Genomic DNA, 288,358 nt, shown 5'->3' with positions numbered 1-288,358 from the left:
ACTATTCTTACCTCTAACTCTCCCATCTGCTCTTCCCTCTTCTTCCCTCACCCCCTCCTTTTTTTCTCTCTGTCCTGTAGGGCCGGGACATGGATATAGACACCATTTCCTTCACCGCACTTAATACACAGGGTCTGAACTCACCAGAGAAGAGATCCTCTCTCCTCCAACTCCTTTGGAGCAAAAGGGTTCAGATACCTTTTCTCCAGAATACCAAATTCAAGGATAGTTCGACCCCCTACTTTTCACTCACCTAGATACCCCGATGTGTACCACAGCTGTTAACTAGCGATGAGCGAGCGTACTCGTCCGAGCTTGATGCTCATTCGAGTATTAGGGTGTTTGAGATGCTCGTTACTTGAGACGAGCACCACACGGTGCTCAACTCCATTACATTTCCTTCCCTGAGAAATTTACGCGCTTTTCTGGCCAATAGAAACACAGGGAAGGCATTACAACTTCCTTCTGTGACATTCCAGCCCTATTCCACCCCCCTGCAGTGAGTGGCTGGGGAGATCAGATGACACCTGAGTATTTAAATCTGCCCTGCCCGCGGCTCGCCACAGATGCACACTAAGAGAGATCAGGGAAAGTGCTGTCTTGCTGTAGCTGCTATAGGGAGAGTGTTAGGTGTTATTTTAGTTTTCAAGAACCCCAACGGTCCTTCTTAGGGCCACATCTGACCATGTGCAGTACTGTTGAGGCTGCTTTTAGCAGTGTTGCACAATTTTTTTTTTGTATATCGGGCATGCAGACCATAGCGTCCTCAGTCTGCAGTCATTTTACAGAGTATAGGGGCAGTACTGGTGAGGCAGGGACAGTGGTACAGGGAAAGAGGTATACTGGCTATATAGGCAGTGGGCTTTTTCAAAAAAATTGGGGAAAAATACTATATTTGGGCTGCCTGTGACTGTCTTCAGTTTACTGCGTGTCTGCTTGGGGTAGTAGTCGCTAATTAATACCCAGCCTTGCGCATAATTTTGTTCTGGCTGCACTGTGCTTTCAATAATCACAGTCATCCTCCAATAGGGAAATCCATATACAGGCTATATAGGCAGTGGGCTTTTTCCCCAAAATTGTGAAAAAATACTATATTTGGGCTGCCTGTGACCGTCTTCAGTTTACTGCGTGTCTGCTGGTCGTAGTAGTCGCTAATTAATACCCAGCTAAGCGTTACAGCAGGCTTGCGCATAATTGTTTCCTGGCTCTGCTGTGTCTGTTACATGATCGCCGTCATCCCGCCAGAGGGAAACAGTATACAATATATAGACTGCATACGGTGTCTGTCTGGTTTTTCACCTCACCATTTTAAAAAATTGAAGCAAAATACTTAAGGCCTACCACTGGCCTTTGGCCACTTGACTGGTTCTGCGCTGTGAATTCCAGTAGCTCAGTCATACGCACCTAGGTCTCACTACAGGCTTGCGCATAATTGTTTCCTGGCTCTGCTGTGTCCATTACATGATCGCCGTCATCCCGCTAGAGGGAAACAGTATACAATATATACGCTGCATACGGTGTCTGTCTGGTTTTTCACCTCACCATTTTAAAAAATTGAAGCAAAATACTTAAGGCCTACCACTGGCCTTTGGCCACTTGACTGGCTCTGCGCTGTGAATTCCAGTAGCTCAGTCATACGCACCTAGGTCTCACTACAGGCTTGCGCATAATTGTTTCCTGGCTCTGCTGTGTGCTCTGTAAGCGAAGTCAGCCTCCAACCACAGGCCAATAAGCGGCACATTTAATTACAGCGTTCTGTTTCTGCTCTACTCGTAATACACCATGCTGAGGGGTAGGGGTAGGCCTAGAGGACGTGGACGGGGGTGAGGACGCGGAAGCCCAAGTCAGGGTTTGGGCACAGGCCGAGCTCCTGGTCCAGGTGTATCGCAGTCGACTGCTGCGGGATTAGGAGAGAGGCAAGTTTCTGGGGTCCCCAGATTCATCTCACAATTAATGGGTCCACGCGGTAGACCTTTATTAGAAACTGAGCAGTGTGAGCAGGTCCTGTCATGGATGGCAGAAAGTGCATCCAGCAATCTATCGACCACCCAGTCTTCTACGCCGTCCACAGCTGCAACTCTGAATCCTCTGGCTGCTGCTCCTCCTTCCTCCCAGCCTCCTCACTCCATGAAAATGACACATTCTGAGGAGCAGGCAGACTCCCAGGAACTGTTCCCGGGCCCCTAGCCACATTGGGCAGCAATCGTTCCTCTCCCACTGGAGGAGTTTGTCGTGACCGATGCCCAACCTTTGGAAAGTTCCCGGGGTCCGGGGGATGAGGCTGGGGACTTCCGGCAACTGTCTCAAGAGCTTTCAGTGGGTGAGGAGGACGATGAGACACAGTTGTCTATCAGTGAGGTAGTAGTAAGGGCAGTAAGTCCGAGGGAGGAGCGCACAGAGGATTCGGAGGAAGAGCAGCTGGACGATGAGGTGACTGACCCCACCTGGTTTGCTAAGCCTACTGAGGACATGTCTTCAGAGGCGGAGGCAAGTGCAGCAGCAGGGCAGGTTGGAAGAGGCAGTGCGGTGGCCAGGGGTAGAGGCAGGGCCAGACCGAATAATCCACCAACTGTTTCCCAAAGCCCCCCTCGCGCCATGCCACCCTGCAGAGGCCGAGGTGCTCAAAGGTGTGGCAGTTTTTCACTGAGAGTGCAGACGACCGACGAACTGTGGTGTGCAACCTTTGTCGCGCCAAGATCAGCGGGGGAGCCACCACCACCAGCCTCACCAGCATGCGCAGGCATATGATGGCCAAGCACCCCACAAAGTGGGACGAAGGCTGTTCACCGCCTCCGGTTTGCACCACTGCCTTTCCCCCTGTGCCCCAACCTGCCACTGAGATCCAACCCCCCTCTCAGGACACAGGCACGACCGTCTCCCGGCCTGCACCCACACCCTCACCTCCGCTGTCCTCGGCCCCATCCAGCAATGTCTCTCAGCGCAGCGTCCAGCCGTCGTTAGCGCAACTGTTTAAGCGCAAGCGCAAGTACGCCGCCACGCACCCGCATGCTCAAGCATTAAACGTGCACATAGCCAAATTGATCAGCCTGGAGATGCTGCGTATAGGCTTGTGGAAACGGAGGCTTTCAAAAACATGATGGCGGCAGCCCCACGCTACTCGGTTCCCAGTCGCCACTACTTTTCCCGATGTGCCGTCCCAGCCCTGCACGACCACGTCTCCCGCAACATTGTACGCGCCCTCACCAACGCGGTTACTGGCAAGGTCCACTTAACAACGGACACGTGGACAAGCACAGGCGGGCAGGGCCACTATATCTCCCTGACGGCACATTGGGTGAATTTAGTGGAGGCTGGGACCGAGTCAGAGCCTGGGACCGCTCACGTCCTACCCACCCCCAGAATTGCGGGCCCCAGCTCGGTGTTGGTATCTGCGGCGGTGTATGCTTCCTCCACTAAACCACCCTCCTCCTCCTCCTACGCAACCTCTGTCTCGCAATCAAGATGTGTCAGCAGCAGCGAGTTGCCAGCAGTCGTTGTCGCGCGGCGTGGCAGCACAGCGGTGGGCAAGCGTCAGCAGGCCGTGCTGAAACTACTCAGCTTAGGAGAGAAGAGGTACACGGCCCACGAACTGCTGCAGGGTCTGACAGAGCAGACCGACCGCTGGCTTGCGCCACTGAGCCTCCAGCCGGGCATGGTCGTGTGTGACAACGGCCATAACCTGGTGGCGGCTCTGCAGCTCGGCAGCTCCACGTACGTGCCATGCCTGGCCCACGTCTTTAATTTGGTGGCTCAGCGGTTTCTGAAAAGCTACCCTTGCTTGTCAGACCTGCTCGGAAAGGTGCGCCGGGTCAGCGCACATTTCCGCAAGTCCAACACGGACGCTGCCACCCTGCGGACCCTGCAACATCGGTTTAATCTGCCAGTGCACCGACTGCTGTGCGACGTGCCCACACGGTGGAACTCTACGCTCCACATGTTGGCCAGGCTCTATGAGCAGCGTAGAGCTATAGTGGAATACCAACTCCAACATGGGCGGCGTAGTGGGAGTCAGCCTCCTCAATTCTTTACAGAAGAGTGGGCCTGGTTGGCAGACATCTGCCATGTCCTTGGTAATTTTGAGGAGTCTACCCAGGTGGTGAGCGGCGATGCTACAATCATTAGCGTCACCATTCCTCTGCTATGCATCTTGAGAAATTCCCTGCAAACCATAAAGGCAGCTGCTTTGCGCTCGGAAACGGGGGCGGGGGAAGACAGTATGCCGCTGGATAGTCAGGGCACCCTCCTGTCTATTTCTCAGCGCGTACAGGAGGAGGAGGAGGAGCATGAGGAGGATGAGGAGGAGGGGGAAGAGACAGCTTGGCCCGCTGCTGACGGTACACCGGCTGATTGCCTGTCATCCTTTCAGCGTGTATGGCCTGAGGAGGAGGAGGAGGAGGATCCTGATAGTGATCTTCCTAGTGAAGACAGCCATGTGTTGCGTACAGGTACCCTGGCACACATGGCTGACTTCATGTTAGGATGCCTTTCTCGTGACCCTCGTGTTACACGCATTTTGGCCACTACTGATTACTGGGTGTACACATTGCTCGACCCACGGTATAAGGAAAACCTTTCCACTCTCATACCCGAAGAGGAAAGGGGTTTGAGAGTGATGCTATACCACAGGACCCTGGCGGACAAACTGATGGTAAAATTTACATCCGACAGCGCTAGTGGCAGAAGGCGCAGTTCTGAGGGCCAGGTAGCAGGGGAGGCGCGGAGATCAGGCAGCATGTACAGCACAGGCAGGGGAACACTCTCCAAGGCCTTTGCCAGCTTTATGGCTCCCCAGCAAGACTGTGTCACCACTCCCCAGTCAAGGCTGAGTCGGCAGGAGCACTGTAAAAGGATGGTGAGGGAGTATGTAGCCGATCGCACGACCATCCTCCGTGACGCCTCTGCTCCCTACAACTACTGGGTGTCGAAGCTGGACATGTGGCCTGAACTCGCGCTGTATGCCCTGGAGGTGCTTTCTTGCCCTGCGGCTAGCGTCTTGTCAGAGAGGGTGTTTAGTGTGGCTGGGGGAATCACCATGGATAAGCGTAGCCGCCTGTCAACTGACAGTGCCGACAGGACTGAACAAAGCCTGGATTTCCCCAGACTTCTCTTCTCCACCAGCGGACAGCAGTGGTACCTAAACAATACGTAAGCTGCACCCGCGGATGGAAGCATCGTTCTCTATCACCATAAAAAACGGGGACCTTTTAGCTTCATCAATCTGTGTATTATATTCATCCTCCTCCTCCTGAAACCTCATGTAATCATGCCGAATGGGCAATTTTTCTTCGTCCCACAAGGCTCAGTCATATTACTTTTGTAAACAATGTTTATACGTTTCAATTCTCATTAAAGTGTTGAAACTTGCACCTCAACCAATTTTTATTTTAACTGGGCTGCCTCCAGGCCTAGTTACAAATTAAGCCACATTAACCAAAGCGATTAATGGGTTTCACCTGCCCTCTTGGTCGGGCATGGGCAATTTTTCTGAGGTACATTAGTACTGTTGGTACACCAATTTTTTTGGGCCCTCGCCTACAGTGTAATCCTAGTAATTTTTATGGGCTTCGCCTGCACTCATGGTACAGCAAGGTGTGTGGGGTTGGCCTACACTTTTGCTACATAAATGTAACTGGGGCCTTGTCTATACTGCAACTACTGAAATGTGAAAGAGACTGTTATCTCCCTAAACTGCTGCAACGGGAATGTTACTGTGGCCTGTCTTGACTGCTACTACTACTGAAATGGAACTAATACTGTGCTCCCCCTATACTGCTACTTCGGAATTGTTACTGGGGCCTGTCTAGACTGCTACTATTACTGAAATGGAACTAAGACTGTGCTCCCCCTATACTGCTGCTTCGGAATTGTTACTGGGGCCTGTCTAGACTGCTACTATTACTGAAATGGAACTAAGACTGTGCTCCCCCTATACTGCTGTCTTCGGAATTGCTACTGGGGCCTGTCTACACAGCTACTATTACTGAAATGAAGGTAAGACTGTGCTCCCACTATACTGCTGCTTCGGAATTGTTACTGGGGCCTGTCTACACTGCTACTATTACTGAAATGGAACTAAGACTGTGCTCCCCCTATACTGCTGCTTCGGAATTGTTACTGGGGCCTGTCTTGAGTGCTACTATTACTGAAATGGAACTAAGACTGTGCTCCCCCTATACTGCTGCTTTGGAATTGTTACTGGGGCCTGTCTTGAGTGCTACTATTACTGAAATGGAACTAAGACTGTGCTCCCCCTATACTGCTGCTTCGGAATTGTTACTGGGGCCTGTCTGGACTGCTACTACTACTGAAATGGAACTAATACTGTGCTCGCCCTATAATGCTGCTAGTGATATATTACTGGGGCCTGTCCCTAATGCTACCGCTGAAATGTTACTAATTCTGGGCTCTGCCTATACCGCTGCTAATGCTATGTCACTGGGGTGTGGAAACGGAGGCTTCCCAAAGACATGATGGCGGCGAGGCCATTTCCCACCAACGCAGATACTGTTAAGGTGCATATAACCACGAACACGTGGAGAGGACACGTAGTGCCTCAAAAACATCCCCCTCCTCCTCCAACAATGAAAACATTCTTGGCAAATACCTTTGCATTGGTCCGTCTGGTGGCAGTCCAAGAATTTCACTTTTAACAACACAACAAAAGAGCCCCCCCACCATCCCCCCACCACGGCCCACTTAATCCTGGCCACATTCCGAAAACCAACTAAATAAAACCGCGCTACTAGGTCTGCAGTCGCCACCACATTCCCACCAACGCGGTTACTGTTAAGGTACATATTACCAGTTTGACTGGGGCATGCACTGTGGGCCGAAGCCCACCTGTATTGTGTCTGACGTTAGCTCTGCTGAGCAGGGCACTGCAATGGGATACATTTATGTACCGCCGGTGGGTTCCAGGGAGCCACCCAAGCTTTGGGTCCACACGGACTTCACATTAGGAATTTTTACCTGCCTGTGTCTATGTATTAAAAACCCCGGTCAGACTGTCGCATACAGTGTGGGCCGAAGCCCACCTGCATTTAATCTGACGTTACCTCAGCTGTGCTGGGCAATGCAATGGGTTTTATTTATGTAACGCCGGTGGCTTCCTGGGACCCACCCATGCTGTCGGTCCACACGGAGTTGTACCTGCCTGTGTCTACTTATAAAGAACCCCAGTTTGACTGGGGCATGCAGTGTGGGCCGAAGCTCACCTGTATTTAATCTGACGTTAGCTCTGCTGTCCAGGGCACTGCAATGGGATTTGTTTATGTACCGCCGCTGGGTTCCAGGGAGCCACCCATGCTTTGGGTCCACACGGACTTCACATTAGGGATTTGTACCTGCCTGTGTCTATGTATTAAAAACCCCGGTCAGACTGGGGCATGCAGTGTGGGCTGAAGCCCACCTGCATTTAATCTGACGTTACCTCAGCTGTGCTGGGCAATGCAATGGGATTTATTTATGTAACGCCGGTGGCTTCCTGGGACCCACCCATGCTGTCGGTCCATACGGAGTTGTACCTGCCTGTGTCTACTTATAAAGAACCCCAGTCTGACTGGGGCATGCAGTGTGGGCCAAAGCCCAGCTGTATTTAATCTGACATTAGCTCTACTATCCGGGGCACTGCATTGGGACAAACTACAGGATCAATACAGCGCTAATGAGACGTGCACAGCTACGCTAGCATTGGAGTCTGCTGTAGGCACGCGATTGCTGAGGGTTTGTGCAGAGACCTATGTTCTGGGTGCAGTAAAAGTTCGCTTCCAGCCTAGGATTGCTGAATCTGTGGGCCGAGGCCTATGCCGTGGGCGCGGTGAAAGTCTGCCATGTTTGGCCGCTCAGATCGATTTTTTGTTCATGTCTTGGGTTTCCTAGGACCCACCTATGCTGTTGGTGCAAACTTAGTTCCCATTGCGGTGTTTGACCTGTCTGGCACAAAGGCACTGACTGACTTGGGTAGGGGGCAGAGCGCTGACGGCTTTCCCCTTGCAGTGTGGATTGAGCTATGCGACACCTTGACAGAATGAATACTGCGTGGCACATGGATTCCCCATTGCTATGCCCACGTTTGCAGCTCCTGATGGAGATGGCACAGGATTGGAGTTCTCATTGCTTCTGTACAGCATTGTGGGCTATCGCCTAGCCCCTTTTAAAGAGGGTCGTTGCCTGGCCCTGCCAACCCTCTGCAGTGTGTGCCTCCGGTTCCTCCTCATGGTAGACGCACTTATAAATAGACATGAGGGTGGTGTGGCTATGAGGCCAGCGTGTGGCATGAGGGCAGCTGAAGGCTGCGCAGGGACACTTTGGTGTGCGCTGTGGACACTGGGTCGTGCGGGGGGGTTGGGCAGCATGAAACCCAGGAGAAGTGGCAGCGGAGTGTCATGCATGCAGTGATTGTGCTTTGTTGGAGGTAGTGTGGTGCTTAGCTAAGGTATGCCTTGCTAATGAGGGTTTTTCAGAAGTAAAAATTGTTGGGGGGGGGGGGCACTCTTGCCGCTATTGTGGCTTAATAGTGGGACCTGGGAACTTGGGATGCAGCCCCACATGTAGCCCCTTGCCTGCCCTATCCGTTTCTGTGTCGTTGCCATCACTTTCTTGAATTTCCCAGATTTTCACAAATGAAAACCTTAGCGAGCATCAGCGATATACAAAAATGCTCGAGTCGCCCATTGACTTCAATGGGGTTCATTACTCGAAACGAACCCTCGAGCATCGCGGGAAGTTCGACTCGAGTAACGAGCACCCGAGCATTTTGGTGCTCGCTCATCTCTACTGTTAACCATAGAACAAAGACCTGAGGTGTGAGTATTCTCATACCCCGAGGGGTGCTGTGGGAACTAGAAGAATATTGCTTTGATAGGGAGGAATGTTTATTATTTGTTAAGGGAAAATTGGCCGGTCAAACCTTTACCTTTGTAAATGTATACCTACCAAATTCCAACCGACTGGCTGCCTTGGACAACTTTCTAGCAAGGTTCTTGTGTGGTGGCCCAGTACTTTGTCCTGGTCCCCTCCATAAGTGTCATACAGGTTTGTCTTACGTTGATGCACTGTGCAAACCTGTCTTGTCATTTCAAGTATGTGTATTGCACAGCTGCGGCTCTTCAGAGGTTAACTTTCAATAAAATTCAAAGCCTGCATGTAAATGTATCAAATCTGTCATGTCATGTGGTATGAAAGAGGTTATAAATGATGTGAGTGTTTAACAGTGGGAAAGGGTCAATGTCTTCAGGAGTGGTGCAGTCCAGGAGGTCCAGCTACAGGGGGGTACCATCAGCCCTCATGTACTGAAGCATGGAAGAGGAGGAGAGATTTCCTGTGCTACTTTGTAGCTGGATGTAAATGGAGTGAACCCTAAGAGTGAGAGAGCATTTGTAAGTAACTACTTTCTTTCAAGGCCAGTGCAGAGGTACTATCTGATCTTCTAATTTTCCTACGCGGCCATCTGGGTGGAGGTACTACAAGATAAATAATCTCTGTTCACACATGTGCAGCTTTGAGCTGATGACAGACGTGTGGAGGAACTATGTTCTGAAGTCTAGTCATTTGCCTGCACTCTTAAATTGAATTGCCTTGTATCATCTGTTTTCAAGTTTTTCAAGTAAAGTTTCTACCAGGCTCTAACCATTCCTAGAGACCTGTGGTACTCAGAACTGTCTGTGTCTGAATTTATTATCGGCCAAGGGTCATGCCGGTGTGTGCAGGAATGATTGCGTCACGCGTGACAACTGATCCCCTGTTATCCTGGCAGCGGGCATTCCCTATCCTAGGGGTGTCTTTGGTGGCCTGCAGTGGTACTCTGGCCTTGGCTACGTGTGTCCCTCCGGGAAGAAGCTTGGTAAGGGCCTCCGTGACAAGCCAGCACTATACCCTCCCAGCTCCACATGTATGTTAGGTGTCCGGGGTCTCCCTATGGGATGCTGCACTTAGTTGAAGGAGATTTTAACCTAGCTGTTAATCCCCTTTCAGACATTTTGCAGGGAGCTTCACATTTAGTTTTCCACTATCCCCCTGTTAAACACCTTATCCAGTCACATCAATTAATGGATGTCTGGCATACTACCCACCCAGATGGGAGAGAATAAACTTATTTTCCCCAGTTCATAATATAAGAATTGACTATTTTTTTATAAGACATATTGATCTCCCTCAGATCTGTTGTTGTTAGCCGTTTAGTCGTTCACGACCCTTGGAGACCCTAAAGGTGAGCTCCCTCCATATTTTTCGGTTTTGCACTGCTTCTTTCAGTTGTGTGATATCCATGCCACTATCAACCATCGTGTTCTTTGGTGGCCGGGACTTTTTTGCCACTGATCTGTCCAAGCATTATAAATTTTTCTAGTGACTCTGCTCACATTACATGGCCAAAATATGTGAGTCTGAGCCCGGTCACCTTGCCCTCCAGTGATATATCGGATTTTATACGATTCAGAACTTCTGTTTGTTACTCTCTCTGTCCAGGGCATACACAGCAGCTTTTGCCAGCACCACAGCTCAAATGTATCAATCCTCCTTCTGTTAGCTTTTTTCACACTCCGGCTTTCACATCCATACATGGCTATGGGGATCATAGTGGTTTGCACTACCCTGCGTTTAGTTGCTATACCGATATCCCTACTTTTCCAGATTTTGTCCATGTTTAGCATTGCGCTTCACCCCAATGCTATCCTACATTTTATCTCTAGCATAGATTCTCCAGCCTGGTCAATTTTTGAGCCAAGGAAGATTAAGTCTCACACGCATTCTATGACCCTGTTGTCGATTTTGATTTGAATTTGCCCATTTTTTGCAGTTGTCATAATTTTAGTCTTCTTTAAATTCAGGTAGAGGCCCATTGAACTTCCGCGAGAAGAACGCACATGGACTATACCCAGGTCTCCCGCTGACTTCCTGAGACAATACAGCCCCCGCCCGCACCTCAGACGCATCGACCTCAATGAAGAACGGTCGCTGCGCGTCAGGCTGTACTAGCAACGGGGCAGCAGTAAACGCCCTTTTGAGATGACTAAAAGCCTCTAGGGCCTCTGGCGACCATCTTACCAAGTCGGCACCCTTCTTGGTAAGATCGGTCAGGGGTTGAGCAATAACAGAATAATTCTCAATGAATCTACAGTAGAAATTTGCGAAACCTAAAAACCGCTGGAGAGCTTTCAGGTTATCTGGTCTGACCCATTGGGAGATTGCTGCCACTTTATCAGACTCCATTTGAATCTCCGTGGGTGAAATCACATAACCAAGGAAAGACACTTGTTTAGTACCAAAAATGCATTTCTCTAACTTGACAAAAAGTTGGTACTCACGCAAATGGGTCAGAACCAGCCTCAGGTGCCGCACATGTGAATCCCAGTCTGGGGAGTACACCAGAATCTCATCGAGATATAAGACCAAAAATACCCCCAGGAAGTCATGAAAGACCACGTTCATAAATCCCTGGAACACAGCCGGGGCATTACAAAGTCCAAAGGGCATGACTAGATATTTAAAATGTCCAAACAAGGTGTTGAACGCGGTCTTCCACTCAATTCCCTTTCAGATGCAAATTAAATTGTAAGCCCCCCTTAAGTCCAATTTGAAAAACCAGTGGGCCCTTACCACCGGATTGAATAAATCAGGAATCAGGGGCAAGGAGCACTGGTTCTTCACTGTAATATTATTCAAAGCCCGATAATCCACACAAGGCCCCAATGTCCCACCCTTCTTCTCTACAAAGAAGAGACCTGCCCCGGCAGGAGAACTCAACCGTCTGATATGTCGTTTGGCCAGAGACTCCGAGATATAGGACTTAAGGGTTTCGTGCTCACGCCCAGACAAATTGAAAATGGCTCCCTTAGGAATGGGACTGTCAGGGATCAAATCAATACCACAGTCCCACTCCCTATAGGGAGGCAAAGGGCAAAGTCTCAGACAGTTTCTTGGAAAATACATCATGAAAACCAGACCAATACTCAGACATCCTTTCCATTACCAAGAACGACAGATTCTCAGAATGGAGAACACCCACAGAGAACTGTAACATGGGTATCCTCCATTGTACAACCCCTGCAGACAGAGGGGTAGAATCAATACTAGTGAAGCGTATGGGAACCTTTAACGCTGAGAATTCAGTCATCAGGGGTCTGACAAAACTTAAACTAATCAAATTGGCGGCAGCCCCCGAATCAATAAAAGCTTGACCGGACCGAGTGAAATTCCGGAAGTCAATCTGACAGGGCACCAAAAACTTAGGGAGTACTTGTGATCCTAGGCGATCCTCCCAAAAATCGCCTAGGATCTGCAGTTTTCCGCCGGTTCAGACTGATGCTGCAGACGCTTCTGAGGACAGGTAGCTACACGATGTCCGTCTTTCCCACAATAAAGACAGAGGCGATGAGTCATCCGTAACCGTTGATGATCCTTGGGACTTAGGTTATCCACTTCCATAGGCTCGGCACCAGAAGTTGGCATGGGAGAAGTGGGAGCGGGTCTGCCGGATTCCTTAGCCTTACGAGCCTAACGTTCCTCTTTTCTAGATCTCAGCCTCCTGTCAGCTTTGACCGCCAATTCCATCGCATTATTGAGTGTCACCGGAGCGGGATGAGAAATGAGTAGATCCTTGACCGCGTCAGAAAGGCCCAACAAAAACACATCTTTAAGGGCGCTATCGTTCTAAGAGGTATCACCTGCATACAGTCTAAATTTAGAGCAATAGTCCTCTACCTACTTCTGCCCTTGACGTAGAGACATGAGATGGGGTACCACCAACCCCGCATAGTCCAGCTCATCAAAAATATCTCCAAATTCCCGAAAATACAAATCAACTGACTGCAGGCAAGCCGAGGAGTAGGCCCATGTCTGGGGGGGACCCCGAAGTAAGGACATAATCAATCCAACTTTCTGGGATTCTGAGCCAGAGGAGTGGGGCCGCATCTGAAAATACAATCTACATGCCTGCTGAAAAACAAAAAACTTGCTCCTCTCCCTTGAAAATACCTCAGGAACCAGACACTTGGTTTCAGAAATAGAAGGGGCAGTAGAAACATGCACTAACTCCCGCTGCTCCTGGGCCACCATATGACTGGATCACGACCACTAAATCCTGCAACTGACTTTCGAGGGTACTCATGGCCTCCATTGGAGAGCAATTTTAAGGGCCAGTTATTATGTTACGGTATACTACCCTTGATATGCCAGCCTGGGTGCCCTAGATCTCACCCACAATCCCTGGCCCTGCCTACTTGCCTTCACTTCTGGCTAACCCCAGGCTGGCAACTGGGCGTCAATCCCACTAGGGACCGAAAAAGGGACGCTGGCGTACCTGGATGGAAAGGGTAGAATACTGACAAAAAAGGCAGATGTAAATAACCAACACAAACAATACTAAGCAGAGCTGAGGCAGATGGAAAAGCCTGGCGGATAATAGCAAAGTATAGCAGCCAAGATGACAGAAGCAGGAGACCAACCGAGGCAGACTGGCTAGCACACTAAGGGAAACCAATAACTGACAGTGATTGCCAGTCTCTGCCCGACCTTTAAACAAAAGCCTCCGCCCAGGGGTGGAGAGAGCGAGACAGCCAACTCCGAAGAGAACATAATAAAAGGGAGCTCGTGCACGGCAGCTGCACTCACAGGTGCACGCGCATCACCAGCATCACGCCGGCCAGTCACCTGCGCCCCTGGCACCCGGACAACAAGCTGGGGAGACGTGCCCCGACCGCAGGACCCCGCACACCACTGCCCCGGGAGGGAATACTCTAGGGGTCACTATTATTGCTGGGGCTTTTGTGGGGGTCACTATTATTGCAAGTGCTTCTGTGGGGGTCACTATTATTGTTGAGTATATTGTGCGGGTCACTATTATTGTGGGGGATACTGTGGGAAGCACTATTATTTCTGGGGATATTGTGGGGGTGACTGGTATTGCTGGGGCTTCGGTGGGGGGCCACTATTATTGCTGGGAATACTCTGGGGAACACTATTATTGCTGGGGCTTCTGTGGGGGTCTCTACTATTGCTAAAGCTTCTGTGGGGGTCACTATTATTGCTTGGGGTTCTGTGGGGGTCACTACTATTGCTGGGGATACTGTGGGGGTCACTATTATTGCTGTGGCTTCTGTGGGGATCACTGTTATTGCTTGGGATATTGTAGGGGTCACTATTATTTCTGAGGATACTGTGGGGTTCATTATTATTGCAGATGCTTCTGTGGGGGTCACTATTATTAGGGATTCTGTGGGGGGTCACTATTATTACTGGGGATACTGTGGGGGTCATAAATATTGCTTGGGATACTATGGGTGGCACTATTATTGCTGTGGCTTCTATGGGGGTCACTATTATTGCTGGGGCTTCTTTGGGGGTCACTATTATTTCTGGGGCTTCTGTGGGGGTCACTACTATTGCTGGGTATACTCTGGGGGGGGGGGTCATTATTATTGCTGGGGTTTCCTGTGGGAATCACTACTATTGCTGGGGATACTCTGGGGATCACTAATGTTACTGGGGCTTCTGTGGGGGGTCACTATTATTGCTGGGACTTCTGTGGGGGTCACTATTATTGCTGGGGCTTCTGTGGGGGTCACTATTATTGCTGGGGTGAGTATAGGAGAGCGCTAATACTATGGGTCATTGTGGGGGTCACTATTATTGCTGGGGCTTCTGTGGGGGTCACTATTATTGCTGGGGCTAGTATAGGAGAGCGCTAATACTGTAGGGCTTCTGTGGGGGGGGGTCTCTACTATTGCTGGGGCTTTTGTGGGGATCACTATTATTGCTTGGGATATTGTGGGGGTCACAATTATTTCTGAGGATACTGTGGGGGTCACTATTATTGCTGGTGATTTTGTGAGGGTCACTATTATTGTTGGGGATACTGTGGGAGTCACTATTATTGCTGGGGATACTGTCGGTGGCACTATTATTGCTGTGGCTTCTGTGGGGGTCACTAATATTGCTGGAGCTTCTGTGGGGGTAACTAATATTTCTGGGGCTTTTGTGGGGGTCACTACTATTGCTGGGGATACTCTGGGGGCTCACTATTATTGCTAGGGCTTCTGTGGGAGTCACTGCTATTGCTGGGGATACTCTGGGGGTCACTATTATTGCTAGGGCTTTTTTGGGAGTCACTATTATTGCTGGGGCTTCTGTGGGGGTCACTACTATTGCTGTGGGTACTGTGGGGTCACTATTATTGCTGTGGCTTCTGTAGGGGTCATTATTATTGCTTGGGATATTGTGGGGGTCACTATTATTTCTGAGGATACTGTAGGGGTTCATTATTATTGCAGGTGCTTCTGTGGGGGTCACTATTATTGTTAGGGATACTGTGGGGGTCACTTATTGCTGGGGATACTGTGGGGGGCACTAATATTGCTTGGGATAGTATGGGTGGCACTAATATTACTGGGGCTTCTGTGGGGGTCACTATTATTACTGGGGCTTCTGTGGGGGTTACTATTATTGCTGGGGTGAGTATAGGAGAGCGCTTATACTGTGGGTCATTGTGGGGGTCACTATTATTGCTAGGGCTTCTGTGGGGGTCTCTACTATTGCTGAGGCTTCTGTGGGTGTCACTATTATTGCTGGGGCTTCTGTGGGGGTCACTACTATTGCTGGGGATACTGTGGGGGTCACTATCATTGCTGGTACAATGGTACAGATTTTTTTAAAATCAATAACACAAATGGTACAGATTTTGCCAGTTTTTTTGGATGCAGAAATGCTGTGGAATTTACTCCCTGTCTTTTTTTGAACCGGCCCTGTACTTTTTATAACAGTGGAGTTAAAATCATACTTTGTGATAAGCCCCGCCCCTGACCACACCCCTCTGTCCCGCTTTGACCCTGGAAAAATCTGGTCACCTTAAGCAAGGCAGCTATCCAGGGGCACAATGTCTGGAGTTTTAGAGGTCTCAGATTTGAGCCCTGACAATAGCCTTGCTCCAAGTCCTCTACATTTACTCCCCTAGGTATCCTATCCTATCCCACCTACACCACGACCACACCCCACAACCGGACCTACACCTTCCCACTGCAGGAACCTGCTCTCCAGGAAATCTGCATCATCCTCTCCCGCTTTCCCTATCTTAGGAAATACACAACTCCCTCCTGGTTTCTCATCTGTTCTGTTTCAAATCTGGTGCCTCACCAGTAAAAACCATGCTGTGCATTTTCTATTTGATTCGGAATGGCTTTCTGGAGTGGATCTGTTGTCAACCTCAGACCCTATCTCCCGGGGCTTTTGGAGAACTATGCAGATGGCACATTGCTTGGGATCCCTTCCACTGGTGAGAGACTTTTGCAGACCACCAATGGCATTTGAAAATGCCTGTCTGGGGTCTGGCCCCATTCATCGCTTTCTGTCAGTAATTTACTCTCTCCTGATCTTGCAGGCACAGGACTATAACCCCCCCCCCCCTATTTGATCAAATGGTAACAGGAGCTTCCAGGCCTAGATGGATAGCATTTTTGAGTTCATGCATAGATACTCAGTTTCCAGTAGAGATCAGGAGGTGGGCTTCAAGCTCCTTTTGCGTGGGTATATGGTGCCCTCCAAATTGCACAAAATGTATCCTTCCTCATCCCTTACACACTGGCACAGTGGTACAGAAGTAGGTACTCTTTTACATGTTTTCTGGGATTGCCCCCTGATCCACAACTGCTGGAAGGCTGTCCCCCCCCCCCCCCCCCCCCCACGACCTGTAAAATTTGACACTTACAAATTCCTAAGTCTCCAACTCTATTCCTACTACAGCTCTCTGATCTCCCTTCATGCACAGATTTCAAATCTATACTTAACCCCTTAAGGACATGGCCTATTTTGGGCTTAAGGACGCAACGATTTTTGGCAGATTTTCTTCTCAATTTTTTAAAAGTCATAACTTTTTTACTTTTCTGTCGATGCGGCCGTATAAGGGCTTTTTTTTTTTGCTTGGCGAACTGTAGTTTTTATCAGTGCCATTTTTGGGGACATAGACTATATTGTAAAACTTTTATAATTTTTTTTATGATAGCAGGGAGAGAAAACGCATCAATTCTGCCATAGATTTTTTTACAGCGTTAATCATGCAGCATAAATGACACAATCCATTTTTTCTGTGGACCGGAACTGTTACAACAATACCAAAATTCTTATTATTTTTTTTAGGTTTTTACACTTTTCTGCAATAAAAACCCTTTTTTGGAAATCTTTTTTTTTCTAAATCGCTGCATTCAAAGTCCTGTAACTTTTTTATTTTTCTATGTACGGAGCTCTATGTGGGCCTATTTTTTGTGAGACAAGCTGTAATTTTTATTGGTACCATTTTAGGGTACATACAGCTTTTTTAAATCACTTTTATTGCGTTTTTAGGGAGGCCTCAGTTTTAAGCATTTTTTTAAAACGCTTTTTTTCCGTGCACAGTCAAAAGCATGTGCAACTTATTGTACGCGTCATTACGGACGCGACAATACCAAGTATGTGGGATTTAAATTTTTTTTTATGCTAAGATGAAAAAAAGCATAAAAAAATTGTTTTTTTTACATTTTTCTTTTTTGTTCATTTTTATTATCTTTTTTTTTTTTACAACATTTGTGTCCCTGTAGGGGACTTACAGTACAGCACTGATGATCGCTGTGATAAGGCATGGCAGGACTACTGCCCTGCCATGCCTCATCGCTCATACAGCGATCACGGGCTATGGCAATACAGGACACCAGTATCTGGTGTCCTGTTGCCATGGCAACCAGCCGGGCTCTCTGTGATTATATCGCAAGAGCCCGGTGATGCCACAGAGGGAGCGCAATCCCTCTGTGAGCCCTTCCCATGCCGCGATCTACATAGATCGCGGCAGGGAAGGGGTTAACAGCTGGGGACGCATCTGTGATGCACCCCCCTGTTGCAGCGGGAGACTGGCTATCACTGACAGCCGCCTCCCGCTGCAGGATAGTGCGAGATCACTTGATCTTTCGCTATCCCCAGGACGTAAGTTTACGCCCTGTTGCGGGATGTACCCCGCTACCAGGAGGTAAACTTACGCCCTGGAGCGGGAAGGGGCTAAACACTTTAGTAATGCACACCGCTTGTGTATCCCGACTCTTTGGAAGTGATCTTCACCACCTTCCCTGGCTCATTTGGTATGCAAGGTGGAGGAAATGGAGGAACTCACAGCCTCCCTATATGATAAATTTGACTCCTGGTACCATACCTGGACCCACTGGGTTAGTTTTCAACACACACAATAATACAGAGTAATCTAAGTCAGCTCAGAGGGAGAGAGGTGAAAAGAGAAAATAAACAGGGATATACTTGGAGAATTCCATATAGTGAGTGAGTGAGTTGAGACCCCGGTCCATCTCTATTCCCTTTTTTTTACTTCATCTTCTTCCCTCCCCTTCTTGCTCCCATCCCTTTTCCTTCGCCTACACCTTCCCTTCTCCCTTCCTTATTTTGTTCTACTCTGTAAATACCGTATTTTTTTGTGACGGTCTATTCCTTCTGTTCTTATCTTTTCTTCTTGATTAGTGGTGTCCTCAGATAACTTGAATTCGTATGTAATCATGTAAGTGTACTTTTCCTCTTGATATACTTAGACTAGAGTCATATTGTAAATCTAAATACAAAGGTTATAGTTATAGACTACAGACTCTTCATCTAAAGGATTGAACTTTGGGGTATTTCTTGGCAAGATTATTATTTTTCTTTTTTAAAGAAAAAGCTTTAAATAAAGAGTTTAGAAAAAGCGTAAAATTTTATTAAAAATTTTCACCCCATATGCTGATGCAGACAATGTCCAGACGCTGTCTGCTGTATTTGTTTAGGGAATATGATCTGTACTAGATTATGGGGTCACTACACTAGGCAATGCGATTTTTGGGACTGGGTTTTCAGGATCTAGGAACAAGGCAAAAGGCATGCAGGGGAACTGTCCAAAGGGCTGGATGGCTTAATAGTAAGGGCTACTGCTTGGCGTGCAGGAGGTTCAAGGTTCGAGTCCTGACACTTATGCCTTGCCCTTGTACATAAGACATATACCTACAGCTTACAGAATTTTAATCTCAAATAGCACATATCACAGCTTTATCATAGCTCCAAATAAATTGCACTAGGCAACAAAAAAAAACAAAATGCAATTTTTGTGTCTAAGAAAAGTTTATTTGGTCCTTTTAGCTTATTGTAAAATATAATGGAAAATAACTTTCATTTTGAGAACAGTTTGCTTTTGTGGTCAGTACATCGATAGTTAAAAATATATGATTTTGAATTTTGAATGTTTCAAAGACATACACAGTGAGAAAAGAAATTGCTTACAATCATGAGCCAAAGTCATTGTGACAGAATAAACACGCACCAAAAATGGAGTCATCTGTAGCCACATTAAGGAAACAAGTCGCAGAATTACAAGAGTTCTGTACCACACATCAGGAGAAGGTTTCTACCTTGCAAAAAGAGGTGGATATATTACAGTGACAAGCACTGGAGTCCCGCAGTTCAGATGCCAATGTTTGCATGCCGTTAACATCAAGATTTGAAGGGGACCATCACCAGTACCAGGGGTTTCTGAACCAATGTCGCATTTATTTTCAGATGAGAACCGTCCCATTTATCAGTGACAGAAAGAAGGTGATGTTCCTTATTAATCTGCTAGAAGATGAGCGCTTGCTTGGGTCTCGCCAATACGTGGAAAATGATAGTAACCTTAACAACCTCCATACCTTTATTATGGCTATGGATCAAGTGCTTGATGACCCCAATTGCTGTGCAACAGCCGAAGGAAAACAGCATAACCTCCGACAAGGTTGGTGTTTCGTTGCTGAGTGTACGGCAGAATTTTGTCATTGGGCCAGTGATACCACATGGAACCCCCCTGCGTAGCAGAGTAAGTTCTGAAGAGGACTTTCGAAAAATGTTAGAGACAAACTGGCTAGGGTGGAGAACCCAGGCGATCTGGAAGACTTCCTTCAACTGAGCATTCAAATCGACCAGAGGCTTATGGAATGACAAAAGGAGACCTTGTGGGCTTTCGGAAATAACCCACCCTATTCTTTCAGTCTGTCCACCCCTAACACCCAACAAAGAGGGAAATCTGCACCTCAGCCAATGCATATCAACATCATCTCCATGGCTGAGAAAGAGAGGCACAGATCAGAGAATTTATGCCCATATTGTGGGGGTTCAGATCACTATGCTATGAAATGTGCTAATAAATTCCAGAGAACCATCGCCCTCACAAATGACAAGACTATAATTCATCTTGCCATCCTGAAACAACCGGATACTGCTTGGTCAGCTGTTCCATCCGTCACCCAAGAAGATAATGAGAGGCAACACCTATTCCTCCATTTCGTTATCCCTATCAAAGTTGTTATAGGGAACTGTAAAATGTTAGGTGCCGCCATGCTAGATTCAGGAGCAGGAGGGAACTTCATGGACTGCCAATACGCTCCTAATAATAATATTGCAACTAGAACTAAACCTGAACCCATTGACATGAGTTTCTGAACAATTGAACTGGAAATTCACATTGAGACAGATCATCAGAAGATGATCAGTTTTTATCTCATCTATTCTCCAAAGTTTCCAGCCACATTAGGAATCCCTTGGTTCTCTACTCACAACCTAGCCATTAACTGGGAATTAAGAACCATCACCTTACCCTCATAGCATTACAGGGTGAATTGTCGATCAAAGCTGCCTGCTTTTAGTCAGCAAGACTCTGACAGTGTTCCTCTAGAAAAGGAGATGTTGCCATCACAGTACCAACTGTTCAATGATATCTGTAGTAAGAAGAAAGCCAATCAACTACCCCTTCATTGGCTGTATGACTGGCCTACTGAGTTGCTCTCTGGAACTTCTATTCCATTTGGACATATCTACAACCTTTCAGAACCAGAGTTGATGTCCAAGTTGGATTCATAAAAGGTCTGGAAGCTAGAGACAATACTAACGCTAATGCTGTTGATTAGTCTAGCCAATCAGCTGTCGCAGCTGTTTTGTCTCCTCTCGGTGGACGTAGAGAGAGCCTTTGATCGCGTTAGCTGGGACTTTCTATGTTCCTTTCTGACACGGTTGGGTCTGGGGCCTAAGTTTCTGAATTGGATCTTTACATTGTACGGCAACCCATCGTCATGGATTCGTGTAAATGGCCTCCTGTCCGACCCGGTACCTATTAGGAATGAGACGAGACAGGGTTGCCCGTTGTCTCCCCTTCTCTACGCTATTGTTATGGAACCCTTGGCTGTGGCACTGCAAAATAATACCGATGTACGCGGATTGCAGATTGGGACCCAGACTTGCAAGGCTGCCTTCTTTGCAGACAACCTTTTTCTCTAAATTTGGGGATCTAAGTAATTTCAAAGTAAGCCTACACAAATCCGAAGCCATGAATGTCTCCCTCTCAGCTGGTGACGTGGCCCACTTAGCTGACCCATTTGATTTTAAATGACGAGCAACTTCCATCCAATACCTAGTGGTGCATATTGCGGCAGACGTTTCCTCTCTATACCATTTTAACTATGTTCCTCTACTGCAGAAAGTGACACGTGACCTGAATGGTCATGTGGCTAAACAATTGAGCTGGTTCAGGTGAGTTAATGTCCTAAAAATGGATATGGCCCCAAAATTCTTATACCTCTTCCAGACTCTGCCAATTAAGCTCTCCACGCAATTTTTAAAAACAGATTCAACGGGTGTTTCGTAGATGTGTATGGGGGGGGGGGGAATAGTTGTATCAGTTACCGGACCATGTCTCGTAAGAAACCCAAGGGGGGAGTGGGTCTACCTGACCCTAAAATTTACTACGCAGCCATGGTCTGCACTAGGCTACTGGATTGGCATCACCATGCTGGCTCAAAACAATCAATGGATCTGGAGACAGCTCTGGTGTGGCCTCATATATGCCTGCTTCCATGGATCTCCTTGGAGGACAGACTCGCAGCTCTCCCCCACACACCCCTGACTCTGAACTATCTCGATGTATGAGATAGGTTGACTGCTAGAGGAAATGTTGCGATCTGCAGAGGGGCACTATCCCCCTTATTCCACAACCCTGCATTCCCCCGGGGTCAGGAAAAGCAGAGTTTCCTTTGATAGAGAGAGAAGGAGGCTACACGGTGCTACCAGATAGCGAGCTCTGGGGGTCTTCCATCATTTAATGATCTACAGGCATCCCGACCCGATGTGAAGTTACTGTGCCTGGAATTTCTCCAGTTGTCCTCCTTCTGAAGGGCTCAGTTGGTGTTGTACCTCCTCCATACTAGGAAAGCTCACCCTGGGTGTTCCACAATACACCAAGGGAAGGGAGAGAGATTTGTCCCTGGAGCTGCAGGAGAGGGCATTCACATTTGCATACAAATTACCCTTGGCCTGTGTGGCGCAGGAGAAAAACCTTAAAGGGGTTGTCCCGAGGCAGCAAGTGGGTCTATACACTTCTGCATGGCCATAATAATGCACTTTGTAATGTACATTGTGCATTAATTATGAGCCATACAGAAGTTATAAAAAGTTTTATACTTACCTGCTCCGTTGCTAGCGTCCTCGTCTCCATGGTGCCGACTAATTTTCGCCCTCCGATGGCCAAATTAGCCGCGCTTGCGCAGTCCGGGTCTTCTCCTGTTCTCTATGGGGCTCCGTGTAGCTCCGTGTAGCTCCGCCCCGTCACGTGCCGATTCCAGCCAATCAGGAGGCTGGAATCGGCAATGGACCGCACAGAAGCCCTGCGGTCCATGAAGACAGAGGATCCCGGCGGCCATCTTCAGCAGGTGAGTATGAAGACGCCGGACCGCCGGGATTCAGGTAAGCGCTGTGCGGGTGGTTTTTTTAACCCCTGCATCGGGGTTGTCTCGCGCCGAACGGGGGGGGGGGGTTTAAAAAAAAAAAAAACCCGTTTCGGCGCGGGACATCTCCTTTAAGCTCCTCTCCAGATGGTACAGATGTCCAGACTAGAGATGAGCGAACGTGTTCGTCCGAACTTGATATCCGTGCGGATATTAGGGTGTTCGGGATGTTCGTTATTCGTAACGAACACCATGCGGTGTTCGGGTTACTTTCACTTCCTTCCCTGAGACGTTAGCGCGCTTTTCTGGCCAATGGAAAGACAGGGAAGGCATTACAACTTCCTCCTGTGTTGTTCCAGCCCTATACCACCCCCCTGCTGTGAGTGGCTGGCGAGATCAGGTGTCCGCCGAATATAAAAGTCGGCCCCTCCCGCGGCTCACCTCAGATGCCTTGTGAGTTAGATGAGGGACAGTGCTGTTTGTACCGGAGCTGCTGTAGGGAAAGAATTTGTAGTTAGTGTAGGCTTCAAGACCCCCAAAGGTCCTTATTAGGGCCACTGATAGCTGTGTGTTGGCTGTTGTTAGCAGTGGCAATTTTTTTTTCTTCTCAAAATCGGCTCTGCAGAGCGTTGCACCCGGCATTAGGGACAGAAGTGTTGCATAGGCAGGGAGAGTGTTAGGAGTGAGTGTAGCCTTCAAGAACCTCAACGGTCCTTTCTAGGGCCATATTTAACCGTGTGCAGTACTGTGCTGGCTGCTGTTAGCTGTGCTGCATATTTTTTTTCTTCTCAAAATCGCCTCTGCAGAGCATTGCACCCTCCATTGATACTGCAGAGAAAGAATTGTGTAGGCAGGGCCACAACACAGTTATTATTCATTGAATATACGCAGTGCGGCCTTTTGCTTGTAAAACAAGTGAAAAAAATTCTATTTGACCTGCCTCTGTCCGTCCTAAGGGCTGTGGACACGTGTCGGCTGCGTGTGCAACGTTTAAAAATCAGACGCACCCAGCTACGTTTTACTCCTGGCTTCGCCATTTGCTTTCCTTAATTTGGAAAAAAAATACCTGCTCTGCCAGAGTTATAATAACTCTGCTACCCTCAAGTTCTGTGCCACATTAGCAGGGCCACAGCACAGTTATTAAACTTCTCATGTTCATTGAATATACGCAGTGCTGCCTTTTGGTGGAAAAAAACTGAAAATAATTCTATTTGTCCTGCCTCTGTCCGTCCTAAGGGCGGTGGACACGTGTCGGCTGCGTGTGCAACGTTTAAAAATCAGACGCACCCAGCTACGTTTTACTCCTGGCTTCGCCATTTGCTTTCCTTAATTTGGAAAAAAAATACCTGCTCTGCCAGAGTTATAATAACTCTGCTACCCTCAAGTTCTGTGCCACATTAGCAGGGCCACAGCACAGTTATTAAACTTCTCATGTAAATTGAATATACGCAGTGCTGCCTTTTGGTGGAAAAAAACTGAAAATAATTCTATTTGTCCTGCCTCTGTCCGTCCTAAGGGCGGTGGACACGTGTCGGCTGCGTGTGCAACGTTTAAAAATCAGACGCACCCAGCTACGTTTTACTCCTGGCTTCGCCATTTGCTTTCCTTAATTTGGAAAAAAAATACCTGCTCTGCCAGAGTTATAATAACTCTGCTACCCTCAAGTTCTGTGCCACATTAGCAGGGCCACAGCACAGTTATTAAACTTCTCATGTAAATTGAATATACGCAGTGCTGCCTTTTGGTGGAAAAAAACTGAAAATAATTCTATTTGTCCTGCCTCTGTCCGTCCTAAGGGCGGTGGACACGTGTCGGCTGCGTGTGCAACGTTTAAAAATCAGACGCACCCAGCTACGTTTTACTCCTGGCTTCGCCATTTGCTTTCCTTAATTTGGAAAAAAAATACCTGCTCTGCCAGAGTTAATAACTCTGCTACCCTCACGTTCTGTGCCACATTAGCAGGGCCAGAGCACAGTTATTAAACTTAGATTATTCATTCACTAGAGGCAGTGGGGCCTTTCGTTTTCAAAAAAGGGAAAAAATTATATTTGGCCTGCAGTCTTGCGCCAATTTATTTCCTGCCTGTGAAATCAAATCACTGGTAATACAGCATGCTGAGGGGTAGGGGTAGGCCTAGAGGACGTGGACGCGGCCGAGGACGCGGAGGGCCAAGTCAGGGTGTGGGCACAGGCCGAGCTCCTGATCCAGGTGTGTCGCAGCCGACTGCTGCGCGATTAGGAGAGAGGCACGTTTCTGGCGTCCCCACATTCATCGCCCAATTAATGGGTCCACGCGGGAGACGGTTATTAGAAAATGAGCAGTGTGAGCAGGTCCTGTCCTGGATGGCAGAAAGTGCTTCAAGCAACCTATCGTCAACACGCAGTTCTGCGCCGTCCACTGCTGCAAATCCGAATCCTCTGTCTGCTGCTCCTCCTTCCTCCCAGCCTCCTCACTCCACTACAATGACACCTGCTCAGGAGCGGGAACACTCCCAGGAACAGTTCTCGGGCCCCTGCTTAGATTGGGCAGCAGCGGTTCCTCTCCCACCAGAGGAGTTTATCGTCACTGATGCCCAACCATTCGAAAGTTCCCGGGGTCCGGGGGAAGAGGCTGGGGACTTCCGCCAACTGTCTCACCAACTTTCTGTGGGTGAGGAGGACGATGAAGATCAGACACAGTTGTCTTGCAGTGAGGTAGTAGTAAGGGCAGTAAGTCCGAGGGAGCAGCGCACAGAGTATTTGGAGGAATAGCAGCAGGACGATGAGGTGACTGACCCCACCTGGTGTGCAACGCTTACTCAGGAGGACAGGTCTTCAGAGGGGGAGTCAAGGGCATCAGCAGGGCAGGTTGCAAGAGGCAGTGTGGTGGCCAGGGGTAGAGGCAGGGCCAGACCGAATAATCCACCAACTGTTTCCCAAAGCGCCCCCTCGCGCCATGCCACCCTGCAGAGGCCGAGGTGCTCTAAGGTCTGGCAGTTTTTCACAGAGACGCCTGACGACCAACGAACAGTGGTGTGCAACCTTTGTCGCGCAAAGCTCAGCCGGGGAGCCAACACCAACAGCCTCACCACCACCACCATGCGCAGACATATGATGGCCAAGCACCCCACAAGGTGGGACGAAGGCCGTTCAGCGCCTCCGGTTTGCACCCCTGCCTCTCCCCCTGTGCCCCAACCTGCCACTGAGATGCAACCGCCCTCTCAGGACACAGGCACTACCGCCTCATGGCCTGCACCCACACCCTCATCTCCGCTGTCCTCGGCCCCATCCACCAGTGTAGTTCAGCGCACCGTCCAGCCGTCGCTTGCGCAACTGTTGGAGCGCAAGCGCAAGTACGCCGCCACGCACCCGCACGCTCAAACGTTAACCGTCCGCATAGCAAAATTCATCAGCCTTGAGATGCTGCCGTATAGGGTTGTGGAAACGGAGTCCTTCAAAAGTATCATGGAGGCGGCGGCCCCGCGCTACTCAGTTCCCAGTCGCCACTACTTTTCCCGATGTGCCGTCCCAGCCCTGCACGACCACGTCTCCCGCAACATTGTACGCGCCCTCACCAACGCGGTTACTGCCACGGTCCACTTAACAACGGACATGTGGACAAGCACAGGCGGGCAGGGCCACTACATCTCCCTGACGGCACATTGGGTGAATTTAGTGGAGGCTGGGACAGAGTCAGAGCCTGGGACCGCTCACGTCCTACCCACCCCCAGAATTGCGGGCCCCAGCTCGGTGGTGGTATCTGCGGCGGTGTATGCTTCCTCCACTAAAGCACCCTCCTCCTCTGTCTCGCAATCAAGATGTGTTAGCAGCAGCATGTCGCCAGCAGTCCGTGTCGCGCGGTGTGGCAGCACAGCGGTGGGCAAGCGTCAGCAGGCCGTGCTGAAACTACTCAGCTTAGGAGATAAGAGGCACACGGCCCACGAACTGCTGCAGGGTCTGACACAGCAGACCGACCGCTGGCTTGCGCCGCTGAGCCTCCAACCGGGCATGGTCGTGTGTGACAACGGCCGTAACCTGGTGGCGGCTCTGCAGCTCGGCAGCCTCACGCACGTGCCATGCCTGGCCCACGTCTTTAATTTGGTGGTTCAGCGCTTTCTGAAAAGCTACCCACGCTTGTCAGACCTGCTCGTAAAGGCGCGCCGGCTCTGCGCACATTTCCGCAAGTCCCACACGGACGCTGCCACCCTGCGCACCCTGCAACATCGCTTTAAGCTGCCAGTGCACCGACTGCTGTGCGACGTGCCCACACGGTGGAACTCTATGCTCCACATGTTGGCCAGGCTCTATGAACAGCGTAGAGCTATAGTCGAATTCGAACTCCAACATGGGCGGCGCAGTGGGAGTCAGCCTCCTCAATTCTTTTCAGAAGAGTGGGCCTGGTTGGCAGACATCTGCCATGTCCTTGGTAATTTTGAGGAGTCTACCCAGATGGTGAGCGGCGATGCTGCAATCATTAGCGTCACCATTCCTCTGCTATGCATCTTGAGAAATTCCCTGCAAAGCATAAAGGCAGCTGCTTTGCGCTCGGAAACGGGGGCGGTGGAAGACAGTATGTCGCTGGATAGTCAGAGCACCCTCCTGTCTATTTCTCAGCGCGTAGAGGAGGAGGAGGAGGAGCATGAGGAGGATGAGGAGGAGGGGGAAGAGACAGCTTGGCCCGCTGCTGACGGTACACCGGCTGATTGCCTGTCATCCTTTCAGCGTGTATGGCCTGAGGAGGAGGAGGATCCTGAAAGTGATCTTCCTAGTGAAGACAGCCATGTGTTGCGTACAGGTACCCTGGCACACATGGCTGACTTCATGTTAGGATGCCTTTCTCGTGACCCTCGCGTTGCACGCATTCTGGCCACAACGGATTACTGGGTGTACACACTGTTCGACCCACGCTATAAGGAGAACCTGCCCACTCTCATTCCCGAAGAGGAAAGGGGTTCGAGAGTGTTGCTATACCACAGGACCCTTGCGGACAAGCTGATGGTAAAATTCCCAGCCGACAGCGCTAGTGGCAGAAGGCGCAGTACCGAGGGCAAGGTAACAGGGGAGGTGCGGAGATCGAGCAGCATGTACATCCCAGGCAGTGCAACAGTCTTTAAGGGCCTGGACAGCTTTATGGCTCCCCACCAAGACTGTGTCACCGCTCCCCAGTCAAGGCTGAGTCGGCGGGAGCACTGTAAAAGGATGGTGAGGGAGTACGTAGCCGATTGCACGACCGTCCTCCGTGACGCCTCTGCCCCCTACAACTACTGGGTGTCGAAGCTGGACATGTGGCCTGAACTCGCGCTGTATGCCCTGGAGGTGCTTGCTTGTCCTGCGGCTAGCGTCTTGTTGGAGAGGGTGTTTAGTGCGGCTGGGGGAAATCATCACAGATAAGCGTACCCGCCTGTCAACCGACAGTGCCGACAGGCTAACACTCATCAAGATGAACAAAGCCTGGATTTCCCCAGACTTCTGTTCTCCACCAGCGGACAGCAGCGATACGTAAGCAATACGTAGGCTGCACCCGTGGATGGAAGCTACGTTCTCTCTCACCATCCAAAACGGGGACATTTCTGCTTCATCAATCTGTGTATAATATTCCTCCTCCTCCTCCTGCTCCTCCTCCTGAAACCTCACGTAATCACGCTGAACGGGCAATTTTTCTTAGGGCCACAAGGCTCACTCATTTAATTTTTCTAAACAATTTTTATATGTTTCAATGCTCTTAAAAGCGTTGAAACTTTAACTTGAACCAATTTTTCGTTAAACTGGGCTGCCTCCAGGCCTAGTTACCACTTAAGCCACATTAACCAAAGCGATTAATGGGTTTCACCTGCCATCTTGGTTGGGCATGGCCAATGTTTACTGAGGTATATTAGTACTGTTGGTACACCAATTTTTTGGGGCCCTCACCTACAGTGTAATCATAGCAATTTGTATGTTCTTCGCCTGCACTCATGGTACAGAAGTGTGTGTGGGGTTGGCCTACACTTTAGCTACATAAATGTAACTTGGGCCTTGGCTATACTAAGGCTACTGAAATGGAACTAAGACTGCGCTCCCACTATACTGCTGCTTCAGAATTGTTACTGGGGCCTGTCTTGAGTGCTACTATTGCTGACATGGAACGAAGACTGCGCTCCCGCTATACTGCTGCTTCGGAATTGTTACTGGGGCCTGTCTTGAGTGCTACTATTGCTGACATGGAACGAAGACTGCGCTCCCGCTATACTGCTGCTTCGGAATTGTTACTGGGGCCTGTCTTGAGTGCTACTATTGCTGACATGGAACGAAGACTGCGCTCCTCCTATAATGCTGCTAGTGATATGTTAGTGAGGCCTGTCCTAATGCTACGGCTGAAATGTTACGAATTATGGGCTCTGCCTATACCGCTGCTAATGGTATGTCTCTGGGGTGTGGAAACAGAGGCTTCCGAAAGACATGATGGCGGCGAGGCCATTTCCCACCAACGCGGTTACTGTTAAGGTGCATATAACCACGGACACGTGGAGAGGACACGTAGTGCCTCAAAAACATCCCCCTCCTCCTCCAACAGGGAAAACATTCTTGGCAAATGCCTTTGCATTGGTTCGTCTGGTGGCAGTCCAAGAATTTCTCCTTTACCGACACTACAAGAGAGCCCCCCCACCATCCCCCCGCCACGGCCCACTTAATCCTGGCCACATTCCGAAAACCAACAAAATAAAACCGCGCTACTAGGTCCGCAGTCACCACCACATTACCACCAACGCGGTTACTGATAAGGTGCATATAACCACGGACACGTGGAGAGGACACGTAGTGCCTCAAAAACATCCCCCGCCTGTGAACTTGAGATGCAGCCCAACACGTAGCCCCTCGCCTGCCCTATCCGTTGCTGTGTCGTTCCCATCACTTTGTTGAATTGCCCAGATTTTCACACATGAAAACCTTAGCGAGCATCGGCGAAATACAAAAATGCTCTGGTCGCCGATTGACTTCAATGGGGTTCGTTATTCGAAACGAACCCTCGAACATCGCGGGAAGTTCGTTTCGAATAACGAACACCCGAGCATTTTGGTGTTCGCTCATCTCTATTAACGATGTATTTTGAGATCTGTTGGACCAATATGTGGTGGTTTACCTTGATGACGTCCTTATTTTTTCTGATAACCTGGGGGAACATCATAGCCAAGTCCGCTTGGTCTTGGAGAGACTCCGAAATAATTGTCTCTATATCAAATTAGAAAACTGGGAATTTGAACAGGCCTAGATGCAATTTTTGGGGCATATCATCTCTCCAAACGGTCTGGAGTATGGATTCTAGTAAGGTGGAGGCTGTTGTGGAGTGGCCTGTTCCCAAGAACTTAAAAGATATTCAATGCCTTGTCGATTTTGCTAATTTTTTATAGGAAATTCATAAAGGTAGATTAAAGACCTTCTTTATTTTGGCATTGGTACTGGTCCACCCAAATCCAGAATTGCCCTTTGTCATCGAAGCCGACGCCTTCAATTCAGCGGTGGGAGCTATCTTGCACAACGGGTCAGAGATAGGATGCAGCTGCACCCATGTGCGTTTTTATCATATATCCTATCATCTGCCTAAAAGAAACTACGACATTAGGAATAAGGAACTTCTAGCCATCAAGGTAGCCTTCTCTGAATGGAGGCACCTTCTGGAGAGAGCTCATCATCTGGTGACTGTTCCCACAGACCATAAGAATTTATAATTCCTTTGTACAGCCAAAAGATTAACAGCAAGACAAGCACAATGGGTCTTATTTCTTTCAAGGTTTAACTTTGTCTCCTACTGGCCTGGGTCTAGGAACGGTAAGGCCGATGCTTTGTTGAGGAATCTGGTTGAGTCAGGGGAGGAGGCAGAGAAGGACAGTACTAGAGATGAGCGAGCATACTCGCTAAGGCAAACTACTCGAGCGAGTAGTGCCTTATGTAAGTACCTGCCCGCTCATCTCTAAAGATTTGCGTGCTGGCGGGGGAGAGCGGGGAGCGGCAGGGGAGAGCAGGGAGGAACAGGGGGGGGGAGGGGGGAGATCTGTCTCTCACTCTCTCACCCCCGCTCCTCCCTGCTCACTCCCGCAACTCACCGCTCTCCCCTGCCGGCACCCGAATCTTTAGAGGCGAGCGGGCAGGTACTCGCATAAGGCACTACTCGCTCGAGTAGTTTGCCTTATCGAGTATGCTCGCTCATCTCTAGACAGTACTATTCTGGTCCCAAAATTTTTTGGGGGGGAATTCTTCAACCAAAAGAATTACTAACAAGGGTTTAGGAAGGGTATGAAAGTGACCCTTTCCTCAAGCAACCTTCCGGGGAGGTGGATCTCCCCGGAAGAGCGTGTTCGGGATGCAAATAAATAGACTGTACTGGTGGCAGTGGCGCGGTTTGCCGCAGCGTTCTGGGATGGTGTTGCACTCATATTCAGGTTGGGGAGCGGCAATGCCGTGGTCCGGTGTGCGGGTGCGGCACCCACGTGCCTGCTATAAGAGGCGCGCGTGCTCTACCTCTGTAAGTTATAGTGGCTGGCTGGGAGCTTCAGTCAGCCGGCTTGATTGGTCTCTTCCCAAGGGACAGAGACTCCTGAATATAGTCTGGCAGCTGCTGATAGCAGTTGCCAGTTATTGGTTCTGTTCCCTGTGTGCCTGACTTTGGTTCTGCTCCAGTGAAACATACCATGTCTCGATCCAGCTCTACCTGTGTTCAGTGGTTTTCCTGTCGTGTTGGTTTATTCCATCGACCTAGCCTGTCGGTACTAGAAAGTTGTCATCTGCATAGGTTTGGCGGTTCCTTCCTGTCCTGCCACTAGGCAGCGTAGGGTCAGTGTTGGCGGCCTGGACCTGTCCACCTTTGGGGCTACCTCCAGAAAGGGACATTGCCATGGATGAGGGTCAGGAAGTTCCGCGCTGTGCAAACCTGTGCACCCCTCTAGTACTGTAACATAATAACTGGCCAGAAAAAACTTTCCTGCATTTTTTTGAGGTGCGATTCACTGTGTGAATAGAGTCCTACAATACGATTACCGGTCAGATTCGTGACCTGGCCGGGATGGTTCAGGACCTGCCGGGGCGTTTCAGCCATCATGAGCAGCGGTTGGTTGTGCCCGCTGATCCAGTACCTGAACCTAAATGCCTATTACTCGAAGTGTTCTTGGGGGACCGGAAAAAATTCTTTATCTTCCAGGAGGCTTGTAAGCTGTTTTTTCGCTTGCGGCCTCGTTCCTCTGGGTCCGAGCCCCAACGGGTGGGGATTATTATGTCTCTGCTCAGAGAAGGGCCTCAGTCATGGGCCTATTCTTTACCAGCCGATTCCGCTTGTCTGCAGTCGGTAGACTCTTTTCATTGAGCTTGGGAATATTTTTGATTAGCCCGATCGTGCAGGTTATGCAGTCAGTAAGTTGTTGGCCCTACGCCAGGGGCGCCAGTCGGCAGAAGAATATTGTTCTAGTTTCAGGCAGTATTCAGGTGAATCTGCATGGAACAACTGTGCGCTTAAAGATTTGTTTTTGGTAGGCCTGACGCAGTAAAAGATCTATTGCTGTCCCATCCGTCACCCTCTACTTTGAATCAGGCTATGGAATTGGCAGTCAGAGCTGATCGTACACTCAGGTCTAGAAGGGAAGCTAGAGTACCGTCAAGAACGTGGTGCTAAGTTTCTGGCGACTTCTACAGCCTGTACCCCATTGTCAACCCCTGGAGCTGATGGAATGGAAGTGGACTGGTTGAGTCCTGAAGAATGGAGCGGTTCCGGGTTTCAAACCAACTCTGTTTCTACTGCGGCAAGGCTCGTCATCGCATCGCGTCCTGCCAGGAAAGGCGGATACGGAAGCAGCAGGAAAACTTCAGCTCCTAGGTGACTGTCGGGAGGATCATTTAGGAGGTCAGGTACTCCCTAAATTACTGGTGCCTTGTAGTGTGTCTTACAAGGCTTTTCACAGGGTGGGACAGGCATTTATTGATTCTGGGTAAACCGTGAACCTTATCCATTTGCAGTTCGTAAGACCACTATTATCAAGTTTTACCGGGTTAGGTTTGCCGATGCACTTTACCAGTATCGATGCAACCCCTCTGTCCTCAGGGGTAGTGCGTTGGAGGACACCAGAACTTCGGTTCATGGTGGGCGCATTACATTCAGAGATTATTTCATTTCTGGTCATGGAGAAGATGTCCGTGGATATCGATCTGAGTTTGCTGTGGCTAAGGACGCACAATCCTCAGTTCGATTGGACTACTCTTGAGCTAGTTCGGTGGGAAGGGTCCTGTCAGGATCATCTAGTGCCTGTTACATTGTGCTCCACCGATACTATTAGTATTCCGGACTATTTACAGGATTTTCAAGATTGTTCTTTAAGAAGCTTTCTGAGGTGTTACCCCCCAACCGCGAATGGGATTGTAGGATTGATCTGGTCCTGGATAGTCCCATCCCTAAGGGGGCCATATTTAATCTGTCGGGTCGGGAGCATGAGGCTCTTAAATCCTATATTTCAGAGGCTTTAGCCAAGGAACATATTAGACCATCAAAGTCACCAGCGGGAGCAGGCCTATTTTTTGTTGAAAAAAAAGATAGGTCTTTGTGGCCTTGTGTCGAGCTTGTGCACATTGTAAGAGTTGCCGTAAGAGCCCTGAGGGACTGTTAATGCCGCTGTCAGTACCTGGTAGTCCATGGTCGCACGTGTTTATGGATTTTGTCACTGACCTGCCTCTGTCACAATGTTGTTCCACCATTTTGGTGGTAGTTGACAGGTTCTCGAAAATGACCCGTTTTGTTGCTTTGGAAAAATTACCGTCTGCAGCTGAATTATTGAAGATTTTCATTAGAGAGATTATAAGATTGCACAGAATACTGGTCAATATAGTTTCAGATCGGGGGGTGCAATTTGTGGCCCAATTTTGGAGGGCCTTCGGTAAAAACTTGGCAACATCTCTGTCTTTCTCATCAGCGTTTCATCCGCAGACGAATGGGAAAACGGAGCGTAAAAATCAAGACCTAGTACAGTACTTGTGTCTTTTTGTGGGCGAGGGGGTCAGTCGGTGGGTAGAGTTTTTACCTTTGGCCGAATTTGCCATAAATAATCGTATCAGTTCGGCAACGGGAGTGTCACCTTTCTTCTGTGTGTTCGGTCGGCATTTTCGGTTCCTGACTTCCATTCCAGTACCTACGGCTTGTTCCGCTGTTGATGTTGTTACTAGTGAGTTGCAGGAGGTCTGGAATGGTGTGCACAAGAACTTGGAGGAAGCAAGTGGTCGTAGGCAACTACATAGTTGTAAAAGGTCCACTGTGTCAGAGCCATTTGAGGTCAGTCAGAAGGTCTATCTGTCCACAAAGAATTTAAAATTGAAGCTCCCCTCGGTAAAGCTTGCGCCGCGTTTTATCGGTCACTTTGCCACAACGCGAGTCATTAATCCTCAAGCTTATGAGTTGGATTTACTGAGTTCTTGGAGGGTGCATAGGGTGTTCCAGAGGGATAAATAAATAATAATTTATGATTGTCCTGCCAGTGTGGCGTACTGTGGTTATACAGGGCAATCCACTGTTTTGCTAGTAGGGGTTGTATTCCTGTATGGTGTGAGGCACTTATCTATAACTAGCATCCTTGGTATTGGTTTACATGTGCGGACTATGTTGTTTGCAGTCATCCCTCGCCTAATCTTGAGTTGAGTTGAGTGGCTGCACATTAGTCTGCACTGAACATTTAGCTCCCTCATATTGCAATCTGGCTGTCTGCATGCTACTAGGGGATGTGGTGATTGGGCCTGAATCCTGCACTGAGCAGGGAGTTGGACCAGATGACCCTGGAGGTCCCTTCCAACTCTACCATTCTATGATTCAGTATCATGTGATGTATATTTGGCTTCTTTTTCTGTGCGTTACATCACTGTAAAAGCCTGGCCCCTCCACTCCCTCAGTGCGTGTTTATTGTGCCTCATGCCTCTAACCAAGCTATCTCTCTATCACCCTACCTCCCTCAATAGATTGTCATCTTGTGTACCAGACTTCAGCTATTCCTTTTGACTATGTCCAGCCTAAATTCTCTGTGCTGCATTGTCATCTTGTGTACCAAACTCCGGCTGCCCCCGTGACCATGTTTTCCGCCAGTGCGCGGTTATAACAAGTGACTCCAGTCCTGCACCGGATCGTGACAATAAGGCCACTTTGTACGGCACTCTTCTGAATCTCCCTAATCACCCTTTTCAAAAGTTGGCAAGTATGGTATGCTTTATATGGACGATCACTCATTTCTTTGTTACACTTCCTAAATACACCAAATCATTTCACAGTTTTATATCAGGACCATATGTGAGCATGCTGTCTTTGCCAGAAGATAAAAAACTAATTACAGATTGGATCTGTTGTTTCACCCATTCATAAGCAAGGCTGCCATTACTAAGCTGTCTATATCAACAACACATTTCTGCCATCTAGTGACAAAATATCAAACTACATGATACCATAATTTTAACTACAAGAATCACATCTATGGGAATAAAGTAAGGAACATTAGATCACTTTGAAGATTTGTCCATAAACTAGTGCCTATCTTCTAGGTTTAACTGTATCACAAACGGTATTTGGGCATTTGTTACAAAAAGTTGATCTTTAATCCCCCTTTCCTGTAAAAGTGTAACATATATCACAGAATCCAAGAAATGACAATCCCTTGGAAGGATGATAATTCATCGTACAGCAAGAATTAATCATGGATCACATAAGTAACTGCTGTATGTCATCAAGATAAAACAAAATTATTTAAAATATATAGCAGCATCAAGGAGGGGGGACTAGAAAATAGAAAAAAAGTATGCGAAGAAAGAAATATGGCCTTGATATATGCCCTATACTGCCTTATAATGTCCACTAACAATATAGAGTACTCGTCCTGAAAGGGCCGATCGAGTGCTGGAACTTCACCCTGTCAAACTAATAAAGGGAGGAAAAGAGAAAAATATCAACAAAAAGGTCTTGAAATGTAATAGACAATGTAAATAAATGGTTGTAAAAACAGGATATACTGTACACACAGAGTACAATCAGCGGAATATTTCTAATGTCTCAGAACATCCTTATTATAAGACAGAAGCACTATTCACATATAACCATAATATACTCCATCCATTCCATAACACTCATATAGAATTCATTTATAGGAAACCCTCTACGCGTTTCACCAACAAATTACTTTGGCTCATCAGGGACCCAAGCGCAACTAAATACAATCAGTTATGCTCAGATCATAGTGCCTCTTCAAATACAACCAAATTGCAAAAAAGTTGGTATGCTTACAGTTAAATAGACCAATAAACAACATTACTATAGTATATCGATCTTCAGATCCAAGTGTCACCTCGGATAGATTTTTTAAATTCCCAAGATCTCATAGATGAAAAGATCAATAGAAAACATTGCTATAAGATGAAGATAGTGAACCATCCCAGAGAAATTCCAGCAAAAATAGTTATTAAAAGTAAGTTAGAACAAACATTAGAAAGAGGTGTTAGAGAAAAACCCATATTGGGTCTATGTATCAGGATGGAATACACTCACGGCTCCCGGACAATAGAGAATCCAAACCCACAGAATCAGCTCCAATCGTCTCCATGCAGAGATATGATAGGGATCATAGTCAGACTGACAGGCTGACACCAAGTTCTTATTATTATATTGTTTATTATTAACAACTTAGCCAGATGATCTTAATGAATCTTTGAAGCAGATATGAGGGCCATATCGATCACTGATACGCCCTATAATCTGTCAATCAAGAGATGCACACATGCGGCAGATGTTTCAATCTCAGTTGTAATATCCTAAGTTAGTATTGACCGTCAGAGAAATGTGCATGCTAATGTAAAAAAGAGGTGCATGCAAGCACATTGGTGAGCCAAAAATATACACATAAACAAATAGTAAAGTGCATGTAAACACAATGGTAAGCACTGGTTGTCTGAGCATAAATGCCAATCTGAAAATAAAGCTTGCGCCGTTTCGTACATAGTTTGCCCAATAGAATAAATCATGGGCTTAGTCTCCAATTTATTTGAATGTCGGTCAATTATATTAAAACCAAAATCAATGATCTTAGTTTTGGATTTTGATTCGCTTATATCAATAACCAGGGATCCCCAAAAAAGCTTCTAACCATTAACCCGGGATGATGCCACAAAAAAATGCAAATGGACCCCTCAATGAACAAATAAAAAATCAAGGTGTATATATCACATTGAGAGAGGTTATAAAAAGGATACAAATGACAAAGATTCATTAAGACCAAGGGGATAGGAGGTTAATAATAAGCTATATAATAGTAATAACTTGACGTCAGTCTTCATCTGACCATGATCCCTATCAGATCTCTGCATGGAGCCGATTGGCGTCGATTCTGTGAGCTTGGATTCTCTATTGTCTGGGAGCCGTGAGTGTATTCCATCTTGATACATAGACCCACTATGTTATTTTCTAATGTTTCCAATGTTTGTTTGAACTTTCTCTTAATAACTATTTTTGCTGGAATTCCTCTGGGATGTTTTACTTCTACATCTTATAGCGATGTTTTCTATTGATCTTTTTATCTATGAGATCTTGGGAATTTCAAATTTGTTTTTCTTTATGACAACATCTATCCGAGGTGACACTTGGATCTGAAGATCGATATCCTATAGTAATGTTGTTTATTGGTCTATTTAAGTATAAGGCCTGGGGGCATTTAGATTTGGTTATTTTTTCATGGCAACATCTATTTGAGGAGGCACTGTAATCTGAGAATAAGTGATTGTATTTAGTTCCTGTGTCACTGGTCTACAGCTTGGGTCTCTGATGAGCCAAAGTCATTTTTGGTGAAACACATAGGGAGTTTCTTATAATTGGATTAAATATGAGTGTCATGGATTATTGAATGGAGTATATCATGGTTATATGTGAATGGTGCTTCTATTATAATAAGGTCATTCTGAGATATTAGAAATATTCCACATAGTAGTTGATTCTACTCTGTGTGTGTATCCTTTCATATTCATTTATTTACATGGTCTATTTACGAAGATTATTACAATTATTTTTTTTCTTATTTACATTTCAAGTCCTTTTTTGTTGGTATTTTTCTCATTACTTTCCTTTTTTGTCCCTTATTTCAGAGTTGAAGTTCCAGTACGGAGTCACCCCTTTCGTGGCGAATGCTAGGTATAGTTAGCAGACACTATAGGACACTTCAGGCCTTAGTCACATGGGCGTTTTTCGCGCGATTTGCGGATCGCATGACGGATGCGCATCCGCAAATCGCGTGACCGGGGCCACAAAAAAAACCAAAAAAACGCCCAAAAAATCTGCTCCTAGCCGCGTTTCATTAGAAACGGGCCGGAGCTGTCCACAGCTTGACCAGTCAGAGGCAGATCTCACTCACACACCCATTCATGAATTTATGAATGGGTGACTGCTGCCTCTCATTGGCTCAGCGGGACCAATCAGATCGGGACCCGTCTTACTAAGGCCTAAGGGTGTGTCTCAGGGCCCTCTCCCTTTCTTTACATCCTTTTTGTTCTTATTTTTTCAGTTCCCAATCCTTGATACCTCTTTATATTTTAAATAATTTAATAGAACTTGTGTTTTATCTTGATAACGCATAGAAGTGATGTCTGTGATCCACAAACTTCTAATATGGTATCCAAAAGTGAGAGTAAATCTCCTTTTTCCACAGAGTGTATATAATTTTACACTTATAACCTATAGATCACTGTATCCCAACTGGAGGATAGCAAGGTTATGTACTCACACCCCATGCAATCATATGTGGACATATCAATCTTTCACCTTCATTCAAATAGTATGTAAAGATGTGCCTTTATTCCAGATGTATTGCAAGTTTTTTTATTATACTCTTTTATAACTTATGGTTTGGAGTGAATGTAATAAACACTGGGATATGGGTTGTTCGTAGACCGGACTTCCCTGTGTGGAAGACTCACACAAACTTATAAGTGACAGACATTTATGCTGCCTTCCTCCTGTCACTGTAGAGGGTCCCGAAGGTGTCATCTGTTCGAAATCTCACAGTGAATATAGTGTATAATGTGCCCTTCCTCACAACCGTTCTACATCATTTTCTGTGGTTATGGAACAGGCTTGCCGTAACCGAACAATCAGCCATATGGAAGTGTATTTACACTGATTGTAAAAAAATCCATTCCCTAGAAGGAGTTGTCAGAATCTAATGAAACTTTCCATGTGTGACTGTAACGTTGATATAAGTGATTACAATATCAGAGCAAAAAGATCATTTTTGCAGAAACCGAACACTTGAAGGGAGGCTCTAGTACCCAGTTGTACCACCTCTAGCTTGGACACAAGATGTGATACGGGCAGGCATGGAGGCTCTAGTACCCTGTTGTACCGCCTCTAGCTCGGATACAAGATGTGATAGGGGCGGGCATGAAGGCATACAGGTTCAAGATGGTATCCTGCGGCATATCAGCCCACATTTCCATTAACTGATCGTCTAGATTATGCAAACCTGGAAACAAGATGTGATATGGGCAGGAATGGAGGCTCTTGTACCCTGTTGTACAGCCTCTAGCTTGGATATAAGATGTGACAGTATTAGTGTATCTCAACGCCACCTGAAGTGTGGGTGGCGACGAGATACTAGGTCCTTGACATGGAAGGTGACGCCCCCTTTTGCTGATAGGCTCGTATTTCTTACCCTCAAGGCAGGTCCTGGAGCTCAGCAATACACAGCGTTTTGCTGAAGAGAGTATAGCGGCGCTGGCTTTCCCCCAACGGCATGTTCTCCCTGTCAGTGTTCCCGACGGCGTTGTGTGCTGCAGTGGCCTTCCACCAGCAGTGCTAGCCTCATGGTGGCCAGCGCTGCACCACTGGCTGTGTCCCCACTGGCGGCACTTTCCCTCCAGCATCAGCTTCTCACTGTCTGTGTTCCTGGTCTGGCCAGCGACGAGTGCGGCATCGTGCTCCCGGCAGCAACGCTAGGCTTCCCCCCAGTGTGGCCTTCTCGCTGCCACTGTTACTGCAGATACTGCCCCCGGTGGCATCTACGGCAGAGGCCTCCCGGCAGAAGCGCTGTGCTGAGTGTGACCTCCTGTTAGTGGGGCCCCTGCGACTGTCCTCGCTGGCTGCAGTGTTACAATTTGCGGCTCCACTCCCTTGCAGTGGGGGCCAACTTTTTCCGGTGACATGCACCCCTTCTCTGCAAATAATGCCAACCTAACACCTACACTAATCCCTTCCCATGCAGCCACAGCAAACAGCAGTACACACTGTTCAGCGAGGTGGTTTCAGAAGTCACCAATCAGAAGCTAGGGGTGTGACAGGCGTGTGCCTGCATACAAACCCTGTCAAACCCCTAGCTTCATGGTGGCGTCAAGATACACCAATACCAGATGTGACTTGGGTGGTCGTGCAAGCATACAGGTTTCAGATGGTATCCTGTGGCATATCCATCCACCTTTTCTGCAATTGAGCCTCCAGATCATGCTAACTCATAGGCTGTCAAAGTTGGTGTCCCAGATGGTCCCATACATGTTCTATTGGCGATAAATCTGGCGCCTGGTTAGGCCACGGAAATGTAGCAACACTATGAAGGCATTCCTGTGCGGCTGAGCATTACCCTGCTGGAAAATGCCTCTTGGAAGGCGCCATGGCAGATAACACTTGGCTGCAGGATGTCCTGATCATATCGCTGAGCTGTCATTGTCCTTTGTACCACTACTAGGGATGACCAACTGTCATATGTGATGGCCCCCCCAGACCATCACACCAGCAGTGGGAGCAGTGTGTTGTTCCACAGTAAAGGCAGGCGCTGACCCCTAGATCTCCAGATATGAACATGGCCATTGTTAGTGCCCAAACGAAAGACAAGAATTATTTCTTACCGATAATTCATCATGACAGCAGACATGGAGGCTGCCCCGCCCTTTGTTCCTTGGGACAGGAAGAGGAGTTCTTTAAAAGGCCACCTCCCACTGCTTGACTCCAGTGACTTCCAAATCATCACAACAGATATGTGGCCCAACAGTTTTTTATCAGCACTGAAAGACATCAATATATGTACATGCATTATAAATCGTACAAGGGTGGGAAAGTATGTCCTGTCATGATGGACTCATGGAAAAGGAATTATTGGTAAGAAATAATTCTTGTCTTTCCATCATGTCCATCCTGAAAGCACACATGGAGGTATACTAAATCATCAGATGTTTAGGGAGGGACTACTGCCTGGGACGCTTTTCGCCCGAAGGCCAGTTCTCTATTTGAATGGAGAACTAGTCTATAATGTTTTGCAAAGGTAATAATACTTGACCAAGTTGCTGCTTTGCAAATCTGATCTATCGAGGCCCCCCCTGTGTTCAGCCCACGAGGCGGCGAGAGCCCTGGTAGAGTGGGCCCTTTTCTCCTCCGGAGCCATCAAACCTCTGGTTTTGTAGGTCTCTTGGATTGTCAATCTGATCCACCTAGCTATGGTATCTTTTGAGGCAGCCCCTGCCTTTATTGGCGCCTTGAAATTGGAGAACAAAAATCTTTCTGAATTCCGAAAGGGTTGAGTACTTTGTAAATAGACTTTTACTGCCCTACGAACATCCAGACTATGTAGTCGCTGTTCCTTATTATTACTGAAATTTTGACAGAAGGAAGGCAGCACTATCTCCTGATTCATGTAGAACGGGAACACGACTTTTGGAAAAAAAATCTGGGGTATTTTTAAATATTACCCCATCCTCTAGGACCCTTAGATAGGGTTCTCTACTTGATAAAGCCTGTAATTCACTAACTCTCCTAGCGGATGTAATGGCAACCAAAAATGCAACTTTCATAGATAAATTTCTAATGGAAATTTGTTTAATAGGTTCAAACGGGGGGTCGCACAGGCCTTCCAGAACCACATTAAGATCCCAAGACGGTGATAATCGCCTCACAAAAGATTTTAATCTGTCAGCTCCTTTGAGAAACCTTTTTATCCATCTATTCTCTGTGAGTCTAATATCGAACAGGGCACTAAGGGCTGCCGTCTGTACCCATAATGTTCTAGGGCTGAGACCTTTATCTAGCCCTACCTACAAGAAATTTAGGATTTAACATAATCCGAGTGATGCAAATCCGGACTGTCTGGTTTATACCAGGTGCAAAAGTTTTCCCATACTTTATAATAGATTTTTGAGGTAACTACTTTCCGACTCCCAAATAATGTATCAATCACCTTATCGGAAACTCCCTGTTTCTTTAGCGTCTGCCTTTCAGCAGCTAGGCCGTCAACTTTAGCCAGTGGACTCTCTGAAACAGAACTGGTCCCTGGGATAGGAGATCTTTTCTGAGGGGTAGCGCTATCAGGGATTCTATTGCCAGAGATTTCAACATCGGGTACCACGATCTTTTCAGCCAGGCCGGCGCGATGAAGATTACGGTAATCTGACTGTGTAAGATTTTTTTGTAGGCATCTGGCTATCAGTTGTAGAGGAGGGAACGCATAGGCCAAGGACATTTCCCATTCCTGGGACAGTGCGTCTAATGCTAGCGGTTGGTCTGCAGGATCTAGGGAAAAGAAATCTCGGCATTTGGTATTTTTCCTTGTTGCAAATAGTTCTACTTGCGGCAGACCCCAGCGGTCCATAAGAGAGTGGAAAACCTCTAGGCTGAGGGCCCAGTTTCCGGAATCCAATCTTTCCCTGCTCAGAAAGTTCGCCACCCGATTGAGTCCCTTTTAGATGGAGTGCCGAAAGGAATGCAGTGTTGTCTTCTGCCCACGCTAGGATCTTGTTCGCCATGTGTTGCAGACGAGGGTGCCGGGTGCCTCCCTGGTGGCAGAGAAAGGAAACCGTAGTCATATTATTTGATAACATTTTCACTTGTTTATCTCGTAATATGTCTCCTGATTTAATAAGGCCCCCCAAACTGCCCTTAATGCCCTAAAGTTTGAGGAGTGGGCGCTAGTGAACCTAGACCAGCAACCCTGCAAGGCTTCACCTGCCACTTGGGCTCCCCATCCCGTACTGCTGGCGTCCATGGTTACCATGACGCAGGGAAATAACGACCACTGGACTCCTTTCCTCAGATTTGCGGGTAAGAGCCACCAGACCAGTGAATTTTTTACCCATTGCGGTAGCTTGAATCTCTCATCCAGGGAATTCTGGGAACGATCCCAGGATGCCAACAATTTCATTTCAGACCTTTGCAAGAGAAACTGGGACCATGGTACTGCCGGGAGATAGGCCGTCATTAGGCCTAAGACGTGCATTGCTTCTCTTGCTGACACATAATTTTTTCTCTTTAAATTTTCGTATTTCTGTCATCACTTTGGAAATTTTAGGTTCTGGTTAAAATGACCGGCATTTCCCAGAATCCAGAAGGATCCCTAGGAATACCTTTCTGGTTTCTGGCACAAGACTGGACTTTTCGTGATTGATAATCCAACCCAAATTTTTTAGGAGATCTAGAGTCTGTTCTAAATGGGATCTCATAGTATTTACATTGTTTGCGATTAACAGAAGATCATCTAAGTATGGGATGATCCTAATATTTTGTTTTCGAAGGAAACTAATTGGCTCTATCATAAACTTGGTAAATAATAATAATAATAAACTTTATTTGTATAGCACCTACATATTCTTGGAGCTGAAGATATGCCAAATGGCAAACAAACGAATTGGAAATGATAAAGAATACCATTTATACGAACCGCGAACCTCAGAAATTTCTAAGACGCTGCCCGGATAGGGATATGAAAATATGCATCTTTTAGATCTATTGTGCACATAATATTACTGGGACTAATTAAGGGGATCATCGAGCGTATCGTTTCCATTTTAAATGTATGGTTATTCACGTACATGTTTAACCCTTTCCAACCGAATTTGTACCCTGGTTTTTCTAGGGGGCTTACTCTTTTTCTGCTGTTATACAACGGCGCTATATGCGGGCTAAAGCCAGTACTGCATGAGGTGACACGTTGGATAGGCTCCGACAGTAAAGAGGCTGGCAATATACAGTAAGAGAACCCCGACGGACATCTTCTAACATCAGAGCTGTACAGCCTTAAATCATAATGTCTTTAGACGTCAGACAGTGGATTGGAAAGGGTTAAACCTCTGAGATTCAAAATAATTATAAAGGAGCCGTTCGGTTCGGGAACTAAAAATAAACGGGAATAATAACCTCTGCTCTGTTCTAGTACAGGAACCGGAACAACTGCTCCTATTTTAATTAAATTAAAGACACCCTCCCTCCAATCGCTCTTGGAGGCCGGGAGACTGCAGGGGTGTTATACAGAAATTTTCGGGGGGTATAAGGCTAGCTCTATTTTATAACCCGAAGAGACTACACTCAGTACCTAGGGGCTTTTGGAAACCTGCAGCCAATTTTCTGAATACTGACGAAGTCTACCCCCCCATGGTATCTTCTTTATCTGGGATCGGGTCTAGAGGGAAACCCTGAGCTTTTCCCTCTGCTCCCTTTCGGGTATGACCACCTACCCGACTTTTTCTTGTTTTTTCCCCTTGGATTGTAATCTCTCCTGAAGGGTACCATTTTCTTGGGAAGATAATTGGTCGGAAATCCTAGTTTTTTGTCCGGCACTTTCTCCAAAATCTTATCCAGAGTAGGACCAAAAAGATACTCGGCCAGGAAGGGAATCGTACATAGTTTGGACTTTGAGGTCAAGTCTCCCGCCCATGACCTGAGCCACAAAGCTCGCCTAGCCGTGTTACTCAGTCCTGCACTTCCCCTGATGCATCCGCTAGGAAAGCCGTAGCTTTCTTGATTAGTGGCAAGCACTTCAGGATTTCTTCCCTAGAGGTTTTCAAGTGGAGGTGGGATTCTAATTGATTGAGCCATAAATATAGGGCTCTAGCTACAGATGTGGCCGCTATGTTGGCCTCAATGACTGTAGTGGCGGACTCCCACACTCCTTTTAGAAACCCTTCCATCTTGCGCTCCATTGGGTCTTTCAGTTGGGAACTATCCTCAAACGAAAGTGCCGTTTTCTTTGTTAATTTTGCCACTAGTACGTCCACCTTTGGGATCGTATGTCAGAGAGAGGCATCCTCTGTAGAGAAGGAAAGTCTTTCTTTGAATCGTTTCTGAATGAGGGAGCCCCGTCTGGGTTTGTGCCACTCATCCAGAATCAAATTTCGCAAATTTTCATTGAGGGGAAAACTCTTTTTGCGACGAGTTCTGAGACCCCCGAACATTTCATCTTGTACGGATTTGACCTGTGGTATCTCCACTATTTCCATGGTATTCCGTACCGCGGAAATTAATTCTTCCAGGTCTAGATTAGAAAAGTAATACTTTTTCTCTCCCTCTGGCGCAGTACCTGACACTTCAGATGAATCGTCTGAATCTTCCATCACAGAGTGTTCAGGTGAAGAGACCTCGTAATCCCTAGTGCGGGCTCTTTTACTGGACGGCCCTGGCTGGGAGTCAAAGGATTGTTCTTTTAGAACCTGCACTTCCTCTTGGACCATCTCCCGAATGCCTTTTAATAAGTTTTGTTGCTCATCTTTCACGATTTTTGCAGTGCAATCTGAGCAAACGGGTCTCTTAGCGTTATCGTCCAATTTTTTGGCGCATAACGCACACCTTTTTATCCTCTTTATTTCCTGTTTAGTTTTTAATGCTTCCTCCTAAAAAGGAGAAGCCATTACTAATACCAGGTGTGAACAAATACACAAAAAAATTACTAACTTTTTGTCCAAGTGGACTACTTACAGTTGGCATAATCCCCCTTTCTCCCTCAGCGCTGTCCATGGCGTCCGATTTGTAGGAAAGGAGCCTGAGAAACATAGAGGAGGATCTGCAAATTTTGAATTTGGCGCCTTTAAGCGCCAGCGCTGCGTCTGACGTCATTGTGTCGACGTCTGACGTCATCTCGCACGATGCGGCGCCACTACACACCAGGATGCCGGCTGCCGTTAGACGTCAGGGAACAGGAGTGCAGAGCAGCCACACCTTCCCCTCTGCTGGCGCCAGTCGTCCGGATGGAGCCGCAAGACTGCCTCCCCCGGCCGGTTTCCCCGCGCCCCGATGAGTAGCGCTCTGCAGCCCGCAGCCCTCATCCACAGCACGGAGAACTCCCCTCCTGTGTCCGTTTGGGACAGGAAGACACTGGAGTCAAGCGGTGGGAGGTGGCCTTTTAAAGAACTCCTTTTCCTGTCCCAAGGAACACAGGCGGGGCAACCTCCATGTGTGCTGTCAGGATGGATGTGATGGAAAAATAGCTTTTTTGCTGAAGACAACCCAGTTCCACTCAGTGACAAAAGGCCATACATGTAATAGGCGCCCACGAGACCAAATATCCTGCAGCCAAGCACCTGAAAATGGTTCTGACAGACACAGGGGCCGGTAACGATGGCGCCACCTGTCTCTGAATGGTGGACAATGAAACAGCTGTACTTGTCAGATGATCGGACGATCCGCTCTAGTGGTGGTCTGTCGAGGGCATCCTGAGCCTGGTCGCCTTGTGTGTATGCCTTCACGCATCCACTGGTCCTAACACCTTCCGCAGGTGGCAGCAATTATTGATACGACTATCCAACTTCTCGTATTCCAATAACGTGCCCCCTTTCAAACACTGTTAACTGATTAAAATCTCTTGGTTTGCGTCGTAGATGCGTCTAGTGGTCAACAAGCTCTACACAGGCGGAAAAAGAGGTCCACTACACACACAGAGCCTTCTTATAGGCCAAAGGTGGGACCACTCTTTTGATGAGGTAACATGTTCATTGTTACCACTTTAGGGTGCATGTGACTTTTTGATCTTTTTTATTGCGTGTTTTGGGAGCTGAGCTGTTCAAAAAAACCCAAATCTGACATTGTTTTTTATGTTTAATCTATTTATTTTTTGCAAACAAGTAGCAAACACAAGCAAGAACAAGTACATTAATAAGCATGATGAGACCATAGTTCATATATATATTGTAGGTTCTGCAGGTTTGACCAAACAGACCACGGGGTCTTACTAATAATGTGATCTATAGCACTTGATCATTTAACAGTATTCGGAAGAAAGACAAAGTTGCTCACCCACTCGAGTGCAGCTGAATCACGTAATTTCCCACCTATACTAAGTCAGAGTAAGGGGTCTCCCTCAAATAACAAATCCCATAACATCACAATAAATGAAAACAAATAAGAAAAGAAACTACCAAGAAAGAGTAAGGAAATGAAATCGAAAAAAGAAGCAAAGAGAGAAAAAAAAGGGAGGTGGAGGAAACGCACCTCTAACTACATGGCTTATATCAGTATATTTGGAATCTCCAGTGTGTCTAGGAATGAGGACCATGCTAGCTATACGGTCACATTCTTACTAGGGTCAGGAGAGTCCTCTGTGACTAGTTCCTCCATTTGCCCAATATGATTCATTTTTTGGTTGAGCTCTAGAACTGACGGTGTACTCCTCGTATGTCTGGGCATAACAACCCTTGCTGCTACCAGAATGTGGTGCAAGATATCTTTTTTAACAGAGTAGAGACTGCCTACGATGATGGATACTTGTGGTGTTGAGGTGACAGATCGATGTGTTACCTATTCATACATCAGCTAGGGAAGTATAACTTTTTTTATGTAGTGCAGCTAGCGCTGCCCAAAACGTGGCACCAAGTTGTGCTGCACTTTCAGCAGCGCTGCTCATACTGCCCATTCATTTCAATGAGCAACGCAGGGCTGAAAACAGCCAAAGATAGGACATGCATCCCTGTCAAAGAGCAGCATTGAAGACGCTGCGTTTTGATACTTGTGTGAACAGCCCCATTGAAATGAATGAGAGCCTTGTACAGCGTTTAGCGCAGCGCTGAAAAGGCAGCGCTGAACGCTGTAAAAAAAACGTCTGTGTGAGGAAGGCCTAACTTTTGTGAGTAATATATCAGAAATGGCAGAGAAAGACTGTGAGTCAGGGGGTGCTCAATAGAAACAAGTTCTTGTTTTAGAGTGAAGCAAGGATGTTAGCTGCATATATTCAAACGAGCTGAGGGGGACTTCTGGATGATTAGCTTGGAGCTCCATGAAAGGAGGTACCAATGATTCCTAATCTTACACCTTAATTGGCTGCTCAACACAAAAAGGAATGCTTGTGTTATGCTGGGGGAAAGTCTGGGTTATGGAAAAGCAGAGTCAGGGCATCTTTTCGAATGGAAAAGTTACGCCTAGTCACAAGACCAAAACCCACAAACCCAAACAGTAAGTTGCCAGGCGAGAATGGCAAACTACAAGAGGTCTGACTCTGAGGGACATCCAGAATAAAACGTGTAAATTAAGCCATATCAGGTCTATCTCCGAACCCATCCATTGCTTAGTATGCATAGAATGGTGCCAATCTAGTAGTCTGGTGAGAAGGGCAGTAGAGTGGTCCACCTTAGGATCGAGAAGTCCAGTGCCTACATGGGGTTGTGAACAAGATAAAGCTTGATAAGTCTACTTCCCTCTCCCCATATAAATTTACAAAACATCGTCCAAATATGCTTAAAAAATTGAGAAGGGATGACTTGGAAGAAATAAAAAAAAAACTGGAGTGCAATGTCCATGTTTAATACCATACTTTAATTCACCCAAACCAAGATGAACCTTGAGAGTATTTACTCAGGTCTTGTGTGGTACACTCCGTTAGAGGGGCATAGTTCAGATAAAATAACTGAGATAGGTCCACTGAAATATGGACACCTAAGTATTGGATAAATGACGCTCTCCATTTAAAAGAAAATTGATACATTCAACACCCATTTTACTAAAGTTAACCTTAAAGTTACTTAACTGGCCCGAAATGGGAAAATTCATGGAGGATCATTGGGAAGAATATGCAGGGTTGGGAAACGTACATGAGTAGGTCATCTGCATATAGAAGTGTTTTGTAGTGATGGGAGTCTATCTGCCAACCACGCAAACTGGGGTTATTCCATAGAGTGACTGTCAAATGTTCGATAACTATGGCATAGAGCAGGGCGGGGGATATTCCTAATAGGGAATGACCCGGACAGGAGACTGTTGTTTCTAACTTGGGCTGTCGGATCCCTATACAAAGCCAAAATTTCACTTAAAAATTTAAAGCCCTTAACTGATTTGCTCAAGGGAGGCATGGAAAAAACCCCAATGTGCATGGTCAAAGGGCTTCTTGGTATCTACTGCAAGAAGACAATTAGTTATGTACAGATTTGGCCTTGGATAACAAGAAAGGTCTTGATAATATTGTCTCTGGCCTCTCTTCCCTGCACAAATCCCACCTGGTCATTGTGAATAAGAGACAGTAGGAAGGGATCTAATCTATTTGCCAGTACCTTAGAGAGTATTTTGACATCTACATTAATTAAAGATATGGGGCAGTAACTTGCAAAGGTCTTTACCGGGATTTGGGATAACTGTAATATGAGCTATCGATGACTGACAGGAAAAAGGCGAAGACAGAGATACCGAATTAAACAGCTTAGTCAAGAAAGGATAAAGAATTCCCAAAAAGATTTTTTAAAAATGAGGTATAGACCTACCTGGCCGGGTAAGTTCCCAACCACAGTCGGTTTAATGGCCTTGACGATCTCCTCTACAGAGATGTCACTCTTGAGTGAGTTTCTGGTATCTTCTGAAACAGTAGGGAGTGCAATCTCCTGTACACAGACAGACATTTTGGAGTATAAGGCCTCAGGTGCCATATCATTAAAATACCCTTTTAATATTATAAAATCACAAGGTCCAAAAGACCTCCGTTATAGAGTTAGGACTATTACTAATATGAGAAATGAAAGTATTGCCCACTCTAGTATGAAATAGAAGAGCTAATGGGCATCTACACTTATTGGAGTACTTGTAGGAGTACCTCCTGATACTGTCCCGATACTGGAGGAGTCATTGTCAATGCATGATGGCTCACGAGAAAAAAAAATCAATACAACTATGAGATTGGTGGGTGGGGGAAAAATAGAAACAATACCGGGCTCTAGGTTGCAGCAGGCGGCATATGTCCACTAATTTGAGTCTCCAAAGGGCCTGGGTAAATTATTTCAATTGAAAATAGATCTTATCCCATATACTAGATTTAAGGATAACAAATCTACCCTCTGAATCGGTATGATTGACCAGTACTTCATGACGATTGGTTGGATGAAGGACTATTAACCCCTTAACGACCAGCCCATAGTGTTTTTACGTCCTCCCGAAGTGGGCTTTATTCTCTGAGGACGTAAAAACATGCTTCCTGCAGAGAATAGTGCCCCTCGGGCTGTGGACGTGACAGCTCCATGCTGTCGGTGTCCGCAGGTAGCTGACAGCATGGAGCTGTCATCCCGGGCTGTTCGGACACCCCCCCCGGCATTGCGATCGGCGCTATGCAATGGATAGCGCCGATCGCAAAAAAAGTAAATAAAAGTACACAAATTGAAGGTAATGCATAGACCTTCATACACGCGTTTTTGTGCGCACCTATGTACGCACACGCTCGTGTGAAGCCACCCTTAAGGCAATATCTATTGGGCACCACTATTGTTTTCAGGTGTGCTGTCCGTGTGGCTATATCTTTTCTGCAAAACCGTTCGTTGGATTTAAATGCCTCTGTCAAAATTGACAGTGGCAATTACAGGGTTAACAACCACGATCAGTATGGGAAACAGCCAACGCCCGCATTGTATGGAGCGGGATTGGCTCCTGATCCCTTTCCATATAAACCTTGAATGCACAGGACATAAATGTACATCCTGTGTCATTAAAGGGTTAAACAATGTGCCCAGTGTGTGACAGCGTTATATAGAATGTGCGGTTGTCAAAGTGTTATACAAAGTGCACATTGTGTCATATAGTGTTATACAGGATCCGGCGGTATATCTCACACTAGTGTATTTGGATAGGAAGGCATGGGTGCGGTACATGATATATGGCACACGGGCCCCTGGGGGCCTCGGAACATGGATTTCAATTTTGTGTTGAGGACCCTGTAAGAGATTATAACCAATGACAAAGTTAAAGAGCATGTGAGAAGCAGAAATTGGCTTTCAATGTAGCATGTGTGCGCTCGCATGCTGCCAACTATTACTCGTGCACATCGATACGCAGTTTCCACACGCATATGTGCGTAGATCAGTGAAAGTCCACTGACTTTCATTGACTCTATTCACTGAGTATCATGTGTCTGTGTAACGCGTGCATAATACGTGGTGTGGACATGAGGCCTTAGAGTTACCGTACAGCTACAGTAGAAAATCCATGGCTTTTAGGCTGGGCTCACATGGGGCGGAAATCTCGCAAAATGTCTGCAGCGGGTCAGCATGGAAATTCCACGAGATTTCTGCAGCAGAAAGGGGTTTCTAGTGCCTTTCCCACCTGTACTCTGCTGCGGAAATCTCTCACAATAGAGAGAAGAGAGTCCGCATCGGAAACGGTGTCAACATTGACATGTCACAGATTTGAATTCCGTGCCACATGTCAGTTTCCACACGGCTTGTCCGCAACATGTAACCAAAATTTTTGCAAATCTCATCCACTTTGCTTAGTCTCAGTTTTTAAAAAAATGCATGCGGAGTTTCCATTTGGAGGGTCTGCATGGAAAATCTACCTAGTGTGAACCCAGCCTTACAGCTTCTTTTCCGTCTACATGTAATAGTAAACATTTCCACTGTGGTATGACACAATGTGCGCTGTGTGTGATATAATGTTAGGGCTCATGCCCAGGGCCGTGACAGGCTCTGCAAGCAGAATACTGCAGCGGAGTCCGTCACGAGGCCCCCCCCCCAAAGACCCCACTCACCTCCGGATCCGCTGTGCAGCTCCCGCAATCAGTACAGCGCATGAAGGACCGGCAGTGTTAGATGACGTGACGGCAGTATCATATTCACGCTATACTTCCGCTGTGCTACAGTGGAAATATAGTGTGATGGCCGGCTTTCTTTGACTACAATGGAAGCCATCTGCGCGTATTCCTGCGGCAAATAGGACATTTCACGCTGCGGAATTCTGCAGTGTGAACATTGAGCCGTGGACATTAGCCCTACAAGGGGTAGTGGGGTATACCTATTGTGTTGTGTCCAGCACAGTGTTAGAGTATGATGTGTGGTATATACAATGTGTTTTGTATGGTATACTGTTACACAGATGGTAGTGTAGATAGTGTTGTACACATGGCATAGTATGATATATATAGTGTGTGATAAACTGTTATACAAAACGTGCTTTCTGTGATATACAGTAGCGTTATACAGAGCTGCCTATAGTTTGTGCTGTAGTGTTACATGAAGGGTAGTGTATAGCTTTATACTGTGTTATGTATATGTTGACTGTGGTCTAGTATTATTCAGAGGGCGCTGTGTTATATACAGTATAATGTAGTGTTATATAAAGGGCAGTGTGATAGAGATGTATACTATAGTGTTATACAGAGGACGATATTGTATAATATATATCAAGTGGAGTATACTATTTTACAGAGGACAGTGTATTCTCTTTTGTGTTTAGTGCTGTATACAGTAGTTTTATACAGAGGGCAGTATTATATACAGTGTGTAGTATAGTGTTATGCAGAGGGCAGTGTGATAGTGTAGTATAGTGTTACACAGAGGCAGAGTAGTATATACAGTGTGTATTATAGTGTTGTACTGACACCATTGTTTTATATGCAGTATGCTACAGTGTTATAAAGGGGGCTGTTATATACAGTGTAATATAGTATTATACAAAAGGCAGTGCATTATATACAGTGTATTACAATGGTATACACTGTGCAGGGTTGTATACAATCTGTGTATTATATATGGTATAGTGTTTATATACAGTGTAATATACAGCGTAGTATAGTCTTATATACAGTCAGTGTGGTATACACAGTGTATTATAGTCTTATATACAGTTAATGTGCAGTGTGTTATAATGTTATATACAGGCAGCATGTTATATATAGTGTAGTATATTGTTTTATATAGCTAGTATGCAGTGTGGTAAAAACAGTGTAGTGTTTAATATAGTAAGTGTCATTCAAACTGAGTGTGCAGAATGTTATATACAGTGTAGTGCTATATACAGTTATTGTATTATACACAGTGTGCAATGTGTTATATACAGTCAGTGTGTAGTATAGTACATACAGTATAGTGTTATACACAGTCAGTGTGCTATATACAGTAGTGTTATACACAGCGAGTGTTTCATGTGTGGTGCAGTGTTAAATAGTCAGTATACAGTGTGGCACAGTGTTACACACAGTCAGTATGCAATGCGGTATATACAGTACAATGTTATATACAGAGAGTGCTTGGTGGTGTGGTGCAGTGTATTACAGTGTTATATACAGTCAGTGTGAAGTGTAATATACAAAGTGAGTGGTGTGTGGTGCAGTGAGTTACAGAGTTATATAGTCGATATGCAGTGTGTTACAGTGCAGTGTTAATGCATTACAGTTATACAGTCAATATGCAGATTTGTATATACAGTGCAGTGCTATGCACAGCGAGTAGTGTGTGCTGCAGCATTTTACAGTGTTATATACAATCAGTGTGCGGTGTGGTACATACAGTGTAGTGTTATATACAGTGAGTGTTTGGTGCAGTGTTAGAAAGTTAGTATGCTGTGTATTATATATAGTCAATGTGCGTTGAGGTGTGGTGCAATGTTATATATAATGCATTACATTGTTGTGTAATATATAGTGTAATGTTATATACAGTGAGTGTTTGGTGCAGTCTGTTACAGTGTTGTGTTATATACAGGGTGGCATATAGAGATCAGTGTTATATACAGTGTGTGATGCAGTGTGTTATATACAGTGTTGTGTTAAAAATAGACTGCTTGCTGTGCGGTGCAGTGTTATATACAGTCAGTATACCGTGTTAAAGTATAGTGTAATATACAGTGTGAATGTGGCATATATAGTGAGTGTTTTACATACGGTGTATTATACAGTGAGTTTTTGGTGCAATATGTGTTATATGCAGTGTTAGGTTACATACAGTATGCAGTGTGGTATATGCAATATTGTGTTATATAAAGTGTGCATTTGGTGTGTGCTGTTGTGGCATGCAGAGTGCAGTGTTCTATACAGTGCGCTGCGGCAAGCAGAGCGCAGTGTTCTATACCGTGCTGCTGCGACATGCAGAGCGCAGTGTTCCATACCGTGCTGCTGCGACATGCAGAGCGCAATGTTCCATACCGTGCTGTGGTATAGAGAGTGCAGTGTTTTATATAGTGTTTGTTGTGTGGTTCAGTTATATATAGAGTACATAAAGTGCAGCGTTATATACAGTTTTGTGTTATATACAGTGTGTGGTGCAGTGTTATATACAGTGTGATGTATAGAGTGCAGTGCTATATTGTGTGTGAAATGTTATAAACAGTGTTGTGTTACATACAGTGCAGTGTTGTATACAATGTAGTATATAGATAGCAGTGTTATATACAGTGTAGTATAGGAAGCACAGTGTTATATACAGGTTAGCATATAGAGTGCAGTGTTATATACAGTGTAATATACAGTGAGTGTTATATACAGTGTGGTATAAAGAGTACAGTATTCTATACAGTGTGTATGTTTGCTGTGTGGTGAAGTGTTATATACAGAGCAGTGTTATATAGCGTGTGGCGCAGTGTTATATACAGTGTAGTGTTACATAGTGTAGTATATAGAGTGCAGCATTCTATACAGTGTAGTGTTACATAGTGTAGTATATAGAGTGCAGTGCTATATACAATGTAGTGTTATGTACAGTGTAGTATATAGAGTGCAGTGTTATATGCAGTGTGGTATATGTAGTGCAATGTTATATACTGTGTGTGACGCAGTGTTATAAACAGTTGTGTTATATACAGTATGTATGTTGCAGTGTTATATAAAGTGTAGTATATACAGTGCCATTTTATATACAGTGTAGTACAAAGAATGCAGTATTATACACAGTGTGTGGGAAAATGTTATATACAGTGTGGTATATAGAATATGGTGTTATATACATTGTAGTGTTATTTACAGTGTGGCATATATGCAGTGTAGTATACAGTGTTAGACAGTTTTGTGTTATATACATTGTAGTATACAGCGGGCAGTGTAGCGTTAAATAGTGTATTATATAGAGTACAGTATTATATACAGTGTGGTGTATAGATTGCAGTGTTATGTACAGTGCTGTGCTATATAGTGTAGTACATAGAGTTCAGTGTTATTAAATGTTGTGTTATATACAGTGAGGTACATAGAGTGCAGTGTTTATATACAATGTGGTATATGGCGTGCAGTGTTACACAGTGTAGTATATAGCGTGCAGTGTTATACACAGTGTAGTATATAGCGTGCAGTATTATATACAGTATTGTGTCATATACACTGCAGTATCATATAGAGTGTAGTATAAATAGTGCTGTAAAGTGCAGTGTTATGTACAGTGCAGTATATAGAGTGCAATGTTGTATCCATTGTGTGGTGCAAGGTTATATACAGTGTTGTATATCCAGTGTAGTATATATATTTGCAGTGTTATATACAGTGTGGTGTATACAATGCAGTGTTGTATCCAGTGTGTGGTGCATTGTTGTATACAGTGATGTGTTATATACAGTGTAGTATATAGATTGCAGTGTTATATACAGTATAGTATATATATTGCAGTGTTATATACAGTGTAGCACTGGCATAACTATATGGGATGTAGCTGTACCCAGCCCCAAGAGCCTTTGGGGGCCCATAAGGCCTCGCCTTCATATGGGGAGCCCAGTACTATGAATAAAGCATTATATGTGGGTGCTCTGTTACAGGTTTTGTATTGGGGCCCATAAGCTTCAAGTTACGACTCTGCACCTGGGCCCATAAGCCTTTAGCTACGCCCCTGCAGTGTAGTATATAGATTGCAGTGTTTTTATAGTGTAGTATATCCAGTGCAGTGCTGTATCCAGTGTGTTGCAGTGTTATATACAGAGTGCTATGTCAAGTGCGGCATATATATTGCAGTATTATATACAGTGTAGTATATCCAGTGCAGTGCTGTATCATTTGTGTGGTGCAGGGTCATATTATATACAATGTAGTATAGTATCCAGTGTGTGGTGCAGTGTCATATACAGTGTTATAACCAGTGTAGTGTTTTATACAGTGTCGTATAAAGATTGCAGTGTTATACAGTGCGTGGTGCAGTGTTATACAAAGAGTGTGGTATATCCAGTGCAGTGTTATACACAGCATAATGTATAAATTGCAGTGACATATACTGCGTGGTATATCCAGTGCAGTGTTATAAATAGTGTAGTACATAGATTGCAGTGTTATATACAGTGCTGTAACAGTGGGTGGAGCAGGGTTATATTTTATCCAGTGCAGTGTTATATATAGATTGCAGTGCCATATACAGTGTGGTATATCCAGTGCAGTGCTGCATCAAGTGTGGTATATACAGTAGTGTTATAAACAGTGTAGTATGTGGATTGCAGTGCCATATCAAGTGTGGTATATACAGTAGTGTTATAAACAGTGTAGTATGTGGATTGCAGTGCCATACACAGTGTGATATATACAGTGCAGTGTTACATACAATGTAGTATATAGAGTACATTGCCATATATAGTGTATTATATAGATTGCAGTGTTATATACAGTGCGGTATACCCAGTGCAGTGTTATATACAGTACTGTATTTAGTGTGTGGTGCAGGGTTATATTATATCCAGTGCAGTGTTCTATATAGATTGCAGTGTGGTATACCCAGTGCGGTGTTATATATAGTGTTGTATATAGATTGCTGTGTTATATCCAGTGTGGTGCAGGGTTATATTATATCCAGTGTTATATATAGATTACAGTGCCATATACAGTGTGGTATATCTAATGCAGTGTTATATATAGTGTTTTATATATATTGCAGTATTATATCCAGTGCATTGTCATATATAGATTGCCGTGTGGTATATGGTTATATTATATACAGTGTGGTATATCCAGTGCAGTGTTATATCCAGTGCAGTGGTCTATATAGATTGTAGTGTGGTACATCCAGTGTGTGGTGCAGGGTTATACCGTATTATATACAGTGTGGTATAGCCAGTGTAGTATATAGATTGCAGTGTAATATATCCAGTGTTATATATAGATCACAGTGCCATATACAGTGTGGTATATCCAGTGCAGTGTTATATATAGTTTTATATAGATTGCAATGTTATATATAGATTTCACTGTGGTATATCCAGTGTGTGGTGCAGTGTTATATTATATACAGTGTGGTATATATAGTGCAGTGTTATATATAGTGTGGTATATCCAGTAGTGTTATATCCAGTGTATGTAGAGTACAGTGTTATATACAGTATAGTATATAGATTGCAGTGTTATATACAGTGCAGCACTGGCATAACTATAGGGGATGTGGCTGTACCCGGCCCCAAGAGCCTTTGGGGGCCCATAAGGCCTCTCCTTCATATACAGAGCCCAGTACTATGAATGAAGCACTATATTTAGGTGCTCTATTACAGTTTTTGTATTGGGGACCATAAGCTTCAAGTTACGTCTCTGCACATGGGCCCATGACCCTTCAGCTACACCCCTGCAGAGTAGTATATAGATTGCAGTGTTTTATACAGTGTAGTATATCCAGTGCAGTGCTGTATCCAGTGTGTGGTGCAGTGTTATATACAGAGTGCCTTATCCAGTGCAGTATATATTGCAGTATTATATACCGTGTAGTATATCCAGTGCTGTATCATTTGTGTGATGCAGGGTCATATTATATACAATGTAGTCTAGTATCAAATGTGTGGTGCAGTGTCATATACAGTGTTATAACCAGTGTAGTGTTTTTTACAGTGTCGTATATAGATTGCAGTGTTATATACAGTGCAGCATACCGTGTGTGGTGCAGTGTTATACACAGTGTGGTATATACAGTGAAGTGTTATAGACAGTGTGGTATAGCTAGTGCAGTGCTGTATCAAGTGTGTGGTGCAGTGTAATATAGTGCGGTATATACAGTACAGTGTTATATACAGTGTAGTATATAGATTGCAGTGCCATATGCAGTGTGGTATATAAAGGGCAGTGTTACAATGTAGTATATAGAGTGCATTGCCATATACAGTGTAGTATATAGATTGCAGTGTTATATACAGTGTGGTATATCCAGCGTAGTATATAGATTGCAGTGCTATATCCAGTGTTATATATAGATTACAGTGCCATAGACAGTGTGGTATATCCAGTGCAGTGTTATATATAGTGTTTTATATAGATCGCAGTATTATATCCAGTGCATTGTCATATATAGATTGCAGTGTGGTATAGGGTTATATATTATATCCAGTGTGATATAATCCAGTGTAGTGTTATACATAGTCTGGTATATAGATTGCAGTGCCATATACAGTGTGGTATATCTAGTGCAGTGCTGTATCAAGTGTGTGGTGCAGTGTAATATAGTGCGGCATATACAGTACAGTGTTATATACAGTGTAGTATACAGATTGCAGTGCCATATACAGTGTGGTATATCTAGTGCAGTGCTGTATCAAGTGTGTGGTGCAGTGTAATATAGTGCGGCATATACAGTACAGTGTTATATACAGTGTAGTATACAGATTGCAGTGCCATATGCAGTGTGGTATATAAAGTGCAGTGTTACAATGTAGTATATAGATTGCAGTGTTATATACAGTGTAGTATATAGATTGCGGTGTTATATACAGTGCTGTATTTAGTGTGTGGTGCAGGGTTATATTATATACAGTGTAAAACATAGATTGCAGTGTTATATCCAGTGCAGTGTTCTATATAGATTGCAGTGTCGTATATCCAGTGTGTGGTGCAGGGTATATTATAAACAGTGTGGTATATCCAGTGCAGTTTTCTATATAGATTGCAGTGTGGTATATCCAGTGCGGTGTTATATATAGATTGCAGTGTTATATCCAGTGTGGTATATACGGTGTAGTATAAAGATTGCAGTGTTATATCCAGTGTGGTAAAGGGTTATATTATATCCAGTGTTATATATAGATTACAGTGCCATATACAGTGTGGTATATCCAGTGCAGTGTTATATCCAGTGCATTGTCATATATAGATCACAGTGTGGTATAGGGTTATATATTATATCCAGTGCAGTGTTAGACATAGTCTGGTATATAGATTGCAGTGTTATAGCCAGTGCAGTGGTCTATATAGATTGCAGTGTGTTATATTCAGTGTGTGGTGCAGGGTTATACCGTATTATATACAGTGTGGTATATCCAGTGTAGTATATAGATTGCAGTGTTATATACAGTGTGGTATATCCAGTGCAGTGTTATATATATTGCAATGTTATATGTGGTATATCCAGTGTGTGGCGCAGTGTTATATTATGTACAGTGTGGTATATCCAGTGCAGTGTTATTTATAGTGTTGTATATAGATTGCAGTATATTATATACAGTGTGTGGTGCAGGGTTATACCGTATTATATCCAGTGTAGTATATAGATTGCAGTGTTATATACAGTGTGGTATATCAAATGCAGTGTTAAAGTGTGTTTTATATAGATTGCAATGTTATATATAGATTGCACTGTGGTATATCCAGTGTGTGGTGCAGTGTTATATTATGTACAGTGTTATATATAGTGTGGTATATAGATTGCAGTATATCCAGTGCAGTGTTATAAATAGAGTGCAGTATATTATATACAGTGTGCTATATCCAGTGCAGTGTTATATATAGAGTGCAGTATATTATATACAGTGTGGTATATCCAATGCAGTGTTATATATAGATTGCAGTATGTTATATACAGTGTGGTATATCCAGTGTGTGGTGCAGTGTTATATTATATACAGTACAGTGTTATATATAGATTGCAGTATGTTATATACAGTGTGGTATATACAGTGTGGTATATCCAGTGCAGTGTTACATATAGATTGCAGTATGTTATATACCGTGTGGTATATCCAGTGTGTGGTGCAGTGTGTAATACCCGGGCTGTGTAGAGCTGTCACCAGGGGGCACACAGACAAAGCCTGTCCCCGCTCCGAGCCCCGCTCAGCCGCCGCCTCCCTCGCTCTGATCCGGGAGGAGCTCGGGGAGAGCCCACGGAAACTTTCCCGCATTTTTCCCCGCATTGTGTCCGGATCCGGAGTCCCGGGGGCGGCTCGTCCTCCCGCCTCTCCGCCGCCGCCGTGTAGCCCCCGTCTCCCTCCCTCCTTCCCCGGTGTCCTGTCAGTCCCTCCCTGGGAGTGTTGTTGTGAGCGGGGATCTAACATGGCGACGGTGCCTGTGTACTGCATCTGCCGCCTGCCCTACGACGTGACCCGCTTCATGATCGAGTGCGACGCCTGCAAGGACTGGTTTCACGGCAGGTAGGAGCGGGTGTGTGAGCGGGCGGCTCTCCTCGCAGGCCTCCCGCCCGGGGGCCGCCGCCGCGGCTGCTGCTGCTGCTGCTGGGGGGTTATTGTCAGCGGCTGCCTATTGTGTGCTGCTGGAAGGAGGGGGGCTGTCACGGGCGCCCTGCATGTCGCGATACGCGGCTCTCTGGTCGCGACACACGCAGAAAGGAAGCTGCTGAGGGATTAACCGTGTGTGTGCCGGAGAGCCTCCGGATTCTTAGTGTTTGTTTTGCTGCCTCCATCTCCTCTTCTGCTTCCTGCTGGCATTGTGCAGCCTCCTCTCTGACATGTCGGCGCCTATTGTTGGCCATATCGCGATTCTTCCCCTCCAGGAGTTATTAGCCCGTTCTTCTCCTCGCAGGACTTTCTATCTGGCGTCGAGCGCTCTCCTCACAACGCTGAGTATTCCCAGCCGAGACCCCCGTCGCCGATTCATCCCAATCCGTGACAGTCGCGGCGACGTACGACTTTCCCCATCGCTTCCTTTTTAACCCTATAAACGGATCCCAACCGTCCCATCGCCCTCCGCCGTCATGATATTGTACACTCGACGTGTCATATTTGGAGCCGATCTATCGTCGCGACGGGCTTGGGACCGTATCTGATTTACACGATATAGGGGTCGAACATATATTAGTATACGGTGTAAACTTGTGCGTCCGGCGGTCAGTATGGCTTGTATGCCAACAGCTGGCAGCAGCGGGCACGCCGGTCCTTGCTGTGGAGGGCACCATCAGGAGGAAGCGTTGCCCGCTTGTGCTGTGAATGGCTCTAGTGGCGGTGAATGGGGATCAGCTGGTCGCGCTCTGCCTGCTTCATTGACAGGCAAACAATAAGGAGCTTGTGCTCCATTAACTACTTCCTGCCCGCACCCAGACAAGTGCCACTCTGCCCAGGCGACAAGTGCCAGGAGGATTGCGGCTGCCACACTGATTAGTACCCGCCAGGGCAAAAAACCAAATGTGCCCACTGTAGATTGACAAGAGAGGGGCATCCCTATCCTTGCCAGTGTTTATGTTGTGGCAGGAGATGTATGCAGCCTGTCAGTGACGGGAGGCGCCGTAGATCACCGCCGGTCGGAAGCACTCGGGGAAGCTGCTTGTCACATTTCTCCTGCAATCAAGAGGTGATTCCCTCAGCGGTCCTGAGGATGGTGTGCCAGCTGGGGGGAGACGATGGGTGATGTGGTGGTAGAGGGCAAAGACGGGGGGCACAAGGAAAAAAAAGAGTTTGGATCATATTGTTGAGTGAAACGCGTTAACCCCTTATAAGCTGAAGGCCGTATCGACTGGATGCAGTTCTGGAAGCAAATTGAAGTAAAGCGGCGAGAAGACGAACGCTCTCCTCTTTGATTTCCCATGTCTTCACACCGTATTATGTATCATCCGCTTGCCGTATGAGATAAACGCGGCCATATAGACCCCGAGAGGGACCGTTTACTCATTAGACCGGTATATGTCATATATATGTCTGCTGTACAGAATAGTGCGGTCTACAATGTTGGTCCATGTGCAAAAAAAAAAAAAGTATATCGTTTGTGTGTGTGTGTGCGCGTATATATACATATATCTCAATCAATCACATGGTGTGTGTTTTTATATCTATGTCTATAACCATACAATGCATCTAACGCTTCTATCTATCTATCTATCTATCTATCTATCTATCTATCTATCTATCTATCTATCTATCTATCTATCTATCTATCTATCTATCTATCTATCTATCTATCTATCGCTTGTGTGTGTGTATATATATATATATCTAAATCAATCACATGGTGTGTGTTTGTATATCTATGTCTATCTATCTATCTATCTATCTATCTATCTATCTATCTATCTATCTCTCGTGTGTATGTATATGTGTGTGTGTATATATAATATATATTATATGTACAGTATATCACATTGTGTGTGTGTGTAGATATAATATACACCATTGTACAGCTATATGGCGGTGGTATATATCAGGAAATTGTTGTGATGTACAATATACCTCTGATCTACACCGTGAAACGCGTTGTGATAGCTGCCTCATCCTAGTTGCTCTGGGTGAACTATGCCCGCTGTGCCAGCTTCTGGATTGCACCCCGTGCCTACCAACTGAACTTGTATCTTCTATAGTCTTGTATAATGTGCTTGTTTGTATACTCGCGTGACACTATGTATCCATATGCTCTGTGAGTTGAGATACCAGGGCTGTGTCAGGGCACTGTTTGGTGCTGGACCGCTATCAGGAGCCCGGTAGCCCATGCAACTGGAAATTTGCCGCTGGCATAAATTTTTGAGTTATTTTCCACTGATGTCTATTGCCTGGATGCTAAAATATATATCCATCTACTTTGTGGAGCGTGCAGACGTTTACCCAGCCGTGGGATAACATTTAGGATATGTTCATGCAGGGCGGATACGCTGTGGATTTTCATGCAGACAGTACGCAGCAGCGCAGATGGGATTTACAGCAATTGACCTTGCCAGCTGGATTTTAAGGGTTTGTCCACACGGGGCGGATTGGCTGTGGATTTTTCTTGTGGACGTTCCACACAGAGAACAGCAGCAATGTGGGAGATATCGCTGCCGAAATCAGCGTGGAACTTAAATCGCAGCACATCATTATAGCAGCGGAGTTTCGGGTTGGATTTGACGTCTTCAAATGAAAGGGTAAATTTTGCATCAAAAAGCGCGTCAAAATCAGTTTTTGATGCTGCAGGAGAATATCCTCTGCTGATACTTTGCAGCAAATCCGCCCTCTGTGTACGTACCATGATTTGCAGCATGTCAGTTCATGCTGTGGATTGGTTATTTTCCCCATGGAGTTTAATGAAGTAATCAAAATTAGCAAAAAATTCCAGTTGTGCATTACTTGTGGATCCGCACCAAAATCTGCCGTGAAATAAAAGAAACCATGGATTATCCTCAGCTGCGTCTTCTCCCGACTCCACTGAAGCATCTTGTCTGGTTCCCCGCCGGTCGCCCGGCCTCCAGTGATGATGTGTCATACTGACATGTGACTGCTGCAGCAATCACATGGGCTTAGACATCATTGCTGGAGGCCAAGAGACCGGCGGGGAACCAGACAAGATGCTTCAGTGGAGTCGGGAGAAGACATAGAGTCCCAATCTGCACAATGCGGATTTGCTGCTGCAGATTTCGCCACAGATTTGGCTCTTCTGCATCAAATCTGCCCCGTGTGAACATACACTTACTGCAATACAGTATATGGATAAGCTGTGTCCGTATACAAGTTGTCCATAGAATGGCTGACTGTGCTCCTCAGTACATGTAAGGTCCTCCAGACCTTGGGTAATAGAGTGCATTGACATAGAGCTCATGCATGCTACTGTGTTACAGGTCCGTATTGTACGGATATGACGCCTGGTGTCTGCATTGTTCCATGCTGGATATTAGATCCCTATGCAATCTGTAGGAAAAGAATTGTGATGTGTAATATTGCATGCTGTGTTATATAGGCACCGGCATGAGGTCCATTGACAGCATCACCACACACATGGACCGTATTTTAAAGGGCCACTCTGGTGAAAACTCATTATTTCATGCTTGTCACACTCTGGGCATCTCCTCTGTGTATTTCAGGCAGTGCAGCCCCCTGTCTGATGCTTATCAGCCATCACCCAGAGGATGAGACTTTTACTTTGTTTCATATCTATCCTATGATGCATCAGCATTAGCTGAGGCTATACCATTTTTGTCTGCTGGGGCGACAGTTTGTCATTAGCTTCTATGTTCACCTAAATAAGCTGCAGACTGAAAGTATACAGTCAGGAGGATGAGCTGTGATCTCCTTTATTATATCTGTGTGGTCATCAGTAACTAAAAGGAGAGTCTGTATACCCCTAGAGGCAGTTTTTGTAGTAGATCCATGTAACCGCATAAGGCTGCTTTTTGGAGGAGAGAAACTGATATAAAACATTTCAATGGATTTTGAATAAAGGCTTCTGTTTTTCTTTTTAAATCCCATTGACATCAATGAGGGAAAAATGTGATTGTTCTCCCTAAGAGAAATCAAGTAATCTTGTAGATATGATACCTTTTAGTGGCTAACAAAAATACATGATGTTATTGCGAGCTTGCGAACCAAAGCAGGGTTCTTCGTCAGGCAAAAAAATGGAATAGATCTTGCCTGACGAAGAGCCCGAGAGGTTTGCAAGCTCGCAATAACATCATGTATTTTTGTTAGCCATTAAAAGGTATCATATCTACAAGATGACGTGGTTTCTCTTGCTGGGAACTAACACCGTACCAAACCTCTGTTTCCATTATAATCAATGAAGGAAAAACGGATCATTCTGTTTTCCGTTTTATTTCAGTTTCTCTCTTCCCAAACTGACCCTAACGCTAGTGTGAAACTGACTTCAATTGATAACACATAACCCCAAGTAGATCTGAGCTGTCAGATCTGAGATCACATGACCATCCGAGGAGGAGGAGGAGTAGGAGGAGGTCGGGAGTCCCTGACAGAATGAAGTACCTGACCAAGGTAACACTAGCCCACTTATATATACTGGGGGTGGGAGATACATCATGAATGAATATAAAAAACCTCAGCGTAGCGGCCCTTTAAGCCCGGCAGTTTTAGAACGCGATGTGCTCATTGAGAACTCTTCAAAGAGGGCCATAAAACCTCGGAATGACTACAGGTCACATATCATCGTCCATTACGTCTCTGTGATGGCATTGATCCTGCTCTTATACTGCTCTCAGTCACCGTACGGTACATTGTGCCTCACATTACCAACCATGGAGATAAAGTACTGCGCCATAAAGCGCCAACTAATGAGAATGGTCGCGTCTTCTGCTCCACAACCATACCACCAGTATAAGCAGATTGGTTTTATTCCAACGTCTTCTGTCTGGTCTGGATCAATGAGATTAATAGGGAAGAGTTGTTAGGGAATCGCTCATAGAAAAGTTGACATTGGCTCAATAATTTAACCCTTCAACTGCCGCCTACTCTGGGTGATGCCTCCTGGGAAGGTCTTACGGTTCTTTTGAGGTCACAGTGTTTTCTCTCGCTTTGCTTCTATCTTCTTTGATACTAGCAATTACCAGTCGTGTGCCCGGATACTCTCAGGGCCGGCTATATACGTATATACAGATGGGCCGGGTATACAGTGATGAGTCAGGCTTATACGGAAGGGGCGACCAAATACGGACGGGCCGGCTGTCTACGGAAGGGGCGACTATATACGGACGGCTCGGCACTGCTGACTTGCTTGTTCTCAGCTCATCATAGCTTGTCCGGACTCGTCCATGTATGCTTCCTCTTCTTCTGCTGGTTGCCTCCTCTGACATTGGCGATTGCCCCCATTATTGCCGGATTCTAGGAGGCAGATATGGTGCATTGCATGTGCAGCAGCGTGTAGGGAACAGCAGATGCCGTGTCCTGTGGAAAAGGAGGTCGACTTCAATGTCACGGATTCTATCCGTAAGCAACCATGGCTTTTATTATAGTTCGCTATTTTATTCATGACGGTGACATTCGGGGGCTAAAATCAAAGCCGGAGATGGAGGCGTCTTACTGTACGTTTCCCAAAATATATGTTCCAGCGAATGCTGAGGGTGGTGACGTTCCTATCTCTTATAGCTCCTAAACATAATTAGAGATCTCCGCATTATATATATATAGGCCTCAGCGGGGGGCCCGGAGATCAGACATGAAGGGAATATCTAATTACCATCTCATCAATATTAACGAGGACCCGCCACCGCTCCTGACTTGTCTGTTTTAGTAAATATGTGTATTCCCCGTGAAGTATCAATTCAACGACTGTATTTCCTTAGAACTCCTGGTTTGTGCCGTTCCTCTTTTATTCCTTCTGGACATAAAGTAATAAATTGACAACAATACGTCATCCAGTGTGAGTAATATTCGGCAGGCCATATTCATTAGATGGTGTGGCAAACCCGCATTGGATTGGCCACACAATCTGCAGTAGAAATTCGAGACCGTTTCTTGGGATTTTGTGGTGGATTTACCCCTATCTGACAAGGCTCCTGCGCCAGGAATTGACATGTCAGGTTTTTTTTCCCCCACGGCATGGAGAACGCACCGCGTGAGCTGCAGCACGGATTAGTGTTAAAGCCAATGGGATTGGTAGAATGAGGTGGATTCTGATGTGTGAACGGAGCCTACAATGCTGCAGCTGTGAACATACCTGTATAGCGGTGCACAGTGTCCCTACTAGTCCCTACTACTCCTGTGTACCATACTATGGGGCCTCGTTGAGTATTTTCTTCTAGACGCAGCTGTGAAATACCTGTATAGTGGTGCACAGTGTCCCTACTAGTCCCTACTATGCCTATGTTCTATACTATCGTGACTCATTGAGTATTTTCTCCTAGACGCAGCTGTGAACATATCCGTATAGCTGTACGCTGAGTCCCTACTAGTCCCTACTACTTCTATGTACTATACCAGTGATGGCGAACCTTTTAGAGACCGAGTGCCCAAGCTGCAACCCAAAACCCACTTATTTATCGCAAAGTGCCAACACGTCAGGGGGCGGGGCTTATCACAACATATGATTTTTACCTCCGTCATTATGAAAAGGACAGGACTGCTTCAAAATAGACAGCGTGCAGATTTTGACTGCTTTTTTGAACCAGAAATTCCACGGAATTTGCCACAGAAATTTCTGCTGAGGACATTCTGCAGCATTTCCGCCACATGTTAATGTACCCCAGCAGTAATAGTGACCCCCTACTGTAGCTTCAGTAGTAACATTGACCCCCACAGTGGCCTCAGCAGTAATAGTGACCCCCCCCCCAGTGGCCTCAGCAGTAATAGTGACCCCATCAGTAGTAATAGGGACCCCCACAGTGGCCTCAGCAGTAATAGTGTCCCTCAAAGTGGCCTCAGCAGCAATAGTGACTTCCACAGTAGCGCCAGTAGTAAGTGACTCCCCACAGTGGTTTCAGCAGCAATAGTGACCCCAACTGTGGCCCCAGCAGTAATAGTGACCCCCACGGCGGCCCCCAGTAGGAATAGTGACCCCCACGGCGGCCCCCAGTAGGAATAGTGCCCCCCCCCCCCCCCCGAGACCCATATACTTACCACCTCCTCCTCGTCGAAGCGCCGCTGCTCTATTGCTCAGCACTGATCCTGGCTGCACTCTGTGACGTCAGTGTGCTGCCTGATGCCTCCGACGTCAGGGGACGGGGGAAAGGGATCCCGGCTGCACACTGACGTCACAGTGTGTGCCAGGATCAGTGCCGCTATCAGCACCGCTGAGTGGATACCTGCACGGCGCGTTCAGGCAGGGAGGGCTCTGCATGCCGCCTCTGGCATGCATGCCATGGGTTCGCCACCACTGTACTGTACCATGGGGCCTCATTGAGTACTTTCTCCTAGACGCGGCTGTGAACATACCTGTATAGCGGTGCACGGAGTCCCTACTACTTCTATGTACCATACTATGGGGCCTCATTGAGTATTTTCTCCTAGACGCGGCTGTGAACATACCTGTATAGCGGTGCACAGAGTCCCTACTACTTCTATGTACCATACTATGGGGCCTCATGAAATACTTACTCCTAGACACAGACGAGAACTAGTTTTCTCCTGTTTGAGTGAAAGTTTTTGTGGTTATTGGAAAGAAGGAAGCGGCTTTTTGTATCCGGAGCTGTAAGATAATTGATGTAGAACAGGTACATGGCTTCCTATATCAATCTTCTGAGAAGTTTGACCAGACACGCTAGCGGCTGATATAATAGGACTACATTTCGCATGTATTACAGGGCTTCTCCAGGACTTCGGCATATAGAAAACAGATTGCATTTGTCCGATCTGTAACAAAAGAATTATTATGTAGCGTCCGAGGAATTACTGTGTGGTTGGCACTTCTGCACGCCCGTCCTGCCACCGTCCCGGGTCCGGAGACCGCTACATTTGTTTCTCTCGCTGCGGTTGCTATTTGCTTCTGATTCTTTTTAAACTTGGTGATGGAATCCAGGGAAATCCTTAATTGGAAAACTAATTGTACTAATTGTTTTTTGCAGTTTAATTATGGCGATGTTGTTATGTGGTTGTGAAAGTTAGTACAATGCTATAATATGCTTGTGCCTCAAATATCAACATGATGAAGTTCCATGAAAAATACCTTAATTACTCTTTTCTTACACGTACTACTGCTGTCGTCACCCTCCGTCACTGGAGCTTGCACCCATGTAAAGGGTCTGTGGATTTCACCTTGCGAATCTCTACTTCAAAACAATGGAACAAAAATTTGCATTACCTGCTGCCTCCTCTATGTGCATATGGCCACGGATCCATCTTTCTTGGGGCCCCTTCGGTGGTCTTCCAGCGTTGCCGTGCCACATGAGCAGAGAAGTGTATAGTGTGTATTGAGTTGTTTCAAAAGTGGTGTGCCCATATTGGAAGACCACTGAGGAGCCCCAGGAAAGATGGATCATAGAGGAGGCAGCAGGTAATGTATTCCCCCTGGTCCCTGGAAAACATTGTCCCCAGGATCATAGGGTCGCTTTAGGTTTTTCCTAATTTTTTTAAATTATAATGGATAAAACAGAAATAGCCATACAGCCAAGAACAGGTTAAAGGGTGGACCTCCCAGGGCAATAACCTTTCATAAGGCTGCTCTGCTGTTGCCAGAATTTGGCTACCGGTGTGGCCACACATCCGGTTCACAGTTGGCCCACCCACTGAAGTCGATTATCAACTAGGTAGTACAAAGTCACACCGAATACTCTAATACAGGGGTGTCAAACTCATTTGCACCGAGGGCCGCACCAGCCTTATGGTGCCTTCAAAGGGCCGATTGGAATTGTAAGCACAACATGTTGGAAATGAACAGCGACCTGTTGGAATGGAGAACAGATTTCATGAACGGCATAGAGAGGTTTCATCCAGGGTTTCCGGTTTTGGGATTGTAAACATGAGGCCTGACTGATCCCCTGGACGGAATGGGTAATGGGATGTGAACAGACCAGAATTGAAGGGTTACTAAGTGGGGGACCTCTCTTACATCCATATGACCAGTGCAATTCTTCTAGAGGACCACCCAAAACCACTGGGAATATTGGTCTTCTAGAGGGGTAACCTCACAAAGAAGAGGGCCCAGATGCAGTAAAGGATAAAGAAATGGGTGGCCTTTCAGGAAGTAGAGAGAGGGGCTGTCCTGAATGGACAACTGTTTAAGGCTTTACTATTATACGTAGTATGTGGATTCTGGGCATATTGTCCGTCACAAGTGTGTCTTTGCTGCTAACTGATTAAAGTGAAGGTAGGACTTTGGCGTCGGTGAGGGTCCTTTTACACAGAACGATTGTTGTTTCAAAAATGATTGGATCGTGCAAATTTGAACGATAATTGTTCAGTGTAAACACGGCCATCGATTGAACAACGCTGGAAAATTGGTTTGTTTCTTGTTCGTTTTATGCAAGCATAAAAATAACTGTTCGCTCCTTTGCACGTCATTGCGTGTAAACAGCGATCATCCTGTTGGTCCCATTCACTGGTGCAGTAAACGACTTGCGAACACAATTCTGAACGAAATTACGAACAATTAATCTGCCTGTATAAACAGGCTGCACAAGCCTCTTCAAACAGCTGATCAGCTCTGCCATTTAAGGATTTCCACCCCAGTATATGGTTTATGTATGCGGAGGCTGTAGATGATGCATATGGATTCTTTGCAAGTCTTGCCCAGCCTCCACTGTAGTCACACCACACATAGTTGAAGCCATATGTCATGTCCTTAGAGCAGTGTCTTAAATTGATTTGTCACTTGGCAGAATAGTCATCTTTAAAAGAAGAGCCTGCTAAGCCATTCTCATCTCAGACTCCCAACCTCAGATGTGAATTGCTGATCTATCTAGAATATGACATAGTGACATTGTTTTCTGGGGTTAATGCACCTTCATGCATGGCATTATCATCACCACTTCAGTTAGAGCTCTAAGGGGAGGACCCCATCCCTCACAGACTGAACCTAAAGGCCCATTTACACGCAAGTGAGCGATAATCGTTTCGTGTAAATGCGGCCATCGTTCACTTTTCGTCAGAACAATGATTTTAAGGTGAGCTTAAAATCCATCCTTCAAGTGGAGAGAGATACACAGGGCCTCCAGGAGCTGTTTGCAGAGCCCAGCATGTGGGCTGGGTTCTGCACACATCTGCATTGTTCTTGTTGTTGCTGCTGGCAGAATACAAAGCAGCCTCCTGCAGAGAACACAGCTTGCAGTCTGTTGAGAGATACTTTCTCTCCCTTTGGCTGAACGATGGATTTTAAGTTCACCTTACAATCATCGTACTGATGAAAAGTGCACAATGCTAGTGTTTACACACAAAGATTAACGCTCATTTGCAGTAGTTTGAAAGAGTTTTGAGCAATAATTGTTGCGTGTAAATGGGCCTTAAGAAAAAACTATAAACATATGTAATATGCTTGTAAACTGCTTTTAGCTTTATGCTAAATTATCCATTTTTTTTCATTTACCCGTATCTTAGAGTGTAAACTCTGTGCCTAGACGGTGAATGAGACAGCTCTCTCTCCCTCTCGCAGTGAGAAGACACAGCAGAATCTGTAGTTGAAATACATGCGGTTGAAGGAGTTTTCAAGGACTTTTGAAAACTTGGCTAAGAGTAGAGAATACAATAGAAGGATAAAGTATGCAGTACTCGCCCATTAAATGTCCCGCTGCTCCAGAGCAAAAGTTCCAGCCCCTGACACTCCAGTTGTGAAAACTACTACTGTGGTTATGTTTCATTCATCATTGACGTGACTGCTATAGCTAATTGGTTTCAGTGATGATGCTGCCATGAATGGCACCTGACTGCTGAGGCCAGTGATTGGCCTCAGCAGCCACAGGAACTATTAGTGACACGTGACTCCTACATGAGCATCTGGGACTGGAGCAGCTGCGCAGGACCAGTGTGAAATTTACTTGCCAAGTACTGCAGTTTATTTTATCTTCCTGTCCTTAGTTATTTTTTTGAAAAGTCCAGGAAAACCCCTTACATCAGCTATACATTACCTAATCCTTGTCATTCTATGTGATCCTGAGAAAAACTCCCCTGAGTGCTTTTCATTATTTTGGGTATGCCCTCATTGGATGGGTCCACTTTGGCACCTCTTCAGAAGAAAATCTGAAGTGGCAAAAATCACACCAAATAGTTCGGCTTTTGGTGCGGAATTCACAGCGTAATTGCCGCAGGTTTGCTGCAGATTCCACCCTTTGCATTGCAAAGGTTAACATCCACAGCATGAGGCTAGGGTTACACAGTAACTGTGGCCACGACAAGGGTCACCGTGTTGCCCTGCAACCTCTCGTTCTCATTGACGTCAATGGGACCACAGTGCAACATGCATATTGCAAAAAAATCCACCAAGCTAGCAATCTGCAGGTTGCGGCAACTTACATGTCACACTAGTGACCCCGTTCACTTCATTGAGAATGTGAACTCACAGGGCTGCATGGCGATCTTTGATCACGCAAACCATGTTACGATCAAAAGTCACCATGTAGCCCTGGCCTTAATTGACATACAGCAGATTTAAAGCGTACCTGAGATTTCAGCAAGTTATAGAAAATAAGTTCTCCTTACCCGCTCATTTCCTGCTGTTTTCCCCGTTTAATATCTGTGAGTTCTGATTGTGAGGCAGTTTTCCCCATTTTTGTGTTGCTATTGGCAGACCACAATAGGAGAGGGTGTGTAAGAAGCCTACCATTCTACCAGTAGTTCACTGTCCTTACTTTCTTGCCCTTAATTTCCATGCTGCAGGAAAGTTTTGCTTTGCATTGAGAAGGGAGTCTCCCAATCACATGCCAAATAACATCTTTCCAGGGCTCAAAAGTTGAAGGCTGATCTCCTGGTGGAGAATCCACATTGTGCGGCCTGGTCTACACGCAATGGTGTGTATATACACCACCCATATGCAATGTATTTGTGTATAGGCGGCGTTGATTATGTGACCGTAGAGAACAATGGACTCTCTCATGTATAATACGTGGCAAAATAGAACATGCTGCGTTTTTTTGTCGCTCTCGCATATTATGCAATGCATATAGGCAAATGTGAGCGAACCAGCGTAAGGCGATGTATTTGATTGTCTGCAAATTACTGCGTATCACACATGCGTAATACACGGGAAACTCATACTTGTGTGGGTCCGGCCTAACATGTAGGATGTTACTAGTACATCTACATTTTGAAGGATTTTTGTGTACCATTACAGATTTGTTACCAATGATCCTGTAATCAAAGTAGATTTGGGCTCGGGTGGAGGTGGAGGCTTGAAGGAGGGCGTTCCCCAAATGTATTAAATAAATGTGGAGGGAAGAGGAATTTGTATGGCAGCCTTCCCCAGCTTTTTGCCAAGTGCTCTCGAGCTCTAATAGAGAGGAGAATAACTTTCCTCTTCAGCCTCCGGAGAATTGTGGTTAGGAGACAATACCTCGTCATGTGACATTCTGTTTTCTCATCCTTGACTCCCCCGATCTAATCTTTTTTTTCCTGCTTACTTTTTCCCACCCAGTTAGCAATCTAAAAAAAAACAAAACCCGACTCCGTTTATGTGCAGCTCGGCGCTTAGTAAAAAGCCATTCATTACATAATGTGTAAAATGTGATGCCAGTAATTCTCTAACATAGAATTTCACAGCATGACACAAACAGCGCTCCTATTTAATCTGTCAATTTCCCCAAACCTTATGTCTGCATTGTTGTCATTTTATTGGCTCCTGTCTCCTTCTCCGTAAAGTTATTCCATGAATGATCTACTTTTATTTCAGCTAATTCCATTAGTAGAAACTTACTTGGCATGTAAGCGATCTCGTGCCATATTTTAGTTTGTAGCAAATGTATGGACTGGTTAGTGATCTGCAATCTGGGCCCGTCCAGCTGTTGGGAAACTACAATTCCCAGAATGCACTGGGAGTGAGGTATTTATTTGCCACAGATTATTCTTTTGCTTATTGTAAAAGTTAAAGGGAGTCTGTCGTCAAAGTTGTCCTTTCCGAAGCATTGCGTTCTGTATAGCACCTGCATGCAGAGACTTACCTTTGTATGTGTTCAGACTCTCTTAGTTCTTGAAAAAATAAAGTTTAATCTGATATGCAAATGAGCTTGTAAGTACTCTGGGGCCACTGTCAATGCCGCCAAGTGCTCTGGGGCCACTGTCAATGCTGCCGAGGTCTCTGGGGCCGCTGTCAATGCTGCCGAGGGCTCTGGGGCCGCTGTCAATGCCGCCGAGGGCTCTGGGGCCACTGTCAATGCCGCCGGGGGTTCTGGGGCCGCTGTCAATGCCGCGGAGGGCTCTGGCGCCGCAGTCAATGCCGCGGAGGTCTCTGGCGCCGCAGTCAATGCCGCGGAGGGCTCTGGCGCCGCTGTCAATGCCGCGGAGGGCTCTGGCGCCGCTGTCAATGCCGCGGAGGGCTCTGGCGCCGCTGTCAATGCCGCGGAGGGCTCTGGCGCCGCTGTCAATGCTGCCGAGGGCTCTGGGGCCGCTGTCAATGCCGCCGAGGGCTCTGGGGCCACTGTCAATGCCGCCGGGGGTTCTGGGGCCGCTGTCAATGCCGCGGAGGGCTCTGACGCCGCAGTCAATGCCGCGGAGGGCTCTGGCGCCGCAGTCAATGCCGCGGAGGGCTCTGGCGCCGCAGTCAATGCCGCGGAGGGCTCTGGCGCCGCAGTCAATGCCGCGGAGGGCTCTGGCGCCGCTGTCAATGCCGCGGAGGGCTCTGGCGCCGCTGTCAATGCCGCCAAGGGCTCCCAGGGCCGCTCTCAATACCGCCGAGGGCTCTGGGGCCGCTGTCAATGCCACCGAGGGCTCTGGGGCCGCTCTTATGATTAAAAGCAATGAAAGTCAATGGACTTTCATTCTTCCATGCACACCTATCGATACGCAGGAGAAATGAATTGCAGCATGCTCTATTTCTCTCCGTATCATACGCGGTCTTTGTATGGCCTGCGTATGAAACGCTGTCCATATGCATGCATTGCAGAGTTTCCATATGTATACCTGCTCTGAACAGATAAAAATCGCACTGCGCATGTGATCACGCAGGCATGTGCAGTGCCATACGCAGCCCATAGCAGTTTCTGCTGGCAGAGCGTATAGGCTGTAGTGTGTACAACGATGGAGGAGACCCGCGGCATTGTATGCATACGCCCGTGTGAACAAGCCTTAATACTGTGTTTCCTATGCTGGTTACTATTCCACCGGGAGGGAAAAACCATTTGTGACCTCATTAGCTTGCTTCCCTGCATTGTTACTGCGCAAAAACATGCAGTAAGAACGCAGACACGCGTGCAGAAAAACGCAAATATGTCCGCAGTGTTTTTGTATACGCTTGTGTGAGAGTGGCCTGTAAATGATCATGTACCTTCACAAGTAGAGAATTTTGGCGTGGATATCAGCACGGATTTTTAGGATCTGCACCTAATTCGCTCCGTGTAAAAACATAAGGGATGTACAGTACAATCTGCAGCATATTTTACACGGTGGATCTTGCTTCGGATCTGCACCATTCGATGTGAATTTTGACATGGGTCTGCAGCAATTGAAGGGCCTCAAGGTAGCTCCTCAATATCAGATCGATGGAAGTCTGCCACCTGGGACCCCCGATGATCAGCTCTGACATCCCGGTCATTCGTCATGTGACCAATAAGCCGCTCTGTTTCATTCAAGTGAAGCACTTCACTACCAATTATATACTAATGAAGTATCCGGAGATTATATCCTGGAAAACCCCTTAAAGGGGTTGTCCCGAGGCAGCAAGTGGGTCTATACACTTCTGTATGGCCATAATAATGCACTTTGTAATATACATTGTGCATTAATTATGAGCCATACAGAAGTTATAAAAAGTTTTTTACTTACCTGCTCCGTTGTTAGCGTCCTCGTTCCCATGGAGCCGACTAATTTTCGCCCTCCGATGGCCAAATTAGCCGCGCTTGCGCAGTCCGGGTCTTCTGTAGTCTTCTATGGAGCCGCTCGTGCCAGAGAGCGGCTCCGTGTAGCTCCGCCCCGTCACGTGCCGATTCCAGCCAATCAGGAGGCTGGAATCGGCAGTGGACCGCACAGAAGAGCTGCGGTCCACGAAGCAAGAGGTTCCCGGCGGCCATCTTCACAGGTAAGTATAGAAGTCACCGGAGCGCGGGGATCAAGGTAAGCGCTCCGGTAAGCTGTCTGTACGTCCCTGCATCGGGGTTGTCTCGCGCCGAACGGGGGGGGGGTTGAAAAAAAAAAAAACCCGTTTCGGCGCGGGACAACCCCTTTAAAGGGAACCTGTCACGTCCCCACAGCACTGTAAACACAGCAATCCAGCCGTATCCCCCTAGAGTCTAAAGTCTGACTCTTTTCAGAGTCCCCTGCGCTCTTTAATACAAGTCTATGCACAAGACTTAAAAAAAAGAGTCAGATTTTCGTACAGCGCTGGATCACGGGAGCCGGCAAGTGTTAAAAATATTCCCCACCTCCCTAACAGCACCATAACTTAGTTTTCGATGCCGTGGGGACGTGACCGGTTAACCCTAAACTTTGTTTTCTCAGAATCTAAGAAGGTTGACTAACAATGAGGGCAGGTCTCTGACTCTACAGAACGTCCCATGACCGACTCCCTGCAACTACAATCTAGTCCACTGGGACAGGCCAGTGGGAATAGTAGGGAGCAGCCTGCAATAGTCAATAGAAGTATTATGTACTCCGTCATTACACTTCATGTTCACAGGCGTGATGCAACACCTAGCTATTAACCAGGCCCTGCAGACAGTGTCAATATACTCCGGGGAAGACACTAGGAGGCATGCCAACACATCCAGGGCTGGTAGTACGAGGTTACAAACTGTACAAGTATGTCATTGGTTTACTAGAAAGGAACGGGATGAGGAATGGGGCTCCATGCAGGTAATGAGTCTGCAAGTACTAGAGTGTGTGTGTGTGTGTGTGTGTGTGTGTGTGTGTGTGTGTGCGCGTGCGCGTGTGCGTGCGTGCGTGTATGTGTGTATGTGTATATATATATATATTGATTCAAAATAATCTAAGGAGTGTTAAAGGAGTCCTGGAGGCTGTGGTTTACAGCAGACCTTGTGCTCTCTATTGCAGCCTCCGACTTTGACATGTCTGCTAATTATTACTATGTAGGCCGGGCTCACACGAACGGGTCGGATTCCGCATGCAGAAGACCTGCAATACATTGCGGAAGATCCCAGATGCGATCGTTTTTCTTCACAGTTGTATGCAATGCACAGCGTATCGTCCGTGCAGAATAAAGATCTCTCGCTCTTCTCCAACCACCGTTGTGGCTTTTCTATCTGTTTTCCTATGAAGTTGCGAGCGTTTCCGCCGCTCATACAAAATATTAATTGTATATGGAGGACAAAACACTCGCTTCCACTGACTTTTGCGTTAAAATGGAACATGGTGCGATTTTTCTTCCGCTCATGGAATCCGCATTTTCCACCCGCACATCTGAGTCAACTGGCGAAATGCTCGCACATCGTCTGCGTGGACGCCAATCGCGAAATTCACAATTCAAACCCCCCTGTGTGAGCCAATCCTAAGGCATCCAATAATAAGTGGTGAGAGTACACGGCGCACTGTGGATCTTGTGACGCTGCATGTTGACTGCGTAATTTTATATTCAATCAGGCAAACCCCCCCCCCCCCCCCAATGGGATATACGCATGTACTTCGGATCGGTACGACATGGACCTGTAACAGCTATGTGGATGAGTCGGTGTGTAGGCTGTGTGGATGAGCCCATGAGACTGGGAAACAGCGGAGAATGTGCCTAAGGCCGGGATCATGTGGACCTATTCGTATTGCATATTACGCACACATGATACACGGTGAATGGAGTCGATGAAATTACATTCATTGTCATAGTTCGGTTCACACTTAAAGGGGTTGTCCCGCGGCAGCAAGTGGGTCTATACACTTCTGTATGGCCATAATAATGCACTTTGTAATGTACATTGTGCATTAATTATGAGCCATACAGAAGTTATAAAAAGTTTTATACTTACCTGCTCCGTTGCTGGCGTCCTCGTCTCCATGGTGCCGACTAATTTTCGGCCTCCGATGGCCAAATTAGCCGCGCTTGCGCAGTCCGGGTCTTCTGCTGTCTTTAATGGGGCCGCTCGTGCAGAATGCCGACTCCGTGTAGCTCCGCCCCGTCACGTGCCGATTCCAGCCAATCAGGAGGCTGGAATCGGCAATGGACCGCACAGAAGAGCTGCGGTCCACGGAGGGAGCAGACCCCGGTGGCCATCTTCAGCAGGTGAGTATGAAGACGCCGGACCGCCTGGATTCAGGTAAGCACTCTCCGGTTTGTTTTTTTAACCCCTGCATCGGGGTTGTCTCGCGCCGAACGGGGGGGGGGGGGGGGGGGGGTTAAAAAAAAAAATAAAAAAAAAACGTTTCGGCGCGGGACAACCCCTTTAAGTACATTACAAGTGTAAGAAAAAGTATTACGCACGTACAGCCCTATTGTTTCCAATGGGTGCGTTAGGAACGCTCTACATACATTGTGCGTGTGCGATGTTTTTTATGACTGTTGCAATGAGACATGAGAAAAAAGTAAGAAAAAAGAAAGCCAGCGCATCACCGTGTCCGTAAAAAACGCTGTTCACACACCTGCAAAAACACGACAATACGCAATTCCCTATGCAAGTAAAACGCTGTGGTTTTCATGCAGCATTTTCCGATATGGTCATGTGAGCCCGGTCTGAAGGTATGTTTACGTGTAGCGGAGAGCGTATGGATTTCCGCAGTGGCAAATTCCGCAGCATTTCCACATCCAAAACAGAGTCTCCGCAATTGATTCCAGAAGGTACAGCGCTCCCCGGTGGTGTGTAGTGAGCGCAACGCTGCTGGTCAGGGGATGGCTATAGGCTTCTCTGAGCCTGGGGATGGCACACTAATACTCCTTCCCTGTATCCTCGCTACTAGTCTTTTCATTATGGGCTCCTAGGACCCTACAACCTTGAATTCTGGGGCCCACTTCCCCTGAAACGCGTGGAATGCCTTTATATAAAACATTTCTATCACCTGCGTATTCCAGAGGGTGACATCATTTTCATATATGATCACCGGTGGCATCTAGAAGTCACAATGTTAATCAGTTGATCGTTGGACCATTTCCACGGCCCTATAATCAGACCAGTGCTGTGGATTCCTCCATCTGGATTACAAAGGGTGAAATCCCCCATATAAATTGGCATGCTGCAGATTTAAACTTCCCGTGGCGATTCCCAGTGAGCTGTCTGCCACAATGTGGGGCTGCGGTTTGTTACAATCTCATCCACTTTGCTTCCGCTGTAACCCCCTGCGGATTTCTCATCCACCAATACGAACAGAACATTAGCAGCGCCAATAGTGGACATGGGGCACAAGATATGAAGACTTGCCACAGACGGCCAACTTCTGCCATTGGCTCTTTAACAAATACTGGAATATATGCTTTAAAGTTGGACGCCGACCTCCGTTTGTTCTGCGCACAATGACTTTTGTGAAGCCGGATTCCTTTCTCAGACTCCTCCAGTATGAAGATGTTCTTCAGGGAGAAAGAAATATCCATTAGCCGTAATGAGGAAACTTGAAATGATGTTATTTGCTGGTGTTTTTCTTTGTGATGAAAGAAGAAATCAAATGTTCTGTTTGTACGTAGAGAACATTGAATAACATGGAGTTAATGGGAACATCAAACTGCTTATGTTTTGTTTCATTAAGTAGGACCTTTCAGAAGATGCTGCTGGTTAATGACGTCTTCCATGCAGGAGATGCTTGAGGACACCGGTGTGCTAGGAGGAGAGCGGGACTGGGTCCTTATTAAAGGGAATGTATCAGATAGAATATATAAAAACACTTTTTTTTTTTGCTAATTTAAAACTAGGAAAGTTAAAACCACAAATATTACATTTTTCTAATTTGTTTTTATTTTCTAATTTGTAGGTTTTTGGTTTTTTTTAAATCTTATTTTCAGTAAATGATTATAGTGAGAGGAGGAGGGCCAGGTATAGATAGGAGGATGGCTAGGTACTTTCCATCATAAGTGCCAAAAACCCCTTTAATGCAATGCGTGTCGTCGCTACACTGCGACGGTGCTAGTGGTATTTCTCCCTGGGTGGGGACTCCACTAGACACCCGATAAGTCCTTTTTTTCCATTTGAAGTTTATAAGAGTCTTCAAGATAGCCATTTGATTTGTGGAGCGCTGTCCAATGTCTGCATATATGATTATAGTGGCGGCCTTCTTGGCTGAGTTAAAGTTAAAGACATTTAGAGATATGCTTTACAGCAGCCACATGGGCCTTTCATAAAATGGACAGGATCTGACTCGTTAAATTCTATGAGAGAGTATTGTGGGCATGCTCCGTGACCTGCGTAGAGGTAATTTTGCAGGGAGGGGGAGGAGGTGAGCTGTTACCATCACCTATTGTAAATGGAGGATACTGTAATATTTATGTATAGGCAGGGCTGTAATTATAATGGGTGCAGAGTTTGAAGTTGCACCTGGACCCTGGAAGCTTGGGGTACCATACTATTCAGCCTCTAGCTTGGATACAAGATGCAATATCGGCTGGCATGCAGGCTCTAGTACCCTGTTGTACCACCTGTAGCTTGGATGCAAGATGTGATACAGGGGGATGGAGGCTCTAGTACCCTGTTGTACCGCCTCTAGCTTTCAAACGGAGGAGGCATGGAGGCTCTAGTACCCTGTTGGACTGCCTCTAGCTTGGATACTAGATGTGATACAGGTGGGTATGGTGACATGCAGGTTCCATATGGTATCCTGTGGCATGTCGGTCCACATTTGCTGTAACTGAACCTCTAGATTAAGCAAACCCATTGACTGTTGAAGTTGGCATCCCAGATGGCCCCATACATGTTCTATTGGTGATAAATCTGGTGATCGGACAGTCACGGAAGTGTGACAATGTTGTGAAGGCTTTCTGCGACATGTTTGTCTTTGCGGCCGGAGCATTATCCTGCCAGAAAATGTCTCTTGAAAGCCGCCATGAGAGGTAACAAAGTGTATGTTGACATCGAAATTAAAAGAAAAAAAAAGAAGAAAAAGAAAACCAACAGAAAAATTCTTAAAATATTTTAAAAAGTCATTTATACAATAGGTCATTTTTCTATTACATATGTTTAGTTTAGTGGCAATATGATTTTTAACTTTTTTGGATGTTCGATATGAAAATAAACACTGAAATAATATTGCAGTGTCACTGGTCACTAGAGCCATTTCATTTAATGGGCTGGGGAACAATGACCGTGTGATAGGAGTATTGTGCCCCTAGACATTCAGATTTATAGGGTTTATCCCGTGAAAAATATTTATGACTGTCGGGATAGTTGATACATTCCTGATCACGGGGGCTGCAGCCATTGCTAGAACGGGGTTTCCATGAATTGGAACAAAGTATTAGTCACGCCTGTGAACTTTTGTACCATTCAGTGTCTATAGAGCCAATGGGAAGAGTTGATTGCTGTGCTTTCCTGCCTCCATCTGCCTCATAGACATTGCTGTGTGCATGCGTGGCAGCCACTCTGTTCAAACGCCTCCTCACCGCAGTCATGGAGGGAGGACCCTCAGGACCCTTGTTCTAGTCATCACTAGTGCGCCCTGCCATAAAAAAATTGTCACCTCTCCTGTGAATAGGGGCAAAATATCTTTTGTGGGATTGCTCTGTGAAGCTGGGCATAGACATGAAATTGTGGGCAGAACCATCATTCAGGCGTGTAATTTCTATGGATGGACAAGGATAAGCAGAGACAAGGCAGGTCTGGCACCACTTATCAGATGGAAATAGTAAGATTAGATATGCTTAAAGAACAACATGTCAAAAGTTTTGATCAATGGGGTCCGGGAGCTGAGACCACCGTTGATTGCTGAAAAGAAAGGGCTGCAGCGCTCACCTGGGCATTTTGCCCCTTTGGCTGTCATTGCTGACTGTTGTCTCTTCTAGGCAGCTGAAGATGGATATAAACTTTTGGCATGTCGCTCTGATGTGTCAAAAGTTTTTAACAAGTGCAGTTACTGAAGAGGACTTCATAAATATCTATAGAAACTTTCTATAGACCTCGCTGTCTTCAGCTGCTGAGAGGAGCCAAAAAGCAGCAAAGATGGCCGAAGGGGCATTGTACTAGGGTGAGTTCTCCAGCGATCATTGGAGGTCTCAGCAGTGGCACCCCCACAGATCCAAACTTTTGACATGTCAAAAGTTTATGAAAAGTTCAGCTTCTCTTTAGATCCAACTGCTGTGACTTCCGAGGGATTTTAGAGTAAGCCATCACCCAAAAACTTTTAAGAATGGGTAATGGTTTACAAATGGTCAAGTACTGCAGTGTTTCTCAGTCTGTGAGGTGTTGCCCAGTTTTTGGGGAGGCAGTTTGGACACAAGTGATCATATGCTGAAATTGGCCTTTCTATGGTTACACCAATCTCGGAGTTGGCAACATAATCGTCTCCATTTGTGCTTCTTTTAATGTTATGCTGGATTCAAGAGACAAAGTTTAAGATAAGTTGATGTAATTATTAAAAATGTTGGCATGGACTACGGCCAATCAGATCCCGGCAACTCCATGTTCTGGCCGGCGAGGCCATAGTACAGAAAGACTGAAAAGTCATGCAATAATGAATATGACAGTAATGCAGTGTATGAATTGGACTAACATTACACACTGATGCTCTAGTTTTCCATACAAGTTGAGGTTTGTTCATTATCAACCTAAAATGGTCTCGATGGTGGAGGGGAGAAACCTTGTATTTGAAAAACCATGAAAACCAATCTTGGCATTTTTGCTTAGTTTGTTCGAACCATAATTTGTATCCACCTTGATTATTATATGTTTTCGGCCACACTTCCTATTGAAATGAACTTCATTGATTGTTGGGGATTAAACGTTTTCCAGTGTATAATACCTTGTCCTTGGGCTTTCGGCGGATTAAGCTGACAATGCATCTTAGAAGTGGGGAGAAAAATCAAACAGTTCTCTTTTTTTTTTTTTTTGCTGATTATTTGCTAAAAGAATAGAGAAGTGTAATCTTAAAAGTGGAGCTAAAGGAGAATATATTATTTGTTTCACTGGAGATGAATTATTTTCTTTTACTCAAGAAAGGACCTGCGGCTGTTGTATTTTAATTCTCTTTTTGAAGGCAGCTGAATTTTTTTTTAGTTTTTTTTTTTTTTTGTTCTTGCACAATCGGTGCTTCCTGATTTGAGGAGTTTTGTCATAATAATCCAAGATAATGTACTATAGATAGATAGTACAAGTAGGAGATGCATTACAGGATCGGCAAAAATGACTACTTAAAAAACATTTAAAATGACTTAGGTTGCTTTGACATCTGCAGCGGGGATTCCGAGGAAAGGGGAATCCCCTAGCTGAACGGGCCTGTCTTGTGACTGAACTGAACAGCGCTGAATGGACCCTTATTGCCTATAATGGGGTCTGTTCGTTTTCTGCTCAGCTGCCCGCCATTGTACCGGAAGCAAACGTGGTGCATGCATTGCTATTTTTTTTGGCATTTTGTGCTAGATTGGCTATGAAATCTCTGAACAGACCCGGCCTTACAAGAAGAGCCACTGCATAATACTTCAGGGTGCTTACCAATAAATAACAATAATCCAAAATAGTCCAAAATGTATAAGGGCTAATGCTCCAGACGGATTTCTGTTGCGGAAATCCGCAGTGTTGTCCCGCAGCTATTGAATCTAATAGCTCAATGTTCCGCAGCATGTACGGAAATGTGGCATGCTCTATTTGCTGTGGAAATACGCGTACGGCTTCCATTGTAGTCAATCGAAGCCGGCCGTCACACTATACTTCCGCAGTAGCACAGCGGAAGTATCGCGTGAATACGCGCCTCCGCCCACCACTGGCCGCATCATCCGGCACTGCTGGCGCGTCACGCGTTATGCTGCACAGACACGCCGGCCCGCCAGGCAGGACGCGTACAGTGGATCCGGAGTGGTGAGTATGGGGTTTTAGAGGGGGGCCGCGGTGGACTCTGCTGCAATATTCCGCTGGCGGAGTCCGTCACGGCCGTGGGCATGAGGCCTAAATAGTACAAAATAGCAATCCTTTATGCCACCTCAGAACTAACATTAAATGTACAAAAATAAATAATCACAGCTGTAAAGTGTTTTTCAAGCTGAAGGGTGCACTCGCATCTATCCAGGATTCCATAGGAACATGTATAGACCAGTGGTCAGAGAATCCCTGTTGGAGTTATACTACCTCTTCCTGGCATATATCCCTAATTTTGCTATAATAATGCATTTGTAAGTCACTTCTGTGTATCCAGAAGAAGCCATGAGCCCCCAAGCGTATCACCCGTGAGTGGCTTCATCAGGACACTCCCGATAACAAGCATACAATATTGTGTTGCTAAATTTCCATCTAATATACTTGATAATTTCCTACATGTACTAATGGTGCACATGGAGGTTTAAGGATGGACAATAAGTCTCGAGTCTATTGAGGACAGATCATCAATAGTTTATAGTTGGAAAAATCCTCTAAAAGTGTGCACAACCCAAAATGAAATATATAAGCTTTATAGGCTACTCTAAAAGCAATTAAAAGCCATACACATCAGGAATGCACTAGAAATCAGAGTTGGCCCCCTTGCACTAAAAACCCTAATTCTTCAAAAATGATATTCTATGTATATTACAACATCCCAAGTGCATCAATAAATTAAAGCGACCCTCCTGTCCTGGGATCTGTGGTAGATTTGTGCAATGTTGGTGCAGAATACCAACCACGGGTTATACATCATCCTCACTCCGGGTTTGTCCAAGCAACGGAGGGTCGCTTTTTAATTCAGTATAAATCTATAACATTGCATGCATTGATACCAATAAAGTGCCTAAAGAAGGATTATATGATTAATTGTGTAGCGTTTAGAAACCTCTTTAATGCCTTTTCAATGCAGCTAGCACAGATCACACACATGTCTAAGACATTGGGAGAATCTATTGAGACTGGTATTTCGTAATGTCAAACACCGGTCTTGATTCGAAGTGCACTGCAGTAAGATGCACTACCTTTATTAAGAGCTGCACGTCTCTTAATACATATGGCATGTCTTTGGCTGCCAGAAAATAAAATCCCTGTTGCAAATGATAGTAAATATGTTATCTGTTGGCCCGCCCCTTTGCCTCAGCCCTGCCCAAGGAGGCAAACAGCCAAATAAAGTGACTTAAAAGTTATGGCTTCTTTTCTGCAAGGACACTTGTGCATAGCCCTTTCGGAATGGGCTGCCCTGTTGCAATATAAGGCATGTGTATAGGGATTCTCTTCATTAGACCACCCCTTTAAATCTCTAAATATAAGGCATGTGGATAGGGATTCTCTTCATTAGACCATCCCTTTAAATCTCTAAATATAAGGCATGTGGATAGGGGTTCTCTTCATTAGACCACCCCTTTAAATCTCTAAATATAAGGCATGTGGATAGGGATTCTCTTCATTAGACCATCCCTTTAAATCTCTAAATATAAGGCATGTGGATAGGGGTTCTCTTCACCCCTTTAATTCATTACAATTCCCCTCTAAAGTAACAATATTATATTGACCGTTTACGGTATAGCTCTCTGTGTTGTTGGTTTTCTGAAGGCCCCTTGCATACTTTGTTATTTCCGGAAATGGCTCTGAACAAGAAAACGCTGGCAAGGAGTACGAGACTATGAAGATTTCATAGAAATAATATTTGCTTGCTGGGATGCTGATTTCCGCCGTGTACATAATGTTGGTATGAATGATTCTTTTATGCCTTTTTTTCATTCATATTTTTACTTGTGGTTTACCAGAACTACTTAGTATTTTCTTTTGCGCTATGTTTAGACTCATGCTAGAATTTACAATTCCGGAAACGTTGTGTCTGGGTGTGTCCAGTCTACACAAGCAACTCAAAAGTATAATCACAAATCAGTTTTACATGTGAGATCCTCCTCAGAAGGAATTGTTGAAAAGTTTTATTTTTTTTGTTTTTTTTTAAGGTAAACCCAGGTCTTCTGCAGTTAATCTACACCAAACTCAGTGTAAATTTGGGGTTTTCTGTATGGTACAGAAGGAAGGTCTCTTGTGTGAGATAATGATGTCTCCATCATAATAGGTGCCTGAAGACCTCATTGGAGTCACCACCTACTGAACATGGACACTTGATGTGAGCTGTTGACTATGCTCTTTGTCAGTTCTTGTCTTACATTTTGGACTTTGGCCACATTTCTAGGCATTCTGTTCAAGAATATGGTTAGTTGTTTCGCTACCACAAAGAAGATCGTACATAATGAGGGTGGAGATGAAAGTCGATCTTTTTTGAAGTTTCATCGTTCTATGTTTTGAAGGGTGCAATACCAAAAATTAAGGTGCTCCCCTTCCCTAAACTCTATTAATTTGCATCATCACACCAGCCTAGTCCTAAGACCATGTGGCTCAATACTTATTTCCCCCTGACCCTATTACAATCTCTTGGAAAACATTGTGTTTTTGTTGGGTCGACAGCTGTTTCTTATGACCAACTCCATACACTCGAATGCTCGGTTCGGCTGAGCGTTTGCGCAATTTGCATGGGGACAGCGGAGAAAGCTGCCGCCAAAATTGCTCCATATGAGGTTTCTGTCTTCTCTGAATTCGCCTTACGACAACTGTGTTATGGTTTGACAACTGTCCTGCCCCAGTCAGACTCCCCACCTGCTGCTGTCTTTGGATTGGGCTCAAGCTGCCGATAGTCCCCTTGGGGAACAAAAGGCATTGAAACTGAACATGCTTTATCCTTCTTTCTTCTCAGTTTTATCTGTTGGTGGAACTGGGAGGCCTCCATATACATGTGAAAGCTGGCCAATGCCTCCAAAATTGGTGGAATCGGCCCACTTTTCCCTAATGTGTACAGGGGGGGGGGGGGGTCAAGCCTCAATGTCAAGGATTGGCTTACCTCCACTGGTGCTATGCAATAGCTTGAAATGTATATCATATATATAATTTTTGTTTGCATGGGCTGCTGCTTTGTCTCTCTTTTGGTCAAATACCATTATACCATTTATGCTATTATTTTTGCAAAGTCTTAAAGATTATGGAAACCTTTTATACTTAAAAAAATCAATATACATATATCTTACTAAATCCCTGCAGAAAAAAATGGTGCATGTATCTGGATTTTTTGCATTGAGTTTTCCTTCTCGTGCATTTAGAAAGCTTAATACTTAGTTTATGGACTCTGGTACAATCAAGCTTCTGACTAGGGGGTGTTCCCAGCACTGATCAGATGGCCTCTCATGAATGCATACAAGGTCAGCTCCCTCTCCCCTGTCCTCTTTCAGAGGCTGTGAAGCATAACCACATCCACTCAATGCTACACAGCTATCTTATCCTCTCCAAGTAGCTGCTGGTCTGGAAAACAATGCAAGCATAGAAACCCAGCAAACAGAAATTTTTCATGAAAACCAATTACAAAAAGAGTTCATTTCCAAAAACAACTTGATTAAAAGAAAAAAAAAAGAGTGGCAAGGTATACGCAGCCTTTAAGACAATTCCAATATTGGCTATGTTCCTGCATGTTCTATGAACTTGCTGGGTAGCAGTCATTGAATAAACGTTTTTCATCCAGGTCCTATCATTTCGGAGATCTCGTTCTCAGTACTCGGAGGTGTGCTTATCCATGGCATTATTAGCAAACAAAACACTCTTGTCTTTTCCGGGTCCAGACATGTCCATCCAGAAAAACCTGTTTCTCAGATTCCACCAGTAAGTTTTTCTGAGGAGCTTTTTTTTTGTTAGACAGGTAGGAAATTACATGTGGAATCTGTGTCAAATGAGATAGTGCATCACTTCAGGCCTTTCTTTACAAGCTGACAATCTGGCAATAACCTTCAAAGCAACTCTTGTTTGCCCCGATGTAGCTGCACCTCATCAGCTGACAAATGGCAAATACTCATTTGTCTCCAGATCGCATCTTTTGTGTAGCCGAGAAAGTTATCTTTGTCAACTGCACATCTCCCCATACAAACGGGGAGGGTGCTGCTGACGGCAGTGATTCTGTATGGGGGATGAACCGTCTCTTTATTGATCGTTTGTCCCACATGCTGTAGGAATTAGCCCTTGTAAAAGCTAGGCTGACGAGTGCTGACTTATTAATCGGCTCCTTGTAAAAGGGCCCTTACACCGTGACATTTAAAAATAAAGCAAGGCACGGAAAAAAATGTATACCAGGTAGAAAAAGCACTTAAAAAAACTGTGCGAAGAAACAGTAAATGGTTCTGGGAATGTCAGGTGTCTATTAAAGGGAACCCGTCATGTTGAAAAGGCCGTCCAATCTGTGGACAGTATGTTATATAGCAGGAGGGGCTGAGCAGATTCATATGTAGGTTTATGGGAAAATAGTAGAAGTAGTAATTTACTTATTAAAAACCTCTACTTATTCTGTGGTTAAGAGTCCAGTGGGTGGTCCTACTCGGTGATTATTAGCTATCTTTGCATGCACAGTCATACAGGAAATGCTGCCGATTACTGATTAGGACCGCCCACTGGACTCCTAACCCCAGAATAAGTAGAGGTTTTCAATGAGCAAATTGCTAGTACTACTGAATATTTTCCAACAAAATTATAAATCAATCAGCTCAGCTGCTCTATAACATGCCGCCTGCAGATTGGATTGCATTTTCAATATAACACCTCCTCCTTTAAATTAAAGGGCTACTCCAGTGATTTTGTTTTCTCATTCATTATGTCGCTAGTCCCCCAGTGTATATAAGTGAGTTAGTCTTAGCTTGGTTAGTTTTTTCCTTGCTACCTGAAACGCCTGGCTTCTTTCTCCTTAGATGGTCCTATGATCCCAATTCTAACCAGCCTGGATTTACTTGGGTTATGTGTTCAGTCTCTAGTCATTTGCTCAGTCTGTCTGATGCTATTGCATGGACCGTACCACAGAAATTGATTAGAGGGGAGAATACAGACACCCCTATCATAGTTATTGATGATCACACAGCTCATGTCACAGAGTTATAATAGAGGAGATCACAGCTCATCCTCCTGACTGTATGCTGAGGTCTGGTCAGGTCTGTAGCTTATTTAGGTGAATACAGATGGTAATGGTAGTATTGCAGAGATGATACAGGCTGTAGCTGATCATGTAATGCTGGGCTGATACATCATAGGATTGATGTGAAAGGGAAAGCAACCTGAAGATGATGTTTGATAAGTATCAGACAGGGGCTGCACTGAATGGAAGTGATTGCAGTATGCAGAGGAGACCTCAAGAGTGTGACAGGCAATCGGGTGAGGGGAGCAGAGATGGAAAAATGTATTTTCAGTGGCGTGGCCCTCTGAATGTTTTTAGACAATTTTTTGCTGATCTTCCTTGTTTTACGAGTTCAGTTTTGTGACCGTACGATTTCCATGGATGTTAAATAATACCTCTGTACGACCTGCAGTCCACAAGCCATTTGATGATCCTGCAGGTGGGCAGCTACTGATCTTGTCAGCATTGTGCCCTTTGTAAGGTTCAGATTGTGTATTTTTAAGGCTGCGGGTATCTCCTATGTGCTGGAGAAGAAACCTGAATACAAAAGACCGTGCAGCATTACAAAACCTTCATGAGCAGAACTCCTGGTGTATTAATAAATCCTTAGTGACTAAAATGACAAACAAATATGATGCGGAGACTTCAAATTTTGGTGTCTCAAACTAAAAATTGCCTACCAAGATTCCTATATTGTATATCACTACATGTCATCACATCCTGCATTTCCGCTGACTTGGCGCTTCCAATTACAAACAGACTGTCAGAAAGCTCCAGTCAGATATTTTGTTTGCTGTCTTGCACTTCAAGGTCCTTGGAATTTTTATATGATATATTATTCGCTGGCCGCTCTTCAATTAAATTACTTAGAAATGTCTGTCCATCGATTACGCACATCATTACACAGCCAGATCCAGTGTAGTGCTTATCCAGTATATTATGCTTTAGTCAATACCAGTTGTATTTTTTTGCTTGGCACTAGAATAATGTCAGTTTATTACCATGCACATCGTTGGTGGTGTTTTTTTCCCCCATAAACGCTATGGTCGATTTACATGACATATAAATACTGTCCCTTGGGGCAATGTTTATTACATGGAGGAATATGCAGCAGGAATGACAAATTATTGCATTCTGCAGACTATAAGATGCACCCAAGTTTAGACAAAAGTCTTAGTCAAACTCAGACACAGGGACTTTTTACAATAAATTGGAACTGTAGATGATAAAAGTCTGATCAGTAGGGATCTCACTGTTGACACCACCACTGATGCCGAGAACAGGGTCCCATGTCCCCTTCACCTCACTGCGAATGGAGCGGTGGTTGTGTGTGCACAGTGCTGCTGCATTCATTCAATGGGACTGCTGGAGATAGCAAGCGCTCCTACTCCTCTGTCACTGGTGAGACCCCCACCAATCAAACTTTTATCACCTATCTCATGGGCAGATAGCAATAAACGTCAATTTTGGTATAACCTCTTTAAAACGACTATGTGACCAGCACTGCTTTTGTATTATTAAAACTAGATAGAGAAACTTTTTTCTCATTTTTTATTTCTGTAGATTACTACGGGGGCGGCCATCTCTCCAGAGCTACATATAACAGCATTTAGAGGGATGCTTTATGGCTGATTCACAGGCCATTCACACAGTAACATAGTAACATAGTAACATAGTATGTAAGGCCGAATGAAGACATTGTCCATCTAGTCCAGCCTGTCTATCCTACTGTGTTGATCCAGAGGAAGGCAAAAAACCCCAAGGCCAGAAGTCAATTAGCCCTTTTGGGGAAAAAATTCCTTCCCGACTCCCTAATGGCAATCAGACTGTTCCCTGGATCAACCCCTAATAGTTCCTACCTGCCTATATTCCAGGATTGACACTTAACCTAATATTTATATCCTGTAATATCCTTCTTCTCCAGAAAGACATCAAGTCCCCTTTTAAACTCCTCTATGGATTTTGCCATCACCACTTCCTCCGGTAGAGAGTTCCACAGTCTAACTGCTCTTACAGTAAAGAACCCCTTTCTGTGTTGGTGATGAAACCTACTTTCCTCTAATCGTAGCGGATGTCCTCTTGTTACCGTCGAGGTCCTGGGTGTAAACAGATCGCGGGAGAGATCCATGTGTTGTCCCCTCATGTACTTATACATGGTTATTTGGTCGCCTCTTAACCTTCTTTTTTCTAGAGTAAATAGTCCCAATTTGGATAGCCTCTCTGGGTATTCCAGTCCCGTCATTCCATGTATTAGTTTAGTCGCTCTTCTTTGAACCCCCTCAAGCACTGTGACATCTTTCCTGAGCACCGGTGTCCAGAATTGTACGCAGTATTCCATGTGAGGTCTGACAAGTGCCTTATATAGTGGGAGGATGATGTTCTCGTCCTTCGCCCCTATTCCTCTTTTGATGCACCCCAAGACTTTATTTGCCTTTGCAGCGGCTGACTGGCATTGGTTACTCCAGTTTAGTCTATTATCCACTAATACCCCCAGATCCTTTTCCATATCACTTTTCCCTAGTGGTACCCCATTAAGTGAATATTCGTGACATCCGTTCCTCTTGCCCATGTGCATAGTCTTACATTTTTCAACATTGAACTTCATTTGCCATTTTTCTGCCCAAGCCCCGAGCTTATCCAGGTCCGTTTGTAGCCACATATTGTCCTCCGTTGCATTAATTACATTGTATAATTTTGTGTCATCTGCAAATATTGATATTTTGCTGTGCAGCCCCTCTATCAAGTCATTAATAAATATGTTGAACAGAGTGGGGCCTAATACTGAACCCTGTGGCACCCCGCTAGCGACTGTGGTCCAATCAGAGTACGAACCATTTATTACCACCCTCTGCTTTCTATCGTTGAGCCAATTTTTTACCCACTTACACACGTTTTCGCCCAGTCCGAGCTGCCTCATTTTGTATATTAGCCTATTATGTGGCACGGTGTCAAAGGCTTTAGAGAAGTCCAGATATACAAGATCAATAGATTCTCCCTGGTCCAGCTTAGAGCTTACTTCATCGTAGAAACTGATCAGATTTGTCTGACATGAGCGACCCTTCATGAATCCATGCTGGTGAGGAGTTATTCCCTTAATCTCCTTGAGGTACTCATCGATGGCGTCTCTCAGAATCCCCTCGAAAATTTTTCCCGTTACTGAAGTGAGACTTACTGGCCTGTAGTTACCAGGCTCACTTTTGCTCCCTTTTTTGTAGATTGGTACCACGTTGGCAATGCGCCAGTCCAATGGTACTACTCCAGTCTTGATAGTGTCTAGAAATATAAGGTATAGCGGCCTAGCTATCTCGTCACTTAGTTCCTTTAGTATCCTTGGGTGTAATCCATCAGGGCCCGGTGATTTATCAATTTTAGTTTTCTTTAGACGCTTCCGCACCTCCTCCTGCGTTAGGTATGAGATATTTTGTGAGGGGTTCGTTTTATTCCTCTGCTCCTCGTGTGGCATTTCCTTTTCTTTGGTGAACACACTTGAGAAGAAACTGTTTATTAGATTTGCTTTCCCTTCGTCATCATCAATGATTTCTCCTGCATTGTTTTTTAAAGGGCCAGTGCTCTCCCTGCAAATCCTTTTGCTGTTTATGTAGTTGAAAAATAGCTTCGGGTTGTTTCTGCTCTCTTTTGCGATCCGTCTTTCCGCTTCCTCTTTGGCAGTTTTAATCGTATCTTTGCATATTTTGTTTTTTTCCCTGTATGATTTTAGCGCTTCTTCGCTGCCTTGTTGCTTTAGTAGTTTGAACGCTTTCTTCTTTTCGTTTATTGCCCCTCGTACCGTCTTGTCGAGCCACATTGGTTTCCTTTTAGCTGAGTTACTTTTATTTCTGAAGGGAATGAACTGTTCACATGAGGCGATTAGGATCCTTTTGAACTCTTCCCATTTTTCCTCCGTACTGATATTTTTGAGGATGTTGTCCCAATTAATGTTACCGATAGTAGTTCTAAGCTCATCAAATTTTGCTTTACTAAAGTTTAGTTTCTTTGTTACTCCTTGATAAGGCATCCTATTGATTGACAGCTGGAAGTTGATTATATTGTGGTCGCTGTTCCCCAAGTGCCCCTCAACCTGCACCCCCTTTATACGTTCCGGTTTGTTAGTTAGCACTAGGTCCAGAATGGCTTTCCCTCTTGTTGGTTCCTGCACAAGTTGGTTCAGGTAATTGTCTTTAATTACTCTCAAGAACTTATCACCCCTGTGAGATTTGCAGGTTTCGTTCTCCCATGTTATATCTGGGTAATTAAAGTCCCCCATGATAATTACTTCGTTTCGTTTTGACACCTCCTCTATCTGCCTTAGTAGTAAGTCTTCAGTTTCTGCTGTTGCTTTTGGTGGTCGATAAAAGACCCCTATCAGGATTTTGTTGTTTTTTCCCCCCTGTATTTCTACCCACAGAGATTCCACCTGTTCGTCTCCTACCCCTATATCCTCCCGTAGCCTCGGCTTCAAGTTCGATTTGACGTACAGACATACCCCTCCCCCTTTCTGGTTCCTTCGGTCTCTTCTGAAGAGATTGTACCCCTGCAAATTCACCGCCCAATCGCACTTATCATCAAGCCATGTTTCAGTAATTCCGACCATATCATAGTTTTCATCAGTCATTCTCGCTTCAAGCTCGCCCACTTTACCGATCAGACTTCGTGCATTCGTGATCATACAATTTATTTCATTTTTTTTGTTTTTTAAATTTGTTTTGTTGCTATTCGTACTTATGGCTGATCTGTCAGTTCTAACTGTACTAACCCCACCCCCTGCTCGACCCCCATTCCCTTTGCTTGGACCCGGATCGCTAGTTACACTGGCTACCCCACTATTTCTCATTTTACCCTCCCCCCCAGTCCCTAGTTTAAACACTCCTCCAGCCTTCTAGCCATCTTTTCCCCCAGCACAGCTGCACCCTCCCCATTTAGATGCAGCCCGTCCCTACGGTAGAGTCTGTAGCCGACAGCAAAGTCAGCCCAGTTCTCCAGGAACCCAAATCCCTCCTTCTTACACCAACTCCGGAGCCACTTGTTTACCTCCCTAAGGTCCTGCTGCCTTTCTAGTGTGGCTTTAGGTACAGGTAGTATTTCCGAGAAAACTACCCTGGAGGTCCGCGCCCTGAGCTTGGACCCTAAGTCCCTGAAATCATTTTTGAGGGCCCTCCATTGACCTCTAATTTGTTCATTGGTGCCAACGTGCACCATGACCGCTGGATCCTCACCAGCCCCTCCCAGTAACCTGTCAATCCGATCCGCGATGTGTCGAACTCGAGCGCCAGGAAGACAACACACCGTTCGACGATCCCGGTCTTTATGGCAGATTGCCCTCTCTGTCCCCCTAATAATTGAGTCCCCCACCACTAGAACCTGTCTAGCCTGCCCTGCGCTCCCCGTCCCCGTCTCACTGGAGCAGTCATCCCCCTGGCGTTCAGAGGGCGTGTCGTGCTGCAGCGGTGCTGGCTCTGTAATGGCATCCCCCTCATCTGCCAATCGTGCAGACTTGTTGGGTTGTGCCAGTTCAGGACTAGCCTCCCTGGTTCTCTTCCCTCTACCCCTCCTTCTTTCTGTCACCCAGCTGACTGCCTGCTCCCCCTGCACTTCCGTACTACCATCCGCCCCCGCCTCTACCCCAGCGAGTGTCTGCTCAGTGAGCACCAAACTCCTTTCCATGATGTCAATGGCTCTCAGTGTTGCCAGTTGCCCATTTAGATCCAGAATTTGGGCTTCTAAATTTGCAACGTGCATGCATCTTGCGCAACAGTATGCACCCTCGATCGGCTGATCAAGGACCGCATACATTGCACAAGTAGCACACTGGATGACATTGCCAGGCATGGAGCTCATCCTAATGGGGATCTACAATTTACTTGTGGAAGTAGTGAAGATAGCCTTGCTCACACTCCGCTCACACGCTGCCGCAACCGCTGTCCCGCTGCCGCAACCGCTGTCCCGCTGCCGCAACCGCTGACCCGCTGCCGCAACCGCTGACCCGCTGCCGCAACCGCTGACCCGCTGCCGCAACCGCTGCCGCAACCGCTGACCCGCTGCCGCAACCGCTGCCCCGCTGCCGCAACCGCTGCCCCGCTGCCGCAACCGCTGCCCCGCTGCCGCAACCGCTGCCCCGCTGCCGCAACCGCTGCCGCAACCGCTGCCCCGCTGCCGCAACCGCTGACCCGCTGCCGCAACCTCTGACCCGCTGCCGCAACCTCTGACCCGCTACCGCAACCGCTGGCCCGCTGCCGCAACCGCTGACCCGCTGCCGCAACCCCTCACCCGCTGCCGCAACCCCTCACCCGCTGCCGCAACCCCTCACCCGCTGCCTCTCTCGCGCAACCTCTTACCCGCTGACACTTATGCGCAAACAGTCAAAATTTTTTTTATTTTTTTTTTTTTTTTTTTCCCCCTCACAAACACTTAGACCCCCAGACACACACACACACACAGAAGACACAACTAACCAGATACACAGAAGACACACAGCTCACAAACACACACAGAGGTAGATACTCAGCTCCTCCGCTCCTCCTGGTGACGTCACCCGCTGTCCCGGCGGCCGCTCACTCTGCCCTCCTGTCTCAGCTGCTCCGCTGAACTCCTGGTGGCCTCTTGGCGCCGGCTGCTGCGCTGTTGCGCTCCGGTCCCACTGGTCACTCCTGCCCCCGTGCCTGCTTCAGTTGCCGCTGCCCCCGCACCTGCTTCGGCTGCTGAGCTGCTCCGCTGTCCCCTTCAGCTCCCCGCTCGCTCGTGCCTCCGTCTCGTGTCGCTACTCCTGGCGTCTGACGTCACTTCCAGTGGACAGGAAGGACTCATTGAGTTGTATGGGAGATTGCTCAAGACATATTCTGTGTGCAAAGGACATTTTTCAGGGTGGGGGAAGTAGATGGTCACAGCTCATCATTTATTGTGAATGATGGACCCTGTGCTACCTACATACAGGTGATACCTCTCAAGTGTAATCCTGTCTGTAAAGGCTCCTGCACACTGTGATTCACGGCCCAATATCGCCTTTGCAATCCTTCTGAAAACCCTGGATGCGAGGCGTTTTCACATGGAAACAGCCTTGCATCCCTGTGGGGCTGAAGGAACCCCTCATTGCGAGGAGAGAGAGGGAGGAGGAGATACAAGAGATCTCCCCATATTTGGAGAAATAAGGGGGTGGGGTTAGAGGCCTTCCCTGAGAAAGGGGTGGGGGCTAGCGAGGGGGCATGGGTAGAGGGCGGACCCCCTGTAGCCACCACCCCTTTCTCGGGGAAGCCCTCTAACCCCACCCCCTTATCTCTTCAAATATGCAGACCCTTCTAGCCCCACCCCCTCTAGGCTAGAGAGGAAACACTATGAGAACCCCCTCTAGCCCTGCCCCTGCTCTCGGGGAAACCCTCTAGCCTGCCCCTATCTCTCCAGATATGACGAGATCCCCTGTAGCTCTGTCCTTTTCTCTCCTCTTGCTATAGGGGATTCCTTCAGCCCTGTAGACTGTTTTGTGATCTTCTTCCATTGATTTCAATGGGGCCGGCCCCATTGAAAACAATGGGCGATATCACTAAAAGAAAGAACATGCTGCGATTTGCTATCCACATAGCATCACAACTTGGATGAACCCATTCAGAAGGATGGGTTTTATATTTGTGTGTCTCGCAACGCATAAATCTCTCACAATTTTCTCGCAAGTGTGAAAGAACCCTTATGGTAGTAAGGTGACCGCTGCAAAGTTTTGTCTACAGAACAGGAAGTGACAAACTAGTATTAGGTTTTGTGGTCAGTGTGAACAAATGCAGGATTTAGGTTTTCTTTAAATTTATACATTGTAACTGAAATTTTTTTAAAATTGCCAAAAATTCTTTACAAATTTGTTTAACACAAAGCTTTCTAACTAAAAACATTTTTTCACTGTCCGCGGAATAAGGAATAATTGGCTGAAGACTGCCAGCGATCTCTAGACGAATGCCCCGTGTATGGAGCGGCGCTGCTTATGCTCGGCTGTTGCGCTCTTCATTTCTATTGGACAAATGCAGCAGTCTCCCTCTTCTCCATATAAGTGAGGGGAGCGGTGGTCTTGAATCGTCACTTTATTCACATAGGACTTTCGGGTCCGCTGGTCTTGTGATCCCTGTAGTCGGACCCCCAACGATCAGACATTTATCCTCTGTAAACAGATGTAATATTGTATGAGGCTCTGTACTGCACTGTATTCCGCAATTATTGAAAGGAGGAACATTTCAGTAATAATGCAATCGATGGAACGTTTCACAACTTTTTCTGCCTGATTCATGTATAGTCCAATAGAAAATAAAGTGTGCCTTTACAAACTAAACACACTAAACCATCCTTGCTTCTCTTCCTTTCCCGGGAAATGCTGCAGCTATGCCGGTCTCTATTGACAGCCGAAGTCACATGACTGCTGCAGCCAATCAGAGGCCACAGCGTCATTGTTTGGAACTGCTGGCATTTTGACGCCCAGGATGTGAGCGCTGATGCCAGGAGAACGTGCGGTGATGCTGCGGCCTCTGATTGGCTGCAGCAGTCACGTGACTTCCACTGCCAATAGAGACCGGCATCGTCACGGGACCTGCTGCAGCATTTCCCGGGAGCAGAAGAGAGGCGAGTATCATATAGTTTATTTTATAAGATGGCTACTTGTTTAAAACAAATTCTTTAGTTGGACAACCCCTTTAAGGGTAGTCGTTAGACTGCTACCAAACAGTTTGTGCCCATCCAGAGAGAGGTTGTATAATACAAGTCATATGAAGAAGAGCTTTGCAGGATGATATCAAATCTTTTCCTTCCTACTCCCACTCTGATCTTCATGCTCTTGTGTGGGCAGATGAAGAGGCTGATGTGTTAGGCATGCCCGATGCCCTGTGGTACCAACAACCGCCCTGACGTAGTGATGGCTGCTTACCAAACTGCAGGCCAAGTAGTTATCCATTAGCAAATGTTAAAACATCCTAACGATCAACCAGAGTTTCCCTCTTCAAATCATTTGTGCAATCATCCCCCGCTTCCACGAGATCCCGCAGGCTCACACACAGATTACACTAGTAGCAGCTCTTTAACATATTCCTTCTATCAGCCATATCATTTTCATGAGAACGTAGACGAGGTTGCCACAACCACGACCCTTCTATTAGCATCGCTGAATAGTAAGATGAATCTTGCTCACCTTTTAGCTGCTCTTTCTTCCCGCTTCCACGAGGCAAGCGGCTTTTGCTTCTATAATAATGTATTCTTTGTATTCTTTTACGGCTGCTGGGTATCAATTTTCTACCTGTCTAGCATGGGGGAAATATTATTTTATAGTGTAGTTGCTTTAAATTTCCGGTTTTCACAGCAATGACATTTATAGCACATCCACGGGGTTTGTTAGAAAGCCTGGAAGGTGGAGGTTTTAACCTATCAGCAGAAAAGGAGGGTCTTTTTGTTCTCTACCCGTTCCACTTGGCACCACAACTAGGAGGAGATCCAGTGGAGAGCTGGCACAAGTTTGTGACCCTCTGGTATACGGCAGATGAGATACTGGAAACGGCTACGTTTGAGATTTTCAGTAGATATGTGTCGCTTCAGGGAAGTCTTGTGGGGGAAAGTCGGATGACGTCATCAGAATATATAGCAATTGAGGGCATCACCATATAGTGGCATGTTCGTTAAGTTATTGTAAGAGATGGCACAAGAAAAACTGAGCTGATAAGAGAGAATACAGCGGACCCTTGGTTGTAAGTCCATTGTATCCTTAGAATAGGTCATCAGTAGATGAGTGACAGGGATATGCTACTTGGGATTCCCGCCGATCAGCTGATTCCTGGCACTGTTGTCTGTACAGACAGCGCAGGAAGCAGATTGCGCCGCCCATACTGCAGTGGCCCAGGTTGGTGGTGTAGGCGCAGCTCCCATTGAGATGAGCCTGCACTACCAGCCGAGGCCGCCGTAGTCTGGGTGTTCCAAGCTTCTTCCTGCGCTGTTCATATCGACAGTGGTGCTGGCAATCAGCTGATTGGCGGAGATAGCATTTGTCGCAGGGCACCCTTTTATTTCTCCATTCAGTAGATGATATACAGGGCGTAGAGATTTACTGCCCTTTTACTGGTAATATTGTAGAATGGGATTTATCACTCCATATAATTTAACGCATGCATTTGGTATGGTGTTTCCATATTTTTGCCCACCCCCTGTATTATGTGCAGACTTTCGTCATTTCCTCTAAAGCTGCCTGGGCCGTGCACCTTACACCACTCCAGAGCCCCGCTCAGTATCCCTGACAAATCCAGATCACTCCTCATGAATAGACATGCCACTTATCTGACGGCTGCAGCCTGCGTCTCGCGCACCGTCTCGTCTCCATTTGTGTCACTGCACTCCGACTGCCAACAACACGTATCCATCGTTAGCATTATTTGGGGTTTCATCTCCGTTAGTGCAGTTGTGATAATGCGGGATGGTTTCCGTAGAGCGATTCATGTGCCATAACACGATGACGATGAGTGACGGCTTCCAGCAATTGTGCGTCTCGCTGACTGTTCTCCACGCCTACGGCAATAGTGACTTGTATGTCGCAGCAGTAAACAGGGACAGGTTCATCCGTGATTAATATCGCAGTTCGGATTAAAACGGCCTTTTGGCAAGAGAATACATTGGAAACCACGTCAAGAATTGAAATGTCATTTTTTTCCTTTGACGCTGACTTCCAAATACACACGTGGAAAAATCTGCGCCATATTGGCTATGGGGTGGATTTCACTTTTGAATCGGCAACAAAATTAGACCTTACGGAGTATCATTCTTATGTTTGATTACTGATGGTAAACAAATTAGGAGCCACAGACGGCCCTCCCGGACGGCTCAGCACACCGCGGCGTTCACTGAAATGAAGAGAGGTGGAGGTTCAGAGCCGCGGGGGCCGCCATGATGCATCCGATCTTCTCTAAGTCCTGTGAAGTACTCCTGTACTCTTATTACATCGGCACTTGAGACTGACGGCATGTTCTGCTCGGGTAAATGAAGTCTTGATGGGCATTTTCTTTAGCGCACTTGTCAGATATAATTCCTATAGCATGCAGTCTCCCAGTCCGGGTGTTTATTGCCAAGTCTGATAATTGCACTTTAATGATACCCTGTCTGCATTTGTGAGGCTTCTGGGATGAAAGAAGCCTGCAGCCAGCGCCGACGACTGCTCACTGCCAGGGCTGATGTTGCATCAGATACCTTGTATGAGTGCGCTAATCGCTGCGGGGAGATGTAATAATAGGATATTAGATCACCGCTGCATCCTCTGAACGGGAGGGGAAATGTTCCCACCGTCATACAAGTGTGTGCTGCTTCTAGAATATTAATATATTCTAAATGATAGTTTTATGATTACATACAAACATGGATGCACTTTTGCTTTTCTAATACGGCGTGCGGATACAATATTTTACTCTACTGGGAGGCGCTTTGGATTAAAAGGGGGTTGCAGGCTGAGAGATATCACATTTCCAGGGCTTGCAGCTAAGGAGTTTTGATTCCCTCTTGTTTTTCACTTAACTGGCCCTGCTTATAGTTGGAGGATGTTAAAGGGGGTTTCCACAAATTTAGGGTCTGTGGAAGTCCAGAGACTTGGAAATCTGCTGCATGATGTAAGCCAGTTTGTTGCCATTGTTCTTGCGGGTAGGGATGGGTAATTATTCAAATTAATCGCCATTTTACTGAGGCATGATTCTCACTTCCGTCACATGTTGGTATTAGCCCTGCCCCCTGTGGGTGGGGCTAGCATCGGGCTGAGGGGAATCGGGATGTGCAGAATGCTGGGCAGTTTAGCGTACGGGACACTTATGAGCCGGATGACGGCGCAGGAATTGAGCATAGAACTAATCAGCGGAACGTCGGCTCTAAGCATTAGTGCGTAATTTCATCAGGTATTACGCGGTATGATCCACTCACACTAGCGTTTTTTAATTGCGCATAATACTTAAAAAAGAACGCTGCATATTGTATTTACCACATATTATGCATGACAGAGCATAGAGAGTGATGACTGGGGGTCAGTATATGGGGCAGTGATGACTGGGGGTCAGTATATAGGGGCAGTGATGACTGGGGGTCAGTTTACAGGGGCAGTGATGACTGGGGGTCGGTATATGGGGGCAGTGATGACTGGGGGGCAGTATATGGGGGCAGTGATGACTGGGGGGCAGTATATGGGGACTGTGACAAGGGGAAGTGGAACCCCATCCTTCATTTGCGTGTTACTAAAGTTTGTACCACATTGGTGTAGATATGGGAATCCCATATACGGCAATTCCTTGCTATGTACTGATTATCAGGATTGTCCCATTCATTTCTGATAATCAGGATACATTATTGCATTGCCAGATCTGCCGTGTGGATTCCATTAATGGGGTTGTCAGGGGGATTAACGCTTTGAAAAGTGTTCATCCCGCTGTACAAACCTAAAAGACAGCCTCCCCACCTCACCATGTCCCCTGCTGCTCCCATTTCAACGGTGGCCAGGCTCTTGACGCTATTTGCTGCAGGGATGACGTGCCAACAGAGGGATGTGTAACTGCTGCAGCAATCAGCGATCACGGGGTCTCTGCGTCAGGACGTTATTGCTGCAGTAAGTAGAGAGTGCCGGGGATCGGAGCAGTGGGGAATAGAACTGTTTGTACTGCCGACTAAGCACTTTTCCACCTTTGTCCCTCGACAACCCTTGAACTCATCATGGGGTCACTTGGCTTCTGTCGGGTGTCTGATATTTTGACGGAAATAATGGCGCTGTGAACATTTTATACTCCACATGGCAAGGTAGAAAAATCTACAACATATTCATCACTGCTGCGGAATATGTACAGAAAAACGTCTCCCCATTAAGTTACAATGTCACTAATCCACGTGAGGATACACGAGCACGTCTGCGGCGGAAATCCGGGTCTCAGCCTTGGATATCTGACACAGATCCTTTGAAAAATTGATGCCTATGGCAAATCTGGATAGGTGCAAGAAGCCAGGGGGCTAGAAATGTGCTTGCTGACCTTTTTGTCTGAGCTCCTGTTATTTAAAGGGGTTTTCCCACTACATAAAATTGCTCCACATCCACTCTGTCCTTCCTGGTTTCTGCTGAGCAGGACATGTGACTGCTGCAGCCAATCACTGCCCACAGCAGTGACCTTCTATAGCCAGTGATTGGCTGCAGCAACCAGGAAGGACGGAGTGGATGTGGAGCAACTTTAAGTAATAGGAAACCCCTTTGCTCCCAGTATGTGTAGTTAGAGCATGTTTACTGCATAATGTAATAGTATGAGACAATGCTTTACTAGTAGAATAGGGGAATTAAAGAGACCCTGTCACCTACTTTTAGGCCTATAAGCTAAGTTTATTGGCTGAAAGTAGGCTTTCCACGTAATCAGGGGATGTAAGTGTTCTACTTACCTTCCACGTCATCCCCCGCTGTCAGCGCTGCTAAGTAGTCCGCCCACTATAAAATTAGAATGGGTGGGCGCTTTAGAGCGCTGTGCAATGTATTCTGCGGTCACTTTGAGCGTCGCAGCGGGGAAACGACGGAGCAGGTAAGTATAACACATCCCTGGACTCAGCGGGTCACCTACTTTTCAGCCCATAAGCTTAGCTCCTAGGGCTAAACATAGAGAAAAGGTTCCATTTAACCTTTGCTTGGTAGTAGTCAGGAAGTCTGCAGAACTGCAGGGATCGTTCCCTATTATACCCCTGATTACACCCTTGCTGTACGAAAGCAGTTTCCTTCTCATACTTTTCTGGGCCCCTGTCTTCTGTGGTCTGTGAAGTTGTCTTCCAGACGTGTAGAAGAGAGCGCAAGTGTGAGCAGTTGTTATTGGAGAGTAATAGAGAAAAGCTCGTTAGTCTGAGCTTACGTAATTAGGCCAATATGAAGCAATAACCAAGCATCGGTATAATGATTAGGAGCTGCTGCACGGCCGGGAGGTGCAGCAGATATCCCCCAATCTAAGGCATCTTAGTTGTGCTGTGTATACACTAAGAGCTTTGTCAGGGCACCTGGAGGGGGATTTCTATTTTACATTATTCTTAGAGCACAGTTCGTTTTATTGCCTTCCTGAATATGTCACTTTTGGAGCCTCTTGGGCTAAATTCACGAGAAATCCGTTCCATTCATAAGACTGGGTTGTTTTACTAGTAAGGACATGCATGTCTGTGAGCCTCAGTCAGTAAGGGACGTTTGCAGAACTTTTTGCAACAAATCTGTCATGTGCGAATTCACCCTTAAAGGGGGTGGCCTTAGGGCATATAGACAACATAAAGGGAGGGGGGTATTCCTCTGATTGGTGCCCCCCCTCTATGAACCAGAATGAAGAGCTAGTCTGTAGGAGCGGATGCTGTATGTTCTGCAGCAGGACCCTGGGGCAGCTAACGGGTCACCCTGGTGGCTGCTGGTGATTGTGATTGGGAATAGCATTACTAACAGTTTCCTAAGGCTTCCTTCATGCACATTTGTTGCCTTTTTTTAATCGAAAAACTGCGAACCTGAAAAAAAAAACACCAAAAAAAAAAAAGAAAATTGTGTTGTTTTTCCTTTCCCCCCCCCAATGTACATGTGGTTTATACAGGCAGATATTTGTACTGGTAATTTTCATTCACACTTTTTAAAATTTGTTCACATCCTAAAGAGAAGCCTAAACAAAAAGGCTAGAGAAAAAAATCCAGTCCTACAGTCTGCTGTGATTGCAGAAAAACTCCACTTATCCAAAAAACACATAAGTAAAAAAACTTTTAAAAAAACACCCCCCAAAAGCTGCAGTCTTTGTAGCATGTTTAAAGGGGCGTTCCGGGACTTTTGTTATTGTTCTATTGATTGCCGATAGGAACCAACTGCTCAAATCCCCGACGATCAGCTGATTCCACTGCAGTCAGCACAGGAAGTAGAGAGCTGTGAGAGTAGCACAGCAGCACTAGTTGGTATTGCAGGCACAGGCCTGTTGAATTCAGTAGTAGCTGTGCCTGCAATACCAACTAGTGCTGCTGTGCTACGGTCAGCGCTCTCTGCACAGCGTTCCTGTTCTGACTGCAGTGACAGAGGCTCCAGGAATCAGCTGATCGACAGGGATCAAAGTGGTGGGTTTCCACCGATCTTTTATAGACGACCTGTCAAATATCAATAGAAAATGATCAAACGTAGTTCCGGAATACCCTTATTGACTTCTAGCTAACAACTGGTCGTAACACTTTGTGCCCCGAAGAAGCAGCAACAAAAACTAAAGGGAATTGCCACCAAAAACTAAGTCATTTTTCCTATAAAAAAAAAAAGTGTGTAAAATCATCTTTTTAAGCTTATTATTAGAAATGCTGTATTTAGCTGTGGAGGGGGCGCACTTCTAACCCACCAGGGTATGCAGAATTTCAAATTCCTCGCTCATGCCTAGCAGGAGTTTTATAGGGTAACTCTACTTTCCGTAGTATGTAACAGCTCAGATTTGAGTGATCTGTAAATATTTTGATTTACTGTTTTTATGTCAAATTTGAGTTTTTCATTCACTTCTGTAGTTGCTTTCAAAATTTTGCAGGTTGCCCTTGGAAACATCATTTTATATCTACTCTCAGACATGTGACTCACAGCTTTGAGTAACTGTCAGGGCTCCCACAATGCACTGCTGTCCGGGAACATAAAAGCAGTAGAATTCTGAATTTACTTTAGACATGAATGAAAAAAACATTCTGTAACTGAATCGCTACAAGATTTACAAAGTTATCAAGCATTATCTGTGGAAACTGCTCTGAATTGTTCTTAAGAAGTTCTTCCTTTAAAGAAGATAACTTTTGCGCGGTATATTAGAGAATTCCTATTTATCCAATCTTCCAGCTTCCTTGTAAAATGTCTTGTTTCTTCACAGAATTCTGATATATTGTTAGAAGGGTTGTCCTGGTCTATCCTTCGGACAGGTCATCAGTAGTACATTGGTGGGAGTCTGCTGCCCAGGGGTATTATTGTACGTTGTCACCACCGGAAGTTGTGACAAGGTACCAGCTGTCAAGCAATTTAGTAACTGCCCCAGCTTCTGATTGGCTGGAGGGGGGGGCGTTACTAAATCCATTCAGGGCAGGAGGACAGTGGCAAGGCAACGAGCGACGGTGCAGCCAGAGCCGCGGGAGGACACCGGTGAGTCTACTAGCGGCGGTCTGTTGAATCCTCCAAGTGCCGTCCTGACACCGGAGGAGGACCACGCCAAGACTGGGTGAGGCGGCTGAGACACACACACAGCAGATAGCAACAGTCAGTGAGTGGGACAATTGACGGCCGGGCAGAAGCTCACAGCCACCACTGCGGCTGCAAAAAAGTCGCCGGACAGACCACTCGGAACGCAGGGACAGCTGCAGCTTGTGTAGTGATTTTTGGCTGCCCTGGAGGGTTAGAGGTTAGTCTTTCTATTGGGCTTACATTTATAGCTGTAAAGGCTTCTTCATTTACAGCTTATAATGTAAGCCTAACTGGAAAACTAACCCCTAACCCTCCAGGGCAGCCAAAAAGCAGTACAGAGGCTGCAGCTAGGACCTTCAAGGACCTTACAGAAGTCACTCAATGGGGGGCATGACAGGGGCTTTCCTCCAATCAAGCCCTATGAAATCCCTAGCTTCCTGGTGGTGACGAGGTACAATAATGCCCGGCCTGGACCTCCGCTGATCAACTGTTCACTGAGCTGATTTCTGCATGACACTGGTATCTCTGTTTCCACTACAGTGGTCTCGCTGGGTATTTACCCATTCACCTCAGTGGAAGCTTTGCCTTGAACTTTTGTCTATGATGCACAAGCACACTGGCCCAGTAAGCAACTGAATGGTAGCGATCACGGGCGGCAGACCACCGCTGATCTTCTATTGATGGTCAATTCTGCGGAAAGGCTATTACAACTGGACAACGCCTTTAATGTCTAATCATTAACTGGCAAATCACGTGACCACTAAAAAAAATATGACTGAGCTAAAGTTTCAGGATGTTCTTCCACATGGCAGATTTGCAGCAAATTTTCCACAGTGGAAAAAAGCTTTAGCAAATCTGCACCAAAATCTGCCATTTGGTGTGGAGTTTGGTTTGGATCTGCAGCAGATTTCACCCCATTAAGGGAGGGGGGGGGGGGGGGGGGGATCTGTTGTCTCATCTTCAACAAAATCCAAGTTGAAGGGGTTTTCTGGGCAAAAGCTATTGATGACTTATCCTCTGGATAGGTTATCAACAGTTAATCACCAGGAACCTGCCACTCGGGATCCTCTATGATCGGCTGATCACCCGCCCCATTGTCAGTGCAGCGGGGACAGATGTCGTCCTTGGGAATGGAAAAGAAAGTGCCGTAGCCGGCTTCATGCCCATTGAAATCAATAAAATGTAATTCTTGCATACTAAAATCTCACCTACTTCTACAGTGTAATTATACAGTGCTAATACATGCATATAAAAAAAATACATATTTCATTTAGGTAGTACTAATTGTTAACGCTTTGACTGTGCACGCCAGCATTGTGAATCATGCATGGCAGTTATTTTAAGGCTGTAAACTAGTCTATGTTTATGTTAAAGGGCCACTGCAGCGAGAACACATTTTTTTCATCCCTGCCCCCCTTCATCTAATTGTCTCCCTCTGGAGGTCTCCTCTGTATATTTCATCCATTTCCATGCAGTGCATCCTCCTGTCTGATACTTATCAGGCACCATCTTGATGGTGAACTTTTTGGTTTCACTTTCACACCAATCTCATCATGCATCCGCACAGCATTGCATGAGCATCTACAGAACTGTATCATCTGTGCTGCAGATAAAACACTGGCCTCACATTCTGTATTAACCTAAATAAGCTGCAGACCATAAGTATAAAGTCAGGAGGATGAGCTGTGATCTTCTTTATTATACCTGTATGACAACAGTTGTGTGATCATTAGCAGTAACTGTGTGACAAGTGTATATGTGTCCTCCTCTAACAGTTTCTGCAGTAGATCCATGTAACAGCATCACACAGACTGAGAAACTGACTAGAAACTGAACACATAACCCCAAGTAGATCTGAGCTGGTCAGAACTAAGATCACATGACCATCTGAGGGGAAGGAGGCAAGGAGTTTCAGACAGAAAGAAATACCTAATGAAGGTAACGCTGGAAAAAAACCCAATTAATTCATTATGTGGCCCTTTAGGCCTCATGCCCACATCTGTGACAGACTCTACCAGCGGATTATCGCAGCAGACTCCGTGATGGCGCTCCCCAAAGACCCCATACTCGCCTCTCTGGATCTGCTGTACACGCCCCGACCTGGCGGGCCATCGCGCATGCGCAGTACATCGCGTGACGTGCCGGCAATGCAGGATGACGCGGCCTGCGGTGGATGGGGATGTGTTCACGTGATACTTGACTACAATGGAAGCCAGCCGCGCGTATTCCCACAGCAATTAGAGCTGCTGCGGTTTCTTTCACGCTGCAGAATTCCGCAGTGTGAACATTGAGGTATTGGGTTCGATAGAACCTAATAGCTGCGGCATAAAGCCACGGATTTTCGCTGCGTAAAATGCGGCAGAAATCCGGCCGTGGGCATTAGCCCTTAGGAGAGTGAGTGATTGTCTGAAGGGATGCCTCAACTAGGATGAACACCGGCTATAGAGTAAAAAAATGCACCTTTGTGATATATCTTCATTGTCTGTTTTCTGTTTTAATTTTTTTCTTCAGAAAACCTTTCTTGCCGTGTGGAAACCACAAACAAGCAGGCTGATGGAGCTTCTTATAAGCTGTGTGAATACCCAGAGAAGCTGTGAATTCAGTGATGATCCATCAGCAGCCAATCTGCTTCTTAATGGTTTCCAGGTTGTAACTGATTTTTTTTTCTTCTGTGCTCTAAAATAAAATGAAATCAAAAAGTAAAAACGGCCAAAAAATGAAATAAAATAATGAAGATTTATCACCAAGATGCAAGATTTACATCTGCCGTTAGCAACGCATGGAGCTTTTCTTGAAGACTTCTTGTTGTTTTTGAGAAAGTACTATTGATTTCACTAGTTTATTATGAAGTCCTTATTAACACTAATTTAGCAGATCATTTAACAATATTGATTCGGCTACAAGTACAAAAATGCAGAGTCCGGATTTTCCCGGGGAGAACAGGATTTCCGTTTGGATGTTGAATCTGTAACGCCATATAATCTTCTTTTTGTGTTTATAGTGTTTTTATACTTTTTTTTTGTAAATGGCCATAATAACCGCGCCCATCATATGCCACATGCCCCTCACTCAAATGATTTATAGCACTGTACCCCCAACACATGGTGTGAAGCCCCTGGGGTGATGGACCACAGGTTGTGAGCCTAGAGTCTTCAGATCATACAGACTCTGTTCTCTGCTCACGGTATATCCGGTTTCAGCATCAGAAATACTTGGAGAGATTGACCTAGATAAATGCACCAATATTCTGTCCCAATTTTGTATAAAAAAAAAAAGCAATTGCCATCTTTTTTTTTCACCTCGCTCAAGAATGGGAGTGGTTTGATGCAAAAAAGGGGTGTGGCTTAAATGGGTTGTCCAGAAATGCCCCTCTTTTGTCTAACTTTACTCCACACCTATGGGTTGGCTTAGGTCAGCTAGTATTTTTCATCAAAACTTTTGTACAATGCTTTGCGAATATGTTCGCATTAAAAGGGGATGCTGCAAAATTGCTGCTGTCTGTGCTGCCGTTCCTTAGGATGGGAAATTGCAGGTATAGACTTGGCGGGATCATAGGTGGGGGTGCTGCCTAACACTCCCAAGTTTAAAACCGTGTAGTGTTCGGCTCTACCCCAGTTCCAAACTGGTCGGCCCATGCAATCTCCAGTCCTTAAATAGGTTGCCACAGGCTTGCCTCAAAATATAAGAATAACCCAGGCCAACCAATAAGTGTGGTGTAAAAATGCGCCAAATGTATCATCCATCATGAGCCACTGTGATAAATGTGGCGCATTTTCAGACTGCCCGGTCTGCGTTTACGCTGTCAAACTAGTGGATAGTTTCGGTAAATCTGCCCCGCAGCATAATGGATCAGATATGTCAGCGTCTCTGAAGGTCATCCCCATAGCTGGTCAGTAAGTTTTCACTGACTTCTTTAAATTGAAGAGCTCTCATTTTTCATCATATGTCTTCTAAACGATACCAAGACGCTCAGAGAATTATTACTACTCTGGATTTACGGCTCGCTATGGGAAATTCAACTCTCATTCATCAAATTAATTACAAAGCATTTCCCCCTGAATGGGAAAAAGATGAGTTCTAGTCTGTCAAAGTGTCCACAATTGTATTCAGCTCTCTTTTAGTTACAGTATATATTTTCCCGTGAAAGCCCCCACAGGGGATGTCACCCACTTATATACAGTGATATGGGAGCCTATTAGTCATCACGTCTTCGGAGGATCCGAAGTCAGTTCTTTATATAGTATCTGTCTCCACTATTCTGCATTTATTCCCTATTACTTTCTCTTGGCTTCCGTTAAGTAACTTTCACTTTTTATTGAATGAGTCTTAGCAGACGGCTTGGAAGAGTCTTAAGGCTGGAGCTGCAGTCTTGGCAATGGCCAGTCAGATTCAATTCAGTGGAGTATGGAAAGTCATCTGATCGACCAATCTGCTGATAAATTCTGCGTTTTCGGAAGACCGGATTAGGGTAAAGTTTGCAATGGATATTCATCTGCCAATGTTTTGTCAGAGGGGTTTTAACAGATATTTACTATTGATGACATATCCTCAGGATAGGTAATCGATGGTTGATTGGTTGGAGTTCATGGCTGAGGCGCCTGCGGTCAGTGTCACTACACACTGGGGTAGTATGAAGTGGAAGTTGCTGCTCTGACCTCTGTGTAGTAGCCAGTGCATGTAACTAGGCACAGCTCTCAATAAAATCAACCTGTAATTACAAGCTGTGGCCACTACACCGTGTAACGGCGCTGACAGTGCGCTCCCAATCAGTTGATCACACGGGGTCCTGAGCAGCAGACCTCAGCCAATATGCATAAAATTGGAGCAATCTCAGTGTATTGTAGGACTGATGGAATTCTGTTTCCTTCTCTCTACCCAATACTCGCTGACTACAAATGCTGCCAACTTGACGACAGGCTGTAGGCAGAGACCCATCAGTTTCCACCTGTCTGCTCTCGTGACATATATGTTTTAAGAAGTAATTTTGCTCTGCATAAAGTAACAGTTCTGTTGCGCCTTTTCCTATAACTCTGTGTCGTGCAGTTCCTCAGTTATTACTCCTGCAAATTTATGAATAATTTGGGTGTTACTATTCCTTACACAGTGTATACTGTCAGTAATGATTGGATATTATCAGGCTGTATAGGGACACTTCCCTACCCGATAACAACCTATTTTCAATGTATTCATATATTTCCAGGAGGAATAACAGAGGGACAGCACAATGGAGAACAGTAAGAGGCTCCAGAATTGTTATACAATTACTTACTGAAACTACCATGTTAGTAGAAGGGACTAGCCATCGTAAAGGAGAACTTGTCATCAGGTTCACGCTGCCCCATCTATGGGTAGCATGAGCTCAGGAGGATGATGTATGGTGCAGCAATGCGTGTTTTTGTAATGATGTTGGTTCTCAGGTCTGGAATACAATGGGAATGGCAGCCGTAGTCAGATAGAAGCAGAGATCAGTATACAGGGATCAGAATAATGGTGAGCACAATGACCTGAACAAGCTAGAATACTCAGGCACAGGAAGTACAAGGCTGAGAGATTAAATAGAGCAAAAACTCTGATTGGCCACAGAGCGGGTTGAGTCCATAATTAATCCCAGGATGCATAAAGCACACTGCTAAACAAGGCTAGGACCAATATGGTTTTGGATAACATGATGCTTGAGGCAGCAAGTTACAATGGAGAAGATCAGGGTTCAAGTCGCCGCATGGTCAGTTGCTGCCGATTTCATAGAGATGGTAGTTTTGAAAGTCTGCTCAGAGTCACGGGGACAGGGCCTCCTTGGCTTCTCTCTGTCTGGATTGCCTAGACCACTAGGTCTCTCATTGTGTATAGGCTAGGGTAGTATATACGAGGAGGGGGAGGTCTCCTTATGTTTGGCCCATTTAGACATAATGATTATCGCTCAAAATTCATTCAAAAGCCATCTTTGAGCGATAATCGGGTGTAAATGTGCCCTTCACTTTTCTGCCGAACGATGGACCTCAGTTCGGCATGAAATCCATTGTTCAGCAGAACAGCTGATGATAAGACAGACCACATGCTGTGTTCTGCCTGGGGAGTGCTGAGAACAGCTGATAACATTGTCTCTGCTGTCAGCCTTGCAGCAGAAAATGGGAATGTATTCAGAGAACAGCGGGTGGTCTGTTCTCTGAAACAGCTGTTCTCCAGCAGCTCATGCACTACTAATTGGTACCAATAGCCATCTTTTGAGCGATGATCTTTGAGTGTAAATGCACCTTTAAACCCAACAGAGGGTTGGAAGATAGCACCCAAAAGATTATAGAAGTTTTTTTTCTTCTCACACAGGTTGCAAAAGGGCTACAGCAACGCGTTTTTCGGCGTACAAAAATGCCTTTTTCAAGCATATATCACAAAAAAACTAAAAATTGCCATTTTTTTTTTCTTTTTCATACATGTTGCTCTCCATGTTTATGGATTCCATGCAGAGCTAAAGGCAACCATTTGAAGATTTGACTTGCGGAATTACACATCTAACATTTCTCTTCCCGTCCTTTGGGCTTTGCGTCTGGTTGTGTACAGGAGGAGAGCTGCTAGTCCATACTATCTGGGCAGGGAGGAGGGTATTGGATGGAGCGCTGGTTCTGCATGCATGGTGCAGCACTGCTGGAGATAGCTGAGTACAAGTGTTTGGTTATTTCCCTCAGACCCATTGAAATGAATGGAGCAGTTCAAATTTTTCTGGCATCACTGCTGGTGGGAGAAGCGACCCTGCCAAGGTCTTGGGATCAGCCGGCTCTCAGCAGTGAGACCCCCACCTATCAAACCTATCCTATGAATAGTTGCTAAAAGTTTGTCTTGGGATAACCCCCTAAAGTAAAGGATAATTCTAACCATCTGTAATTGTGCTGCTCCTCTTTGAAGCTCCTCGGTGTGCCAGAGGTATCGAGTAATGCGTTGTATTTAGTAAATCCTCCCATCTTCCCCCATAACAGTTTTGGATCTCTACAAAGCGTTTATATCCGTTAACAACCTGCAATCTACCTGTTTATTGCGCATTCTTTGTCCGTCAGACATTATGGCTGTGGGTTTTCTTCTGGCGGAGCATTTAGCTGCAGAGATACAAAAGAATCTACGGCGCAGCAGAACATTGCCCGCGTTTGGATGGCACCACACTTTTCAGCAGGGCATCATTTCTAGCCCAGCTGCCCAGTCACTTGCTCATTGAAGCAAGTATGAAATTTACTGGAGTACAAAGGATTTGTGGCACACTGCGCTCCAGAAAATTAGGAGAGAATTACGCTTAGAAGGAACGGCTGGCGCTCTTCTTGGTATTACAGTAAACAATTAGAAGAACTCTCACCAGCTGCATTATATAAGAAGCGTCGCATCTCAAGACTCTGAGCGTTTGTTGTGTGTTTGGAGCGAGGGGACTGGATACTTGTCTTTTTCCTTAAAGCATGTTATTAAATAAAGGCTTTAACACGATGCGATACAGAGAACGGAAAAAGGGTGGAAAGCAAGAGCTACATCAAACTAAGGCCGGGCTCACATCAGCGGGTAGCCCCAGCGGAAGACCTGCGAATGATCGTGCAGACGGATAGCATGTGGTCATGTATGCATGCACTTCTCTGCGCAGAAGAAAGATCACAAGCAGGGAATGACATCAGAAAGTAGCCCAGCGACCGCCCAGGCGACATTCTCTTGTGCTATCGATCTCTCTCTCTTTTTGTATCTGGTCTCCTTGCAACTTGCTAGCGAATCTGCGCCCATACCTAATGATAGCTGTGTATGCACTGCGGATCACACGCATCCATAGAGGTGAATGCAGCCCATACACACTGGATCCGCGGTAAAATAGAGCTTGCTGCGATTTAATGAATGAAAGCTTGCTGTGGTCCTGCCTGTGACCGCTGCAGCCAAGCATCACGTTCTTGAACTCCTGGCATCATGATGCTCAGGATGTCAGCGCCAATGTCAGAGAACGGGTGGTGATGTTGCAGCCTCTCATTGGCTGCAGTAGTTACCTGATTTCCTTTGACATCATCTGTAACAGGAATCACCGGGATCACAGCGAGCTGCAGCGCTGCATCCTGGCGGTCATGGAGGGGTAAGTATATCTCTATTATTTTCACACGCGGTCATATTGAAATGGGCTTGTCTAGTAACTGGACAGCCCCTTTAAGTTATCTTGTAGTATTTTTATAGTATGTCTGTGAGCTATGACTCAAAAAACTGATTCTCAGAATCAAGTGGCTGCTGCAACTAGTAAAGCCACAGTGCTACAGTACAGAAGTATATAGGGCAAGTTGTAAGAAGTGATATAGAATTCAGTGGTATATGTGAAGTAGCCCTTTGTTTGTGGTTTGTATTCATGGGAATGTCTGACCATAGTCAGAGCCTTCTATAGAGATAGTTACCGTCTTTATTACCGCCATCAGTCATATCATTATTTTTCCTATAGTGCCTTTTGGTTGCATTACAACCTGGAATTAAAATGTCTTTTTCTTTTAGGAGGGTGGGTGAGGTTTGTGCTCATGTGATTTATACCGCACACTTTAATGGTTACACATATTCTTTTACTGCAACACAAACCATAATTAAGACAAAAAAAGAAATGAGAACTTTAATTTTCCTAAGTATTCACCCCCCGGTGTAGGTCAGTACCCTTGTGAAGCCACTTTTTGTTGCAGGTACAGATGCAAGTCTCTTGCAGTAGGTCTTGCCTAGCTTCTGACACAGTGATTTTTGTCTGGGACGACTTCTCCAACTCCTTCCAGTTAGATGGGTTGGGTTGGTGTAGAGCAGTCTTCAAGTCCTGCCACAGAGTCTCAGTGGGATTGATGTCTGGGCTTAGATTAAACGATTGCAGGACATTTCCAGGTTTCCCCTTGGACCCCTCCAGTGTAGCTTTAGTATGTTTGGGATCATTATCCTGCTGGAAGGTGAACCTCCGTCCCATCCTCACATCTCTGGCAGACTGAAACTGGCTTTTCTCCAGGATTGCCCCTTATGTACTGCCATCCATTCTTCCTTCACTCCTGACCAGATAACCAGTACCTGCAGATGAAAGGCCTTCCTACAACATGATGCTGCCACCATCGTGCATCACGGCAAGATTGGGTGGACTTGGAGTGATGGGAAATATTGGGTGTGGGCCACATAGTGTTTCCCATGATGGCAGAAAAGTTACATTTTAGTCTGATCTGACCAGCAGGGGCGTAGCTAAAGGCTCATGGGCCCGGGTGCAAAAGTTTATCTTGGGCCCCCCAACTTCTCTTAACCCCTTAACGCAGAGGCGTAACTTGAAGCTTCTAATGCAAAATTTGTAACAGGACCCTCACCTATAGTGCTTTATTCACAGTACTGGGCTCCCTATATTGGGAAGAGAGGCCTTATGGGCCCCCTAATGCTCCTGGGCCCTGGTGCAACCGAATCCCCTGCATCCCCTATAGTTAACCTTCATCCATAACCTTCTATAGTTAATCTATCCCCTATAGATAACCTTCTTCCATGTGTTAAGGGAGCGGACTACATGCTGTTTGGTGAACTCCAGATGTGTTTTCTTATATTTTTCTTTAACCCCTTAGTGACAAGTCTATTTTTTTTTTTGTTTAAGGACCAAGCGATTGTCATTGTTGTATTGCAAGAGCCATAACTTGTTGACATGGCCATAGAAGGGCTTCGTTTTTTGGGGGAAGGGGAGTAGGGTAGGATATATAACGTATTGTATAACGTTTATTACATTTTTTGGAGCTGAAGGGGAAGTGGAAAAAACCCTCAGAAATTCAGCCATTGCTTTTGGGTTCTGTTTTTACAGTGTTCACCATTCAATAAAAATATCTGGATCGGCACAATTACTGCGGTACCAAGTTTTTAGAGATTTTGTATTTTTTTTAAAGACCTTTGCACAATCAAAACACATTTTTAAAGAAAAACAATTGAATCTGTACCGCCGCATTCTAAGACCCGTAGCATTTTTATTTTTCCAGCAATAGTGAGGGTTTTTTGTTTTTTTTTGTGGGAAGAGCTGTAGTTTTTATTGGTACCAGTTTGAGGTATGTATGACTTTTGGATTGCTTTTTATTGCGTTTTAGGGAGGCAAATAAAAGAGCAATTCTGGCATGTGATAAATAACAAAATATTTTCATTGTCTGGGTTGTTATAAATGCGTTAATACCTATTATTATTATTATTATATATTGTAAAATTGGGGGGAGGGGTATTTTATCCATTTAAAAAGGGTTTTTGCTGGAAAAATGCGTATTTTTTGAAACTGGATTTTTTTTTCTCTTTAAGGCCTCCTTCACACAGGCGACAGCAATATCGTGGTTGTTTTCCGTTCGATATCGCAGCGTTTTCTTGCGGCGATATAGTGACTTTGTAGCGCTCTTTTGCTGGGATTTTCAGGGGGGCTTGAAATATAAGCCCTTCCCCGAAAATGAGCGCTGGCAGCATTACAAAAAAAAACAAAATCAAAAAACACAATACATTACCTAACAGGCGCTGTCTGCTCCACTGCACTTCTTCTCTGAAGATACCCGCAACCCTTGCTTGTAGTCTTCAGCCAGCGCTTCCTGGTCAGGGGTTCAAAAATTCTGCTTCCAGGAAGTGCTGGCTCTGATTGGCAGAGCCGCAGCGCTTGAGAACCAATCCCTGCAGCGCTGGATGAACCAATCACAGCCATTCAATGTGATGGCTGTGATTGGATCACCAAATGAGGGTAATGAGCACTTTTAGAGAACTTGTTGAAAACTCAGGTACACTTTGTCTTACAAAGTCATTACTTAATGTAAGGGGCCTTTCGCACTGGCAGAATTTGGCTGTAACACTCTGGAAATTTCACAAAAAAATCCTCAAGTCTGTGAGGATTATGATGTGAAATTAAAAAGGGCCTAATTCTGCCAGAAGTTTCATACCAAAATCTGCATGTGGCTTTTGGTGCAGATTTTTTTTGTAGCAGCAGATTCATCTGCCTGTTGCGGCCAAACTCCGGCCTGTGTGAACGTTCCCAAAGTGACGATTCTGATGGCCATTTGCATAGTGTTTCTTAAGAACGTCCTGTCTTGTGACTTCAGACTTCTCAATAACATTCTTGATTTCTTATGGCTGGTTGTTCTCTTCTCATTTCTCTTCAACTCTACCAAACATAATTTTCTTTTCCGAAGAATTGGGTCTTCTAATTTGCCATGCCATCCACTATTACCAATTTTAAAGCCTGAGCAGCGCTCCATTTGCCCGTTCACCCGTAAAAACACATTGGGGTCTTAAAGATCTGGAAAGTGTTGTTACTTTGGGTGATTCAGATTCCATTTTTTGTACCGAGGTCACCGGTCTATATGGTGTTATTGTTCATAGGACTCCATTGATTTCTATTCCTAAATGATGTCATTCACAAATGTCCTTTGCGGTTGTCCCTTAATGTCTTATATATGCTATGAAGAAAACATTCCTCCAGTAAATGAAAGCCACGCTCTGCTAGACTTAATATGAAATAGATTTTCTTTGAAGCATGAAGACATTTCTTTGACATCTATGGACAGCCTGGTTTTCGTTAAAGGCCTCTGTACGCAGTAATGTAGGTTATTTGTGTAGATGAAAGTAGGGTATATTCATGTTACAAATCATTTACGGGGTCTTGCTACTTGTCTATCACTTGATTTTTTGGAATGTAGAAATTGATAACGGACAGAGGTGATACTTAAAGGGAACATGTCCCCTCTGAACGGCGCCATAAACTGAGCTATGGCGCTGTAACGGGAGAAACGGGAAGCCATTGGATGATTATTTTTTTTCATTCTTGCCCCAGTTCGCCTGTCTAGTGGGCTGTTCTCATCACTTACTGTAAGTCGGCATTCACATGATCGATAGCGAGCTGCACCCAAGATTGTTGGGCATCTGTCTTCCAACGGTACACAGGCACACCCCTTCCGTGTGCTGTCTGATGTTCGGGACATGTACTCGAACGAGAATCGGACAAGCATAAGACATGCAGTGATTTTTCAAACTCTGATTATTTTCCTGTGTGGCTTCTGTCCGTTTCAGAATCAGACAGAACTTGTACGAGAAAATCACCCATGTAAATACATCGTTAATGGGAGATCGGCAGTCCGACATCTCCCGACAATGTCAAACTTGATCGGCAGTCCGACATCTCCCATTAACGGTGAGCGGTGGGGTCCTCTCACTTAATAGAGCCACAATGCTGCGAGTTGGGCCTAAGAAGAGGCCATACTGGCTAACGAAGGCGAGTATGAAAATAAAAAAATGGTGGTGATGGTCAGTGGGGCCACAGCTAACTTTGTTGTAGCCGCTCCTCTTTATAGGGGTTTCCCCACAAAGGACATTTATCACCCATTTACAGGATAGTTGATCAGCTAGGATCCACTGCTCAGGACCTCGGAAGATCAACTCATCAGATGTACCTCACTGTCAGTGCCGCAATACACAGGGGCCAGAGTGAAAGCAGTTGGCTCCAACCTCTGTGTAGTGGTCAGTGTGTGCAACTACAAGTTCAACTCTTGTTAAAATCTGTGACAGCAGCGCCAGCTACTACACAGGAGGCAGAGCCAACTGCTTCCTCTCTGATCCCTGTGTATTGTGACAAAGCTGATTGACTGCGGACCCAAGCTGGTCAACTATTGATGACCTATCCTGCGGATAGGTCATCAATAGTATTTCCGTGGAAAACGCCTTTAAAAAACTGCATAGAAAATGCATGTGTGACCGAAAAAAAAAATTAAAACCAGCATTATTCAAAGGACGCCAAATAAAGACTGAAGAAAGCCTACGTTTCTTTTTTGCAGCTAGATGTTACATGCATTGCGATACTTGCAAAGCTTTCTGGTTTGTTGCACTTTTGTATTGTTTATTGAAGGTCAGTGGCTTCCTGGGGCTGCATAAAAGATGCCTGATCAGAAGCAGGTTCACATGGGCAGAATATGAGTGTTCCTATGAATGTCCATGCCCAGTTGGTGCCCCGTGTAAAAGTGCCTTTTATTTGCACTGTCTTTAAGCCGGTTCCATTGCAGATCCGGCTGCAAATACCAGAAGAAAATGAGCTTTTTTTTCCATCTTGAAACTGGGCAGCTGGAAAGTGGGCAGACTCCATTATAGCCAATAGGGTCCGCCTGGCGGTGTCCACAGACTGGCCCACCCGGCCACGGGGATTCCCCTTGCGGAATCCCCATTGCAGGTGTGAAAGCAGCCTATTAGACAATATTAATAAATCTGCCCCTGCTGATTTACCGTGATGTGGCGTATTCTCCGTACACATGGAATGCAGCTGTTTTTTATCTTCACCTCTACAATATGCCGGCATCTTCCTGATTTTCTTTATGAAATCTCCATTGTTTGATATGCATGAAATTTAAATAGCCCAGCAGACCTCGGGAGAGATGTTCCGTAGATGCGATTGACTATCTGGATGTCAGCGGTTGTTATTACTCTGCGCACCGGTTAGACGTTGGTGTTTTTACGGCACAGCTGACTGAACTTGTGTGATCCGTAGTCACTGAGATCCTGGTGATCTGAGCAGGTTTTAGTGCTTCTTTGTTGAGCACCTGCTTGAGGGTATTTCCTGTGGTTTACTGGCTGTCACAGCTGTATGCAGCGAGGATCTGGGTACACGTGCTGCTTTTATCTCTCCCTGTCAACTTCAGATTAGTTAAGAACAGAAAACAAACCATTCTTGTATGTTTCACCTCCCTGTAATTCATTTCTACTTTGCTTGATTGCACAGCATATTTCTATGGAAACTATTAATTGCCGAAGACTACGCCATTCTGTTGAACTGTATGTGTGTAGGAATACCCAGATCCAGAAGCGCTATAATTATAATATTATATATTCAGGGTTCAGGCATTCTGCAGTGTACATTGGATGTGATCTGGCATTATCAGGGGTCAAAACATTTACACCAGTAATAGCAAACTGCAGGACACCTTTCCCTGTTCCCCGCTGTGTCCTGCAGCGCTGCTCGGTGCTGCCCCCTGATACTTGTTTCCAGGCTGCCCAGTTTACGGGACATCACAGGCACTGCAGCCAATGACAGAGCTCCGCCAAGTAAATGTGACATCTGAGAGGAGACTCGCAGCAACGACAGAGCGGGGAGTGGGGGGAGGTGAATATATGCCTATTTATTATGATAGTGCATGCAGAGCTGCATTTAGAGAAATGCTACAACTCAGTCAACCCCATTAAGTTATATAGGCAGGGGCTGTCTTCTGAAGGTCACCCGTTATTATACATTCATGATCCGGGATTGTCGAATGATTTTAACTCTTTGTATAAAAGCATAGAACCTCCTAAAAATAACCAGCACTCTTTTGATCGTGTGGGTGTTTATAGCTATAACTGCGTGAATCGGCCCCAGACCGTGAATCACCTGTGTAGTGTCGATGGCCTTGCGCTGGCCTTACACCCCCTCAGCGTGCGCTCTTAATTCTGCCCATAGAGAGGTCAGCTCTGTAACACGGCCTCGTCCAGGGCTTGTAATACTCATCTTTATGGGTCTTCAGACGGCTCAATAATAGATCAGTCTTCGGATCGCAGAAGCCGTTTTATTAACACCAAGTACATTTCACCCCCGGACACACATTCATTCTGACATATAAATTATATTTCCATCTTGACAAGTTTTTCTTTGCAGAAGCAAATTCCTTTCTCCCAAATGTCACATACGGCAGCGAACTTCTGTCTACATCATGTGTCCCCAGAGCAGGTCCATAACTCCTGCTCAGCCATGTCTACAGCCTGGACGCCGCGAGCCCGGAGAGCCAAGGAATTCCCAGCGATGGAGCTTTTCTCAGTTCTTGTGTCATTCCTTTCCACTTTGTTACATAGGTTGTTACATTGTTACATTTATACATGGGCTGAGTCAGTAGTAGTGTGCTGTACACCCAGGCAGGCGGCCAATAATAGTAGTAGTGCGCTGTACACACAGGCAGGCGGCCAAATGTATAATAGTAGTAGCGAAAAAGGTAAAAAACAGGTGTAATGATGTGTGATACTTTTTTATGATATCCGGCTCCTTTTTTTTCAGGCCGGTGACACAACAGTGTATTCCTGCTGCTTTTATGCATCCTTATTACGGGCGAGTGCCTCGGCCTGACCGTGGGTCACCTGACCTGAACGCCAAGCATCATGGTAAACCCGAACTCAGAGCATCATAGTGTTTCCTATTATACGTGGAGATCAGGTCAGGAGACCCGCAATCAGGCCGGGGCACTCGTACATATTAGGGATTTATAAATGTGTGTCACTGGCCTTAAATGAGCAGATTTGGTTCTTTATGTGTATTTTTATACCCTTTGAGGACCAGGGTGTTTCTGTCTAAAGGACCAGACCCTTTCTAGGGATTTAACCTATGTGGTGTTTTTACTGCCCTATTTTTTTTTTTCTTCAGCTACCAAAATTATTTTTGCTATTTTTTCCCTCCAGTGACATACAGCGCTTTTTTTTTCCTCTGACCTTTTTACCCTGTTTTTTAGTTTTATTAGGGGTAAAAAGAATGTATTTTTTAATTTATAGTTTGTTTATTTTTAAAATTAGTATATTTATGCGAAAGTGAAGTACAGCAATGGGTTCCTCATTTTGTTTCAGATGTTTTGATATATTACAGGGCCATACGGCAACAGTTTTGGTTGGCGTCGGTGGTCGGTCATTTTCTTTTTTATGTATATATTTTAATTTAATTCTAAAATCTTTTTTTTACTTTTTTTGGTAACTTTGTTTTTTTTTTTAACATCTATGACCCCCATGATGTCATATAAGACCTCTGAGGGATATTCACATTGTCTTTTTCCCCTCCCCATCAATTTCACACTTTTCCAATGTAGCTGGGGCATCCATAGGAGCAGTATCTATAAGAGCCCCAGTTACAGGGGAAAACATTCCCCTGTAGTCGCTAACAGAGCTGATCTGGGTGTGCTAGGACCCTGCAGTTCTGCTGTGACGGGGCACCCTGCAGTCACGTGATCGCCAGGTCGAATAGCAGAAGTAAGACTTCCAGTAAAGGTGATCGTCGGCTCGCATAGTGGAACTAGCACTTCATTAAAGGGGTTGTCCCGCGCCGAAACTTTTTTTTTTTTTTTCCCGACCCCCCCCCCCCCCCCCCTTCCCCGTTCGGCGCGAGACAACCCCGATGCAGGCGTTAAAAAAGAACACTGGAGAGCGCTTACCTGAATCCCCGCGCTCCGGTGACTTCTTACTTACCTGATGAAGATGGCCGCGGGGATCTTCTCACTCGGTGGACCGCAGGGCTTCTGTGCGGTCCATTGCCGATTCCAGCCTCCTGATTGGCTGGAATCGGCACGTGACGGGGCGGAGCTACACGGAGCCGGCATCCTGCACGAGAGGCCCCATTGATAAAAGAAGAAGACCCGGACTGCGCAAGCGCGGCTAATTTGGCCATTAGACGCCGAAAATTAGTCGGCTCCATGGGAACGAGGACGCTAGCAACGGAACAGGTAAGTGAAAAACTTCTTATAACTTCTGTATGGCTCATAATTAATGCACAATGTACATTACAAAGTGCATTAATATGGCCATACAGAAGTGTATAGACTCACTTGCTGCCGCGGGACAACCCCTTTAAGTGCTATATAGCTGGGAAAGGAGAAGGCAGAAGCAGCTGAAAATCACTTCTCCCTTCTCCTCCGAGTCCTCGGCTGTGTCTGACATGTGAGGACCTGACCTGCTCCTGCTAGATTGCAGAAGCGGAGGCTTTAATCCCGTACCGTATTTTTGCTATTGGCCAGGATTAAAGTCCAGGACCAAGTGCTGTATATTTACCACGCTTGGTCCTTAAGGGTTTTAGGACACCCTTCAGAGATCACATGTAAACTAAGATGACACACTCACAGGGAGTGATTGAAGTGGGCCCCTTCATCAGTCAGCTGGGTAGGACATCACTTTTGGGACTGGAAAGATATGTACCCAAAAGTGCTGGTGGCACCAGGAGTGGAGAGGAGCAGGGCTGGGAACACCTCAGCATAGATTATCAATAGATGATCGGCTGGGGTCTGCCGCTCGGGACCCTGATGATCAGCAGCTTGAGCACCACTGTCACCAGCAAAACACAGGGTATAGAGCAGAAACAAATAGCTCTGACCCCTGTGTAGCGGCCAGCATTGGTAAATACAGCCATTGCTCCCATTAAAATGAGTGAGGGCTGTGCCTGCAATTACCAGTGCCAGCCACTACACGGGTTGAAGCGATGTACCCTGTGTGTTTTTCCAGTGACAGTGGGAACTGGAACAGCTGATTGGCTGGGATCTCAAGTGATGGATCCCAGCCGATCGACTATTGATCACCTGAAATACCACTTTAACAATCTAATCTTCCTCTTTCTTGAGCCATCTCTACAGTCATACTGTAGATTAGCACTCAGGTTTTCCATCGGGTAGAAGCACATCGCCCCCATAAAGAAGCAAGTCACTTTGCCAGCCATACTTACCCTAGACTAAAGCTACATTACCCCATATGTGCCATTCAGAGCCTCCATACGTTTGTTACTGACTCCACTATACAACAATGGCAGCTACTATACCCACTAAATTCCAGTGTCCGAGTCATGCCAGGCAGGTTGAACTTGGTTTAAGGAGACAGTCTTGCACCAACACTTTATGATCGAAGATTTGCAAAACCAAGTTGACTTGATCTGCGATCAACGGTTGAACCTAGAAGAAATATATTGCCCACGGCGATTGATGAACTTCCCAGCACTCATAGCGATAGTAAAAACATGGCCGCTACGAGCAGCAATCATGGGTATAATTACACCACCCAGGAAGAGCCTATCGGCTGAGTCCACCATCTTGGATTTTGGGTGGTGGACTAAATTCAACTAGTTTGATCCATGAAAATTGGGGAATCACATTGAACCTAGATTTGAACCAAGGTCATGGGCTAAAATGATTTGGCACAACATTTGTCTACTTGATCGTAGATCAACTCTTTTTGATCTCAGATCAAAACTGTGGCGCGATTGGCCCAGAATTGGAGAAAGTGATGAGGTCTGACTGGAGTCGTAGAATTAGGTACACCTAGAGGGCAATTGTTCATACGGCAGAGGTGCGTTGTTTTTCGGTGGTGCTTGGTATTCAGTCCTGTTTATTATGGGGTTGGAGAGTCGGGCTCAGTAAGTGGCGCTGTAGTGGTTCCTGTTCCTCGTCTTTGATCATCCGCGGTCTTTATGACACAGCTTTGCCTTGTGATTGGAGAAGCGCTGAATTGTTCCGTTTTCGGTTTGTATGCTGATTGTTAGATCCACAGTTTGCTCCTTATGGCTGCGGCTTTATTTTTAGAGCAGAGTAAACCTCTTGCCGTTCTGTGTATTAATCTTTGAAGCACTTTCTGGGTGTCCAGCTTGTTATCAGGCGGTTTTACAAGTGGTGAATTACTTAGAGAAGGAAAGGTTTCTGGGACTGCCCATTGGAGGATTGTGAGCAGAACTAACTAGAGATGCGGCACAGAGAGTGACAAAGGCTAATGTACAGGGGACGCACGAGGAGCCGCATGCTGGGGCTTATAATGGACTGCTGGAATAATGGGATTTCATGACTTGCTAATATTCTTGCATCTGTCCTAGAATCCCTCTGACCCCTCTGTATAACCATCATGCCTTTATAAAGTCCTATAGAAAGGAGACGCTCCTGCAGCCACATTACTGCCCTCTGATTCTCCATCCTAGGGGGGAGAAATAAAACAAGCGAACCCTCTTTATATTTCTTTGTCAAGTTAAGAGCTTATTCACACGGACACATTTGCGGTGAATGGAACCCATTAATTTCTGTGGGTTTGTTCATGTTAGTGTATTTGCACGCGCGAAAAAAAAAAATGCAGCATGTTCCATTTTTCAGCGTATTGCACACAAAAATAGTGCATGTTAAATTAAAGAATCTTAATTGTCCATTGAAATCAATAGGACCATGCTTGCGTGTTTTTTACGCACACATATATGCAGGGCATGCACGCAGGAAGCACAGTAACCATGCACAAGCACACAAAAACAAAACGCAAATGCGTGCATAAATACACTTACGAGGGTGCGAAGCCAAGCTTAAGGCCCTTTTACACACAATAATATCGCTCAAAAGCCATCTTTTGAGCTATAATCGTTGTGTGTAAATGTGTGTCCATCGTGCACTTTTCTTCCATCGCTAAGCTCAGCTCAGCTTAAAATCCACGGGACTGATAAGACAGCTGAGTTCTCTGCAGGCAGCACTGGTAACATTCTTTCAGCTGCTGTCCCACTGGAGAACAATAATGATGTATTTAGAGAACAGACCACCTGCTGTTCTTGAAATACATGCAAGTGAAGAGGACTGATTTAGCCCATTAGTAGCTAATGCAAAAAGAACGCTCTAAACTGTCAGTTTCTGATGAATTTTGCGCAATCATCTGTGTGTGAAAATGGGGCTATAGGCTGGATATGGGGCAATATGTGAGTACACACATAATCTTAAATTTTGCGCATGTGATTATTTTAAGTTGTCCGGTGGTATAGTAAAGGGGTATGGACGCCATGGTTACGGACCTGCAGATAAACCCTGTGTTGTCTGTTCCTGTAGTCATGCTCCCTTCCGTCTCTTAACATTTTCTTGCTGATGTACATTTTGTGGGGTTCAGATGAAAGTTTAACTGCGGAATTGGACTATGCAAAGTCTGTGGATGTAATTGTGGCGACGCATAATTCTGCATAGGGGCTGCAGGCAGAAAATGGTAAGAGATTTTTAATCAAGGCTACAGAATTTTGGATGCATTGAAACAGCACGAAAACAGAACTGGACATATCCTATAAAATAGGAAAGAGTTAGGCTCCTGGTGTATGCAGTGAACCTATCCATAGGCCCCCGTTCACCTGTTCTCCAGGCATCAACGCCCACAACCTGGGCGCCATGATGCCAGGAGTTCCGAACAGTGGCGCCTGCACCCTCTGATTTGGCAGGCAGAGGTCACCTGATTTCTGCTGTCAACACAGACTAGGAGGGTTGCAGCGCTGAATCGGCGGGGCTGACGACAGGTAAGTACTGTTTGTTTTATCGGTTTAAACCATTTAGATCTGCTTTTAAAAAGCAATTTTGTAACCGTACAGCTGCTTTAGGGGCGGGCTTATACGAGCGTAATGTCATCTCTGGATGTACGTGGTGATTGGAGTCAATGAAAGCACATGGATGTTCACTGACCCACTCACACTAAATGCGTATAATGCGCAGCATGTTCTTTTTTACCGTGTATTATGCGCGATAGAGCACTATTGTAATAAACGCTGTACACACGCAATTACCTTGTTTATATGCAATGTCACTAAGCGATAGAGTAGGAATTAAAAAAAAAATGCGAATGGCAGGGTGCATGAGATACTCTGTCATACGCAATGCAAAATTGCTTCCCCTATGCAGGAATATGCCTGCTCATCGCCGGCTCACATAAAGTGTTGTGTTACATGCAGCACTTTACACATACGCTCATGTGAGCCCGCCTTAAGGGTGGACCTTTTGTGCTAATTTCGCATTGCTTAAAGGGGTTGTGTCATATGTCTTGTTCCGGCATATAAATGTTATCGAGAGGCGTCCGCCGTTTGGGAACCACCTCTATGGCCGCTCTACAAGGGCTAACTCACACAGGCGTATGTTTGCTACATATTACATGCTGCTGAAAGCCCTTTGATTTACATTTGCCATTCAGACCTATTTTGGCATATGATACGCCTATTATAGGCTATGGGTGTGTAACATACACATGTTGCATACATATTTGTTGTGTACTAGATATTACGCGGGAAAACACACCCATGTGAGTGAGCCCTAAGAGCTGCTCCCGCCTAGGCGAACTATGTGCCATCCTTTTAATTACGGGATGGCCATTCACATGAATGGCTGTTCTGTAATATCACTTGCCCTGCATTGGCTGCTACAGGGAAAATGTCTTGCTGGCTCTGGTTTATCCTGGCAATTTCAACTGTTTGTCGGGAATGTTTATAGCGGGACCCCCGCTGATCATCTGTTTGTCCTGGTCCCTGCATCTTGAAAGTACTTACCAGAAGCTGTTATTGTTCAGAGACCCACCTCCATGACTGGGTGCCCGCCTCCATGACTGGGTGCCCGCCTCCATGACTGGGAGCCCGCCTCCATGACTGGGAGCCCGCCTCCATGACTGGGAGCCCGCCCCCATGACTGGGTGCCCGCCTCCATGACTGGGTGCCCGACTCCATGACTGGGTGCCCGCCCCCATGACTGGGAGCCCGCCCCCATGACTCGGTGCCAGAATCCCTTTAAATAAGGTGTCATTAAAGTCTTAAACTAATGATTCCATTACAGCTCCCTTGAGTAGTTTGGGTTACTGAATGCCAAATCAGTGTCTCCTTAGTGTTCAAAATTAATTAGGAAATTATTGTTAATTGTAATTAACCCCTTCGTGATCTGCCTGCATACTGTGGTGCACCTTGTCACAGTATTATATCTCTCGGCTCACGTTAACAGCTCCATTATGCAGTCATCCGGATGTCAAGACGTCTTCTATTCCCATTGCTTTGTTTCAGTCAAGTTTTGCAGATAAGATTTTCCCCAGATGTTGGGCTGTCCGCACGCGGTCTGGATGATGTATTAGCCGCGGCCCCCCGTCTGCGGGGCTTCTGATCTCTTCTGCGATGCAGCGGCCGCACTTGTAGAGGTTACAGTATCAGAGATGACATTGCTGTTATTCTTCAGATTCCTCCAGGATACCATGCGAGCCGTGTTAACGCTAATGTCTATTCAGTATGTAAAGGAAAAGCGCGGGCTGTGCCGGCTCCGGGATACAGATAATATTCTTTATGCACAAAGAAAACCCCTTTGTTTTAGATTTCCCACTGAATGGCGGCTCATTGTTATTTCCATAAAAGTGCCCAAAGCTGCCAATCTGGAGGAGATTACGTATTCACTCCACGCTATTAATCTCCAGACTGTTTGAATTTAAAGTGCTATCAAAATCAAATAAAAAACGATACAGTGTAACAATTTTGGGATTGAGGCAATTAGCTGTGTATTTTCCTCCCAGCGCTCTCCAGAAGCCGGGCCCTGCTTTCACACGCTTTATTCGCCTTTTTAGTGTAGTTACTGAATGGCCTCCATTGACTGGATTGCTGCAGGTAGGAAGGAGGTGATCGTTACTACTATGTCCTGTGATCACTACAAGACCACGACCTACACTGACATCTGGATGAATTCGAGCTTGCAGCTATGCAAAGGAGGGATGGAATAATCCTCCACAGCGCCACCAGTTGGACACAGCCTAGAAAATCGCACAAGATTTTTGCATTATGAGACGCACAATCTTGCCTAAATATGAACCCCATTCTTTTGAATGGGGTCATATACATGAGCGATTTTTTTATTTTTATTTCCCCCCCCACATCGCGGCTTGTCCTATGTTTGGACATTGTCCTGGAACGCCTCACCCAATAGGGTCGAGAAAAACATTGCAAGGTGTGCGATGCGTTGTGAGGTTTCCCTTGGGAAACAATCGCACGTTCCTAACTGTGATTTCGAGCTGAGTATCACAGCTCAATACCGCATTCCGTCCGTGTGAAGTTAGCCTAAGTCAATATCCAATTTTTTTAACAGGCCTTGCAAGATTAGCATTCCAGTAGGTGGCGCTGTGCGGGATTATTCCATCTCTTATTTGCATGTCTTTTTTCCCAGGAAGCATTGTTGCATGGATATTCATGCACATCTGACAGCAATGTTTCAACTTCTTCAACCCATACTAGTTAAAAAATCCTTTTGTTGGGTTGCAAACCAGGCGTCAGCTGCTGCAGGTGAGTCAGAAATGGAGGCAAAGTTGGTTGTATCATTATCTCCGAAGACAGATCCCACCACCTTGGGTGACGTTTTGTGCTCTGTGAACTTCTTTAGATGTGTCTCCATTCTTTTGATTGCTATTTTGACTTGGGCTCATACATAAGAATCCACTTCTCATTCATTGTCACCAGTCAAGACCGGAAGGCATCGGCATCCTGACAAAAATGCTGCAGAACTTTCCGGGAGGTTTGTATTTGGGCACACTCTTGATTTGTTGACGAACAGTTTGAGACCCTCTTGGCAGACACCTTCTTCATGTCCAGATGATCGTGAATTGTGGACCTAACTCTTTATCTAGAAAGGTTCAGACCCTCAGCCATCGTTTCAGCAGAAGATCGCCGCTCTTCTAGAATCCTATCATGGGTAGTGTCTATGGTTCCTGGAATGATCCCCACTGGAGGTCTCCTGGGACGATCTTTATTTTTCGGTGTCCGGTTTTATATTTGACAACCCAATGTTTCACTGTGGAGTATGAAGGGCATTTGTCACCTAATATTTGCACCGTGTCACCATGAATGTTTTTGGCCAACATCCCTTTTAGAAACAGGAACTTCATCGCTGCTCTGCTCATCTTGTAGTGAAATCTGCTGCAGACTCCGCCACGTTGTCTCCAAACCTCCATAACATAAGAATGGCGCATGAGATCCAAAATCTGCTGACAAAGTATTGCAAAGATTGAGTTTTCAAGTTATATAATTCCATTGATGTGAAAGCAAATGAAGATCACAAAGCCAAGGACTTGTCAGCATCCCATCATACAAAACTCCCTACACCCTTGTGGCCTGTCCACAAGGAGCAACATTAACCCCCTGGACTTGCATTAATAGATTCCTACCCAGCCAAACCAGAATCCTTCTCTACTAATGGGGGCCGTAACAGCTGCATGTACAGTACATGGGTACGATGGGTTACCCCCAATCATACAGCAAAGTCTGTTAAAAGGTTGGATATTGACTTGCTCACCCCGGCCTGGGGCACTGTACTTGTTCACCCGGGCCCAGGCCTCTTGGGAAGTTGAGACGTTACCTCAGCACAGGCCATTTGGCGAATTGCCCAGGGGCTAGTTGGTAAGCTTACCCTTGCCCAAGTCACTTTGTGAGCTTTTTGGTAACCATTCTGCAAGAACAGTCTTCCCCTATGTTATTGTCATTTGCACAAGGAAAGACTAGAAGCAATGGGATGAAACTAAAAGGGAGAAGACATAAATTAGATATTAGACAGTAAGGGTGATCAATGAGTCGAACAGGTTGCCACGGGAGGTGGTGAGTTCTCCTTCAATGGAAGTGTTCAAACAAAGGATGGATAGAAATCTGTCTGAGATGATTTAGTGATCCTGCACTGAGCAGGGGGTTGGACCCGATGACCCTGGAGGTCCCTTCCAACTCTAACATTCTAGTATTCTAATCACATCTGCACGGAATTAGTTGTTCCACAGATGCATTGCTGCTGCTGATTTTTTATTCATGAAGACGATACTAAAGCTACAGTAAACACTGACACCTAGATTGAGCAATAAGAGTTATTGGAGAGGATGCAAAACAGTGCAGAGTTACATGATTTTTAGATACTCTGACGAACTTGGTAACAACTCCTCAGGGCACTATAATAGCTGACCTGATCATACATCAGGAGACACACGAAAACTCAGGAATGGTTGACCAAAATATTGATGGGCTTCAGATAAGACTATTGTCATGACAATGCATGCTGATCCACTGTGCCTTTGAACTGATTTGACTTCTGGCTAGATCTGAGGGCTGCTCCTATGAAGCCTCGGTTTTCACCCTCTAATCCCACCAATCGGAATATGGTCTTTGCTAGGGGAACCTAAGACCGTTTCCCCAGAAAAAAGTCTTGGTTCAGAAGCAGTTGACACAAGCTAGGGTAGTCAATGAACAAAACCATGCTCAGAACAGGCAGAATTGGTCTAAGGAACAGGACGAGAGTCTGGACAGGCAGTAGGCAGACAATTCTTGATCACTGAGTAAGCCGAGGTCCGGAGAAACTTGGAAAGCTGAGTAGGACCGGTACAAAACATAAACCAGGATATGGGACAGAAACACTTTCACACCGTTGCTTGCTAGGAGACCAAATGCTCAAGCACCTTCCATTGGGGGAGGTTTCTTTAAACACATCCAGATTGGCCCGAGATTGGAAAGCTTGGTGCACACGGCGTCCTTTTAAGAGGAAACCCAAGGATGCATGCCTTTTGGGTAGTAGTGACCGCCAACGGGGAGGAAGGACTCAGCGCTGGCCATGACCATTGAAAAAGGTAAAAGATGCCATTGACCATAACACCAATGATCCCGAAACCGTTCTTCCAGTTATTTCTTATTTCAGCCTGTAACATTAAACATCTGAAGATGAAATCCCCCAGACTGATCGTCACCACAAGCAATCTGTATTACGTCGTTGCGCTTCAGTGATGAATAATTGTCAGCGTACAGCTGTACAGCGGGATTGTTATGTGGGGTACAGGTGTTGTTTGGCTTCCATAAACCATCGTCGTGACACGGTGCAAAGTAATTTATAGGACCCCGCTGATTTCGGCAGTTACTTTTGCTGTGCATGGTTTACTAGAAGTGATACATTTATATGTTGTTGTTGTGTGCCTATATAACCAGAAGCCGCTGGATTTCCGCCGTCCTATTGTCTTCTGCAGCCCTTGTTTGCTTGTCTTCCACCCGCCGGTGGCTGCACAGGGACAACGGGACGGGTCAGGCGCGGCAGGTTCAGTGGCAGCAGATGTGGCCAGGAGTTTAGCACTTTGATGCGTCAAGAAAAAAGTATCTCTCCAAACAGATGGATTTAAATTGGATTGTCTGTAAATGAAAGGAGATATCCTGCATAGACAGCAAAATCTGGGGGAGAAAATCAATTCACAGCATTTCATTACTTATCCTGCTGCACAGATAAATGCTGGATTTCCTTGTGCTTAATGTATCTGTATAGAGGTTTTATCTGGGAGGGGAAAAATAACCTTAGATTTGTAGAAGATAAATACGCCAGATGATACGCGTCTCTTCCAGTTGTGCTGCATCTACTTAGTACATATTGACAGGGCTTCCACTGCTCAATGATCGGGCCGCCAAGACACTGAATGAGACTTTACCGCTATCATGCTACCTCCCAAGAAGGTAAAATATCCATTATCCTAGGGCTAAGCATCATCAAGACTGTGTCAGACTAGATGGGTGACATGTTCTCAGATGTAGACAAACGTGACCACCAGGCGTAAAGACCAAGCAGACAGTCGCGCTATTTTGCATTGGAAAATACCGCCGCGTAATCACTTGAGAGTAAAGGGCTCTGGTTATGATTGTGTGGGCAGACTAAGCACGGGGCCCACATGATCGCAACCAAAGGGAGGACTAGGCACGCACATGGGTTTCTGGCAAACTGACCCTGTGCTACCGGGAGGTTGACCTGGCCCTACCTAAGCGGGGACATTGCCCCAATAAGGGCAGCCCAGCAGTGTTCGGATCTGGGCCCTAGCTGATCCTAGGAGCCACACACCAGAACAGAATGCATTCACATGACAGGGACTGGACAACAGGACACACAGAATCAGAAAACACAGCATACAGCAGCCACAATGCAAACACTAATAGCAGATGATAAGCTGAATATAAATGCGAGGTGTTAGTTCGTACATTGGCCAATGAACTTAAGCTGCAAGCCCCGGCAAGGCCCCTCGTATCTTGCATTCCCTACACTAGCAAGACACATCTACTAGAGGGCCCCAGGGGGCCAATCTAGCGCAGACATAGCAAACAAACTCAGCAGACCAAACTGACACAAAATAAACGGATATGAACCACAGGGCACAGATCACACAGCAAGCTGCAACAGAACACATAGCAGGTAACAGGACACATGTCACAGAAACATCCAAACGGTACAAGACCAGCTTCAGACTGACCGGGAGCTGGGTTTATATGTGAGCACAGACCCAGGGGATTGGCTAGCAGGAAGAACCACACCTAGCCAGCTCAATCATTAACCCTGAGAGTGCTGTGCTGCTGGAAGCACAATAGTACAACATGTCTCAGCAGCACACGTAACAGCTGTGTTCACATTTGAATTTTCCCTGTTCCGGTGTTTTTGACTGCAACCATGACCGAAACCAAAGTCTGTGTGATCCATCATAATTTATTGGGATCCGCCAAGTGGGAGGTGTAAACTGAACATTGTAAAATCTGTTTACCCCTAAGGACATTTATCCCCTGCCCATGGGATAATGGATACATGTCTGATCATTAAAGGTACGACCGCTGGGATCCCAAGCCATCCCAAGAATGGTGCCTCCAAATATGCGTGGAGTGTTGGTGAGCATGCTCGACTGCTGCTGCATTCACTTTTATGGGACAGGCAGAGAAGGATGGACTCTGCAGTCTCCCTCCATCCCACAGAAGTGAATGGTGTAGTGGTCACACATGCACATCAGCGCCCCATTTATATGGAGCATTTGGGGACAGCCTATTTGAGGATCGCTTGGGGTCCCAGCTGTTGGACCCGCAGCAATCAAACATTTATCTCTATCCTGAGAATCGGAGATACATAGTTTTGGTGGTAAAACCCCTTTAATAGCAGACAAAGCCCTACTATTATTACATTTGAGTAACATTCCTTTAATCTGGCATTAAAGGGGTTGTCCAGTTATTAGACAATATTGTAGCACTAAGGCCTCATGTCCACGGGCAAAAGAAGAATTAAAATCCACAGCGGATTTTAACTCTTCTCCTGCACGCGGATCCGCACACCATAGGGATGCATTGACCACCCGCGGGTAGAAAAATACCTGCGGATGGTCAATAAAAGGGATTTAAAAAAAATGGAGCATGAAAAAATCTGGACCATGCTCCATTTTCGTGCGGGTCTTCCGCGGGGACGGCTCCCGCGGGCTTCTATTGAAGCCTATTGAAGCCGTCCGGATCCGCGGGAGACCTAAAATCGGAATTTAAAAGAATTAACTCACCCGCAGCGGACCGGGAAGGTCTTTTCTTCCTCACGGCCGGATCTTTCTTGCTTTGGCTCTGCGGATGTGCCCGGCGCATGCGTGCGGCACGCCGACGACGTGCCGCCGGCGTGACGAGTTCATCCGCCGGACGAAAAAGAAGATCCGGCCGTGAGGAAGAGAAGACCTTCCCGGTCCGCTGCGGGTGAGTTAATTCTTTTAAATTCCTATTTTCAGCGCTCATGTCCGCGGGGCAGGAGGGACCCGCTGCAGATTCTACATGGAGAATCCGTAGCGGGCCTGATTTTCCCCGTGGACATGAGGCCTAACTCTGACTGTTTTATACAAGCAAGCAGAGCAGTACATAGCCATCCGTTGCTGCAGGGATCCAGCGCTGTGGATCTGTGTCTTCCTGGCGATTGTTGTGCAAGCGGAAGTCAGCTGACCAGTGCAACCAATCAGAGGTTGCAGCATCTTGGTTCAGAACCCCTGACATCATGATGTTCAGGATGTGAGCTCTGATGCCAGGAAATAGGGGCGGTGATGCTAAAGCCTTTGATTGGCTGCAGCAGTCAGCTGACTTCCGCTGACTACATCTCCCACAACAATAATCAGGAGGACGGTAGAGCAACAGTGCTGCACCCCCATGGCAGAGGCTGGGTAAGTACTGTTCTGTTTGTTATTTTAACCCCTTAAGAACTAGGATGTTTTGGTCCTCAAGGACCAGACACTTTTTAGGGATTTACCCATGAGGTGGTTTTGCTTTCTATTTTCTTTCTTCAGCTACTAAAATTATTTTTGCTGGGTTTTTTTCTGTGACATATAGGGTTTTTACTAAATATCTTTTTCACTGACTTTTTCTCCAGTTTTAAAAAAATTTTTATTAGGGGTAAAAAGCGGAAATTAAAAAAAAAATCTATAGTATTTCTATTTTTAAAGCTATATTTACGCAAAAATAGAGTACAGGAATAGCTTCCTTATTTTGTTTTGGACGTTTTGATATAATTTTTTTTTGTATAGTTTTGGATTACAGGGCGCATATGGCAATGGTTTTGGTTGGCGGTGGGTCATTTTCTTTTTTATGTATACATTTTAATTTTATTCAGCAAATTTTTTTTCTACTTATTTTTGTAACTTTTTTTTACCCATGACTTCATATAAGACCTCTGGGGGTCATTCACATTTCTTTTTGTATTTGACACTTTTCCACTTTGGCTGGAGCATCATAGGAGCCGCATTCATAGGAGCCCCAGTTACAGGCAAAACATCCTCCTGTAGTGACAATAGTCAGTGGCAGAGCTGATCTGGGCCTGCTAGGACCCTGCAGCTCTGCTGTGACAGGGGGCACCCTGCAGTCACGTGTTTGCTGATTTGAATAGCAGAAGTAACATTTCCAGTAAAGGTTATGACATTTACTTAAAGGGAATCTGTCGGCTCGAATATGTTGTCCAAACTGCAGGCATCATTTTGTAGAGCAGGAGGAGCCGAGCAGATTGATATATAGTTTTATGGTGAAAAATTTAGTATAACTTGTGTTCTATTCATTTAAACCTCTGCTCATTCTTAGCTGAACAGTCCAATGGGCGGTCCTGTCAGTTATAGACAGCTACCCCTGTATGTACAGTCATACACAGCTGTTAATCACTGATAGGACCGCCCATTGCACTGTTTAGCCCAGAATGTGAAGAGATATAAAGGAATAAAATACAAGTCATACTGACTCTTTCCCCATAAAACTATATATATCAATCTCCTCCTGCTCTATAACCTCATGCCTGCTGTTTATACATCATGTTTAAACAGCATGGCAATACCTGGAGTTCAAAATCCATACCAAGTACACGTCCACCTGATGAGAGAAGTGCTGGAGGACGCACATGCTCAGTCACTCTCCCCACACTCCGCTCTCTGTATAGCAATCCTCTGCTCACTGTAGGGCAGCCAATAGAAATAGCTGCTTTGTCAGGAAGGACTGGAGTCTCTACAGTACGTGGCAGTATAGCCAAAAAGACACCTATAGGGAAAGAGAGGGGGCTCTATTGTCTGCTGCCAGAAGTGGAAGAAAACTGATTCTGCTCAAAGTCCTGCTCCTCCCCAGCTGCATCAGTAGCACCAAGGGGGACACAGGAAAGCAAACAAATGATAAGAAAGGTATTTTTTATGCTGGGCACACAGAACATTACTTTGAAGCAGCTCTTAGTATCTTCAGGTTTTTTTGGTATGAAAAAAGGTTCATGAAAGCCTCTTGCTTCTCAGAAGCTCTTGACTCTCAGATTCCAGGTGAAGGGAAAAGTAATGCACAACTGGGGGTGCGCTCACATCAGGCTCCTTCCTCGGCTTTAGAGTATTGCTGGGTTGGCTTTAGGCCAGATAGCAGTGAAGCTGCCCTCCGCTGTCGGACATGTGACCTATCATCTGAGCTCCCATAATGTAGAAATTTCAGAGCAGATTGGCACTTGTAAACATACCCTTAGGCCTCGTCACACAGGAGTTGGTAAAAACACAGTGTTTTTAAGCACAGCGTTTCAGAATGGCATTACAAACACCCACTAAACGCTGCAATAAAATGTATGAGAGTGACTGTAGGCCCGATATCGCGCATGGCAACATGCATTTTACCTACGGATGCAAGGTGACTTTCAGTCAAAAACGCCTTGTATCGCTTCTGCGAAATTCTAAACCTCTCAAGTTTCAGGCGCGGTAGCGGATCGGCAAATGTTTCGCATTGATTTCAATGGGAAACCTTGGATCACATGGCACGTGAGAGCCATACGATATATTTAGGGTCCCGTTAAAATCAATGGATGAGACGTTCTAAAGAACATTGCAGAGTGAAAACATCACGCATGTGTATGACTTCAATCGAAAGAATGGAGTTTATATTTGCGCGAGATTGGTGTGTCTCGTAAAAATGTCCATGTGAAATCTACCTCTTAATATCGTGTCAAAATCCATGTCGTTCTGATGCAATATTTAGATGGGCAAAACCTGTAAATGGGCAAAATCTGTGCGCTAAATTCCAATGTGGAAAATCGTATTTCCACATCAAGAAGTGACATGTCTCTTTTTAACACGAAAACTTGTGGAAACATGACTTTCCGTGTTTGAATTACACTTGCGGATTATGCCCATTGAGAGGACAAACTCTGTCTGTAGATCCGCTCCAAAAACCAAGCCGAAAAACGTGGATCTTGATGCGGCATTCACATGGCAAATTGTGCTTCAAAATCGGCCGTGTGAACCTACCTTTAGGGTGCTTTCACACATGGTGGATGTTGTTGTGGATCCGCACCAACATCTGCAGCATATTTAGCCCTGTGGATTTTAATGTGGATTTGTACCAAAATCTACAACATTCGTTCTAGATTTTGAAGTGTTTTTTGACACGATCTCCAGCAGATTTCACTTTCGAGAATCCGCATTAGAATCTGCAGCAGTGATGTGGATCTCAATGTGCAATTTGGTGTGGAGTATATGCTGCGTGCAATCCGCTGCGTGCGAAGCAGCCAATAGTGTGTTTGCACAGTGGATCCCGCAGCGTAATTTTCAGCATGGAATCCGTTTGCAAAACTGCAGCAAAAATCTGCCGTGGCTTTTGCTTTGGATTTACACACTCATTTAGCCCCGTCGGCGGGCAAAATCCATGTGCGGATCTGCAGAAAGAAGGGGCCTGTCACTTCTTCATGCGGATCCCTGTAAAAGCGCATTGGGAATTCCCCGACGCAGGTTTTTGCTCATTGCAGGGCTATACCCGTGTACATGTCTGCTTGGGTTTTCCAGTCTGTGCGCGTGATGAAATCTGCTGTGTGAACATACCCTAATGTTTGCAAACAGGCTTATTAACAGCATCCGAGAAACTAGAAGCCTCCCATGGGGACGCAAATATTCATGTTTTTATATTTGTAGCAGACAAATCTGAGGCTCCAATAAAAGCTGACAGCCTAACCGGAGCCGCGTGTTCCAGCGCTGCGCAGCTTTCTATATTACATTGTTGATCTTTGGAAATTTTGTTTGTAAACCTAATTTGTTTTCTAAGTGTTTGGAAAGACTAGTACTGCGATCCATAAAGTGAAATGATTTCATGGGTGAGGAGCTGGCGAAACGTAATTGAAACAGAGTATGGAGCAAATATTACGAGCAGTGATTTACAGCGAGTGTACGACAATATACATGTTGTCATAACTCAGTATGACTAAGGAACAAACTGGATCCCAGAGACTTGAAGACGCGCCAGGCTGCCGGCTTCGTACGCTTCTAAGACTCACGGATGTACGCAGGTGACTGGGAGCTGTTAGATTACCACCATAGGCTGTAACAGAGCGCCCCCTACCATGTGCCATGTATAATACTGCTGTCTGTTTATATGGCCTTTGGGCCCCCAGATGCTTCTGCCACACCCCTATAGCTACGCACATGGTTAGGAGGCCAACTATACAGTCTTTGTTTAGGTGGAATACATAGAGTAAGGCCGGCTTCACACAGGGAAGAAAATCACGCAAAGTTTGTGTGTTGCGATACGTACAAATCTCACCAGCTATGACAGCGCAGGTTCCCTGCATCTCCCAAAAACCTTGCATCCACATGATTCACGGATCGATATCGCTCTTGCCATGCCTGTGAAGTTAGCCTCAGGCCACACTCACACAAGTGGAATTTCGCTGCGGCAAATCCGCCTGCGGCCGCTAATCCCGGGGTTGGCCATTTTTTGTCAAAAATCTCGTCCACACAGGGTGGGAAAGTCGGCATTAGCCGGCGCTGCGGTGCAGATTCCCAGTATGCAGCATGTCCATTCTTCTTTTTCTTTCTGTTGCGGCATCGCTCCTCTCTATGGGAGAGCCGGCCGCAACAGAAAAGCATGCGGCGAAGCCGCTCCAAACCCTTGAGCTGCACTTATCCCCGCGGAAATCTCCCGGTTTTTCGCTGCGGCAAAACCGAGAGTTTTCCGCTGGGAAAGCGTCCCATGGGAACCCAGCCGTAGGCTCTTTTAATTGGGTCAATGATCAGCCGAATGAATGAACCCAATCATTGCCCTGAGTAAAGAATCCAGCAAACAAATAAGCAACGTGCTGTTTTTTGTTGGCTGATCCCATTTTTTATGTGCACATAAAAATAAGCATTTGTCAGTAAATGGCATGTATTTCCGACAACCAGGGGTAACGTCTGCTTGGAGTTTGTATTTTCTCCCACACTACAAAAACATACAGATGGGTGGATATAGGTTGTGAGCCCCAATGGGGACAGAAGCTGATACCAATGGATGTAAACTACGGTATAATATGCGCCTGCTACATAATAAAGAGGCATCATAACGCAAATACACGGTGACACAAACTATTGTGATTTATCTACAAGCTGTTCATCCCCACACTATTGCCCAGTGTAAAAGGTCCCTTAAACAAGTGGCGATAGACTTGCTCCTTCATTTTCCCATGTGAAAAGCCTCTATTTTTGTATCCTTTTTTGGTATGACAGAATTGTTTGGGGGCAGTAGAAAGCGTCTGCGGTCTCCTTACACATATCTGCCTTTGCGAGGTGTACCGCCAGCTCTACATGGCAGATTTTTATTATCATGTCAGATTTTTGTTGCTATGGTAAGCTTATTTGTCACTTTATCATCCAATGTATAACAATGTATGGGTGTGGAGTCTTAGAATCTGCTTCCTATGACATACTGTGTCAGAAGTATTGATGCGCATTGATGCTTTCCACCAGCCCTTCTGTATGGCAGTCTGGAGATGGAGTGTGGTCACCCACTGCTACCTATTTCTAGTTCCCCAGTACATACTGACTTCTCTATGGGGATTTAGGACAGTAAAGAGATTAATAAAAAGATTACATACCAGTCTAGCACAGTGAAGGGGTTAAAGGTGTTGTGACATCTCAACAAGTTAACCCTGGTACACAGTTCAAGCGTTTGGCTTTCTCTGATGGTCCCATTGAAGTGGTGTCTTGCATGCATGGCCACCGCTGTATCGGGGAGGATATCTTGGGATTGGTGGTGGTCCCAGTGGTCGGAACTCCACCAATCATCAAATGATGCCCCTACTCTTTAGATAACTTGGTATTCTAGAGCAGTGAAAAGCTTAATTGTTGTAAGCTAGGGCAGTGAAAAGCTTAATTGTTGTAAGCTAGGGCAGTGTAGCTCTGCTGGACTAATAATAAGAACCTTAGAACCACTGTGGGCAACACCACCAAGTTGCAAAATCGCATCTTCATTCACACCTCTGCCAAGCATTTCTGGTCTATTTCTGTTGTTCACCTCCATCCTAGGAGGTGAACAACAAAAATACAGAAATCGATGTGCTCAATGGTGGGATTAACAGATCCCATTGACTATAATGAGATACTTCTGGTTTCCGGTATTCCAACCAGCATTTTCCCAGAGGTGCAGGCCACACTGTCCCATCCAGGATTTTGTGCCGTAAGCTCTGAATGTAACCTTTGCCACATACGTGACTGGGGTTTTATGTGTGCATAGTGATTTGTGCAGCCCTGTCTGCTCTTTCCTTCCTTGTATTACATAATTATACTGTAGGTGTAAGCAGCACAGTATGGTTTGGGTGGGGGACGTCATCTATGTACCTACACTTTAAAGTCAAAGCATGCTTTTTTTGGTTTTACATTATGACTTAGGAGACTCCACAAAGAGACGTGGCGGTGTTCTCTCTCCCAGCCCATGTTGATGATGTTCCCGCTGGTTAAATTGGTTGAATAATTGATGTATATTAGTTAACAAACTAAGAGATAAATCCCTCTCGGTGCTAAATTATACAGAATCCTTTGTTCTGAACATGTTCATCCTGGATTGTATTATACACACAGGATTGCACACACATATCTATTCCTGCATTCACAAGTACGGGATATGCAGCGTCGCTGTGAGACCTATGGAAGCTCATAGTTTGTCGGGCCTTTGAAATCCATTGTTTTATTGTATCGCTGCGAAAAGCATTGTGTAGCATCAACAGGCAGCAATACTTCCAGATTATAATTAAGTGGATTCTTTGCAAATTCTCATGGAAATATCTAGTAAATGACATCCTCTCACAATTGAATTAATGGAAAATAAACTTTCAATTGAGTACATATGCTCATTGTGAGAGTATTATAAATGAACCTTCCCTAGATACAGTTAGCAGTACTATCTATTGGTGTCGCTGTTGACAATATTTCCATAAAAGAACAATCTAGGCAAAACTGATATACAGTGTAATGCTTAAAGGGGTATTCCGGAGACCGGGCAACATCTTCACAATTTCTCTAACTCTTCCACTTACTTTAACCCTTTCCAATCCACTGTCTGACGTCTGAAGACATTATGATTTAAGGCTGTACAGCTCCGATGTTGGAAGACGTCCGTCAGGTTCTCTTACTGTATATTGCCAGCCCCTCTGCTGTTGGAGCCTATCCAATGTGTCATCTCATGCAGTACTGGCTTTAGCCAGCAGATAGCGCCGTTGTATAACAGCAGAAAAAGAGTAAGCCCCCTAGGAAAACCAGGATACAAATTGGATTGGAAAGGGTTAACTGAATGTGATTCCGATCAATTGATTGGGCGCCCCCTTTCAGTGCTGCCACACACAGGCGAACGGAACGGAAGCTGCTGCTCCAAACTCTGTGTAGTGGCCGGCGTTTGTAACTGCAGGTGTATCTCCCATTGATCCTAATGAGACCACAGCCTGCAGCTAAAAGTTCCAGCCACTACACAGGGTTTGAAGCAGCAGCTTCCACTCCGCTGACAGCGGGCACTTGATCGGCTGGGGTCCCAAGCGTCCGACCCCATACGATCAACTATTACCAATAGTATTTCCTTGGAAACCCCTTAAAACCATAATTTATGCATATATGACTTTGCAGGAGCAGCCTGGGGCTACACGGTGACATTGGCCACCACTATACCCAGTGTGGTTATGGCAGCTGTGCTGTATTGTACAGGCGGTGGTCCTCTAGTAGTGACAGAACGGCCTGGGTAGTCCTTGTATTTCTCGGGCTGCTGCGCTCGCCATAGTTGGCTTCCAGCCGACAAGCTGCAGCATTGTGCATGCGTCCATAGATGCGTATGGAGAACAGGACCCGATGCCACTAGAGCAGTACCGGCAAGTACTTGCAGGGTTACTCAGCATTATGTATAGCTTTACTTTAATCTGTAAAGTGAAGTTCAAGAGGCGGCCGACACTTTAAGTAGCTGAGAGTGTTCTTCCGCAGGTTCTTGGATTATTAAAACATAAAATATGCACCAGGCTTAATAAAGTGAGAAGAGAATACGGACTTGCAGGTATAATGACTTAGCGGACTTGGCTTTTTATGTAGATTTAAGCAGTAAATTGATTCTACGCTTTAACAATTTAAAGGGGTTTTCCGAGGTGATCAGCAAGTTACCCAAAGCAGGAATCGGGATAAAATAGGAATCCTAATCACCCACTTAATTGCCCCCCACCTCCAGCGTCGTTGCTGCAGTCTTTCCCGTTGGGCTTTATGTACTTGGCTGCAGTGATGATTCTGCCCGTACACTGCAAGTGACCGCAGTGGATGATCACTGGCCATATGGCTCATCACATGGGTGTATGCAGATTTCGGTCCGTGAATACGCATAAATGAAAACTCTGTATTCTGTGTGTTGCACTTTTTTATTGCATTTTTTTTACACGTGCAAAAAAAAAAAATGCAATAAGGCCAGCTTCACACGGGTGATAAAATCTAGCACAAATAGGAACCCAAATATTTAGAATGGGGTCATACACATGAGCGGCCTTTTCCCGCAAGCCATCACAGTGCAATGCTATATGGGAAACAAATTGCAGCGTGCTCTTGCATCGCAGCGCCGATTGCTATCAGTGGAGCCAGCGGCAGCATTGCTAGTCCTATTAAAAGCAGCGGGGTAAACTCCACGATCCTCTTCCGCACCGGATGTTCCTTGCAGTGATGCAAGGATGTGAAATCCTTGCATCCATGGGGATTTCACATGGTGGGGAGCACGGGATTCATGGCCCCATATCGCGCTCGCCCATGTAAAGTTAGCCTAAATCCCATTGATTTCCAGCATAAGTACGCAGTGAATATGGATGCATCATGTATATTCGCTGTGTATTTGCGCATTCCCATTGACTTCAATAGGCTATTTTGCTGTGTTTCTTCTCACACGATCGCAAAAAGTGTGAAAAATATGCCATGTGAATAAACCCATTGAAATCAATGGGTTCTATGCCCTCCTTATTACGCATGTAAAAAATATGGGCCGCACATACACTCGTGCAAATGAGCCCAAAGCCGTGTAAGACGTATGACTAGTGATGGGCTGCAGCAGTCACACGGGGTATACTGACATGTCATCGCTGTATACGGGGTATACTGACATGTCATCAACCTCCATGTAGTTCAATGGGGCTTGTCGCACTAGCGGTTTTGTGCCGCATATTTTACGCCCGCAAAATCAGACGCAGCGTGTCTTATTTATGGTGTCTTAGCAACCGCGCACAAAAACGCAGCGTTTTTACATACGGTCATGCGCAAATGGCCTAAAGCTCTGGGGCTATAGCATATAGCATGTCTGAAGTGTAATCACTCATTTATAAAGCGGAAGAGAGTATCCCCCTCACCCCCCCCCCCCCCCCCCCGCAGGTCTATTGGGTTTGCTGACAGATGATAATGTGTGATAATGCTGCACTTATCACATGTCCATTAGCTTCCTATGACAACTGGCACATGTAGGACGACGGACTTCCCAGCCGGTGACCCCCCCCCCCCATCATGAAGGATGGAGGGTCAATCATTGCCGCAGGCCAGAAAATACAGCGGCTTTTCAGCCATAAACAGAAATAACTCTTGGAGCAATATGTAGGATAAAGGCTGACAAGAAGCAGATAAGTCACACTGGCAGAGATATGTGTAATCGCAGCACTATTCACGCGCGCCAAAAAAAACTAATCAAAACACAATTAGGTCCCATAGATTTCTCCTGCCTTCATGTGTAAATACGCTGGCATCATGCATATCCACCGCGGACTTACGGGATCCCATTGGTTTTAATGGGAAGTTTTGGTCTGCAATATGCTGTGATTTCTTTCATGCGTGTGAAGTCTGAATACCCTAATACTAATCAATGGGGGTTTATGCTCTCGTAATATACCTGCGTAATCCGTATCCTGCAGATACGCCCGTGTGAATGAGGCCTTGAGGTGTTCCCCTGGGGAACACCTCGACAGGTAAATATTGAGTGTAACAATCCCAAGAGCAGGCAGCACCGTAGAGGCAGTCCCAAGGGTCTGGGCACCGGAGTCCGATGGTTGGGGAATATGTATATGTTAAATGTAGCTGTGTGTCTTCCGTTAGCTGAATGGATACAAAGAGGTGCCGTTCTGGCGTCCATCATAGTGATATGCATCAGTATACCTATTCCCTGTTGGGCAACCACTACGATGTAGCGTAGAACAGCGGCAAACGTCAGTTGTAGACCTCGTACGATCATCCCAGCGCAGACCACCGACGAGGCTCGGATGAAGGCCGTACAGAGCCCAAGAGTGAATCTCCGAATCGGGAACTATTAACCCATGCTGGTTTGCTTGCTGATTTTATCGCTAGCAGCTTAATGTAGCCTCTTGAGGAAGCCATAGTAGATGACGGAATTGTTAACAGCACTAATAGCTCCACCACCGCTCTCCAGTAGGACGAAGCATTGCTGGGTCCCACATATCCTGAATTTATTTACATCGTCGCTTTGTCCTGTCGCAGGCCATTTGTTTCTTCCAGAATTTCCTTTGTTCTTGTAATGAAGATTCATCCATGCACTAATGTAGAGTGAACGGGGTTTTATTAGCCCTCATGTTAATTGTATCTACTGCTCGCTTCCTACAAGGTTCTCATGGAGCACTAAGTGACACATTCCTGACCCACTCTTTGCCTCACCTTAATGCACTGGGATGGAAAGCCATTACTTAGGAGTCATTTAACCAGCGGGGAATCTAATCACATCTACGCAATTGAAAAATTCCAGAAGGTGGCCGCACTTATTGGTGTACAAGATACAAGGGCCATTGTAGAGACGCCACATCCCCCAGCGTGCAGACGGGCAGATTGCTATATGGAGGAGCAGGTGCAAAATACTGATGGACAACCACTCGCCCACCTACCATATATTGGGGGAAATGGCAGCTTAGTTTTATACTGGATGTCAATGGAGGCGAGCAATCTGCGGCGCATACGCAATTACCTTTGTGTACGGCATGTGGGTACCTGCATCATCGCTAAGCCATGGTGCAGGATATACAAACAAAACAAAAATCTTCACTGCACATAATCACCTGCAAGTCTCCGTGTTCATCCGCAATACAGGTAAGGGGGGTACACAAGGTCACCGTCCGGTCTCACAACTGGAACCCACTGCGGGCCTCCCGCATGCAGAATGTGAGCCCGGCCTAAGTCAGGGCTGGACATAGTTTAAGAGCCAAGTGGAATAGACTCTTAGCATTTTGCTACTGGCTTCTAACTTTTTGGATTTTTTTCTTGGTCTGATAAAGTTTTTTTCTTTTTAAAGGTATCTCTACATGGGGCGATTATCGCCCGAATCATTGGAAATGGCAAATTCAGGCAATCGTCGTCCAATGTACATGTAGCCACCGGCTAGTACTGCGAGAGAAATCACTCGCTTGTCGTGGTCACTTGGTTTTTAGCTGACCTAAAAACCAAACAACTATCGGCCGTGTAAACAGGCAGTCCTTCATCTATGAAGAATCACAGGTTTGCAGTGAATGGTCAGAAGAGATCTCCGGCCTGCTCCGCCTCTGATTTCTGAATGACCATAGCATAGCAATAATATGTGGGACGGCTGTCAGGGCCCAGATATATTGGAACGACCACTAGAATCTTGAGTATTTTGCACACTCTTATCTTCAGTTGCTGTATTCTATCAAATGTTGCATTGCCAAAGGTGCAGCTGATTGCGGCCTAGGGGTCTGAATGTCAGTGAATGCAGAGTCATTGCTCCAAAGATATTTTGATTCAGTGGTTTTAGAGATGCTGCAATATTTTTGCATTGAAGCCTTAGTTTGTCTACAACCAATCTGTGACATTCCGCATACAGGCAGACAATCTTTCAAACAAATAAAGATTGAAAGTTTTTGTGATTATTTTGCATAAAGAATTAATGGACACTAATGGCCATTAACACTTTATCATCTTCATTCGTGTGTAAAAGGGCTTCTAGGAGCTGTTTGCAGAACACAGCATGTGGGCTGGGCTCTGTACACAGCTGCATTGTTATCGTATGGGCTGTCGGCAGAATACAATGTAATCTCCTGGCTCCCGTGGAGAACACAGCATGCAGTCTGTTGAGAGATACTTTATCTCTCTGTGGCTGAATGATGGATTTTAAGCTTACCTTAAAATCATCGTTCAGATGAAAAGTGCACGATGGCAGCGTTTACACGCAACAATTATAGCTCATTTGTGGTTGTTCGATTGAATTTTGTGTGATAGTTGTTGCGTGTAATTGGGCCTTAAGTGGAGTAAAATGGGGAAACCCACCCCACAATTCAACCATCACTATCAGCCCGCATAAGAAAATGAAAGGAGCTCTGATCGTCATGCGTGTCTGTTGGAGCTCTTTACATCGCGCCGGACTGTAAGTAACTCTTATTTTATTTTACACCATCCCATGTCGTTGCTCCAATTTTTTTTGTGCATGTGAAGTGAACAGTTCCAGATATTGTAACCTAGAATCTTAAAAGGGTTGTGAACTGTCGTTGGCCTAACCACAAGATAAATCATCAATAGAAGATCAGTAGGGGTTTGCCATCTAGGATCCCAGCTGATTAGCTGTATGCCAGAAAAGTGTGCTTGTGTATTGTGCTGATTTCTGCAGGGAGCAGACAGCTCCATTCTCACTGCAGTGGCCTGACCTGGTATTACAGGCAAAGTCCCCATTCAAAAGAATCGGGACACAACCTGCAATACCAAGCCTGGCCACTGCAGTGAGAACGGAGCTGTCTGCTCCCTGCAGAAATCAACTCAGTGCAGGAGCACACTGGTCCAGCAAACAGCCGATCACCTGGAATCCCGGGCGGCGAACCCTTTAAGACTCTGCACCATTGTTTTGTGCTGTTTTGGGAATAATGCTGTGGAATAGGGGAATAAGATTATAACACCACTTGGCGTTTTACATCTTAACGAAAACAGAACTGGAACTGTTGTTTAGACTAAAACTTGATTGAGATGTTGGGATTAAGATGATCTGTATATTAACACTGAAGGTGCTGAGGAGCAGTCAAGGTGGGTGGTACAGGCGCTGTGGGCTCTAGAAATAAAAAATGGACTTTGTATGTGTATTTATTTTGGCTGAAAGTATCTGCGCTTTGTAGCCTTTCTTATTCTGTGGTCAGATAGAAACATTCTGCACGTCGCTCATGGAGCTCATTCAGAGCCAGCTAGCTGCTTATGACTCCAACAGATGTTACTTATTTCCAATCCGATGAGATTCTCATAGACTTCAGTTTCCCCTTCCTCCCTGGAGCTTATATTTCTATCAATGGCCTCTATTCTGAAACCAAACAAATATTGGGTTTAATGGAGTTGTCTGGTTTAAAGAAGCCCTCTTGGTTAATATAGCATAGTGGGCCTGTATATGGTAGCAGGAGCAGACCTCTGCAAAGAGCAGCTTTTGCTATGGAGGACCTAGCATTTCCAGGTGTTAGGCTGCCTGTGACCCCAGCATACCTGTTCGCCGTCTTCATATCTGTCCTGTGGATGTGCCGGCCGGTGCACATGTGCAGTACAGATTATGCTGCGCCATTGCTAGGCGATGAGGTGGATCCGTCGTGGGGCGGACGGCTTCCATTGACTTCAGTGGAAGCTGTCCGCACAGATTACGCACAGAATCACAACATGCTGCGATTTCTCCTCCGTAAGCGGAAAATCGCAATCAATCACCTACGGAAATCACGTTTTGCCATAACATGCTAAGAACTGTATTTGCTGCAGAATCCGGAGGCGGACTTGAACAGGGAACAGAGTGTAATGCATTAATAGACCTGTGAAGGCGCTGCAGGGAAATTGAACCCTTGCTGCCAGATTACAGATTACAGCTGTGTACTGGAAGCCCAGATTTGAATTACGGATTCCGCGATCGCCGTCCATGCGGATCATCTGCGGTAATACACGGGCATTGAAAGGCATGTATTTTCGAAGTTTCCTTTACACCTGTAAGCAAGAATTGCGTATTTTGTTAGCGAAAGAAAAATTGCAGCGTCCTGTATTTTACTGCGGATTTCGCACAGACAGCCTCCATTGATGAATGGGCAGCGGAACCGCTCGCAACCAGGAGACCAGGTAGAAAGGTCGGCATTTCAGCTGGGGAAGGAGAGTGAGAGCAAGCAGAATCCAGCCCTTTGGTGAGAGCCCCGCCTTAGGCTCTTTTTACACGGCGCAATAAATCGTTCGCACGTGTGATCAGTGACAGAGTTCGCTAGTTCAAACAGTTTATACCGGCAGAGGAATCTTTTAGATTTCGTTCAATATGCCCCTTATACACAGGCCGAAATTCTCATGATTCTCATTAGCCAAGTGATCGAGCTGGTCGCGTCCTTCAGTCTTTGGTCATATTTATACTGAGTCATTATCGGTCACATGATCCAATGACTTTTTGAAGATTCATGTAAAAGGGCCCTTAGACCAGCCATCAGTCTTTATACAGTAGAACAATCTACGGTTGGGAATATTCGTCCCCAATGGCTTTTTAATCGAAATAATTTTGTAATATTTGTATTAGAAAATATTTTCTATAGAGGTTTTCTACTTCAGGCATTCGATAAAAAAGATTATTGCGCAATATAAAGGGTTCAGTTATCACTCGGGATGATCAGGCCATCTTTGAATCCTCCATAAACTGTGCCGTATACGACCGGTTTGGCAGCATCTCCAGGTTTTCTAAGGTCCAGGCTGTAGTATCTCTCTCCGCCAGTTGTTACCTTGTTAGATACGGTGCCTTATGGGAGCCGTTATGGAGTCTACAATCTCCTCTCCACCGACAAGCACCACATCAAGAGACAGAAAAAATATTTTCACCTTCTACTTTTGGTTCATGAAATCTCGGAGGTACATTTATATCTAAAATATTTTTTCTGCTTTTGAGAGGCTTTTCTAATCCTTTTACGGTAATGTCAAGGAACATTACTGGTTTGGCTTGGGTGCTGAAACCTTATAAATTGTGTGCTGAGTACACTCCTATATAAAGAGTCAGAGTTTCCATCATTTGCCTACCAAAACCTGGTCCAGTGCCCGTCTATTAAAGCTTTTATTTGGAGTATTTATTTCCTACACTGTTCTTCGGCATGTTTACGCTGATAGCCTATCCTTTAGGGTAGAGCGGCAATGTTTAATCAGTATGGGCATGACCTCGGAATCATCACTTTTAAAGGCCGCGGTACATCATTGGTTACACAGGTACGGTGTTACGTCTCTGCTCGTCATATGAATGATCACTGTGGCCCGATCACCTTACGGCTCGTCGGGGGTTCCAGAGGTCAGCTTTTCACTCAAGAGTAGAGGGGATGTGTTTACTGGAGAGAGCCCACGACTCAGTTAGGGAATGCCCATCAGGCACTTGGCATTGCGGCACAACACAGATTAAAGCTGCAACTAGTGTGACCATCAACATGGGTATGTTTTAACTGGTTTACGTGTCATCTATCTAGAACTAGGTCAAAACTGCTGACAAACTACCTTGAAGGACTATCATTAGGATCGACCATCAAAGTTACGGTTCTGGAAAACCTATTAAGTCAAAACAGGATCCCGTAGGTTTGAGTAAATCAAGTTGTTTAGCCCATAATTGTGAATGTACATTTATTAAAATGGGTTGTCATGTATGAAAGTTATCCCCATTACACAGAGGATAACTCTCAGATCGGTGGGAGTTGGACCCCATGATCCTGAAGTGAAGGCATCGGTGGCCACACGTGCATCGCTGCTCCATTCATTTTAGTGGAACTGTCGTCCAAGCGTCTGACTACCACCAGCAGCCCCATTGAAATGAATCGAGCAGCAGTGCACATGTGGCCACCAGTGCCTTCACTCCAGAGTCCCATTTTCAGGATAGATGGCAGTCCCAGTGGTTGGCCCTCAGCCAATAAGAAAGTTACCCCCTATGCTGTGGAGAGGGCATAACTTTTAAACCTAGCAAAACCTCATTAATATACACTCGGGGCAATTATTCCATACCGACGCAAAGGAAAGATGGAGCAGTTGTGTGTAGCAACCAGTCACGTTGCATCTTTTATTTAAACTGTAAAAAAGTTTCTTTTAAAGGGTCTGTTAACCCCTTAATTCCACAGGACATAAGTTTCCATCCTGTTTCTTTACCAAGTGCCCAGGACGTTAACTTATGTCCTGTGGATGGAATGGGCTCAGATATGAGCCCGCGCCATCCTGCAGCTGGGGCAGGCTGTGACTGACAGCCAGTCTCCCGCTGCCACATTGGGAACCAGTGAGAACACCGAGCACCACTGTTAACCCCTTACATGCCACAATCCATGTAGATTGCTGCATGTAAAGGGTTCACAAAAGGAGCGCGCTCCTTCTATGACATCATCGTTCCTCCGCTATGTGATCACAGAGGGCCAATGGTTTGCAACGTGCGGGCCTGCCATCGTCTGTGATCGCTATTGTAAGTACAGAAGGGCTGCAATGCATTACCATAGTCTTTATAGCTTTTTTGTTTCAAGTCCACTACAGGGACATAAAAAAATGTAAAAAAAAAAGAAAAAATAGTAGAAAAAAGCAAAACGTACAAAAAAGAAAACACACATTAAATATAGTAACAAAAAATGTTTTTGCACACTTCCCCTCTTTTTGTATAAATAAAACCCCTCACATATTTGGTATAATCATATCCATACTAACTTGTACAATAAATTGAACACTATTTGTTCTGCATGGCAAAACTTTTAAAAGAGAAACAAAAAGAACTAATTTTATTTCATTTGCCTCCCAAAAAATTGCAATAAAAGGGAAAAAATAGGCTGCATTCTTAAGGGGATAAAGAGGGCCTGTCTTGTCCTCATGTCATCAAGGCTGGTTGCATAGCTTTCTCCTCCTGTTCCCCTGCATGGGCTATTCTTACATTTGGCTATGAATGCGTCAAGTGGGTAGTCCCCACCGCTCGCTGACAGTCTGTTCTGACGTCACCCATTGATAGTAAGCAGTGGGGACTACCCACTTGACAAATTCACAGTTAAGCAAAGCTATGCAGATGACTTTGTTCATATGAGACCATGACAGGTCCTCTGTAATCAAAGTGTAGTCCCATCAACATTGTGCTGCCCAGCAGTGTAAACATCGGGCGGCCCAGCAGTATAAACATTGTTGGCAGCGCAGCAGTGGAACAGAATATTTAATTGCATTTTTGCTTTGACCGCACCGTTTGATTTTTGTATCCATAGTGCCTTTTCATTTTCATCAACTTTTCGTGGAAGATGGTAAAATGTTTCCTGCACTAAGTGACATATTGAATAGCAATTTAGTGATGGGCATTTTGGCGCAGTCATTACTAACCAGTAGCATGCAACAGATCTTTGGTGTCCCAGAACAGACACCGTCGCAGAGACATTGCAATTATATAAGAAATGAGTGAAACAAGAATCCCTCCAGCAAGGCGAAGAACGCGTGGAAGGTATCTGTTGCTGCGGGGCGGAGGGCATCTGTCACCGCTGTTCCTTCAGTTTATTTGTACCAATTTAGCAATAACAATCCCTCTGATGCAGGTTGATATGTTGGTTGTACCAGTGAGCACACGCGTTTCCAGGCCTGAGAGATGCTGACAGATGTAATTATGATGCATGTTCAATTCCAGGCAGAGGAGAAAGCTGTCACCTTGTGAACCGCATCTCCTTGTAACCGGCAGCTGCAAATATTCTATCACTCACGGATTCCAGGGAGGTTGTGCAGGAGCCAAACTATTAGCATAATGTGAGGACTCACAGTCTTATAGATTTTCACTCAAGACTCAAATCTGTCAATGATAATGTGATGAATAGACCTTTCTAGAGGAGCGCTGTAATTATTATTGTGGGTTTTTTGTTGTTGTCGAGCTGATATCCATAAACATAGCACATAATCCTATTAATACTGTAGGAACTTATTTGATAGACCAAGTCCTTGGAAGATAAGAAGCAGAGCCAGAAGCCTCTAAAACAAATTGCAAGGAATGAGAAAGACGAGGCATGATCCGCACATCCAGTGATCTAGTGCTGATACGGAAAATCTAACCTAAGATTTCCGTCGCACATTTCCTTTCATCTGTTACCTTCTTTTAAACATATTTTATCCCCTGTTGCATTAAAAACCTAATAATGGGTGCAGTTCTTCCATATATGCTACAGGAGATTGGCCCTTCCCTCCTTTATACTCCTACTCATAATCTTGTTTCTTAGACTCTTACTAGCCAAGCCAGAAACCTACTGCCACTGATGAGTGGCAGAAACGCTATCTTTTCTCCTTAGGGAGAGCACCTAGATGGTGAGTGAGGAGACTCAAATGGCCATGCACGCTCCTCTGGGTAATATGCAAATAAGGGAGATGGAATAAAACCTCTGCAGTGCCACCTATTAGAAGGCAGCATTCCTTCAAGCCAAAGTCAGACTTTTTATACAAGCATTGTAACAATGACCAGTCATGGTTACAAGGCTTGTATAAAAAGTCTGACTTTGGCTTGAAGGAATGCTGCCTTCCTTGGTAAGTGAGAAAAACCCTGAAACAGCTGTCTGTGTATGGATTCTGGCTTTTGGTCAATTTCCAATCATTGTTATAAGGCTTGTCTAGAGAGTCTGATATTGACTTGCAGGAATACTGCCTTCCAATAGGTGGTGCTGTAGAGGTATTCCTCCATCTTCCTTATTTGCATATTTCCCAGAGGAGCATGCATGGCCTTATAAGTCTTGTCATAACACCTTCTAGGTGCTCTCCCTAGGGCTCCTTTATACTGGTGATTGTGATTTTGCCGCGTGAAAATCCCCCACGTGATCCATGGCTCTGTGTAAGAAAAAACGATGTGAATTGGCACATTGACTACTAGGAGTCCGTCAATCTAGTCAGTCGTAGACTCGGACAACCTACAGACTAAAATGTACATGCCGAGTGTTTTCTTGCATCATCTTCCTCTAACGACGGCCATACACATTAAGGTGGATTCACACGGGCGTATGGTCACAGCGTATTACATGCGCAGGTTCTGCCATAGGCTCCCATGATGCCACTCACATAAATTGCGCAAAATACCTGTGTGAAAAAAATCGCAGCATGTTCTAACATGGCGCGTATTACATGCCAAGATAGTACATGCGATTGGCGGTACGTAGCAAGTATGCATTGGCGGTATGTGCGCCTGGTCAGCCATGGCTATGGAAGTGCCCCCACTCTTCCCAGATGTTAGGGGGGGGACATGTTGGATTTCAGGTTTCTGTCTGTATACTTGTGTCATTATTCAGGAAGCCCGGGCGCACTGTAATTTATTTCCCTCTCGCATACCATCTAAATAATCATGGCCAGTAAGCGTAGCTGCGATCTGCGGGGTCTTCCAGAATAGCTCTTTAATGCACACATTCATTTGTCATGTATATTACAGTTTTCCAGTCGCCATCTGCCTCTTCTGACCCGGTTTTGATTGAATTGACAGACTATTAACTTTTGGGGAGTGGAAATCCCTGTCTGTTCACCTATGATGTTTGCGCCGGTTCCCCATAAGAAGTATTCGGCATGTATTCGGGATCTAATAGACGCTTCTGAACAATAAACAGGTTTTTTTTCCCATTTTGACGGACATCTGAAACCTCAGTGAAGCCGTGGGATTATGGAGGGCAGGGATTACAACATTTATATCCGTATAGCAGAAAGCCCTAAAAGCATCGGACGTGCAAGTCACCTAGATGGGCGATGGAGCATCTTATAGAGTCACCTTTCTTCGTGTTTGCCCGTTTCTGTATACATAGATAACTTCTCTGCCACGTTTGCGTTTCTTTTTATGGTGCCAGTTTGAGGTTACCGTTCTGTGAGATTTATTTAAAGGGATTGTCTGCTTTAGAAAAACCCTTTTTCAAAGACCCTGTTAGTTAATTCTCAGTTAGCTCCCCATTTGCGACCCTCATCTATTCGCCGAAAGGGAAGGCACCTAGAAAGATACAAAGCACGTCCCTCACTTTAGAAGACCTGATATATCCATGAATTACATGGTCAGCTCATTTAGGTCAATGCAAATCGTGTAATACTTGAATTCTCCTTTGGTGGCGCTGTAGGTAAAGTCAACGCTTTGTTACCCTGAAGACTACAAGATAGGCTCAGCACCAGGGCACTCTATGATCAGTTTATCCCAGTTGAGCATTCTTTCGAAAAGGGATTATTCAAAGTAGAGGTGGCTTGATATGAGGCAGCTATTGCCTGAATAGCCGCTCAGCTCAATTTTGGGGAAAAAAAATCTGAGAGATAGCACTCCAAGTAAGGCACATGTGAAGCTGTTGTGTATAATAATAGGTGGGTTGTGGAAAGTGGACCCACCCGGGCTGAGCAGAGGACTGGCGAATCACCCTGCGCACTACAAGTTGTAGGTACTTTCCTTGCTTATCCCGTCTCAAACATCCATAGGTGAGGAGCGGCCGTCCCGATGACTGGTAGTCCGTGGAGGACCCACTATTCAACGAACGCAAGAGTAAAAGGAAAACGTGTGACAGTGCCCCAAGGGATTTACACTGTAGCGTAATGTTGGCAACAAACATATTAATATGTACAGACGTTACTAACCTATGCCCGCCGCTGCCGGAGCTCCTCCTATCAGTGGTCAAATGCGTACATCTATCGAACCCCGAGATAAATGTATCCACAGATGTTTATTGAAGTGTTCAGGTACAGACAGGAGTGTAGGTATATAGGTATACAAACTGTCGGGTGTCAACAGGGTCCACCTTCACCTCTATATTTTTGTCTGCTTGTTTTGGTGCTACATTTCAAAATAACCATAATACAAAATATAGAGGCGAGTTAATAATAAGGCTTGAGAAACAGGGACCCTGCTGAAACGCTAGTTTGTACACCTACAGTTTGTGTCTGTACCTAAACCCTTTAGGCCTCATGTCCACGGGGAAAATCAGATCCGCTGCAGATTCTACATGTAGAATCTGCAGCGGGTCCCTCCTGCCCCGCGGACATGAGCGCTGAAAATAAGAATTTAAAAGTATTTACCATCCGGCGCGGGCGGAGAAGATCAGCTGTTCCTCACGGCCGGATCTTCATTTTCGGCCGGCGGATGAATTCCTGACGCCGGCGGCACGTCGCCGGCACGTCGCCGACGTGCCGCGCGCATGCGCCGGGCACATCCGCCGAGCCGAAGCAAGGAAGATGCGGCCGTGAGGAACAGCTGACCTTCCCCGCCCGCGCCGGATGGTAAATACTTTAAATTCCTATTTTAGGTCTCCCGCGGATCCGGACGGCTTCCATAGGCTTCAATAGAAGCCCGCGGGAGCCGTCCCCGCGGGAGACCCGCACGAAAATGGAGCATGGTCCGGATTTTTCCATGCTCCATTTTTTTTTAAATCCCTTTTATTGACGATCCGCGGGTATTTATCTACCCGCGGGTGGTCAATGCATCCCTATGGGATGCGGATCCGCATGCGGGAGATCCGCTGCGGATCTTAAATCATATTTTGCCCGTGGACATGAGCCCTTAACCCTTTCCAATCCACTGTCTGACCTCTGCAGACATTATGATTTAAGGCTGTACAGCTCCGATGTTGGAAGACGTCAGTCGGGGTTCTCTTACTGTATATTGCCAGTCTATCCAACGTGTCACCTCATGCAGTACTGGCTTTAGCCAGCAGATAGTGCTGTTGTATAACGGCAGAAAAAGAGTAAGCCCCCTAGGAAAACCAGGATACAAATTGGATTGGAAAGGGTTAATAATCGTTTATTGGATTGTTGCACACATTAGATTACTAATATGAGGACCCCTGTGGAGAGGGGGAGGGGTCCCCCCCAAACTAAAAGCCCTCAGTGAAGTAAATGTCTTCATACATATATATAATTTTTTTGCAGTTGCTAATGTTCTATATAACTATACATTCCCTGAAGCACTATCACACGTTTCACCTCTTTTACGTCCGACTAGTCACTTGATAGAGTAGATGTAAGGAACGAGAATTAGTTCGCTAGTTGCTTCATTTCTGCTAACTTTGGAAGGTTTTATGCGCTTCGGCGACCGCGAACATGAACAACAATCGCTCTGCGTAAAAGCACAAGCAGTCAGTTGTTGCTAACATCTGGCTGTAGCGAGCAGTTCGAACAGCTGTTCGGGCAATAGTTGCCCCCTGTAAACCCACCCTAACACTTTAGGGGGACATTTCTGAAAACTGGTGTTTCATACAGAGGAAAATGCGACAAATTTATTGAGGTGCCTGCCTCTTTATTAATCTGGCAGATCTTGGCTCGCTTCAAAGACATAAAATTGTGGATGTGGCTAGCTGCCAGCATGGTCGGGCGGGTCTAAAGTTAGGTCTGCGCCATAAATCGGAGACTTACCATGTGCCATTGTTGGATTGTAACCCACAAGCTGCTCCTCCTGTTGCATCTGACTTCGCCGCTGCCATTTAGAGCCCTTGTTTTGTATCCGTCAAGTGGTGGAAGAGACAGTTATACCACCTGGCAGTTATACCTCCCCTGAAACCTCTGGGCCTGCCAGCCTTCCAACACGTGGCCCGGTGCAAGAAAAGCCTGGCAAGCGGCCACCATCTGCATCCCAGAGGCGGTGAAACCCAATATTCCAGACCCGATACCCCAGAGACTAGACCTGATTTAATACAGACCTCTGCTGAGCCCTGCGACGGCCATGCCTGCAATCTTTTTGGCATCTCAGACTAAAGGCGAATTTGCAGACCCTACTGAGACCTGTGCCTACCTGATCTCCGACACCGCAGTGCACAACAGAAGTCTATGCCTCTTATGAGCAGAAGTAGATTGGTGCCAAAAAAGTGCATTTTAAACTTTTCTAGTTTGTTTGGGAAAAAAAATTCCGACCACCCTCCCTCCAAGGTGACCACAGCCAGTTTTTCTACTTTTGATGAGAACAATGCAAACTGTGCCTCTTGTGCCCGTAATACAGCTGAGTCTACGGACGAGCTGCATGTACTGATGTCTATGTAGCTACGCCCAACTGCAGTCCTCAGGGACCCCAACCATATCGTAAAAATCGTGGCGTTTTACTTAGGTTAGAGAATTGCATATACCCGTATATTGTTGCGTATGCCAGCGCATGTACAGTGTATTTTACGCACGCTGTCCTGCATCGGCATCCTGGTCTCCTCTTTTTTTTCTCTTTATTTCATTCTTCTCATGTTTCCTAGCAATATGCGTATGAACCGCCGTACATAGGCAATTGCGGACGCACTGCGTTCTGAACGCAGCCATACAGAACAGTAAAGCTCTTGTGCGCGTAATATGCTGTAAAATAGAACATGCTGTGTTCTTTTTTTTTGTATGTGTGTAACATACGCAAGTCTGAGCCCGGCCTAAATCAGGAAGAAAATCCCTACAGGTGCCTGCTACTGTCAGTGTGTTGGATCATGGGTATATTCAGACAGCAGCGCCCTGAATGGTGATCTGCCTAGGCCCAATTTGCTTTAGCTATTCAGGTGTAGTACTGATAGGGGGACATGGTGCGTCTCTGTTCATCACTGGGCTGTGGCCTTCCTAAAAGGGGTTGTTTAAGATTATAAATAAAGATTTTTTTCCAGAAACAGCGCCAACCTTGTCTCTAGGTTGTATTTGGTATTGCATCTTATCACCATTCAAGAGAATGCTGCAATACCACTCATGGACCCTTTTTTTAATCTAAAGCAACATAATCCCCTTTAAAACAATGTTGCATTATGGAGTCGGGGAAGAGCGGTTGTCTCTCCTCCATAGCTTCTCGCCAACGACTTTATACTTTGGGGAAGAATCTTCACAGTGGGTAAAGGGTTAATGGGGTGCATTGGGCTTCGCCCTATATAGTATGATGATTGGTGTAATGTGCTGAGTATCATTCACCATCATTTAAGGTACACCAAATGTACAGATATTGCTACATTCCTGCACTTTATTTAAGGGGGTTTTCTGCATGGGATATTTATCACCGGGTCACACAATAGGTATGATTGCTGGGGGCATCCCCGGTCAGTAGAGCAACAGCAGTACCAAGCCACCCTGAGGAGGAGGCGTTTGAATGGAGTGGCGGCCCAGCATGGGCCAAGAGTCATAGTTTGGGATAAAATTCATCCATCCTTACTGTAAAAGTGACGGGTCTTCCTGCTGCTATTTTATGGAGACCCCTTGTTGTGTTTGAGGATCCCCCCCCACTTCGACATACTCCCTCACCAACCCCGTTAGTCTTGGCTCCCAGCACTGTCAATCTGTCAAGTGGGTGGTCTTATCTGTTTACTATCAATGGGTGACTTTGGGTTTATTATTACGGTCTTGCAAATGGATATGAAACCATTGCAAAGCATGAGTTTCATAATTCTGCGTTTTCTCGCATTCTCGTATCGCTCAAGAATCGTGTGATTTACCTACAAGTGTAGAGGCGCCCTTAGACAGCTTAAAGCTAGAAGTAATAGTAAGGCTGAAGTCCAGCGCCAGGAAAATAATAATAAAGGTTAGAAATCCAATTTATAGATGTGCATTAAAAATTCATGAATGCAAGCATGATGGTTCCCGCTTGTATGTATCCAATCCCCCCAAAACACTTCGTTCCCTGGGGATGGGGAGATGTTTTGATACGTGTAAGCAGGAACCATCAAGTTTGCATTCATGAATTTTAATGCATATGGGTAAATTGGATTTTTAGCGGTGCTGGACTTCACACGTGCTGCTACTTCATGTGGCACCTGAGATCTGACTGCATGCCCGTTCTTCAACATACTCTGCCTGGGTGAATGCCGTACAGGAAGTTGGCGGTGGGCTGCTTAGCTTCTACCTTCTCTAGCTTAATACTAGACCAGGCCGGTAGAGGATGCGCTCCATCTATCACAGAGAAGGAAGTTGGATGATACATTTTGTGCATCTTACTAGACATGTTAGGCGGCTTTCTCTTAGGGCTCCTGCCTACGTCCGCATATTTGCCAAGGATCCGCAGATAATAGCTCCCATAGCATACTACAGGAAATTGATTCTTCCTCCACACTTGTGGAAACCAAATGCGGAATCCACAAGCAGAGAAAAAAATCGCAGCATGCTCCATTTTTCTGCAGATTCCGTGAGGACGGTTTCCATTGAAGTCAATGGAAGGGTAGTTTCACATCTGTTTGGGGAGCAGGAACAAAGAATCCCCCACGGCCGAACGGCTCCGTCTCTAGACTGAACCGAACGACGCTGGACGGACCCCATTGACTATAAGTGCTTTTTTTTGTGGTACTTTGAGCCAGATCTGTGCTGGAACCTCAGACTGGTGGTTCCAATACAGATGTGAAACCGGCCTAAAACAAGAATTTGGCACAAGACATTTGCACTAGTTTTTTTGGCACGCATTGAGCTACAGTTCTGTTACTTCTAGCTTAGTACCGTATTTTTTGCTCTATAAGACTCACCTAGATTTTAGAGGCAGAAAATAGGAAAAAAATATTTTAAACCCCCCCCCGGGCCTGTAGGTGGCAGTGCAGAGGATATAGTACAGGGCGGCGGAGTGCCACTATAACTCCTTTCTCTTCCACAACAGGCGCAGCGGAGCTCTGTAACAGCGGCACTCATGATACGGAGTGAGGAAGGGAGTCAGCTGATTGGTGGAGGTGGGGGAGCAGCAGCAGTGATTGCTGGCGGGAACTGCTGCCCCGCCTTTCCACCAATCAGAGGTACGTATGGGCGGCAGTGCAGGGGAGAAAGAACTGCTCTCCTCCCCTGCTGTGGAGCGGACCTGGCTGGTAGCTGTGTGATAAGGATGTGCGATCCTTATCACGCAGCTGCTGGTCTGGTCTGAATTTCGGCATGTTCGCTTTATAAGACACACTGACTCTCCCCACCACCAAAAATAGTGTATCTTATGGAGCAAAAAAAAACAGTAACTCTTCTCCATTGTACACATGCTAAACTCAAATGTAAAGCCCATATTTTGTACGGTACCATAAAACTCGTTGTTCGTTCTGTGGGGAGGGGAGGGGGGGGGGTCATATTTTTCTAAAATCTCAAAGCTACCGGTAGTTGATGATCTGCTGGTCAGTATGGAGCCTTATGATTGAACGCTGAAGTTCTAGGAAATTGCTAACTTTGTCTGCTTCTCCTGCTTGACTGGCTGTATTCCACGCAACGTTAGCCGCGTGCTGTCCAGCTTTTCTTACCATTGAGGTTGAACTGAGAGACAAGTCATGGAGCGCAAGGAGATATTTCGGGGAGGATGGTGACTGTGCTATGCTCTTGCACACATTTGGTGCCTCAGGTTGTCAACATCTATTTCTTAATATTACGGCCTGTCTGAAACCTGCAGTATTTTTCCGGCAGGTGAGAAAAAAAAAAGTCCATTGCGCATTGTTCTTCATTTCATGAAGTGTAATTTCACGCTCCACACTCTCCACAATGAGGAGAACACTGCTCAGCAATTTTAGTCTTGAATGATCTGAAAGCTCGTTCTTCGCTGCTTAATGCTGGCCGGCTTGTTTAAACTTTTCTAGACATTTTCTTTAACTTCACAGCTTGCTATCTTATACAAAAGTGTTGGTAGGAGATCGTAATTCTTAGAATTTTTTTCTTTTTCAGTTATGTTTTTTTTTTAGAAAGACCTATTGTACTTTACTACATTGTTAGTTACTAGAGATGAGCGAACGTACTCGTTTCGAGTACTTACGCACACGAGTACCGCCATTTTCGAGTACTTCAGTACTCGGGTGAAAAGATTCGGGGGGCGCCGGGGTGCGGGGAGAGGCGTGGCGGTGCGGGGGGTAGCAGCGGGGAACAGGGGGGAGCCCTCTCTCTCTCCCTCTCCCCCCCACTCCCCACTGCTACCCCCCGTGCCGCCACGGCGCCCCCCGAATTTTTTCGCCCGAGTACGGAAGTACTCGGAAATCGCGGTATTCGGGCGAAAAAGGGACGTGGCCGAGCACGTTCGCTCATCTCTATTAGTTACCGGAGAGCCCCAGTAACAACGGTTATGAATACCGATAAAGATGTGCTTGGAAATCATTTTTGTCATAGGGTTTAATTAAAAAATTTGCACCGTTTTGGCTTCTGCAGCAATTGTGTATCACTGTATATAGCAAGCTGCAGAAAGCTGTTCATTAGCAGATCCGTCAGCCAGCTCATCTGATGGCTCCATCTCCAGCCCTTCTCTCTCCTCTCCTGAGCTATTTTATCAGCTGGTTTATTGACCAGTAAAGATTTAGGGCTCCTGCGCACTTGGTTTTTTTTAATGCTGCGTTATTTTAATACAAATGTCAACGGGACTAATGTTAAAAACGCAACGCAAGTTTGTGCTTTGCGATTTTTGTGCGCTGTGTTTTTACTAGAGTTGAGCGAACATACTCTGCCGAGCTTGATGCTCGTTCGAGTATTGGTGTACTCGTTGGTGCTCGTTACTCGAACAAGCATCACGCCGTGTTCGACCCCGCCCCAGTTTTTGGCTCCTCCCCGCTGTGACATGCCTGTTTTGGCCCCTCCCCGCCTCGACGGAGAGAGAGAGGGAGAGGGAGACAAAAAAAAATGCAGCCTGGCACTCGGCGTCCCACATACAGAAATGCTCGAGTCTTCCATTGTAGTCAATGGGGTTCGTTACTCCAGTAGAGCTCTCAAAGAGCTCTGGAAGAGTCGGGAGCAGTGCTCTGAGCTCCCGCCCCTCTCTGCCTCCTCTCCACCCCCCTGCACTATTTTCAATGAGGAAAGGTGGATGGGGCGGAGCTAATTCCTGGAACTTAGCCCCACCCTCGTCCCGCCTCCTCTCATTGCAAATAGTGCAGAGGGGCGGAGAGTAGGTGGAGAGGAGGCAGTGAGGGGTGAGAGCTCAGAGCACTGCTCCCGCCTCTTCCAGCCTCCTCCCCCTGCAGAGAGAGCTGCCGTATATTGGCCGGCGTGAATATACGGTCATCTGAATGCGCCCTCAGGCTGATTTGTCATTTGTGTAGTTTTATTTTTATTTTGTATGGTGGGGGTCAGTACGATGACATCAAAACGAAATTTATATGTTTTTTTTTTTTTTTTTATATCTTCTTACTTTTTCACAATTTCTTTTTTTGCAGGACAAATTGTACTTTTTATTGGTACCACTTGGTGATCCATATGACTTTTTGATTGCTTTCTATTCCATGTTTTGTGAAGCAAGATATACAAAATTAGCTATTTTGGGGATTTATTTTTTTTTCACGGCGTGCGCCATGGGGTATACATGCTGTGATGTATTAGCTTTTTGTCAAAGTTATTACAAACATGGGAATACCGCATTCCTTATTTTTAAATTTTTTTAAATGTTTCTGCAGAGTAAAGAGAGAAAGGTGCGGTTTTGTCTTTTTTATTTTTATTTTTTTATTCCCCCCCCCCCTTTTTTAAAAACTTGTTTTACTCTGAGGCTTCAAGATCATCACTTTTGATCATTGGTATAATACACTGCTATACTTTAATATAACAGTGTATTATACGTGTCTATGAGGCTCAGCCAGAGACTGAGCCTCATAGGCCACGATAAATTACAGACCCGGAGGCCATGTTCTAGCCTCCAGGTGCCATCGCAACCCTGTGATCACATCGTGGAGTTCTGATGGGTGACAGAGGAAGCCCCCTCCCTCTGTCAGCCTTCTACATAGCTCGGTCACATTGACCACAGCATGTGAAGGGTTAAACAACGAGGATTGACAGAACATGTGCCGGGCTCTGGGTTCCTATGTATTAGGATAAAGCCCATTAGTGATCGACATAAAAAGGTGTTGGGCGGTCACTAAGGGGTTAAGAGCAGAAAGGCCTAACTGATGCCGTCTGTGCATATTACATCCTTTACGAAGGAGAATGTTAGAAAACCAGAATCCGCTCCTGTCCTGTTTGTGAAGTATATAATACATTATGCCGTTTTGTTCTAATAGAATATCATGTACTCCTTTGACTGCAAGGTGAACAAGATTACCGCCAAAACAGTACATGATACCCTGCTGATATGGCATCGGCCACCCGGATCCTCGCCAGATTGATGATATAGGAAAATAAAAGGGTGATTAACTATATGTGTGTGTATATAATATGTATGTATAGAGATATCTATATAATATGTGTATGTATATGTACAGAGATGAATAGGGAAATCAAAGGAGGCCTTGACAAAAATTTACATGCTGTTCTACATGTTGTTGGGTCGCCTTTGTCCTCAATGACTGTAGTAACCCTTTCCAGGAAATTCCGATAGATGTGTGGAGGGATTTGCCATTATTCAAGGACTGCTTCATATAGTAATGCGGGAGATGATGGTCACGTTGGGCGTGCACGGATACGGTGTTCTAGTTCGTTCCAAAGATGCAACATGGGATTGATATCCGAATTTTGGGTTGGCCAATGAAGTTTGCAGATATTCTGCTCCTCAACACTGCGTGCTGTAGGACATGTTGCTCAGTCATGTCGGTAGAGACATGGAGTTGTACCAAAGTATCGCCACAGGGTAGACCATGCCACATTGGCCAGAATGTCTCTGTACCCATTGGTGTTAATGGTGGACTTCATTATAACTAATGGCCCTAGTCCTTCACACCATAACAGAACCTCCTCCAAACTTCACTGTTGGAGCGATGTAGCCACTTAGAAACCGCTCTCCAGGCCATCGCCACACCTACGTGCGGCCATCCGATTGGAAGATAGGCTACCATGATTCAGCTGTCCACAACACTTGCTTCCTCTCATTAACAGCCTAAGAACGACGCTCCAAGCCCCATCGCAGGCGCCTTTGTGCATTCACTGCCGTGATGTTGACTTCTGTGCGTCTGCTCGTCCGTAGTAACCCTTCACATACAGTTCCCTACGGATGGTTGTGGTGCTAATGGAGGTTCCAATGACCTATGAGACCTCCTGAACGGGGTCAGACGATGTGCGTGATGCCTTCCCAGCTCATACAAGCCTTAGTTGTCCTCGTTCTGTTCCCTGAACGTGGCTGCCCCGCACACACCAGATGGTTTCCATTCCTGAATAACATGGCCAACAGTGGACTTTGGAAGGTCCATAAGTGCTGCGATGTCCCGTACTGATTGGTCGCTCAGGTGACATCCCACCACCAGACCCCGTTGTCTGCTCTACACCTGGTGGCATGTAATGGTTTCTGCACTGGGATCTGATGTGTGATACGTCACCCTAGGAGTCAGTCGTGACTCGGTGCTTGCTCCAGGGGACTTTACCTTTACTCTCCTGACTGCACCGGATTGGTGGGGCCAATTCCTTTGTCAACATAGTGTATGTATATGTGTGTGTTTGTGTGTGTGTGTGTGTGTGTATGTGTGTATATATATATATATATATATATATATATATATATATATAGTATGTATGTATATGTAAAATACGGTATCTATTGGCTTTATATGGGCTCTCGCTGACCACCTTGATTGTCCTTCCCTGTGGAGAAGAGAGGATTGACAGTGTTAGTATTTCGTGCTTCTTGTTCCCCGAGAGGAACGGCCTTGTCCATAGGAGTAACCTGCATGTTAATGGCAGACGTTGGCATAATAACTGCTGCCCGCTAGCTGTTATCTGAGACCTTATCAGTGCCCCCCAGTAGCCCGAGGGCGTACTCCGCTGAGAATTACGTCGTCCGAGAGTGAGAAAATGTTTATCGCTGCCTGTGGCGACGTGATAAATGACTCCTCGCACGTTCCTGGCGCGGTGATGTTTGGCGCTCATCTTTGTTCCTTGTCCACTGATGCAAGGTGTATAGATTTACAGCCGGCCCTCGCTGGAAGTAATTAGAAAATCACACGCACCTTCATCATTTTCCAGAAGAAGCTTTATTATTTGTTGTCATTAATAAGTGACAGGCGGGATACTCTCTGTCGGGCTGAGGAGAGGGGGATCTCATTAGAACGCCGATACCTGTAGTCTTTAATTTGATGAAGATGGTATGGGGCTTATTTCAAGCCATTAAGCAGAATTTTCTGAACAGAAGTATCCGTGCGGAACGCCTTTTAATGTACGGATTTGAGAAGAAGTCATTTTATTACAATTTCCTATAGACCTGGGGTGTTTGTCTGAGACGCACCATATAGCGGTACAGTATATTAGGAAGCACATGATAATATCCAGATGCTTATTGGAATTATCAAGTACCTGCTGGAAGGAATAGATTACTACTTTCCAGTCTCGTGGTTGCTCATCTTTTCTCCATAATGCCACGGTTTCCCACGGCAGTTCCGTAGCGTAATAAAGTACGAGCGGATGGGATCTTAAAAATCTCCCCGACTTGTTGTGCAAGTCCGCCATGTGTAATTTGACATGCGATGTATGTTTTGATATCTGCAGCATATGAACTTTGGGCTCAGGTACACAGGCATTTTTTCACCACGTATTCCGTATGCGTTGCGCGGTCGCGTTATACATGGTGAATGGAGTCAATGAAAGTCAATGGACTTTTGTTGTGCCATGCAAATGTGTGTGTGGACATTGCGTGTAGATAATGCATGAGGAATAGTTCGCAGCGTGCTCTTTTTTTCTTGGTGTACAACTCAGAATCCTTTAATATGGTAGCGTATGCGACACTGTCCATAGGGAATACATTGCGAATGGCCGGCGATTCATATGCAACTCCGCTATGAAAACAAGCAGGAATTCAAGTTTAAAAAAAAAGTTCCGCAGGCATACAGATGGGCAGCGAGTCTACCAAACGCCCGTAGACATGAGGCCTTACTGTGGATTTCACTATTTGTATGGAATAGCGTGAAATGTCCTGCAGATCTGCGACAAAATCAGCAGTAGACTTTCTACAGCGAATACAGCTAACATAGCGGTACCCTAAATGTAATATGCACATTCATCCAAACTGAGGCTACATGTACACCAGCAAGAATCTTGTGCAAGTTTTGTATGGTGCAAGATGCACAAAACTCGCATCAATGTGAACTTCATGGAGTTCTTCACAGGAGCGTTTTTTTTTTCTTTCACAGTGATGAATAAAAATCGCAGCATGTTCTATCTTTTCATATTCCCTCGAAACGCTGCCCATTGTTTTTAATGGGACCTTTAAAGACAGTGCATGAATGCGCATACATGGGGGCGTGTTTCGAAAGGTGATAATGTGCCGGGTGTGTCTCAGGGTATTAGTTTAATATGTCTCCACCGGTAGTATGGGTAGAGACATGGACTGGTGGCTCTGTGCTACACTGCGGGCCCACTGTCAGCGTCCATGCCGCCCCTGTATCTGTCCCCCTGCTGTCAGTGTTCATGCCACCCCTCTCTGGCCTGCAGTGTGGTCTCCCCGCAGCTGGCCTCCTTCTCAGCAAGACACGCTTGCATCTCCACACATCTACCCTGGCAGCTCATAGACAGCCAGGGCTCACCTGCCACCCCAACAGCCACTGCCGCCGCTCTTCTGGTTTGCCAGGTTGTCCAGGCAGGAGGAGAATAGAGGCTGTACACCGTCGCCTCAGCGCCACCACCGCTCAAACAGTAGAAGGAGCATGGCGGCTGTATACTGCCAGGAAGGTGTGTCTGAGGGAACCAATCGCCAACTTTGCCCGTGATATGGGTGTTTCCTGGAACTGAGGCCGGCCAACCCAAGTCTCCACCCATACTTCCATTGGAGACATGGTACACTAATACCGCGTGTCAGACTACTGCAGACTTCTATAGACACACTAGCTAAGATGTAGTCACAGCTCTGCCATTATGAAGCTGAGCTAGAAAGGAGGCAGAACTAAGCCTCGCCTGTAGGTAATAACTTGCCTATTATTTTGGGGGCTCATAAATGGGCATTCACTTTCATTGAGAATATACAAATTCCTTGCAGATGTTGGCCTTGGTCAGACTCGAACCCGTGACCCAGCGCTGCAGGCAACAGTGCCGACGACTGAGTGAAGATGCCAAACTTTATGTACTTGTATAGCCATTGTCGATTGTCTCTCCCTTCCTATGGACCGCAGGTTGTAGTATGTGGGTGGGCCGTACGGCTATCTCCACCCTCCTCCTGTGTCTATGGTAAGCGCAGGGCATTGGGTGGTTACCTTTCTGCCACATCTCCTAAAATGAAACACTGTTTCCCCCCCACTGCTGCCAGTGATGCAGACATGAGCCAAGTGCGGAGTGCGGCCGCAGAATGAAGAGCTGTTGTTCGGCATCTTGTTTTACTAGGTATAATGTACAAGTGGTAGAATGTGATGTTCTGTACAAGCCAGAAGAATGTCGCCATTTTTACGCCTGGCGATGACTTAATTTCCCGCCCCGCGCTCTATCCGTGAGTATATATGGTGGCAGGGACCTGCTGGCTAATGGTGACTGCTCTGCCTGCTTCATAGTCATTTGAACAAGGATTATAATTTACCAATTTCCCCAGGAAGGCGTATTAAACATTAACCCCTCGTCTCTCAATTAAACCAGCGAATCTTCGGGAAAAAAAGTAAATTCTCTTGCCTTCGCCGAATGTAACTCTAATCTCACTGACAGTCCTGCGGCTTTTTAGAGAGCCTACGGCGAGCGAGTGCGGTCTGAATACGGCTCACTGTAGGTCTAGCAGGCGATTGTACGAAAGATGCGTATGGAAGGTTTATTCTATGCATATATGCGCCATTTATCTGTCCGCTGTACATAGAGCATCGGTGCAGAGACTGCTGGTAGGACGGCAAGCGGAAGGAAAGTCACTTCACACTGATTGCACTCAGCTAATTCTCAACAATCACATCGAGCTTCCCCTCTATAGTGTTCTTTAACCCCTTAGGGCGGCCTCGCACGGATGTATTTGCACATGCAATATGCAGAGAATAGAACCCGTTGATATCAATAGGTCCATTCTCACGTCCCTTTTTTGGGCGCATATTTTTTGCACTCACAAAAAAATAGAACCTGCTCTATTTTGTGCACATCTGCGAACCAAAGGACCCCATAAATGTCTATGCGCAAAATACAGTGCAAAACTGAGGGGGAAAGAGCACATCTGGACCTTAAAGCAGGTGTGTGTCCCTCGCCCATGTTAACATGCCCTGCATGTGCAAAAAAGGACAGCAAAATTCATGCCGCGTGCAAAAGCACCTTGTTCACACTGAAGCCTCCCTTAAGAACGCAGCCCACCTTACCCCCCCTAATTTTCGGTTTTCCCTCCCTACTTTAGAACTCCTTTATTTATTAATCAATGTAGAGGTCTGAGGGCTTGTTTCTTGCGAGATAAGTTATGTTTTTCATAGGCACCGTATAATGTACTGAAAAACTTGCAAAAATTCTGACTGGAGTAAAATTGAAAAAAAAAAAAAAAAAAGTGCTATTCTGCCAGTTTCTGTGGTGTACACAATGCAGCAAAAATTACATAACTTTAGGGCGCATTCAGACGACCGTATATCGGCTGGGTTTTCACGCCCGGCCGATGTACGGCGTCCCTCTCTGCAGGGGGAGGAGGCTGGAAGAGCCGGGAGCAGTGCAGTGCACTATTTGCAATGGGAGGGGGTGGAATGGGGCGGAGCTAAGTTTCCCAGCATAGCTCCGCACCCTCCCATTGCAAATAGTTCCGGGGGGTGGAGAGGAGGCGGGAGCTCAGTTCCTGCTCCTGGCTCTTCCAGCCTCCTCCCCCTGCAGAGAGGGACGCTGTATATCGGCGGCGTGAAAACCCAGCCAATATACGGTCGTCTGAATGCGCCCTTATTCTGTGGATCAGCGCGATTACTACGATACCAAATTTATATAAGGTGGGTTTTTTCGTTTTTTTTTTGCTGTAGTACTTTTAAGAATAAAATATCTTTTGAAATAAATAAACGCCACCATTTTTTGCGGGACGTCCTGTAGTTTTGGAGTACATATGACTTTTTGATCGCTTTTTATTGATTTATTACATCAGTATTACATCAGACCGCAATCTGACAGGTATGATGCCATATAGACAATCTGCAATAGCCCTGAGGGCTCTCAGACGACACCTTGTGATCTCACCAAACTCCGATCACGGCATTTTAAATGCTGATGTCAAAATTGAGGGCAGCATTTGAAGGGTTTACAGCTATCAGCGGGAGTGCTGATCGCAGCTGTTGCAAGGAGGTGTCAGCTGTAAGAAACAGCCGGCACCTGCATTGTATGGAGTGGGATCGACAGTGGATCCCCCTCTATACAAACCCTGAACCTCCATGATGTAACTGTACGGCATGGAGGGTAAAGGCCACATGCACAGGGGCAAGTCGGATTCCGCATGCGGCCTTAACTCTAGCCAAACTCTAGCTTTTCCTGCGAAATCCGTGGCCCATCCGCAATGTTAATTGCAGACAGCTGCAAGTCGTCTGGCTTCCATTGACTTCAATGGAAGCCGTCCATACAGAATCTGTAGGAAAATGGAGCATGCTGCAATTTTTCATCCATGAGCGTAAACCGCACTTGGTCATGCACACCGCTCGTATGCATGAAGATTAATTTTTGCATTGCATGCTATGGGCGGTATTTGCTGCAGAATCCGGAGGTGGTCGCCCGCTCCGAATTCTGCAATTCAAATCCGCATGCAATTTATTTTTCACAGACTGATTGTTCATGTACAAAAAAAAAAAAAATTCACAGCACGCCCTATTTTGGTACGTTATTGCCCATTAAAGTCAATAGGTGCGTGAAAATAAAACAGAATGCACTCGCATGGCGTACTTGCATGCTCCGGTTTTTCCTGCGCCCATTGATTTTAATGGGCATTTTAATTTACATCAAACGGGTCACTTTTTTTTGTGACAGGCGTGAAAAACCGGATGCCACTGGCATGTTAAAAAGCAACAAAAACTGATGTAAAACGCACACTCAGCGAAATCAGTCAGCTTTTCACTGACCGAAATCATGTGAATAAGACCCAAGGAAGACAAATTATTTTATATGCGCAAATTAACGAACATTTCCATTGGCAGAATCATCACACATACGTATAGAAAAACGTGGGGTTTGTCGGCTTCTCGGACGGCTCATCAGTGCTGTGGGTGAACCCTATAAAATGATCTAGAATGAGTTTTTCTGGGTGACCTAGTAATAAATGAAGAATACAATCCAGCTTGTGGGCGGTGCTTGCTGTGGAAGTTCCAGCCTCCTTGTATGATAATAGACCTCCATTGATGGTTATCTTGCGGATCTGTTTGGTAAATATCTGCCCCCCAGTGATTCATCAGACATCACATTTATTCACAATGTAATGTCCTAATCTGCCATAAATGACACTTTCATGGGGAATCCACCAGCGTGTTTACAACCACACAGTAACCATTTAAAGCCTAACATAAAAAGTGACAGGGCTCCTCTAATTTCCATCATTAAACTTACAAGCCGCCCGAGCCGCAGAATCCCTCAGCGTTTCCCTGTTCCGATTCACATTGATTCATTTTCATTAATAAAATATGGTATTAATATTTCATTTCAGGCCATAGAAAGACTCATTATTAAGAGTTACAAAGTGGGATTAAATTGAAGCCTGAGAATCCCTTTACACGGAGGGCCGTCTCCTCCATCACTATATAAATGACACTGTCAATGAATGTGAGTTTTCCTCTTTCTTTTTTTGCAGTAATTAGACTTATAGCTGTATTGATTTATGATGCAAGCTTCATGTCCAGTCTTCATTGCATCATGATGAATTACACTTGTAGATCTTACGGAGCGCCGCTGCTTCCTAGGTAGAGGCTGATCGTACAATATCTCAATGGGAAATCTAGACCAAGAATGTAAAGGAACCCCAAAGGCCAGCAGGAGACAACCCTCTTTGGAGCTAATTACTTACCAGGATATCTTTTTTTTATGGATTGATTTAAAAATTCCCTACTAGACATTATTGATGATACAGGGGGTTGAGAAACATATGGTAGCACCATATGAAATGCATTGAATTTTAATCATTGGCACTGAACTGCCCTTTTGACCCCTGCTTGGCTGAGAGCTTTCCCACAAAATTTGTGTTTACTTCACCTCTTGCCCTGCTCTGGGTGGTTTTGGGATCCAGCTGGTTACAGCTGCTGAGTGGCTCAAACCCCTGACCAATGGAACTGTGTTGCTCGAGCAGATGTTCACTTCTGCCCGGCAGCATCTGTGTCATATTACCTCCACTTACTATCGGTTTCTACATGTTTTACTGAAGTTTGATTTATAATCCGAAGTAACTTGAGGCATGCATTTCATACTGTGCTTCCATATTTTTGTCCACCCCCTGTATCTGCTTTGAAGGGAATCTGTTGGCTTGAATATGCTATGAAAGGTGCAGGCATGTTGTAGAGGAGGAGCAGATTGATATATAGTTTAAGGCTGGGGTCACACAGGGCGGATTAGCCGCAGCGAATAACCGCAAGATTTCTACGGGATAAGTGCAGCTTCAAAACCCGCCGGTTTTGGAGCGGCTTCGCCACAAGCTTTTCTATTGCGGCCAGTTCTCCTGTAGAGAGGAGCGAGGCCACAACGGAAAAAAAAAGAATTGCCATGCTGTGTCCCAGGAATCCGCGCCGGCTAATGCCAGCTTTGCCGTGATGAATTGTCCGCCCCATGTGGACGAGATTTTTGACAAATTTCGTCCACATGGCTGGCTAACCCCGGTATATGGCAGCAGCCATGTGTGAACTCGGGCTTATAACGGGTACTATATTCATTTAAACCTTAGCTCATTCTGGGCGTAATGGTCCAAGGGGCGAGTTATCTCCAGTGTTAACGTAGTAATTCCCTTGGAGGAGTTAGAACACTATGGCTTGGATGATACAGTATTGGAGGTAGTTGGAACAAAATGGAATGATCGGTCTCCCTTGTAGACGTAAATCTGAGCATACGCAGTGTTGTATTCCTTGTAAACTATGCGAGATAGAGCATAGATGTCTGTTCAACTGAAAATTGGGCAAAAGTGGAGTTAGAACAGTATGGAACAAGGGCGGTGATATATCCGCAAAGTCCTGTGGTGACAATCCCTAATCTTTCATGGTCCACATTATAATTCCGCAAAGCTCTGACATCACTAGGTTGGAGAAGTTGCCCCCCCCCCCTTCCCGAAAGGTGAAAGAGTCCTTTCTGCTGGTGGTCTACAGCACATGCTTACTGTCCATGCTGGGACATGAGGGCTAGTTGTTTGTTGGCACTTCTCCCTCCTCAGGCTGTTTTTTTCGCTTCTGTGTTTGGTACCATTGTGGTACAGTACCGCACGGAGAGAAGAAAGCTCTAAGCTGGCTTTTAGAAGAGGGAAGAAAGATGGCATTAACCATAGTTGTCACAGACCTCTCTGTAATAGATTTGGCTCTTGGTTTTGCTATAGGGACTGTCATGGATGGAGCTGCTATTTAAAGGATTGTTCCACCAAAATGGGTTATCCCCTTTCCATAAGATAGGGAACAACTATTTGATCAATGGCAGCTCAACTGGTGTCACATTTGCTAAAGACGGTCCTAAATTTCACAAATGAATGGAGCAGCAGTGAAATTCGGGCACTGCCGCCCCATTCTTTTCAGTGGGGTTGCCGGAAATGGCAGAGTACAAGAGCTTATCAATCTCCAGTATACCCATTGAAGTGAATGGATTGGTTTTGCACACGCATGACCACCGCTCCACTTATTCAGGAACCCTTGGGACCCACGTTCTTATGTACGGTGGGTGTCCCAGCGGTTGGACCACCACAATCAGATAAGTTACCCATATGCGGTTTGAAGAGGATAACCAATTTTGGTGAGAAGCAGGGAATTTGGGTGGTAGTCATCCTGTGTGCATGTGGCCGCCGACAGGCCACTGAGCGAGATATCGCTCACTTTTCGGAGTGGCTTGGTTTTTAGTGCAAGAAGGTGGCCGGATGGAACGGGATGGCTGTTGGGCGCTTATGCTTTTTTTTTTTTAGGCACCAGCATATTGAGCCTCGTTCACATCACCTTTAGCATTTCCGGAAAACTGAAGGACCCTTTCTGTTGCAAAATGGAAACAAATGGCGTCCAACTGACCCCACTAACTTGGTACCATTGGGTCTGTTTGACTCCAGCCTTGTTCATTGCAGTCCTGCACTTTGAAACTGCTACCACACGAAGGTTAATGGGGTCCAACCTGCATCTGTTATGCCCTACAGCATTTTCCTGGGTAAAGTAGTAGCATGCTGTGCTATTTTATCCACAAAGGCTCATAGGAGAACCTCTGGCACAGATGTGAGCGCACCGTTGCTTTCACTGTATGATGTATACCAAGGTATGCTCTGATTTTAGTTACCGAGGAAGAGGCTTTACCTCGAAACGCGCCTTATATGCTGGATATAGGATCAATTAAGGAGAAGTTGGGTTAAAGGGGTTGTCTCGTGCCGAAACGTTTTTTTTGTTTTTTTTCCATAGGCCCCCCGTTCGGCGCAGGACAACCCCAAAGGATGTGTTAAAAAAAAAAAAATTATTACTTACCCGAATCCCTGCTCTGCGACGTCTTCCTTCTTCCTTCTTCTTCCTTCACCAAGATGGCCGCCGGGATCTTCACCCACGATGCACCGCGGGTCCATTCCCATGGTGCACCGTGGGCTCTGTGCGGTCCATTGCCGATTCCAGCCTCCTGATTGGCTGGAATCGGCACACGTGATGGGGCGGAGCTACGAGGACCAGCTCTCCGGCATGAGCGGCCCCATTCACCAGGAAGAAGACCGCACAGCGCAAGCGCGTCTAAAAAGGCAAGAAGACATCAGAATTAGACGGATCCATGGCGATGGGGAGCAGGTAAGTGAATAACTTCTGTATGGCTCATATTTAATGCACGATGTATATTACAAAGTGCATTAATATGGCCATACAGAAGTGTATAGACCCACTTGCTGCCGCGAGACCACCCCTTTAAGGTATCCTGCTTTGAAGCTTCTATACGTGGATGCTTGTGGCGGGCACATTTTTCTTGTCTTTTCATCCTTATCTGTGATGCCCAATGAAGCGTAATATGGCGTAACCTCAGGTGGCAGCAGATTCCATTAGGCATCCTAGGTTGATGCTGACTTTGGGGTACTACAACCCCTTGTGGGCTTCTCACAATCCTCTCCAGGAGAGCTCCACCCATCTTCCGTTCTACAATCTAGTGCTGTATATTTAGAGGAACGCACTTCTTTGTATAATTGGAGTATCTTGGGCCTCCCATGTGTTAAGAACAGAAACCTAAGTCAGCTACAAGTTGGGGTAAATTTCAGCTTTCTAGCTTTAATTATAGTAAGGCCCGTCCACTTAGTGGCAAGGTTTGTGGAAAAGTCAAATTTTTGCGCCAAAATTGTGACTTTTGCATGCCACAATCATAGCATCACACCATTATACGAGTGCTTTTATGGCCTAGATGGTAAAACCCGTCCGCTGTGTGCCAACCACTTGTCGTAAAGGACTGAGCGCTCAGCCCCGTCTCTGTAGCTCTTACTAAAGGGCATGGGAGATACAGAAGCAGAGTAGCGCAGCTCGCTAGTCTATTACCGTAACCCTGGGAGTTACGGATACAGCGTTTTTGTTTCTATAGCTCCCCATCCACTTCAATGAGAACTAGAGAAACAAGCGATCAACTCTTTCCATAGGCCGCATCTGGGTGACCGGTAGCCATAACAGCGGTTTCCCGTCTCGTTTATGAAAAGTCAAAATGGGATTACCCCTAATGGATTTTTACCTAAGACTTCACAACACATTGGAGTTCAACGAGCCTATCAGCATTTTCTTTCCATAGTGGCTAGTAAGCACCGATAGGACACACAAACTCCGTGCAGATGTTGTCCATTACAAACCCAGTGCAGCACTCTGACGTATGACCATAAGTACATATATGCTTTGAAAATGATGAAGCGTTCCTTTAAGGGGCATCAGTAGCATAAATAAGTAATGGCCGTCAGTGGGGAATGAGCATTAAGCCATGGGTTACTAGGCAGGGATATTCCGCAGCTCGCACCGATAGGACTGCAGTGCATCATATTGGGCACCATGCAATACCAGGAAACGCTCGGCGCTGCAGAATGTATTACATAGGATGGAAATAATCTCCTTTGTGGAACATATCAGATACCAAACAGCATTCTGTAATCTCCAGCAAGACAAACCTCTCAGTGTAATGAGCAGCGGGTGAGGCAGACATACATGGCCTGGGCTTATCACCCCCTAGTAGGCCGCAGGGGACTAGAGTACTTATTCTCAGCATAGACCGGGGCTGGCCAACTCATGTCACCCAGGGCGGTTGTATGGTAAGGGCTCGTTCATATTACACACGCAATACGCAGTGAATAGAATGGGTTCATTCGCATGAGTGTATTTTTTATATTGCTTGAAACAATACGCGCCCCGACATATTTTGGTGCATATTACACGCTGTAATAGACCACGGAAGTGAACGGGTGGGCGCGAATACACAGAAAACCTGTATACTCGCTGCGTATTTGTGTACCTTTTTAATGAGCCTGTCTGCGTTCTTTTTTGTGTGCGCAAATATATGGTGTATTTGCGCACATAAAAACATGGCAAAGCAGCAGTGGCCCCAACCGTGGCCCCAGTTGTAATAGTGAACCCCATAGTGGCCCCAGTAGTAACACTGTCCCCTATATTGGCTCCAGTGGTAATAGTGACCCCATAGTAGTCCCAGGGATGCTGTCTGGCCAGAGGCCATTAGGAACCCCCCTATTGACCTCTGGCCAGGCTGCATCCCTATGGGCTTTACAGTCCCCCGCTCGCAGCTCTGGTCCGGTGGCACAGTGCAGAGTCTATTACCGCTGACCCCTCACCTCGGCACAGATGTCAGCGGCCACAGACACTGCCTGATACAACCATACTGGTACTGCAGGTGGGATGAGAACAATTCCTTTAATGTTTAATGCACGGCTGGAGGGTTTCCTAAAATGTGGGAGCGGGCATTGTGTGGCATGGACGGTGTGATGAAACGGCTGCCGACAAGTCTCTGTCACACTACTAGATATCTCGAGACTCCATGGCTGTATACACTACTAGCACATTACATGCTTTTATGGAAACATTCACTACATAGTAATACAGCCCAACTTGTCCTGAAGGTGAGATCCAGTGATGGTACAGGCTCTGGCTGCTCATGGGATGTTGTGCTGATGCATCATTGGACTAGTAGCACAGGATAAGGAGAGAGATCTCTCTCTCTCTCTTCCCCCCGCTCATCCCCGCAGCCCACCCGAGCCTGCTCGGATCACTAAGCAGTTACTCGAGAAGAGCGACGCTCGCTCGAGTAACTGCCTTACCGAGTAGGCTCGCTCATCTCTAATTATAACCCTCTGCTTTACTGAGAAGGAGGTGAGGGCATGCAGAGTCAATATGCTGCATTTTAGCGTAGCTCTGTCACTTTAAGGATATGCAAAGTGACAAAAGATGAGCTTTTGGCTGTTTTCCAGACAACTGCAGATCCCTAATGTTTCCTTCAGTTTTCCTGCCCCCGACCTTCGTTGGGTGTATACATATTTATCTAAGTTTTCAAATAAAGAGCGCTGTTTTTCCAATTTGTGCGTTGCGGGCAGATGGAGGGTACCAGCAGGAAGTGCAGAGCTCTGCCGAACATGTTCATGCTTCTCTGCTCTCCTTACTAATGATTCTCAGGAACAGGGCGAGCCGCTGCCAGAGTCGTGGAGAGGGAATACTGCGGGCAGCGGCTTGCATCAATGTGTTTTACATATTTTGTAGGAGAATAAAACAAAAATCTATAGAAAATAGATTTAGCTTTGCAAAAGGCCTACGTCATTTAAAGGGGGGCGCGGAATCTTTTTTTTGAGCGCCCCACACATTTGTAGGGTTGCTTTGACACCGGCACCAGAGCCAGCTTGTGAATGTGCAGGATTTGCATCCTCCGGGGAGACAGTTTGCTATATTACAATACATTAGTGGTAGGTATTGATGACACACCGCTAACACCTCTACTGGGGGCAGAGTGGTTAAGCCATTAATTAGCTTATTTGTCTGCTGTTCCTTTTTTTAGGCAAAGGAATCCATTCCTTCCTCCTTTATGAATAGACTGGCTATATAGAATGATGTACCCATATTGTTCCCTCTGGCACCCCAAATCGCTGGTCTTAGACTTGGCCCAGAATGAAATTGCATTCTGCTTTTCTCTACTAGGCACAAAAGATGCCTAATAAAAAATGGAATTGATGGAAGTGCCTGACGAGAGTGAACCAGGCTGTCTTCAGCAAATGCCAGCAGGTCCATGGTGAGCTTAATTAAAGGGGTTTTCCGGGCACAAAATAGAAATTCTGCAAATCTACCTTTTGCCCCTACCGCTCTGCCCCTCTTCTTCATCCCGGGCAGCCACCGATCTGCTGCTGTGTGTACATTCATCACTTCTACAGTAAACCCAGCAGCAGACTGTTACCTACAACTCCCAGCATACATAGAGCTTGTTCATTGGTGAGGGCTGTAGCTCCGCCCCCAGCTCACAGGTCCTACAACTTACCAGCACCAACCTCCATCACTCAGAGAGCCAGCAGACAGACTCTGACCTGCACATGAGCAATACAGCGCAGTGCTTCCACCCCTGTCCTCCCATCATGCACTGCTCACAGGAAGTCGGAGGCTATGGACAGGGAAGGGAGGAGCAAATACGGACAAGATGTCAGAGGAGGTGGAGATATTTTTTGGATGGAGGGTCACATGACATAGATAGAAAGTAGCTAGACCGGGTACAGTGACCCTATTACAACATGACTTATTGTGACGATGGACATTAGATACTTATCTGTGCCCCCTTTAACATACCAGATAAATGGCCAGCAGTAGCTGCCTCTCTATGGCCAATGATGGCAGAGCTGTACCCCTTTACCAGTCCTTAAAGTCTCCTGGAAGTTATTCCTCAATCTTTGTATACTTCCCACACCAGCGTACAAGAAACCCTGCAAGGTCGGCAGTGTATGATATACTGACCTAGCTAATCTAGCAGCGATGACCAGACCTCGCTGGAAGTAACTCAGATTGCTGGATTTTCCCATCTAATATGGAGTCACATGGAAAACTTGTCACTGGATTGTATCCTTCAGCCCTGAGTCATCCCCAGTCTTGTTTCCATACGGGGAAGCTCCAATCGTAAAAGAGCTGGTGTCTCTAATAAAGTGGCCATTTAATATTTAACTCTATAATTATATAGGGGATTTGGAGCTCTGCATCAGAAAAATGGCGCTCCGACCTCTGGAAAGACGATGAATTGACACAGAACGTTGGCCCTAAAATGCATTACTTAAATGATCAAATGAATGTGTTTTGCATCTGGCTGAATATTCATTTTTTTGGTAACTGTTTCCCCAGAGCTTGGGCTTCTCACCTCTCCTCTAGGATCTCTGCAGGGCAGCATGAGCCGTAACTAAAGGCGAGGAATTAGCTTATAATGTGACTCTGCAGCGGAGCACTAGCTGGGGAATTGAGGCGGATAGCTGCGCTGCCGTGGCCGACTGTCCTCTTTATTTATCTGTATTTACATTGCCTTAGTGTTAGGAGCTGGGCCGCGTGTGCACACATGAGGCTGCCCGTCCTGCAGCGCCGCTGCCTTCTAGCAAACAGTCCCAGCAGGTGTTTAAACACAACATCACTCGCAACGTTGTTTTGTTTTGCGACTTATTTCTAGTGTTTTCCTTCCAACTGTCTGCGCGGTATTATTAGTATTTGATCAGTTGGTTTTTTTCCCTTCTTCTTAAGTCTTCAGAAGACGCAGTAAGAGCTCGCCGCGGCGCCGACGAGCAGGCTAGAATCTCACATTAATGGGATTTTTGGAAATACAACGTCAGAAACCTCTCCACTCAGTTTTATGGGATTGTTAACACTTTTATACGATGTTTTATATTGAGATCTGTAGAAAGAGTGATAAAACACAATAATGTGCACTGAATGGCCTCTTTATTAGAGACACCGGCCCTCTCAGGATTGGAGCTTGCCAGTATGGAGATTAGACATGTGACCCCGGAGTGCAGCATCAAATCACCTGAAACGTGTTTTGTAGATCAGTTTCAGTGTGCATGCACATTAGATGGGAAAATCGGCAATCTGGACGACTTCCAACGAGGCCTGGGCATCAGGGCTGGGCCAGCCGGGGTCAGGATTTTATACATTGCTAATTATATGGGATTTCACATGAGATTGAGGTAAACTGTCCTGCGAAAGGAGATTCTGTGGACCTAAACAACCCGTGAAAAAAGGCAGAGAAAGATGTGAACATTCATTACTCATGAACAGGCAGCGCAGCACGATCCGGCAAACTGCAGCCGAATACAATGCGAGTGCTCTGACTAATGCTTTCCTGGCCCCCCTGGGTCCTCTGATACCCCTGGATGGATGACACTATACATTTCTGCGGTTCTGAATGCTGAAGGAGGTCCGATGCTCTCCTACATCCACCATCCCGGGTATAGTCAACTAAGGAGAAGAGTCACAAGCAGAAAGTCATTCAGCAGAAGTTTGATGAGGACAAGCAGATTGCATCCACACACTTAGCAGTTCTGTTGTCTTTATTTTACTAATGATAATCACAGTTTAGACACTTTTCTGTCTGTGCAGAACCTATAACCGTTAATCCCAGATTATTGCAGTACGAAGAGAATGCCAGAATATCAGTGAAAACTGACACTCGGGCTGATTTCACATGACCGGAGTTGAATTGCAGATTCTGTGATAGTCGTTCGCGGTAATACGTGGGCATTAACAGGCATGCAGTTTTGAAGTTACTCTTACACCTGTGAGTACAAAATGTGTATTTCGCGGGGGGAAGAAGAATTGCAACATGCTCTATTTTACTGCGAATGGGTTCCAATGATGTCTATGGATGCGTGCGACCTGCACACGTGGGAGAACAATCGCCTGGGTGGTGTTATTCTACTTTATGATGTCATTCCCTGCTTGCGATTTTTCTTTTGCTCGGATGGTACATCTGTACGGAAAACCGCATGCACGTGCGAACAATCGCAATTTCCTTCTGTGATCACTCTCGCATTTTCCACTGCGGATATCCGCAAGCTGAATCCGTCCCATTCGGTGGAGCCTGGCTTCAGGCGGATCTGTACTTTTCAAAGCAGACTGATGGCGGCTTCACATGGGCGTAATTCGCTGTGTGCTGCTCTTATGAGACAGTTGCGCAGCATGCAGCAAGTACGCCATGGCATTGCAGATGTATTGCCATGCACTATCTGGCATGTATGTGCATGAGATAGAACATGCTGCGATGTTTATTGTGCGTGTATTTCGCTCAACACGCGTGAGCGACAACATGGGAGCCTGTGGCAGATTGGAAGAGCGTATTACACGCACAAAGCCATAAGGAAGTCTTACTACTTCTACATTAGAGGGGTGTTAGAGATTTGTCCGTGGCGAGGTCCGTTCTGGGTTTCTTCCCTCTTAAGAGAAGTAGAGCTGTGGAGTGTAGAGGAAGACGGAGCAGCGCACATTTCGGCTTCCTATTGAAGGCACGGCGGGGCTCCGCAGTAAGAGGGCCGGCCAGGTGGTAGTGGCAGATCAATGCCCAATATCTCTTGTATGTATGGAGTATGCATCAGATGAGCGTCTCGGTAACTATTGATCCTGCGGGTGATTGTACATTTCCTTCTGCAGTGCGTCTGATGCTTTGTGTGATGTTCACTCATTGATGACTTGGTGGTTCTGGTAATCACATCACACGTTAGGAAGATCTCACAGACGTTTGTGATGTTGACCTTGGTAAACCGGAGAAAAAGACAGGTTGAGGTATAGCGTAAGTCGCTTTTTCTGGCTTGGAGCTTGATTAGACAAGCGATACTGGAAGCCTAATTGGCTCTGACAATTTGCCAGCTCTCGTTTCAGTTTTGATCTGTTCTCCGCGCTTGTCTTTGTCTGGATTCCCTGATTTGTTAGACTTTTTTTTTGGCTTTCTCATTTAATACGGTATCCAGGAACACGAATGAACTTTTGCTACTTAGACAGTACATCACATTGGTTAGAAGTGTCTTACGCTACCCTTATTGGCCACTTTTATGGACCTTTGTTGACTACACATAGATTAAGATTTTTAGGTTTCGAACCTTAAATGGAAATGAAAAAACTTTAATTTAGTTTGCTAATTTATATAGCACATACAGCGCCCTACAGTCATCACTTACATTGGACCCTATCCCCATTGGAGCTTACACTCTAAATTTATTCATAATATGTGTTTGGCACATGGGTACTTATTGGCAGAAGATCTGACCAAGATCCACAACTGAAAATGTTCTCTCTATAAACTACTTAAGGCTATAGCTCCACCTTGACTCTAAGCCACCCATGAGCCACGGTATGATTGTGACACTAGTACTGTAAAGGGCTGTATCTTTGGTTACAACAGGGCTACTGCTGCGAGTCTTGGCTTTAAAACCAGTCCAATACCGTAGCAGTAGCCCCGTTCTAGCCAGCGGTAAAGCAGTTTGAAGTGGGAGCTGCATGTACCAAAGTTGCAGCTCTCACTTCAGCCTGTGCAGAACAAATGTTTGGCGGAGGGGCCCCAGCTGAAAACAATAGGGGAGGCGGTCCGAGGGAACAACAAAAGTTAGAACATACTGCAATTTTTACTCTCGCAGCATCGCTCATGTGAATAGGTCCATTGAAAAGAATAGAGTTCATATTTGTGCATCTCGCGCGAGATTCTCGTACACGTGAAAAAGCCCTTACTCACCTTACTAATCCCCCCACTCCTGATCCGATGCTTCCTGATTTCCCCCGCTACTTACCGATCCCTACTGACCAACCAACGGCCGTCCTCGTCCCTGTTGACTCAGATATGTGACTGCTGCAGCAACAGTGACCCGCTACAACAACTGATTGGCTGCAGTGGTCACATGTTCATGTCAGCAAGGGTCCGCATGCTCAGTGATTGGCTGCTGCAGTCACCGGTCCATGTCAGTAGGGATCAGGAAGTATGGAAAGATGACCTGCGACGCGTCACAGCAGGTCGTCAAGGTGAATATTACTTCTATTATTTTGATACATTGTCAGCATTTTTAGAAAGCTTTTAAGTGATCCGAGAACGCGTTACGTAAATCTCCGCGCTTTGCGTTGCTTCATCCGTTATCCGGTTAATTGTCTTCCTGTTCATTTGATTGTGATTGTGGTTTTTTAGGTAAAATTAGATTATAAAGTGACATTTTCTAGAGACACGTAATGACTAATGACAGCTTACAACGAACGTATTGATGGACTGACACAAGAGATTATTAATCAGGCGCCAAAGACTCAGACGGCCGACACGTGGTTGCTTTGTGCCATTGTGTAATATGTGAGCAGCCGATGAGATTATTACATGTGTGTGCGTTCTTCTCCTTCCCATACAGTCAATGACGATACAAATCTTCTATATATGATTCTAGGAAAATCGGATTTTGTGCATGCCTCCCGGCGTTGTGTCTCCGTGTCTATTTAGTCAGTTCATTTACTGAACTGATCTCTGATTAACGCACTACTGGAAGCACCGTGGGAAAGATGCACAAACGTGCGCAGGGTCTGTAAGAGGAGAGGAGAATTAACGGTAGCAGCGGCAGGAGCGAGCCCATGTGTGACCTCATGGGAAGATATGAAGGGCAGCCATGTAACACAGCCCACCAGGGCCAGAGCAGTTCTCCCTTAAGGCTCATTTATGGGGTCCTAATTGGAAGAACCCTACTACTACTGATGTCCGTATGCCTCGCCTCAATAACATGTGTCTTAATGAGACGGGTCCTTTTAACCCTCAGGTGGTACCATGGGTGTTTTTGACCCCAGCCTTTTTTTTATTGCTGTCCTGCCCTTGGAAACTGGTACCACACAAGGGTTAAAAGTGTTAGTAAAAAATTAGTTGCACTAAACTAGACTTCCCAATCTCATCAGCTGAAAATTGGGAACTTTAGAGCAGTTGTCCAGTTGTAAACTATTGATGACCTCTCCATAGTTGTTTGATGTGGGGGGTTGCATCCACGGACCCCCGTCATTCAGCTTGTTCACCAGGCCTGTGCATTCAAGCACTGAGCTGATTCTTGCAAGAAGCGGACAGCTCCGTTCTCACTGCAGTGGCCACGTTTCGTATTGCAGGCCCAGTTCCCATTCACTAAGGATGGGTCATCAATAGTTTATAACTGGAGAACCCCCTTTATGTTACATTACTCTGAGAGCGGATGTAAGGGCTTTGTCAGTTTGCTTTGGTTCCTATTATAAGATCTAGAGATTGACATGAGCTTAGTAAGATAATGATGACAAGTCAGTAGATTAACTGTGTTCTTTGTTGTTTTACAGCTGCGTTGGTGTGGAGGAAGATGAAGCTCCTGATATTGATATCTACCATTGTCCAAATTGTGAAAAGACCCACGGGAAGTCCACATGTGAGTACTCAGGCCCTCCTTTGTATGTCTGCATTAGAAGAAGGCCACCATAGAAAGGACCAGTGATCACAATCCAAGGAGGAGCTGTAGCAGCACATTCATGGTCTCCACGCATTGGAATAAGTAGGAAGACCCTCACTCCTGATCTCCCATCCATGGAAACGTAGAGTTGAGCACACATGCACCTCTACTTCTCCATTGATGGTCATCACTGGTCCAATTTGATGTCCAGCATGTTTGAGTCCTCAGGTCCATGAATTCCCCATCAGTCACTCTGATTGACATGTCTGATTTTGGCATCCCCTATAGGCCGTAGTCACATTTTGCGGTCACTAGATGGCCAACGGGCAGGCGAAACCAAATCACATATACTTCTGCTGCTAATAATCACAATACTGTATGGCCATTTTCAATCAAATTGCTTTTATCTTCACTTAAAGGAAACCTGTCATGTCCCCATAGCACCAGAAATTACGGTGCTGTTAATGGAGGTTTCAGGGAGCCGGGGGATGTATTTTTTAATACTCGCCTGCTCTTACGATACAGCGGTGTCCCCCTCTGAAGTTGGCGAGGGGAATGAAAAACTGACTCTTTTCAGAGTGACCCTTAGACTTGTATAGGAGAGCGTGCATACGGGACTCTAAAAAGAGTCAGATTTTCGTGCCGCACACTGACTTCAGAGGAGGACACTGCTGGATCGTCGGAAGGGGTGAGTGTATAAAATGCATCCCCCGGCTCGCTGTCACATCTCCTAACAGCACCAGAACTTAGTTTATGGCGCTGTGGGGACGTGATAGGTTCCATTTAATCAGAAGGCTGCGTTGCCCGTAATGTGGATCAGGTTCAGTCGCACCTCGGTTGCAAAGTGTGAACACTGCAATATGTCTACTTATAATTAAGAATCAGTCATGGATGCTTCTCTATATGCTTTATGTCATTAGAGGAAAATGGGATAAAACTTTCCTCATTGACATTCCTGCGCTTTATGTGAATGGCCAAACAAAACTCTGTATCATCAACGTCCATCTGTAGTATGTACTTTAATGGTCTCAGAGCTAGTTTAAATGGTGTTTTCCAGGGATATACTATTGATGACCTATTCTCAAAAGTTGATCAGCTGGGGTCTGCTGCTTGGGACCCTGGCTGATCAGGCACCCGCTGTCGGCGCCGCAACACACAGGGGTACGGAACAGAAGCTGCTGCTCCGACTCTTGTGTAGTGGCTGGTGCTTGTAGCTGCAGGCGCAGCTCTCATTAAAATTAATGACAGCTGTGCCTGCAGTTACCAGCGCTCGCTACTAAACGGGGGTCCTAGCAGCAGCTTCCAATTCATCAACGATGAACGAATAGTGCACGATGGCAGCGAGTTTAGACACAACGATTATCACTCAAAAGATGGCCTTTGAGCGATAATCGTTTTGTCTAAATGGGCCTTTACAGTGGGCGCCTGATCAGCTGATCAACCAGGGTCCTGAGCTGAGGACCCCAGCGGACCAACTACTGGAGACTTATCCAGAAGATCAAGTTCATCAATAGTATTTCCCTGGAAAACACCTATCATTCTCTGCACGATGGCCGATTGCAGTCCTTTGCTCTTGACTTGTATATGTCTTAGTTTAATTAGGGGCTTTCTAGATCACTTTAGAAGTTACAGTAAAAGGTGAATTCATTAGTAAATATTAATGGTTGACTTGCTGGATGTCTTACTGGGAAACGGGCAGAGATACTGCCTACTGGTTGTTCTCTTCAGATCTCTTTACGGCAGAGATAGATGAAATGCGAAACAATGAGACTTATTTATTAAAGTTAATGCAAAGGAAATGGAGATGTTCCCTATAACAATCATGTGATACAACACGGCGGAGCAGGCATATGGTTGTTGTCTATACTTCATCAGGGATAACACTCTCCACTTAATATATGTTCCCCTAAGGCTATTTTATGTCCTTTTTTTCCTACTGCTTTTGGAGTTGTCCTGAGAATACTCTTCAGTGTTTTCCATTTTGCTAATGAACCTAGGCTTAGTTCTTCCATAATCCAGACCTCTCATCTCCAAGACTTTTCCCGAGCTGCACCAGGTCCCCGGAATGTGCTACCCCTGGACAATCAGATTAATGACCAACCCTTTTGAGTGTGCCCTAAAAACACATCTCTTTAGGGAGGCCTGTCACATTCCCTAATCTAACTCTTCTCCATTTACCCCTCTTCTACATTCTCCCTTAGAACCTGATCCCTTCTTTTAGCGCTCAAAGCCATTGGCAAAGACAGGAGTAGTGCCATGATATAAGCAGGAGATTAGTAGCAATTGGAAGACTGCAGATCATATGCAAACCTTATGTAGTTGTATCCAACACATGATCATGAGCAAGAAATCGTTGACAGATGGAAGTAATATGACTGGAAGATGAGACATAAGGTTGCCGTATACAGTAGACGAATGTCGGCGAAAACCACCAATTCCGGCGGGACCTGATGACCATTTAATGCGTCTGGGGTGTCCTGACTCTCCACCAATGGCTGAAATCTGGGTAGACAAGGGTTGCGTATGTTGGATTAGAGCATTCCTGATCATTTTCTTTTCAATGGAGATAAATCGGCAGCAGAGGTGACAGAGGTCTTTTCCCCTAATAACAAGACATGCTCGCTTGCCCGGGAAGAGTGCGCATGTGTATGTAGGGGGTTGGGAGGCAATAACTATTCCATAGCTATCTGAGCATACTTTTACAAAGGCCGACTATTGGCTGAAAAATCGCTAAAATATGCGATTTCCAGCAATAACCGTCCTGTGTAAAAGCAGAACCCAACAGGGTACTGACCAAGAAATCGCTCATTGGTCATTAGTCGCTTTATTTCAGCTCACTGAAACAAAGTGACTAATGATTCACTTTCTGCTCGGTGTAAACAGGCAGTCATTCATCTATGTATGACTGCCTGTTCACAGTGAATGGTGGCGGGCGGCTGGAAGTCGTCTCTGTGCTCTCCACCTCCATTCACTGAACGACTATTGCTCATGTGTGAAAATATAGAAGCGATAGTCGGTGGGGCAACTATTGAGCGCTCAAGCACCCGGTCATACATGGTTCATGTGTGTTTTGTTACCATGGAGACATTTAGATCTGCACTTAGCTGTGGACACACAACAGTAGTAGATCTGTAATCAAGACCCTTAATGTTGCAATGTCTAGTAAACCTAGCCATGCTAACGCATTTCGTGGCTGTGCATTGTGACCTTGGTTTGTCATGTCCTGCACCATAATTGGCATGCTTCTATGAATGCAGTAGAAGGATCCTGCCATTGGAAATGACTGCGAATAAAAAAATAAATTGTTCTCCAGACGTGCGGTGGATCTATTGCTGTAGTCAACCAATTCTTGTAATTTCAATTGTCCACAAGGTCGGCTACAGTGATGTGGAGCCTCTCCTACCAGCATTATCTCCTATGTGTCCATAGATTATAGGCATCCGTCACAATGTTCAGATTGCTTTCTGTTCTTCTTCCCTTTTTTTTATTTGGAATGACAATCCGGTAAGTTCTCCTCCAGTCCAAGGACGCCGTCTACCTCCTTCTCTGAAGGCGCCGACAAGATCTTAATATTCAGCTGATTTTCTTTTCACTCGTGTTATACAGTTGATTACAGACTTGATAAACATAAATTAATGAATGACAAGCAAGAAATTATTAATCTTAACTTCTAAAGCATGATGTGACTGCAAATGTTCATGCGCTCTGGTAGAATATTGCAGTTCACTTTTTCACACATTGTCCATTATTGTAGGTTTATTGTACATCTTCAGTGCCCTATCGGATGGGTCTGGCCGTTGGGACATCACTGTTATGGAGAGTAACACTGGTCTAGTACCTGTCTGTACAGTACAGATGGCTGTTGGGATTATTCTGACTGCCATTATGGAGTTGGGAAGTTTCCCCCCCCCCCCAAAATGGCCCTAATGGCTTCTGCCTCATTGAGGGTTTTTTTTGTCTTACTCTGGATCAACAAGAGGGGGTGGGATCAGGCTGAACTAGATGGACACTGTCTCCCTTCATCCTAACATACTATGTTACATGTGCTGTCCCTTTTCTTAACCCTAAGATATTGGTTGACTCGTATGTCAAAAGAGTCAAATTTAAAGGAAACCTATTATCACTGTTAAGCCCCATAAACTACATTATTGGGGTCAAAGGTGAAGGAATAGAGAGTCCAGGGACCTGTGTTTGATACTCACTGGGTGCCCTGTTCCTCGCAAATTTGGCACGCACTCATCGCTTGACTCCTTTTAGACAGCTCTGTCCGCTCGTGCCCATGCACCAACGTCCAGGTGACCATTCATACGGACGGGTCCTAACACTAATAGATATCAGGCTATATGGTCTAATTAAATGACTTGGGAAAGATGGGTTCCTACCTTTTTAGAAGACCCTAGCCTGCAAATAAAACCAAGGAAAGTAGGACACCAAATTATATAGTCTATTTAAAAGGACCTAGGGCAGCTGGAGTAAGCCCTTCAGGGGCAGGTTTAGGTAGTCTTCAGCACATTTCAACTCTGATTTTTAGTAGATTTTCCGGGTGTGCCACTAAAGGCTGCCTGCACACGAGCGGGTCGGATCCGGCGGCGAGAGTCCCGCCGCGGGACCCGACCCGAGAGCCTGCAGTGACGAGCGCGTACTCACCCGCGCCTGGCGGCCCCGGCTCTTTCATGTGCCGCTTGCTGCGCAGCCCGGAGCCGGCGGCCAGGTGAGTGCGTGCCCCGCACAAAAATAGGACATGCCGCGGTTTGTTTGCCACGCGATATTTCGCGCGGCCAAACCGCGGCCGTCTGCATAGGAGTGCGTATTGTAATGCACTCCTATGCAAACTTTCAGTGGCGTAAATCCCGCGGGAAATACCGCCGTGGGATTTCCGCCCGTGTGCAGGCGGCCAAAGGGGTTCAAGGGATTTCACAACATAAGTGAAGGCAGCCATTACTCCATAAATGCAAATGCAAAAAAGAACAAAACCAGTAGTCAGTACTTACCAAACTAGTTAAATGTATGGGTGCCCTGTAGAGATGAGCGAGCACCAAAATGCTCGGGTGCTCGTTACTCGGGACGAAATTTTCGCGATGCTCGAGGGTTCGTTTCGAGTAACGGACCCCATTGAAGTCAATGGGCGACTCGAGCATTTTTGTATATCGCCGATGCTCGCTAAGGTTTCCATTTGTGAAAATCTGGGCAATTCAAGAAAGTGATGGGAACGACACAGCAGCAGATAGGGCAGGCGAGGGGCTACATGTTGGGCTGCATCTCAAGTTCCCAGGTCCCACTATTAAGCCACAATAGCGGCAAGAGTGGGCCCCCCCCCTCCCAACAACTTTTACTTCTGAAAAGCCCTCATTAGCATGGCATACCTTAGCTAAGCACCACACTACCTCCAACAAAGCACAATCACTGCCTGCATGACACTCCGCTGCCACTTCTCCTGGGTTACATGCTGCCCATCCCCCCCCTCCCCCCGCACGACGCAGTGTCCACAGCGCACACCAAAGTGTCCCTGCGCAGCCTTCAGCTGCACTCATGCCACACCACCCTCATGTCTATTTATAAGTGCGTCTGCCATGAGGAGGAACCGCAGGCACACACTGCAGAGGGTTGGCATGGCTAGGCAGCGACCCTCTTTAAAAGGGGCGGGGTGATAGCCCACAATGCTGTACAGAAGCAATGAGAAATATAATCCTGTGCCACCGCCATCAGGAGCTGCACACGTGGGCATAGCAATGGGGAACCTATGTGCCACACACTATTCATTCTGTCAAGGTGTCTGCATGCCCCAGTCAGACCGCGTTTTTTTTAATAAATAGTCACAGGCAGGTACAACTCCGCAATGGGAATTCCGTGTGCACCCACAGCATGGGTGGCTCCCTGGAACCCACCGGCTGTACATAAATGTATCCCATTGTAGTGCCCATCACAGGTGAGGTAACGTCCGATTAAATGCAGGTGGGCTTCGGCCCACACTGCATGCCCCAGTCAGACTGGGGTTCTTTAGAAGTGGACACATGCAGTTACAACTCCGTGTGGACCCACAGCATGGGTGGCTCCCTGGAACCCACCGGCTGTACATAAATGTATCCCATTGCATTGCCCATCACAGCTGAGGTAATGTCATATTTAATGCAGGTGGGCTTCGGCCCACACTGCATGCCCCAGTCAGACTGGGGTTCTTTAGAAGTGGACACATGCAGTTACAACTCCCTGTGGACCCACAGCATGGGTGGCTCCCTGGAACCCACCGGCTGTACATAAATGTATCCCATTGCAGTGCCCAGCACAGCTGATGTAACGTCCGATTAAATGCAGGTGTGCTTCGGCCCACACTGCATGCCCCAGTCAGACTGGGGTTCTTTAGAAGTGGACACATGCAGTTACAACTCCCTGTGGACCCACAGCATGGGTGGCTCCCTGGAACCCACCGGCTGTACATAAATGTATCCCATTGCAGTGCCCAGCACAGCTGATGTAACGTCCGATTAAATGCAGGTGTGCTTCGGCCCACACTGCATGCCCCAGTCAGACTGGGGTTCTTTAGAAGTGGACACATGCAGTTACAACTCCGTGTGGACCGACAGCATGGGTGGCTCCCTGGAACCCACCGGCGGTACATAAATATATCCCATTGCAGTGCCCAGCACAGCTGATGTAACGTCAGCTTTAATGCAGGTGTACCAACAGTACTAATGTACGTCAGAAAAATTGCCCATGCCCAACCATGTGGGCCTTGTGGGCCTAAGAAAAATTGCCCGTTCGGCGTGATTACGTCAGGTTTCAGGAGGAGGAGCAGGAGGAGGAGGATGAATATTATACACAGATTGATGAAGCTAAAAGGTCCATGTTTTTGATGGTGATAGAGAACAATGCTTCCATCCGCGGGTGCAGCCTACGTATTGTTTAGGTATCGCTGCTGTCCGCTGCTGGAGAAGAGAAGTCTGGGGAAATCCAGGCTTTGTTCATCTTGATGAGTGTAAGCCTGTCGGCACTGTCGGTTGACAGGCGGGTACGCTTATCTGTGATGATTCCCCCAGCCGCACTAAACACCCTCTCTGACAAGACGCTAGCTGCAGGACAAGCAAGCACCTCCAGGGCATACAGCGCGAGTTCAGGCCACGTGTCCAGCTTCGACACCCAGTAGTTGTAGGGGGCAGAGGCGTCACGGAGGACGGTCGTGCGATCGGCTACGTACTCCCTCACCATCTTTTTACAGTGCTCCCGCCGACTCAGCCTTGACTGAGGAGCAGTGACACAGTCTTGCTGGGGAGCCAGAAAGCTGTCAAAGGCCTTAGAGAGTGTTCCCCTGCCTGCGCTGTACATGCTGCCTGATCTCTGCGCCTCCCCTGCTACCTGGCCCTCGGAACTGCGCCTTCTGCCACTAGCGCTGTCGGATGGGAATTTTACCATCAGTTTGTCCGCCAGGGTCCTGTGGTATAGCATCACTCTCGAACCCCTTTCCTCTTCGGGTATGAGAGTGGAAAGGTTCTCCTTATACTGTGGGTCGAGCAGTGTGTACACACAGTAATCTGTAGTGGCCAGAATGCGTGTAACGCGAGGGTCACGAGAAAGGCATCCTAACATGAAGTCAGCCATGTGTGCCAGGGTACCTGTACGCAACACATGGCTGTCCTCACTAGGAAGATCACTTTCAGGATCCTCCTCCTCCTCCTCTGGCCATACACGCTGAAAGGATGACAGGCAAGCAGCATGGGTACCCTCAGCAGTGGGCCAAGCTGTCTCTTCCCCTTCCTCCTCATCCTCCTCATGCTCCTCCTCCTCAACGTGCTGAGATATAGACAGGAGGGTGCTCTGACTATCCAGCGACATACAGTCTTCCCCCGCCTCTGTTTCCGAGTGCAAAGCGTCTGCCTTTATGCTTTGCAGGGAACTTCTCAAGAGGCATAGCAGAGGAATGGTGACGCTAATGATTGCAGCATCGCCGCTCACCATCTGGGTAGATTCCTCAAAGTTTCCAAGGACCTGGCAGATGTCTGCCAACCAGGCCCACTCTTCTGTAAAGAATTGAGGAGGCTGACTCCCACTGCGCCGCCCATGTTGGAGTTGGTATTCCACTATAGCTCTACGCTGCTCATAGAGCCTGGCCAACATGTGGAGCGTAGAGTTCCACCGTGTGGGCACGTCGCACAGCAGTCGGTGCACTGGCAGATGAAACCGATGTTGCAGGGTGCGCAGGGTGGCAGCGTCCGTGTGGGACTTGCGGAAATGTGCGCAGAGCAGGCGCACCTTTCCGAGCAGGTCTGACAAGCGTGGGTAGCTTTTCAGAAAGCGCTGAACCACCAAATTAAAGACGTGGGCCAGGCATGGCACGTGCGTGAGGCTGCCGAGCTGCAGAGCTGCCACCAGGTTACTGCCATTGTCACACACGACCATGCCCGGTTGGAGGCTCAGCGGCGCAAGCCAGCGGTCGGTCTGCTCTGTCAGACCCTGCAGCAGTTCGTGGGCCGTGTGCCTCTTCTCTCCTAAGTTGAGTAGTTTCAGCACGGCCTGCTGACGCTTGCCCACCGCTGTGCTGCCACGCCGCGCGACACCGACTGCTGGCGACGTGCTGCTGCTGACAGATCTTGATTGCGAGACAGAGGTTGCGTAGGAGGAGGAGGAGGGTGGTTTAGTGGAGGAAGCATACACCGCCGCAGATACCACCACCGAGCTGGGGCCCGCAATTCTGGGGGTGGGTAGGACGTGAGCGGTCCCAGGCTCTGACTCGCTCCCAGTCTCCACTAAATTCACCCAATGTGCCGTCAGGGAGATATAGTGGCTCTGCCCGCCTGTGCTTGTCCACGTGTCCGTTGTTAAGTGGACCTTGGCAGTAACCACGTTGGTGAGGGCGCGTACAATGTTGCGGGAGACATGGTCGTTCAGGGCTGGGACGGCACATCGGGAAAAGTAGTGGGAACTGGGAACTGAGTAGCGCGGGGCCGCCGCCGCCATCATACCTTTGAAAGCCTCCGTTTCCACAAGCCTATACGGAAGCATCTCCAGGCTGATAAATATGGCTATGTGCACGTTTAACGCTTGAGCGTGCGGGTGCATGGCGGCGTACTTGCGCTTGCGCTCCAACACTTGCGCTAGCGACGGCTGGATGGTGCGCTGAGAGACATTGGTGGATGGGGCCGAGCACAGCGGAGGTGAGGGTGTGGATGCAGGCCAGGAGACGGTAGTGCCTGTGTCCTGAGAGGGGGGTTGGATCTCAGTGGCAGGTTGGGGCACAGGGGGAGAGGCAGCGGTGCAAACCGGAGGCGGTGAACGGCCTTTGTCCCACCTTGTGGGGTGCTTGCCCATCATATGTCTGCGCATGCTGGTGGTGGTGAGGCTGGTGGTGGTGGCTCCCAGGCTGATCTTGGCGCGTCAAAGGTTGCACACCACTGTTCGTCGGTCGTCTGCACTCTCAGTGAAAAACTGCCAGACCTTTGAGCACCTCGGCCTCTGCAGGGTGGCATGGCGCGAGGGGGCGCTCTGGGAAAGAGTTGGTGGATTATTCGGTCTGGCCCTGCCTCTACCCCTGGCCACCGCACTGCCTCTTCCAACCTGCCCTGCTGCTGCACTTGCCTCCCCCTCTGAAGACCTGTCCTCAGTAGGCGTAGCAAACCAGGTGGGGTCAGTCACCTCATCGTCCTGCTGCTCTTCCTCCGAATCCTCTGTGCGCTCCTCCCTCGGACTTACTCCAATTACTACTACCTGAGTGATAGACAACTGTGTCTCATTGTCATCGTCCTCCTCACCCACTGAAAGGTCTTGAGACAGTTGCCGGAAGTCCCCAGCCTCATCCCCCGGACCCTGGGAACTTTCCAAAGGTTGGGCATCGGTCACGACAAACTCCTCCAGTGGGAGAGGATTCAGAACCATTGCTGCCCATTCTGGGCAGGGGCCCGAGAACAGTTCCTGGGAGTCTGCCTGCTCCTCAGAATGTGTCATTATAATGGAGTGAGGAGGCTGGGAGGAAGGAGGAGCAGCAGCCAGAGGATTCAGAGTTGCAGCAGTGGACGGCGCAGAATTCTGGGTGGTCGATAGATTGCTGGATGCACTTTCTGCCATCCACGACAGGACCTGCTCACACTGCTCATTTTCTAATGAAGGTCTACCGCGTGGACCCATTAATTGTGAGATGAATGTGGGGATGCCAGAAACGTGCCTCTCTCCTAATCCCGCAGCAGTCGGCTGCGATACACCTGGATCAGGAGCTCAGCCTGTGCCCACACCCTGACTTGGGCCTCCGCGTCCTCGCCTGCGTCCACATCCTCTAGGCCTACCCCTACCCCTCAGCATGCTGTATTACCAGTAGTGCAGAAACAGAACGCTGTAATTAAATGTGCTGCTTATTAGCCTGTGGTTGGAGGCTGACTTCCCTTACGGAATGCACAGCAGAGCCAGGAAACAATTTTGCGCACGCCTGTAGTGAGACGTAGGTGCGTATGACTGAGCTAGTGGAATTCACAGCGCAGAAGCAGTCAAGTGGCCAAAGGCCAGTAGTAGGCCTTAAGTATTTTGCTTCTATTTTTTTAAAATGCTGAGCTGAGACAGCAGACAGATACTGTAGGCAGCGTATAATATTATGTAAACTCTTTCCCTCTGGCGGGATGACCGCGATCATGTACCAGAGACAGCAGATCCTGGAAACAATTTTGCGCAAGCCTGCTGTAACGCTTAGCTGCGTATTAATTAGGACTACTACCCCCAGCAGATAGATACTGTAGGCAGCGTATAATATTATGTATACTCTTTCCCTCTGGCGGGATGACGGCGCTGATGTAACAGAGACAGCAGATCCAGGAAACAATTTTGCGCAAGCCTGCTGTAACGCTTAGCTGCGTATTAATTAGGACTACTACCCCCAGCAGACACGCAGTAAACTGAAGACGGTCACAGGCAGCCCAAATATAGTATTTTCCCCCAATTTTTTTCAAAAAGCCCACTGCCTATATAGCCTGAATATCTCTTTCCCTGCCTCACCAGTACTGGCCCTATACTCTGTACAATGACTGCAGACTGCGGACGCAATGCTCTGCACGGCCGATATACAAAAAAAAAAATTGTGCAACACTGCTAAAAGCAGCCTCAACAGTACTGCACACGGTCAGATGTGGCCCTAAGAAGGACAGTTGGGGTTCTTGAAGCCTAAAATAACTCCAAACGCTCTCCCTATAGCAGCTCCGGCACCAGCAGCACTTTCCCTGATCTCTGTCAGAACGCATCTGTGGCGAGCCGCGGGAGGGGCCGATTTATATACTCGGGTGACACCTGATCTCGCCAGCCACTCACTGCAGGGGGGTGGGATAGGGCTTGAACGTCGCAGGGGGAAGTTGTAATGCCTTCCCTGTCTTTCTATTGGCCAGAAAAGCGCGCTAACGTATCAGAGATGAAAGTGAAAGTAACTCGAACATCGCGTGGTGCTCGTCTCTAGTAACGAGCATCTCGAACACGCTAATACTCGAACGAGTATCAAGCTCGGACGAGTACGTTCGCTCATCTCTAGTGCCCTGTGATGGCAAAGTGTTCTGTGAACGCTCTTCCTATATGATACAAGGAAGTGATCAGGGAGGTCTGGCACTGTCACCTTCCCCCGAGTTTAAGACATAGGAGCATTATAGCAAGATTTTTTTACTAAAACGCGAGTCTGATTAGTCTAAAAAAGAAAACGCAGTATTTTGTACAAATAATCACCTGAGCGTCCGTTCAGCTGATGTTTGTGCCACATAAAAAGGGAGAGCGACCAGCTTATGAATAAGCATATTCTCGTTCATCAGCTGATTGTTACTTTTCAGCAAGCATTGAATCGCTGGTCTGTTGTATGCAACCAGGGAGATGTTCAGCCGGCTGACGGGGCAAACAATTGTATTAATGTTTGTTTATCCTCATACCAGCGATTCTCGGCCCACGTAAGAGAGATGTAAACGGGCGCCTATTCACATGCTTTGTCAATTGGCGCTCATTACATCAGACGAGGAAAAAGAACCCAAAGCTGTCTGAGGAGGCCAGATACAATAATGAGCCATAGGTGCCATGTACGACACTCCTGTTTAGCATCCCGGTAATGAAGCTGTTGCTTTGTCCTGTCTGTTTCTCCGCTTCCCTTTCTGTTTTGACTAATGTTATTTCCTGAACCCCCTGTATCACCTCTACTTGAGATGAATTATTGGTTTTCATTATGTTTCCGTGCGCCGCTTTCTCCTTCTGCATTCTTTGATCTCTTCTGCTTTCTTGTATGCTTGTTTTTATTTGATCTGTTGTCCTCTTCAGAGTTTTTCGTATTATCATGTTATCATCACCTCTGTCTTTTGTATCCTTGTATGAAAGCTTTGTAAATAACGGGGAGATTACAGTCTGTATCCCGCCACGCTGAAAATGTAGCAAGATTTGTATTAATACTTTTAGCTGACTTTTGAATAATGTAGCTAATTGTTTCGAAGCACTTTACCGACTTTCTGTCTTAGGATAACCCATTTATTACACATCAGAGGGCCATCACTCCCTCCACTTGCCATCCTACTGTGATGTATACATACGTGGCATTCTTGCCTTAAGGAATTGGACGCTTTGCGAACTTATGTTTTATGCATACTGTTTTTGTTTGACTTCTACAATAATATAACAAATGAGTACAAAACGTCAACAGAAGGAGGTTATATGAGACAAGAGCTTTCCGCATTCGGCATAGTACCTGATGTGATATAAAAAGAGTGGGCAAGAAAGCGCTCCAATGTGTAGGGGTACTTGGAAGAAAGAGTAACACAGCGCCTGGTTTTAATAATCTCATTCAGTGGTCCATTGGGAAAAAGTCTTAGAATGAATCCCTTTTCTGGAATCTGTTGGTTCACTGTGATGAAGTCAATTAAAGGGGTTGTCCCGAGGCAGCAAGTGGGTCTATACACTTCTGTATGGCCATATTAATGCACTTTGTAATGTACATTGTGCATTAATTATGAGCCATACAGAAGTTATAAAAAGTTTTATACTTACCTGCTCCGTTGCTAGCGTCCTCGTCTCCATGGTGCCGACTAATTTTCGCCCTCCGATGGCCAAATTAGCCGCGCTTGCGCAGTCCGGGTCTTCTCCTCTTCTCTATGGGGCTCCGTGTAGCTCTGTGTAGCTCCGCCCCGTCACGTGCCGATTCCAGCCAATCAGGAGGCTGGAATCGGCAATGGACCGCACAGAAGCCCTGCGGTCCATGGAGACAGAGGATCCCGGCGGCCATCTTCAGCAGGTGAGTATGAAGACGCCGGACCGCCGGGATTCAGGTAAGCGCTGTGCGGGTGGGTTTTTTAACCCCTGCATCGGGGTTGTCTCGCGCCGAACGGGGGGGGGGGGTTTTAAAAAAAAAAAAAACCGTTTCGGCGCGGGACATCTCCTTTAATTGGTACCATAACATAGAGTGTGTGAGGCCACATCCCTCATACAGAGCGCCAAACTGTTTTTTATGCCATCTTGTTTTTTTACTACACCCATCCCCTTCCTTCCCTAGTACTTTGCACAATTGCCTTTGAAATTAATGGGATGTCCATGTATTACATGGCTGCACCAGGCCCACCAAAGCTCTCTTTGTAGCCCCTTGTGGGTCTAGTGAATAGATGAGGGTCCTGAATGTGTCCTCCATCCACTGTAAAGTTTCTAAGAAGATATTTAATAATCCACGGAATATGCCATAGATGCATGATAGGTGGCAGTCCCACATCTGGGACACTGGCCTATAGGAAGAACATGGGCTTATGACCCCCATTGGACATCTCATTGAGGCTGCACTCCACATAGACAGCAGTGGAGAGGTGATACTCGTATCGATCAAGCGTTTATGGCATATCCTCTTGATATGTCCTGAATGTATAGGATTATGATTCTTTAATATATTTTTACCCATCGATCTTCTCTAAATGTTTTTCCACAGCTGCGCTTCATTTGTTCTTGCTGCTTCGGGGTTACATATGTAACTACTTTGGGCAGCACAGAATGGCGCTCAGATCAGTTTGCACAATTTTAGATCAGGATGTGATTTTTATTTCTTGGTAGGGTGAAACCTACAGTCACATGTCCTTATTTTAGAAGAGGAGCTTGGACTGGGTCTTTTTTTATTGCAGTCTTGGGGTCCTGTAGGCACTCATTGTCTGTCATGTAAAGCTTCATTTGTATCAGCGGCAACAGCTCCGTGCATGTCTTCATCTTGGAAAAACTCCTTAAAGGCACCAGGCAGTCGCTGCTTGCATGCTCCCCAAGGAATGTGGGTTCTGTTGATTGTTACTAGAAGGAGGGAATTGTCTCCCCTTTTAGCCGCAGACTTTTCCAATCAAAAAACACTTGAAAAAGAGGTAATAAGTACATTACACGCCCAACCTTATACAGCATGCATGCATTTTCTAGAATATCACTGGAAATTACTATACTATTTATTAGTGTTTTAAGTTTTCATGCGTTTTTTTTTTTAATTTCTGATTTACATTTATTTCATCAAGTTGGCTCCTGTTAGGGCAGGCCCAGACTGATGTTTTTTATGTAGTAGTGTGCGTCCCCTCGACACAATTGCTTTCTAGCAGCCTGAACAAAGTTATGAATCACTGCACGCAGCTCCAGCTTGTCCAGAAAGACAGTGGCAGAATCTGATGCTTACACAGGGCGCAGGGAATATGCATGCATATGTAGTATTTTGACGTTGCTGTGGTCAGTGTGTACAGGAAGCACACAGCTCCATTCTCACTGCAATGGCCAGGCTTGGTATTGCAGGCAAAGTTCCCATTGAAGTGAATGGCCTGCAATACCTAATCTGGCCACTTGCATCAGAAGGATTTCTGAGGTTGTATCACTTTAGATATGTTGAATGGCTTCATCTATGCAATTAATTGAGGCATATTTTATGCATTAAGTGCGTGTTACTAGTGTGTGTACGGCTGAAAGCAAATCTTAATACATGCGAGGGAAACGCATGTTTAGCAGCTCCTAAATATACTTTAGTTAGCTGTTATAAGCTCAAGTGATACAGGAGCACAACACAACAGATAAATGGTTGCAACTTCTCTTAGTCCATTTAAAGGGGCTGTCAAGTCGTAAATTACTGATGGACCACCTGCAGGATATGCCATCGGTAATCTATCAGTGGGGGGGTTGTCACTTGGGACCTCCACTGATTAACTGTTTGCTGTTCCAGTGCGCTTGTGCACGGAGTTGATTTCTGCAGGAAGCAGACAGCTCTGTTCCAACTGCAGTAGTCAGATTTGGTATTTGGGAACTTTGCCTGCAATACCAAGCCTGGCCACTGCAGTGTAAACGGAGCTGTCTGCTTCCTGCAGAAATCAGCTCATTTCATGAGTGCACCACCACAAAGAATAGCTGAATTTTGGTGGTCTCGGGTGGCATACCCCTGCAGATCTACTACTGATGACCTGTCCTACAAATAGGCCATCACTCATCTACTACTGGACAACCCACAGACTGTCATCCTTGGGAGTCTCGGAAAATCACTTTACATTTTGCAATCGTTTTGCAACAATGAAATAATTTTTTAAGTCCTATTCGCAGTGGGATGTCCTAGTGAAATGACTTCCCCTCGTTCACACAGACGAGACGTAGCGATCACAGTTACTTTGAGTTTGAGCGTTTGACCTGTTTTTTGACTTTGTGCTTTATGTTTAATGATTCTGTGTATAATTTTACTGCTTTCTCTACATTTCTGTGACTTGATTTAGGAGAAGCCAATTAATTTTGTATTGGATTCTAATATGTAGAATGTAGCACAAACAGAAAACAGGACATTACATTCTGCACTGATCCGCGGATCTTCACAATTGAATTCTGCAAAAAGCAATGCCGTTCATCACTGGTGACTTACATTGTCTGTATACTTCCAGTCGTAAAATAAATATCTCCCAGGAATAATTGGTTATTACATCGATTTCAGGCGACGTGACTGCTAGAATGACAATGGCTCTGTGTCTTCTTACTAAGCTTCGGGTCGCTAGCTTTATTTCAAGCGCCATCTTGGTGCTACTGTGTACCATATATCATCATCAATTTTCCAATATACTGTACATCTGTTTCCCAAAACGCTTTTTTTTATATAGCTGTTTGGATAGTAAATCAGGGCAGTTATAAGGAATTCATATTTTCTCTTGCCGCCCTCAAAAATCTCAGCAGTACTCTATGCTTGGACAAAGAAGAGGAGCTGTTGCGGTGACCATCTACACACATTGGGATAGCTGGTGTGTGCTCTCCATTCTCCTGGTGTCTCATTCCTTTATTCCCTCGTTAAAGAAATAGTTTAATAATTACATTTCCTAATGTATTATTTAAAATTAATATCCACTAGAGATGAGCGAGCATACTCGCTAAGGACAATTACTCGAACGAGCATTGCCCTTAGCGAGTACCTGCCCGCTCGGAAGAAAAGATTTGGGTGCCGGCGGGGGGCAGGGAGCGGCGAGGGAGAGCGGGGCGGAATGGAGGGGAGATCTCTCTCCCTCCCCCAGCTCCCTCCTGCTCACTCCCGCAACTCGCTCACATCGGCACCCGAATCTTTTCTTTCGAACGGGCAGGTACTCGCTAAGGACATTGCTCGCTCGAGTTATTGTCCTTAGCGAGTATGCTCGCTCATCTCTAATATCCACCCTTAAACAGTATTGTGCTGCTTCTTTTTTTCTAAATAGGCCCAGAATTGTACTTAAAGGAATTGTGCTAAAATAGAAAGTTATCCCCTCTCCACAGCATAGCCAATTACTTTCTGATCAGTGGGATCGCTGGAGCAGTAGTACATACGTACGTCCACCACTCCATTCATCCAGGCATCTTCGCGACCCTTGTTGTCCAGATTAAAGGGGTTGTCCCGCGGCAGCAAGTGGGTCTATACACTTCTGTATGGCCATAATAATGCACTTTGTAATGTACATTGTGCATTAATTATGAGCCATACAGAAGTTATAAAAAGTTTTTTACTTACCTGCTCCGTTACTAGCGTCCTCGTTCCCATGGAGCCGACTAATTTTCGCCCTCCGATGGCCAAATTAGCCGCGCTTGCGCAGTCCGGGTCTTCTGCTCTCTTCAATGGAGCCGCTCGTGCAGAATGCCGGCTCCGTGTAGCTCCGCCCCGTCACGTGCCGATTCCAGCCAATCAGGAGGCTGGAATCGGCAATGGACCGCACAGAAGAGCTGCGGTCCACGGAGGGAGCAGACCCCGGCGGCCATCTTCAGCAGGTGAGTATGAAGACGCCGGACCACTGGGATTCAGGTAAGCACTCTCCGTTTGTTTTTTTTAACCCCTGCATCGGGGTTGTCTCGCGCCGAACGGGGGGGGGGGGGGGGGTGTGTTTAAAAAAAAACAAAACCCCGTTTCGGCGCGGGACAACCCCTTTAAGTGGGATCTGGACTACAGGGGTCACGAAGATGCCTGGATGAACGGAGTTATGAACGCACCTATGTACTACTGCTTCATTCATTTCAATAGGAGTGCCAAGGATTGCCAAGTTCAAGCACTCATCCCCAGAGCTCCTGTTGAAATGAATGGAGCTGATGTGTACATGCACGGCCGCTGCTCCATTCATGATGGTTCCTTAGGACCTTCAGTCTTGGGTTAGGTGTAGTTCCCAGCATTCTAACCCCTTACCGGTTAAATTGTTTCTTAATTTGTTTCTGAAAAGTTGGAGCTCAGTTTTCCGGATACAGAAATTGCTTACAGAAATATAATATTTTCTTCTGTTTCTACTTTCTCCTAGTGAAGAAGAAAAGAAATTGGCACAAGCATGACACGGGACAGGCTACAGATGTCAAACCAGTTCAAAATGGCAGTCAGGTTTTCATTAAAGAACTCCGGAGTCGAACCTTTCCAAGGTAAAGATCTGGAAAACAATTTAACTTGAAATGGTCACTACACTTTCAACAAACTTGCACTTACATGATAGCCAGTGTAATAACTAGCAAAGAGGTCATTGTTTTTATTTACCTAAAATTATGTTTTTCTTCTGAAAAATCACTCTAAAGTGACGCTACTAGGTGTCTTTCTTTTTTCCAATTTGCTGTCCACTGCCAGTTGTTATGTGAAATACGTTTCTAGTAGAGACACCAAGATGGGTTGAAGGCATTTGGGAATGTTGTCTCTTGCTATTAGACGTCTATAGAAAGTGGAGGGAGGAGAAGGTTGGAGCTGTTGGATGGAGACACAGGCATAGACTCGCACAGATGCTGTTCCAGCTAATAGTAAATGATTTGCTCTTTCATAGCTACTGAAATCACATCCACACTACTCAGTACTGCTGTATAATATCTTCCATGATGCAATTACATATGAGTGTCTGCTACCAAGAGATAGAGAAGAATATATCCCGCTCTCCTACGTCTACAGTGTATGACATCAAAGCAGCTAGTCTATACCCACCAGCTCAGGGAAGACTAAGAATTAGAGATGGAGTCTGCAGAGTTAACAACTGGTGTAAAATGAATATTAAAGGCATATAATGGTCTGATATAGTGTTATTCCTCATGTACACACATGGCAGCTCATTCTGAAAAGTCACCTGAAAGTTTGGGTACTTTTTAATATGCAATCATGCATTGGGGCACAGATTTTCCCCATAGAGTGAGATTTCCTAAGTCCGCCATTTCCAATGGTGGCCTTAGTACCAATTTCCACCGACACATGATGCAATTAATATATTAAGAGGCGCGGGTTTTTCATATATTAGTTATATCCTGGCTCCTCTTGTGCGCCTACACAGAAATATATGCCAGCTAGGAGATGGCATAGATTTCTGGTATAATTTATGCCAGTTTCTGGTGTAAATTATACATAAATCTGTATGGCCATCCCCTTCCCGACAAGCCCCGACCACTTTTAAGAAAAGTGGAGAGGCTGGCGCAGAACAAAAAGAAAAGTCACGAAAACTTTTGCACAACTGTGACTTGAGCAAAAAATATGACTTTTCCACGCCAACATCGGGCATAAAGTAGTTTGCACATGTTGCTTTAAGGCTACATTATAATCAGGAAAGTAATGCCCTTCAGTTTTTACCCACGAATGACTGCCATGTAACTGTGGACTAGTGTTACCCATAGACATTGTTACTGGGGTATGCCAACACTGTAATGTCTGTGAAGGATCTGCCATTAGTGAACTTTAGAGAAACTTAAGTGAAACAGCTGTGTTTTTTTTCTGGAAATGGTCAGTTTTAATTGCCACCCAAAGTTCTGTTAAGTCACATCATTGATGCCATTGTAGTGACCCGGAGTTGTTCTAGTGATTTGTACTCCTCGCAGACTGTCCCATCTACTAGAAAGACCGTACTTGTGAGCAGCCGGCAAGCACTTCTACGTAGCTGTCTATTCTTATGCCAAACTGTAATGTCGAAGGACCAGCACTAGAGAGGGCAAGTCGGGCAGAAAATGTACCAGATGTGGTGCGTTGTGGGACGTGCCAGGGATTCAGGACGATCTCACTGAAAGATGTTCACTTATTTGGCATGAGGTTGGGTAAGCAGGAGCAGCATGAAAGAAGCCGGCGAGTCGCACCGCGGCCGCCCTGGGAACGTGTCAGGCTTACTGTAGTGTTCACTATCGCAACGTAGAGAGAGATCATAACTGCGCAATAGACACAATAAATGGAATTAACTTACAAGCCTAGAATGAAAGCAAACGGATTGCTTTCTATGGTTATTGCATGATTTACATTCTTCTGTCAATTACAATAAATTTGAGGAAAAGACAGAATAACTCTGTAGCTCATTAACGTCTGAGCTGAAGTGCGATATGTAACATCTTCAAAATCATTAACGGGAAACTGTCACTTCCTATCAGACTCAGGAACGACACTTAAGGGCTCCGAAGGAAGGGGCGCAAGAGTCTGCAGGAGTGATTTGTAGGCTCGCCCCGGATCTAGCGTTGTCCACCCTCAAGGCCACCACTTGGTGCACTGAGTAGACCCCTTCCCGTCATTGTGTCCGCCTGCACATACTGCCCATAGAGGTTGGTGTGTGCACACGATGAAGAGAATAGTCCACTTAATGCACTGAGCGTCAGCGAGGGAATAGCGAGGCAAGTGAGTATAAATCACTTCCTTGGACTCAGCGGCCCCTTTCCTATAAAGCCATAACTTTAGTTTATGGGGATCGTAGGACCTTGCAGGTTCCCTTTAAATGAGATGACCACACTGTGATTTTACAAAATGCTGTGGCTGGAAGCTTTCACAATGTCTGTGCTGTGTCATGCATACTGATTGTTTCCTATACAGTTGGCCTATGGAAAAAAAAACAAAAACCGTTGTGGACCAAGATTTCTTGTCCTTTCATAAGTTTATCCAAGGAAAAACTCATCTGGGTGGATAATTTGTCCCATATATCACTATGTCCAACCTAGATTTGATCCATCTAGCATTGGAAAGGCAGAAGTGGTTCTGAACCACTTGTTTTAACCCCTTAGTGACCAGGCCAAATTTTAGAAATCTGACGTGTCCATTTAACACTCCGCAAATTCTGGCATTGTCTTTTCACCACATAATGTACTTCATTTAGGTGGTATAATTTGTATGACGACAATTCTCTGGCATTGAGGGGGAGGGGATTCCGCCACAGTATTCCCTACTTCTGCTTCCCCATCACGTGGTGCAGACTCAGAGGCTGGGAAGCCTCAGCAGATTTTCAGTGGAATGTTCGTTGTTGACATTCTGACAAAAATCTGCCCTGTGTGGCTGTAGTCTTACTGTGCCTGCGGCGGTGGGGGACACCAGCGAAGGATCCCCTTATGCGTTTCAGCTCCCCTCACTCTTACGATCGGGGAGTGGAGATGAAACTTTTCACTTTTGAAACTTTTTTTTACACTTTGCACGAGATGACTATTGTCGCTGATAATATCGATCTTGTACCAGGCAAACTGCATCCACCGGTGTCTTCTCCCTGCTACTGAGTAAGCCCATGCTCCTGCCATTTTGCCTGGGGTGGGGTTCTGGGAGGAATGGGGGGGGGGGGGGGGGGAGCGACACGTCGACAGGAGAGCTTATGTAAGGTATTACAAGTATAAGGCAGTGCAATGCAAAGTACATACAATATATATTATTATGCATATAAAAAATATGTTGTATGCAACCACACGACAACTTTGGACTCTGGTTCTGGGACACTATAGGTGTTTATGAGGATTGAATATCACATCAGTTACTTAGTGATTCAGTTAAAAAGTTTTGAAATTACAACTGAATTTGTGAATTTATATCTGAAATTGGCTGAGCTATGGAGCTCGTGAACCAAATCAGAGCCAGTTCTCGATGAACCAATCACAGCCATTCAATGAATGAATGGCTGTGATTGGCTCATTGAGCGCCAGCAATGATTGGCTGAGCCAGGGCGCTCGTGAGACAATCACAGTCAGCCCTTCCTGGAGGCGGGGATTTTAATCCTCCAATCCAGTTAGGGCTTGTAGAAGACTGAAGGCAAGTGCAGAGGTGAAGAGGAGACCCGTGCTGGAGGCGACACCATTTTTTAGGTGATGTACTATTTTTTTTTTTTTGTTTGTTTTTTTTTTTACTACAGATAGGGCTTATTTTGGGGGTAGGCCTTATTTTTTTTATAGTACTTTTTTCCTAAACAGAAGTCAAATTGACTACTTTCATAATGGTTCTACCTGATATTTGTGAAACCCTCATCAGTTGTACAGGCACGTAGAAGAAGACAAAGATCAATAAGAGGCGTATGAAAACAAATCCTTCACCCTCGAAGTTGCAGCTGCGTCTCACTTATATCATCTCTCATCTGCAGGGAAGTGTTTCCATACAAGGTGTGAAATGCCGAGTAGGTCTCAAAATGCTGCAGATTTATACCGACAGGTAGATTACAAAGGAACTCATTTTACACTTGTCTACCTGATTATTTAAAAATCTCCCATGTGACAAGTGAGACAACCAAAGCAGGAGGTCCTTCTAATACTGCAGAGCCTATAGGACCCTAATCAGCCATGTAATACTGCCTGTATGGGTAGTGTCATATGTCTTTTTACAGGGAACCGGTCACGTCCCCACAGCACCAGAAACGAAAGTTATGGGACGTGACAGGGAGCCAGGTGATGTATCCTTAATACGCTCCCGCAATCCAACGCTGCCAACCTCAGAAGACCACGTGGTGCAGAAAGATCACGTGACGGCTGGGGATCGCTCCAGTCCGCTTGTCTCTATTCACAGTTCATAGGTGAACGACTGCCTGTTTACATACAATGATACATCGTTCAGTCTTCTGCATGCAGAAACTGAACAATGAACGGGAAGTGAAAGACTTCTGCTTCGGCGTTCAGTCGCTATATGCATTTACACTGAACGATACCAGTCAATAAACAGCGGGTGATGTGGGGTGGGGAGTTCCCCTCTGCTCTCTCCTCTCCTGCGCCTTCTTATCAGCTGATTTATGACCACGAGATTTATCTTTGTTACAGTTATAACTAGGGCTGATAAGAACGTGCGGGAGAGGAGACAGCAGAGGGGAACTAAGCCAATAGTGCAACCTCACTGATGGACCTACTCTTGAGACTTAAAGGGGTTGTCTCGCGAAAGCAAGTGGGGTTCAGCACTTCTGTATGGCCATATTAATGCACTTTGTAATATACATCGTGCATTAAATATGAGCCATACAGAAGTTATTCACTTACCTTCCCTGCGCTGGCGTCCCCGTCTCCATGGCTCCGTCTAACTTCAGCGTCTAATCGCCCGATTAGACGCGCTTGCGCAGAAGGGTCTTCTGCCTTCGGCTCGCTTCGGCAGCAGCGGCGTTCTGGCTCCGCCCCCTTCCACGTGTCATCGCGTAGCTCAGCCCCATGACGTGTGCCGATTCCAGCCTCCTGATTGGCTGGAATCGGCACACGTCATGGGGCGGAGCTACGCGATGATGCATAGAAGGGGGCAGGGCCAGAACACCGCTGCTGCCGAACCGAGCCGAAGGCAGAAGACCCTTCTGCGCAAGCGCGTCTAATCGGGCGATTAGACGCTGAAGTTAGACGGAGCCATGGAGACGGGGACGCCAGCAACAGAACAGGTAAGTGAATAACTTCTGTATGGCTCATATTTAATGCACGATGTATATTACAAAGTGCATTCATATGGCCATACAGAAGTGCTGAACCCCACTTGCTTTCGCGAGACAACCCCTTTAAGGCTTTTTTACACAGGTGTACGCAAGCTGTGCCCTGGATTTTCAGGTGCAAATCGCATTGGGCAGCACACAGACACAGGTCTGTGTGCTGCCTGGCCCCACAGGAATTGAACATTGCATGTCCTATTCTTGCCCGTAGTACTGGTGAAAATATGGCATGCTGTTATTTTTTTTATTTATTTTTTGCATGTGCAGAGCTATTAAAGTCAATGAGTCCATGTACTGTCCAATTGCAGGCTGTTGTAAACATGGACTGCACAGAGACAAAATGCAGGGATCTGTCTTTAGACTGCAGTGTCTATATACAGTGATATGTAGAAGCTGCAGAAGACAAACGGTGCAACATTTTTCAATAAACACTGTTGAAATATCAGCCCAAAATGCATGCAATTAGGTGAAAAAAAAATCGCCAGCAAACAGGTGTCCATAGCCTTTAAAGAGAACCTGTCTAAACTGAGTGTTATAGAGCAGGAGGAGCGGAGCAGACTGATATATAGTTATATGGGGAAAGATTCTGTAGAACTTGTATTTTATTCATTTGTACCTCTGCACATTCTGAGCTGAACAGTCCAATGGGTAATAACCCTTTAAAAGAAAATAATGCCTTTAGGGAACGTTCACACACAACAAACTTGGTACAGAAATTTCTGAGACGGTCCTATGTATCTGAATGGAGCTCGGGGAAAACGATGCATGTGCTTCAGAAACAAAGCAATCACATTTTGTTATACTCGTATACTTAAAGAAGTTTTTTTAAAAAAAAAGACTTACAGATTTGCATCCGGTTCTCTCAGGGAGATTGGTATGGGCTTTACTGTCGATTATTCTAGATTTCTGTTCACACTTGGGTCAAATGTAGAATCCGCATCTTCTTTATTTGCACATTTCCTAGAGGAGCATGCATGGCCTTATAAGTCTCCTCACTCACTTCGTAGGTGCTCTCCTTAACGAGAAATGATACCCTTCCTGACCCACATCTATAGACCTCTCACTAGCCAAGACAGAACCTATTGCACATTGATGAGGGTCAAGACCCCCCAAACAGCTGTCTGTGTATGGATTCTGGCTTGGCTTTCAATTCCCAGTCATTGTTATAAGGCTTGTATAAAGAGTCTAACATTGACTTGCAGGAATGCTACCTTTCAATAGGTGGCACTGCAGAGGCATTGTTGCATCTTTTTATTTGTTTATTTTCCAGAGGAGCATGCATGGCCTTATAAGTCTCCTCACTCATCTTCTGGGTGCTCTCCATAAGGAGAAATGATACCCTTCCTGACCCACCTCTATAGGCCTCTAACTAGCCAAACCATACACCTACTGTACACTGAGGAGGGGCAAAAACCCTGAAACAGCTGTCTGTGTATGGCATTCTGGCTTGGCTTACAATTCCCAGTCATTGTTATAAGGTCTACATTGACTTGCAGGAATACTGCTTTCCAATAGGTAGCGCTGCAGAGGTAAGGTTCTTCCTTATACACATCTCATGTGAGGGCGGCCTTAGACTCTTATTCTCCTTTGTGTAATGGATTCCATAGGATGAATCCGAAGTCCTCGAGACAGATCCCATAATGTCTTCCACAGTGCTGTATTCTGCACTAATCTAGATGGAATATTTCTGGTGCATTTCCGCACCTGAAGCTGAGAAGCTGGCACCGCGGGCGCCTCGTTCCGACACCTGCCTTTATTAATCTCTCTAATTCTGCAGTTCCTTGTCAGCAGCGAGTAACTGTCTCCTTGATGAGATTAAACCCTCATTCAACTAGTGGCTTCTCTGCGCGGGTTACAGAGTGCAGCACGGGGATTGTGAAGAGCCGCCATCTGACCGCAGATGTCTTCCTGGCAGGAGGGTCTGGCAGATCTTCTGAAAGGGAAGTTGCTCGCTCTCATCTGCCTGCCCAACTGGAAAGGAATTGATTTGAACGTTTGGCTCGGATGGTAAACAGAACTGTAGATGATGAAAGTAAGAACGCGGGACGCGACATTCATCAGGAAGACACTTTCTATCAAGGAGGATCAGGGATCTAAGGCTTAGAAATTAAATCAGTGGGGATGGAAATGAACACCTGCCCGGAGGTTTATTGTCTAAGGTGGGCTTCACACGTGGCGCAGTGTTCTGAAATAGCAGCACAAACTCTGCGGGTTTGGCAAAAAATGCAATATCTGAGCCCCAATTTAACCCCTTAAGGACCAGGCTGTTTTGCTCCTAAAGGACCTGAAACCTTTTAGGGATTTTACCCATGTGATGGTTTTACATCTATAGGAGCCCCAGTTACGGGGAAAACATCCCCCTATAGGGACAATAGTCACTGGCAGAACTGATCAGGGTCTGCTATGACCCTGCAGCTCTTCTGTGACAGGGGGTACTTGGCGGTCACGTGATCACCGGGTCTCTCTTTAACACATAGCGTTCATTAAGCTCTGTGTAACCTGAAAAGAAGAAGTCAGAAATGGTTATAAAATGCTTCTACCATCTCCTCTGGTCCTCAGCTGTGTCTCTGTCTGACCTGCAGAGGCTTTAATCCCCCGCCATACTTCTGCTCTCAGCCATGGTTAACGCCCAGGACCAAGTGCCGTAAATTTACAGTGCTTGGTCCTTAAGATGTTAAGGGGGTTCTTACAGATTTAGAAAAAAAATATTTTTCAGGAAGTGTGTCACTCTTGTCCACAGTGTGTATCTGATATTGCCACTCACCCCCATTTAAGTGGATGTAATACCACACACAGCCTACAGATATGTGCTGTTTCTGTCCTAGTCATATTGGGCTTATTTCAAGCTGGATTCACACGGACATATTTGTGCACAAAAGATTTGCGCTCACAATGCGCAAAAAATAGTACGCATTAATTTCAATGGGTTCATTGGCAAGCACCAATTTGACCTGCATATTTCTGTCCCACACAAAAATACGTAGCGTGCTCCATGTTCCTGCGCAGGGAAATAACTCATTAAACTAATTAACCGTTTCCATGGCTGAGAACATTGGTGTGTGTCTTTTTTGCTCACACAATTGTGCACAACCTGCGCGCACAAAAAGAACCGTAAAATATGGCGATGTAAGCGCAAATACGCAATGGCATTCCACAAAAACACGACGCAAACATATGTGCAAATCTGCTTACTCTCGTGAGAATCCGGTCTCAGAGCAGCTGTATACAAGAGGATTACAAAACGTATCGCTGGTGAAATTGCATCCGTATTTGATCCATTTTTTTCCCCCTCAATAGAAGATAATAGCAATGAATGCAAATACTGATCAATGACTCTCCATAGACTAGAATGGGCATATTTTTAATTAAAAACAGATAAAATTTGCGCATATTGCATTTTTTAAAAAACATTGACAAAAAAACGACCCTGTAAATAGATCCACAGGGTATTATTAGCTCCCTAAAGTCCAAATGTGAGCTAAAAAACATCAACTTATCCGAAGGGGTCTTTAGGGCGCCACTTTTTTTGCCACTTTGGGGGCAGTGACGTTTTTTTCCAGAGCCCAGCCTGCCCTAGTATCCCAAAGCGCTTCACAGCGTCTTTGCAGCTGTAGAGCGACGGTGTGTTTCCACTACGCCCATACGTAATGTAATTGCGTACTGGTTCGCATATATACGTGCCCATAGAGAACAATGGGCTCTATCTTGTGTCTATATACAACAAAATAGAACATGCCGCGTTCTTTTTTTATGCTCGCGGATTATGCAATTCCGACACGCTGCTGTGAGTGAACTGTGTAAGGCGATGGAATCGATTGCCTGCGAGTTACCGCGTATCGCAGAGCCCTCATAATACGCAGTAATCATACGCCCAAGTGACCCCGGCTTATGCAGATTTTTTTTCCTTCTTCTGCTTTTTCAATAGCTTCTTTATATGACAAAAAAAACTCCACAAAGAAGGAATGCAGCAAATATACTGAATGAGAAACATCATTAGAAAAACCTTGAAATCCATGATTATTTGCTTTTCTGCAAGTGAGAAATAAATGTTGAAAAACAAAAAGCGCGTGAAGTAAAGGTTAAGGCGAGCGTTTGTTGGTAATAATACAGTGAAGTGAAAGGCCGCCTGTTCTGGCCATCATCCGCCGTCACCAGGATGTGCGGGACGCTCCCTCCTCTTATTCTGTCACTAAACCAAATCTTCCATATTGTGCAAAATGTAAACAAACACGCATTGCGTGGAAGGTCTCTGCGCTGCCACCTGCTGGCCGATCTTCAGAATAGATGCATACCGGAGAACATCGCTATGTAAACAACGCTGAGCTGCGAACACGAAGCACAAGCATCTCAGGAAGACCGTAAGAAAGAGATCTGCAGAAGAGACTTCCTGTGCCGGCGAGAAATTCGCCATCTATCTTGTTAGCGCGACTCCAACTGCCACAAGGGATCAGAACCTAGGGGGCTTTAAGGTAGAATGAGCGAAAATCAAGGCTGATTGTCCGGTCTAAACGCGAGCCAACGACAAAGGATAATCATTCGCTGTTCGTTTTATGCAGGCATATAAATCATGGTTGGCTAATTCACTGATCGTTCAGATTAAACCGCGCTCATTCAGTCCCTCTTATTCACTTATACAGCGAATCTGACAGACTGAATGATTATCCATGAATGAGCCAGCGATGTGTCTGCTGTATGTTAGGCTGCCCGAGAGCGAATGAGCTAATCATGACGTCACTCGCTCGTTCAAGCGAGAATCGGCTCATCTAAAAGGACCAACGAGCAGCAGAGGCACAAAAATACGTAGTGCACCACGGCGCAGTGCTAATGGGAAGCCGTATACACTCCCACCTGCTCACGTATAACCTCTGGTCGCTGCATTATTCCTAAAGACAAATGAGAGCTCAGATAAAGACTGCACAGACGAAATATCTACTAAATGATGCTTGCACCATAATGAGACCGTCATAACGTGCAGTTTTGCTGTGATTTTTTGGTCCGTGAAAAACTGATCGATTCACTGCGAGCGTATGTGCACTTTAAAGCCAGACGTGGAAAAAAAACGGAAAGTGGCCCTAATTATGTCATTTAAAATTCCCTTCAAGTCAGTGAGTGCATGATAATAATAATAATAAACTTTATTTGTATAGCGCCAACATATTCCGCAGCGCTTAAAAAAAATCGGAACCCATTTGCATGCCATGCAACTGAATTAGTTTGTTTTTTGTTGTTTTTTTTTTAACACACCCGTTGACTTGAATGGGTGATTCTTGTGCAAGAATGGTAGGGGACTAGGACATGCTGCGCTTCTTTGTGCACTGATCACAGAAGGATCCCTTTTTGCACAGGAGAAAATAATAATACAGGTGATGTACTGTAGTACCTCTGTATTGCGGATCTGAATTACAGATGTTTACAAATACGCTTGTCTGAACGAGGCGTGAGTGTGTTAAAATCACATGACGTGTGCGTTGCGAGATGCAGGCACATGAGCTACGTTTTCCTGCATGGCACCACGCTGCGATGCAGGAGCGAGGTCGCAGCATGGTTTATCTTGCTGCATGCTCTCGCATCGCAGTGCCTATTGTTCTTAAAGGGGCCGGTGGCAGCAGCGCACCACGTGTTAGGTGCACGCAATGCCAGATCTCCCATTGAGAACAATAGGAGAAACCCTGCGATCCCCCGCCACAGCTGCAGCCACGCCGGAGGATCCCTGCAGCCCCGAAAAGATGTTTTGACATGAAAACTGCTTGCATCCTTGGGGATTTCCATGGGGGTGGGGTTCACAGCCCTGGATTGCGCTCGCCAGTGTGAAGCTAGCATTAGGGAGCAGGAAAAGGGATTCCCCTGGTTGAACGACTCAATCTTCTGACGGAACCGAACGGTGCCGAACGAACCTCATTAACTGAAAGAAAAGGCGTTATTTCTTGCGGTATTTTGGAACCTCCGAGCGGATGCAAGCGCGGCCGAATTCTCATACTAGTGATGATGAATGACTGAAAGGGTATTTTTGTGATGACGATGGATGTCATTTGTGACAAAGAATGCTAAATCTTATTGAATTCAATGGGATGTGTCCTTATCTATTTCCATATAATGCTGTGGAACAACCCAACGACTGTTACATCGCATTGTGTAATCTCCCCAGCGGCATCAGATACCTGTAAGCCTTGCTTCGCCTCTACGCCAGGCATTCCGTAATGGGAACCGAAAAAAAATCGAGTGCAGATCGGTCACCTGACAGACATGAACGGCGGCCGACAGACCCCATTTACTAAGGGATCCATTCTATTCCCATCTTTTTGCCATAAGACACATTCTGTGCAGAGGCTCCTGATCATGTAGCGCGAGTGTCAGCCTGGAAGATTTGGCTAATATCCCCGTGATTAATGCTTCCCCAGCAAGCAGGCTGCATCACTTAGATTGCAGCGGCAGTTTTTGTCTTTACCAGCCTCATTGTAACTGATGAGATTCACTTCTGCTACATCTGAAGCTGCGCCCCCGGTGTGACGCGATCTGTGAGACGCAAGCCTCTGTATTGTGGTGCTGCATCTCTCATCTGAAAGTACATGAATTGTTAATAAACTAGCGTGCGCTGAATTAATAATCCTCTACAAGTGGCTGTTCTCCTGTCATGTCTCATTTCTCACGTCATGTAAGCAATTTGTTTAAATAAGTGTTTTCATGTGAATCAATAAGAAGATTAATAGACGAGCTGTTCTTTATTTATACCATACATAAACGGGATCAATAATTCAGAGCTGCAAACAATGAAGTAACCGGACACTCGCACTCCCTTCAGGTTGCCTTTTAGGGGGTATTCACACAGTACAGTTCAGGTTTTTAATTGCACTTTCTAAATACAGGCAGCGGTTGGAGACTCCTTGTGTCTGCGAATCATTTAAGAGAAACTTGTTGTAGGTTCCTACCACTGATCATATACACTTAATGGCCACTTTACCCGTTCATTGGACTCCTTTGGCCTGCAGAACCGCAGCAATTTCTTGTGGCTTAGATTCCACTGGGTGCTGCAGGAATAACGCCCCCCGCGGACAGGAAGCTTCTTGCAGTTGCCACAAATGAGTTGGAGGTGCTTACATGTTCTGTACAGCTGACATGATGGGTTCATCAATTCATGCTGCTTGTGCCAAATTTTGACCTCCCATCAGCATCATGCAACAGAAATCTGGATTCTTATGACCAGATGATGCTTTCCATTGCTTAGTGATCCCATTTTTGTGCTCTTTTGTCCACCAAAGTCATGGATTTCTGTTATCTTAGCAATGAGGCTAGAACTGGTTGTCCGTGCTAAGGACTGAAGACTTGTGTTTTCAGATGCATCATTTGGAGCACCAGTGATGTATTTGGCTGCAATCTGTTTGACTCTGCACCCCTGATGAGTTCATCAGAATGATTCTTGACATTCTCCTCTGACCCCTTTCATCGATAAGGATCTCCTTTTGCAGCATGTTTTTCCTCTATTACACCCTTCTCTGTATATTACCCTCACCATTGCACAAGCAAACCCCACTAGATTAGCATTGAGATGCTGACCCCGGCTAGCCTAGTACCGATGACCAGACCTCCTTGGAAGTTGCTCAGATCACTTGGATTTTCCGTTCTAATGTGGATTGACACTGAAACTGATCTACGGAAAACTGGTCATGTGATGTTTATGCTGCACTCCGGGGTCACGGGTCTGGTTTCCATACAGGGACGCTCAAACAGTGTTGGGCGGGTGTGTCTAATAAAGTGGCCATTCAGTGCACAAATATAGCAGAGCTGAGTTTGTCAGAGGCACACACCGTTGGCGTGTGCTTGAATATGGATGGAGAAGAGTCTATTTCTTAATCTTGAAGGAAGATCTCTGGTTTGAAGCCACTTATTGTAGTAAATGAGAAATGTAACAGCTGTTTCACTGTAGAATTAGAGAATTCTGTGAATTGACTTCTCAAAAGAGCTGTTGTGATGGCTGTCAGCGCACTGCCACCGCCCCGCGGGAGGCCACCGTCACAGCACCTGGGAGGGGGGAACGGATGTTCTTTCTGCTGCTGCGCTCTATCATGGGAATTCCTCTCATTTACTCATAATGCAGTCCCCTAATATAATACTTAAAGGGAAAATTCTACAGAAATGTGCAAAATACATATCAGAAGATCAGGTCTGTTGACTGTAGGAGGTTAGATCACCGCTGAGTCCAGCGCTGTTTAGATACTGGGGATCTCTAATATTACAGTACGGCTTGGCATTCAGATTTCCAGCTATGGACATTTCTAAATTTCTATGTTCTAAACGGACCTCTGCAGGTTCCTATGAATAATGGACTTCTCCTAAAATACATGATTGCTTTTCCGACCATTTTATTGCTACATGCACCCACAAGAAACCAAAAAATGACACAATTTAAAATATCGATACAAAATATCCAAGGTTTTGAGTCTGCAGTTTCTGTGCACAGCGATGTGTCTCCATGGTTACAGCCTACAATAAGACCCTCTGTAGTGTGATCCTGCAGTGGTTATCTTTTCCCCTTGTGCTCTTATACGCAGCAGTTCTCGGTTGTGAGATATAGGCCAGATTCACGAGTGTACTTGCACGCACAACATTTTCACCCAGAGTACGCAGTGAATAGATCCCATTGATTCCAATGGGTTTGTTCATGTGTGCGTATTTTTCCTACGTGCAAGACCCTAGGAGATGTGTGAAACACTGTGCAAGGATGGATTCACACCTCCAACGCATCCGCTCGTGTGAATCCGGCCTTACTGCTGCAGTGAATTTGTGGCAAGCACACGTGAGGCTCATAAAACCATGTGATGTATTTGTCCCTGTTGGCATTAGTGGTACGCAGCATTTGGTTACCGCAGCTTGCCCGTCATTTCTTGTAGAGTAGAATGGTTTAAAACCAACTCTTCTGTTTTGGGGCAAATTCTGTCCAGGGACCAGAAGAGGCAGGTATATTACCTGCAGCTGTACCCTGTCGCCCCTCCAATCCACCAGTTTTGGGCTCTGATTTCAGGCCTCCAAGATTACTGCAGCAATTTTTTAGTTACTTAATGCAAACTGTGCACTGCTCTCTGATTGGCCAGTGCTGGCATAGTAAATTAGTAGTCTTACACTATTTGGGTTAAATAGTGTGAAGATTGTGTCGGCTATCGTGGATAGTCAAAAACAGAACCTGAAGCCAGTGGATTGGAGGGGTGGCAGAGAAGAACAAGTGCGGGTAACATATTTTTCCCGCTCTTCAGTCCTGGTACAGAATTTTGTCCCAAACCCCAAATATTATTATAATGAAGACTAATTACAAAGTTGTTTCATTCTTTGATTCAGAGAATTTGGAGTAATACAAATGTGTGCAGGAGGGCACATATCCTATATAGTGTCTCCAGACTGGTGAGCTTCCAAAATAAGCTGCCGTGTGTGTACATGAGGAATATATGCAAATAAGGACGATGGAGCAACCACTTTGCAGCGCCACCTACTGGATGGCAGCATTCCTAACCATCCAATAGGTGGTGCTGTAGAGGTAGTATTCCATCTTCCTTATTTGCATATTTCCCAGAGGAGCTTGCATGTCCTTATATGTCTCCTCACTCACCTTCTAAGTGCTCTCCTCAAGGAATGATGATACCCCTCCCAATTTACATGTGGAATAATACTATATTTGACCTTTCTATGACTTGTATCCTTCATTTATCAGCAGTTTTGTCCCTCTAGAAGCTGTATATTTAGCTTACCGTTAACTGCAGCCACGTTTGTGGGAATCTCTGCCTCTCCTCTCTATAGATTTCTATGGGCAGCAGGTCTCTCTCTCCACTTCCTGCTATCTGTCTAGTTATCTTTGCTACTAGTGACAGAACTCAGCTGACAACTGGTAATGGACAGCGAATTAGAAGGAAGGGAGACCCCTAGTGGCCAGCAATTTAGAGTGATTTTTCTGCAAAAAAACATTATTTTAGGTAACTAAAGTGATTTGCACTTTTGTTAATTATCCAATATCATATAACTCAAGTCATCACAAAGTGCAATGAACATTAAAGTCTTCACTGGACTTTTTTTGTTTTTTGTTTTTTTTTTGTCCTAAAATAAGAAACAAAAAGTTGTAGACAGATGTTACTTAACACAAATATTGCAATGCTAAAAACAGTGCAGTTTTGCAGCGTTTCTTTCTTTACTTTTCGTGCATTTTGTAGTATATTTTCAAAACGGCATTGCTGTAAGTATGGTATTTTTTAAATGTGTTTTCACATAAACTGGAAAAGTGCATGAAAAATGTATGGATGAAAAAAAAAAATGCTACCCAAAATAATGATTCCGGGCGGAGATCTCGCGGTTTGGCCGCAGCGAAAAAACGTGAGATTTCCGCCGGGAATCCGCTGCGTCAAAACCCGCGGGTCTTGAAGCGGCCTGGCCGCACGCTCTTCCACTGCGGCCGGCACTCCCATAGAGGAGAGCGCGGCCGCAGTGGAAGAAGAAAAAAAATGAACATGCTGCAGCCAGAGAATCCGCACTGCAGCGCCGGTTTCTGCCGGCTTTGCCGTCCCGTGTGGACAAGATTTCTGAGAAATCTCGTCCACATGGATCGCTAATCCTGGGATTAGCAGCCGCAAGCGGATTTGCCACGGCGAAATTCTGGACGGAATTTCCATGGCAAATCCGCCCAGTGTGAACCCAGCCTTAATGATATCGCAACATAGAGAAATGGGACCTAAAGTGCTACAATAAGTGACAAATTCTGCTCCACTACATATGTATTTAATCACAGACACATTTGACTATCTTTGTACTTGTATATTGATATTGCCACCCCATGAAACGCGTGTAACCTCTGTGACGTCTCCCTTGCAGTGCCGAGGATGTGGTCACTAAACTGAATGGCAGTCAGTTAACAGTGGAATATTTTGAGGACACTGGCTTTACAGAACCAATTCTGGTGCCAAAGAAGGACGGCCTCAGCCTCTCTGTACCCGCTCCCACCTTCTATGTCAGTGATGTTGAAAACTATGTTGGTAAGTTGGCGCTCACGATTGCTATGTGTATATGGTTGCCGTCACTCCTCCTGTTAAGGTGCATCTAGACGGAACAATTATCGTCCTAAAAATGAACGAAAGTACACAATAATCGTTCAGTTTAGACGCGAGCCAACGACTGAGTGATGAACGAGAACCGGTCGCTTCTCTTTCATTATTCACTTTCAGCCAGCATAAAAATGATCGCCGCCACGTTGTGTCTCATTAGGGTAAAACATATAGGGATGTGGAACACTGAACGAGAAGTTGGCGATTCCCCGTCTAAACAGGCTGCCCGAGCATGAATGAGCTGCTGATGACATCACCAGCTCGTTTGCTCAGGCAAAAGAGAACCGTGAGGCTCTCGTTATGGAGAAAGGAAGCATTATTTGGCTCTCCATTTAGAGCTAATTACTTTTAGTGATAGCCGGTGTTGCTGCAATGACATCTCACTATCGGGTTGGAATTGGTGATCACTTAGGCGGCATGTAGGTGAGCAGAGACAGGCAGGGACCAGAGTGGTCGAGGGACTAGAAGGGTTCACTGAGCAATCCCTTTGATATCAATGTTGCCCTGTAATGTTTCATGATATTCCTCAGCTGCATTGTGTCACATCCATATAGTTGTGTCACTTGAAGTTTTGTGCACTACTCTTTAACCCTTTCCAATTCAGTGTTGGACCTTGTCCGACAATGAGATTTCCCTGCATAGCTCCCATATTGGGTGAGGGCAGACACGTTTCTAGCAGTATGCAGAAGAATGGTCTGACATTGGAGCTCTCTTCTGCATATGTATCAAAATACTAATAACCACTTGTCCGTGTGAGTTAGTTACATGCTCCGCACCTGATCACATGACTGTGACGTCATCAAATATAATGAAACATGCAGAGCCTGACAGCAGCCGTGTGCTTACAGGACCTGTAATGATTCACCACCATGTGATCAGTCACCTGTGTGGGAAGAGTCCGGGGTCACATGACCAGGGCTTGATCAGTGTGTGCAGGACTCTGTTGTACCAGTTGTGATCCCTATTGTATGGGATAAAAAATGTATGTAGCAGAGCTGTATGTGACATACATGTACCAGAGCTGTGTGTGTGACGTGCATGTAGCAGACTTGTGTGTGTGTTAGTGTGTGTGGCAGAGCTGTTTGTGTGTGTGACGTGCATATATCGGAGCTGTGTGTGTGTGACGTGCATGTTGCAGAGCTGTGTGTGTGTGACGTGCATGTAGCAGAGCTATCTATTATCTATCAAACACCCTATAGGCGCAATGACAGTGACGTCATCACAGGGCCTAAACCAGCATCCCTGTGCTTACAACTCCAATCCCTTTCCCTATATTATATCAGTAAGTGGCGCATTGCGCCACCAGAAACACTGGTACTATAATCTCCTAATAATTACTAGTATTACAGTATACAGAGGAGAGGTCTGACATCTGAGTTCTCTTCTGCATAATGTAATATACATATGAACTCACATTTAATTTTCAAAAAGTTGCTAATAATGTGATCATTTTTGTTGTGTTTCTGCTGAGTAATCCACAACGCGCTTTCCCACCCCAAATAAATAAGAGCTGGGAGTGTGCAGGTGGCTGGTAAATTGAATTGGAAAGGGTTAAAGGGCAACATGGTGTCTAAGAAGTTATCATTGTTGCCTTGCCGGCACTGTGGTCCTGGGTTCAAGGCTGACCAAGAGAAGTGATCGTAGGAAAAAATTAGTGGAATAAACGCGAATGGATGTTCATGCGCCTGCGTGATAAAAGTAGGGCTGCGAAAATGAGCGAGAGGTTGTAACGGCCAAGAAGGTGACAGCCAAACACCTCTCTGGAGGCAAAAACATCTGCTGGAATGGTGCAAGAGTAGAAGTCTGCGAATTTGTGACCAACTTTTCATTTATTATATTAAAACCAGCAAATCTTTTTAGGTCCAGGTCCTCTTTATCAGTATATGGGGGTACACAGCAGCTGACGCACAGGGCCACACATGGGACTGCACCCCACCTGCCGTCACCCCGGGGCAGCAAACTGTTAAGTACGGCATTGCACTGATGAAGAGGACCTGTACCTCAAAATACCTTTTATTTGCTGGTTTTAATATAATAAAGTTGATCAGGAATTCGCAGACTTTTCCTCTGGGAACATTGCGCTATTCCACCAGCTGTTTTTTGCAACATCTACATGCAGTTTGTATGTAATCCCCGTGTTTGCGTGGGTTTCCTCCCGCATTCCAAAAACATACTAGTAGGTGAATTTGGATTGAGAGCCCCAATGGAGACAAAACCCTATAATGTACTTATATACGCTATGTGAATAAATAAAATAAGGGGTCTTTCTTAACTTCTAGGCGGTCTGTGATTACTTTGGCTGTAGCGGTCCATATACATACTTGACCATTGCTGCCTATCACTAGTGTCAACAGTCTTGAGCTAAGGCCAGTGATTGGCAACAAATGTAAACACAGACCGGCGGTGAGGACAGGAACCATGGCCCTGGTCCACGGGGGATCAGAGTGGTGAGCACAATATAGATGTTGTTTTTAACCATGTCCTGCCCTCTGTAAGTCGGAAAACCACTTAAACTGTAGTTGTATTGACTCCTTAAATATTCCGGGCTCCTATTAGTTATAAGGAAATCCTATATGAGATTCCAGTTCTGTTTTCAATGATATTAATAAATGTTCTGCTGTCTTGCATTGTAGGAGATGTGGTGTTCATGATGGAAAGTACATTATAGCAATACCTGACAAGGCACCTAGAAAGTTACTGCTGCAGTCTAATTTGTTTAGGGCCTAAATTGCCTGTAAATTCTTAAATTCAGTAGTTTGTTGTCCCCCCCGCCTTCCCGTGTATTATAGGATCTCGGGCGCGCTGCTTGTTGAGTCTGTGGTTCATTATGATATTACTGCTACCTTTGGCATGAACACGAGGTTGCTTGTATTTCAGCCTTTTACATGTTGCATTACTGGAGTCTGACATTTCCTCATGTCATCTATTGACTGCGGCACACTCTGTTTTTCCAGGCAGAGATATTTTTGAAGAAATGTTGCGTAACGCCCTTAACGCTTCCTTAACCTTGGGTTTGCAGGTCCCGAGAGGGTGGTTGATGTTACAGACGTCACAAAACAGAAGGACTGCAAGATGAAGCTCAAGGAGTTTGTCGATTATTACTACAGCACTAATAGGAAAAGGGTTCTAAATGTAACCAACTTAGAGTTTTCTGACACAAGGTGAGCACACAGAGACGAATCTTCAGCTGTTCATGGACGTCATCATATTACACTCGCCAACATTCAGATATATTCACTGTTATACAATGATGCAGAGACGTAGCCAAAGGCTTGTGGGCCCAGATGCAAAAGTTCAGCATGAGGGTCTCCCATAGCTTTCCTTTGCATCATTGGGTCCCTTAAGAAGCCCATCAATGCAACACTAGCAGGCGGGGCATTACTTGAATCCTAAAATTATGCAGAGGCCAATGCTAAATCTGTAACAGGGCCCCTCAACCATCCATGTGCCATTTATAAAACTGGTGCTCTCTTATATGATAGAGGGACCTTTGGGCCCCCTAAGGCTCCAGGGCCCAGTAATGACTGCTACCTGTGCATGCCCTATATAGCTACATCACTGCAATGATGTCTTCTTGGATGGAAAGAATTTCCAAGATGAAAATCATTTTCATTCTTGCAGAAATCTTCATTCATTACCTTACCGCCAGAAATATTGTAAAGCAGATCTAGTAGATATTCACATTAACGAGGTAAAATTGCAGTGGTCAGTTGTAGTGAAAATTTACTTTACATCTATTAACAACATTTCAGGTTTTTTGGTCCGAAAAAGATTTTCCTGATTGCCCCATTAAAAGCCCAGGCCTCCAGGGTGTCAGCCGCCACTCTCTATCCTGGTGAATTCAAGGGTGTCTTCAGCAGCAAAGACCTCTCTATGACATCCACATGCTCTAATAGGATTAAGGAGAACAGTTCTCCTTATGGAAAAACATGGTTATTCCAGTAACTGGAAAATTAATTGGCGATTAGAGACCCTGATTGGTTGCCTGAAATGTGTCAAGGATGATTTCCACTTGGTTTGTTGTAATGTAACTCCTATAGGTAACACAGAAGCAGGGATTTTGCTTTACAGGGAAGGAAAGCCTCTTCTACAATATCAGTGAGAAGTCGGAAGAGGTCATTGGTAGAGGTCTCTGCCATATTGGGCCACTCTGCCTCATTGGCTCAATCTGAGATTTGGAAATTCTCCATTCGCTAAAATATATCTGCATTTGGGTCAGAAAATAAGGGGAGCAAAGTAGAGCCATGTCTCTGTCGTATCGATTGGACTCACAGGACGGACATCCCTGCCCACCGATGACATCATCTGACTTGTCTCAGTGACATCACTGAAACAACAAGTGGGCCACTGGAATGAGTTGGAAGCCTCATTGAATAATGTAGTCTATGCCTTGTAGAACATGTAGAAGATTAATGTGTAGACTTTATAAGGCTGGGATCACATCAGGGTTCTTTCCTCCGTTATCTAGAGTTTCTTCAGCGGGTCCCGTTTTCAAAAACCAGAACTATAGAAAATAGAAGGGAAACAGAAATGAATGGAGAGTACTCTACTTTTCTTGGCGGTTCCATAAAACATCCTTAAAAAGAAAAAAAGGCATGCTTTCCATTCATTTCTGTTTCCAGCATTTTAAACTGCTGCAGGTTTATTGTATTGTTTGGCTCGTTCCCTTCCATTGTCTCCTGCCTGCTGTGCATGATCAGAAATAAACCCGATGGAAAAACGGAGGGAAACGGATTGCTTTCCTTTTTTTTTCAGTCTCCCATTGTCTCCAATATAAAAAGGATCAGTTTTTGTTCAGGCGTTACTTTCCGTTTTTCTGCTCCTATGACGATACAGCTAGGTGGAAAGCAAAAACACAAGTGTAAAATGACCCTCATTTTTTTTTCTATTCAAAACCCAAAAAACGGATGTGATGCAAAATGAACCTAAAAGATCTGTCGAAAAATGGCGATTGGCTTCAGCTAGGATCAGCTAGCATCCGTTTTGAACAGATCGGTTTTATGTGCTTGATTGAAATGCATCTCTGTTTTACAACTACGCATGTGCAGTTGTGTTCAACTCATCCATTAAATGGAATACCTCCACTGTGTTCGTCCCCCATACAGTACAGTGGGGAAAAAAGGAGCGGCCCATTCTGTTCAGTTTTAGGTTTTTTTGATAGAAGAGAAAGTCCCGCTGGCCGCTCTTTTTTCCGTTAAAAAAAAAAAACAATCCAAACGGAAATGAAGCAAACTAAAGCAATCAATGGGATTTTACTGGATCTGTTTTTCTTCCAGTTTTTCTGCTCTTAGGGCAGAAAAAAAAATGCTGCTGTGAACCCAACCTTACAGTATATCATGAATGTATATATTCTGCAATGTCCAGAAATTTTACTTGAAATCTCGTCTCCAGAATGTCGGGTTTTGTAGAATCGCCAGAGATCGTTAAGAAGCTCTCGTGGGTGGACAACCATTGGCCTGATGATGCTCTCCTAGCAAAGCCAAAAGTGACCAAGTATTGTTTGATATGTGTGAAAGACAGCTACACTGACTTCCACATAGACTCGGGAGGCGCCTCGGCCTGGTACCATGTGCTTAAGGTAAGTCACCATGTGCTTCATGGACCTCATCGCTCTTTTCCCCATAATATCTAGTACTGCACATTGTTGCACTGTAATGACACATGTAAATGTATGCAGACTACTTGTTATTTCAAGGGATGTGAATACATTCCTACATAGTACAGATTATATGCTGCACATGTAGCCTCCTGAACATAAAGTTTGTTAGTATGGGAAGGTGGCACGCTCCACTACATGGTTACCCTGATTTCTATTTAGGAACCTGAGATAGCCAAGTGGTAATTGTTGTGGTAGCAGTATTGGTAGTGTTATGTCCATGCAAGGCTTATCTTACGTGGCCTATATGGGCATAAATATAATGTCCTAAAAAATGGAAATACACACGGACAATGCCAAGTGTATATAACGAAACCAAAAGAGGAGATACCAGGGAAACTGATACTAGAGAGCCCTGCCTGTAAGTGGGGCAATTGCCCCGATGAGGGCAACCCTACGTCAGGAACCTCGGGTGACCTTAACTTTCCCTAGTTGGTAACAGGGAATGAGGCAAAGGATAGATGAGATATAAATGTAGAAACCACAGATGAACAGGAAAAAGATGTATTCACACCCAAGATAAATCTATAACCAGACAGACTTACTTTAGCAGGGGTGCAGGGCAAGACCAGGAACCGCTGATTGGACCTGAAACTCTTCTAGAAGACAGTCAGGAGCAAACAGGAATTTTAGTTATCAGACTGGTATTAAACAAGAGTCAGACAGGTTATACAATGTGTAAGGAAAGGAAACAGCCCTAGGGTACACCTCGCTAAACAAACAATTACCAAGAAAATTGCTAGTGGCAAGAAAACACAAAATAATAAATTGTATACTTTATTAAATATAATTAATAAAGTATACAATCTATTATTTTGTGTTCGGGAGGGTATAACCATTAGGCTATTCTCTTGCCTTTGGCAATTTTCTTTGTAATAGGTTATACAATGGACAGCTCAGACAACAAGTCAGGGCCGACCACCTAAGGCAGGAGAGTAATCAGTGCCCTTTGATAGGAGGAGCTGGAATAAATATACACAGACTAATGACAATTGGCTGGCTGAGCTGTCTCCCCTCCCAGCCAACCAGTCTGCCCACAAACATCTTGGAGATGTGTCACTGTTGGCGTACCACCACTGACATGACAGTGAGCTTGCACAGGCATGAGGACATTTGCTAAAATAGATTAGTCATGGGAGTTGACCAGTCCTCTTTAATTACACATATAAGTAGATCGGACTAATGGTGTGTGTACATGGGCAGATTATCACTGACATGAACATCCGTCCCCATATAGCTGTTGTTGATTGGCTGTACGGGGAGATGTGCAGCCGAGCAATAAGGAACGAGCTAATCAGCTGACTAACGAACATTTGCTCCTACATTGGCTGATCAATGGTCCCTAATTCCTCTGAACAAGAGTTCGGAAAAATGCTGTGACCCAATAATCAGCGCACGTTAAACGGACCACTAGGGATAACCTAAGATCACAGCAGTACGAGAGGAGTGTGCGGGTATTGTAGGAAGCAGTGACCCATCCGTTTGACATGTCTGTGACGACAGAGCTGCATTAAATATACATATATTATTTTTTTTTTCTCAGGGGGAAAAAATATTTTATCTGATCAGACCGGCTTCAGCCAATATCTCCCTATATGAGCGCTGGAGATCAGCCGCCAATCACTACGAGATGTTCTTTGCAGATCAAGTAGACAAATGTTACAAGTGCACAGTGAAACAAGGGCAGACTCTGTTCATTCCATCAGGTGAGACTGAGATGTTCAAATTGGTCTAATACAATCCTTATTGATAAAATTATGGGGCAGATCTATCATACATGCTGTCATCCAATTATGGAAATACCTGTATTCACCAGCCATCGGTGACCGGAATCACAGAAGCAGCCATACTGGCTATTCTATGCTGTTTCTGTAACTTCTGAGATGTGGAAACAGCGTAGCTTGTTGTGCTACGTTCTTGATGCAACTCCCATTCACTTTGATGGAGTTACAGAAATAGCATAAAAAGGCTACCTCAGGTCGACTGTAGTGGAGGGAAGGCAGTTTTCAAGATAATAATTAGGGATGAGCGAGTATACTCGCTAAGGCACTACTCGCTCGAGTAATGTGCTTTAGCCGAGTATCTCCCTGCTCGTCCCTGAAGATTCAGGAGCCGCCGCAGCTGACAGGTGAGTTGCGGCGGGGAGCAGGGGAGAGCAGGCGGGAGAGAGGGAGAGAGAGATCTCCCCTCCGTTCCTGCCCGCTCTACCCCGCAGCTCCCCGCCCCGCGCCAGCCCCCGAATCTTTAGGGACGAGCCGGGAGATACTCGGCTAAGGCACATTACTCGAGCGAGTAGTGCTTTAGCGAGTATACTCGCTCATCCCTAATAATAATCTTAATATTGTAGTAATAATCTTTTTTTATATAGTACCAACATAGTCTGCAGCACTTTACAAATCAGAGGGAACATGTACAGAGAAAATCAGACATTACATACCACATTAAAGTAATAACTAATTTGAACAATAGGATTGAGGGCCCGGCTCAGAAGAGCTTACACTCTATGATATATTTCTACCTCTGGGACTTGCACCTGAGAGGGGAAACCCATTTAACTCCCTAAATATGTGAAGGTTAAAAAATAAAATATATTTCAGTACTGAAGTATTGCAGTATATTATAGAAGTGGTCAGAAAATCACAAGTTCTAGTCCCCTAATGGGGCTTAAAAAAATGTTAACTTTAAAATCCCATTTTCCCTAAATCTAAACAATAAAAAAATTATTTAGGGGGACATTTATTAAAGGTATTATGCCAGAACTCATAAAGTCAGAAGTCATAAAAAATTTGTAACTGTTTATGTAATCGTCGCCACTTTACCTGAAAAGTGGGCATAGCTTTCCCAGGAGCCACAAATGTATAATTTGTGCCAGAAATGTACACTTCTAAATTTTCCCCATAATTTGTTTCGCCATGTCTGAAAAATCCCAAACTATGTAAGTATCGCATTATTTATCCCACACAGTGAATGCTGTCCAAAAGGAAACCTGCAATGGCAGAATTATTGATCACTCCATCTCACAATAAAAATTGAAGAAAAAGTGATCAAAAAGTAACGTGTACCCAAAAAATGGGTGCAATAAAAACTACTACTTACCCCACAAAAAACAAGCCCTCATACACTTCCATCGGCGAAAAAATAAAAAATGTTATGGGGCTCTGAATATGACCACAGAAAACAATTTTTTTTTTTAAATAAAAGGTTGTTTAATTTTTTTGAAGTAGTACATCATAAAAAACTCTAACCATAGCATCATCGTAATGGTAATGAGCCACACAAGGAAGTTTACTCATCATTTTTACTGCACCGTGAACTGTGCAAAAGTAAATCCTTGAAAAATGGCTTCTTTGCGTTTTTTTTTTTCCTTTTCATTCCACTTACAAATATTTAAAAGTTTTCCAATACATTATATGATGCATTAAGTGGTACTATTAAAAAGTAGAACTTACACCATAAAAAATACAAGCTCTCACATGGCTATGTTGGTGAAAAATAAAAAGTGAAGATGAAATAAAACAAAGATCTGAAAAGTGGCTGGTAGGTAAAGGGTTAAGTTATGTCTGAGCCCTATATTTAAAGGGCCACTCCAGCAAAAACATAGTTTTTCATCCCTGCACAATCATACAATTGCCTGTCGCACTCTAGAATTCTCCTCCTACTTCCCCATGATGCATTAGTACAGTATTGGCTGAGGTTATATCATTTTTACCTGCAGGGGGGACAGTTTAATTTTCATTACCTTCAATATTCTCTAAAATAAACTAAAGACCTTAAGGACTAGTCAGGAAGATGAGCTGTGATCTCCTCTATTATAACTGTGTGACAGGAGCTGTGTGATCATCAGTAACTGTGAGAGGGATGCCTGTATCTCCATCTAAGCAATTTATGTGGTAGATTGATGTAATAGTATCACACAAACTGAGAAACTGACTAGAAAATGAATCCCTAACCCTAAAGCAGATCTGAGCTGGTCAGAACTGAAATCACATGACCATCTGAGGAGAAAGAGGCCAGGAGGTTCAGACAGAAAGGAATAACTAACCAAGGTAACACTAGCTCACTGCACCACTAAGTTCTGTCCTTAGATACCCATAAATGTGCCTACCACCCTTGACTAAAAAGCCATGCCCGCACCACCCCCTGCCACACCATACTGTCTATACAGCCCTTTTAGTATCACCCGTACATTTTTTAGGCCCTCTTTATGACCGTTTTATAGCTGTGATACATTGATAAATCTTCAAAGTCTCTTTAGACGGCTTATTCTCAAAATTAGAGTAAATTGTATTCCAAGATGTCTACAGATATGGTTAAGATTGGTCCTGAGCAGTATTAGCTTCCATATGCACATGTGCAGAAAGATGGGGGTGCCTCCATAAAAAAGCATCCAAAAAGGCACGCCATACTTTTTTTTTGTTTTTTCAGATTCCGCATGATAGCTCTCTGTGTCAGAATGGGACAGCTATTCTATGTATTGGTCAATGCAGTATAATAAGAGCAAATTAAAAAGACAGTAATACGATTTTCTTACTAATGAACTCAATGTCTCTGTTGTAGGGTGGATTTACGCAACATTGACCCCCGTGGATTGTTTAGCATTTTCCGGACACTTCCTTCACAGCCTGAGTGTGGAAATGCAGATGAGGTATAATTCAGACTTACAATGAAACTTATCTATACTTTTTTTTAAAAATTTGCTAATACAATTTTGTGTTACCAATTTTGAAAATTTTATGAACAATTGAAAATTATTCAAAAATTTACAAATGGAAACATTTTGGATCACATCCTTCCCTTTGTAACTAGATAAGCCTCCAGTAGTGTCTTTGTCTTGGTGAAAGGATACCCCTATTACGCCCCTAGCCCCAATAGGGTATATGGATAGGGCTTATCTAAACTATTAATTGGTTGCATCTAGTATATTCCACATTATTCAAGCCATATTGTTAAATGCGTGTTGCTGTCTGGTTTTAAACTGACATTCGGACTTGGGGTTGGGCATTTTAGTTGTCAGGCTATTACCCAGCTTTGTATATTCTTTAAAGGGGTTGTACCAAGATTACAAGCTCTCCACTACCCACTGGATAGAGAATAACCTGCTGATTAGTGGAGGTCTCAACGCTGAACAGCCAATTTTGAGAAGGGTTCCCATGTCCCTTGTTCTTTTCACTGGGGATATGGCACACCCACATTGAGGAGGAGACTGAATAAAATGCTGGTCACACAAACGCGTTAACACTCCATTCACTTTTTTAGATGTGAGACTCCAACCAATCTGCAAATTAACCCCTATGTGGTGGATAGAGGGTAACTTGTAACTTTGGTGCAATGGCCTAAAAGGCCAGAGGTGTACCTAAACTTTTTTTAGCAAGACATTTACATAGTAACATAGTATGTTAAGCTGAAAAAAGACATCTGTCTATCCAGCTCAGCTTATTACCTCCCAGTGTTGATCCAGAGGAAGGCAAAAACCACCAATGAGGTAGAAGCCAATTTTCCTCATATGCGGTGGCTGACATCTGACCCCACAGCTGGAATTGGACGTAACTATGATCCCGGCTGATTCGCCATTTAGATGCTGCTGGTAAAGTAAAAAAAAAAAACACAAAAGTTTTCCCTGTTGTGGCATAAAAAAAAAAAGACATAGAAAATAAAAGAACAAAAAATTGGTATCACCGCATGTATAAAAGTCCAATTTACTAAACCATGACATTATTTATACTGCATGGTGAACACCATCAGAAAAAAAATATGCAATGCCAGAATTGCACTTTATCACCTTGCCTCTAACAGAAATCATATTTCTGCATCTGTAAAAGTCTGATCTACTAAAATAGCATAGCAAAATAGCATTATTTATCCCACGCAATGAACGTAAGGTAAAAAATGACAGAACTGTGGGGGCTTTCTTAGGCACCTCGCCTCCTAAAAAAATTGAATAAAAAGAAGTCAATTAAAAAAATCGTATGTACCCAAAAATGATGCTAATAGAAACAGCTGATTGTCCAGAAACCTCCCCTCACATTGATAGAAAACTAAAAAAATGTGGAGGTCAGACAAAGGCAACAAAGCAATTTTTTCTTTAAATGCTGTTTTTTAGTACAACATAAGTAAATTTGTCATCATTTAAATCATTTCACCCCACTTAGAAATTTCTAAAAGCTTTTACAATACAGTATATGGTTCTATTAAATGATACCATTGAAATATGCAGCTCATCTTGCATAAAACAAGCTGCATGTGGCTATGTCGCTGGAAAAAAGGTTAGATTTTTTTGAAAATGGGGCCGAAAAAATGAAAAAGAGCCATAGAATCCTAACGAAACCCTAACTAGCGATTTAGGAGATTTTGATGCTCTATAGAGGAAAAGTAGCTACTAATCTTAAAAAATGAATACACAACCCCAGCATGTAGCTATTAAAACACAGCAAAAAATCCCTGGTGAATCCCTTGATTGCGGCGATTCCTGTGACCAGCAATATCACAGAGATTTCTGTATTGTGAGATAAATCCTAGATGTATTCTAAAAGCGAAAACGGCATTCAATCAATCTAAAAATGCGCTGTCCGCCTACAAACACACCAGGGAGAAGGTATCAAACCGTAGACGTTTTATCCCAGGTTTTATCTTCTGGCATCTAAAGGCCCATTCGAGCGGTAATAAGCGAGCGGCCAGAATAATTGTTTGACGTAAACAAGTGAAGCGACTGAACAACCAGCGATAAAATGCTTGTTGATTGTGCAAATAAGCATTTATGTGACCATAAAAATAATCTAACATTGCGGTATGTAAGCATGAATCCTTTCGCTAACGGCCGACATGGGAGATTGTTAAATAGCAGCTAAACAATTAATTTTTAATAGTTACCGAGATAATAAGAGCGCGTGCAGTATAAATGCTTAGCTAGAGTCGCTGCTTAGTCACATCTAGTGATTGCATGAAGACCGCTAGTACAAATATCTGCTCAGGTAAATGGCCTTTATATTACTTTCTTCGTTAACGTCACACTAAGAGCAAAATGCATAGAGGGCGGCTTGGGTTTTGCTGATTCAGGGTACGCTCACACGTCAGAATCCAGTGCGGAATTTTCTGCGCAAATTCTGTCTTTAAATCCGCAGTAGAACGCTTAAAACAACAGATAAGTTACTCTGTTTTTGAAAGTTCTGAAGGTACAGGGGCTTGGGCAAAATGTTAGATATTGGGTAACCCATTAAGCCCCTTGTAAAGGAATGCAGTTAGGTTTATCCAGACATTTCCTATCTTACCCCTTTCCAATCCACTGTCTGACCTCTGAAGTCATTATGATTTAAGGTTGTACAGCTCCGATGTTGGAAGACATCCGTCAGGGTTGTCTCACTGTATATTGCCAGCCTCTCTGCTGTCGGAGCCTATCCAACGTGTCACCTCATGCAGTACTTGCTTTAGCCAGCATATAGCGCCATTGTATAACGGCAGAAAAAGAGTAAACCCCCTAGGAAAACCAGGATACAAATTGGATTGGAAAGGGTTAACAAGACCCATCCAGAAGTACTAAAAAATGTTCTTGGCTTACTTTTAGAAAAATATGTGCTAGTACGGGCTGGAATGAGTTACGGCAAAGCTTCACTGAGGCACCCCATCTTTTCTGTTTCGCTCAAAACCTGTGCCAATTCCATTGCCACTTGGGACAACTTGGTTCCAAGTGACACAATACCTGGCAGGCAGAACTTTTTAAAAGGGGTTGTCAGGCACAATATCCCCAGCAATCAGCCTGGCATGGATTTTTTTGAGTGTTGAATGCAAGAAAGGTGCAAATTTGAAGGCAAAGAGTAATAAAGTTTAGCGACTCTTCCCAAGCCCAGTGCTTTTGGTCTGTAACCACTTATTGAGTGGATAATAATCCAAAAAAAAAAAAAGAAAGAAAAAATTTTGGAGGACCGCTTTAATAAAATATGGAAGAATGCTGCAGGTGGCTACATCATTTCAGCTATACAAATGACCACATAGTGTTTTTGTAACATTTTAGTATTTTGATGTACATTTTTTATCCTCTACCCCACAGAGCATACGAGGTAGAAAAGAGATTGAAGATCGTCAGCTTAACCCAGTTCCCAAATTACGAGACCGCTTGTTGGTACGTTGGAAGACACCTACTTGAGAAGTTCAAAGGTATGTCAAATATTGAGTTTATTCCAGAAAACCCCCTCCTTGTCCATTGTACTAAAATCTGGTGTTATTAAAAAGGGAATCAAAAACTTACCATCTATTACTCACCCTATGTTCCTTCAATGCCAAGTGCTTGGAACCACCGTTTGTCCTGAATAGATACGAGAGGAGAACTTCTAGTAGCTGTCATAGATTGGATGGAGCTACTGACATGTTCTGAGCAGCCAACTGGAAAGGCTCATCGATTTGTTTTGTTTGCACCAAATTCTGACCCTCCAATTACAATTGTGGACCAGAAATCTGGCTTCATCTGAACAGGCAATGCTTTTCCCACTGTGTTCCAAGTGTTGCGCTGTTTTACCTACTAGAATCTTGCATTTCTGTTTCTCTTAGCAATGGCACTCAAACTGGTCATCTGCTCTTATAACCCATCCATGCTAAGAACGACAAGTTGTGTGTTTGGACATATTAGTTGGAGCGCCAGCTTTCTATTTGGCTGTGATTTACCTGACTGTGCAGCACCTGTTTATCTGAACGATTCTTGACATCCCCCTGTGACCCCTTTTGCCGATGATTTATGTCCACAGGATCCCTTATGCTGGTTGTTTTGCCTCAATCACACCATTCTCTGTATACGTTTGACAAAGCTACATCAGAAAACACCACAAGGGTCACCGTTTTTGAAATACTGGCCCATCTAGTTTAGAACCAATGACAAGGCCTCATTCGAAGTCGCTCAGATCTCTCGATTTCCCATTCTACGTAATTTTATGCTGCTCTCTGCGGTCACATCTGATCCCTTCTGGGGACGCTCCAATTGTGAAAGGGGCGGTGTTTCTAATACAGTGGCCATTCAGTGTATGTCTAACGTTAGTGGCATTTACAATCCCAGTAACCTCCACGAACACCCTAGGTCATACCAAATGTCCCCTGTTCTACTGTTTGTGAGTTTATATTGTTTACAACCCTGCCAGCAGCGGGTGGCTAGTCACTATGGCACCTCAGTGTAGTCGCCCACTGTCTCCAGTGCCTGTTGCTACGAAACATTTAGGACCTGAACAAATCATTAAGTAGGAACCCTGTAAGGAATAATTACAAGGGTAAGCTTCATTTTTCTGGGAAATGACTTTGTTTTCCTCTGTAAAAATAAACAAAAAAAACCCTTGCTGATCTTTTTACCTTGTGTCTATTATCATTTTTATTATTCAAAGCTTTATTAAAAGGTAAAAAAAGCAAACAAGCTCTTCTGCAAAAAAAAAAAAGAAAAAATTAGGGGGTTTCAGAAACAAACAAAATAAGGAATTACGGCGTATAATTAGGGCGAGTCAGCTGTGGCAGCAGCTTAACAATAGCACTGGTGCTTATAAGTGAAGATATATATTTATATCTATACAAAGGAATGTATAGAAACCACTTGGGCTCACTCTCTGCTTAACAAACTAGGCAAAGATGGAAGATAAATCCTGCTTGTTCCACACAAGCAATCTCAAAGAGGGTATAGGCAGGATACAGTACCAGCACGGGTTGGGGAGAGGTAGAGAAAAGATCAGTAAGGGGTGAGGGTGTCAGGAAGGTATGACGCATCTGTATGAGGAGGAGAAGACCTTCCACTCTCCAGGTGCTACTACAGGCCACAGACATTACATTAGTTCCTCCATACTTTGGTTCGAGGACATCCTTCATTTGCAAACTGTGATTGATGGAGAGCGAGTACTTTTCCATAATTTAGGGCTCACCATGTAATAAGGAAGCGTAAAAGATTTTTGTTTTTCTTTTTAATAATTTTTTATTGGGTTTTATAATAAAGAATAAAAGAAAGTTGACAAAGTTTTTTGTTTTTAAGTGTACAGAGGGAGTCTGGTGGCATATTAACTTTTTCCACAACACTTCTGCCCTATTCAGCAATTCCAGCAACCTGATTGGTTGTTTGGGTTGGCTGATTCCCCAATCAGGTTGCTGGAATTGTGAATCTGCCAATGCAAACAACCAATCAGGTTGCTGGAATTGCTGCATAGGGCAGAAGTGTTGTGGAAAAAGTTAAAATGCAGTCTGGTGCTATAAAGAGTTGGAGAGCCAAGTGTTCTTTAGAAAGTCCAACACCCCTAATAATCCTTATCCAATCCACAGTTTTAGTCCAGAATGCATAAATAGGGGGGCATTCTTGCCATAGGGCTTTATATAAAATGCAGGATTTATGGCACAGTAGTAATGGCCCCATCCAATCCAAAGATTGTAAAGAATAGTTTAATGGGGATGTCCACTGCACTAAAATAACAAAAAGTACAGTACTCACCCAACCTCTTCCACCGCAATCCAGCGCTGCAGCCCTGCCGTGGTCCCCGTGTATGTTGTGGCAGATGATGTCACCTGACCACTGCAGCCAGTCCATTAACTCCTGTTCCAAGCCAAGTTGAAAGCGGCATGATGTCACTGAGGGACTGCAAATTTGAGAGTAAAGCATGGGGCAGTCTCATTGACGCACAGAGTTTCAAAAGGTGTAATGGGCCTTTGCTGGTGGAGCTACTTACTAAAAGCATGTTGGTAATTTAAAAGTTGAAGGTATTGCAGTATGTGTGTGTGTGTGTGTGTGTGTTCGTATATATATATTAAAATCTAACTACTATGGTTAATCCAACTGTTTACCATTTCATGCAAGGTGGTGACCTGTGCTACACAGAAGGGACGGTCACCCCATTACTACACGTGACTATTGCTGGGCTGCACTCTGCATGCACACACTACAGCTATATAATAAGTAAAGAAGCTAAGAAGAGAATACATTTGACAGGATTTTCCTTTTGCCGTTAGATGAATCGTAATTTTACAGTAATCAAGTTTTTTCCCCCCCGCAAATAACCTAGTGTTTCATGAATGAGCGCACTGCGACTAGAAACATCAAAGTTTAGCATGGAATTACTGTGTATAAGAGCAAATTGAACAATTTGAAATCTAGCTTCCTGCCTGTGATTTACTATGTATCGGAGCTGTTCGCTCTTCTGTTCTGTGATGATCGTCTGTGATGGACCGCTTGGATTTTAGCTGCTTGATTGTATTGTATGACTTGGAGATGAGGGGCACCAAATATGTCTTTCTGCTCTATTAGAGGGAAACTGGGACAAGTTCCTTCTTTGGTAGAGGAGTCAATAGCTACAATAATGTGTGGAAGGGGACCGCATGAAAGCAATTTTTGTTACTTTTCACAAAGAGCAGGGTTTTTTTAAAGGCGATTTATGGGATCCTAATATCTGTGACTGACTAGAGATGAGCGAGCACGCTCGTTTAAGGCTGCTACTCGATCGAGTAGCAGTCTTATCAAGTAACTGTGTACTCGCTCGAGCAGCGTGGGGGGGGGGGAGTTGGAGGAAGAGAATGAGAGAGATGCTTCACCCGCGTGCTGCTCGGACGAGTACACAGTTACTCGATAAGGCTGCTACTCGATCGGGAAGCAGCCTTAAACGAGCGTGCTCGCTCATCTCTATTCCTGACATATACATCAAACGGAGGCCATTAGTGATGTGAACAGGGTGTTATTTCTGTTTATACAGAGTCCCAATTGGTATCGCTGATCAGTGGTCTTTTCAGTTTTACTGATAGGTTGAGAAGCATCATGTGATGCTGAAACATAACAAAAAAAGATACTTTTTGCTTCTTTTTCACAAGTTGTCTTTACATTTCCTGCTATAACTGATTATGAATTACTTCCACACGGGTAACATGAACATGTCACTGTCACTGCTGGAAGAGCAGAGCGTGCTATACTAATCTTGTGCATTGTATTTCTGCAGCATTGCATAAGTCGGGGAAGCAGCCGGTGTCTCACCTTGTCCAAGGGGCCAAAATTCTGAATGGAGCGTTTAGATCTTGGACGAAAAAGCATGTAAGTTCTATTTGTCACCCATAAGTATAGCTCTGTAATGCGTAGTGCTTGATTCTCCCCTCCTTTCCTTTCTTTCACAAAGGATTATCTTATGAAGAGAACCCCTGTTCATGGGCTGTAATGGTGCATAGGGACTCCTTCATTTTGCACCCTTCTCCATGAGCCAAAACAGAGAGCCGCTACATACAAGTGGCCCCACTGTGATAGACACAAGACACATATATGTAGTACACGGACGTCGATTCATCTTCAGTCACAAGGGCAGAACCACGGCAATCTGCTTTTGCCACAGGGTCCATCCACTTTCTGAAAGGGTTTTAATCACTGTAATATTTAAAGGGGTTCTGACATGAATAATGTTTTTATGCTTTAGCAGCCATTGTTCCCTGGTGTGCCTAATGGACCCAGGGAACCCATGGTTTAATGGCTGCTAAAGCATAAAAAGATAATACTTACCTGTTCTTCTGTTGTTGTTGACATCGGGGGGGTCATCTCCCGGCAGGCGCTGCTCCTCCTCTTCTGTCTGCACGAGCCGCGCCGCTCCGGGATCGCGCGCATGCGCAGTGGAGAGGTGCCCTCTGACAGGAGTCAGGACGGGCTGCGTCTCGTCTCCACTGCGCATGCGCAGCACTCCGGAGTTCAGCCGGACGGACGGGCCGCCCACAGCAAGCACTGCTTGTGACGTGCTTGCTGTGGCGGTCCGTCCGTTGACCTCGGAAGTGCCTGACGGACGGACCAGAGCAGGAAGCGGTCTTTTTGACCGCTCCTGCTCTGCTTTAAAGGCACAGAAGAAGATGCCGGCTGGAGGGGACATGCCTGGCGATCGGGCCAGGCCAGGCAAGGTGAGTACAATTTTTTTTTTTTGATGTCAGAACCCCTTTAACATTATTTAGCATTGTAATTTAGTGTATCAATTGATCAACTTGCTGAGTACTTGCTTTGTTTACATTAAGAGATTGGAAACCTGTCCTCACTGGGTTGATTATTATACTCATTAAGTCCTTAGGATCCCTTTCTTTGAAGTACTATTGTGATTGAGATTAGTTGTGAACATTTTTTAAGCCTCTTCAAGTATTTTTCCATTTCCTGACTGCAAGCAGAGGTCTTCATAACTGTGAGGAATCGAAACACAAAGTATATTGGAGAGTCGCATGATGTCCAGTTGGTAATATATTACCGTTGTTTTTTATAGGCTCTATTAGAACATGAAGATGAACTTCCGGAACATTTCAAGCCCTCACAGCTTATCAAGGATCTCGCCAAAGAAATACGGTTAACAGAGGTGCGTCTTTAAACGGCCACTATGTAATAGATAATGTGGTAACTAGCAAACGTGCAAATCACTTTACCTAAAATGTTGTTCTTATGCTGATAAATTGCTCAAAACCAAAAAGAGAAACAAGAGGTATCCCTCCTAATTTGCTTTCCACTGCCTGTTGTCATGTGAAATCCGTCTCTAGCACAGAGACACTGACACAGATTACAGAGGGAGGTGAGGGATGTTTGCTGCCCATAGACGTCTATGAAGGGAAGGAGGGAGACACAGAGAGAGACTCAGAGATGTGCTCCTGTAGCTAATATCAAGTGTATACTGCCTGACAGCTACACTGCTCAGTACTGCTATATAATGGCTTCAACAATGCTGTTACTTATGCTGCAGAGATGTAAAGAAGGAGAGACCCTTCTTCATGTGTGCAGTGTATGAACACATCATATCATCTAGTCTCCACTCACCAGCTCAGAGAAAACTGAAAATTAGAGATGGGGCCTGTAGAGGGTAAAACTGGTGAAAAATGCAGGATGCAAGTTATATAATGACCACAATTACTGCTGCTATTCATGTACATACGGCAGCTTATTCTGAAAAGTCACCTGAAAAACTTCAGACAGCTTTAAATGGGTTGTCCAACTCTGAGACTGTTGATCGCCCGTCTTTCAGATAGGTCAGTAATACCTAATTGGTGGGGGCATTCGTATACAGAGCTGTAGTGTTGCCACAAATACGCAACTCCATTCTATCTGCAGTGGCCAGGGACAGATAATCAGCCAAAGTTCACATTGACTTCAGTGAGAACTTTGCCTGCAGTACCATCCCACCAATACATAAATAGTGTTGCTATTCCACACTTTCATAGTACAGTTATACCACACGCACATACATAGTACTGCCATAAAACTCTTACACATCATACAGAAATGCCGCACACATACATAATACTGCTATTTTGCACACACCCGGGGTACTGCTATATGATACAGAGATACTTGCATTGCTTAGAAATGCATGCCTGAACATTACACAAAGATGCATAAACCTTACACATGCACATTGCACACATGTATATACACATTATGAACACATATTACAAACACATACGAATCTCTCCAGCAGAGCTGTCATATCCCATCAGTGTAGAGGTAGCAGTATTGGGCAAAGGACAGTGCTGCTTTGCAAACCCCCTCTCTCTCCCCCTTCTGTCAGGCTGCAGAGCTGCCACCTACATCAAATTACGACAGCCGGTAAGTTGCTCCTGCTGCTGTAACTTACAAATACACACACAGAAGAGGGAGGGGGAAAGCAGGATCTACAGACAACCTCGTCTTGCTCCCCTGTCCACATCTCGGCCTAAAGCTGCCCATACCCTTGAGAAATTCATCTGCATGTCATTGACAGATCCAACCTATTTTAGCAACGTCTGCACTTAGTCTTATGTGTATGAATAAAACAGTTTGTCAGCAGATTTCAGCAAATTTAGTCAGATTTACCAATGGTCAGCAAATATCTTGTGTATGGCAGCTTAGCTGTGCCCGGGGCAATTGTCCCGCCAGTTCCCCACCTTACCTCCCAGAGGAAGGAAGTAAATTCCACAAACCTGGTCTTTGTTTATTCTAACATTGTTGGAGGCCAAACTGTATCTATGATGTATGGCTGTCGGTTTACATGTCAATAACTAACCACTTTTTTTTCTCTGCTTAGAATGCATCAAAAGTCAACAAAACAGACATCAGTGCCAACACAATTCCAGAAGGGAACAATATTTTTGAGAAAATTGAGAAAATTGAAGAGCCTCCCTCTCCTGTGCCAGACACCCCTCCACCTGTGGAAAAAGTTACAAAAAAAAAGACTCCCAAGACCGAAAAGTTACCCAAGCCTCCAAAACCGCCTAAACACCCCAAAGAGACTAAACCTCCAAAAGGTGCCAAACTGCCCAAACCACCTAAAACCCCGAAACCTCCAAAACCCCCCAAAAATAAAGAGGGAGGTAAAAAGAAGACAAAGAAGGTCAAAGATTCACCATTGTCATCACCTGACTCTCCCGATCTCGATGTTCTTGAGGCACACACTAAGGATGCTCTGATTAAAGTTGAGACACCAAAGAAGGGGACAGTGAGTATACCTCCTCCAGCTTATGTCTACACCCACTGCCATGTGTTTTGCATGTCCACACTGATACGGCAAATTAACTAGATTTGTAGTATTTAATACTATGCTTTATATGTGGGCATTATTAGTGCCAGACCTGTGTGTAATTTCCTTGATGAGCACTTGTTTTGGACAATTTATCTGCCTGTGTAAAACACCTCAAAATCAGTAGCCGTTGCTCCAGAAGAAGGGATCTGGTTGATGGTAGAACAAGCAGGAGGTGGCCAGTTAGGGATACATAAGATAGATGCATAGACTGGATGGATAGGTGGCATCACGTGGGTTTCCGGTAGAAACCCATTGGTTTTCAAGGATGGGTTCAACGAGGTGTGGGTATGTGTTAGACACAGGTGGGACAGATTAGCTCTAGGCAGGGCACTAGCTCTGACCTTACTGGCACTGCCTACAGTCCTTGGTAGTTATCATTTGGACATCACAGAATGTAGTATCCATAAATCAATACGTTCTCTTTACCATTACTTATATCTGTTTCTCTTTTCCAGACACCTAAAGAAGAGATAAGTATCCCAATCAAAGAGGAAACGACAAAGAAGAACAATGAGATCGAAAAGTTTGAAATCAGAGAGCAGAATAAAATCAAAACGGAAGCGAAGTGGAAATACAAGGTATCAAACTACTAACAATGACCTTTCCGTCCGTCCGTGCGTGAGTGAGTGATTTGGTTTGTGAGTGACTTAAATGCTCCGCGCCCTGAGCATAGAGGCTCTTCAATAGCAGTTTACTAAACCGCCAGGTATATGGTAATTCTGTGCCCAGATACTGGGCTGTATGATGGTTACATTGTCTTAGAGTGTTTTATAGACAAAGTATACCACCTACCCTGGTTAGCTGAAGTCTAAGTCTCTGACGAAAGGCTCTCATGTCTGATGCCTGGGACATCAGATCAGGACTAGTCTCTCTTGTAAATCTGCAATAGCTTTTGCAAGTGGAACACCCTTTCTTTAAGGCCGCCTGCAGACGAGCAGAAATTCTACAGCAGGATTTCCGCCCCTGGAAGCTGCCATAGGATTGCGTTAGCAAACGCAATCCTATGCAGACGGCCGCAATTTGGCCGTGCGATATCTCACGCGGCAAAACAAATCGCAGCATGCTCTATTTTGTCGCTCACCGGCCGCTGGCCCCGCTCTGCACATGTGCCGGCAGCCGGCACATGAAAGAGCCAGGGCCGCGGGAGAGGTGAGTGCCCGCGCTGCTCTCAGCAGACGCTCGGGTCGGGTCCCGCTGCGAGAATTCTAAAGGTCTAATTCTAAACGTCTAAAGGTGTCATTTTAGCATGACCTTCTCATTAGTTTTTGTATTTTTCAAGGTGTTTCTTTACATATTTCCAAAAGTAAAAGAATTAAAACCAAGCCTTCTATTTTATCCATTCGGCTTCTAGTTTTCCCGGTTGGTCTCCTACAGTAAGCATCCAGTGCCTTTACATTACATTCAAACCCACAATTTTATTTCTCTGTAACATTGTATCTGATAATTACATGTAATTATCACTTGTGGGAACTGTTTTTCTTTTGTGCTATCATAGCTAAGAGACCTACGTGAACCGAGAGGAAGCACAGAAATAATACGTATTAGTCAGTGAAAAATCTTACTCAATTATCACTCCTTTTTAAAGATACTTGGTGCGCAGGCTGTTCGCAGAGGATTATCATCACATATATTAGATCTTTGTTATTTCATGGGAGTGCAGGGAACCATTTTAACGTATTAAATTGCAGCGTTCAATTATAAGTCGTTTTAGGAAACCTATTAAAATCTATACGTTTATCGATTTAATGCAGCATTAAGGTAAGCAGACACGGCAGACTTGTTGCAGAATGTGGTGGTTGCTGCAGCAAGCATGTTAATTTCTGCAAGTGTCGTTCAGATAAATGGAACGGTCGCAGAAATTTGCCACGTGTGAATTTACCCTAAGTGTATCATGCCACCGTTGTGTACGGTGCAAGTTCTCACATGGTCAGCAATACCTCCGAGTGATGGAGGAAAAATGAAATCAATCCGTGCGTCATTGTTACTCTGTTACACACCTGGAGTACAAATGGGTTGCCAGTACTTCCATTGTAAAATACCTGGCACTCCCTCTAGGCATGCTTATGGTTGATTGGCATGGCTGGCATTGTTACCACACATGCAAGAAAGCCTGCCATTACTTTTAGGCATCCCAGATGGGACTTTTAAAGGGGTTGTCCAGTTGTGAACTAGTGATGGCCTAGATCTAGGATAGGCCATCAATAGAAGATTGATGAGGCTCTGCCGCACAGGATCCTCACAGATTAGCTGTTCATTGGGCCAGTGTGCTCCGCTCATGCACTGAGCTGATTTCCCCAAGAAGCAGACAGCTCCATTCTCACTGCAGTGGCCAGGCTTGGTAGTACAGGCAAAGTTCCCATTCACTTCAATGAGAATTTTGCCTGTAATATCAAACCAGGCCATTGCAGTGAGAATGGAGCTGTCTGCTTCTTGCAGAAATCAGCTTAGCGCATGAGTGCACCGGACTGGCGAACAGCTGATCAGCAGGGGTCCCAGGCAGTAGACTCTTGCTGATCTACTACTGATGACCTATCAAAAAAAAAGATAGGCCATTAAAGGGTTTAACAAGTTGTAAACTATTAACTCGGAATACAGTAGGTGAAACTTGAGTCACAGCTGTAAAGTCCTGGCCATACAGCTTCAGGTGACAGGACAGACAGAAGTACTGTTACCCAAGCTTTTAGGAAAATGATGGTTTGTGTATGGGGTGAAGCACTTCTATGGTTAAAAATCTCAACATATTTGTATTTAGAGCTCTTCTTGATCTGTCATTATGCAGGACTACATAACTGATGGCCTATTCTAATCCTAGGTCATCGGTATTCGATAAATGGAGGTTCAACCCCTGGCAGCTCCGCAGTCAGCTGATTGTAGGAGTCACATCCCCTTCACTGTTCACCAGCCACAGTTCTGTATATACAAGATGATCCAAAGAGAATAGTGAAAAATTAACGCTAATTTCTTCATACATGAATTAACATGCAACAGCCAGAGTGACCTGCAAAAAGAGGAAAACTACTTCAAGTTTTTATAAACACCTTACAGATGTCTGATGTGGGCGCCGTTAGTGATACTCGAAGACCTAACACAACGCGTCTCCGCTGCAGTGGAATCGACAACAGAAGATATGCCGGGATGTGTCTGGGCAGAGCTGGGCTACCTTCTTGACATCTGCCGTATCACCAGCGGTGCCCACATTCAACATCTGTAGGGTGCAATAAAAGCTTGAAGCGATCTTCTATCTTCTCATGTCATTCTGACTGTTGTATGTCAATTCAGTTATGAAGAAATCAGCTTTACCTTTGCACCATTCTTTTTGAATTGCCCTGTATAATAAGGGCCTGTGTTGGGGCAGCTCAGTCCCATTCACTCTCAGTGGGACTGAGCTGCCATACCAGGCACAGCTGCTACAAAATGTCCAGAGTTGGGACTGGTACACAATGAAGGGGCACCGGCTCTCTCCAGAGTGCTGCAGCCAATTTAATTAGTTTAACAAAAGCCGCAGGACATCATAAATCATATATCAGGAGTAGCTAATATTTACTTCATATGACCCATACATATAACAAAAAGTCCCTCCTATAATATATATCAAACAGAAGAAAAGCAAACTGGAGTGCAGGACTTATAAAAATATACCGTATATACTCCTGTATAAGCCGACTTTTTCAGCACATTTTTATGCTGAAAAAGCCCCTCTTAGCTTATACTTGAGTGAGCTAGATAAAAAAAAAACGCAATACCCACCTCACAGCTGGCAGCCATGATGGTCTCCCCGGCTGTGCGGCAAGCTGCTCTGTAATACTCCCCGCTGTCATCTCTCTGCTAAACGAGGCTTTGAATTTCCCTGCCGACAGCAAGTAAGCGCTGTGATTGGATTGAGCACCAGCCAATCACAGATGGCGCTCGATCATTTAAAGCCATTGGGTGAATGACATCACTGAATGGCTGTGATTGGTTTATCGAGCACCGGCTGTGATTGGCTGGCGTTCGATCCAATCACAGCGCTTACGTGCTGACGGTGAGGAAATTCAAAGCCCTGTTTATCAGAGAGAGCTGACGGCGGGGAGAATTACAGACTATCACCGGGGACACAGACACCAGCTGCAAGGTGAGTATTGCGTTTTTTTTTTTTGTTTTTTTTTCAATAGTCTAGCTACTCGAGGCACCTAATTTTCCCAATTTTTTGTGGTAAAATTAAGTGCCTTGGCTTATACTCGGGTTGGCTAATACTCAAGTATATACAGTATATATTTATTAAATATAGAAAAAACATACATCCAAAAAGAAAAAACACATAAAAACTAATTAAATAAGTATACTGATATGCTACATACAGATATGAGTCCCTGAGAGCATAATCCAAATCCAAATAGATATATATCATTAAATATGTCTAGGGCAATAGCCATCAATGCATCTCCAGTATAATCCCCATCCAAGAGTAAAGAGCATGTCACAGATAATGCAAAGAGTTCTAAATGCCTATTAATAGTATAAGGCTCCCCAGAGGCCCACCATGGAAGTGGCTCTGACCCCTGCGTAGTGGCCAACGCATGTAATTGCAGGCGCAACTCATTATAATCAGTGACTTCTGTTTTGCCGAACTCAACCTGGCCATTTTATTACATGGACATTCCGCTGGATGGGCGCCATGTAATATTACATTCGTATGACTGGGAAAGACTTCCTTCTTCAATCAGCTCAGTGCCGCAGGTTGGCCTTTAGAATGCCTTGCAGACTTCTCAATAACAGCAAGGCATTCTAAAGGCCAACCGGCGGCAATGAGCTGATTGAAGAAGGAAGCACCTTGAAGGGCACATCTGCTAGTTTCCGTAGTCACCTTACTAAAGTCCACTCATGATATGAATAAATCTTTGCAGTACGTATTTTCATTTTTGTTCGTTAATGCGCCATAAAGTAGAACAACAGGGCCGGCGAGGTAGATATACAATGCAGGATGTCTCGTCGCTACAGTAATGAGCTGAAAAAAATGGAGGAGCGTTATTATATCTACAGGGAATGCTTATTCCCAGCCGTATTCTTCGCATATCATCAAATACACCACCTTCACATAGACATTGAGGCAAACCCGTCGGCTGCAGAGATTTGCAAAAGCAGCGTTTGAATTGCAATTTTTCATTTTCCTAAATGACTCCTATTGCTCTCGCGCCGTCTGCAGCTTCGTGCCATCTTCCCGCGCTGGAATGAAAATGAGATCATTACGTTAATGCACATTTTGACAACTATATACAGTATATTCATTGCGATAATACTTAACTCTCGACAGATTGAGATAAACTTTGTAATACAGTCGACCGTACATTTAAATATGTTTACAGCACAATACAAATGTGCAAAGCCAACCTGAATTGATTGTGATTAACATAAATCCAATCAAGGTTGGTTATTTAACGGTAAATACGCCGGAAGACTGATTAACCCGTTTACTTCCTTCCATTGCAGAACAGCAAGCCAGATTCCTTACTAAAAATGGAAGAGGAGCATAAAATACAGAAAAGCCCATTTTCCTCAATTAAGGATAGCAAATTCAAGTTCTCTTTCTCGGGAAAGAAATTATTCAGGTATGTAATATTTAGAAAACAATGGAAATGTACTTTTTGTAAATCCGATGACTTGTCAGATCACTTAGCAGTAGTTAGCACTATTGAAGCTTTGCAAGCTATTAGATTTTAATTGATGGATCCGGCCAATCGCTACGGCATTCAATGACAAACTAATTATTTTGGAGTCTCTAAGACAGTCCCCTGGCAGCGGTGGAGCGAGGATCCAACAGTTGGGATTCTAACCTGTCTAATCCTTTGTTTGTGCTGGAGATAAGCCGCACTTGGTGTGTCAATTGTACCCCTGTGTATTGCGTGCGAATTTGCGTGCAGAAAATCACCCGCTTAATACAGTAGATGAGATCCCAATAAAACTTTGCAGATATTTCAGCACGGAAATTAACCTGTGGTGTAGTTTGAAATCTGGAGCATATCAGTACTTTCTGCAGATTTAACCTATAGAATGTGTATTACTTACCCACTATAGTCTATGGACATCCTGTCAATGTAAGCCAATAGTTCTTTGCAAATATGGATTGAATTTAGGATGGAGGGGCTCAGATTTCAGACCCCGTAACACTGAACACTTCAACATATGTCTATGACATGTGGGCTCACTTTAATGTTTCCATAAATCCTATAGATTAGAATAGAGAGATGGCTGTAGACAAATGATTGGCCAACTCTCTATGTAGCCTTAGGCTTCCTGTTCAGGGGCAATGATCCGCAGATCACGCTCTGTAAAGCTTTCCATAGGGTTGCTATGGAAAGCGCAGCGCCAACGTCCCAAAGTGGAGAATTATAGCAATTCTCCACTCGCAAGATTTAAATTGCGGCATGCTGCATTTGCCGGGATTCTCCGCCGTGAGACTATCTATTAAATATGCTCATCTTGGAAACCTGTCGGCTCTCCCCCCTCCTCCCCTGCAGCAGAATATCGCTAGCGATATTCCACCTGGGCCGTGGACAGGGGGCCTTAATCTGGATATGGCGGCTGATGGCTGTCTCACCACCGTTCTTCATAGATCTATCAAATCAAAACCCCAATTCTCAGCATGCTCAGACAGCCGAAGGCTTGCCAGTACATGCTAGCAAGTGTGGTATTGCAACAGCTGGAGAGGTTGGAGACCATTGAGCAGTGATCATTAGCATTGGTAATGGGTTTAATGAGTTACTCATTGCAGAGTCATGACTTCACATCTCTTTACCTTTTCGTAGGCCTTTGCTTTTGCTCAGGATGACATTTTTGTCCACAAGGTTAAACAGGTTGTACTACTAAAAATCCTTGTTAGCGGCACTTATAAGAGAGGTGGATAGGTGACGGTGACCACTGAACGTTTCCGAATCTCGCACATCCCAGTGCTGCTGGCTTGGTGGTTTTGCTATCACTTGTCATTAACCCTCAGTTACACTTCTTTAGACTTTCTTCTAAGTTTGTCCTTTTTGTAACACATGCTTATTTTTCACAGTCATAAGGGAATCAAGCCCCAGAACAGCCCCAGCATCTTCGGTTCTTTGCAGAATTTTAAAGAAGACAAAAACAAGCCAATCAGGGACGAGTATGAATACGTTTCGGATGACGGAGAGCTAAAGATTGACGAGTTTCCAATCAGAAGAAAGAAAACAACGACAAAGAGAGACTTATCATGTAAGATGCCATAGAAACCCACCGAGAATGCTTTAATACTGTCCCTGTTATGTGGTTTAAATTACCAGACTGCCTATCAAGCCATCCCCGTGGGGTGGCATGATAGACTGCCTGTCAGATTGCAGTATGATGTAATGCTATGGCATTACATCATACTGCAGGAGCGATCAAAGTATCGCATGTTGCGGTCCCCCAGGAGGAAAGGAAAGAAAAGATCAATAAAATTTTACTAAAACTGCGGAAAAAAAAGTATTAAGAGTTTAAATCACCCTCCTTTTACCATATCTATAATAAAAAAAAATGTAACTCATAAAACAAAAATACATATTCGGTATCGCCGTGTCCGTAAAACTCTGATCTATCAAGGTAGTGCATTATTTACCGTGAACGTCGTACGAAAAAAGAAAATAAAGAACGCCAGAAATGCACTTTCTCAGTCACCCTGTCTCCCAGAAAAAATGCAATAAAAAGCGATCAAAAAGTCGTTTGTATTCCGAAATGGTACCAACGTGAACTACAGGACGTCTCGCAAAAAGTGATCCCTCGCACGACGACGGAAAAATAAAAAAGTTATTGTGCGCAGAAGATGGCAGCAGAAAATAATTGTACAAAATTAAATGTCTTTGAAAAAAAATACAAGTAGTACAGCAAAAAAAAAAAAAAAAAAAACTCTACAAGTTTGTTATCGTAGTAATCGTATTGACCCATAGAATAAAGTTATCATGCCGTTTTTGTTGCAGTTTGTGTGCCGTTGATACAAGACGCACCGAAAGATGGTGAAATGTCGTTTTTTTTTCATTGTGCTCCACTTAGAATTTTTTAAAAGTTTTTCAGTACATTATATGTTACATTAAATAGCACCATTGAAAAATACAACTCGTCCCGCAAAAAACAAGTCCTCATACAGCGATGTAGATGGATAAATAAAGGAGTTACAATTTTTTTAAAGGGGGGAGGAAAAAACGAAAATGGAAAAAAGGGTCCGCGTCATTAAGGGGTTTCAAGGGACCCTGACATATCCTCATCTTAAAGTGGTTCTCCAGGCAGTTTCTAGTGATGACCTTTCCTTAGGATAGGTCATCAATAGCTGATCGCCCAGGAGCCAGACTGCTCAGCTGTGCAGGCGCCCACTGTCAGCGCCACAACACGCAGGGTACAGAGCGGAAGCAGATAGCTCCGACCCCTGCGTAGTGACCGTTACTGGTGATTGCAGGCGCAGCTCCCATTAACATCAGTGAGAGTTGCAACTGCAATTACCAGTGCCAGCCACAACACGGGTCGGATCTGTCTGTTTCTGCTCTGTACCCTGTGCATTGTGACAGCTGATTGGTCAGGGTCCCGAGCAGTGGACCCCAGCCCGTCATCTATTGATGATGTCTCAGGAGGTCAGCAATCGAAACTGTCTGGAAAACCCCCTTAATTGTACAATTATATGTATTTACAGAGGTCACGTCCCACTAATGAATCCATTGTAGTCTCTAAATACAAATTACGAACAATTTTTACGTGGTGACGACATCTCCTCTTGTCTTAATTTCTAAGTTTACCCCAGTCTGGTTATGTTATGCACTCTAGCATTGCAAAATGTCTCTGGCTTTATTGATCTAGTTTAACTCTATTATAAAGCAGGGGATACCAAATAATAATGGAAAAGCTTGGATCACTGACCTCTAGTGGAGAAGCTGCAAATTACCTGCCACAGTTGTGTTTGAAGTCATATATCAGGCGTGTGGTATTTTTGTAACCACTCTGCAATATTAAAAAAGTAACAGACATGTAGGAATGTGTGTGTGTGTGTGTATGTATGTGTGTGTGTGTATGTGGGTGTGTGTATATGTGTATGTATATATATATATATATATATATATATATATATATATATATATATATATATAAAATTAGGCAATGTTCTTAACTTTGACTTATAAGTAGGCCTCCTCCTAATGTCTGTGTATGTATTTCTTCCAAGCGTGCAATAAATGACATCTAGAACTAAATTGTGATTATATGTCCAGTTTTATCAGATGCAAAAGAAACTCCTCCTCTTGTGCCACCCAAGAAACCCAAAATTTTGGAAAAGAAGTATAAGGTATGAAACCTGTCCTCCTTGATGTGGTTTGACTTATAAGTGTTATAAATATATGTGCACGTATGTAATTTTATGTATGTGCGTATATTTCATAAGGATTCAAACATATGCCATACATTTGGATCCTTCTGCCCATTGACTTCAGGGCTCCAGAGGATCTGTCTGCTTTCCTGACATATCTGCTTTAGTAAATAACTGAACTCCCCATAACATTACAATTCAGGAGAATCGTTTCTTTCAGTGTTTTGCTGTTTCCCTGTTATTCCTCTTAGTAATGTATGCATAAATTGACAGCTGGGTGTTACCGGTTGTCAGCTGTCCTTCACACTGACCTCAATCAGTGCTTATAGTGTCAGACTGTGTAGGGGCATACCCCTTTGGCAAGGAGAATGGGAACACCCAATTGTCAATTTATTCATAGATTTCCAGGAGGAATGACAGGGGAACAGCACAGTGCAGAGTAATAAGAAAAGTTGCACCAGATTTATTATTTCACGGCGAATACAAGTATTTACTAAAACTGACAGGTGACAAGTGACAACTTTAAAGGAGTTAAATTGACATGTGGCTACCTGCGGTGTTCTTTTGAAGTCATGCAGTTGCCTTTAACTCATTCATTTGCAGGTTTTTGCCTGGTAGTCATAGTTATTACCGTTCAAGGAGTGCAGAAAAATATTTAAAGGGATTGATGGAAAAAAATATAAGCGGAATGGATATTTTGTCTTGGCATGTAAAGTACAAGCTGAGGTCTCAGTCCACATGTTGTTTGGAAAAGTGGGTGCTTATACGCGTATACCCATGTAGTCTGGGGCACTGCCTATTTAAAGGGGTTATCCTGGCTTTGAAAATTCATAGCGTCTCCTCAGGATAGATATTGATCATGGGGGACTGTGGATAAACAGGGCAAGAAGCCTGCAGTACTCAGAACAGTCGCTATAGAAATACAGTGCTAGGAGTACAAACAGGATCACACTTAGATATATACATTGAAACGGTTGCAGCCCTCGAATGAGCACCATTTAGACAGGACTCCCACTGACCAGCTCACTAAAGGCTCATTTAGACAGGACGAATGTCGGGCAAACGATGCCTAACACTCGTCCCTGTGTTTCCTTGCTCCCATGCTGTTGCACAGGACCTAGTACTGCTGGCTCGCTCGCAGAGTGGCCACCAGGTGGGGTGGGGAGGCTGCAGAAGATTTCTCTTCTTGCACTCCCCCGCCGCTCTCCATTGGCTTAACATAGCAGCCGTTCAATACTGAACTGCTGCTGTTTACATTGAGTGATCAGCGAGCAGCTCATCGTCCATGGTTTATACTGATTGCTCAGTGTAAATAGCAGTCGTTCAGTACTGAACGGCTGCTAGGTTAAGTCAATAGAGAGGGGTGAAGGATAGCGAGGAGAGAAATCTCCTGCAGCCGCCCTGCTGTAAGCCAGCGGCGATACTAACTCCCGTGCAGCAGCACGAGAGCAAGTATGTGCGGGAATGAGTGTCGGGCATCGTTTGCCCAATATTCGTCCCTTCTAAAAGGGCCTTTAGTGAGCTGGTCAGTGGAAATTCAGGACAGGGACCCCACCAATCAGATATTTATGTCCTATCTCGATGATAGGCCATCAATTATTAAGGCCTGGATAACCCCTTTAAAGCCTACCTGCACTTTCAGATAGCCTTTCAGAATAGGAAAGGAATAAAATATTTTGACCTTTACATGACTGTTATCCTGGATTTTTCACTATTTTCCTTTGCAGACTCCATTTCTGTTTCTCAGTTTACTCTGAGCTGCTGAAGGAGACTAGCTGTTATGATGTCTTCTTGTATAGTGGACATGGAGAAAACTGTGGATTGTGCTGGCTGTAGCATGCCCATAAATAACAGCATCATGAAGGACATTATACAGCAGCCTGTGTATATGTCTAACTTATTATCGCACTATAGCAGACTATTGATACTGAAGACAATTTAGAGAGCTATAGGGATTGTAATTTGTGTTAAGGTAAAGTGATCTACAATACAGAGAAGAGTGAGTGTAAAATCTTGGTATACATGGAAGGGTAGAGTGATGTACAATCCTGCTTGTTCTATGTCTTTTCTTTGATCTAGGTGTGCAGAATAGGGTAACATGTTTTATGATGCTTCTGAAATCATGAAATATTCGACAAAATAAAGCAATCTACAAGACAGGAGAGGGGATTCTTTGATCTGGATACTCAAAAAAGGCTCTATGATGTTTTTGAGATCTTTAGATACTGGACAGATTAGAGTGTTTTCTGAGGGAGAAGGTAATTTTTAACACTGTCTCTCGCAATATAGAGCGACGACTCCTCAGACGAGGGATCTCTTCACATTGATACAGAAGCAAAACCAGCCCGAAACTCCAAAGTGAAGAAGGACAGCACAAGTTCTGGGGGCATTCTGGACCTTTTGCAAGCAAGTAAAGAAGTTGGTGGCTTGGATTATAACTCAAATAGGTAGGTGAGAGCAGCACTTGGGAGATGTTCTCCTTCCCGGGATTTATCTGGATACATTGGAGTGTGACAGCTCCTTGACAGTTTTATGTTTGAACCACTGAGAATGCCTGCAGCCCCGTCTTGTATCCTAGCAGTCTCAACACCGCTCAGAATTTGTGTCAAGATGTTTTAAAGTGACAAGGAAATAACTTTTGTTGCTATCTTGTAAAAGTTCTACACCTGGGGCAAATGTCTGCTGTACTTAGGTGTCCTGCTGGATAAATGTTTGTTGGAATGGCTGGTAAGTGCAGACAAGGTGTTTTCTATCAAAACAGAGATTAATGCATTTATGTGGAAATTGAAAGGTACAGCACATACGCTTTTCACCAACCTAGTTTCATGGGTAGGGGCATCCAATATATCCTCCTTTGACTTTTATGATAGAACGACCTATCCTTTCTGAAGTTTCCTTACTGATGATATTCTTGTATGCACGGAAAGAAAAAAAAAGAGAGAAACCTTTCCCATGCATTTCAGAAGCACTGGCCATGTGGAAAATTAATAGGAAAACACTTCAAAACCTATATATTATATGAAAAAACCTACTACAAATTTGTAGATAATTTGAGATACATGAGTGGGTCTTGGAGATGAGAGAGTCTGCTTAAAGGGGTTCTTCCCACTTCTTGCTGTTTTCCAACAGCTCCGTACATTATGCAGTGGCCAATGTTGGTACTGCAGGCTGAATACTATTGAAGTGTCAGTACCAACCTAAGCAATTGTACACGTACAGAGCTGTCTGAAAACAACTAGAAGTGGGAGAACCCCTTTAAAGGAGTTTTCCTACAACTTACTTGTCCACAGGATAGGTGATAATGAATGTCGGATCGCTGGAACCTCATCTGTCACTACCATGAGGCTTCCATTCCTTCTCATTGCACAACCATAGTGAGGAGATCTTTGAAGGGAACAGAAGTTGAACATGTGCCCTGTTGCTCCATTCAGCATTGTCATTGGCTGTCTTTATCCATCCACAAGACTTTGAATGGAGCCAGACTGGGCATGCTCGACCACCGTTCCCTTCAAAGGTTTGCGGTTGCGCAGTCGGAATGAACAGGGGGCTGAGGACCCCCCATTCTAGTGATTGTGGGGTCCCAGTGATCAGACATTTATCACCTACCTGTGAGTAGGTAATGCCCATTGTGGGAAAACCTCTCTTAGGGTACATCCACATGGAGCATAAATGCAACGCTGAGCTGATTTTTCTATTGTATGTGGATGACCTTTGTTTAAAGTTCTTCCACTTTGCTGTTACTTTAATGCTGTGGGTTTTTAGACATATTTACGAAAACCAGATTAACCCTTGAGGATATGTGCAAATAAGCGACAGATTTTCCAGGTGGAAAATCTGTAGCGTATCCGCCTCGTGTAACGATATATCCTCCAGGGTCAGTCTTGTTTTTAGTAAATATATCTACTTAGTCATACAATGTGTTTATGCACCGTTTCCTTATAAGGTTTACATGTCTATAAAAATGTGTGTCCAGTGTTTACAATTCGGCCTGTGTTACACTGTGTGGTAAAACTTCTGTGCACAATATGCAGTGAATAGAACCCCATTGATTTCAATGGATTTGCTCACAAGCGTGTATTTTCCATGCCCAATTGCGTCGCACACAAAAAATACGCTGCATGGTCTATTTCCCTGCACATTTGCTCAGGAAAATAGAGCATATAAAACTAATTAGGCTAATTAGCCTTTTCAATGTACGGGACCGTGGCTGCGGGTTCTTTGGCACATTCAAAAACTAACTCAAAAAACGCAATTGCGAATGCAAAACTGCAACCGCTGATATGCAAAATCGTGCGCAAATGCACATACGCTCGTGTGACACAGGCTAAAAAATCAGTTCTCGGTTCAGCCTATCAAAACAGAATATGAGCGACTTGCTGTCTGGACCCTAAGCTGAGCATTCTGCAGTACCGATTTCATATCTTAATATGCTTACATTCTGAACACCCTGCGCATCTAGAAGCTGTCGTCTGCACCGACCCAGTTTCATATCATGCTCCAGAGTACTAGAAAAGTTTAGGGAGTTCATGTCAATAAGTGAGTCTAGCATGTGCATCCACTTGTCTAACTGGGAATACCCCTTTAAGTGAAATTCCTCTTCCTATGACTATATTTTATTCAAATACATTTCTGCTTAATTATTAAAATCTTTATGTGCTTATAAATATTCATTGATTTTGTATGTCGCAGCAACAGTTTGTGCTTCAGAGCTGCACTTCATATGTAACCGTAGTCAGTCTATTAGCAGGCTAAGGAGAACTGACTTTGGTCATTGGGTCAACTTTGCACAGACACTTTTGTGTTTTCTCATCCCTCTTCTCTCTTTATGTCTGTCTTTCTTGTGTAGGATACTCTCATAGCCACACATCATACTTTACCTACCTTGGTTGTTGCTTAAAGCTAGGAGAATCCTATAAACTTCAGAGATATTCGTCTGTCCAATTAGGAAGCAGAAGCACCACTTTTAGTACAAATTAAATTATTAACAGGTGACTGGAGAGGCAAAAGCAAGACCCCCTAAAAGGGAATGGTTTCTCAGGTGGTGACCGCAGACAATTCCTCTCTGCTTATCCCTCCTGATTCCTCTCTAGCGTTGGGTTTTGTATTGTCCTCGTCACTACTGGAAGCAGTAGGCGGTACCTGCAGCCAAATCTGGTTGTACAGGTAGTCCTGCTCCTCCTTGATGGTTTACTGTGTCTCCCAGCACTGTCTCAAGAGCATGGAGCAGATACCAGGACATGGGCCATTACATGAGGGGAGCAGGTCAGGTCTATAGAATGGCTTTAACCCAATGTCAGAACTGGTATATTCTCCATTGTACAAGGAGGAACCGGAGGAGCGCTGCCAGAACCCTACAAAATGACCTCCAATAGGTTACTGGTCTACATGTTTCTGACCAAACTGTCAAAAACAGACTCCATGAGGGTGGTATTTGTGGCCAACATACTATAACGGGATCCATGAAGCTTGATTGGCATTCACCAGAATTGGCTATTGGCACCCTGTGCTCTTCATAGTGACATACATCTGCAGGAGGATATGAACAAATAACAGAAGGCTTTTAATAAGTGCATTAGGGCTATACGGCATTGGGTTACGATAACATATGCTAAAATGCATTGAGGTTTCAGCTATGAGTAATGTCCTTCATTACACAGATTAAAATGCAGACAGTATTGAATTTAATAGTAAATTGCCGGGCTTCCTGCACACAGATATGAATTTCCATCTTTATTCAGTAATGGGCATTTTGACTAAATGATCTGGCCTGTTCTTATATGTGGTGGTTAATTGCGCAGAGCTCTAGATATACCCAGCAGCAGTTCTTCCTGCAGGTTTGATGGTCTATTTCACCTACAATTACCTCTGGGGAGGAGTAAGAGGAGATCATACACAGGAACAAGCTGCAGAATTCTTGGCAGATTTCACAAGTGATGTGCTGATTTCTTCCCATTTCTATCAATAGGTTAAATAAGGACACTGCATTGAGAAAATGAATATTCTCATTTGGCGGGTGACCTATGGGAAGGTTGCGTTGGCTAGGGGTCTATGAGCTGGGACCAGCGCCTGTTTGCTAGAATGGGGCACATGCCTTTAGCTAAGGGACTTCCATATCACAGAACTATGTTGATGGCGCTTCCATTTATTTCATTGTGACCGCAATCCTGCATTTCATCGGAAACATCATCAACACAATTGAGAGATGCAGAAACAGGCAAGCTAAAGAGGCTGAGCGGTGCCGTCCGAACACCAATAAGTAAATGCAAAATATGGTGTTCGTGGCGACACGTACCGATATGTCAGAGCCAAGCCAGACATACAACTAGTTGAGCAAAGTGAACACCAAAAACAAAAATATCATAATACCAAACCGTTAATTTATTAAAGACCTACATAATATACATATCCCAAACAACATAAGGAGACTAGAAGAAAACCAGGGATCCATTGGATGGGGAATTAAAGGTCACAGCAGAACAAAAAGATCTATAGGTCCCAGAGACTCTGATTGGGTATTCCTATATAAAAATGTGTCATGTAAAAATTACAGTACAAAAAATCACGTATCAATAAATAATAAAGTGAACTAAGTACAAGCAAAGTCATGCTGAAAAGATGTACCAAACTCCGCCGCACGTTTCATTTCCTTTTTCAAGCAAAGCTTTCTAACTTTTTTCTACTGTGAAAAGTCTTGGGAAACGGTGGCAGCAGCATGCTTTGTTGATGAATCCAGCATATGTTCTGCCGAAGGGGAGGCTGGTGCACCGCTCATATGGTCCGCTCATACGGTTCGCGAAAAAGTATTAAAGTGGATCTGTTGGCTCTATGTAAGCACAGCGTACTACAGCTACCGGTCCGTATCCTCGTAGCCAAAAGAAGCCCACAAATCTGTGCCTTTTGGCTAATATGAGTGCTGAAAGAATACAGTAGACTGATAGCTATGAGTCCGGTCAATGATTGACATATTGCTATGTATATGTGCATCTATGGCAGCTTGCCAATCACTATATGCAGGGGGGGGGGGGGGTTCCCTCATAAATACACCAGACTCATAACAGTCTGCTGTATTTTGGGTTGTTTTGGCTCTTAGGACTACGGACCTGTATCTGCTGTAATCTGCCGGCAACGTGCTGCTCTTCTATTTGTACATCTACGTCCAACCACTTGGGTGCATCCTGTGTTTTCGACTATCTGTTCTATGTTCTTGCTGGTAGACGGTTATTCACATGGAGATCCGTGGTCAGTAATGAGCAATAGATCCCCAGACCGTAATACACTATAATATTAACAATTTGCAGGGCCCGAATTTTCCATTGGGCCTAAGAGGCACGTGCAGGCGAGGACGCACGGTAGGAGAAAGGGGATCGGCAAGGTAATTGTTGTGCTGTGTTGTAACTGAACTTTACTTTTTTGCTCCACAGTCAGCCACCTGCCTCCCCAAGCACACAAGAAGCAATACAGGGCATGTTGTCGATGGCTAACTTGCCTTCTGACTCCTGTCTACAGACGTCGTGGAATACAAACCAGTCTAAAAATAATTCCATATCAGCCCAAAACTCTAAGAAATCAGGCAACAACAAGTGTACGAGCAAGCGAGTCAGCAAGAAGGCCACCAAGAACAACATCACAGTGGACGACTACGAGGAGGAGCAGGACAACCTGGGCGCGTGCTTTAAAGACTCCGACTTTGGTAAGATGCATCAGTGGAATCCGTACACCCTGCATGAGTGTATTGTCACCTCGCCATTTGTTGACAGCGCAAAATAGTTCTTTTTTTAAAAAAAAAAATACATCAGATTTGGAGGAAGTCGATCTAGGTTACACACATTAAAAGACAAGCCAATCGCCACGGGTCTGCTTCAGAAACCCCTGATGATTTGCTGTCCTGTCCGGAATCGCTATAGATAACTGGACATGTGACCTGTAGCGCGACATGCAGTAGTACATGGCGGTTCTTACAATTGTATGGCTGTCTATGTAACAATTAGGGCTCCTTCACGTGGCACGTGTCAGCTGCCAGCTTTCCACAGCGGAAAAGCTGCTGCAAATGCGCTTTGAATCTGCACTTAAATGGTTTGGGATTTTGGTACTGTTTTACGGAAATGTTGCGCATTTTAACCCTTCTATTTCAAGAGATGAAACCCACAGACATGCTGAGTATTTAGAATCTGCAGCGTTTTCCCAAAACATTGTGGATTTGGTGCAGAAGTTTTCCGCAGCATGTGAAGGGGATCTCCCCATAGCCGGTACTGGCGAATTACCTCTGCAGCAGAAATTCTGCAGTATTTCCGTCCTGTGTGAAGGCGGCCTTATGGCTCATGCACATGACCTTACGGGTAAAATGCTGCGGGTGTCCCACAGCGTTTTACCTGTCCATGGGGTGCCAGCTCTGACGGCAGAGACCGCCTATGGCAGCGAGTGTACTGCGCATGACCGCTTACCCCATGCAAGCAGTCATGCACAGTGTGACTGCCTTTTTTTTTTAAATTCCCTGCTCTGTTTTATAGTGAGGTTATGTATGAATGTATTGCGTATGGATGGCGTTGCATACGCTCCCCATAGAAAGGAATAGGCCTCACGATGCGTGGTACGCCGAGAAATCAAGCATGCTGCGATCTATTTCTCGTACGTATCTACATGCTAATGTGAATGGATCAATGGAGGTCCATTTATTTTACATGTCATGCGGCCGCAGATCGCATGCGTAATACGCAATGAAAATATGTGCGTGAGCCCTTTATCGGAATGGTTGGATCTTTCATAGTAAGAGACGCTCGGTCTTAGGCCAGGCTCTCATGGGCGGATTCCAATTGCGAAATCGGCTTCCACGTGGAAGATCCATGGCAAAACGTAGACATCGAAAAGCATGTGCTTAACACTCATGGATACGAATTGTGTATTCCGCGAGTGGAAGAAGAGTCGCAGCATGCTTTATTTTGCTAAGGATTCTGCATGGAATTGAAGTCAAAGGAGGCCGTCCGACCAGCAGCCCATATGCGACTAACATTGCGTATGGGCTGTAGGTATCTGTATCCTCACTAGGCAGTGGCACGGGAAATGCAAACAAAAAAAAAATACTGTACTGCGTATGACTGATGGAGTGCCGCCACAGTCATCCGCAGTACAGAAAAATAAGGTACCCAGGGTCACCGGCCGGGTTCATAGCCAGAATCTGCTGTGGACCTCCTGCATTCAGATTCCGATCCGCTTGTGTGAGCGCGGCCTCAATGTCTCTTTGCTCTGGGGACCCAAGTAATATATATCTATAGCATACAAAGGCCCAGTAGAACAATTGGAAAGGTATAGTATTCGTAAGACAACCCTTTTATATACTTTCTACATGAAGTACAAGTTAAGATCCAGGTATATCATATTTGATTTAAATCGGAGTATATCATTGGGATTGCTGTCCATAGACTATAGGGGAGGAGAGAAGTGGCGCTGTGACGTTTGCCCATGTGATACTATATAAAGCTTCTTTCTATCAGCTGATGAACAAAAGCATCCAATTCTTTCTAAACACCTTCAGACACTTTATTGCAATGTGGCACGCTCCTTGTGATCTGTGACAGTTGGCAAGTATCCTGCGACACAAGGGAAGGTTGTGAGAAGCTGCCGGCGTTTTCGAAATGGGATCAAATTGTCGCAGTATCTGAAAACGAGACCGTATTATTCTAAATTTTATCATCTGATCGAAGAGACAAAGTGTTCATATAAAGGATGTACACGGCAAAAAAACACACTGCGCCAAATATATCTGTCAGAAGTCAAACTAAGGCCGGGCTCACATGACTATATTTCGCAGGCTGCGATATATACGTGCGTGGCACGCAGTCAGTACGTAATGACATTGCCTGCTGGCTGCGTGTTGCCCATTGCCATGTACTATCTTGGTGTGTATGCATCATAATTAGAGATGAGCGAGCCTACTCGGCCACGCCCCTTTTTCGCCCGAGCGCTGCGATTTTCCAGTTCTTCCGTACTCGGGCGAAAAGATTCGGGGGGGGGGGGGTGTGCCGTGGGTGAGTGGGGGGTTGCAGCGGGGAGAGGGAGAGAGAGGGCTCCCCCCTGTTCCGCGCTGCTACCCCCCGCCCCGACACGCCTCCCCCGGCACCCCCCGAATCTTTTCACCCGAGTACGGAAGTACTCGAAAATCGCGGTGCTCGATCGAGTAATTACTCAAAACGAGTAGGTTCGCTCATCTCTAATCATAATACATGCCAAAATAGGACATGCTGAGGTTTTTTTTCTTGCACGCACAACCCGTGTGAGCAGTAACATGGCCACCTATGGGAGATTGGTACAGTGTATTCCACGCACAAAGCACGCATGCGGAATACGCTATACTGACATGCTCGCGTGAGCCCGACCCAAAGCTAAGAGTAGTTTCTGGAAGTTTTTTGAGCTGTTCCTCTTTTATTCATCCTGGAAATGTCTAAATAAATTGACATTTGTGCGTTAGCAATCTCCTTGTCAATAGCATGTTTTCCCACAGTATGTAGTCTCCAGCTACCAGCAATGATTGGACAGCGGCAGATTGTTTAGGGACACATACCATTGGCAAAGGAAATGGTAACACCCCTTTGTCCAGGAGGCATAACAGAGCAACAGAAATACAAGTAGTTTTTAAGGAGAGCAGGAATGTCCTCTTTAGGATGCCAGGCACCTCTGAGCGGTATGTCACACAGTAGGGACCCCATGACCCCTCCACTGAGATGTACCGGAAACCAGCTACGTCTTTTCACAGCGATGGCGCACTTCTGCCATGTATGCGGCTGCCAGAGATCGCCCTACAGGTGAACACTGAGGTTTCTGCATTGGCCCCTGGTTGTTCCCGTTCTCCCCTTGTACTGACGTGCAGAGAAGTAATATCATTTAGGTTGTTTAATGTTGTGAACTCAATTTCTTTCTCGCATTGAAATGACTGTAGGAGACGGCGGATCCGGGCTCAGCGTTAGGCAATAGCTCTCCTTTAATTTAAAGCTCCATTTGCGGTTGAAATCAGAAACAGCCGGCGGTCTGGTGTAAATAGATTTCAGGTTCGCCTCGAGTGGCGAGCGCAGGCCAGCCAGAGATATCTGGTTTCCAGCCTTCAGTGCAGTATCTTTGTAGAACATCAAGCGCGCCCTCCCGTTATAAATGACTGCCCATACATATTATCAGAGGTTTACGGCAGCTGACGCATTTCCTGCCTTCCTGCCTGTGCGTTGTATGGAAATAATCCGCAGAAGCAACGGCAGACAAGTACATGCATTATAAGGTGGTCTTCTTTGTACTGCCGAGTTCCAGGATATGGAAGGCACCCCACTCATTCTGGTTTTTGTTTCCAGTTTTTACCTGAAATGCACTTAGTACGTCCAGATATCACTACAAAAGTTTTTTCTCTCCTGATATGTCTGTTTAATAGTAAATACTTGTATCCCCGTCACATAACAGTGCTGTTGAAAATCTTCTTAGAACTTTCCTTTGTTTTGTCACTCTGTTATCACTACTGGAAATGCATGAATAAATTGACAACTGTCTGTAACCCTTGCCCCTATCAACATGTCCGCACACACTCTGGCGTGGCCCAATCAGTGCTGATAGTGTCAGATTGTGACAACACCCAGTTGTCAGATTATTCATACATTTCCAGAAGGAGTAACAGAGCAACAGAACAATGGAAAGTTTGGACATTTGCAACAACATTGTTCTATCATGAACAATGCAAGTATGTACTAAAGTAGACATAGCAGGAGAGGGATACACAAGTCATTCCTAGTGTTACCTACCCATCTACATGTAGGTCTCTTTTTCTTTCTCACATCTTCCCTTTAGTGTATTTCATTAGGGCTAGATAGAATTTAATGTCTCTTCTCACAGGATCCTTCATGTGCTATACTGTAGACTACCTCTCCATGCTGAAGAGTCTGGTTTTAGCTCCTTAACAATTAACCATTAACTGTAGACGTGGAGTCTCAGACCCCTCCCAATTCTAGAGTTGCATACCCCCTGCTTCCCCCCCACCCCACCTCGTTCTTTATTATGTAAAATTACTAAAATATAAAAGAAAAGTTTATTACTTCTACATGTTTTTTAATTATTTATGACCCTCTGATCCCTGCCATTCCAATCCCAGAAGCTCCTGCAGTGGTCATGTGTCACTCATCAGTTACGTGACTACTGCAGCCAATCACTGCTTCAGTGGTCATGCTGTCATGTACAGAGTGGTTGGTGGCAGAGCTCATATGAATGATTAATGGCAGGACCGGAGCTGTGTGGTCAGGAGCAGCTATACTGGAGTGGAGAGACATTTAAGTGGTAAGTACTGGATAGTTTTTTTCCCTGCCCAATACCTATTTATTTTTTAACCCATTTAGGACCAAGTACTGTAAATTTACGGCACTTGGCCGTGGGCTTTAAAGCCAACCGATTGTAAAAATATGGCGCGTGTTTTAAAGCCCCTGCTTCTGCAATCAAGCAGGAGCATGTCGGGTTGTCAGCTGTTAGTAACAGCTGATAACCTGGAGGAGAAGGCAGGAGGGGGTTTTTAACTCTTCTGCCTTCTCCTTTCCCAAGTACACAGTGCTCAATGAGCGCTACGTACTAACAAGTGAAAGTGGAAGTATAACTCCCACTACAAGAGTCGGCAGTCACATGACCTTTGGGATTCCCTGCTACAGCAGAGCTGCAGGGTCATAGCTAACCCTGATCAACTCTGCCAGTGACTATTGTCACTACTGGGATGTTTCCCCTGTAGCTAGGGCTCCTATGGATGAGGATCCTATAGATGCCCCAGCTGCAGTAGAAAAGTGTCAAATTAAAAAAAAAAAACGTGAATGGTCCCCAAAGATCCTATATGACATCATGGGGGACATGGATGGTAAAAAAAAATTACAGAATAAAATAAAAATATATACATAAGAAAGAAAATAACTCAAAGCTGATGCCAACCAAAACCATACATATTATATTAGCGTAAATATACTAATTTAAAAAAAAATTCCTACTGCATATTTCCTGCGTTTTTACGCTATTCCATCAACTTTAATCGGCGATTTACGTTCGTAATTATGGACGCAAATACCATTTGCTGCGGTTTTGTTTTTGATCGGTTCATGTAAAAAAATAGTTCGTAAGCATACCCCAATGCAAATGAATAGTGCGGTGCGCTGTCTGTAGTACGGCCTTAAAGTATACGGGCAGGAAATGTGGCCGTGAGAATGGGCCTTGAGTGAAGTCCCAATAAAGGATATTGGGTGCGCTTACCGCAGAGTGAAGTTTCATATGTGGTCTTAGCCTGGCTATGGGTGCTCAGAGTGGCAGCTGAATACAGAGGAAGGCGGGCAGCAGGTTCTAAACAAGTAGACGTCCACCATTTTTAAGGGCAATGTCTTAAAGTGATTTTATATTTCAAAAACCGTAAAACTTTCCCCCCCCCCCCGTGCCGCCTCTTCTCCTCACGTGAGCATCCCATATACAGAACTAGAGCTGCAGTCTCCGGGAGCATGGGACTACAGTAGGTCTCACACGCAGGGTAAGGCTGACAATAGTCTTCAGCTGCTCTCCCATACAATGTAGATCAGTGAAAAACTAACCGTTTTACATGCCTGTGCGATTCATTTTTGTACAAAAAAAGCGCTTCGGATTCACATCCGTTTTTCATCATGGGAAAAAATTGCTTGTACTTCCAGTAGAAAAAGGGTTTTTAAAACAGACCGCACTCACACGCAACACGGATTTCACGCAAATGCGTTTTTTCACATTCCCATAAAAAATAATGGCTTATTCTAGAAGAAGAATTACACAAATATAGTATGAACGCATATTTTCCTATTGCTCGTGTGAATTAACCCGTACAAATGAATGGGTTCTTTTACCGTGCGAGTTCTGTCCATCTCAGAAGTGGACAGCCGTCGCACAGGAAAATCGCCATTGTGAATACAGCCATGATGTAAGGCCACAGAATGGAAGATGGCATTACAGGCTGGTATGTAAGCTGAAGCCAGTAGGACACAACAGCCATAGCAGTGGTATACTTACTGTGTACTGAACCTGTATATAGCTACCCGTCACATATATGTGTATATAATCCGCATTAGTGGAAGAGGTAGTATATGTGGGATAATGTACCCCTTCCTATAAACCATAGGGGTGTCAGATGTTCCCTAATAACACAGGGCAGCGGGCTAACTATCTGGTAAAGCATTGTGCTCATCTTCTAAAGTGATGGCATATAGCTTGGATCTTTATGATCGGTGGGGGTCAGACCTCTTAATAATAAAGCTGCAGCTCAGTCAGCGGGGGCCGACCGCAGTCCCTTGCACAGCCGGGTGGCCAGGAGCGCAGCTGTGCAGGCAAACCTTTGAAGGAGTTACGGCACAAAGTGAATGCTGCTCCTTTATTGTCGGTGGAGGTACCAGATGTAAGACCCCCACTGATCATAATGTGCAGGCGTATCCTTGTGACCTCGTTCATGTCTTGTCTCTTATAACGTGCACCACAGCTGCTGAAGAAGAGAAAGTGCTCTCAAATGCTGAATGAATAACAGGAACAGTTTCCTATTACTAATAAAGGTCTAAAGCAGATGAGGGGAGCAGGAAAGTGCCAGACGAACTGTCTGCCCCCATACAGTGTTCACCAGAGCTTGCCGTTTCCTATACAATGCCAGGTATGGTGTGGCTATCCTTTTAAGTGCCAGCCAGCCACAGTGTGTCCATCCACTATGAAGTACCAGCCACAAAGTGTCCATCTGCTACAAAGTACCAGCTACAATGTGTCCATCTGCTATAAAGTGCAAGCCACCATAGTTTCACATGATTAGGGCGGAGGGGGGGGTGTAGATATGGACAGTCAAAACTTCCCCCTAAAGGCCTATTCAGACACAACGATTATCGCTCAAAAGTCGCTCATTTAAACGGCAATATTATCGCTGTATGATCGCTCAAACAGCAGTTTGAGTGACAGTTTTGGACGTTCACTTTGCATAAGTGTGTAAATAAAGGCTCACGCTGTATGCAGAAGTCAAGCAGGACTGCTATCTTCTGCACACAGCTGTTGTCTTCTCGGAGCACTCAGCTAGTATACAGCTGAGCGCTCCGAGCAGGCTACGCAGAGCACAGCTGGACCGCTGTCTTCTGCATACAGCTGTTGTCTTCTCAGAGTGCTCAGCTGGTATATAGCTGAGCGCTCCGAGCGGTGTATGCAGAACACAGCTGAAGCGCTGTCTTCTGCAAACTCCTGCTGTGTTTTCGGAGCGCTCAGCTGGTATCCAGCTGAGTGCTACGAGCGGGGTATGCAGAACACAGCTGAAGCGCTATCTTCTGCAAACTCCTGCTGTGTTTTCGGAGCACTCAGCTGGTATCCAGCTGAGTGCTCTGAGCTGGGTTTGCAGAACATAGCTTGAGCGCTGTCTTCTGCCTACTCCTGCGGTATTCACTGACTGCTCAGCTGGTATACAGCTGAGCGCTCCGAGCGGGTATACAGAAGCCAGTTGGACTGCTAGTCTTCTGCCTACTCCTGCTGTGTTCTTCAAGCAGGATACGAGCTGAAACAATAGTATCATTGGTATCCCACTGAGAACTCTGTGCGCGACACTGATAAGGCTGATCGTTCTTTTTTAGCATGCTGAAAGACAATGATGAGCGAATTGTTAACGAAAACTGCATGATGTCCGTGCGTTTAGACCCAATGATTCTCTCTCAAAAGACAGCTTTGAGCGAATTTTGAGCGAGAATCGTTGCGTCTAAATGGGTCCTAAGTGCTGCTGTTAGCCTCACATTCACCCTATTGAGTCTATTGAGGATTATTCATTGTCTGCAGTCGGTGTCACCATTTCCAACTTCTGTGTCATTGTTTTTCTTACTGTTTGTATTGTTTTTGCTTTAGACGACTCATTTCCATTACATAACTATGTTTTATAGGCAGACCAAGCAGTTGGGGTATAATTAGGGCCAAGTTAGGCTCCGATCACTTACTTCATTTCACCTCTCCTGCATGCCTTCTTCCAGGTAGCGCTTGCTGAGATATACATAAACGTTTATAGCCACCTATTCCATTTTATGTGCATTGAAATACCTATGGTGGAGTGTACATGTCCTATCCATTACCATTAATTTCATGTGTTTTTTTATTTATTAGATGACAATTGGACAGAATGGAGTAGTCTCCGGTTACATTAGTCCCTTTAGACATTCGTTTTCTAGTGTTAGCGAATGAAGCTCATTCACAGTGTAATGAAAAGCTAGACAATTTTCTAATATTTCTGTAGGAATGCTTCGCAGACTTTATGATCACTGCTTGCAGTCATTGAATAGGAACCCTGTTTATTTGCTTCCAGGGGATGATAATCGGATGTGGTCAAGTGATGGAAACACAATAACATGGCTAATTGAGGAGGTGACTTAAGGGATATTCCAGGACTTACGCTCCTTTTACACGGCACGGTTATTGTAGTAATTGCTCGTTAGATCGAGCGGTTTGCACGATAATTGTGCAGTGTGAAAGCATGCAGTGAAAGAGCGATCTTCCACGCACACCTAAAGATCATCCTTGTTCTGCCGCTGCATCCTTCTGTGTAAACAGGTCGTTGTTCATCTATGTACAACTGTCTGTTTACTGTGAATGGGGTCGGCCGGGCTGGAACGATTCCTATCCCGCTCTGCCTCCATTCACTGAGCGATGGTCGCTCCTGTGTAAAAGCACAGAAACAATCATCATTGGGAAAGCTGTCCGGCATTGAAGTGCCCTACAGTCGTCCTGTGTGGTAAGGGCTTTGTTTTTAATTATTTTCTATTGCTGAGCATCAGGGACCACCTCTCAGATCTCTGCCGATCAGCTGATTCCCATAGCACATAGCCCATTAAATCCAATGGGAGCTGCGCCTACAGTACCAATCTGGGCTGCTGCACTGTGGTAGCCATGCATTTGTGTAATCATCAGATATGCTTTCATCCTCCTTAAGTAGGTTTCCATTCAATGTCTACAAGCAGAGGTATTGACAATTGAGAATTGATGTATACAATATATTAGAAAACTGGAGTACGTTTCATTATACATCTAATGTGCTTTATTTACTGAAATTGAAGGACATTTTTAAAGGTGTTTTCTGAGTTCTTAAAGGGGCTATCCCACTAAAAGCATTTAACACTTGTGCACATGATTGCTGTGAATGTGACTGCCGTAACATCCAGGCATCACAAGAACACACCTCATTTCCCCTAGTAAGTGGAGCGACGGTGCCCATCCGTGACCACAGCTGAGTTAACGGGGCAGAAATCGCCCTATAAGCTGGATGTATTAAGTTTAAAGTGACCCTTTGGTCACAGGACAAAATTCTGTCCCGGAACAGAAGGGGGAGCAAGTATATTACCTGCCGATGTACTTCTCTGCAGCCATTCCATCCACCAGTTCAGACCCAATTTTCAGCTGTCCAGGCTGGCCACAGCAATTTTCTAACTATCGAGTGCATACTTTACTCTTCTCTCCGATTGGCCAATGCTGATCACATGAGCCATTCAGAGAGCATGTACAGTGCATTGGCCATCTAACACTTCCAGTAGACTTTGAAGGAACTGGTAGTTTGAGGATTGCGTCAGTCATCTTGGATGGCCAAAAATACGGCCCAGAACTTGTGGATTGGAGAATCAGACCGGAAAAACCACTACAGAAACCGGAGGGTCGCTTTAAGCACTAAAATAACGGCACTTGTCAGTCTGTATGGTCAACTGGAGCGCTCAGGTGATTGTCCATACTGAAGGCATCGCTGCTGTGATCATGTGACTACGGACTACATATCGTCATATAGGATTATTAACTAACCAGGCTAACAGTATAAGTAATGTAAGAACTGAATATTAAAAATATCACTAATTTAAGCTAATAACTTGGAAAACTCAATATATTCATTATATACATAAAGAACCCCCCCCTAGTATAATGATATCTTAATCGCTCTCTGTACCTGTAGGAACGAGATAGTAATAACTTGTAGATTTAAATCCCCAACGGACCTGTCAGCAGAACACAGACTGCTGTTTATGGCAGCCTGTACGCTGATTGCTGACATAGGCTGTCTAAAACCAGTCTGCATGCTGACATGCCTGTAGTGTAAGTATCGGGAAATGAGAATTCTCCATAGCGCTGCCGTGTAAGGCCGGGCTGACACGGACCGAATCTAATTGCAGAAACTGCGATTGCTGTCCATGCGGAAGATCCACGTTAAACACGGACATTGAAAGGCACGCATTTTCGATTTTTCATTCACACTCGCGGATATGAATTGCGCAATGACGAGCAGAAGAAAAATCACAGCCTGCTCTACGTTCGGACGGCCCCCATTGAAGTCAATGGATGCGAGTGTTCCGCTGCCCATATGCAATTATCATTGCGCATGAGCGGCAGAAACGCTCGCAACTTCAGAGGAAAATATATAGAATAGTTGGGGCGAAAGAGAGATCTTTCATCCGCGCAGACAATAGGCTATGCATATGTGTACATTCGTGCAGAAAAACGCACACATCCGTGATCATTTGCACTTATTTTCTGCAAATGATCACGGGAAATCCGATCTGTCCGTGTGAGCCCGGCCTGACTAGGAGTGTTTTCATTTTTATGACCACGTCATATTAGTAAATTGCTATTCACACCGTTCCCTAATCTATTTTTTTTATAGCGGTAGCAAAATTGGACCGTCTCTTTAAATAGATAAGTGCAATATATTTCCCCGTTGATTTTCTGTCTCCACTCAGCCTGTGTCCTTAGAGCACCCAGATGAATTGCTCACCATTTGTATTGGAGATTGTGCAGTACGCTCCAGTAACACTGATCTCTGTTTGTGTAGTTTACCCATCTCTCGAGTCAGACGAAGATAATCCTGTGTTCAAATCTCGATCACGGAAGAGAAAATGTTCTGATGATGCTCCATATAGCCCCACAGGTGAGCATGCATCTCTGTAACGCACCTGCTCTATAGGCGCCCACTACTATGTCTTTGTATAAAGCACAGCAGTGTTTTTTCAGTTTACCCAAGACACCAAAACGCAACTGACACGAATTGCACTCTAGTGATTTTATTCTAACTAAATACAAAAAAAAAGACATTAAAAATATAAACCTTTTAGTTTTTTAAAACTTTTTTTAAACTTTAGGGTCTTTTTTTTTAACTTTTTAAAAAAATACTTTTATTTTTGTCATTTTTGTCAACACACCCATTACCATCAAAATCATCACATAATTCATTGGTGCAGTGGATTGTGTAATACTAAACATCAACAATCTCCTCACAGCTACGATATAAATAATGGATGATGATGATGATGGCAATAATAACTGAAAAAATGCTGCTGGAGGTCGGGATGGGCAGGATTGTTGGCAATGGATTTACTTAAAGGGGTTTTCAGAGTTTTTGAAAATCTAGAAGAGTATTTATATATGTGTGTGTGTCTGTGTGTGAATGCTCACCAGAGGATGCAGCCATAGTTCAGAAGTAATCATTGTTCATTATCTTGTGCTACTTTGTTTGGATGCTCCCAGTGCTTACTCTGGGTGGGATTACTAATGTAAATCACAGTTAGCAGGATTCCTCTACCCTCTCATAGACATTGTGTAATTTTATAGATGCTTGCATGCCCTTCTTTGCAATTTGTAAGGTAGTGCTGTAATTACTCACTCACTGGGCACCCTACTATCTGCTGCCCAGCCTGAGAAACACGATCTATTCAGGGAGAGGAGGGGACTCACAGAGCAGTGAGGATGAGATGCATGTAGTATGTTAGGTCAGGGAGGAAAGATAGCCATGTGTTTAGAATAAAAACACTAGGAGTGCGGTCCTATGACTACATGAGACAAGTTTAGGGTGCTTTTACATAAGACAACCTGTCAGGCGCAGATGCCCGACAACTCGTCCCAGCTATGATCGTTCCTGTGCCTTTACACAAGAACGATCATCACTGAGTGAACTGAAACACAGATGAACGACGGCCTGTTTATACGTGTGGACCGCTGTTCAGTTTTTCTGCATGCATAAACTGAACAGCGAACAATAATCAAATGAATTATCATTTGTCATTCAGTTGGTGCATCCATATAAACTAAGGGCCCATTTACACACACACAGATAATCTTTCAAAGGCTTAAAAGATCAGCTATCACTTTGCATAAAGTACTAATAGGCACTTATTACTATTAGTACTTTATCAGCTTCATTTGCATGCAAATGAGATTCTGGGAGCTGTTGCAGAACTCAGCAGGAGGTCTGAGCTCTGTAATTAGCTCCATTGTTTAGCCACTGGCTGCTAAGAGAAAACAATGTGATCTCTAGCTCCCTGTGGAGAATTCAACACCATGGACAGCAGACACAGCATGTGGTCCTGCTAATCAGCTGTTCTGCCAAATAATGGTTTTCAAGCACAACTGAAAACCGTTGTTCGGCAGAAAACTGAAAGATGGGCACATTTAAAAACGATTATTGCTCAAAACACTGCTTTTGAGTGATAATCGTTGTGTCTAAATGGGCCTTAACTAAAATCATTCAGTTTCTTGCTAGATCTCGTCAGTCAGAACGAGTATCGGGCTGCATAAATTGACCCTTAGGCTCTTTTCAGACTGCTTTCGGCCACCCGGCATCATTTCCATTTCAGCTTTTCATCTTCAATGCAGAAAACTGCATGGGAACAAAATGCAGGAGGGAACTGGGATGGAAGCATAGGGATGGGTATGTATGATGGAGACCTCTTTGGTCTCGGTTTCACATAGCTTGCATCCCTTTCAGTCTGTTCAACTGGATAGAAAAGCACCTTCCAGTTGCATACAAGAGAGAAACCAGGACGAAACCAGCTCTGGACTGCCAAATCATAGTCTGAAAATAGCCTTAGGGTGTATTTATATGGGCGGTTTCTGTGCGTTGCGAGATGCACAGAAATTGCATGTGAATAAAACCCATTATTTTAAATGCAAACCAGAAACCAGCTCCTCTGCAGTGGCTCCCATGCAAGGACTGGCTGGAAACCACAACTAATGTACAGGAAAATGGAGAAGGCCCACGTTGGGTTAAAAGCTTTACAGTCTTTATTAAATGATCCAGGCAGACCTTGAGGAACAAAGGACATGTGCCGTCTTACATGTTTCAGGCAAGCATGTTGCCCTTACTCATGTCCGTCTAGATTCTTTAATGAAGACTGAAAGCTTTTAACCCAACACTGGACTTTCTCCATTTTCCTTTTTTACTACTAGAGTAAAATGCGATATTGAAGCCCGTAAAAATTGCAAGTGCAGCACATCGCACTCCCTAAAAAATGACGGGTTTGCAAGTGTGAAAACAGTCCGAGTTTTTCAGACCAATATTGCACTCACCCGTGTGAATTCGGCCTTACACAGACATTTCTACTATTGACAGTACGTTATAGAGTTTTTACAGATCAGACAGCCCCTTTAATATTTGCTGGAGAGTAGATGTATGGAATAGTTCTAAAGTACAAGTTAGACAAGTATCTGCACATGCTCAAGTATCCGGATATACTCTGTTACTGACCCTCCTCCCAAATCATTGGCTCCTTACGATGAGCATTTGAGGGGTTGCATTTTAACAAACGGTATACTTGGAAACAGTGAATTGGATGTTTTTACATATGTGATCTTAAGCAGACAATTTGTGGGAAAAATATACACATCTATGATATACACGTATATGTAATAGTAATATTTAAACATACTAAGAGCAAAGAAAATGTCACAATAAAAACGATGTTCTGCTGCAAGTGCTGAATTATTTAAAACGTTGGATGTATGAACTTAATTTCACCAAGAGAGAGTAAAACCACATTGTTACACTTCACACCAGAAGTGAAAACTGTTCTTTAATATCTTACTTCTATGTTATGGACTCCAGTCCTGAGGCTGCACTACTGAGAAGTTCTGATGACCTGTTCTCTTCCAATTCTGGTGAAGTGATGTCATGTAGACCTTATGTGGGTTCAAATACCAGAGTACAAAAATATTTGTGTCCTAATTGACGGGAATAGAGGCAGTTAGAGTGAATGACCACTTTACTAGATACACCCATCTAGGAGCATATTGACATCCTTTGGCCTTCAGAACCACAGCAATTCATTATGGCATAGATTGGTGCATTTGTTGCTAAAATCGTTCTGCAGGAATATTGGCCCCTGCGGACAGAAATGCTTCTTGCTGTTGCTGCAAATTACATGTTGTGACCAGCTGACAGAAAGCTGACAGGAGTCATCAATTCATGCTGCTTGTGAGAAATCCTGACCCTCCCATCAGAATGAAGGAACAGAATTTGGAATTCATCTGACCAGGAGATGTTTTTCCACTACTTAGTGATCCAATTTTTGTGCTCTTTTTTTCCTACTGGAGTCTCATTTTTATGTTATCCTAGATGGCAATGGCACTCAAAGTGGTCATCTGCTGTTATCACCCCACTGTACTAAGGAACGACAAGTTGTGCATTCACATATATTAATTGAAGCACCAATGTTGTACTTGGCTGCAATTTGCTTGACTGTGCACCACCTGTTCTCGAAAACGATTCTTGACATTTTCTGACCCCTTTCATCAATGAGTTCTTTACGTCCACGGAATTCCTTTTTGCTGGATAGTTTTCCCCAATCACACCATTCTCCATATACTCTTCTCTTCACAAGGCTGAAATCGCAGCCCCGGCTTGTCCAGTACCGATGACCTGGCCTCTTTTGAAGTTGCTCAGATTGCTTGATTTCCCCACTCTGATTTGCCTTATCCACGGAAAACCTGTTCACTTGATTTTATGGTGGGCTCCAGGGTGACGTGTCTAATTTCTCTATAGCAAAGCTCCAATTGTAAAAGTGCCGCTGTCACTAATAAATGGGCCATTCATCGTATGTGTGGACATGGATAGGATATGGTTATTTAAATCACCATGAGTTGTTCTTCTGAGCAAGAAAAGTCCTGGTCATAGCATAGTAGTGCAGCTTTAGGGTTTTGGACTGTGAAGTCTAATGACCCTATCTCAGCACAGATGTAAGTTATTTATTATAGGTTTTTTTTCATATTTTAAAGGCCACGCCCACTTTTAGTGTTTTTCTGATTAGTAATATCCTGTCATTGTCTTCTTGTTATTTAGTCTTCAAATTTATAAAAAGTAAACTGATATTTTAAAGGGCAACTCCAGTGAAGACACATTTTTCCATCCCTGCACACCACCTGATTGCCTGTCACACTCTGGAGAAATAAAGACGCAGCAGCACTTAGTTAAAGATCACCATCAGGTGTGAGGTGTGGAGACTGTGTGCAGGCTCCACTGGTCCCCACTCCTGGGACCACAGTGTCAGACAAATGTAGAGAAAAGGAGCAGCACCACCAATACTCCAAATTATGCTGTTTTAAGTCAATCCATAAAAGATAGGGCAGCAACGTTTCAACTCCAACAGAGTCTTTTTCAAGCACAAAAAGCTTGAAAAAGACTCTGTTGGAGTTGAAACGTTGCTGCCCAGTATTTAAGGGATTGAATAAAAACAGCATAATTTGGAGTATTAGTGGTGCTACTTCTTTGCTCCACGTTTGTCACACTCTATGTTTGTCTCAACCTATTGCAGTCATTTCCATATAGTGCAGCTTCTGGTCTGATGCTTATCACTTTCACTATTCTGTGCTATCAATCCCATGATGCATCAATATAGCATTAATTACAGGCGGTACCATCTCTGCTTGGTGGTAGGACAGTTCACTTATCATTACCTTCTATATGCACCTAAATAAGCTACAGACCATAAGTATACAGTCAGGAGAATGAACTCCTCTATTCTAACTGTGTGACAGGAGCTATGTGATCTTTTGAGTAGTTTGAAAATACATAAACCCTACAGATGTAATATTGCATTTCTTTAAATGCCCTTGGTCGAATAAACATCAGATCTAATAATTGGTTAATATGATAGTTGTGTAGGGGTTTATTCCAGTGTATGGTTGGGTAACAGAACTTTCTAATTTTAACTATCCAGCTACAACTATAGTCCGGGTGAATTCTGTAAGTTGCATATAGCAGAGTACACTTTTGTGAACTACAGCTGTCACTTAATAGTTAAAAGGGAACCTGTCACATCCTCACAGCATGCTAACGTAAGTTATGGTGCTATTAGGGGATGCGACACAGAGCAGGGTAATGTATTTTTTTTTCTACTGTTCCCTTTAAAATTGGAAAGTTGTGCTACACAAAGCCTCCATGCGGCCCCAGCCGGTATCTCATAAGTAGACTTTCTGGTGTCACTCTAAATTTCTATATTAGAATGAACACAAGTAATTACGCATTTAGCGTATTTTTATTCTACATGCAGTATTACTTTCATTTTGCAATCACATTTTATCTTTCAAACCTGGCATTTTGAAGGAAAAATGAAGCACTTAATCTGTAAGTGCATAAAACAATATTGTTCTCAGTGTTTGATGCATTAACAAACAAAGAAGAGGCAAACACAAAGCGCAGTGACTACATGGAGACACAGAAAGACGCTTTACAAAATTAATTAGCACATTTTTACACTAGTCTTATACCCAAGGTCTTACATTTTTTTAAGTTTTGTTTTAATGTATCTTGCTGTATGTTAGAGCCTATAACATATAAATACAACTGCAGACTACATCAGGTTAAATGCATTTCACTGTTGGAGAGGTATGGCACACTCCCCATTTGATTTTTCTTTTTGCCTAAAAATTGAAACGGATTCCAGAAGAAAGAACAAAAATGTGACCTTCCCAAATATTTCCATTCTTGAGTTCCATTTCCTATCTGAGTAAAACAAGGAAGGGATGATGGCCCTTCATAATTTCCATCCTCTAACTTAGAGGGACACTGAATAACAAATGGTAGCCTTTTTTTTCTAGGGATACTGTACATCTATTTTGTATTGCCCTACCTAGCAGGGACCACAGCCTGCTACAGCCGGAAGCCCCAGACTACTACTGCAGCGATGTAATGTAACCCCACTTATGCTTAAAAAAACCCTTTAAATAAGTCCTGCCTATGGGGTAGTTTAGCAGTGGAGGCGGGGAGTACTAGGTGCAGACCTCTTATATCTATAAAACTGATTTGCAGTCTAAAAATATTTCTATGTTCATTTATATGCTTTTTGTCCCATTTTAAAGCAACTCTCCATTCACAAGTTCCAAATTAACATGTAAGTCAGTTTTTGCTAGAGATGGCTACCTGCTCTTTATTTTTCCTCAGATTTTGTACTTTGGCTGCTTTTTATTTCAGCTCTATTAGGACAGAGCTGTGATCTGTGATTGTTTAATCAAAGAATGGCAGAGTTGGAAGGGACCTCCAGGGTCATCTGGTCCAACCCTCTTCTCAATCTGGTCCAACCCTCTTCTCAATGCAGGATTTACTAAATCATCCCAGACAGATGTCTGTCCAACCTTTGTTTGAACACTTCCATTGAAGGAGAACTCGCCACCTCCCGTGGCAACCTGTTCCACTCATTCGTCACCCTCACTGTCTGGTATCTAATCTGTGTCTCCTCCCTTTCAGTTTCATCCCATTGCTTCCAGCCTTTCCTTTTGCAAATGAGAATAGGGCTGATCCCTCTGCACTGATGTAGTCTGGGACACACCTCCTGCCTCATCATTGGTTCAGGCTGCAGAGGAGGCAGGCAGGGTGTGCCCCAGACTACTTAAGATTGGAGATCCTAGGTAAACTATAGTCACAGATCAGAACTCATTCTAATCAAGCTGAGCTAAAAAGCAGCCAAGATGCAAGATCTAAGGAAAAATAAATTGCAGGTAATCATCTCCAGTAAGTACTGACTTAATTATCACTTTGAGCTTCTGACTGGAGGGTCCCCTTAAAGCATAGTGAGCAACATTAGTCCGCAGGTAGCCTCTACCAATAATTTAGCACCGTACCTTATGTATAGTGACTTGACGCACCTTTTATATAGAGGGCAAGATTGTAGTCTTGTATTTTGGATGGGCTAGCTCTCATATATTAAAGTTAATTAAAATAAATTAGTTAATGGGGGTGAAACTGAAAATCATCTGGTACTGACTTGCAATTAGTATAGACAAACCTCTAAACTATTTTAAAAGATAATGAAAATACCAAAATCACTGTATGTAGGAGCGAAGGAATCTCTTGGGTCATTTGCAGCGGAAGGTTGAAATAAGCCTCTTGTAAACCAAGTGTACGGGCATTACTGTACCTTTGCTCCTCTTCTGAAAATCAATTTCATGCATCCAACTTTTCAGTACAACTAATAATACATTTTTATATAGTTGCATAATAAATCTCTGGTGACCAGGTTGCTGCTAAATCCTACATGGCTAAGATCAGCTAGAGAAACCACTACAAAAAAGGGTCAAAAATGTAATGGGAGATTCACATAAACTAAATTATTAATAGAATTAAATACATATTTAGGTTATAAGGAACACTCCAGGAAAAACATATACACTATGTTATGCCAAGTCCAGAACCTAGGTGGGGGGATTTAAAGAACACCAAGGAGAAAAGTACAGCTTGGTTCCTTCAGGTCTTGTACTAGGCATAGTAGACAAAGCCCTCGCTCAGTGCATGGCTTGAACTTACTATGAAAGTCACATCCCAGACTCAACAACCTCTATCCTTTGAGCCCATAACTTAAGTATATGAGTCTCATGGGATGTGGCAGGTTCCCTTTAAGATGGGAAAATATGAACTTGAGACAAATATAAGAATAGATGGAGGGATAACAAGCCCCACCCCTGAACAGAAGCATGTGATATCTTAGAGGGATATCCAATGTATTTGGAAATCTCTGTATGATCAATGCAGTTCTTTTTATCTGAAGATGTTCTCTACTAAGACATCTATCATGTATAGCTACTATTATTGCAGGTAGTCTTTGAAGGTAATACATTTGCATCTAATTGGGTGATTTGATACACATTAGAATCATGTCGGACGATTTTGGCAAACTTGGGTGACAATGTTATGCATATGAGGGCCTTCCGACTGTACCCTAAAGGCAGATGTAGGGGAAAACGAAAGTCAAAATGTTTATGGAGAGGTTGGTAATAAACATTCGGCCAACATCTATTGCCAGTTTTAGGAGTGTGTTTCAGTCTCTGCTAGCAATGAATGTAGAACTAGCAAAACTTTAGAGAAATAGACAAAAAAATTGTACTAATTACACATAAAAAACAATAGTATTTTTTCCTACAAAACACTCCATTTCTAATTAGGGTTTGACTTTTATCCTCAGTCTAGATGGTCTTGTGAATTGAATGACTATGTAAGGTCCTCGCATGTTATCATATTCATGCCGGTTCCTTATTAAATGTTTATTATTTAGCAAGAGTTGGCCCCTCCATACCGCGGCAAGACAGACCTATCCGTGAAGGTACGAGAGTTGCCTCTATTGAAACGGGACTTGCAGCTGCTGCAGCCAAGTTATCCCAGCAGGTGAGACAATGCAACAGTCTCTCTTACACAGCCTGGACTTTTGTGTGATGTCATTTTTAAAAATGGCTGCTATAGTAGGGAATCCCTTCAAATGACCCCCCACTCCTAATATTAGAGTATATGCAAATCTTTAAGTATAATATTTATTTTGTAGAAATGTGTAGAAACAATAGCACAGTAGTAAGAAGGGTAAGTGGAATAAAACATTTTGGATTTGACCACGCATAGTTTAAGCACAGTTCTGATAGAACCATTTCCCAAATTTTTGTAAATTTCATTAAAAATTAAGCTAAAGCTTATTTCATATGGGGAAAAAAACTAAAATTTGAGATTTTATAAAATGATAATAAAAGAGGTTTTCCCAAATTTGACATCTATAACATGTCAGTCACAGCTCTCCACTCTAGAGGACACCAATGTTGATTCAAACCTTCTATTGACTTTTATGCATGCCAAAACTCTATTGAAAATGAAAACTAAGACCCTTTTACTCTCAAGGTCAGTGTGGTTCCCACATGTACATGACTTCTAGAATATCTCAACCTTTCTCAGCTAGGTCTTACAAGCTAGATCATGGTTACGCTTGGGTATAATTTCTAAATAAGAGATCGGTGTAACCAACGGAATGTCCCTGCAGCACATGATGACTCTTGTCCGCACAGACTTCCTTGCTGCGCCTCATTAACTACCAAAGGCGTACTTACAATAGAGGCAGCCTATGTAACGGCTCTGGAGCCCTTGGGGAGTGCCCAGTCTTGATTGGTCACATTCCATTTGCTACTGCATGGTGAGTTCTTCCCTCTCCAGAAGAATTGCATTCTAAGCAAGCAATAGGATAGGGCATTGACTCAACCGTCATGGGAGAGGCATGAAGTAGGAAATAAATACAATGCAATACTGTCCTGGGTGACAAAAACCCATCGCCATAATTGGGGACCCATTTTGATCTTTGCTATGGGCCCCCCCTATCTTCTATGTACACCACAGCCAACAACTGGTATACGCTTCACAGTCTTAGTAGCATTTTAAATATCTGATTGCCCTGTGATAAATGTCAAAATTGGGGAAACGCTTTTAGGTTTTGCAATTGTTTAATTTGGCAATGTACAATCAAGTATCACGGCTTACAAAAATTGGCAAATCCATAAATAAAGTAAAGACACATCTTAACAGTGGCTTGTCAGGTGCTGTATGAGACTCTAGTATGGTCTACTTAATTAAAGTAGATATATAACCCACACTTTAAAGGAGTTTTCCTGTCAAAAACTATTGATGACTTGTAAGTAGTTAAGTTGCCAGGGACCCACCATTCGGGATCCCAGGTGATCAACTAACCATCCAGTTTGCTGTCATCGCAGCGGTGCTGGACATCTTCGGGGTCGGGAATGGAAGTGTTATAGCTGGCTTCATTCCCATTGAAATCCATTGGATCTCAAGCAGCTATTACACCTCCAGACATTTCCACCTCCGACATCGGGGTCGGACGCAGAAGTGTAATAGGTTTCAGTTCGCGATGATTCAATGAGAATTAAGCCGGTTATAGGACTTCCGCTCTGTCCACGATGACTGACAGCAGGCCGGACGATTAGCTGACCCCCAGGTACCCCAAGCGATGGGTCCCGGCGATTAACTATTTATGATCTATCCTGAGGATAGGTTATTAATGGTTTTTGCACGGAAAACCGCTTTAATATTTTTCTTTTTTTTTTTTTTTTTTTTACTAAGGCCTACTATCTTTGTAGTAGGTCTTACAGTGGTGAAGGCGTTGACTACATATGCTTCCCATACACTCAGGAAGTCTCCCATCATCTGCATCATTATTTTATAGCTTTGCTCATGTGCTTATGTGTATAGTTTAATTTGCTTTCCTTCTTCTTGCTGTTTACTTTGACTTTTCTTTAAAAATATATATATTTAATTTACACAAAATTATCTATTTTAAACGGTGCCAAAAAATATGAATTCATAGTGAGACTGAGTTTATTTCGTTCAATTTGTTATAAAAGTTCTTTAGAACTGAGAATACACACTAATGAGACAACATTCTTTTCAATAGTTTCAAATGACTTTTACATGCCCACACATGTAATGTCCATAGGAATCCCCTGTCTATTCACTATTATTTCTTCCTATAGAGCAGTAAAAAGAGATCTCTAGTGCTGTGGAATTGCTTAGTCTATTAGAATACGTAAAAACCACTATGGCATCTGTGCAATTGCTGCACTTAGTGCTTGCAAAATATTTGAAAATAAGTGCATTTTGATTGGTATATAGAGATAGTGAAAGGGAAATCCCCCGTAAATCTTAGAGTTCACTTTTTGTACGTTTACCTAATATAGGGAACATAAAAAGGGAAAATATTTAGCAGAATATATATTTATATATACACAGTATGTCATTAAGAATGAAAGTGGGAGATATAATTGTCTGATTTCTTCCTCCTACTGCAGAACTTGGCAATGCTAATATCTACAGTTCAACTTAAATGGTGACCACTGAGACTTGGGATGTGACTTTCATACTCGCATGCCTCTGCCTTCCCTCGCTATCCATTCTCAGAGCTGACGCAAGGTCCGTTCACCTAGGTCCATGATGAGAGGACAGTGTGTGCATACAATGCAGAGACAAGTCTGTTCAATGGGCTGAATGCCAAATTAGTAAGGGAAGCAGGTGAATATGAAAGTCACTTCCCAGACTCAGCGCCCCCTGTCCTAAAAGCCAATAACCTTAGTTTATATTGCTCATAGAAAGTAATAGGTTCCCTTTAGATCCCTTCTTGAAGATCAGTTGGCAGTTTTCTGCACCAAAATGTGTAATATGCAGGAATGAGTATCTAGCAAATATACTGTAAGCATATTAAAGGGATTATATACAGTATAATATTGGAAAGTCGCATAAAAATGGAGCATCACATTATGTCTGCAGCCCATACTAAGATATGTACTGTAGTGGGTTATTCTATTTGTATATATTTTGGTTCCAGCTGTTGCAGTTGGCACAGTATATAGCTATAGGAAATTCTGGTAATAATTACTGTTCTGACGTCCCTGGTAATTTATGTTGTTAGAACAAGCACTTGGTCAATAGGTCCGAATCATCTTGATGATTTCCCATGTAAAGTTTATTGGTAATGGGGCCAAGATATGTTACGAATTGTACTTTCTTCACTTTGTATTCCTCTATATATTATATGGGATTGGGATGATTGCTTTGAATTATTATCATAGGCTGGAACTACACACATAGGCCCAACCAGAAAGGCATACGGCATCATAATAGGGGACAATACTGTCATTGCTTTTGGTTGCCCCATTTGTTTTTGTGACTGCACTGCATGATGTGTTCACTATATCGCTCTAATCCACTGAGCCTTAATGGTAGCCGAGGACTTCATTTACCTTCCACAAGATTGCTAGTAAGCTGTAAGAAGGGGGGAAACTGGACTTCTCTTAATTCTCTGCTGTGGAAGGCTCAGAGATATAGCAAAATCCATTGTGGCCTAGCGAATGCGATGCAGAAATATTTGGGATGTAATCAGTTGAGAATAGGTCCGAATATAGAAACGGGCAAAATACTGACAGTCGTATTGTATTGCCCTAAGTTTTCTCGGTAGACTATACAGCAAAATAGCTCGGCGTCAGGGGTGGTGTTCATTTATTTAGAAATGCACAACTTGGTCTACATGACATGGTTGGCACAATAAGGAACATGTAAGGCATAAAATAGGTGCTCTGTTTTTAGGATCTATTGACATGTTATTAAGGCATGTGAGAAGGTCCCATCTGTTGGACTCCTTGTTGAAAGCTGACAACCGCTACCAATGTTCTGCAAGTCTCAGGGAGGAGATATCTCACTTACAGGTGAACATGCCTAACTAATTAAAGACGGAGGACTAGAGTATACTTTATAGATACTTAGGGTACTTTTACAGGGGCGGACTATCACTGCTGTGCTTTCACATACGAGCGATATTCAGTCAGTGAATGGAGGGCGGAGGGCACCGAGATCCCTTCCGGAAGCTGCCCACCTCTATTCACTGTGAACAGGCAGCCGTTCAAAGATGAGCAACTGCCTGGTTATACAGAGCAAGAAGTTGCTCATTAATCTCTTTGTTTCAGTGAGCTGAAACGAAGTGACTAATAAGTGATTACTTACCAGTACCATTTCACTTTTATATGGGATGGCTAGTTTGAGCGATTTTCCGGTCGATAGTCGGCCAGTGTAAAAGTACCCTTAATCAAGAAACAAATGACACCTATAAATGCAGTAAAATAGTGCTGTCTGCTTTCAACTAGTCTAGTAAAAGGAGTTAAGTTATGTAAGCAATAATCATGGCTGTAAGGTCTCTATTTAAAAAGTCCCATTAAAAGTTAAAAAAAGGAAAAAAAAGTTTAAATCCCCCCCCCCCGCCCCTTTTAAAAAAAGCACAATAAATGTTAAAACACAAATTCAGACTCCGTTATTAACATAAAACACACTCATTTACATCACATCGGTAATTAGGGAGGCACAAGGCTTTCTGGCATCACCTTCTGTGGTCGTTTCTTTTCTAAATCTCTGCTCACCTGTTAGATTCAATCCATATTTGAAAGCAGCCTCATGATAACAATTTGCTTCCTTAAAGGAGGAAAAAAAAGTCAAGAAGAAAAAGAATACAAAAAAGAAGCTGTCACCTAACAACACAAATAAACTTTGTCAGGAAAGCAGTTCTCCTGAAGCCACAAAGCTGGAATCTCTGGACACTAGTCTAACAGACCACGAGTACACAGCCGGTGTCAGCACGTTTGGTGTAGCCCAAGTAAACAGAGGGACTCAGCCCATGGCCCCCGGGGTGTTCCTCACACAAAGGAGACCGTCTGTCTCTTCCCAAAATAACTCAGCTGCCAAAGGTAAAACTACATGTGGAGTGTATGCTGGACTTACCTGAGTAATGTGTCAGTCATATCACCGTTATGGGCTTAGTATGGGATGCAACGTGTGATGCTCTACTTCAGGTCCCAGTGGTTGATGGTATTCCAGATATATTCCGAGATATAGAACAGCCTTGGTGTTCTTGAGAAATCTGGTTTATTATGAGATTTTAGGACCTAGAGTTGTGCAAATCGAAATTATAATCTATATTTTCCTATAGTGCATTACAAGTCACTGTTACTCTGCATACCCCTCTCTTTCCCCATAATTACTCTGCCAGAGGGCATTAGAACACTTTAGAAGGCCAATTTGAGGTAGAGGCAGCAATGAGCACAATCAATAAAGCAGTACATAAAGTATATCTGAGATCACTAGCTAACATCAAGGAGGATCAATGGGTAGGTGTGTTCGTTACTATCACCATTAATAATATATTTTGAAAGGGTTGACTTTTTTCTGTAGTGGAGACACCCCAAACCCTGACGATCACATCCTCTTTTTAGTCAGTGATGCTATGTGCAATTGGAGAATAGTCGAAAATCTCACCACCAGGAAATTGATTTTCCTGCTATAAAACCAAAGATACTGTATTGTAGCTACTGGGGTGTGTTCAGATTGATCTTTTCCATTAGGATCTGTCCTCATAGGACTTCATTATACCATAGTAATCTTATATAAGCTTACTAAATAGGTGTATAATATCTCCATACGATTTTCCTCATTTACATCTACGTTGATGTTCACAGCACCACTTGTCTTGTCTTGCATGGTTTTCTAAAATTTTTATTTTTTTTTAGAATGATTGATTGTAAGGTTTTAGGGGTATATGGGATCTAATGTGTATTTATATCATTGGTGGTCAATGATAGACTGACAGTCTACATACAGCACATTTCAGTTTCAATTCGGACCTTTCTGTATAGGAAAAATGTCACTCTTGAGGTACCCATGCACATTAGATCAATGTTGGCTGCATCTGCCACAGTCATCAGGGCTAGATGACCAGTCATGTGTATGGAGGTGCTTGACTCTAACCCAATAACAGATGTCGGGGCAAAAAAAGGATTGGGCGTGTTCTATTTTGTTGTCATGGAACATAAACCACCCTCAAACTGTCTAGTTGTTGGTGCATTCAGCCAACAGATACTTGGCTAAGGCATATGGCTACCTTTAGGCCCACTACTGTAGGTATCATTGCAAACAGGACCATCTGCCATTAAGCAACCAGTGTAAATACTCTATAGTATTGTGTTCTCTTCCTAAGTATTCAGATATGTACAATAAATCACAAAGATAAAAATAAAGATCAGTGTAAAAACCTAGAAGAACCTCTATGATGCATTCTCATAACTGGGTCTATTTCACCTTGTATACTCCGCTATGGAGCCCTTCTTTAATATGTAACTGGTACATAAAGCAAAACCACATGTATACATTCAATAAAATCTGTAGGAAACAAAGGAAAACGAGCCCTACAATGAACTTAAGGAGGTTGTACCAGAATTAACTTTTATCACCTATTCTTAGGATAGGTGATAAAAGTCTGATTAGTGCAGGTGTCACCACAGAGACCTCCATCAATCCTGTGTCTCCCCTCCTCCTCATTGTGGGCGTACTGCTCCGCCCACCCCTTGCTAAGGAGCAGATTTAATGTAGGAACAATTATACATGCACAATGCTACTTCATTCATTTTTAGGTGGGACTGTAGATAGCCGAGTACAAGCGCTTGGCTGTTTTCATCAGACCCCTGTTCTCAGGATCAGTGGGGATAATGAGACCCCCAACTATCAGACTTTTATTATTTAGTCTTTGGATTGTTGGGGAAAGTTGATTCTGGTATTGTGGTATAACCCCTTTAAAAGTTTTCTGTATGTGCAGTATATGAAGCTGTGGTGGAGCTTCCAATTGCAACTTGTATACCCATTTTTTCAGTTTTGCAATATTCTTTCCTACTAAGGCCTCTCAACTCACAGCCTGAAGGCAGATCTCATGGCCCTCATGATTAATGGGATAGTTCTGTTTCTTTACCTAACTGTGTCCTTGTATGTAGCTCTCAGAAAAAAAGTTGCAGGCAAAAACTTCAATGTACGTAGCTTGCCATAAATTGGATTTGTTACTTCTCCTGTCTCATCTCATTACAGTACCTTTAATATGGGCCAATAGTAGGCCAAACAGACATTTATTAGGATGTGTCTTCCCTATTTATTGCCCTTTCATTGCCCTATGTAAACAAGCCAGAAATTAGCCAACAAACAAACAAACACTGGCTGATCAAATCTTTTCTCTGAACCAAAGAATAATCATTTGTTGTGAGCTGGTGTGATTATGCAAATTGCATGCAGCCTGAATTATCACAATTTGTATTGACCCTTGTAAAAGACCATTTAAAGGCTATATTTAAAAATCTTTCGTGCATCTTTTCGAAATCCCAGCAGAAAAAAGCGATTCACTTAACTGTTTTTTACATTGAGTTTTCCTTCTCATGCATATAAAAAGTCTCATAGTGGGTTTGCAGCCTCTCTTAAATACAAGTTTTTGTCTGGTGGAGATTCCCAGCACTAATCAGCTGATCTCTCCCTGAATGTGCACAAGCTCAGATCCCCCTCTTTTCTTTCAGAGGCTGTGTAACATTACCACACCCACTCAATACTACACAGCTTTCTCTCCATCCTCTCTCTGAGTAGCTGCTGGTCCCTTCTTCCTCACTGCTGATAGGAGCAGAAAATTCACCTGAAGTGAATTATAGCCATCTGTAATAGTATCTTTCTCTGCTCTGTCCTTTTGATCTCATCCACCATTTCCTGGGACAATCATACAGCCCTCTGTAATAGCTCCGTGGAAAGGCAGTGAATGTATGTTCAGAACAAGGAAGCAGGCCAGGGGAGGAGCTGTCAGTTTACACTAAATAGAATTTGCAAAGTTTTCAGTCTTCAAGTATGCAGTGCCTTGGAAAACAATACAAGCATAGAAACCAAACAATTAGAAATGCATAATAAAAACTATTTACAAAACGTTTTGCATAACCTTTAAATAAATGCCGATTAACCAGCACTTGGATCGGCACTCTTTCTGGCAGGAATTAAGGATCCTTAGGGACAGATCCTCTTTTAAAGCTGCATAAAATATATGTGACATTGTGATTGAACCCTGCCTCTTCCATAGACACAAGATCTTCTACTGGGGATGAAGTTTTGCTATCAAGTTCCATATTACTTCAGATGCTCTTTTGAGCCCAAGGGGATTCTCCTTTAAAATTTCATAATATAGCTAAAGTCCACCCATAAAGGAGCAATTGTAGCAACTACATATTTCTTACCATTTTTACTGGACATTGGTCTAAACCCATTGGAATATATTAATTTAATATCTGTTGCCTAAAATATATTAGTTTTTTTACATATTCACTTAGTTGAATGAGACACCGGTACTGAACAGAAACTCTTACAAATAATATGTCCTAGAATTGGAAGTTCCAGGTATGAAGCATACAGCTGCTTCCAGGAATCCTAAGGAAAGTCCGTGAACTGGACTCTGATCCCCCGATGGATCAGATGCTGATTACAGGCAGTTCCCAAAAGTCCTGGTATTTTAAATGTCAACATTGAATACTTTGATTGGAGTATCTTGAAGCACTGACACTTGTAATGAAGTCAGACATGGATGGAGAAAATGACAGCGATTCCACTTGACATAACCCAGTAATGTAGTAACCCAGCCCTTTGATTCATAGGCAGTCTCTGACATTCCTTCGTGGAGCCCTGCCTGACTAAATAAGCAGCTAATCGTTAGTTACACTTCAGTTACTAGAGGAGATCGAAGCCAAGACACGAGCGGGTTACGCACAGGAGTAGGGGCGGACAGAATAAATAAACACCAGTGCCTTCATTTTATATATACAGTATAACATATATATACAGTGTATATCTGTAGATAATGAACAGTGAAAGCGAAATACATCATCTATCAACCAACCAAAAATAAAAAGTATTTTAAAGTGTGAGATACTGATGAGTGGATTCTAGTTTGTAGCAAAAAGTGTCAGTATTTAGCTATAGGGACCCTATAGTGATACTAGTCATTGGGAGCAGAGATGTTAAAGACCACCATTAGGCTTCCCTCATACAGGCGTTTTTGTACATCGTTTAGCGCTGCATTTTCAACACTGTGCTAAACTGTTTACAACGCTCCCATTCATTTCAATGGGGCTGCTCACACAAGTGTTTTCAACGCTGCGCTTTGACAATGATGCATGTTCTATCTTTGGCTGTTTTCAGCCCTCATGCTGTTTTCCGGCGCTGCTGCAGGCTTACCATGCACTTGTCATCATTGATAGAATATCTCTTGATGCAAACAGGGTTTGAAGACCCCGCCTCCAGCAAAAGATTTCTTTGATTGGTTCATCGAGCGCTGGCTCAGCCAATCAGAGCCAGTCCTTGATGAACCAATCACAGCCATTCAATGTGATTGGCAGTGCGTCTCAGCCAAACAGAGCAAGCGCTCAATGAACCAATCACAGCCATTCAAAGTGATTGGCAGCGCTGCTCAGCCTATCAGAGCAATCTCTTGCTGGAGGTGGGGTCTTCAAACCTTTTTAGCATCAAGAGATGCTCTGTCGCGATGACAAGTGCCCGGAAGCCTGCAGGGATGTCGGAGAACAACGGGATGGACCCGGACGGTGCCTGCATGGTGTGTATAAGGCCTTCCTCACACAGTTTTGGCATTCAGCTTCCTTGGCTGCATTTTCAGCTGTGCTAAAAAAGCAACCAAAACGCTGACAAAAGACATGTCAGCGCTGCTGAACCGGAGTAAACGCAGCCGTGAAAAACCCAGTGTTTTTCCAAACGCCTGTGTGAGGGAGGCCTTATGGGGTATTGCTTGTGGCTGTCAGGGTGAGCTAGGAGTTGTAGTGTCACAACAGCTGGGGGTGACGGCATGTTGGAGATAGCTGCTCTTATGTTATACCTACTTATGGAGCTACTATGGGTTTTTTGGACTCACTTTGTAGTCAAAAGTACAACTATATATGTATACAAAGTAAATGATTGTACACTATACATAGCTTTAATAAAATAATTGCTGCTTTAATCTGACCAAATCCACTGAGGCCATTATAAAAGTGTCTGAAAAGCTGGACTAAAATCCTCCAATTGTACATGTAAATGTAATATACAGTATATGTAACTATATGCAACACTGAAATGTAACTTTGAAGACTATAAGGCAATCTTCAATGTTGCTGGTATCCTTGTCCCCTGCCAGAAATCTAAGGCTGGGTCTAGACATAGTAGATTTTTCCACTGCAGATCTGATGTAGCTTTCACTTTTTTATTTTGAAAGGAGGGAAATCCACAGTGATAATCCGTAACAGAAATTGACATGATAAGGATTTACAAATCTACATCAAGGGACAATTTCTACGCAGAAAAAAAATCTGCAGTTTTGTTACAATCTCCTCCACGGGCCTGGTACAGTAGCCGCTGCACATTTTACCTGTGCTAATCAACAGGTTAATGCCACAGCATTGCCATCTTGTACAGATCTGCTGTACCCCAAATCTGCAGAAGACACAGCTGTCAGATTGGCCAGTACTGTTATAGAGGCATACGATTCCTGCAGCCTACTGTGTAGGAGAGTTACTAGTCTCTGTATGATTGCCTTGGCAAGAATACTGACCACTCTGACAGCCGTGTCTCCCACAGATTTAGGATTTGTCCACGTGAGACGCAGAATTTATCCGTGGATTTACGCAGGTAAAATCCACAACGATTTCCAGGCTTGTGGAGGAGATTTTAACAAATGCTGCAGAAATTTACTGCATGGAAATCTTTCTAAATTTGCAGCATGTCAATTTCTGTTGAAGACTTTCACCGCTGATTTCACCACTTTTAAGGTAACAGAGTAAAATCTGCTGGGATTCTTTAGCAAAGGCCTGTGTCTTACACAGGGAGAGTTTACTGCAGATTCGGAGCACAAAAATCTGCCAAATGTGGACCAGACCTTAGGAGGCGAGGATGACCGCAACATCGGAGGTACACTTTTAGCAAGATAGTCTTACCCAGAATAACGTCTAATGATGCCATTTCATGGTTCTTCCTAATGCCCCAACAGTTCTTAGCAAGAGCCCCTTCCTCCTATACCTTTACCCCATGTGATTGAGCTAGGGCAGAAACCTCGTTCATGTTGACTCCCTTGCAGGTCAAGTGGAAAGGAATATATATACATTTTATTTAATTTTTTTTCTACCTCTCACATTATTTATGGAATATTGAAAATAGGTATAAAGCAAATAAAATTCTTACAGCAGTTGAATGAGACCACATTTTTATTCCGTTTTCTACCATTTCATCATCAAATGCAAAGCTTCATGGCTTCAATCACCAGTACATAGCTTTCAGCATTATAGTATCATTAGCTTTCTTAAACTATGCATTAAAGGGGTTTTCCAGGATAAAAACCAATGGTCACCAATATCAGATCAGGAGCTTCCGCTGCTTGGGACCCCCACCAATCAGCTGATGAGAAAGCCTAAACGGTCAAAACACCATCCGTAGTGCAGTGGCCTAATTTGGGGATTCAGCTCTCTATCATTGGCATTGAATGAAAGGAAGAGAGCTACACCTTTACATCAGGCCCCTGAGCTATGGACAGTGTTTAGACAGTTCCGGCCTGCCGCAAGAGCTGATCAGTTGGCGTCCTGGGCAGTGAACCCTCCTGATCTGCTATTGGTGCCCTATCTTGAGGATCCTACTGAACCATTCCCACGCATAGTGTGCAAGACCCTACATGCTGGGCAGTCAAACAGTGTGTAGTGTCTTAAACTACCAATGCTCAGCATGCATTAGGTAGCTAGACAAGCGGTGCAGCCATATTGGTTAGCCCAGGAACGGAGGGTCACTTTAAAGGGTTCCTCCTGAACATTTATTCTGAAGTTGGGTTTACATGCCACGATTTTGGAATTTTCTGTCTTCTGACACAATGATTGTGGTTGGTAGTGATTATGCAAATCATTCGCAGTTATTGAAGTTGCCATTAATGCTTTAAATCTAGGATTTCCATGAAGGGTTAAACTCCGAGGCCCATAGTAGAGGTCTTAACAAAACTGACGCACAGAAAAGTTGAGCAGTCCGATTCTAGCAAGCATTTTGCAGGCACCACTTTTCCTGTACGTTAGTTTTGGTAAATGGGCCTCATTGAGCGCCTGCTGAAGAGCCCCTGAAATGTGTTGGAAACACATTGGCTTACGAGACGCCTGTCAATCAACGGCTCTCCTCCAATCAGTTACAGTGAGTGCTGTGTGCGTCTCAGCGGATTTAACCCTTCATAGACTGTTTATAGATTCCTTTCTAATAATTAGATTGAAGCTTGGATTGTTCTGCAGTACGACAGAAGCCATTCAGACCCTTAAACGGTGTAACGATTGTTTCCTTGTTCTGATTCACCTTTTATGTTTATCATTGCAGGTAAGCGTACAAAAAAAGGCATGGCAACAGCTAAACAGAGGCTTGGGAAGATCCTGAAAATCCACCGGAACGGAAAACTTCTCCTTTAGTGTTTGTAAAGAGACAGACTTTTACTTTCTCCTCGCGGCTCATAGACTCATGAGCTGACACTAAATCTTGAACTCTCGAAGGACCGCAGTGGCGCTCTGCAAAATGTGCTAGGAGGCACCCACCCCGCTCTACCTTCCTACCACCACTTTAGTAATTCTTTTTAACTTCCAGCAGTTGACATGTACAGAATACTGCTAATATTTTTTAATAATAATAATAATAATATTGTCCTTTCTCAAATTGCGGAGAGTGACTAGTTTGCAGGAAAGAAGAAAACGGAAAAAAAAAAATAGGATCATTCCAGTCTTAGGAAAGAACCCGCATAAATCTGGTCAGTGAGAGGATCACAAATGCATTGCTCGGTTTATTTCTCTTGCAACCATGTTCTAGACGTACAGCACACAAGATGCTGGCTGTGTATGGTCAGGAAACTTTCACCCATAGACACCAGTCATCCCAAGCTTCATATCATCCAGTCTCTGACAAGCTGGTTATTATTGTGCAGGTCTATAGCTAGTGCGAGTCGTTGACTGTATCTTGTCCACCAAAGCCCCATCAAAGCATTACTATTACATCGAACGTGCAATCTCATTTTTTGCTATTTGGCTATGGCATACTGATATATCCAAAGGGAACTGTAGGTCCCCAAGCTGATATTTCATGAAGTTGTAGGGATGTCTGCTTATATTGACATCCATAAAGCATGACCTGCTATATACATTGAATTTTATATGTACAGTAGGTGCATGTGGATGTGGACGCGGGCGCAAATAAATACCCACGTTAATACATACATGTTCATACAGTCATGGGCCCCAAGATCTCACCAGGACCAAATTTCAATTGTGTCTTTGTGATAAAAAAAAGTTATCAGAAACAGCGCCACTCTGGCTGTGTGTGGTATTGCAACTTCATTTACTTATATTGGGATGAACGGCAGTACCAGACCTATGGACGAGAATGGCACGTTTTTTGCTTTTCTCTAATCCTAGATAAGCCCTTAGATGTGGAAACCACGTTATTATTCCTTAATCATGGAGCACTTTTCTTTGGGTTTAGTTTGGTATTTGTAACGAAAAATCTTGAATAATATTGGAAGAATGAACTTTTATTGACCAAATTACACTTTCCAAGATTATGAATTATTTACGCAGCAAGGTTGGTGCTGGGCATCAGTGAATAAATAGGTTTATGGACATTAGTATCTGGAGTAAATGTAAAGGGACAGGTAAAACACCCTACAAACTAATATAAAGGATTGTTTCTTTACAAGGAACCCATCAAGCTGGAAATGTAGCCCAATCTGGGGGCGGCATCTTGTAGAGCAAGAGGAGCTGAGCAGATTGATATATAGTTTTGTGGGAAAAGGTTCAGTCTAACTTTTGATTTATTGATCTGAACCTCTGCTCATTCCGGTTTAGTAGTCCAATGGGCGGTCCTACTCATTGATTGACAGTTCTCGCGCTAAGCACAGTCATACAGAGATAGCTTTCAATAACTGATAGGACCGCCCACCAGACTCCTAAGTCCAGAATGAGCAGAGGTTCAGATCATTAAATTACAAGTTATACTGAACCTTTCCCCATAAAACTATACATCAGTCTGCTCAGCTCCTCCTGCTCTATAACATCATGCCTGCAGATTGGCCTGCATTTACAACATGATAGGTTCCCTTTAAACTGGGGATTTCCAGGGTTCTGTATTTTCTAATATAACCGAACTGCTATACAGTTCATAAACAGCTACTGACTCTCATGTCTTCTATATGTAAATGGCATTGTTGCATAGGTCACCATGAATGAATCTTGTTACTGAGAGTAGTTTGAGTTCTGCCCATGTGGGTCATTTATACCAGAGGATATACATTTTGAAGCTCAAGAACTATCAGACATATTATGTGAAAATTGTAGAACCACTGTAACACCAGTTTGGGAAAAGAGAGTTCATGACACTATTCATGAGATGTGTAGAACTTTCCCTTTAAGGAGGGTTTTCCGAGGAAATATAATTAATGACCTTTCCACAGTTGATCGGCTGGAGTCTACTGCTTGGGACCCTGGTTGATCGGGCTCCCACTGTCAGAGCCGCTACACACAGGGGTACAGAGTAGAAGCTACTGCTCCGAACCCTGTGTAGTGGCTGGCACTTGTAACTGCAGGTGCAGCTCCCATTGATTTTAATTGACAGATGTACCTGCATTTACGAGAACTGGCCACTACACAGGGATCAAAGCAGCAGCTTTCGCTCCATACACCAGTGTTTTGGGGCAATGACAGTGAACTTTCGATCAACTAGGGTCCCAAGCTACAGACCCCAGTCGATCAACTATTGGTGATCTATCCTGAGGATACTTCGTCAATAGTATTTCCCTGAAATACCCTTTTAATATATTCGCTTTTATTAGATAGATTTGGGAATCTGGCCCTTAAATCAGGAAATCTCTGTTACATGATCCCTATCGTTACTCCCTGCTTCTGTATAACGCTTGCTGCCTACTTTGATTTTGAAGCCATACTTTTTTTTTATTCTTTGTTTTTGGCCTTATGCTTACTTACAGTGCTGGTATCGGAGGAA

General features: G+C 44.8%; 1 protein-coding gene across 5 annotated transcripts; it reads left to right on the top strand.

Moving 5' to 3' along the window:
• The first annotated feature begins 59,661 nt into the window (after positions 1-59,661).
• Positions 59,662-286,985, top strand: PHF2 (PHD finger protein 2). Of its 5 annotated transcripts, XM_066596501.1 has the most exons (22): positions 59,662-59,960; positions 181,218-181,303; positions 199,030-199,144; positions 215,209-215,369; positions 218,458-218,599; positions 220,830-221,016; positions 222,638-222,800; positions 225,652-225,739; positions 229,136-229,242; positions 233,025-233,116; positions 234,309-234,398; positions 236,094-236,504; positions 237,044-237,166; positions 242,055-242,173; positions 243,622-243,800; positions 245,816-245,889; positions 248,200-248,357; positions 253,332-253,600; positions 264,731-264,826; positions 273,213-273,322; positions 277,947-278,211; positions 285,695-286,985. In XM_066596501.1, exons 1-22 carry the CDS (start codon positions 59,863-59,865, stop codon positions 285,781-285,783), a joined length of 3,222 nt encoding a protein of 1,073 aa, XP_066452598.1. In that variant the 5' UTR covers positions 59,662-59,862; the 3' UTR covers positions 285,784-286,985. The 5 variants fall into 5 exon arrangements, with proteins under 5 accessions (XP_066452598.1, XP_066452599.1, XP_066452600.1 ...); XM_066596502.1 differs by lacking the exon at positions 277,947-278,211; XM_066596503.1 differs by lacking the exons at positions 273,213-273,322; positions 277,947-278,211.
• The last annotated feature ends 1,373 nt before the right edge of the window (positions 286,986-288,358 follow it).

This window comes from Eleutherodactylus coqui, chromosome 3 (assembly GCF_035609145.1).
Source record: "Eleutherodactylus coqui strain aEleCoq1 chromosome 3, aEleCoq1.hap1, whole genome shotgun sequence".
NCBI classification, from domain to species: Eukaryota; Metazoa; Chordata; class Amphibia; order Anura; family Eleutherodactylidae; genus Eleutherodactylus; species Eleutherodactylus coqui.
Note: the sequence above shows the minus strand (reverse complement) of the source record. Positions and strands in the feature narration are given on the sequence as shown.

Coding starts and splice junctions, on each gene's coding strand:
- PHF2 (XM_066596501.1), top strand. CDS start 59,863: ATGGCGACGGTGCCTGTGTACTGCATCTGCCGCCTGCCCTACGACGTG. Junction 236,505..237,043: donor AGACACCAAAGAAGGGGACA/GTGAGTATACCT, acceptor TCTCTTTTCCAG/ACACCTAAAGAAGAGATAAG. Junction 253,601..264,730: donor CTTTAAAGACTCCGACTTTG/GTAAGATGCATC, acceptor CTGTTTGTGTAG/TTTACCCATCTCTCGAGTCA.